Source organism: Corythoichthys intestinalis, chromosome 12, assembly GCF_030265065.1.
Source record: "Corythoichthys intestinalis isolate RoL2023-P3 chromosome 12, ASM3026506v1, whole genome shotgun sequence".
NCBI classification, from domain to species: Eukaryota; Metazoa; Chordata; class Actinopteri; order Syngnathiformes; family Syngnathidae; genus Corythoichthys; species Corythoichthys intestinalis.
The window spans coordinates 26,080,143-26,315,445 of NC_080406.1; the positions used below are offsets into that span (position 1 = coordinate 26,080,143).

At 39.2% G+C, this 235,303-nt stretch overlaps 5 protein-coding genes across 12 annotated transcripts; 2 read left to right on the forward strand and 3 right to left on the reverse strand.

Annotated features, from left to right (window-relative positions):
- The first annotated feature begins 47,645 nt into the window (after positions 1 to 47,645).
- On the forward strand, positions 47,646 to 66,812 carry hnrnpa3 (heterogeneous nuclear ribonucleoprotein A3). Of its 3 annotated transcripts, XM_057852180.1 has the most exons (12): positions 47,889 to 48,189; positions 48,295 to 48,411; positions 49,080 to 49,202; positions 49,373 to 49,519; positions 49,601 to 49,811; positions 49,897 to 49,986; positions 50,074 to 50,148; positions 53,718 to 53,759; positions 53,828 to 53,968; positions 54,071 to 54,187; positions 54,256 to 54,331; positions 54,436 to 54,907. In XM_057852180.1, exons 2-11 carry the CDS (start codon positions 48,358 to 48,360, stop codon positions 54,318 to 54,320), a joined length of 1,065 nt encoding a protein of 354 aa, XP_057708163.1. In that variant the 5' UTR covers positions 47,889 to 48,189; positions 48,295 to 48,357; the 3' UTR covers positions 54,321 to 54,331; positions 54,436 to 54,907. The 3 variants fall into 3 exon arrangements, with proteins under 3 accessions (XP_057708165.1, XP_057708164.1, XP_057708163.1); XM_057852182.1 differs by lacking the exons at positions 47,889 to 48,189; positions 48,295 to 48,411 and adding an exon at positions 47,646 to 47,793; XM_057852181.1 differs by lacking the exon at positions 54,436 to 54,907 and adding an exon at positions 55,298 to 66,812 and having other exon boundaries at positions 47,888 to 48,411.
- On the reverse strand, positions 58,169 to 68,571 carry nfe2l2a (nfe2 like bZIP transcription factor 2a). Of its 4 annotated transcripts, XM_057852177.1 has the most exons (6): positions 68,414 to 68,571; positions 68,231 to 68,328; positions 61,549 to 61,815; positions 60,631 to 60,723; positions 60,383 to 60,562; positions 58,169 to 59,697 (listed from the first exon to the last, which is right to left on the reverse strand). In XM_057852177.1, the coding sequence occupies exons 2-6, from the start codon at positions 68,267 to 68,269 to the stop codon at positions 58,498 to 58,500; spliced, it is 1,779 nt and encodes a 592-aa protein (XP_057708160.1). In that variant the 5' UTR covers positions 68,270 to 68,328; positions 68,414 to 68,571; the 3' UTR covers positions 58,169 to 58,497. The 4 variants fall into 4 exon arrangements, with proteins under 4 accessions (XP_057708160.1, XP_057708159.1, XP_057708162.1 ...); XM_057852176.1 differs by lacking the exon at positions 68,414 to 68,571 and having other exon boundaries at positions 68,231 to 68,402; XM_057852179.1 differs by lacking the exons at positions 68,231 to 68,328; positions 68,414 to 68,571 and adding an exon at positions 63,383 to 63,607.
- Positions 68,572 to 82,117: 13,546 nt separating this feature from the next.
- Positions 82,118 to 144,846, forward strand: agps (alkylglycerone phosphate synthase). The gene is made up of 20 exons (XM_057852320.1): positions 82,118 to 82,368; positions 85,483 to 85,572; positions 88,713 to 88,803; positions 88,874 to 88,994; positions 89,075 to 89,149; positions 93,744 to 93,815; positions 95,490 to 95,569; positions 96,465 to 96,545; positions 96,999 to 97,124; positions 97,306 to 97,414; positions 103,318 to 103,445; positions 104,169 to 104,220; positions 105,447 to 105,523; positions 105,609 to 105,721; positions 108,795 to 108,864; positions 115,319 to 115,380; positions 121,030 to 121,119; positions 125,869 to 125,968; positions 126,054 to 126,111; positions 140,588 to 144,846. The coding sequence occupies exons 1-20, from the start codon at positions 82,184 to 82,186 to the stop codon at positions 140,707 to 140,709; spliced, it is 1,902 nt and encodes a 633-aa protein (XP_057708303.1). The 5' UTR covers positions 82,118 to 82,183; the 3' UTR covers positions 140,710 to 144,846.
- Positions 144,847 to 145,292: 446 nt separating this feature from the next.
- pde11a (phosphodiesterase 11a) lies at positions 145,293 to 229,914 on the reverse strand. Of its 3 annotated transcripts, none has more exons than XM_057853277.1 (20): positions 228,866 to 229,914; positions 225,806 to 225,964; positions 214,985 to 215,074; positions 209,468 to 209,608; positions 209,306 to 209,370; positions 208,609 to 208,741; positions 205,139 to 205,214; positions 192,365 to 192,432; positions 192,171 to 192,263; positions 189,144 to 189,194; positions 183,770 to 183,916; positions 179,520 to 179,627; positions 176,784 to 176,893; positions 170,289 to 170,379; positions 165,304 to 165,404; positions 165,071 to 165,148; positions 164,928 to 164,991; positions 164,785 to 164,859; positions 160,900 to 160,983; positions 145,293 to 153,581 (listed from the first exon to the last, which is right to left on the reverse strand). In XM_057853277.1, the coding sequence occupies exons 1-20, from the start codon at positions 229,658 to 229,660 to the stop codon at positions 153,387 to 153,389; spliced, it is 2,724 nt and encodes a 907-aa protein (XP_057709260.1). In that variant the 5' UTR covers positions 229,661 to 229,914; the 3' UTR covers positions 145,293 to 153,386. The 3 variants fall into 3 exon arrangements, with proteins under 3 accessions (XP_057709260.1, XP_057709262.1, XP_057709261.1); XM_057853278.1 differs by lacking the exon at positions 145,293 to 153,581 and adding an exon at positions 159,076 to 159,402; XM_057853279.1 differs by lacking the exons at positions 225,806 to 225,964; positions 228,866 to 229,914 and adding an exon at positions 223,220 to 223,332 and having other exon boundaries at positions 145,294 to 153,581.
- Positions 229,915 to 233,510: 3,596 nt separating this feature from the next.
- On the reverse strand, positions 233,511 to 234,957 carry LOC130927451 (cytochrome c-b-like). Its single transcript, XM_057853285.1, has 3 exons — positions 234,801 to 234,957; positions 234,060 to 234,236; positions 233,511 to 233,983 (listed from the first exon to the last, which is right to left on the reverse strand). Exons 2-3 carry the CDS (start codon positions 234,229 to 234,231, stop codon positions 233,838 to 233,840), a joined length of 318 nt encoding a protein of 105 aa, XP_057709268.1. The 5' UTR covers positions 234,232 to 234,236; positions 234,801 to 234,957; the 3' UTR covers positions 233,511 to 233,837.
- Between the last annotated feature and the right edge of the window lie 346 nt (positions 234,958 to 235,303).

Sequence of the window (235,303 nt, forward strand, 5' to 3'; positions counted from 1 at the left end):
GTAGGTAGCCCAGGCTATTGTCTTGGTGGTCAGAGCATCCCCTTGCTGTGCTGGACATGTCGTGCATGCAGAGGCGTAGCAAGGGTTCCCGGGGGGGCATGTGCAAGTAAGGGGGACAACTGGACTTGGGACAATAGCATATTTAATAAAAGTATAATACCTAGGGCTGTCAAACGAGTAAAATTTTTAATCAAGTTAATCACAGCTTAAAAATCAATTAATCGTAATTAATCGCAATTCAAACCATCTCTAAAATATGCCATATTTACGGCATATTCTATTCTTTCCACGGATAGAAAGACTTGTAATTCCTAAAAGATAAATGTGAGTACAAGTTAAAGTAATTTTATATTAAAACCCCTCTGTATGTTTTCGTTTTAATAAAATTTGTAAAATTCTCATTAAAAATATAAACTAATAGCTCGCCATTGTGGAAGGTAGTGATTGAAATACACCACAAGGTGTCAAGGGCGAGTTTTAAAGGTTTAAAGGTCTAGCCAAGTTTTTCTAGTGCGTTTTGCCCCTCGACTGACGCCGTAGTTTCCGGGTCCATTGTACCTTACGTTCATTTGAGTGTTGACTTCACAACATACGAGACCTCTGATAGTTTGTATATTGTAACTAAATATTGCCATCTAGTGTATTTGTTGAGCTAAATAAAATGTTTGAATAGAGTTTGACCAAAGTCTGAGTAAGTTTTATGTGTATTTTGCATGGCAATTTTGATTGGGAATGCCAGTTCTCTTTGCATTAAGCGCTTTTTTTTTTTTTTTTGGGGTGAACTTTTTTTTTTTTTTTTTTTTTTTGAGATATAGGAATATTATTTTAACTGTTCTGCCCAAATGCATAATGGGAAGTTGGGCAACCATGACTGTCAGTTGTCACTGCAAATGGTATATCTTCTCTGTGTTGTGTTCAATACAGGGTGTTAAGAAATAGATTATCTCCTGTCACTCTACCTCACGTTGCTTACCACAATAGTAATAATCGTTGTGGAAGCGATGCCAAAGTTTATGACAATAAATAGCACTGCCCCAATGTATGCCTGAGTCCACTCCTCTCGCTTGTCTCTGCCTCTTAGCTCTCAATATACATAAAACAGTGCCATTGTAGTCTGTTTGCGGCAATGCATGAGGGGGTCGTCCCACGCATGCATTAAATGCGTTGAATTTAACATGATTAATTTAAAAAATTAATTACCGCCCGTTAACGCGATAAATTTGACAGACCTAATAATAACGCTTCGGTCTCATGGAGCGCTTTTTAAGACACTCAAAAAGCCAAATCGCCGCTCACTCTCACTCTGAGTCGGGGGGGGGGGCTTCAGGGAGCTCAGACACAAAGCTTTCACTGGCACTGTCGCATTTGTCGCTGCGACAGTGCAGTAAAGCTGCGTGTGCTAAATCTGTTGGCCCTATGGGGGCCCCTGCTGGCTGGGGGCCCTAGGCAATTGCCTGGTTTGCCTAATGGGACGCGACGCGAGTCCTGACCTGGGCGAGAGGGACTGATCGCGCGGCGCGGATCCATGCGACCCCCGCTACATACGCACATGTCATTTTCAGAAAAAGTCATCGCACAACCTGCCATATTATGATAATGCCATTTATGGAATCATTTATGGAATCATTTCCACATATACACACACTACATTAAACGCGTTAACGACCATGATTAATCTGGAAATATTAACGCATTAAAAAAAATAACGCAATTTACCGCTCACACTAAGTTTGGCCACAACTGCCTCCCGTAGTCCCACACGGTGATGTTTACATTCTCCGCGCGGCAATGCATGACAAAAAGCAGCCAGCCACGATGAGTGAGGATGATGACCCAGGACTGCTTCATGGAAAATTCCGTTTTAAAAGCTGCCTAATGGAAATCTGGATAAAACAAAAATTGTGTGCACATACTGCTGTGATGAACTGTCCTTCCATCAAAGCACAACCAGCCTAAAGTACCACCTTCGGGCTAAGCATATCTTCGCTAGTGTTAGCAATGACACTAACACCGCAAAAACAAGCCGCAGTCATCAAACTACACTGGCAGAGTGCGGACTCGGACTTGTCAACAAAAGGACAACAAATAGGTTGACTACTGCTATCGCTAGATGGGTAGCCAGAGACTGTAGAGACCCATTAACTGAGTCGAAGACAAGGGCCTTGAAAATCTCATCCAGATAGCATCGGGCGACCCAACATACAGAACACCTTCACGGGCAACTATTGCCACAAAAATTCATGAACTTTTTGAAAATGAAAAGGCAACGAAGGTGGAGCAACTAGCCAGAGTTACGTTTGTTGCACTGACAGGAGACCACTGGACAAAAAAAAGGTATGACTGGCTAACTTAAACAGTGTTTCTAAACACCTTTACACACATTTTAGTGTAATGTTTTTCAGTTAAGTGTGTGAAAATTGACAATTTTTTTTTTTTTAATCTCACACAGCTTTCTGGCCATTTAGTGTAAAACTGCAAATGTTGCATTTATTTGTGTGAAATGTTTAATTTAACAGACAAGTTGTTTACACATTTTTTGAAACACTAGCTATTGTTACTGTATTGTGCTTGTCTGCTCTTTAAGTTGGCAGTTAATTTTGGGCAATATGCCAAACGGTACTTGAGCCACATTGTTAGTCTGAGGCACTTTAATCTGTTAAGCTCTTTTCTGTATAATACTGACAGTTTATTTTATTTTATACGAGCTGAGTTGTTAAATAAAATTTTAAAACTCTATTTGGTTAAGTATTAATTCATTCATACATGAAACATTTCATCTGAAAACAAATTTGAAGTCAATTATAGTATTTTCCTAATTTTTTTTTCCTGAAGAGCAACATTATTCATCCCGAGGGAAATGTGATTAATCACGATTAATCACACAGTTGACATATGATTAACTAGATTAGATTTTTAAATCATTTGACAGCACTAGTTTATACGTATAATTTGTTGTACATTGATATTAGGGGAGCTACTTGGTACTGCTGACTTATAAGAGACATCACCATATCATATATTTTTATGACAGGTATTGTTTGTGTGTATGAGTGTGGTTTTTTTTTTAGTATATTTTTGTGGTTTTCTTTTTGCTTCAGGGGTTACTGTTCCCTCATACATTATGGTCACATAGGTTATGAGTTTGATCTCAACTGACTGTGATTATACTAGTACACTTAGTCAGTAAGTGGTACCATGCACATATGAAGCTCCGAGAAATGAACCCTTTCTCGAACCTGTTGGCTTAAGTGGTTCAACGCCCCATGAGGCTACATCTCACCATCACTAGTTGACCAAAGTACCGCTTGTAACAGGCAGAATCATCTGGCACGTGCTTGCTGCCCAGGCCGCTCCATAAAAGGAAAACGATTGCTGATGAGCTGCAGGTGCCCTCCCAGTTCTGCCACACCCAGCCTGCCAAGGTTGAACTCATGCAACATGTGGAAGGATCACAACAATAACAGGCAAAGTAGAGGGGAGTCTGGTCTAGGACCACCACATCTCCATTAATATTTGTTTGGATAACTGATGATTTCAAGTCCAGCTTATCATGTGATTTACTGCTTTTTATTTCTACCATGATAAAAAGGTTAAGGTAAAAGTTTTGCATGCACATTGTGGGACATGCGTTCCACGACAAATAATTCCTATTCGAACTATTATGTTGACTAAAAAAATTCTCTCACAGTTACAAGACATGGCAATTAAACAAATAATACCCCCCCCGAAAAACTAAATTAACATTTAAATTTAACTGTTTTATTTAAGATTCACTTTTTCAGCGGGGACGGGAAAGGAGAAAAATGCCATTACAGAGGGTATTCCAGGCGTATTTGATTTTTTTTCTTTTATATGATTTGGTCTCAGGACAAGTCAGTATACTGAAAACTGCGATATTTATTTAAAATTTGAAGGGTTTCACATGAAATTTCTTCAAATTCTGGAATGAATTAGGTCTACCTTTAATCGAGAGCCAATAGAGGACCAAATATTGTTCCTTTCTTAGCGAATACACACAGCGTTGTACTGTATGTCTCCCGTGCTGCTCATCAATTTCCCTTAACATGTTTATAGTATGAAGAGCAATCAGGTTGTCAAACAGCGCAGCGAAAATTTACAGTCTCATCAACAAATGTGAAAACAAGGTGGTGTCGGTGTCTGTGCATACATCATACTGCTAACACATTGATGTTCTACATGGCTATTAAAATGCTAACCATAAATATAAATACTTCCAACGAATACCAATAAAGCTCATATATATTATAAAACAATACATTTAGTGCTATAAAACTGACAGTATGTGTGAACGATGATATAAAGAGATTTGGGCATGTCCCTTTGTGTAAGATACAGCATCTAATCATAGCTTTGAAGAATCTTTATCAAATGAAAACCTGCGTGAGTCTGAGTGAGCGTGATTGTCTGTGTCTGCATCCCGCCTGTGAGCAGATCCATTAATTTTCTTCACTTTTTCGCCCCCTTTCCAGTAGTATTACACCATGGCTGGCCCTGCAAATTTAATGTCTTGTACATCTTTTTGCTCTCATTCCTGCAGTGAGCTCAATGTCATCTCTTTGTTGTCTCCAAACGCAATCAATGAAGGTCCTGCTGGCCCATCCACTCAAAGTCAGAGGCAACCTATCGAGGGCCGCGCAGAGCTCTTCTGTCAAATCTCACAATCAAGCTCATATTTCTTAGGAGTCGTGTTGTGCTCATCTTCACTCCGGTTTGTGGCTGCCCGTGCACCTAATATACAAAAGATCTATTGAAATATGCATGAGGCCCGGCGATGGCGGCCACTAAAAATACACTCAAATAGGGAATACATTGACAGCTCTGTTATTGAGCTCTCCTTGAGCTCGCGCCGTCACGGCAGCCATCGCTCTGGAGACTCATGCATTATCAAAAGCACGCGACACCTTGCTGTGTCTGACACACTCAACCCTAGCTGTCCATTTCTGTGTTGGCCTCGCTGCCACAAGGAAATTGTCAAAAGTGCGTTTTGTTACTCACTTTGCTGCACAAAAAGGACATTTGGAATCAATCGGTGTAGTGAAGTAATTTACAGCCATTGACACTAATAAACATTAGAACTTGGACTTCAAATGACATGGATGTCTGCTGCTGTCAATAGCAGCCAAAGAGTTAAGGAAGATGAAATGTATCTCATAAGTTGACACGACTAGTTGACTTTATCACTTTGAATTCATGATTAATAATGTACATTGGCGCCATTTCTAGGAGAGCAAGGCTCACAAAATGGCTGCCCTGTGGCTTCACCTTTGTCAGCCACTGTAATGCACACGTTACCTGCTTTTCGTTTTCACCTTCAGCAAATACCCGTAATGCCACACCAAGATTCTGTTTGTAAACCACATGGATCAAAAATTTGCCCTTCAGATGTAGCGCTCAATTGGCCGACGCTGCGATTGTAAGACCACCGAAAAGCACTATGGAGTATAAAAACGGAAATTCTTCTCATGGATGTTAAACAACAAGATCACTGATTCGCTCATTTCGCTTCCAAACAAAAAGGGATTCAGCCTCAGACAGATCATCTAACCATCATGCAGAAAAACAGAGCGTCTGGGCCAGTCCTCCCACTGTCCATAGATCTCTAGAGACGCACAACTTCCGATGAGAGGGATAAACCCAGCCTTTAGTCAATGACTCGTCTCGTTTCGCAGTAGTGGAACTAGGCCTGTCGCGATAACAAATTTTAGTGTGCGATAATTATTCTCATAAATTATTGCGATTTGCGATATTATTGCGCCCCCCCCCCCCCCCCCAATTTTTTTAAAACCAATTTACAATAACACTATGAGAATACAGTATATATAAATAGTAGGGCTGTCAAAATTATCGCGTTAACGCGGTAATTAATTTTTTTAATTAATCACGTTAAAATATTTGACGCAATTAACGCACATGTCCCGCTCAGACAGTATTCTGCCTTTTGGTAAGTTTTACAGCAAGGCTTTTTGTGCTGTCTAACAGCGAACTCTTGTGGTCGCCTTGCGACATGGTTTATTGTTTTCTTGCCAGTTCAATATGGCTGCACGACGTCTCGGGCTGACGCCTACGTTGTAATGTTGTGCTTATATGATCCTTGGACAAGATTTGTCCGTAAGTATGGTTGTTGTAAAGAATGTACATATTATGTTAGTAAGCGAAATGTTATATTTTTTGTATGAGACGGTTTTTGTTTATGTTTAGTGAACCTGTATAGCGTGCTAAGCTAACATTGTTGCTAATGCAATGCTTGTGTACTTTTTTTTTGTAGTTTTACGACGGTCTAAAGAGGACAGTGGTTTGAGGCCATTTTATTAATAAATCAGATGAAAAAGGAAGAAGTCTGATTATTAAGGCGTCGTTCACTAGCTGTCTAGCTTTGGAAAAAGTAGACGCTTCGGAGTGAGGACAGCATAGACAGATTTAAATGACAGGAGAGTGAAATGCCCACTACAGTCCTTATGTACCGTATGTTGAATGTATATATCCATCTTGTGTCTTATCTTTCCATTCCAACGATTTATTTTACAGAATATATATATAATTTACAGAAAAATATGGCATATTTTATAGATGGTTTGAATTGCGATTAATTGCGATTAATTACGATTAATTAATTTTTAAGCTGTAGTTAACTAGATTAAAAATTTTAATCGTTTGACAGCCCTAATTAATAGATCAAGTACACCCATTTAAATATTTACTCCTAAATTCAAAAATACTTTTTAAGAAATCACAACTAAAAACAATAGACCATGCCTCTTAAGTAAAAGACAACAATATTGATACCGCACAAAAAAACAGAATAAATAAAATGGGTTTAAAAAAAAAAAAAAAAAAAAAATTGCACTTAATAACTTAAGCATTTAGGCAAATGAAAACTTACCCGTCATAGCTTCTGCAATGGTGTTCCATATGGATGCAACGATACAGTTAAGTCATGGTTCGGTGCGATTTTTGATACGGGGGACACGATTTTCGATCCGATTCAATACATTTAATGCTCTGTAAAAAAATATATATATACAGTGATACCTCAGCTCACGAACGCTTAAGCTCACGAACTTTTCGCCTCAAGAACATTAAATTCGCGAGCATATAGTCTCTGCTGACGAACTAGTTTTCGGCGGACGAACGAAACTACGCGGTCGAACAGCGCCACAAGAAGCTGACGCACGCCCACGGCGTCCCAGTTCGTCCCCTCCCTTTCGTTGAGTGCGGACGTGGTTTGTGTTTGATAGACATTTTGGACCATATTGAGTGTACTTTTGCTATTATGGGACCGAAAAAGAGTTACCTACAGTCCTTATGGAAGGTGACTCGTGTTACCAATTCGCCCTCGACTGGTAATTGGCGGTGCTTTCAGCTTCCCACCGTCGTGAGAAGTGGACCGGTGTTCGGCGAGTCACGTTGGCTCGTTGTCGTCGGTTGTCTTCGGTTCGCCTGATTTCCTCTCCAGAAAGGTGGCGGCGTGCATACAAACACCCAGAGGCGTCGGATGGCTTTTTGTGGGCACTTTTATTAACAACCAAAAGCATGTGGGGGGCACAGCAGTGGAGTCTACGCTAACTGCGCACTTTGCCGGTAACACTCTCCTTCCAAACAGTAACTCCCTCCCTCCCTCCCTCCCTCCTCCTCCCACTCCATTCCATCAAGCCATCAACTACCATCACAGAGGTAAATAAAACGACTTTATTATACAGTGCAGTTTATTTCTTTAATTATAATACAATAGCACATTTATTATACATAAAATAAGGTATATTTTTGTGTAGTTTTAAGGCTTATTTAGTAGAAAATTATGTTTTATGGGGACCTGGGAACGGATTATTCTCATTTTAATGGTTTCTTATGGGAAATAAATGTTCGGAAGACGAACTTTTCGCCTCACACACACTTTCTGGGAACCAATTATGTTCTTGAGCTGAGGTATCACTGTATATAGATATATATATAGATATATATATATATATATATATTTTTTTTTTTTTTTTTTTTTTTTTCGTTGTTGTTTTTGTTTTGTTTTTGTTTTTTGTTTTGCTAACGGGCAAAAATTAAATTGCCATCATATAAACATGCATTTTAGTGCATAATATTTATGTTATATTATGTATTTACTTCTTACTGATCTGAAAAAAAAATTGTATAAAAGTGCTGAGAACAATCTTTACTGTTTGTTAAGTGAGACAGGGCACACTGTTGATTGCTACAGCTCTCTTACCAGCTAGGTTTACTAATACTACATGAGCAAGACATCCTATTTGTGGTCTGAATCCATCTGTGTCACGTACTGAATTAACAATATTTGCAACATTATCTATATAGTCACTGGTCTGGATTGATTTGGCCTTCTTAATGGAAATTCAGTCATGACAGTTTAGAATTTATCGATGTAGTAAATGGACTACGTGTCCCATAATCACTCTGGGCTCACGTAGCCAATGGCATGGGACGTACATCTAGTTTGCTATTTCATGATTTCTAGTGTGTGGGCGCATTAAAAAAGTTAGCAAGCGCTGCTGAAGTCACGTCTGCTCATTACTACACAACACAAGCATATGACAATTGACTTTCATAAACAGGACGAGTTTGAAGCACAGCGCTCTTAATTTCATTCAGCTCTTCGTTGTCAAAGCAAGGTTGTTTGTACCAGCCAAGTCGGTAACAATGTTTTGGCAGACTTTGTTGTACATATCCGGCATTGTGCCAAAAAATAGCCGCCCCGTGTGAAATGTCACTCTTGACGGGAGCGCCCACACGTCAACAACACCGGCGCGCCGTAGATGGTCCGCAGTCACTCTGGAGCACTGACGTGGCCGGTATACGTTGAACAATAGGATATAATGGGAACGATTGGCTGCGGCGCTAGTTTTTGCCGGATCTGGAACGAAGATGCATTTTGCGCAGTTGGTAACAAGGAATCCGAACTTTTAACAGCACGTCTGCTGCACGCGCGCACGCACGTGCACGCGAGGTGATAAATCGCAGCGGGAAAATTACTGCCTTCTTTTTTATTTATCGTGCGATAAATGGAATTCTTGCATATTGCGACAGGCTTAAGTGGAACAATGCTCTCTCAACTCTTGAGATGCACAGTGTCCACAAGCCGGGGTCCCCATCTGCCGGGCCGCGGACCGGGCCGGTCCTGGATTTCGACCTACTTGAGTGTTGCAGCCCCCCCAGGTAAGACTAATGCCCACCCACACCTGGCATCCTGGTAACACCACTGAATGGACTTACACTTGTATAGCACCTTTCCACCTTCAAGGCCCTCAGTGCACTATAAAACTATATGCTCGTTTACCTACTGATGACGCAGCATCAGCATCTTGTTCAAGGAAACTTATATGAGGTCATTAGGGCAGAGAATTGAACCTGCAACCTTTGGATTAAGGAACCATTATCTACCACTGAGCCGCACCACCCCCACAAATCTCTATGTGGAGCACATTCTTATCCTGTAGGCAAGTCAACAACCAATTTCTTCACATTTGCAAACAACTCTCCCCTCGGAAATAATAGAAAGACAATATATTGGCCAATGATGTGCATTAGCCTTTTAATTTGAAATAACTACTGTACAATATATTCTTCCTCTATCCAGACTATTGTACTGTCGACAAAAGTGTCTATGTTGTAAGATTTAAAACCGCAGGGAGACATTTGTAGCCGTCAGTAGCCTCACCTTTGTAATTGGGAAGATTTTGGAAAGGTTCAATGGAATACACCCTTACAACTTTAATAAGTTGCACAGTCCGGGGTTCCAGGTTTTTGTTCCCAAGGTGCTGGTTGGAGTTAGCCAAGATTTATCACTTAAACATTGTGGAGCACTCGTGCTAAAGCAGACAAATGTCTTCTTGCTCCGCGATGCCTTCCACAAGCATCAGAATCAGGGCAACAACTACACCTTTAATAGTTATCTATGGAGTCTCTCGTATGCAATGAACACCCACATTTATTTCTCAGCTTTCTCCCAATGAGGCAAAGTGGATCAATTAGTGCAGACTACAAGTTCAGCATCTTTACACATAGTATCAATTGTTAAGTTAAGAAACAGCAGGTCCCCAGATTATCTCACTTGTGAACCTCCCATCCCTCCTTTCCACAGCCAGCCACATTACAAATGATCCTCTGATACACACAACCTTGGCACACACCTTCTTACTAATGGCCCACAGATTGATTTTTAATTAGCAGCACTTTTGGATTGCCGCCAATTTAAATGGACTTTTATGAATAACAAATCACCTTTTAGTTTTTACCTGTTAAAATCCCTGAAGAAAGTTAACAACACAGGATGTAATAAATGTGTGAACAAACTACAGCAATATCAGGCTTTCTCCTCAAAGTTTTCTGAAAGTGCCGAGAGCTCCTCTGTGGACATGCAGCCGCAGACGGCAAAAGTGGGTCGGGTCAGATCTTCTGAAAATTCGAGGGCAATGAAACGTCAGCTTGCATTAAACGAACCGCTTTGAAAAGAGCGACAATCACCCGTGCTTGGAGTTCATTGGACCCCAAAGTGTGCCCAACTTTGTTGAACTAGGTCACGACTGACATGGGATGGTGAAAACAGGAGCAACTCTTTTTTTGAAAGCAGAGCTATTCCCTCACCGGACACTTTATTAGGTATACCTGTATCATCTGATACAAGATCTTATCAAAACAACTGGCAGTAAAAACCAACAAAAAAATGAATAAATTATTTTTTTATCAAATTTATTAAACCATACATAAAAGCCGCACCTGTCTATAAACCGCAGGTGTCCATATTTCAATATCATTTTAAGTGTGATTTTTTTTAAAATATATGTTACACAGAAGGATTTAATTGATCAAACATTTTTTTATTAACCATATTATCATCAACAACACAATTTGCATCCTCCTCAACCATATGAAGACTGTCATGACAGCCAAACTGTCACATTAGTCACATTTACGTGGGAAAATTTCCTTTATCCGATCAATTTTCGGAATAAAATTATGATCGAATGCACTGTTTTCATAGACACTAAAAATCTTTTGCATGAATGAATTTGCATGTTTGTGCATCAGACCTTCGAGCAGATTGATATTGCATTCGACTGGTGTCGTAATCATGATAAACATAGGAAAAACTAAGTTTTTCTGAAGATTTATCATCAGCATAATAACGTACATGTTTATAAACAGGGGTGCACATAATTTTTTTGCCCAGGTTCTCAGAGGAGGACCTGGAGATGTGACTTGGTCCTCATTGAGCTTGAGAGCCGACCCGCCTGATGTGATAAATTTATGACAAGCTTTACTTAGAGCCAATTAACTTTAATTAATTATATTAACAATTAATGCTTGATTAACATCAACTGGCACAACAAAATTGCCATTACTTTGAAGTGAAATGTAAAGAAATAAAAAGCACCAATTCAAAATAAAGGGCATTATGCGGATCCCACATTAACTCCAAGCCTTTTTAAAAGTGGGATGTCCTCCTCATAAGACCTCATTGAACGTGCATGTTTAGCTTTGTAAAATGCGAGCAAAAACACGTTTGTCAGTGCATGTCGCTGTTCATTACCTTTATTCCGCCCTATTCCGCCACTTGTCCATAGGGCGAGTGGGGTCCTGTTTGACATCGATAGTTTGCTTAATTGCCACATGCTCTCTGTTTTTTTCGTGCTTTTCAAGGTTTGGATGGCTGAAATTCTTTGACCCTACATAAAATGCGCTGCTCCTATCGGCGACATTGGGAATTCTCACGGCACATTTTGTACCGCATTTCCGTGCAAGCATCATTTGCTTCTAGCCATGGTACCTCCTGTAGCCACGTCTGTCTGTCTTTTGACGGGGGTGGGGGAACACGGAAGTAATTACTCAGTGTGGCCTGCCTCTTCGACATTTTGAGAAGTTATTTTCTCGTGTCCGCCGCAAAGACAGTGGTCAGCCATCGGTACGCAAAAGCGTATGGAAGCCGTTGAGGGCCAGCGCGTTTGTCTACGTCCAGTACGCATGCGCGCATGCGGACCACTTATGTGCACCCCTGATTATAAACTTATTTTTTTAAACCAAGTGACCGCTTAAGTTTTTAGTTACAAGCAAAAACTTTGAATTTTGATGCACTCTCTTCTAGATGTAGAAGAATTAATAGGTCTGAAACAGTTTTACCCACGCAAGAGCTGGATTGGACTAGAATTTTCCAAATAGGGTGTGCAGGTAAAGCATTTTTATTTCCATCAGGCTTTTAATGCAAATAAAAGTGTCCATGTAAACATAAACATTGTCAAAGTAGCACTGGTTTGTTTTTTAGTCGATCTGAAAGAAAAAAAGTGATTGACTTTAAAAAGGTGGTCACTATAATTACGAAGTACAAAAAAATCAAATCCACATTACCTTGACTTCTTAGCGAGTTCTCTTAAACTCCAGATAGGGCTAGTGCTCTTAGCAGCTTGATTGTAGCAAAATGTGGATATCCCCTTTTTTCTTTTTTAATATGTCTAACCACCCGTTTTGACTTAAATCATTCATATTCAGGGCTCCAGACTAACATTTTTTACTAGGAGCACAGTGGCCCCTAACTTAAAATTTTAGATTCAGGGGCAGGTTTTCTTCTAATTTTCACTATTTAACCGATAAATGCTTTCATAATAAATGCATAAAACTACAAATTTATGAATCTATATTTTATTTTCTATCGTTTTGACATCAACCAGTATACTGCTAAGAAATTATGTTAACATTGGAATTTTATTCTATTTCTGTCACCTGGCACTACAACCAATCAGCAACGGATTTATTGATCGAAAAATCACCTGCGAAGACACTGACCAACCTGGAAATTGACATCCATACGCCACACTTTGTCAACATTGAGGAGCGTATCATTTTAGCAGTGTGCAACCAGCACATACTTTATGATACCTCTCGGCATGATTTCCGGATCATCAATAAAAAAAGCAGCACTATGGGAAGTTGACGCTCAGAAAAGACCGGCAATTTTACAAAGCCCTCCAAATTCATAGTTAATCAGAGACGAGCTATGACGCACAGGCAGAGGGCGGTGCATGTCGCTGTCGCTTGCCACTGCAGCTGTGTCACACCCCGTGTGTTCGCTTTCAGCTCAACAGCGATGACGTTTGCATTTCACCATTGCTTATCGCCTCTCACGTGTCGAGCCGAGTCAGACTTATTCCCCCCGTCAGCCTCCTTTGAAACGGTGCCGGCGGGTTCTTTGGTATGAAAGTAGTCACCTATTGTCCTTTTTGCCATGTTGTTTGCAATTGCTCTCAAGATTTCCTGCTACTCCAATTATAACCCGCTCCACACATCACCCACCTCCACCTTCTCTTTCTTCTGTTGTATTTTCCCTTGGCTAACCAGCTCGTTACATTACCGCCAACTAGCGGATTTAACCGTGAAGGAGTTTGTCAGCAACAAAAACAAACCGCAATGTTACTGGTCGTGCACGTGTGAGTAGATGAAGAAAATTCTCATACAGGCTCTAATTTTAGTCGCAAAATGCCACCATTTGGTCGCAGTCTGGAGCCCTAATCTTAAATCGCTCTAAGGTCTTCTCTTGACAACAAGTTAGCATGTAGCCTACAGTAACTGTGAATATTATGCCCTATCATAAAAGTAGCTTTAGGAAAGCTATCACCAGAAAACGATGCTGAGGTTGTGTCCATAAATGCACTCTGAATGTGTTTTGCTAAAGTTCAGAGTGTTGTTGGATTATGGAACAGCTGTGCTACCCACACTGAATGTGAAGTGGCAGTGTCACCATTATGCTCAGGGTAGCTAAGCTAAATGACAAGGAATCCTGATGCTAGTTAGCCTGCAAAAATCAATGAATTTGTGGCTTCATTATTAAAGCCACAAGGCTCAAAGGGAGACAAAATAATAGTGTTTTACAGTCCAAAAGATACGGTTGATTATCAGGTGTACCAAATATAGTGGCCTGGGAAAATAGAAAATTGTTTTTAAGTTATTATTGAAACTGTTCCCAAGTAGTAGGCCTACAGGGAAGCCCCAAACCTTTTAATATTGACATTTGAAATACAAAAAAATGCATTTATCACATTTGCCGCCTTTGACAACAATAGATGTCCTTTCAATTTTGACTGGTAGGGCTGGCAGTGATTATTCACTGCCAGATTGGATTGGAAGTCTATCACAGTCAATAAGTAAAGCATCCTCTATCACTGTATATTTGACCACCAAAATGTTTAAACTTCAAGCTAAATGCTTATAAGTATAATTCATTCATTCACTCATCCATTTTTGGAGCAGCTTATCCTTACAAGGGTCGCTGGCTTATGACTTTCAATGAAGTCTGTCAGAAATAATTGCTGGAAAACAAAAAAGTGAACAGCAATGAAATAGCATGTTTTTTTTTTTTATTCATTTACTGCAATTGAAGTTTCACAGATGTTCAAACAATTTTAATCTAGTTGAAATGTGCACAGACCTTTTACTAGTAGGTATTCCCTGGTTAACGGACGAGTTCCATTCCTACACTGGCGACGTAACCCGAATTTCCGAAGTCGGAATTATCCGTTTAAGTACCCTTGATCTCAAAATAACTATCAAACATCTATTATCAACATGTATTATACGTTTTATAAATAAAATAACGTAAAATAATAATAAAATAAAAAATTTAAAAAATGAATGAATAAAAATAACGTAAAATATAAGTTGGATATTTCTTCCCTCGACTAACATCAATCACACCATAGTTCACATTTACTTATTTGTCACCATCAAACTATGAACACACACTTAGAAAATACAATCATGACGGAGCATACAATAATGCTATAAAGTAAATCAATACAGACATATTTGCTTACAAAATCGTACCTCAATGGCTGCACAATAATACCAAGGGAAATAAGACCCAAATCTTGGGCAATTCAACAAGGAAAAAAGCGGATATTAGTGGCACTGGTCCAGCGGTGAAAACGAACGTTGCTCAAAAAGCTAGCAGACTAATAGCGAGCTAAGGGGGCAATCACAGAGCCTGCACAGTTTTCCCTTTCTCTGCCATCTTGTAATGTTAACTGGCGTCCAGTGTGAAAGCAACGCTCGAAACTTAACAGAAAGTGGCGCTGGCGTGACATCAAACAAGTCCAAGTGCAACAAAGGAAAGCAGACCGCACATATACCGTATTGGCCCGAATATAAGACGGCCCTGATTATAAGAAAAACCCCTCTTTTTCAAGACTCAAATTTGAAAAAAGACTTTTTGAACACCAAATTAATTTTTATACAGAAAACAATTACAGTACATCAGAAACAAATGATTATAACAATATATTTGAGAGAAAAAGCATGTTATTTTGCCTCATTCAAATTTTAATATCTGAACATTTAAATATGTAAACTAAAGTGTAATCACATGCGTAAATGAATGGCTTCTGGTTTTTGAAATGTAAATAAACCAATCTATTGTGATAAAACAGCAAAATTGCAATAACTGCATTAACCATCAAAGTGAAGTCTAACTGATAAAACACCAAAATTGCAATAACTGCATTAACCATCAAAGTGAAGTCTAACTGTAACTTTAGTCTTGAAACAAATCTGAATAAGGAAAAACATTGCATTTAAATCATGCTAACTGGTTAAACTTGAGAGTAGTTGAGATTTGTCATGACTGAACACAGGCCCGGATCTAGGTTGACCCACCAGAGTGGGCACTAAGAAAACTTGAGGGGGCACCCACAATGCAGGCTTTTTTTTTTTTTACCCTCTGCATTTCTCTGGGTGTGGGACCGGCGCAAGTAGGACACTGGCTTGTGTCCCGTTGAGGCTGCATTTTTTTTTTTTTCTTCATCTATCTACTTATTTTCGCAGTTGGCATGATGCTATGATGACGTCATCTCGCATGGCAACGTGTCGCCATTTTGAGATGGGGGCACGCACAGGTAAACAGCCGTAGACAAACGCTGTCTAAAATTCATAATTTTCAGCTGTGTTTTGCGTCTTTTTTCATAAAAACATCTTAAACATGACTTATTATTACCACGAGTCACTGCGGACAGACGCGAGGAGGCAATACTACTTAAAATTAGCGTGTATTGGCCTGCAAATCTGCCCATACAAAGTCGCAGCTGATAGCTGGATAAACATTCCAAAGGAATTGTCTGCAGTGGAGTTCGGAAACATCTACAACTACCTCATAAAGAATTGTGGGATTGCCTGTGAGGACAGCTATGAGAGAGGATGTATCCGCATGTCAGTGGAAATTAAACACGCCCAAATTTTGGCTAAAAGACAACTTATTCTCCGTCAATTCTTCCTACGAATGCAACGTTGAGCTGCAACCACCTCAACACAAAATATGCACAATATATGAAATCGCATATGTACTGCACTATCTTTAGCAAATTTTGCCGACCCTCTAACTCGTGGGTAATTAGCATATCACAAGTTTCATGCTAAGTGAATCTGTCTCACTTTTTTTGCACTGAAGTACACACAGTTCACATATTTACGTTTTTAAACACATTTAAACAATAAATACCGGCGATGCAACTTCAAATTCAAGGCAAAGTGGTCACTCAGACGGTGCGAACTGACTGCGGCCGTCGTCATCTGATTCTCTACTGAACAACGTCCCTTCCGTGTTGCAGTTTCATTCAAATAAAGTGCGCATGAGATGCAGTAAATTAAGGCGTCCACTAGATGATGCTAATAAGATGTAAAAGAAACTCAGGTATTCAATCACAAAACCCATCAATCTTTTATACATAACAGAATACCGTCAATATGATTGGGTGGGCACGACTCACGTCTGGGTGGGCCGTGCCCACCCTGGCCCCCCCATACATCCGGCCCCGACTGAACATAACTTTAATGATATCTGGCGCCATCTAGCGCCGTTAATGGGTATAACGTCTAGACCGCGAATATAAGACGAGCCCCACTTTTTCAGTTTAATTTCAATGCAAAAAACACCGTCTTATATTCGGGCCAATACGGTTGTATAATGAAATACCAGATATAAATAGCAATTAGAAATCAGATTTATCAGAAATTAGGTTTAATGAATAGCAAAATTAAATGACAAATTATATACTGTACTTACCATCAATGCTGACAGGTAGCGGAAAAGACACTGTTACACGACTGGGGGAAAAAAACGGCGAACGATACCCCGACATCATAAAGTCGAAATCATGTAAGTTGTAGCCCATGGACTACCTGTACTGGAAGGTGCTCACGATATATCAAAATGGGTTCTAATCAGTATTAAATTGATTGCCAATTTATTATACGACCGTAATATTTGCCATTTGGTGTCAGTCACTAGACAGTATTACAAGCGGCATCTCAGCTCTAGCACCGGATATACCGTAGTAATATTTCAATTATTCATTTCTTCTTTTTCCAAAGGGTGTTCAGCTCTCACACACACAAAAACATGTGACCTAACAATCCACTCAACAGTAATTTATATGTGCGATCCATCATTATCATCTTTTATTATGGCCAACGCTGGAGATATAATTCACAAATAGGCTGGCAGTGTGGAGATGACAGTGAGGGAGAGGAATGTCCTTTAGCTGCGTCCTCTGCCTTCGCCGGAGACTCTGCACTGGAAGAATTTAAGAGGGACAAACCTTGGAATGGGCAGGGAGCTGGGGAGCAAGGGGCCTGCCCCATCAGCCCCGGTGCATTGTGGGCTGGCAGAATTCCCATTACGACAGCAGAGAGAAAGAGAACGCGCGGGTCAAGTCATGTGACTACCTTTGTATTCAGCGCCTATAAGTCACCGTCTGCGCGCTGGGATTGATCCAGCGCCGGACACTCCCCGGAGTTTGATCCCCCAGATTAATGCAATAGGGATTCCCGGTGCAGGCCTTTGTCTCTCCACGCCCCCCAAATTTGTATCCTAGCAAAGGTTGAGTCCCACGTTTATTTGGGTAATGAATTGCTGTAATTAATGCACCTATTGATTTCCCCTCAAAGGCCAGCCCGATTTCTAATTTAAAGGGAGTGGGAGTGTTAGCGAGAAGATGAGGAGAGGGGATGGAGAACCCAGTATAGGCAAAACAATTGCACTAGCAGAATGAGAGTGTAATTGTTCAATGAATCACATTTGAATACATTCAATTAAATCTTTCAGGTTGAAGGTAGGGGTGTTGTGTGTGCGTGAGTGTGTGTAGCGTTATATCACCATGCTGCATGTTGTAATAAAAATGTAAATCCTTAGAGGACATCTGAGAGCCGATGGGGGCGTCGCATCTCAGAGCTCGGGTGTCACGCTAATAACCACAATGCAATTTCCTCCCACAAACAGGCGAAAATGCATTAGCATATAATCTGCCGGAATTATGACCATACTAATCTCCATCACCGCTTCCTCTCAAAGGAATTCCACATCCTTGCGTTGTGTTACAGTTTCTCAATGCATGGCCGTAATTGCTGTTTAATTCACAAAAAAGCGATTTGTTGCTTTCAGTCAGGATTGTGTCTATATTTGATAAATGTGCAGCGTGCAACTCTTGCAGGGCATCTTTAAATGCTCTGTACGTCCTTCGCCTTGTAAGTGTGTGTGGCCTGTGTAAACACCTGCACGCACCTGACCACAGAACAATGAACAAAACAAGCACGCCATCTATTATTCCTCGTTGGCTTTCACCTCAAGAATGCCCCCTTGTGAGTAATTACAACAAAACGAGCCTTTGACCTTTGCTGTATATTGAGGTTGGGAAAAACTTAGGAGTTAACTGAAATATCGTCACTATATTTAAAATGACCAAACGGCAGCTAAATATTTTATGTTTGAAGGGTGTGTAGGTAGCTCTGACCAAAGACAACATTTGCAGATGATTACTTTGCATTATTTGCTGATTGGTATCATCAAACACTGAAAAATTAAGTAGAATTGAACAAAATAATTTTCATTAGGCAAGGCAAGGCAAATTTATTTATATAGCACAATTCAACGCAAGGCAATTCAAAGTTCTTTACATCACATGAAGATCATAAAAATCACTTTTAAATCAATGCAACGTAAAAACCAAGACAATCTAAATAGGAAATAAAATTATACATAAAAATCGCATTTAATCACAAACAGAATAAAATAAATAAATAAAAATAAAAATACTACTACTAATAATAATTGAAATCAGCAATGGAGATAAGCACAAGAGGAATAGAAAGCAAGTAGATTGAAATATATAGACAGTTATGGATATGCGGTGCTAAACAAAAGCCCTGATTTAAAGGAGCTAACAGTTTGAGCATACTTCAGACATTCAGGTAACTTGTTCCAGAGGTGAGGAGCATAATAACTAAATGCTGCCTCACCCTGCTTGGTTCTTGTTCTTGGAACATGCAGGAGACCGGTTCCAGACGACCTTAGGGTTCTAGATGTCTCATAGGAATCTAACAAATCAAGCATGTATTTTGGTCCAAGGTCATTAAGTGTTTTGTAGACGAGCAGTAGTATTTTATAGTCTATCCTTTGACTCACTGGAAGCCAGTGTAGCGATTTCATAACCGGCGTAATGTGGTCCAGCTTCCTTGTATTTGTGAGGACTCTGGCTGCAGCATTCTGTACTAGCTGCAGCTTACTGACGGATTTTTGATCAAGACCCATAAATATACCATTGCAATAGTCCAATCTGCTGAAAATGAATGTATGCATACGTTTTTCCATGTCTTTTTGAGTCAGAAGCCCCTTAATTCTGGCTATATTTTTAGGTGGTAATAAGCAGATTTAGTGACGGACTTTAGATGGCTATCAAATTTTAGGTCTGAGTCAATAATTACGCCAAGGTTTCTGACTTGATTTGTAGCTGTAAGTGACATTGTGCTAAGGTGCCTGCTTATCTTTGACCTTTCCTTTTTTGGCCCAAAAATGAGCACTTCTGTCCTCTCCACATTTAACTGGAGAAAATTCTGGCACATCCATTCATTGATATGATGAATTTATTTACAGGGAGCTGCATCTGGCTTACATTTCAGGGAGACTTAGATACCATAATCATGTGGGAGACAGAAATGTACAGTTGTGTGTCATCTGCATAGGTGTGATAGGAGATGTCATACTGTTCCATAATCTGAGCTAAGAGAAGCATATAGATGTTAAACAAGAGTGGTCCAGGAATTGACCCTTGAGGGACTCCACACGTGAATTTGGTTCGTTCTGACTGATGGTTTCCGATTGACACAAAGAAATCCCTATCATGTAAATAGGATGTGAACCACTGAAGAATAGTGTCATTATCAAGTTAAAATACACTAGTGTGTTCACTTGATTCTTTCATTTGTATTGCCTTGAAAGATGGATAGGCCGTAATTGTTTGCTGTTTTTATGAGCAAAGACTTGGCTCGGTCATGTATTCTTTATCCTTTGCAAAGATGACTACTTCTAGCACTGCGCCAATTAGCTGAGAGATGCATCTCAAGCTTAAGCGAACAGTTAATCTTTCCGTCCTTTTGTACTGGGCCCCGTTGGTCCGGGAGGGCACACAAAAAGTAGCAGCACAATAGCCCTTCAACTGATTTAATGAAACAAAAAATGTACTTTTAGGAAAAAATCTGTTTGACTCATTGACTGCCATGACGACTACAGATGTCCAATACATTTGAACTGGTAAGAGGATAGCATTGATCCAAGTGTAATGGATTAAACCTCGATCTCCATCAGTGGCAGACAAGGAGTCAATTGAATTACTGTATTATATTAATAAAGTGCTAGTATTGAGTATGATTTTTTAATGATTAAAATACACATTTCAACATTCCTATTTATTTCAATGGGAGAACATGATTTGAGAGAAGAGTGTTTTATGTTTAGATTAATTAAACTCATTTACTCGACGTTTTGTATTTGCTTTGCGTACTGACACTCCCTTCGCTAGGACCTGAGCAAGCTTTAGTTTTTCTCAGTGACCACTTAGCCGAGTTTTATGTAACATTGTATCAAAAGAGGTTTACTTTATGCGATGGAAATTATTTCCAGAACATTTAACTTTGGCTCTTCGTGCACTGACTTAAGCAGAGGTGGGTATAGTAGCCAACCATTTTACTCAAGTAAGAGTAGCGTTACTTCAAAATAATATGTCAGCAGCAGTCTTCCAAAATATGTACTCAAGTACAAGTAAAAAAGTATTTGGTGAAAAGAAAACTCGAGTTATGAGTAACATTGTGGGTAACTGCTTACTATGTTTGATATATTTTTTTGTTTATAAACAATTTGATCTTTTTTTTCTCAGTACTAAGTTATGTACAGTATATGATTTTTTTTTTATCAGTATACTGTACTATACATTACTTAAACAATAACCCATTAAATAACCACATGAAGCAAAAGAAATATATATATTTTTAATTATAGACAAGTTTCCGGGGTACTTCCACTCTACTTCCTGGTTTCTGCTCGCACTTCCGTTTTCACGTGATTTAACATTGACAGCAATGGCGCTGGACTGGCATCACTCACTAAAAACCCTGAAATAAAACGCTATTGCCATCTCGACATAGGAATAGAACATAAAGAAATGGCTGAGGGTGACCACAAGTAAAATATGATCGTATTTTATTGACTCTATGGAGTGGATGGAAACGCCATCAGGAACCTGAAAAGCTCAGAGGCATTCCAGTACCTGCACAGCCACAAAGTTGGATGTGTCCTCATACACAAACACGGGAATTTTGTCATCATGAAGGTGGATGTGGAACCAAGCCTGTGCCTCAATGCTCCGTACCACAAAGCATGGGTGCTGGTAACAAAGGAGGGAGACGTCGAAACTGCAGGCTGTACATGTATCGCGGGTCCCGGGTGGGCGTTCGTGTAGTTATGCTGCTGCTGTGTTATAGAAGGTATGTTCTCCAAAAACATGAAACCTAAAATCTGGCGCATGAAACGACTTGCTGGCTTTGCTATTGATATTACGATGATGATTGTAATTATGAAGTTTAATCATTTTTTTACTTCAACTACTGCTGCTGCTGGAGCTGCTGCTGCTACAACAACACAATCAAAGTTCTGGGAAAGGATGTTCTTCAGTAGGTTTCTTAACAACGAAGTGATAAGAAGAAACATATAATCTTTTAGGTGGAGCCTTTAAGTTTAGAGAACCGATCCACATTCTTGAAATATTGTCTGCTGCTTGTTTCGGATGTATGGCGTATGGCGGGTCACGTCCACAGTGGCGCTTTGTAGCCAACCGGTGATAACAACATTCCCCTTCAAAACATTTATTTAGGCGCGTCCAGGAGTTCGCACAGCCATACAAAGTCCCGAACCCTTGTTTACGTTGTGCTGAATCCATTCGTGGAGAATCAGTGAGTTCCTTTGATTTGATTTTGACTTCGTCAGCACACTGCTTACTTCAACCGCAACTCTTGATGTTTTGTCTAAACCGGAAGCTCGGAGCAGATGTTTTCCAAGATGGCGCCGCAAATGTTTCGCTCAGGAAACTTGTCTATTGAATTCCAGCGAGAGAGAAAAAAATACAGAAATGAAGCATCATTCGTCCAATGATTAAACAGGCTGGCATGATCATACAACGGCAAGCTAAAATCTGATTGGTATAATGGAGTCATGTAATTATTGTTGCGACATCTCATTGGTAAAACTGGCAGAGCTACTGTTGGCATCGCTGGCAAAAAAAAAAAAAAAAGTCTAAAAAATCTAATATGAAGCATAAAGAGGGAAAATGTAGCGAGTAGTGAAGCCCAAAGTAGCGGAGTAAGAGTAGCCTTTCTTCTTCACAAATCTACTCAAGTGAAAATAAAAGGTATGGCATAGTAAAACTACTCTTAGAAGAATTTTTTTTCTCAAAAAGTTACTCAAGAAAATGTAACAGAGTAAATGTAATGCGTTACTATCCGCCTCTGGACTTAAGCTTTAGGAAGTATTTTTTTCTAGCTTTCACTAAATAAAAGTCTGCATCTGAACTTACTTCTATATGAAATTGTCGCAAAAGAATTTGACAAATTAAGCTTTTTGTCATGAGGATGATTACCTAAGACTCACACAATCTGTCAAAGGCAGAAATCGGGTAGTATTACAGCATTCATGGTTTAATAGAATGCATTGCAGTAACAATGTTACAGAGCAGCTTACACGTCTCATCAATAACAGAGTGGTATCCGAGTCTATTGCCACTGGCTTTTTTACCGTTCTAAGAACAATTATGATGGCTAAAGATTTATTATTATTATCATGGCCCAGACTTTGTAAGAATGTGCAAACTAGGTGCAAGACTAATTAAGCAGACCAAATAGCAATGACGGCATGCCCCCACTGCCATAGTAAGGGCTTGAAAAATGGCTCTGCTGCATTTCAATTAATCAGTTGTATTTTCCTTAATTTTGTTTGACGTTGGCAGAGGAAAATGTCCTCTGGGAGTGTGTGTCCTTTGACCGGTAATGCTTTGGTAATTCTTTCATCGGTAAGGCCCATGATTGAAACAATCAGTGTGCGTGTGCACTCATTGATTGCAGTTTTTCCCCTTTTTGCTTTACATGAGTTGACATATAGTATCATGAATCTGCCTTTCATCTCTCTGTGTATGGCAAAGTGTTTTATTAATTCAGCCAGTGGGTGAGTATACGTGGTGATTGTAAAGCCCACACAACCACGAGTGGAAGCTGATTAACCTTTGCGTCCCCACAAATGTGACCACCGTGGCTCCAATCCTTACCAAAGCATTGTTAAAGACCGAGATGTTGATCTCTGTGTGATGAATTAAGAATAGCGAAGTAATTACTGAACACTTTGGACATGCCGGCGACATTTTTCAGCTGTGCCACACAGGTTTTTGTTTTGGCTTTCACCTGGAATCCTGAGGCTCTTTGCTCTTCCTTAACTTTGTTTTCTCTGACGCAGATTAGATCTGCCACCCCATTACAGATTCATTTTCCTAATTTTTCATGTCTGCGCCGTGCCCCATCTGCACAGGGCTGATAATTGTAGGGACCAGCCCTGGTGATTAACATCAGCAGAATTAATTACGCCCGCCATTAAGGCTCCAGGTTGCACACAATGATCAAGAGAAATTAACTTTCTCCCAGCCTCCTAAATCATCTCACCTTCAAGTGGAGTGATGGCAAAGAGACAGGACTGGAGTTGCGGACCTCCGCTTCTTTAACCGAAACATGAAGTGACCATCCCGCACCCCAAGCACACTACTCACTGGCTGATGGCTATCAATTACATCGCCTTATGTGTTGGGATGAGTGAAAGGTGTCCTGGGCCTGGTGACTAATGGACCTGGTCCGAAGCCACCCTGCAGCACAGAGAGGACTGCTTTTCTAGCCAGGGTGGACCAGCCAGATGCTGAGGGTCTTGATTCACCTGCTTGAAACACAGTCACACCTGTGGTTAGATTCCTACACACTACATTTGAATTTGAACAGTGTTGTGGATGTGTCATGTGTGCTTGAAATTGAATTTAAAAAACACTGCCATTTAAAGTGCAGTTTTCCATTTATGATCTAGAGCTTGTCTCAGCTGACTAGAGAGTGGATGAGAGGAAGGGTGCCTTGAATGGTCGCCATTCAAATCATTAGGCATCGACAGTGTATACCTATCATTGCTTTGATACATTGATTGTGAACTTTCAGGCTTTTGCAGTACACTCACTAACAGTAATGCCTTTGCATTTTGGAAAGAAGAGCCAGTACTGTACAGTGATCGCTCGCTACTTCGCGCTTCAAACTTCCAGTCCATTTTTTTTTTTTCAATTAAATATATATATATATATATAGAGAGAGAGAGAGAGAGAGAGAGAGAGAGAGAGAGATGAGTGGTCCCGAGCCGATCGAGTAGTATCACTCTCGCTTCCTCCCTTCCTCTCCCTGCTCTTTACTCGTCAGTCAGTGCACATGCACTGGAGTTTCTCATTAAAGTTAATGATGATTGACAGATGTTTGTGTTCTTCAAAAGCGCTGCATGCGTCACTCATAGTTTAACTTGTTAAACAATTACTATGGCGACTCATTGTGTGTAAGTGAGCATTGAGCGGATTTGAGTAAATTCACTCAATGTATTTAATAAAGCCAAGGATTTTTCTACTACTTTATTCTTGTTTGAAAATAATTCTGTGGGACAGTAACATGTTTAAAACTTATCATAATTTTTACATTTGAAGTGAAATAAGTGAAATACATTTATTAAAATATATGTATATACTAGGGCTGTCAAAATTATCGCGTTAACGGGTGGTAATACATTTTTTTAATTAATCACAATAAAATATTTGACGCAATTAACGCACAAATGCCCCGCTCAAACAGATTAAAATGACAGCGCAGTGAAATGTGTACTTGTTGTGTTTTTCGGAGTTTTGCCACCCTTTGCTGGCGCTTGGGTGCAACTGATTTTATAGGCTTCAGCACCCATGAGCATTGTGTAAGTAATTATTGACATCAACAATGGCAGGCAACTAGTTTTTTTTTTTTGATTGAAAAATTTACAAATTTTATTAAAACGAAAACATGAAGAGGGGTTTTAATATAAAATTTCTATAACTTGTACTAACATTTATCTTTTAAGAAGTCTTTGTATCCATTGATCGCTTTAACAGAATGTTAATAATGGTAATTCCATCTTGTTGATTTATTGTTATAATAAAGATATACAGTACTTATGTACCGTATGTTGAATGTATATATCCATCTTCTGTCTTATCTTTCCATTCCAACAATAATTTACAGAAAAATATGGCATATTTTATAGATGGTTTGAATTGCGATTAATTACGATTAATTAATTTTTAAGGTGTGATTAACTCGATTAAAATGTTTAATCGTTTGACACCCCTAGTATATACATATGTTTTTTTTTAATTACTCTACCGTTCCAAACTTTTGAACTGTAGTGTACATATATGAAAAACCCCATATGATACACTACGGTTCAAAAGTTTTGAACGGAAGTGTATTCTTTGGGGAAAAAAAGTGAAAAACCATGTCTTATATTTATCTCTTTCCAAAGCTAAATCTGAATAAATACACTGAACACACAACACACAGCGGGGTGCGCTGCTCTGCAGTTTTTCACTTATAGCGGCGGGTTCTGGTCCCCATTAACCTCAAAAAACGAGGGAACACTGTAGTCTCTTTTCTCCTTCCTCTAGCTGTACACAGGCTTCTCCTAGTAGTACGTGACAAACTCATGCTCAAGAAAAGTTCAGTTCATATTTCGCTGGCCTACTATACAGTAGTATCTACTCTTTAAGAACTGTTTGCTTTCAATTATTTCTGAATTATTAGAGACTAAGAATATAAATCAGCAATTCCACCACAACCAAATAGTTGGTTCAAAATTTTAAAAACAAGATTTTTAGTTGTTCTTATTATGATTCAATGGAAAATTCAAAAACTGCAAAGATACATGAAATGTGATTGAAATTGGCAAGGTTATCACATTTTTTGTCTCCCTCAAATTTGAGGAAACGAAAGATGGAAAAAACAGAAAAAATATTCCCTAAAGAATTGATAAAACACATACATTGCCACTAGTAGGCATCATATCTCAACACTCTTTGAAAGAAATATACATACAGTATGTTTTCAGTGGAGCGGCTCACATTTAATCAGATGCAAATTTGATTTAACTTCAATTTCCACTACATTTAACTCAGTCATCAAAACTGTTTTCCCCCTACATTCAGGTACTTTGTTAAACTAGCAATTTATGCTAATGTCTTATGCGTTTACAAGTAAAACCTTTCTTTAGGTTTTGATAAACAGAAAGAAAAATCATTCTAAACTGTTTTGCTTTCAAGGAACATTCCAAAACTGCAAAGATACATGAACTGTGATCAGAAATAGTAAGGTTCTCGCAGTTTTTTTTCTCCTTCAAATTTCAGGAAATGTAAGATCATATAATCATATAAATTACTCCCCAAAAAAACATAAAACACAAACATTGAATCGCATTATAGTGGAAAAACTTATAGTATTGTGTCATTCAAAAAAAGTTGATATTTTAACAGGCAGTTGCAGGTGCGGGAATTTACTCCACTTTCAAAGAAATATTTTTGAACAGCATAGATCAGAATTATTGGACGTCAGTCTTCGTCAATGGCATTGAGTTAAAGATGTAGCACTTTTGCTGTTCATAAGGTGAAAATATCTGATGCTAATGGAGCAACATGCCCCCACGGCAGTGAGACCAGTATTCATGTCTGGAGGAGATAAGCAAATTGCATTTGCATCATATTGACTTGTCAAGGTTAAGTAGTGTGCAAAGGAGGGCAAAGCTCTCCATTCTTCTATATGCCTCTTTTCGTGACGATACAGACACATGCACAAGAGGAAGGGGAAGAAAATGTTTGAGTTTCTAACTCCATGCACATACAAACAAAACAGAGAGTTTTGGCACGGTGGAAAGCACGCGGGCAGACAGGAGACGCCTGTTTGCATGGGGAGGTTTTGGCTCTCTGCTCTCGTTTAGACTGATTTGATTTAACTCTGCAGGATCTAATTAAGCTGAGACCCAAAACCTCTTTGGAGTTTCACCAGCCGTATTATGGATGTCAGCCTTTGAAAAATGGCCCTGAGCCATCAGATCTGTATTTGTATTTTATGTACTCCACATGTGTGTTTTAGGTGATAGCATGATGACTGTATTTTTTAGGGGGTCATTTTTGATTTAGGGACACTGTTTCACAAAAATGAACCGGGGGGGAAATGGTAAAGAACGTGATTATTTACTGATCAAGATGTCAAATTATAATAATTAACTTTTCCAAACACACAAAAAACATGTTTCAAGTTGTTTAATTTTATTCTTCATTCCTATCTGACTGTTCAGAGCAACATGCTGAAATCTGGCTAATAAATGACTTCAATTTGAAATGAATCATTTCTGTTTAAAATGATAAAACACTTATTGAATTTGTAGCAAGCCACAATAAAGCCGTATGGTCTATCCTCATTTTTATGACATGTGGTCAAATAATATTAATAACAACTGTGTAGCAATAAATTTTTCTGAAGTCTTTGTGTGGGCATAGGACAGATGGCATTGTATGTTTGGCAAAGTTTCCAATGTGCCCCCCAAATTCTGCTCAGCTAAAACATTGCTGGAAAACCATGTGACATGACTTAAAATGACAGCAGCAGTTCCGCTAATTTACAGCTGAAATGCATTGAAGTATAATAATTAATCAGAAATGGTCTTTGTTGTGTGGTGATTTAACATTTTTGACATTGCTGTGGGAAGTCAAGATTGTCGTTTTGATGTAGCCGAAACAGTATAGTATTCACAATTTATAACTGGCCAATCATGTTATTGTAATATTTACACTTTTCATTTAACTGGTTAATAGCAGCCAATGAGTTAATATGCCGAACGGAATCGTATTTCTCATCTAAATTTGCAAAATAGGTTTCATCCCATGGTTATTGTCACATGGCTCCACTTCCTCTAATGGTCCTTGTGCTTGAATGCCTTGTAAAATCCCCTGGACAGAAAGCAGTCAGCATGTTTTCCTAAAAAGCATAGCAGCTGCAGTATCATCAACTCTTTTCTTCCAACACTGATGATATCATAAGGTTACAAGAGAAGTCAGCAATTACAGAAAGAAAAACAGCATTATCCCACAGCATTCACAAAGACATTTATCCGTGGTTACTACCGTTTTTACACTGCAGTGTTCGTGTATAACAATTTAACACACCCTGACAGGCCGCTGAACACGTTTATTAAAGTATAATAAAATACATGATGAATACAACTTATCATAACGTCGGATGAGTAGGAGCCTTGGGCTTTGTTTCCGCGTGCAAACGAGTTTTGAAGGCATCACGTCTCAGTGGATAGTGGAATAACCATCCAGGTAAAATATATCACTGATCCAAATCTTTTTGAGAAGTTTTTAAACTAATTTAGTAAAATAAACATTCTTCCAGGATCAAAAAACTGAAGGAGACTAAGTTCATAAGGAAGTATTGTTCAGTGGAACTTATAAAATAAAAAAATTAAAAAACTGAAGTTGTAGAAATTTTTGTTTTCCCATTACCAATTCATAGTTTGTCTAGCACAGGGGTCGGGAACATATAGTTCGCGAGCCAGCTCTGGCTCTTTTGACGGCTGCATCTGGCTTGCAGACAAATGTTTAATTGTAGAAGAAAAAAAAAAGTTTCCTTAAACTCCTTTGGGCGTTGTGCGAAACGGCGACAGTCACCGGTCATACGCTAGTGTTGTGCAGTAATGAGCAGATGTGACTTTTGCGGTGTATGTTAACTTTTTTAATGCTCCGACAACACTCCCGCACTTCGCACTAGATATCATCAAATAGCAACCTAGATGTGTACGTTAGAACCCCCCAGGTCCCATGCGTGAGCCCAGGGTGATCATGAGACACGTAGTCAATATACTACAACTGTCAACTAGAAAGCTGGTTCGCAGAAATTTTATTGGGAAAGTGGCAATCATACATGTCGTTGTGGCTATCTATATATTTATCTATCTATCAATCACATAGGCAAGGCAGATGAGGCAGAGACACTATTCAAGTGGGGTTGCCGTATTTTGCTCTCAAAAATAGCGACCTATGTGCGCGTGTGCGTGAGATCAGGAATCGTTTTCAGTTTCGTTTTCCCCAATGTCATGTAATTTTAGAAACCCTTTTGAGACAGTGGCAAAACGGAAAAAAACGAGGAGTATCGTACTTTTCAGCAGGACGTAAGCACATAAATGCAACACCTATTTTTCTCTCGTTTTGGATGAGTCAACAGACGTAAGCTATTTATCGCAGTTCAGCGTGATTGCAAGGTTTTGACTATGAAAGGGACAACAAGAGGGGAGGATTTATTCGTCCTACACTGAGTTTGGTAAAGAAAAAATCTACCGACGGATAAACTTGTTTTGATGTGCACTGATGGTGCTCCGTGCATAAATGTTTCTCAACGCCTGCATGAACCAGACTACAAAGCAAAACCATGCCGCACCAGAAGTCGCATTAATTGTTACTAAAATGAATTCTGAGACTTATTGTACTTTAAAACTGTTGAAATTACACAAAATGCAAACATTTTGTGTAATTTCAACAGTTTCAATTTTTACTTTTAATAGGGCTGTCAAACGATTAAAATTTTTAATCGAGTTAATTACAGCTTAAAAATTAATTAATCGTAATTAATCGCAATTCAAACCATCTATAAAATATGCCATATTTTTCTGTAAATTATATCTATATTCTGTAAAATAAATTGTTGGAATGGAAAGATAAGACACAAGATGGATATATACAGTGGGGAGAACAAGTATTTGATACACTGCCAATGGGTTTTCCCATTGGCAGTGTACATTCAACATACAGTACATAAGTACTGTAGTGGGCATTTCACTCTGCTGTCATTTAAATCTGTCTATGCTGTCCTTACTCCGAAGCGTCTACTTTTTCCAAAGCTAGACAGCTAGTGAACGACGCCTTATTAGACTTCTTCCTTTTTCATCTGATTTATTAATAAAATGGCCTCAAACCATTGTCCTCTTTAGACCGTCGTAAAACTACAAAAAAAAGGACACAAGCATTGCATTAGCAACAACGTTAGCTTAGCACGCTATACAGGTTCACTAAACATAAACAAAACGCGTCTCATACAAAAAATATAACATTTCGCTTACTAACATAATATGTACATTCTTTACAACAACCATACTTACGGACAAATGTTGTCCAAGGATCATATAAGCACAACATTATCAGCCCTAGACGTCGTGCAGCCATATTGAACTGGACTGAAAACAATAAACCATGCCGCAAAGCGACCACAAGAGTTCGCTGTTGGACAGCACAAAAAGCCTTGATGTAAAACTTACCAAAAGGCAGAATACTTTCTGAGCGGGACATGTGCGTTAATTGCGTCAAATATTTTAACGTGATTAATTTAAAAAATTAATTACCGCGCGTTAACCCGATAATTTTGACAGCCCTAACTTTTAAACATATTGTATGACTCACGGAATTACATTTAAGAATATGTGGTGTTCATGGCTCTCTCAGCCAAAAAAGTTCCCGAGCCCTGGTATAGCATATTGAAATAGCAGCACTTTATTCTGGCCACTGAATTCAATGCAGGAGCATCTTTTTTTTTTTTTTTTAATGTGTGCCATGTGCAAAAAAAATGGTTTCAAGTGAGCTTTTACTCATTGCATTCAATGTCAGTGGCATGTCACATAAACAAACCCAGAAGCTGAATTTACTCAGTGGCAACTATAGGTTGTTGTACTGAAAACTAACTCATTTTGTTAAGTCAATCATCAGCCTATTGTTATCCTAGTCTACAGTCGACAGCAGAGGCCAGTTGATGGCAAAATGGCAGCCCACTTGAGATGAATGAAAACGTATTATTTCTCATTTTATTTGGTAATGAAGTGGGCATGGTAAACATGTAGGTAAATGTGCTTTATAAGTACTTTCCATTTACCATTTATCATAAAATGAGTACTAAAAAAGAAAATAGCATTACGTTCCCCTTTAAAAACGTTTAACAGTCTTACCCACTATAATACGATCAATATAATGTTCAGTAAATGATGTTTTACACAATGTTTTTGCTACCTATTTAGAACGTTGTAAAATCACCGCATTTCTTCCAGTTAATTTAGCCATGTGCTTCTGCATACACCCCAGGAACCTCGTAATGGTCGGAGTGAGACACTCCAGAAAGGGTCACGGAGTGACATTTACTGCCCTTTCTGGGGAGAACCAGGTAAGCAGAGCACAGCATCTACAAAGTAGTCCCCTTTGACACCAGCACTCTACAAATCAAGGCTGAGAGGACAGGCCAAAGAGCGAGACAGAGATCCAGGGACACATGAGGCGCTTTACGTTTTTAGCCTAGTCTTAGACATCTGGGATATGTCTGCTTGTATTTTGTCTCCATCACCCCAATCATGGGGTCTGATCAGTTGCTTTTAAGTCAACACGTTGGCACTTCATTTTGTTCTTCTGCAGCACAGTGGGAGGTATCAGCCTTTATTGAAATTAGTCACTCTAGTTTCACTTATTAGATAATGCTTCCTGTATTAGAGTGATAGCAGGCAGATTTACAGCTGTGTGTAACCATTGGGCTGCGCTCATTAAATAGAGGATGCCATCACTCCACGCCACTGCCACATGCTCCATGTCACGCGTATCCTCTGCCACCCACACGCTGAAATCCACAACATCCTTTAAATCTGTCATTGCCACCCCAATCTGGGGCTTCCACGTTCAGCCCTATCCCCTACCCCCAAGTCCTTGCACTTGCATTCATGCATGTGGTGGGCACATATGGAGGGTGACGCACAGGTGTGTGAATGGAACATTACACACTTAGGCATCACCCACTGCTCATTGTGTGCAGACGGATGTGGGGGCCCGTCCACATGTGGAGAGGTGCAGGCGTGACGCTCATTACAGAACCACAATGTACACGGCCCAGATAAGCACAACAGGACAAGATAAGGAAGGCACGCTGCATGGCTGCAACAAAGTTCACTCAGATATTGAGATGCCTCCACCAGATGAAAGTGCACGCAGCCACAAGTCAAAACGTGTGCAGAACACATTTGGTAGACTACCACCTCCACCTGTTTGTCTCAGAGAGCGATAAAAGTTCTGATTGGCTCGTTTCAGCTTCAGGTTGGTTATGAAAAGATGAATTAAGGATTAAATTAAATTAAAAAAAAAAAAAAAAAAATCGGCCAACAGTTCCAACCCAAGGCACACATAAGACCGCCCCCTCGTTTGAATTAGTTTTGTCATGTTCTCCGACAATGAAAAAAACAAATGCGAGAGCAAAGTGCTTTTATTTATTGGTTGATATTTAAGTCAATTTCTATATTTTCATTTATTTTTCTATTTTTATTTTTTAACCTTACTTCTTACTTTTGTATTTATTATTAGAGTTGTCCGATATTATCGGTTAGTTAGTTAAAATGACATCGGATAGTATCATTATCAGTTTTTCTTTATCAGCTTTGGGCCAATATGCAAGTTGCCTTCAAAGTGAATGTACTGTAGAAGCCTTCTGCCTTTGTACAAGGCCTGGTCACAGTTTAGCACTGAAGTTATGCTTATTGACCATGTGATGTCTCCAAACTAAGATGCTTGGGATTTGTTATAATTAGCATGATGAATATTAAAGCATCCAGTGGGGCATCAAAATACAATTAGCCATAATATGTTAAGTCGTCGACCACATATATTGGTATCAGTTTGATATCGGTATTGAATTTTTGGAGTTGGACAATATCGGGATATCGGGATATTTATTTATTTACATATTTATTTTGTATTCATAGATTATTTTTTTATTTCATTTCTTATTTTTTGTCAAGGTAGTCCCCGGGTTACGACATACCCGACTTACGTAATTTCGACTTTACGGCGCAGGCTCTCGTCCGCCATTTTGTCTCTAGTCTTTTTTTTTTTTTTGATTTTCTATTAAAGTCGTACTAATGTCTCATCTGCCATTTTGCACTTATTTTTTACTTTATTTCATTTTTATGATATACAATACATGTTTGGGTTAGCTATTTTGAGATTTAGGGGGTATTTTGCTGGTGGTTGAAGGGTTAATTCCGACTTAGTCGGAAATTCAGATAATGTTGCCAGCGTAGGAGCGGAACTCGTTTATAACCAGGGTACTACCTGTATTTATAATTGTTTTTGTTTTCACTTTTGTTTATATATTTATTTATTTATTTTTAATTTTGCCATCTTTGGACCACCATAACATAAATCGGTTCTGGAATTTTAAAAAATTCAGAAGAGTTCGGTGAATGCACATGTGAAACTCACAGGGTTCGGAACCACGGAATTAGAGGAAAAGGGCAAAAGTGATATTGTCTTCATGAGTCATGTGTCAGGCCCCTGGCTGGACAAGTGAGAGAGTGTGTCTGTCATCCAGGGCCAGCACCTGACGGGTGGAGCAGCAGCAGGTGTCAGCAATCACGTTCTGCCTACATAAGCCAGCCAGAGCTCCACCACGTCGCTGGATCATCTCTTTCAGTTTACTGTTAGTGTCTGCTCGCGTTGTGAATAATTCTGTGAGGACTCATCTGATCATCGACCTATTTGCTTTGGTCGTCTACGCCAGTTGTTTATGGTACCTTCACCCAGAATCTCCACGCCACAGACTCCACAGCCCTGTGAATAATAAACTGCTTTAATTCCTACCCCCGCTAACTCTCGTGCCTATTTTGGGGTTCTCAGCGCACAATCATAACAGCATGTCACGAGAACCAATACAAAACGTGTAGCAGATGAACTTACTATTCATGCATGATTAGTCAACATAATTAAACAAGACATTTCTTTAGACACATTTTGTTTAAAATAACAACTCATACAGTATTTTTTGTGGCCATCAATGCTATGTCAGAATTCTGTCACATTTACAAATGATAGACTGTTGATTGGACCGTTTTTAAATTAAAATTCCTACTGCATGTTTTCTCAAATACACATTTAGGGCATTTTATATGAACATTACAATTATAACAACCCTTAATGGTTATTTGTCTAAAATTAAATGAAAATGAACTAATAGCATTTGTACTATAGTTCTGTGTGAAAAGCCCACTGAGGTTTAACTTGGGTCCACTTGTAAAATGACCCCTGCCTGTACCGACTATTATACAACATTAGTCACTGACTCAAGGGAGCCTGGACGCTTTATGATTATTATTCTTTGAATGGAGTCTATATACAGTATGTGCAGTGTGTGTATACAAAATATGTACAGTGCCTTGCAAAAGTATTCGGCCCCCTTGAACCTTGCAACCTTTCACCACATTTCAGGCTTCAAACATAAAGATATAAAATTTTATTTTTTTGTCAAGAATCAACAACAAGTGGGACACCATCGTGAAGTGGAACAAAATTTAAGGGATAATTTAAACTTTTTTAACAAATAAAAAACTGAAAAGTGGGGCGTGCAATATTATTCGGCCCCCTTGCATTAATACTTTGTAGCGCCACCTTTTGCTCCAATTACAGCTGCAAGTCGCTTGGGGTATGTTTCTATCAGTTTTGCACATCGAGAGACTGACATTCTTGCCCATTCTTCCTTGCAAAACAGCTCGAGCCCAGTGAGGTTGGATGGAGAGTGTTTGTGAACAGCAGTCTTCAGCTCTTTCCACAGATTCTCGATTGGATTCAGGTCTGGACTTTGACTTGGCCATTCTAACACCTGGATACGTTTATTTTTTAACCATTCCATTGTAGATTTGGCTTTATGTTTTGGATCATTGTCCTGTTGGAAGATAAATCTCCGTCCCAGTCTCAGGTCTTGTGCAGATACCAGCAGGTTTTCTTCCAGAATGTTCCTGTATTTGGGTGCATCCATCTTCCCGTCAATTTTAACCATCTCCCCTGTCCCTGCTGAAGAAAAGCAGGCCCAAACCATGATGCTGCCACCACCATGTTTGACAGTGGGGATGGTGTGTTCAGGGTGATGAGCTGTGTTGCTTTTACGCCAAACATATCGTTTTGCATTGTGGCCAAAAAGTTCAATTTTGGTTTCATCTGACCAGAGCACCTTCTTCCACATGTTTGGTGTGTCTCCCAGGTGGCTTGTGGCAAACTTTAAACGAGACTTTTTATGGATATCTTTGAGAAATGGCTTTCTTCTTGCCACTCTTCCATAAAGGCCAGATTTGTGCAGTGTACGACTGATTGTTGTCCTATGGACAGACTCTCCCACCTCAGCTGTAGATCTCTGCAGTTCATCCAGAGTGATCATGGGCCTCTTGGCTGCATCTCTGATCAGTTTTCTCGTTGTTTGAGAAGAAAGTTTGGAAGGACGGCCGGGTCTTGGTAGATTTGCAGTGGTCTGATGCTCCTTCCATTTCAATATGATGGCTTGCACAGTGCTCCTTGAGATGTTTAAAGCTTGGGAAATCTTTTTGTATCCAAATCCGGCTTTAAACTTCTCCACAACAGTATCTCGGACCTGCCTGGTTTGTTCCTTGGTTTTCATAATGCTCTCTGCACTTTAAACAGAACCCTGAGACTATCACAGAGCAGGTGCATTTATACGGAGACTTGATTACACACAGGTGGATTCTATTTATCATCATCGGTCATTTAGGACAACATTGGATCATTCAGAGATCCTCACTGAACTTCTGGAGTGAGTTTGCTGCACTGAAAGTAAAGGGGCCGAATAATATTGCACGCCCCACTTTTCAGTTTTTTATTTGTTAAAAAAGTTTAAATTATCCAATAAATGTTGTTCCACTTCACGATTGTGTCTCACTTGTTGTTGATTCTTGACAAAAAAAAATTCATATCTTTATGTTTGAAGCCTGAAATGTGGCGAAAGGTTGCAAGATTCAAGGGGGCCGAATACTTTTGCAAGGCACTGTATATATACCGTATTGGCCCAAATATAAGACAGCTCCAAATATAAGACGACCCCCTCTTTTCAAGCCTCAAGTTTGAAAAAAAGAACTTTTTGAACACCAAATTAATTTTTATACAGAAAATAATTACAGTACATCTGAGACAAATGATTACAACAATACATTTGAGAGAAAAAGCATGTTATTTTGCCTCATTCAAATCTTTGTATCTGAACATTTAAATATTTTAACTAAAGTGCAATCACATTCGTAAAGGAATGGCTTCTGGTTTTTGAAATGTAGATGAACCAATCTATTGTGATAAAACAGCAAAATTGCAATAACTGCATTAACCACCAAAGTGAAGTCTAACTGTAACTTTAGTCTTGAAACAAATCTGAATAAGGAAAAACATTGCAATAAAATAATGCAAACTGGTTAAACTTGGGTGTAGCTGAGATCTGTCATGACAGAACATCGCTTCAATGATATCTAGCGCCATCTAGCGTCGTGAAGGGGTATAATGTCTAGACCGCGATTATAAGACGACCCCCACTTTTTCAGTCTTATTTCAATGCAAAAAACACCGTCTTATATTCGGGCCAATATGGTACTAGTCTGTATGTATATATATATGTTTGTGTGTGTGTATATACAGTGGTACCTCTACATACAAATTTAATTAGTTCCAGGACCTGGTTTGTAACTCAAAATGGTTGTATGTCGAGCGGGATTTTCCCATACTGGTTGTAATGTGGTGTTGTGTTTTGCATGCTGTTCCTGAACGCACCGTGTGACTGACGAGAGAGAGAGTGCGGTACAGTTGGAAGTTTTACTTTTTTCATGTTGTTGTTGGCATCGGCTACGGCAGACAGTAGCTGTGTTGAGTTGCACAAATTCTGAAATTAAATTATTAAAAACCTGACGAAAGTGGCGACTTCCTTGCTGATGTTAAAATAATAATAATAATATAGTAATAAACTGGAAATAAAAGAGCATTTTTATCGTCACTTTAACTTATAGAGACGGGCAAACAGAGGTCAGAGGAGGCCCGTCATATTGTCGAGCCAGTTCACTCACACGCACACAACGATCATATTTTTCTATAATTTCCTTCTTAATTTCAATGGTGTCACCATTTTAACCGCCTGCACTAACCTTCTTGGGACCCACGTTGATTTCTTTCACAAGAAAAGTCCGTCTTGCGGGAAAACAATGAAATCGCGACCCTGTCATAAATCGTCGTATTTCGAGCATCTCGTCATACGTCGAGACAAATGACGAGTCAATTTTTACGTCGAATGTCGAAAGGATCACATCACGATGTGATCGTATGTCGAGGTACCACTGGTTTCGGTGGTGTATTAAGACTCGGGTCCAGATACACATACCAAATACGTGGACCGCGACTTGTAATTAATTGTGTATTCTTAGTCGAACTGTCTCCAAGCATCATTACGGCTTCAGCTGTTTAGTTGTTGTATCTTCCTCTGCACATCAGTGTTGTAATCATTGCACCTGATAGGAAAGATAAATGTGTGTTATTGTTTGCGGAATGACAGTGCGCTTCAATCAGGTCCTCTCTGCTCTAATCCCAGGTAGAGCTCTTTAAGTGCTGAGTCAGATAGCGCTTCTTCGATCCATCACGCTGGCTTTGTAGTGGGCAGGTGTACTCCCCGACCCCCCAAGAGACGAATGAAACACCTGCCCAGCGCTGCTCGGGACTTCATCATCCCGGCATCCCTTTGTCTCATTCGGCCGGGGATCTCAACGTCGGGGCGGCGGAAAACTGTGAAAGCAGCACTTTTGTGCTCATTTGTTGTCTGTACACAGACATTAGTGGCAGGAAGAGATCTCACATCTGTCCCCTTCCTCCTTTTTCCTCACCCAGGAGGGAGGGCCATGACGCCTACAACAGCCTTGGAGTTGCACACGTCACAATAAACGGCTGTTATAGGGCAAGAGATGTGAGTCGGACAGGAAATGCTTCCACCAAGCCTTCCTTTTATTTTCAGGCACACTTAGGTAATGCTTTCTTGGGCAGGGTTTGTTTGTTTCTCCATGGGTGAGATCATATATACAGTACACACATGAACATGTCGTTACCAATCCATAAACCAGTGCTTCTCAGTGTTTTAAGAGTACATGGGGCTCCCTCTAGTGGCCTACTAAAGCTTGACTAAACGTTCAAACAACTTTTTAAAACACACAACAATGGATTCATCATGTAGATTCTCTTATATTCAGGGGTGAAAGTGGCTAGAATTTCTTGCTGGAACTCCCCGACGTGAAGGTCGCCACGGAGCCAGAAATTGTATTTATTTATTTATCTTCATTTTGGGGGGGGGGGGGTCAAACCTCCTAAAACTACTGAAATGCAAAGAAAACTGTTTTGGCACAGTTATTTCTATAACACACACAAAAACTGATTTTCATTCAAAATTGTATTTTTTCAATGATTTGCAAACTAAACAAAAACAGCAACAACCCCAACCTCCATCTCCTAATTTTTATTTTCCCTCATTTCCTCACATACTAAATGCCAAATCTCAATTTTAACTACTTAAGAACATAGGATGTATATTAAAATTGAAGTTAATGTAAACATTTACTTTAGCTTTTTTTTTTTTTTTTTAATGATAAAGATATAAGTAGCATAATTCAGAAAAATAAGTACAAATGACTTATATCATGCAGAGTGAAATGAAATATATTTTGAAGATCGTGCAAACATTGACTTTTTTAAATCATAAGGAAATGAATAAGCAGCCTAACAGAAATGAACAAATAATAGTCCTAAGTGGACATTGACAGCTAAGATGTTCAGAACCTCCCCATCAGAGCAAATAAAACTAAATATGATAAGCCTCCTCAACTCTTTCCTTGCTCTTAAAGATTTGATCCATTTTCTGTTGCATCGCCCGTTTTTTGTCGCATCAATTCAACTTTTTTTTTTGTTGCTGTTTCAGAAAACATGCACATTTGAACCAATCAGAGCTAACTATCTCTGCTGATCACATGTCAGTATGTCAGCCAATTTAACGGATAAATGAGTCCAGGCGTTTTGCTTTGCTGTGTGCATCGGCATATTGACGTGACTCATCATCGTCAGACTCGGATAACTGCAGCAGCTGGGGAAACCTCCGTGCTGTCCGTGGAAAAAAGTAAATAATAAATATCGGTGGAAACGGATTCGCTACACAAGCACGTTATTATGCTTTTTGTTAACACTTCTGTATGTAAATCTGATGTTAGTAGGTAGATTGTTTTCTTCTTGGAGATGAAATGCATGTCTGGCAGCTTAGCATTTTTTTTTACATAGCATTTTGATAGTTGCCGTCATATTTTTGGAATCAAAGCACCGTGTACAGCATTCAGGCCCTGAATCTTATACCGGAACTGCGTTCCTGCCCTGAATCTTATACCGGAACTGCGTTCCTGACCGTTCTGGCCCACTTTCACCCCTGCTTATATTCAACTTAAACTACAAAGATCCACATAAACCTTTACAAGCTGTTGCTTTACAAATATTTAAATGCACTACAATTCAACTCAATGCTTAAAGCGGAAGTTCAGAATTTTTGACATTAGGTTTAAGATTTGAGTTAGCGGGGGATTGATTAGTTGGCGGAGTTGATTTTAACAAATTCCGTGCAGTTTGTCATTTATTTGTTAGTTTCAGGGCACCGGAGTGGCTAAGCGAGCACGAGTCAATAGTCCCATCTTAGCATGTCAATAAACAAAACAACATTAACAGATCTAACATAGTCAAATAAATTCAAAATGCAGATCATTGTTCCAGATATCCGTGTGACCCAAAACAATGTCCCACCAAACAGCCGTAATTTATTTTATTCTTCAGGACTATTTTTTTAGATGCGTAATGCGACCACAATAGAGAATCCTTCGGCAACTCGTGCTCATGCTGCATTCAAGGAAGGTGGACAGTCTGACTTAAACCACTCAGAAGGTACCAGTTGCGACCTCAAAGCGTACCAAGCGAATGTAAACAGCAAGATGGCTGATCGCGACAAGTTGTTTTTTATTTTGGCCATGAAAGACATTTTGACTTACAGCAAACCTGCCTTCTCGAGTTATAAGTGATCCAATATTGGAGGAAAAAAACAGCTAAGGTGAATAGCACACACTGTAAGCTACCTTCATTAGTTTCAAATGACGGTCTGCTTTCTAAGGGCAGAACCATTTTGTCAAGTGACGTCAGATTGAAGCAACTCGTGATGTTGGGATGCTTTTTTTTCCCAACGTTGTTACTAGGGCCTCCCAATTCGAGTGGCATTCCAATGATATTTTTCCTGGTCTTAGGTCTTAAAACTCCGACTCCCCACCTTCCTGGAATGCAGTATCAATCTACTAAGTCTTGACTGAAGAAAGGCAACTTAGTGAAATGTGCACTTAGAGGCTGTGGAAACAGAAAGATATGAGCAAATGAAAGTTTCCACAATTTCCCAATGAATACTGTGGAACAGTATAAGCTGTGGTTACTTGCTGCTGGCTACGACATAAAAATATCATTCCACTCAGCAGCCTGTGCCCTACAGAGCTGCTAGATTACAAATGTTGGTGTTCATACTGCAATTACTTACATGCAAAGGTAGGTTTTAATAGTTTCATCCCGAAACCATAGCCAACACTATTGATTGCATGTGTCATTGGTGATTCTCATGCGTTCATTTGTTGTTTTTTATTGGCGTGCTAAAATGGGACCATTGACTCGTGCTAGCTTAGCCACTCGAGAGCCCTGAAACTAACAAATAACTGACAAACTGCACGGAATTCGTTGAAATCAACTCCACCAACTAATTAAACCCTAGCTAACTCGAAGATTAAGCCTAATGTCAAAAATTCTGAACTTCCCCTTTAAGAACATTACAATTTTCCCGCAAAAAGAGCAGTTTAAATGCTCAAACGGCCTTCTAAAAATGAAAGAAACATCTGTTTTGTTTTGTTTTGTTTTGTTTTGTTTTTTTAAACATTTTTGCTTAATGTTGTATCAATCACTACCATCCCCTCCCGGTCAAATTGGATTGGACATCTCGTGCCATCAGTGACAGCTATAATGTTGGCCATGATAGTGGTACTCGGGGAACTTAGTATTCTTTGACGTGGTACGTGCTTTAAAATGTTTGAAAATTGCTCATCTACCTTATGTAACTGGCGGACCACCAACTACAGATATCTTGCCTAGTCTTAAAACCGAATACCAGAAAAGGAAGGAAACAAGCTCTATTTTCTTACCCTTGCACCACAAGAAATGATGATACAGTATGAAGTTAGAATTAACAGAATTTATTAAGTCATTGCAAACACTGATTTTCCTAATAGCCCAGAAAAAAAGTTATAGTTTTGTTCAGTTTTGGTCCTTTTGATAATTGGCGAAGATCTGCTAGTTCTCACTCACAAAGCCATGTTCACAAACAAAAGTTGGAGTAGGTCAATAATAAAATAGATCTTTCTATACTTCACCCAGGTACAATAGTATCATTTACACAGACTAGACTAAAAACAAAACATTTTCTCTCTATGTTTGGCATTAGTATACGGTAAGCCTGGTTTTCATAATCTTTACAGGTCTTTGCACCTGCGCCTAAATGGCAACCAGGCCAGTATACACCATTCCTCGTTCAAAAACAGGTGGAATAGCTTTAATTTAACTGGAACCCTCACTAGGACAAAAATTGTTTTTTTTTTTTCCCCCTTCATGTATGATTTCAATATTGTGTTGAAAAAGGAGGCTACACTTGTGATGGTCACATGACATGGGTTGTGCACAGACAACAACAGCGTATTATTACTGGACGTGTGAGAGTGGTGAGTCTGAACATTTGTTTTCCTCCAGGCAGTCAATTAGCAGCCCTGTGTCGGAGCTGTAAATAAAGGTTTTTATTACAGCACACTATCTGCGCCTCATCAATAGGCTGATGCATTGGAGTGTTTCCAAGCACTGCTGCGTTCCCTTGCCATTTTGCACTAAAACAAAGCAAGACACGGAAGGTCATTTTGCTGGTTTAATCACATTGCAGGATTATGCTTCTAATTTAATGTGACTTTAGCAAAAGTGCACTACACAAATTCCCTAAATTCCTTCCCCGGATTGTTCAATTGGAAGTGTGCAATTTTCTGTCTATGCACATCAAGAGAGAAATCAACACATTCCTGACCTGTGGCTTATTCAAAAGAGATTTCTCCAGCCTTACTTGACAGTGTCAATATGCTGTGTCAAGCCCTCCGTCATGTATCAGCATTAAAAGAATTAGTCAATATTAACACACAAAGTAAGTGTGTCAATGTTTGTAGATTTATGAGTTCACATATGAGGTATGTGAGTCTCTAAGGGGTATTGCAAAACAAACGACTAGTAAGAATGAAGCGATTTAATGGTCATCTATCCAAAAAGAAGACATGTAAATAAGAAAGGTGTTGTAGAATGTTATCCTAACGTTGTTTAATCTTAAATACAGGGTAACTTTATTTAGTAGTTTAATATAGAGAATTCTCATTCAATGACACCAAATTTGTAAAATCAAGCTAAATTGTGAGTTTTCAAGTTTAACATTCGGTCTTTCTTTTTTAAGGGTGTGTGTCAATGTCATTATAGTGTGGCTAGCCTGAATGTTTCCAATTTGAATGAAATATTGACCTGTCTATGCTATGTTTGTGTCCACAAAGCATTGATTTTATTCCTACAGTAGAAAACAATGTTAAGATTTTGTTGTATGATGCTGTTAGTCTAAAGTGCCATCAACACCTGAGGCATCTCATTTATTTTATGTGTCCTCTGTTGAATGCAAATATCCACATACCAGTTTCACAGAAGCAAAAATGCACAGCTACACCAATCTCGTGTAAATTGAATGCTGATACTATTTATATTTGCTGTGATTTATACCCAGTTTCCTCTATGCGAGTGAACAGGAAACAGATGCAAGGAATTGTTCTTTCCCTCAATTCCCTGGGGAGCAATTGCAGTCAACACCGATGTGTGAGAGCGGCTTTGTACTCGCATGTGAAAAGGTGTAGACACTATCTAAATGGACTGCTTGGTTTCCCTCTTCTGGATGTCCATTTCCTCACTGTTTCCATGTGCGTATGTCCGTCTGGCCAAAACACAGATTATCTACTGTAGGTTCTATCCCTTATGTGCACGTGGAGCCAAGTCTATGCCTTATCAGGGCAAGGTCTCCAATTTAGAATACAATAACAAAAAAGGTAATGAGTGAAAATGTTTAAAAGTGGATTTTTAAAGATAATTGCCTTTCACCAAATGTTTTACTCATGAAAAATATGTTACCAAGTAGTTTTCTATCGCATGGCAAGGTGATAGGAACAAAAAAATATATTTAATTTTTTTTAGGTAACAGACAGCCATGTCCTCACAGGGGGGAAATAACCTTTACTTGTCTGGGAGCCCTGTTGGGCATGAGGTTTGCAGAGATGAGAGAGAACGCTTAGCCTTTTCGTGGACCATGCTGCCATCTAGTGGATCCTAACATTTTATTAAAAGAAATGCATGCATAAATTTGTTAGTTTAGTGCTTGTGTTTAGAAGTGTGAGCTCTTTATTTGATATTTTTCTTTTGAAATGAATGTTTTTTGGCTTGGTACTAAATCTTCACATAAAACTTTGCATGTCATCTCCTGAATGGAAGCTTTTAAAAGTATGTATACTGTATATGGGTAAGTAGTGCATGTCAGCCTGGAAGGGCTCCCTCTAGTAGTGCGCTAAAGAATCACTGCTTTATCACTGCTGTACAGTTAAGTTAAAAGAAAAAACTTTTAATTTATAGAAACAGTTTTTTACGTTTATTTAGCTGCATTTTTATGTGACTTTTCTGTACAATACCTTTTGGTTAAATTGAATAAGTTTTTCCCTTCCAGCCCATGTATGTGTGTAAAATTTGCAGAGTATGTGTAACTTGTGGTATTGTTTTAAGAACACTCATCAAAGGCAATAGACGTCCAGTCCTTTTTGACTGGACATGGATTGGCCGTCAATCGCAGCCAAAGAGTTAAGTATAGCCTTTTCCACATCTTATTGCATGCAGAGCTGATCAGCATTTGACATTTTAGAACTTCCTTCAAGCATTGCGTCAATAAATTGCTAAATGATGGCAAAAAGTAACAGAAGAACGTTTTGCAAAGCTATTTGTAAAGCTTTTAGACTTCAGTAAACCAAGGTGAGAGCCATTATGCACAAATGGAGAAATCAGATTAGTGATAAAGTTTCCAAATACAGTAGTGGTGAGTCGAAAAGTGTCAAAAACAAACTCAGGACAACATCTAAAGAACTGCAGGTTTCAATTACGGCTCATGTTCTAAAAGAGAACTGCAAAGTTTCAAGGAGAACACCACAGCTGATACAAAAGAATGTAAACGCTCATCTTACTAAAATAACATCGAGGAAGAATATGATAAATTGACAAGACCAAAGTTGAACTTTGTGGAAGGTGTGTGTCTTCTTCCATCCTCTGGGATTGTCACACAGCATTTAAAAATAAGAATATATAGCTAGCATTAAAATTAATAGTTGGAATGTGATGATCTGGCCCTCCGTTGATGCTCAGGGACCTGCACAACCAACTATAATTAACGGAACCATTAATTCTGCTTTTACCAGAAAATCCTGCTCAAAAATGTTCTGGATTTAGTTTGTGACCTCATGCCGAGATGAACTTGGGTTTTGCAGTAGAACATCAACCAAAACTACACTAACAAATCCACTTCTGAGTGATTTTGATGAAAAACAAGGTGAACTGGGATGGTGTAGTCAAAGTTCAAACTTGTATCCACACTATTTTTCATGTTTGCCTAGTCTGATATACAAAATATGTTGATGTGTGTGTTTATTTGGCCTCATAAGCATCTAATAGTTTCCATCTAATCACACGTAACCCAAGAGTAGTACATAGTTACCTGAATCATGCCATCACGAGCACACACATAAAGCCAGTTGTCTGAAGATATATTGTACACATTTTTGCTGACGTGTCGCTCAGTAGCCAATACTTGCCAAATATACAGCTGGCCATATTTTGCAGGTGTGAGATGCCTATGAAGCAATATTAAATATTTAAGATGGCTTTAAGTGCTGCCTTTTAGTCCACGCAAGCTTGCACATAATTCAATGGATTGCTTTATTACACAAAGCATTATAAGCAAGGCCAGCTTGTTAAGACCTTTTAATGACAGTCATGAAAGATTCATTCTGTTTCATTTTTCTCAAGCAAATGAATTGTTCCTTGCTATTAGATCTTCTACCAAGCTTGTTGTGACGAATAGTTCTAAAATGGCACACAACACAGCAGGCACCTGATTTATTTCTCTTCTTAAAAAGCCTACATCTTTCAAATTGTACCCCACAAAATTACAAATGGGTGCTTTCTATTCAGACATTATTTATCAGGCTCACTGAGCTCCGTGCTGATGATCGTAACTTTATAAGTTCTATTGTCAATATGAAAAACTAACACACCTGCCCAGTTAGTTTATGATGGCTACAGAGCAGTGCTAATACATCAGGTTTATTTATCTAGTATGACACAAGCACTAAAGCAAGTTCATCCATCAAAGGCACAGGTTTAGTTCTACTGTACTGAAACGCTTGGCAAGAAATCAAAATCCAGCATTTAGTTGCTGTAAGTATCACTACAATGCATTTTTCAAAGACAATGGTAGCAAATCACCTGAGATGATGGTTTACAAAAGCAACAACAACAAGCCGTATAGCCTACACAATAACAATTAAATAAAAGTAAATAACAATATAGTTATAGTTTGATCAGGAGGCTGTGAAGAGAAAATGCTAGGTCCTTGTGTGGACCATTTGATGTATCGTTAAGAATTAATTTGATCATTAGATTGGATAATAAATGAATAATTGAATCAGACATTAGTTCCTTCCAGTTGAAACTTGCAAGCTGGCGTTTTGACCCACTTTCTCTCTACTGTCTTTGCTCACCAACGGCCAACTGCTCTGACATGGACACAAGGCATGTCTGCATTTGAACCCATTATAAATACTGAACGTTAACGGTCGCAGAACAGCATTAGCCATTTTATTGGGGTTGTATTTTCCTCACATAGGACAATAAAGTTAATGACAAGTATTGTCTGTGCCATAAAGCAGTCATATATTTGGACATGCTGGTTAGGCTTCAAGCAAGCTTTGTGGCATCTGGCTATTAATTCGTACACATCCAAACATGCTCATCTGAATATCTATATATGGAAGGCAGACCACTGTATATGTCATGTTTCCCCCATTATAGGTTTAACCCTTTCAGGGACAGTGGCCACTACAGTGGACATCAATTCAAAAATTATTATTAGTTATTAGTAGTTAGACGGCAATAGATGTTGAATCAATTTCAGATGAAAATGATCATTCCTACTTATTTACATTTATTATATATTAATGTTATTCTTATTCATATTCTTTTTTCCAATTTATTTAGTTTTTTAATTTTCTGTTTCAAATTATTTATATTTTTATCAATTACTCATGGCATCTTTAATTTGTTTTTATATATATTTTTAATTACTATTTAAACATGTTTTTCCCCAAAAATTGATTATTCAATTAATTTGAAATCATTTTTATTTAGAGATATTTTATGACCCAACACAAAATACATGCGGGCAAATCTAATACTGCAATTGGATGTGAAATTGGGGCGCAAAATATTCAGCTGCAATTGCCTTGGCCATTTGGCCACACGTTTGAGACTGCTGTACTATATGAATGGAATAAAAACATTTAAGAAGAAAAAAAATCATACTTTGTCCATGAAAGCTGTAAACCATAATATTTATTGCATCTAATCAAAGCAGGCTATTGCTTTGTGTACCATGAATAAGCAAAGAACAAGGGCACAAATCTCTCTGCGGCAATATATACATTTTAATATTTTATTTTTTTCATAATTTTACTTTGTGGAGCAGAACATACTGTATTTTTAACGTTTGAATCCTGTTTCGAGCTTGTTGAGAATATTGAAATAATTCTGATTCACTCTTTCGAGAATCATACTTTGAACACCAACTTTGAATTTACGATATTAAACTCTGTTTAATAATTGAAATAGTAAAAATAAATTGTAAAGTTATTTACAAATAAATTAAAATTCAAAAACTGTTTGAGTTGGTTATATATCGGTTTACGTGTAAATTCTCCATTTTATTTTCTAGCTTTGAGATCCTCGCTACCGCTAGATAGCGCAAGTTGATTGTTATTTCCTGTGGTTCCCCGAGCTGTAAACACGACAGTCATTATAAAACATTTCGCTACAAGTAAAAAAAAAAAAAAAAAAGTCATTTAAAGTAAAGTTATTATTTTGGACATCAGTCTAGTCTGGTGCTGTCTTTTAATTTCGTAGAACAATCTCGAATGTGCTGATGACGTAGAGCGTGTGGACCGGGTCATGTGACCAGCTCCGTCCCTGAACTGAAATGGACGTCAAAATGGAGGTCGGGAATCTATCGTCTATTTTTTCTTCTTTAATTAAACGGCTGTATGCCGGGTCCGCCGGCGTCATCACAGCGCTTTGACATCACTGACAAATTGTCGTTGCGTCTTTCATCTTTGCTCTTTGTTGCTCGCCTTCTAAAAGCTCGCGCATGTGTGTTTTGAATTAACATTTGAGCTAGCGGAAGCGCTAGCAGGATTTAGCGTCGCATGCAGCTGTGGGCCGAATTTATTGAAATAGCCGCTTTAAACGTTCTATTGTAAAATTACTTTTGTTAAAGTGTTATTTTCATTATTTAACTCAACCATGTCTTGTATAGTGTGTTTCTAAACCGACATACCTCGTTATGGCATACGATTCGTAATATCAATCCACAGTAATACACGGTGTGTCGAAAGTAGGTATCGTGTATTGTTTTATTGGATTGATTTATGTGTGCCGATACAGTGAAAAATGGCAGATAATTTGAATCAATCCTTGATTCTATGGCACCATTTGACAGGTACCCACGAAGAAAGGGACTTTTAAAGAAAAGTAAGGAAAGGTGCAAATTAAAAAGGGGGAAATGAAGGAAGGAAGGCGAGAAGAAAAAAGCAGGTCTATGTTGGAAGGAAGGGAGGTAAGGAAGGCAGAAAAGCAGGTTTAAGTGCAGGAAGAAGGTATGTAAGAAATGAATAAAACGCATGTATGAAGAAAGGGAAAGATGGTAGGAGAAAAGCAGGTTTGAGGGAAGGAAGGTAGATTTTAGCGTAGTAACGACAATTAGAATCTTAAAGTATGAGTTAAATAACACAAAGGAACTGTGAGGGAGGGAAGTCGGAAAGGTGCCCCAAAATTATTGTAAATTGTGTCTTCTGTGTCTGTCTGTAACCAGTTTTTTTCCCCCTCACACGTTAACTAATGTTTTACGAATAAGTGTATAGGTTGTCAAAAATGGATCCAGACCACAAACAAAAGTTTTGTATTGTTAACTCAATACAAAACTAATCACAGTGTCAAGAGATGGGTCATAAATGTAATAGTAATGGGAATTGTCAGAAATATATTCAGCATGATTGTTTTTGTGGTTGTATAGGGGGGAAATGGTCTTGTCTCATACAAGATAATACAGTAATCAAATTAGGTCTGTTTTATAACGGTTACACTTAATGTTAAAATAATAGCTCAATCGTATTAAAATATGAGCTTTGCTAAATCATGTTTCAATTGGAGCTCATGTTGTGAACTGTGGATGTTTCTGTGTAGAAAGTGTTTTTCATTGCCATTTTACTTGTGTTAAATGTGCAGGACCGTGACTGTAAAGAACCGGAGCAGCTCAGGAAGCTCTTTATTGGTGGTCTGAGCTTCGAAACCACAGAGGAGAGTTTACGGGCCCATTTCGAGCAATGGGGAACACTGACAGACTGTGTGGTATGTATGAAAGTGTTGCCATGTGGAACTGATTTAATTAACTTAATCAGGGCATAAATATAGTTTTTTTTTGTTTGTTTGTTGTTTTTTTTTTATGGTGTAATGATTTTTTCCTCAAGAGATGGTAGTTAATTTGATGTATTTTTAGAGATTACGGTATTATTTCTTAGGTGATGAGAGATCCCAGCACCAAGCGGTCAAGAGGCTTTGGCTTCGTGACCTATTCCTCCATGATGGAGGTGGATGACGCCATGAAAGAAAGGCCTCATAAAGTTGACGGACGAGTTGTTGAGCCCAAGAGGGCCGTGTCCAGAGAGGTACACAAACTGAATAGCAAAAGAACATGTGATACATGTGGTTGTGACTCACCGTGATTGTGGTCATCACTTTTGCTTCAGGATTCCAATAAACCGGGCGCTCATCTGACAGTGAAGAAGATCTTTGTGGGCGGTATCAAGGAGGACACAGAAGAGTACCACATCCGAGACTATTTCAAGAAATATGGCAAGATTGAAAGCATCGAAATCATGGAGGAACGACAAACCGGCAAGAAAAGAGGCTTCTGCTTTGTCACATTTGACGATCATGACACCGTCGACAAAATTGTTGGTATGAGAATATCATTAGCATTTGGGACCTTTTCAGTGATGTGGTTATTAGGACAAGTATCTAAATTCTCCAATTTGCCCTGAAGCTCAGAAATACCACACCATCAATGCCCACAATTGTGAGGTCAGGAAAGCACTCTCCAAACAAGAAATGAACGTGATGTCCAATTCCAGGGGTAAGCACGCGTTCCTCAAGATGATGAATTGATTTTGACACCCTCATCTGCAAATAGTGATGGCTAACTTTAATCTGACCCTTTTAGGGAGAAGTGGAGGCTCCAGTAACTTCATGGGCCGAAGTGGTAATTACGGCGGTGGCGGTGGCAACTATGGTCGAGGTGCGTTGTTTTTGTGACATTTTATTATGTTGACATTATTAGAGATAGATCAAATATTGATGTTCACAAGATGATCAATCACAATCTGTTCATGGAGTTTGGTCGACATCTGGTGTCCAAACAGTAGTTTCAATAGTTTTTTTTCCTAATTAACTAAAGATGCACGATAATATCGGTTACTGATAATTATTGGCCGATAATGGCAATTATGACGTCACACAGATAATCCAGATTTTAAAAAATTCAACCGATAATGCAATCCGATAATTATATACTTGATTTAGCCTTCAATTGTCCGCTTCTCCACTGCCGCCTCCTCAACCCTTCCTCTCTCTGAAACCCCTGAGGGGGAGGGGTTGAGGAGTATGGCGTCATTGAGGAGGCGGAGTTACACAACAGGGTTGAGGCAATATTATGGCAGATCTCACTAACATGGGTTGTTTTCCGTGTGGTAAACAAACATCGCTCTCGCCATCTGCAAAACATGCACTGGAGAAGTTCGAGGCAGAAAGAAAGAGTCTTTTTCAACACCACTAACCCAGCAGCCATTTATTTTTGGAACGAATATGAGGCTGCTGCTAGCGCAAATGCTACAGCCAAACACACATAAACTAAGCTAAAAAACAGGGCTTGTGACGATAGAGAGACGCTGCGGCCTTCTCGGAGTCTGGTTGTTTAGGAATACAGCCCAAAGCCAGTGGTAAACTCCATCTAAGGCTAAACACCGGCAAGGAGACGGATAGTCGACAAGTAGCCGTCTTCCGACGGAGCCCGCCGCTCTGGCCGGTCCGATTGCCCGGCAGCGGGACCTCTGGCGAACACCCCGGTTTCTCGAGCGTTCCCCCACGGCGTACGGCACGTGAGGCGCGCGCCTCCGTCCAGAGCAGAGCCATGCCCCGAATACGCCGCGGCGAGATGGCTGGGCCGGGCGGATACAACACCGGTACAAACGTAGCTGCCGCCGCCACTCATCTCCAATTCAACTCATCGTGCACTACGGCGGCCGGACGGACTGAAGGGCACAGGCGGGATGGGATGCCAGACGAGAGACGTTTTTATTTTATTTTTTTATACCGAAGTGACCGGAGAGCCCAAGCCCCGGATAAAAAAATAATGCAGTTTATACGACCACCATTCTTTGTGAAAAACATGCCAATTACGTGAGTTTCACCACGGACATTTGGACAATTGATGTCAAGTAAGCATGCTTCAGCACAGTGGTTTGATGATAATTGTAACATGCACCAAACCACTCATAAGAAGTCAGTAATGCATTCAGTATGCTGTAAATTTATGACGTCTTAATTAGATCATTCTTCTTAAATCTAGTCAAATAATTTTCCCCATCTTGTTTTGAGTTTTAAAGACTAATTAACAGATGATTGCTCCCGGATTTTTCCACTTACTTCAAGTAAATATTGCCATTTGCTCTTATTAAGCCCATAAATCTTAAAAAAAAAAAAAAAAAAAAAAAAAAAAAAAAAAAAAAAAAAGGTCATTTTTCACCTAATTCAAGAAAAAAATGTCAAATAATCAATTTCGATTCAATTTCAAATAATGTTTTGAACCATACCTATTCTTGAACAGTTTTGAACATTTCTGGCTTTTTTTTAGGATCAAGTATAATAATTTATTGCTTAAAATTAGGCTGTTAAGCTTATTTTCAGCTAGCTTTTTTTCTTCAAGAAATCTGAGTGAAATATACTTGAAGTGCTGGCAGATAATTCCACTTATTTCCAGTAGGTTCACACTGAAAACAAGGGAATTTAACTAGTTTTAAGGAGGTGTGTTTTTGCAGTGTAGTGTTGTTATATGTTGGGAATGGCTTACTTTTAAACGCATTTTTGTGCAACTTAGGTATTTACTCTAAGTAATTGTTGCCAAAGTTTACCATTACACAATGTCAGACAATCTGTCTTTATTTAGATTTTGGAATTTACTACTTGTTCACATTTGATGTTGAAAAAAGGAGCAATAAATTATATTTTTGCACAGTAATATTTTCTCTTGTGAATACTTTAAAATTTTACATAAATCTTTTAATAGAATTATCGGTTTGACATTATCGGTTGGAACGAGGAGGAAGTTATCGGTTACCGGTATCGGTTGAAAAATGTATTATCGTGCATCACTATAATTGACTAATAATCAAAATTGGCAAATAATTGACGTCTCCAAAAAATGTTCAGTTGCTTTTAAATGCCACAATATTGTCACTTTTTTTTTTTTTTTTTAATCCTACAACTTGCCAAGTTCATTGGTTTCAAGATTGTGCTAAATCACATTTTCTCTTGCTTTGGTCTAAACCCAAAGAAAATCGGTGATATAATCAACAGAAGATTCCCAAAAATCTCAACAAATTTGTAAATTTATAAAAACCAAACTAAATGTGCAGAAGGGCACAGGGATTCAGACTGCGACCAAATGGTCACATTTTGTGACTAAAATTTGAGCCAGTGCAAGTATTTTTTGCATGTACTCACATATGCGCAACCAGTAACATTTTGGGTTTTTTTGTTTTTGTTGCTGACAAACTCCTTCACGGTTAACTCCACTTGTTAGCGGTAATGTAATGAGCTGGTTTGCCAAGGGAAAATACAACAGAAGAAAAAGAAGGTGGAGGTTGGCGATGTGTGGAGTGTGTTATAATTGGGGTAGCAGGAAAACTTGACAGCATTTGGGAACAATGGCAAAAAGGACAATAAGCGACTACTTTCTATCCAACAAACCCGCCAGCACTGCTTCAAAGGAGGCTGACTGGGGCAATAAGTCCAACTCGGGCTCGACACACAGGAGGCAATGAGCAATGCCGGTATGATGAAGTCATCGCTGTTGAGATAAAGCCAACATACGGGCGCAATGCGTCCCACACCGCCTTCTGCTTGTGTGTCATCGCTCATCTCTCATTAGCTATGAATTTGAAGGGCATTTTAAAATTTCCGGTCTTGGTAGAAGAGATTGTAATAGCTTTGTAAAGAGCTATATTAGTTTTGGCGAGAAAGGAATAGTTTTTTTTATTGTTGTTGTGAACTAGAGTTTCTCACAACGTACATCGAGAAATCATATAGCTCACCAATTGTAGGAGTGACAGCCATTTTCTCCCAAACTTCAAGAAAACGCATTTATCAAGGTTTCCTCGGCCCTAACTTATGAGTCTCCTACCACCGAACAGCATTCTATTACTACGCTAGCACGTGTGCGATTGGACGCACTCAGAGTTTGCCACAAAACACTCACTACCGCCGGGAACGCATCCTCCGGTGGGTTTTTAGAATCGACACCTTTCAAACTAAATGTCTCAAACCTCTGGGGTCGTAGAACATTTTGGAAGGGACCATATTTTATTTCGGCCTCATCATAAAAAAACAAACATTGGGATAACGCTTAAAGGGTACTGGAAAATTGGTCTTGAAAAAGTGCATGAATTTGGCCATGATAAGGGTGTACGAACTCTGCATTATTCAGAGTAGCTCAAGTGACGTTGTAATACTGTAAATTCTCACATAGGTGTGAGAATCGGTTTACCACTGTCTGTCTCTAATGACAAATCATTTTGATTACCTTCTCAGACAACTATGGTGGAGGAAGAGGTGGTTACGATGATTTTGATGGTGAGTAGTTGCGTTAATTTCTTTGAGGGCTTAACATGTATTAAGTATTTTGTTGTTTTCCTGACTAGGTCCTGGTTCAAATTATGGTGGTGGTGGAGGAGGAGGTGGTTATGGAGGGCGAAACTATGGAGGAGGAGGAGGAGGATATGGTAATCAGGGTGGTGGATTTGGTGGCGGCTGCGATGGAGGTTACCGGGGTAATGGTGGAGGTAAAGCCTTCAATTATCTAGAATGACAGCTGATCCTCTCGGAAGTCGCTGAGTCACCTCACGTCTCATTTTTCAACGTTAACAACCGTTTGGTTTTGTCAGGTTACGGCGGAGGCGGAAATTACAATAATTGTGACAACTATGGTGGCCATCAGTCCAACTACGGGCCCATGAAGGGAAACAGTTTTGGTGGCAGAAACTCAGGTGGTCCATATGGAGGTGAGTTGTCTTCTCTGCTGTCATACATTGGCGATTAAGCAGAACTTAGTCTTGTATTGCATTTGTAGGTGGCTATGGCTCCGGCGGAGGTGGTGGTGGTGGCGGCGGTGGCTACGGCTCAAGGCGCTATTAAACATTACATTGGTAAGTTTGCGATCGACGCTCACGTCAACCCTTGTAGCAGAGTACAGAGTGAGCCCATGCAAGTGCAGAATAACTGTTTGTTCTATCCTGTATCCATTCAACAGGCTTCAGTTCTTAGCAGGGGAGGCGAGGCGGTCAGCAAAGGAATTGTCAGGAAAGCTGCAGGTTACTTTGAGGCATTAGAGGAGCACACGAGTCAGACGTTTTAAGGAAGAAGGACTGTACATTTAATCGCATTGATACCTTATTTTGATAGATGTTTGCCTGCAAAGCCACTGTCCCCTCCACCCTGTGCGTTTCAAGTGTGGGTATCGTGCCTGTGGTTTCAGGGGTCGAAAGATTTCGATTATTTTCTAACCTTCAGCCCGTTGTTTATATCTTTTCTTTTTCATTGTTTTATATGGCTCAGTTTAACCTGGCTTTTGTCCTTCGGAGTAGTTGTAACAGTTCCTCTGTTGAGTCAAGTGTGTTTTAATTATTGTATGTCAACACAGTAAATCCCTCAAAGTTTATCAGTTAGATTTCAGGGAATTCTAGTTTGTGCAAAGCATGAATAAAAATGGTGTAGTCAAGCCACGTGAGGTTGTCTTGCCTGATGTATGTAATTATGGACAAGGCGATGATGCAGTGGCCCTAGGCCATTATAGGAGCCACGAGTGCCTGCAGCGTCGCTAGTTTGGAGGATTGCAGATGGCGGTCAGACAGCAAGCACATCTTCAGCCAGCGCCAGCACAGTGGACCAGTCAGCATTGTGAGAGAGAGAGGGGAAGAGAAGGAGGAGGCGGCGGTGAGCACAACGCCAACTTCCTGAAGCCAGCTAGCGAATGGACATTTTGGGGGGGCTTCCTGTTCAGTCAGTTTACCCAATAAATACTGTAGGTGTCAGACTTGAGAAAGGAGTATTTCACAAGAGCTGATTCAAACAAGGGCGAGCAGGTAAGAGTAACCACTTTGCTTGATTTGCAGATGTGGAAAGCGGACGAAAATCTGTAAAGACGCGATAACATGGAAGGGTCTGGATGGGTAAGATTTTTTTTCCAAATATTATACAAGGATGTTGAAAAAAATCATTAACTTAAGTCAACTCAAATAATTATACAAGTGTTAAATATAAATAAGAAAACGGGTCTTACAGGCGACATCCCTGATCTAAACCCCCAGTTAAAACTTGAAATAAGAGGTCCAGTCTTGTTCTACATTAACTTTCATAATAAGTTGAGGCTAATGAGCATTATCTGAAAAGGGCTGCAATGATTGAAATTGTGCTAAATTGGTATATTTGCCAAGTTGGTTTCTTGCTCAGTGCTATTTAAAAAAAAAAAAAAAAAAAAAAAAAAAGGAAAATGACATTAAGGAATCCCTTGCTATCCCAACCAGGTATTATCCTACACAAGATCCTTTTAACATTAGATTTCTTTACATTTCTGCTCAACAGACTATCCTACATGCCAAAACTTTATGAATTAAAATGTTATTGTTGGTTTCACGATCTACAAACTCCGAAAGGTTAGGCATGAGCCAGTTAGCAGTTTAAAAAAAAACTCCTTTTCAAAAATGCTAAAACATCAGTGTTTCAATCTCTTTTCATATTCTAAGAATTACTTACTGTTTTATTATACTATTTTATTTCGAAAAGTTGTATTTTGTTTCTGCTCAGGTAGGACAAAAATAAAAATTCTAGCTCAAAACTTAAAATGAGAAAACCAAGGCCAAACACTGAAATAATACATTTATTTATATATTGATTCTTTGCCTGGATCATTTTCGGCACTTAGCAAAATTTGTGTCAAAGTAAACTCACTTGTTGCTTCATAAGTGATGTGTTGGTATATTAACCAGAAGACAAACAACTGTGGGCAATTAAGTTTTTACACACGTTTACAAATAATAATTTAAAAAAGTAAATAAAATGAAAGCAATCTCTTCAGTCTAAAATACTGTAAAAATGATTTGGCAAGGATCTTTGCTAAACATCAGTGTTATTGCACACAGTTAACATCCTGTTAAAAACTACTTGGCTCACAGCCATCACACAAATACAGTACTAAGAAAGCAATGACAAGATGGATTACTGGCCTTTAAGGACTTGCTCACAAAACCTCTGTAGAGGCTAAAATCCTTACATTTGTTAAGGTTTACTTTGAATAAGACTATCATTGGAGCCTTAGAACAGCAAAGCTGTAGTTATAGCAGTGACCAGGATTTTCTGGGAATTTTTTTGTGGCGCAGAAACTTCTAAGCCAATGACTTATTTGTTACACACAAACAAGTAATTACTTGCAGCCTAACCATAGACTTCATAATGATATTGAAGGGACAAGGGGCGCATGGCTGATTAATAGGTGACCTGCATTGTTGCCGTGGCCATCAAAGCTGACCGAGTGGAATCACAGAAGAGCTTTCTTCATTGAAAATTCTTGTGAATAAATGCTTAAATCCCTAAATTCTTTATAGTTATGGACGTAAAACAGTCTTGACCCTTGGTTTGAAGCAAAAAAAACAAACGTGCAGTTAGCATATATTTTACGTAAATATGTTGAAGTACGATGCTAGTCTGTCAGTCAATGTGGCGGCCGCCATATGTAAACACAGCTTTTCCGGTGGAAAATTATTGTAAATAAATGCTTAAATCCCTGAATTCTTTATAGATATGGATGTAAAACAGTCTTGGTTAAAAGCAAAAAAAAACTGCAGTTAGCTTTTATTTTACGTAAATATGTCGAATTATGCTAGCCTGTTAGACAATGTGGCGGCAGCCTTACAACAAAGAGCTTTTTACGTTGAAAATTCTTGTGAAAAAACGAGAAATATAATGATTACCTTGAATCCTCGAACAAATCATTCCTAAGACAATCCTTCCTGTTTGTATGCGGTACAGCTTTCGTACTTTACAAGATAAATCCGGCGTTTGATCGCTGCATGTGTCGCTGTGACCGACTGCAAATAACTAAAGCAGACTGGGATAGCCCCCTACTTGGAGGCATGGCACAGTGAAGGTCGAATCTGATCCGTCAATATCATTATGAAGTCTGTAGCCTAACCTACCGAACGTATAATTTTATCTGCAATGCCAAAGCCATAGCTAAGGCCAGTAACAGCCCTGTAATGAATGACACACATTAGCATTGCGTTTGTTAGTTTTATGTTTTATTATCATTCTTTTAAACTGGTAGATAAATGAATGTTGTATAAAATATTTAGGAATTAGGAAAGATCTCCCTTATTGCTATTAACATTCAATAGAGATTATGCATGACTTTGGTTTGAATAAAGGTATTTTTCTTGGATTTGTGTTTTATTATTATGTAATGTTCTTAGTGAGATAATGTTTATACATTTTTTATAACAAGTTTGCGGCATGGTTTTTACCTATTTAGCTATGTCACTTTCCCTCTTTAAACAAACACCACGCACACACGCATGCATACGGGCTTGGCGGTTAAAGGTGGTGTTTGTGTGTGAAAGTGCATGGCAGGCAAATAGTGATTGTGTGTTGCTTGTAGGCCTAGTCGGATCATTTTAAGAGTGTCTTGCATCAACAATTGTGGCCTTTGTTGTGCAACAATAAAGCAGCGGGTGTGACTTAACTGACCTCTGTATTAAAAGATTTAGGTTACCGGTACTGTACAAATAACTGCAGTAAATGAAGGGGAAATGATTGGGACTTGGTCAAAAGCCCCAAGTTATCTTAATTTGCAGCTATGTGAGACTTTCAAGTCCAGAAGTAACCCAAATGTGTGGTGAGTTATGCAACAACGCTACAGACTTTATATCCATCTGGTTTCCAGTCTGGTATAGACTTGCAATGCTATGCTTTCATAGAAAAATGAGGCCATATAGCTCTGGGATGGTTTATTGAAAAGCATAAGAATGTGCAGCAAATCATAGGGTGTTTGGTTAACGATCACTTAGCATACATATACAATATACCGTATGAATATTTACATGTACAGTAACAGTTATTCATCTCAGATGTCTATTTACAAATAATCACGTCAACTAAGAAGGCAGAGTACAAAAGAGATAAAATATCAAAAATATTACAACATCCAGGAAGAACCAAAAACTATACAATAATTCTGCAGAGCTACTGATACTTAAAGCTGAGAAATTTGTTGCATAGTGCGACTACATGGCTGCAGTACATTACTAGAAAGGGGTTGGTCTTAGCTTTTGATAGTCTTTTTAGTACGAGGAACGAGGAAGACGCTACCTTCAGTGGACTGCTGCAGCGAGAAGTCTGATGGGGAGATGGAGTTGCCATCCTCGTCCTTCAACATGCTGAACACGTCCAGGTACAGGCTGTTCAGCTTTCTCTTCATCTCTCTTAGGCTGCTCACATTGCGGGACTTCTCACCCAGCAGACGTACTTTCTCCTCTTTGAGCGAGTCCAAATCGTTCTCCAGCCCCACGATGTTCTCCATTTTGCGCTTGCGGCAGTTCTGTGCCGCCACCTTGTTCTTGCCACGGCGGCGGATGTCCCGAACCAGGGCCAACTGGGTCTCATTCAGCTGGTTCTTTGAGATTAGCTCATTGTAGTCGTCAACAGGCAGGTTTATGATCATGTCGATGCTGAAGGGGATCTTGAGGGCTTTAGCCCTCTGTTCGTCTCTAGAGAGACGAGAATCTGACCCTCTCTTGCGTTTGTCTTTAGTGAAAGGTGAGGAACAGTGCCCGTTGTCCTCTGACAGATCTGTCATTTGTCCTGTTGGCTCATCTTCCTGGCTCTGCAAGTGGCCCGTTAATGTGGACAAAGGAAAGACTCGTTGATCATCATCAGGTTGAAAATTCAATGAGAACATTTCAGAGTAGTCAGATTTTGCACTGCCAGGGTTCTGTTCCATCTCATCCATCTCAGAATCACTACCGTCGAAACCCTCATCGCCATACAGAGATTTCCCAGGTGAGCATGCGTGGGGACTTGAGGAGAGTCCAGAGTCTAAGTCAGGCACTTCTGCAGGCACATTGCATCTTCCCCGCTCAAATGTATCAGGTGAGAGGCTGTACAAAGTGTGAACATCGGACACGATATTGCATTTTTTTTCTTCAAGATCCTGTTGACTGCTGCTCCCCTCCGTTATGGGGTCAGGGTAAAATGTGTTGCAAAAGCTATTAAGGTTGAAATGAGTGTTTAACTGGGGAACTTCTGATTTGATTTGGTTTGCATTGTCTGCTGGGGTGATGTTGGGAACTGAGCTATCAAATGTATTTATAAAAACTGTAGGACACATATTTAAAGTATTCTTCTCTTTCCCTGGACTGGACATGGGGTAAAGGGAGTAGTTTGGATCCTTTGCTTCAGTGCTGTTTAGAAGGGGGTAGGCCGTCGTCTCTAGTGCCTCTTCTATTTGTAGGGTCAGGCATTGCTGAAAACAAATTTTTAAAAAAACTCAGTACAAGCATTTTTTTTTTTGCTATGTGAGCAAAGTATTGACCCTGAACAACCACAACACCTTCCTGCAATATTGTCCTCATAAACTTGCTTGAGTGAGACGAAGATTTTGGCAGACAATAATTAAGGCACTATTAAAATTCAACTTACGTCATACAAATTAATGTCCAATGTGGCAACACACCCGTCAACTAATTAAACACAATTGCTTATTGCATGAGACATTTTCTAAAGAATTGTATACAGTACATGTTTATAGATTCAACATCTGTTCTTCCACAAAGCTGTTAAATCTGACGATACGCTGTCCCATATGTCCCTTTTGCTAAATTACATAATGGCTACTATAACGTGGCAGTAACGTGGATCCAGTGTTATCTACAAAATGCAGCAAGGAGAGACTTGTCGAGAGCCTGTCAGTATAAACGACTGCTGTGAAAAGTGAGCTTCACCCATTACCTCAAGCTGTTATCTAATGCCTTCCAAAAAGAAAGGGTTAAAGATTGCTACACGACTACTGCCGCTATGCCATGTTCCCATGCATACCGGTGCACCAGCAAAGCTTTCCAAAACTGAGTATTTATTAGAGTGGAACTATGTGTATAAATAATTGTTCCTGTGACCAAGCTACTCTATACAGCAAATTATTCAGCTCGTACCTGCAGCTCAGGAAGTGACAGCAGCTCCATCCAAGCCTGCTCGATATCCAGAGACTCCTTCTGTGACTGGGGTGCTGTCAGAGGATCTGGTGAAAGTGTTAGAGGGGCCAAAGATGGCTGCTCGGGGGATGTCAAAACGCTGCAGCTGCTGGCACTCGTTTCCAGGCCAACAGGCACATCCTAGGAGGTAAAGCATATGGTTATTTACATTTTACAAATGTTGTGTTGAAGGACCTGGAGTAAATTACCTCATTTTCCTCAACTGGAAACGTCTCTGCGAGGAGTTGCAAGCATTCATCAAATGACAACGTCTCAGCACTCTGCTGTGTAAAGCTGACATCCTGTAATGGACGTTTATTGACTTTTTATTATGTACCACCAGCTAGAAGAAACAAAAATGTAAACAAAAAAAAGCCTACAGGTGCCTTATTCGGTTGGAAAACGTTACTCTGAAGCCTTCAAGGAGAGTGCTAGGCACAGAGCTGCCAGGCTGGAATTTTAGCTTAACAGTTAGCACGCTTGACTACCAACCGGTGACGTTTTTGGTACAGTGAGCAGGAACTCACCATTGTACAACAGTGGTACGATCAATTGTGAGTGCCCCAATTATTAGTTTATGAGCCACAAGCTTGGTTTATCAGAGTAATAACAGTATGATAAGGGGTTGCCATATTTGTGGAATTTTCTAAAATACATGGAATGAGCACTTCTTCATAATCCTTTGTTTAAAAAAAAAAAAAAAAACTATTGTGAAGGGCAGAAGGATTGTTTGATGAAAAGTAAATGACCTATTTTACTCCTCTCAAATAATGTCCCATTTTTGCCATTTAAATGGAATCCTCGCCCAGGTACACCACAGTAGTTGTGACATTGATTTTGCGAACGCTTCTGAATTTTTGAATGTGCAAGATTATTGGTGGATAATTTAACTGAATCAGAGCGCAGTTTCCTGACTAATGAATGGAAATCTGCACTTTAGTCACAGAACATTTTAAACTTGTTTGTCAAGGTACACAGTATATTACAAGACATCTAGAATCAAAGACGAGCAACACTACAGGGCAACCTTTGCCTCACTAATGACTCGAGTCAGTAACTTAGCAACCACAAAAAGAAACAGGAGTGGCTTGGCCCGTTCATGCATAACAGAGTTCATGTGTGGGTACCTGTGCAACCTCCAATGGCACGGAAGTTGACTGCAGTGGTGCGCTGGGTAACAGCCGTGGCACATACTCCCCCGTCTCCTCGTCAAGCTGCAACTGTGCCAGGAGAGCCTTTTCCTGCTCACGGAGTAGGTGCAGCCTCTTCTCCTCCGCTAGCTCCTGCTGCCTCTGCAGCTCGTGCGCCTTCTGACGGTGGCTATAGTCAAACACCTCACGCCGCGCCCCCAGATCAATGTCCTGCCTCCACAGAATGTCGATCAGTTCCATGTCCTGGAAAGAAAAAGCAGTACGTTAGGATTGGTGGCACAGTGGGAACAATGGGCGGAGGGAGGACAAATGAAGCCAGCCAGTGGAAAATGTGGCTGCACCTGCCACACCCTGTCCCCCGCTGCACCTTGCTGACAACGTAGCCATTAATGGCACGGGTGAACAATAGTTGTTACTGCTAATATTTAGCCAGTTGACACCACATACAAAAAGTCCTCCAATTTTGTGGAAGGTATAAATGTATCACTCGTTTAATTTTCACAGTTGAAGTCTCACTCAGCCACACAATGTGTTACAATACACCTGAAGTCATTTTTTAATCCGGCTTGTCCTCACGAATAAGCAAGTATCTATTCCAGCTGATAATGGGCGAATCAAGCAATACATCTTGGACAGATCGCCATACAATCACAGGAGATTGCTGGGCTAGTTTTGTGGGAGGAAGCTGGAGTACTGTGAGAAAAGTTACACAATCAGGAGAACATTGAAATTTTACGTGAAGGCTAGAATCGAGATTTGAACCCTGAACCTCATAAAAATGAGGCAGGCGCAATTGAATAAAAAACAAAAAATAATAAATGATCTTATTCACATTCACACAGCTTGCAAAGAAAAAATGCCATTACATTCCCAGATTTCTTTAGAATGTTGACACAATATAAATACAGTATATGTGTCCCATAATTTCACAAATTCTTTCGGTTTTCCTTTCGCAATGTAAGTCAGTCTTTCCATTCCTATGCCTTGCGACAGTCCAATTATGTACTTTCTTGATTTTAAAGCACTACATTTACAATTATTGTGTAACTTTTCTGAATTTAAGAATATTATTTCGGTCTTCCATAAACATATTGACTTAGTTACTCGTAAATGTGTATATTTGGTGTCGTTTGTGCTATGATTTAGCAAGTGCAAATATGTGTACTTCATTTATAGTCAACGATGACTTATACGAGCTCCACAGTTGATATTTTCGCTTCCTTAACGTTTAAGCCTCTGCTGGATAGCACTTAAAAACCAAAAAGATAGGTCTTTTTAAACAAGGCCATTCCAAAATAAACTGTGTTCTTTGAGTTAATAACCAGAACTTATTTACAGAAGGAAACCATTTCACAAGCACCCTTGAATGTTTCGTCAACCAACATGTGTGGAAGTCTTTAAAAGCATGTGACTAGTATACGGCTCAGAAGTAGACATAATTCATATGGAAGCATGTGACTTGTATATGGCTCAGAAGTAGACATAATTCATATGGCTTTCATACATTGGTCTCAATAAAAGGAAAACTGGCTAGGGCCCAAAGCTGAACCAAATGGAATGTGTAAAATTAAGATTCATTTCAGTGACCAAATCCTTGCCTCTGTGTTGCATCATATTAAAAGATAACTCAGACTGACCATTTGGCATTTACACAGGCTCCAAACAATCCATGTAGACAGGCATCGCACATCCTAGCTTTGTAGATAAGACACGAAATGTTGATATCTCAAAAAACAATTGACGTTCCTGGCACACTGCCTGTGGGCCATCATCTCATCACAAATAATATAAGCAACTTTAAACAGTTTACCGTCACCAGGCCTTCTTTGCCACCAGAACAAGGAAACTAAGACCATTAAAATAAGGACGTGTTTCCCTGTCCTCACTACACTAACAATGAACATTTGTATGCAACATGCAAAACCGCATGCCTTCCATTTAGACAATTATCCTGTTGTCAACATTTTAAACCATTACAGACACACCATGAGATCAAGTCACAAATGCTGTCAAAATAGGTGAGAGTTGAGAAGACTGCATTTTGGGAAATTGTTCTTTAAAGTACTCTTCTCTAATTTAAAAAGGAAAAAAAGTACACAAAGGGGACAAACTCCTTTCATCATATCAGCCTACATGGCCTCTTGACCGCTCATGATAGAACACACACATGTCCCAAAACAGCAAAGTGGCTTCAGTAAAACTCATGGATTAGGGGAGCCTCAAACCACCATAATTTAAAGTGCGTACGACAGGAGAAAAAAAGTCTTAAATAGGATTATTATGTGAATTAGAATCATATTTTGAAACGATTCGACGATATACAACAATTTCGCAAAGCGCAGATGACGAGAAATTAGTCTTTTAATCTGCCGATTAGCCACGTCTACCATTATAGGGCTCTGGCGTCCCCAACAGGTGGATGGCGTCAGCGGAGTCACGATTTCATCTGATTTAGTATGCAGCCAATTGAGGGGGAATTATTCACAACGAGGAAAACGTGACGAATAGAGCCGCAAAATATCATTGTTTCAGTCTCTCTACTCCAATATTTTTACAGGATATTTTCTTTGTCCGAGTATTTTTTCCCAATTGCTAAATAAATTGCTTCAGAAGGACCAGTCAGCCCGTTGAGGGGGAATTATTCAGAACGAGGAAAACGTGACGAAGAGAGCCGCATAATGTCATCGTTTCAGTCTCTCTACTCCAATATTTTTACAGGATATTTTTATCCAAGTATTTTTCCCCAATAGCTAAATATATGGCATGATCATGACCAGTGTTGTTAATAACGCCGTTATTTTTTTCAGTAGTGGGTAATTTAATTAATTACTTTTCTCATCTTGGCAACGCCGTTACCGTTACTGAGGACGGAAAGGCATGCATTACTATGCGTTATTATATTGGTCGAAAAGTCTGAGGGAGACGGACTCACCGAGACGACAGCAGAGCAGGAGTGGGGAGGAGGCAAGAAAGTTGTGACGTCGAGCAAACGCGATGCTAGGTAGCTCCAATAATACATGTTGTAGCCGATAGCCTACAAACTACGCCCGCATGTTATGGTAGATATCACATATACTGTATATAGATATAACTAGATGCAAAATGACAGACACGGCACTAGATGCGTTAGTAAACAGCCGCCATCTTAAAGCAGTAGACTTTTTAGGACGGCTCTGTTGTAGACCGGCCTAGCGAACCTGAGTAACTTTTTTATCTAAAATACTTCTAAATCGGCAAAATCTTGACTTGAATCTATCTTTAAATGATGAAACAGTTTTAAAACTTTCATATGTCGAAAGTAGAGAGAAGGGAACTAATGCAATAATGAGAGCAATTTTAACAACTTTTAACAGTTGATTCAGGGTAAAGGGTAAATTAGGGTAAAGAATTGGGCTCGGGCCAATTGTACCAAAAACCTTCACAAAAAAATTCACATAGTGTGGCCAATGTTTTTTTTTTTTTTTTTTTGAGGGGGAAAAAAAGTAATTATCACCAATTACTTTGCCAAGTAACTAATTACTCTTACATTCAGGTAATTGAGTTACTAACGCAATTACTTTTTGGGAGAAGTAATTTGTAACTATAATTAATTACTTTTTTTCAGTAAGATTAACAACACTGGTCATGACAAATAACAGTCTTGTGCTAAATGGAATATGAAATAATAAAAATGCATTTATTCAAGACGACATGGCAAAATTACTCGATAATGGTCAAAACTGTTGACTTCACCTTTACTGTCGCACTCCCGACTGATATTTTATGCAACCTAAATCGGGCTTACGTCATTTCCCTTCCCCGGCTTTGGGGAATGTAAACCAACCAAGAGGCGTGAAAACTAGCTGACATGCTAACCCGAACCGCGTGATGTTTCAAAGTCTTCGAAGCAGAAAATCACACATAACTAGCCCAAATCATTTCACATGACGAGTGGGTTGTCGATTGTCTCCGCCGATCGGCAAACCGCCCGGCGGAGAGCAATTTACAGCTCGTTCCCCTACTACTACGGACAGGAGAGCTCGTCGGGGAAGCAGCTGGACAATGACCGCCGAACAAACCGGCCGACGTCGGAGGAGCGTGTAGCTGCTAAATGGTCAGCACGAATATGGCAAAATAATGCTTTACTACACGTAAACAGCGAGAAACTCAGTGGAGGAGGGCGGCTGCAGTTGTTTTCCAGCTAACATGTGCAGCTAATGTGTATGAGGAGAGATTTTAACATGCCCATCCATGATCAAATGTAAGTAGTCCTTTATTTAAAGAAAGTTTGTAGTGTTTACTTTGTAATCACTGTATTCGCGGCTATTTCTAACTCAAAGTTGCAATTTCTGATCGGTCGGAAAATTTGACAAAACACTTGGCACGGCTCTCCCGGCGGGGGGGATGTGCGACAAGCCGCCGGTCGTCGGCCGAGGGGACAAGGAGCATGTCAGCCACAAAATGCAAGCCACCTACATATTAAAATGATCCCAGTATTTGACATAATACAAAACACGATGTTTACTCACTTCCTCGTAAGTCCCATGGTCCCACAGTAGCAAGGCTTGTTTTGGCCAATATCCACTGGTGAATGGGAACCTTTTGAAACCCCAAAAAGGCGCACACGCATCTCACTCGTACAGCAAGATTTTTCTGCAGCCGTTTGGCTGGCGTGATGCGAAAAATAAACGTATTAATCCGTAAAATCAGCTGAATCCTTAGTCCTTCTCATACAACAGTACGGTTGTATAGTGAATAGGACTCCTTCCTCCATACATGTCACAGCACCCTATTTCTCAACTCGAGACTGTTGAAGGAAGTCACTCATTTTCATGGCACGGGATTCCAAAAACTAAATAAATATAGCGGTCACTTCCACACACATCCAAGCGGTCCGTTTCATTCAGGAGCATAAAATACCGCATGTATTATGAAATAAACATGCTTTTTCGTGTCACAGGCACTTTAAGCACAATAATGATAGCTCTCCATTCCCCACAACACATAGAATATGTTGTTTCTTTCCTTTTACTGTATTACAGGAGCTGTAGATTGCTGTACATGGAAGTAAATATGTATATATATCCAGCACATGACTCGAGGACGTAGGAGATATGGGACGGATTCTGACGCGTAAAGTAGCTCATTGTGCACCGATCGTAAACCACAAATGTCCTCTCCCATCCTGTAGTATTTTGGAAACAGCTGTCATTTGTGAAAAAACAAACACTACTCCGCTACTTTGGGCTACACTAGTCATTATATTTTTCTCTTTATTCTACATATTAGAGTTTACCTTTTTTTGGGGGGGGGGGGGGGGGGCAGAGATTCCAACAGTAGCTATACCAGTTTCACCAATAAGACATCGCAATACTAACCACATGATTTCATTATACCAGACTCAAGCTTGCTGTTCTATGATCACGCCAACTTGTTCAATCACTTGGCGTTATAGCAACGTAAAAAATTAACAATTTGACATAGAGCGCCGCTGTCAACATGACTCGAAAGAGCGGGTTTTAATCTCTCTCCCAGTTTTTATTTGGTACCAATTGACCACGGAAAACCGGAGATATGATCCTTTTGGTTTCATTATACGAAATATTTGATCTCCACTGGATAGCGCTCATGTTCTTTGGACGAATAATGCAAAATTTCTGTAGATATTTTTTTCTCTCACCGGACTTCAATGTTTTTTGTTGTTGTATTTCTTTAGCTTAATATGGTTATGTAATATGTTATAGTACAGTATAATAATAACAGTTCATATAAAAGACTTTGTGCTAAGAAGAAAAAAAAACATTGTTTAAATAGGGGGGTCTAACATTTTAAGCAGTTACTCACAATGTTACTCATTACTTGAGTATTCTTTTCACCAAATACTTTTTTTCTTGTACTTGAGTGCATTTTTTGGATGACTACTTTTACATTTACTTGATTACTATTATTTTAAAGTAACGCTACTCTTACTTGAGTACATTTTTTGTCTACGCTGCCCACCTCTGCTAACACGCCACTTTGCTTAGATTTCATAAGCGTACGACAGTAGGACCCTGCTGGTGCCTCACCGAACCCATTAGACTTACCGAACCCCTGGGGTTCGATCTCACCCAGGTCAAGAACCACTGATCTAATGTTATGTCCAGTGAAAGTCAAGTCCATTGGGCATGTTTGAACATGTTCTGCTTGAGCAAAACCCACCGTCGTGATACTGAACGCGTCATAGCATGATCCACAGTTGGGGTTCCCTTCAGAGACTTGTACGACATGATCTTCAACACTGTTAGTGTATTTTCTTAAAGTAATAAGATGAGTTTGGGCTGGTTGTAACTGGTTCCGCCTCCACCATATCAGATCGGAGGTGATCACATGCTATGAAGGGGAACTCACGATACTGAGGATTAGAAGAAAAAAAAAAACATGCTGCTTTTTTTAAACAACTGGTGGAAACTGAAGCCACACGTTATTTACCAAATAAATAATTTTTAAAAAATACTTCATTTTTAATGAGTTTAGGAAACGTCGTCTTCTTGATGACATTTTCAGTAAATAGGCAAAGGCAATTTGTCAAGTTAGAACGTAGTGATACATTACAATATTATCATGACATCACATTGTTTCAGAAGAAATGTTTTTGAACATTTCACCAAAGTTGTCTACGCTTGTCCTTAATATTTACCTGCTGTCCGGAATGCATCACCTCCATTTCGGTCATCATTAATGAACACGCGGTCTTCCGAAACGCAGTCACAATTGTTTTATTTCCTCCTCAGTCGTCTGGTTTACCAAAAAAAAAAAAAAACGGCCAGTTGATAGTCCGTCTCGATGTCTGAATAGTGGAGAAAATAACACTTCCTCTTACCCAACCAACATCACGGGAAAGTATGGCCCTGCCCACCGAGCTGCTGCTTCCCGGTTGTCACTCGCTGGGCCTCGCCCCATCCTCGCCGGTCCACGTCCACGAGTCGTGTGGGACGGTCAGTTCGCTGCTTTAACTCACTGTGTACCGAATCATACTTGTTCCCAAGGGGCTGCGATTTCTGAAACGTTTTCAAAAGTTATTTTTATATGTGGTTAGTTTCCCTAGAAGAGGTTTTAAAAAAAAAAAAAAAAAATGCATATTATTCTACGTCGCAAGTCATGAAGAGTTGGTTCTGCGTTGGTTGTTTCACAGAGCCCCCTGCTGGTTATGGATCTTTGAGGTGAGAGGGCCCGAGTACTCTCTCAAGCCAGAAGACTTATTTTGTTTTTTCCCAAATGATTTATTGAAGCACATTGTCTCTTTACGTTATCTAGTGTGACCATAATTTTATTTCCAAAAAAGAGGATACTCGGCCCGGCCTCGAGATACTCAAATTTCACCAGTGGCGCCTCCAGAAATTTTTCTTAGGGGTGGCCAGATGGGGCCACTTAAAATCTTGGGGTGGCCAAAACTAAAAGCCATAATTTCAGGTTTTCATTATATTATTGCAGTAAAAAGGTCAGGGGAAAACTATCAGAAAGACTTAAGGACACGGCTACTGATATACTTTGGTGTACTGTGTAATATTTGATGTTAATAATGATTTAATATGCATAGTCCATAACTGTCCAGTCAACATTTTGAGTTCCACAACAATTCTGTTTTATTGTGTTATGTATATATTAGGCATAAGGTGTACATTTAACTAGGGCTGTGAAACGATTAAAATTTTAAATCGAGTTAATCACAGCTTAAAAATTAATCAATCGTAATTAATCGCAATTCAAACCATCTGTAAAATATGCCATATTTTTCTGTAAATTATTGTTGGAATGGAAAGATAAGACAAGACAGATATATACATTCAACATACTGTACATTTGTTTATTATAACAATAAATCCACAAGATAGCATAAACATCATTAACATTCTTTCTGTGAAAGGGTTCCACGGATAGAAAGACATGTAATTCTTAAAGGATAAATGTGAGTTTGTATATTGTAACTAAATATTGCCATCTAGTGTATTTGGTGAGCTTTCAGTAAATGATACTGTAGCGACTTAACTGTTCTGCCCAAATGCATGATGGGAAGTGGTGCAACCTTGACTGTGTGTGGTGGCTGCAAATGCTATATCTTCTCTGCGTTGGGTACACTACAGGGTGTTAAGAAAAAGATCAACTCCTGTCATTCTTCCCCACGTCGCTTCCCACAATATTTATAGCTGCTGTGGGAGAGATGACAAAGCTTTTGCCAATTAAAAGCACGGCCCCAATGAATGCTTGTATCTGCTCCACTCACTTGACACTGCCTCTTATCTCTGTACACAAGTAAAACGGCACCATTGTAGACTATTTGCGGCAATGCGGGAATGAGTCGTACCGTGAATGCGTTAATTGCGATAAATATTTTCACGTGATTAATTTTTTTTAAATTAATTACTGCCCGTTAACACGATAAATATGACAGCCCTACATTTAACAAAACAAAATAAATGCATTCATCTGGGATGAAATCCATAACTGATGCTACAACAATCTAACAATATCCTGGCAAGCGGGGTGGCCAGTGGGGTGGCCAACCAATTTATAGGGGTGGCCGCGGCCACTGAATTTCACTCAAAGATGCCTTATTTTATTTAATACACTTAAAAGTGTGCCTCCTCCGTTTGAATCAGAAAATTCAGTTTTACTTTTGCATTCATTTTTTTCTTTGATTGAAATTAGTTTTTCTGATTGAAGCAATTTTTTATTGAACAATAAAGACACAAATCTACCTCCATATAGTCATAATCAGCAACGTCATCTTAGTCATCATTTCACAGAAGTTGTTCAAAAACCAAGGACATAGGTTTAGTCTCAACATTGGTAGGGATGATATAACAGCATAACCTGCATATACACTTTTGCTAGGGACGGGACATTAATAAGGCCAAACAGATTATTGAACGGGGGTCAGGGCTACATTTCTCACAAATATGAACCCAATCAATTGATAGGCTAATGACCATATAAACAAAATGAAAATTGGGGAGAAGGGGGTAAACCTCAGTTTACTAAATTTCTCACAGTTTAATTAACATTAACAATAGGAAACACAAACACACTTCTCTTTGAGCAGGCTCCTACTTGAGTTTTGCTGCTTAGCTAATTCAAACCGCAGGAAAATTAGTGGTGTGTTCCCCACCTCCACAACATTGACGTGGCTGCTGCTGGCCAAAAAAAAACCTTCTAATATCCCTCCTCTCCGATGGGGGTGGAGGAGGCGGCAGGTTGTCAACATGTTGCATTTCCATCATGGCTGTGAGTGTGCGTGGCGGAAGGGGGATACGTCAAGTCATTAGCCAATTAAGCGTGCGTTTGAGGTCAATAAAAATGGGCTGGCACATTCAGCAAGTGAAAAGGGGTAGATTTAAGTCTGAAAATAACGAAAATAATTAACTTAATAATTACAGGGTCAATTCTATCTTTACAACATATGGAACAACTATCTAAATCATCCATATAACTGAAGTCATTATACTGTATAATGAAAATATGGTGGCTCCAAGGTTGATGGGGACAATTTGAGCATCCTGAAAAGTTGGTAGTGTTATGTCCCTCCCGTTCCCATGCAAACCTACACCCTTTCTCAAAAACTAATAGCCAAATATTTCATTAATATATTGCAGACCCATGGAAGTGTAGTCCAGTCAATAAACACACACACAGTAGGCTATATGCCAATTAAACATTTTTATAAATTACTATCAATACAATTGTCGTTGACAAATTATTTTTCCTACTCAATTATTATCTTCATTCAATGTGCTATACTGCACTCAAACAATAACCGAAATAAACTGACAAACAATTCAACCAGCATGTTTTCAAACCCAGCAGTTCAAAACTCCTTTTCCAATTATGCCTAGCGCAGCTAAGCTCACTGACAGTTACCCTATTAGCGAGCACCGTTAGCTGAGGCAAAAATCAAACATTACTATAAAAGTTTACAATCATCATCATCAGTGCAATAATGCCACACCAAATGAGATTTTATAGATTACACCAATGCAAAGCTCCAACAGAAGTCAACAGTTGCCGAAAGGTAAATTTAGCAAGTGTACATACCGATAACCTCTGAGCTCCTAGCGTTACGAAGGTTTGTATCCAAAGTAGACTAAATGTATTTTTGACTCAGTTACTCTTTTGGGTACATGAACATTTCATTATATGTATTGATCATAATAAAAGTCTTAACAGCTGGGCAGGCCCTCTGGGAACATATCACACAGGCAGCACAGTACCGTAGTATTCTGTGCAAAGCGTTAGTAAATTTCAACACACCCTAATTGGTCCCGTGAAAAACAATGACAACCGGACATTTTCATGAATTTATAAAAACCCTGCTGGACGCCCCTGACAGAATGTAAAAAGTGGACATGTCCGGGCAAAAGAAGACGTTTGGTCACCCTCCGTTATCATTAGCAGAGGTTATAAGATTAAGTCTTGTAAAGGTAAAAAATATGTATAAATTAGTTCTCCAAATCATTGATTCATTATGCATACTTCTTATTGTCGTGGGGGTGCTAGAACCAACTTCAGCACATTAAGGGGCAGGAGGCCGCAGTGTTGCCAACTCCCCAATGAGGAATGTAGCTATTGGCTGTTTTAAAAGTCGCTAGAAGTCGTCATAATCTAATTTGCATAATTGGCAATTTGCATGTAATTGTAATTAACGCTGTAGGAGATAGTAATAACGTGGAAGATGCAAAAAGTGAGTTAAAAAAAACACCCTAAATATGTTTAGAACTAGAAATGAACCCAAACTTTTTTTTTTAACATTGCTAAGCTAAATAGACCAGAAATTCTATATAGTACAATAGGAAACAGCGATGGTAACTTGTTGCTAGATTTGTTGCTAGTTGTTTATAACGGAAAAAAAAAAAAAGTCATCAATAGGGTTTGGAAAGACGCCAGATTTAGCGACAAGGGTTGCAAAGTAGGTAACACTGGGAGGCAGGGTACACATTGAAATGGTTGTCAGCCAATCGCAGAACACAAAGGGACACCTCCAAATAATTACTTGCGTAAAAGTAATTACTTGTGATAAAACTGCTCAAGTACTGAGCAACTTGTAAGAAACTTAAGTTTTTTGGTACAAAAGTGAAAAAGCCAAAAATATAAAATAGGAATGCGGAACTCAAGATGTATAAATATAATTAAAACAAATGTATGTACGATGTAAAATATATATATATATATATATATATATATATATATATATATATATATATATATATATATATATATATATATATATATATATATATATATACATGTACACTGTGGATCTGGTCATGTGACTACCTTACTAATATAGATTGGTGAAATGGTGTCAAACGCTATAAGTGGTCACATGACATTTCCTGAGTAGAAATTCACTCAGATGGACCAGAATACACTGTGTCAGCATTGCTAGATATACAGAATCCTATAACTTGCTGTTGTGCCGCATAATCATCGATCTGACAGAAGACACAAAAAAATAGGAATAATAAATTGGTGAAAGCTTTTATATTGTGTGGTTGGATCGGCAAAGATTGAAGAAGACTCAGTGTTGGAAAGAAAGACATCTTTACTTCTGAACTTCCAACAAGGGAATGCCTCTGAAAACAATATGACACAAACAACATGGAAGGCACCTGTCACTCAATCTTTTTCCATCTCCCAAATGAGAGGCCTACCCGGTCCTACTGTCCACCACAATATGTTCACAAGTACAGTTCTTAGTATTGACATGTTTGCAGCAATTGTCTTCTAACATGTTGAATACGTTTGGTTTTTAGTGATGATTTCCATCCAACCTGTTCCATTAGGAGCCACTCACTTCCCACAATAATGTTCATCCTGTCAGTTATACTCTTCTCTAGAGATCAATTGTCAGGAAGACGATCAGGCTTCTTGTGTTTATCCCACATTTACTCGATCTCAACATGTTCTTTATATTCATTCCTTCCTACTCCTGCTTTCCGCATTTCCTCATCCATGCTCCTCCCCACCACGTATTTCCCACAGTTAATCAAGTTTTGCAGTTTCTGGCTCTTGGCAGTGTTCATGTGCTTCCATATAATGTTCAATGACCTATATGTCCTAATCCTACATCCTCCTCCATTCTTCACTGGTTCACCCAGAAGACCAAAATCCCAACCCACAATTGGGCTGCCCATTCTAGGACTACACTGCAAGCCAACCATCCATGTCGGTCCTGCTTACCCTCATCAGGGCTGTCAGTGTGCTGAAGCCTATCTCAGCTAACTTTGGGGCCAGAGAATCTGAACTGAAACACTTGTCTAAAAATCTATAATGTTGTCTACTGCAACTGTATATTTGTGTATATTTACTTTTTTTTTTTTTTTCTTTAATTGTATTTCTGACAAATACATTCAAATAATGATTACAATGTTTACGTGGAAATGTAGAATTGCTGGTGAGCAGTACACACTGTATTAACAGTCTACACACACTTGTTCAAATGCCCGATTTTTGCCATATGAAGAAAAAAGGGGCATTCAAAGATTTTCCCACCATTAGTGTGAACTATAATCTACAACTCAATTCAGAAAACAATAAAAGCAAAGGGATTCACAAATAGCCAATGGAGGTATAATGTGGTTAAAGGGAAAGGCAACACCTTTATCATGTTTGGAAAGAATCTTGTTTAATAAATTGGAAAGAAAAAAAAACAGAATTTAATTTTTCTAATGTCTAATAGTGGAGAAAAACATTTCTTATAAGCCAGTTTTATCCAGGAAGTGACCGATAGACATGGGGGCAGACATTTTGTAAATGCCAGTGCTTTTTTAGCCAGTCAAACATAGGTATCCCAAATTTCCCCCTCTTCCTCGTTATGTCATGAATACTCATTATCACTTGCACATGTACTTGAGTTCATTAGTCTGTATGTGCATGACTATAACTGTGCCATTCTCCATTATCAGAGGTCTAATAGACAAGTTTCCTGAGCGAAACATGGGCGGCGCCATCTTTGACCATTTCTGCTCCGAACTTACGATCTAGACAGAACAACATGAAGTGCAGTTGAAGTAAGCAATGTCTTGACAAAGTTAAAACTGCAAAATCAAACCAGAGGAAACCACGGAATCTCAAAAAAAGGATTCAGTACGACGTACATGAGACGCCGAGACTTTCTGTGCTGTGCGTGAATGCCTGGAAGTGCCTATATATATATATATATATATATATATATATATGGTTGGAAGTGGAATGTTTTGAACAGCATCCAGCTTAAAAGCGCCAGTGTGGATCTACCTCACCGTACACCTTAAATCGAAACCAGCTGCAGACAATAAATTTAGGATGTGCTTTAAAACTAAGGATCTCCATAAAAGATTGTATGTTTGTTCTTATAATTGGTTGATCATTGGTGGATAAAATTATAACAACCTGTCAGCCTGTGTTGACATGAAGTGTTGGTTGGTACACCGGTCACTTGAGTAACCAAAATGAGGTGAAATTACAAATAATATTACAGCTGCCGAAAGCAGAAGGGCTGACACGGATTTTGTTGTTACAAGGAAATCCTAAAGGTATGTACATATACACAAAAATATTACGTCATTCTGTTTTAATTCAGATATTGATCACAATAAAACATTCGGACAACATGATTCCATTTCTTGTTCTATTTAAAACGATTTGTGCATGTGCAAAACAGGTCAATAAATCACAGTTTATAAAATGATTAGAAAAGTATTAATGAAGGTGGAGCATACGAGAATGTGGTATCAGAAGGCAGAGCTCCGGAGCGGTTTAAGGGAGGCTCGCCAAACTTTCACCCAACTTTACGGAGACCCTTGGTGGCCTCCAGACAGTATTTCTCCCGCTGTCCTTGATAATTCCACCTCCAATAGCGTACCTTAAAGTTGCTGCAGTTAAAAAGCTTGTAGTTAGATCTCGGGATTGAGCTGATGGTCTGCCGCAAGGCAAGTCACCGTCTGTCCCAGCCCCTGCCTCTCGGCTGCCCCCGGGAGTCGAGCCTTCCATCATTAAAGTAGAACGCACGTAGTATCGATATATGTCCATCAACGTACAGTAAGTGTTGTTGTGAGGCACGGCAACTTGTCTTGCCTTGCCTAACAGCATTTTCCACCTGGAAACAAACGAACAAAAAACTTGTAACACTTGCATTTATGCGTTTACATAACTGTGCCATCCTACATGTACTGATTAGCAACAGGGTAACAGCAGATAGCATGTGCTGCAGCCACAGCAGTACAGTAGTTGTAGTAAATAATATTACAGATCATCATAATTACAATCATCATTGTAAAAACAATATCAAAGGCAACAAGTCGTTTCATGCGCAAGATTTTAGCTTTTAGTATTTTTTAAGCACCGGACACATGAAAATTCAGGGATAGGAAGAACATACCATCCATAGCATAGCGCCAACATGGCAACAAAACCATCCAGTCCTTGTCGTGGCACGAACTTGGTTCCACATCTGCCTTTATGAAAATGTTGTCCTCCCATGTCGTGATGATGGCAGATGAATGCAGTATTTCCAAATTGTCTTTTTTGAGGGCTTCTGATGAGTAATGCTACTCCAGCTCCATTGTTGTTTTCAGAGGCGTAGCGTCACATTAGGCATATGCAGGCAATTGCCTAGGGCCCAAACAATCAGGGGCCCCCAGAGGGCCAACAGATTTGGCATACAAAGAATTAGCACACTCAGCTTCCCCGCACTGTTGTATCTATTAGTACTGGGAGTGATTCAATACCATGGAATCATTTGGCAGATTATCTAACAATTCTGTTATCAGTACCAAGGAGCATACATGTTTCAGCAAGGCCTAACAGTTTTAACACTGCATGCATGTGCAAAGAGTGATTCATCAAGAACTTTATGAAAAGTCCTTGCTGTAATATATTATGCTGGTTTTCACAGGCCACCTTATTATTCATTTGACTACTTAAAGAAATGTTGATTTTTCCAAGAAAGTCTATTAATGGGTCTATCGTATTGCTCGTTGAATACTCTTTAAGAAAAATATAACATATATGCATCTGAAATAATCCTAAATGATTTTCTCAGCAATTTTAATACTCCTTTTAGCAAGGTTCCTTGGGTATGCGGTATGCCGCTGCGTACGTTCCCATAGCAACCAGTCCTGTTATTGTACTACGTCACAAGCGCTGCATATTCTGAGAACGAGAATAGGCGTAAGCGTAAGGTGCGCATTTCGAGCGGAGGACGGCCACCCCACCTGTTAGAGGATTAATCTGTGCGTCCATGAACGAATGTAAGCATTTCCTCTTCATGCCATAAAGTTGTTATGATAAGTTAGAGCCGTTATCAGCGCGACCGTTTCGTGTTTTTCCTGTTACGTCGGCTGGTTGATCCCACTCATTCTCGCTGTGCCGAGGAGAGCGTTCTTTACATTATATTCGCATTGCACATTTGCTTTAAGAGGGAAGGTGTTAGTTTAGCATATTAAAATGACGTTGTACATCCAGATGAGTGTAAAGTGCTTAGTTTTCGCCACTTTTATTGCTAAGATGACCCCACGCAGCGCACACTCGAACCCCCCCCACCTTCGTGTTCGTTTTACTGCGCAAATATGTATGTGTGTCACGTGACTCAGAGTGAGAGTGGGCGGCGATCGGGCCTTTTTCTAATTGGCAAAATGAAGAGAAGTTATCCGTCTGGAAATGAAAAAAGAAAGAAAAAAACAGGAGAAAAGGAAGCAAGACAGCGGTGAGTGTACTATGTTACTGTAGTTTTATGTCCTAATGTAGTCGAAGCACTGCAGACTAGTAGTAGTAGTATTTTTATGTCCTAAACCAATTAACTGCCTTGACGTGTTGTAACTAGCTTGTTAGTGTTTGTTAGCAGCATGCTAGTGTTTCTTCATACATAAAGATGTTACCTAGAACATTAAATCAGTGTTTAGAATCACCATACACACTGATCAGCCAAACTGATAAGATGTTACATGATTCACTTCTGTGCCAGAATGTTATCCTTATTAAGTAAAAGCAATATAACTTACCAGCTAGTCAGTAGAATACGGTATGTGTAAAGGTATGTGTACTAAGCACAATAATAATAATAATAATAATCTGAAGTACATTTTATTTACTAAGGCAAATGTGTGTAAATAATTAAAGAGCATACGACACCAGAAAAAAAGTCTTAAATGGCATTATTATGTGAATTAGAATCATATTTTGAGACGATTCGACCATATACAACAATTTAGCAAAGCGCAGATGACGAGAAATCAGTCTTTTAATCTGCCGGTTAGCCACGCCTACAATTATAGGGCTTTAGCGTCCCCAACAGGTGGATGACGTCAGCGGTAGACTAGGCTCATCGGTTTTACTATTCAGCCCATTGAGGGGGAATTGTTCAGAACGAGGAAAACGAGACGAAGAGAGCTGCAAAATGTCATTGTTTCAGTCTCTCTACTCCCAATATTTTTACAGGATATTCTTTTTATGCAAGTATTTTCCCCAATAGCTATATAAATGGCTTGAGAAGGACCAGTCAGCCCGTCGAGGGGGAACTATTCACAATGAGGAAAACGCGACGAAGAGAGCGGCAAAATGTCATTGTTTCTGTCTCTTTACTTCAATATTTTTACAGGATATTCTTTTTACCCAAGTACTTTCCCCAATTGCTAAATAAATGGCATGGTCATGACAAATAACTTGTGCTAAATGGAATATAAAATAATAAAAATCCATTTATTCAAGACGACATGGCAAAATTACTCCATAATGGTCAAAACAGTCGACTTTACCTTTACTGTCACACCTGCCGAACGATATTTTATGACACCTAAATCGGACATATGTCATTTCCCTTCCCCGGCTTCGGAGAATGTAAACAGACCAGAAGGAGTGACAGCTAGCCGACATGCTAACCCGAACCGAGGGATGTTTCAAAGTCTTCGAAGTGGAAAATCACACATAACTAGCCTGGATTATTTGACATGACGACCCGGTTGTCGAGTTTCTTTGCGGATCGGCAAACCGCCCGGCAGAGAGCAATTTACAGTTCGTTCCCTGGAGGAGGGTGGCTGGAATTGTTGTGTAGCTAACGTGCTAACAGCTAACTGCTAATGAGCGTGAGGATAGCTTTTCACATGCCTATCAATGATCAAACGTAAGTAGTCCTTTATTTAAAGGAATTTTATAGTGTTTACTTTGTAATCACTGTATTCGTATTTGACATAATACAAAACAAGATGTTTACTCACTTCCTTGTAAGTCCAATGGTCCCACAGTAAATATCCACGGTGAATGGGAACCTTTTGAAACTCCAAAAAGGCGCATACGCCTCTCCCGCATACAGAATGATTTTTCTGCAGCCGTTTGGCTGGCGTGATGCAAAAAATAAAAGTATTAATCCGCAAAATCAGCTGAATCCTTCGTCCTCATACACAACAGTACACTGTAGCGTGAAGAGGACGTCTTCTACCGTACACGTCACAGCGCCCTCCTCCTCAATGCGAGACCGAAGCCGGAAGTCACTCATTTTCCTGGCGCGGGATTCACAAAACTAAATAAATATAGCGATCGCTTCCACACACATCCAAGCGGTCCATATCATTCAGGAGCATAAAATACCGCGTGTATTATGAAATAAACATGCTTTTTCGTGTCACAAGCACTTTAAGGATAGTGTGAAGTGAATGAATAATGCAATGGGGGGGGGGGGGGGGGGCACTTTGAGTGCCCTAAAAAGCGCTCTATGAGAGCGAGGCGTTATTAGACTTTTATTAAATATGCTATTGCTCCAAGTCCAACTGTCCCCCTTACTTGCACATGCTCATAGGGTCCCATGTTGCCTGGGGCCCCCAGGGTCCCTTGCTATGCCTCTGGTTGTTTTGGATGGAGAAAGTGTAAAACGGAAGTCGCAAGCAGAAATGCGGTAGTAAAGCGGAAGAACCTAGCAAACTTGTCTATAAAATTTGCAGTTTGCATGCTTGAGCAAATGTCTTTTTATGAATATCATTTATACCAGGCATTGAAGGTATTTAAATGAAGTTTTCTCGATCACTCCAACTTGGCATTAGAATAAGGGTATGTAGACTTTTGATATTTATTGCAGCTTTTGTTTGGAGTCCTACTATAGTATTAGCAAATGGTGTTCACTCAAAATATTATAAATTCCATGTAGGACAGTTGTTGAAACGTTGTAGAGCGATAGTGTGGTTAATTTTATTGTATTTTTTTTTAAAATAATGTTATTATATTATTGTTATTATACTTGCGTATATTTGAAGAGGAGTCTATATAATAGGACAGTCTTTAAAAAAATCACCCGCTGTAGAAGCCCACATTTAAGTGCAGTCCACTGGCGTTCAATGACACACATGCCAAAAAAAAAAAAAAAAAAAAAAAGGCCTCTTTCTCTTTTTTCACCCTCAGCCCTCCATGCTCTCCTGTGAAGCGCGCTCATGTGCACGCGTTCACGTTTGGCAGCTCCACGTCGACATTCTTCCAGCTGCATAGAGTCAACTGCACGCAGCGCTCACTCGCGACGAGGTAGCTGGCAGAAGAAAAGGTAAAACGACGGCGACTGAACCCAGCGGCCACCTCGACTTGAATCGCTTTGCACGTCAGCACATCAAGTGGTGCAAAGAAAGAGTGGCTTTGCATCGGCGCTCTCTCTCGGGGTGGCCCTGCAACGTCCTCACTTCGCTCTTTTTTCTTGCATTTTTACAAGCAGACTGTTTGGCTCCTGCAGCTGACCGCTTATGTCTACCTCTCAGGTACCGTATGGCTACACAATATGGCTATTGACTAACCCACGTTACCTCTATTTTGCCCCATTTCGGGACGATTATCCGCATGTTAAGATTTAAAGGTGATGTTTTGCCCTTTCTTACGCCAAAGTTTCTGTCAAGTGAATGTTGTTAAAGTAGCAAGTGTTTCTCAATGGCTGTTAGATAATGGTCAACCAGAGCTTTGCTGACCTTGTGCACTTTGTTTTTCTCTTTATTTATTTATATTTTTTACACTGTCAACAAGTGGACTTGGTGGAATAAGCTTTGCCAAGGCCTGTTGAATCCTCAAGGCTCAACAGGTAGAAACTACAAGTGGAACAAACTCTGAGAACAAGATGTTTTTTGACCGTATACAATCAACAATTGCCTAAAATAGTTGTGATTGCACAAAACCTTTATAAATTGCTACAGATATGCAAATGACTCCCATCTGGCTTGCAGTACCTGACTGATAGTATACTTCTTAGCCACCCAGAAGGCCGATTCCATATGGAGCATTCACACCACAGCCACACATTGGTCCCAAAAAATTTTATGCATGAACGTTGAAAGTGTTTTAAACTACAACAGATGTATGGCGGTTTTTGTGCTTTTCTGCAGGTCAAGAGAACTCCATGTCACTCTAGTGGATGAAGATAAACCTATGAGGTGGCACTGTGGCTTTCCAAATAAAGTTCTGTGATACACTCAGACTCTCACTTCTCGCAGTCAGTGCATTACAGAACTTTGTTTTGGAAGTTAAATCTTACAAGCCCATAAGGGACATAAGTCCTTAAACATCTGGATATTTGCTAGACTTTTTTTGTTTTATTCCTCTCTCAAAATAAAGTTTCCCTACATGTTCAATCTTTCTTGTCTATTTTGTTCAAAGCTTGATCAGGACTGAATTAGAGTACCACATGTAAGTATGGGTTTATAGTGATCTGTGTGTGTTAAATCATTACTTAAAGTGCTCAATGGTGGCATATGGAAACAGTAGTCATGCTGGTCTGGTGACTCAGTGGAGGTGAGGTAGAAAAGTCAACAGTGAACTCATGTTGGTTCAGTCTAATTTGAGGTTTACTAAACATGCCTCCGGCACATCAAGTTAATAAGATAAGAACATAGTTCACAATTTGGGGATACGATTTTGATACTTTGCTGTTGACATTATTTTGTGCATATGTTCAGAATCAAAAATTGGGCATTGCAGGTGTTATTTTTTTAAATCTATAATAAAAATATAACATCAAAATAGACAACGACTGATTTCCCCCCTCTTCTTAGCAAAGTAAACTTTTTAAAATTCAATTGTCAACATTTGTGGATAAAGACCAGACTTTTTTTGTGTGTGCTCTTTTTCATGCATTACTGGGAAAAAAAACAAAACATTTGGCATTGCTCAAATGTAGTGCATGGAAAACAAGATCTGTAATTGCAGTCTTTGCATTCGTGTGAGCAGCATAGGATGCTGGGAAAAAACCTTTCGTGGTGATTTCAATTCCTCATACCCTGTGGTAAATGTTGCAACTATGTGAACTCACCGGATTAAAATTTAGCAGTAAGAGATTATTAACATTCAAATTTGAAACAAACACGTGGTATGGGGTGAAACTCGTTTAATTGATCGTTAACCATGGATGCAGAACCATGTGTACCATTTGAAAAGAAAGTACGATACTTCTTTAATTAGTAAAGTGACCTTTGTTCATAGACACAATTAACCACTAAACAGTAAATGATGAAAAGAGAGCAACTTCGTGTGTAAAAGCGTTCCTAAGAATTCAAACAGCGATAAAAGCCATTTTTCCCCGATGCCCTTGAACACCACATACTTCCCTCCTCTACTCTGTGACAGTTCCTCTACCTCCCGTCACAAACACGGAAGCAGCATGGCGTCCGGCAGCGGCTCCGGCTCCGACAGCCAGCAAATCTCCCAGCAGAGGTTGAGGATAATTGCAGGGCATTTGCGAGCACCAACGGATAGCGGTTCTGGCATAGTAGCCACTGAGTGTAAAGCCCAGGGGAGCGAAGCGGATGTCCCACACCAGGAGAAGACGACTATGCCGAGAAGGAGGTACAAGGCTGTGATGGAGCTGGGGTTGAGGAGGGTCCACACATCCCCCCGTAGGCTTAAAATATGGAACTAGCGCCATATAAGCTTAACGACATTACGGCGATGACCCGATGTGTGATTTATTTACCTTTCAGACGAGTCCAAATTCTATAGTAAGACGTGAAAAAACGGTTTTGGTCCGAATGGTTTGCTTGCTAGCACTAGTTGATTTCTGTGAGGGTGCGGCTTCATGTAATACATCAATTGTCTTTATTTCATTCACCGTTGCACAATAACGTTAGTTTTATTGTACTTTCTGTGGTTCGTTTATGTTACAACAATGAATGAATAAAAAAGAAACAATAGACAAGTATTTTGTGGCGCTTCATTCCATCTTATCGAAAGGTCGCTTGATACAGTATGAGGTATCTGTAATTATTATTTTATTTATTATCATTATTGTTTTTAATCTACAGAAACTTTTCCAGCGTTTCTGTCATTTAGTTTTCTCAGTTTTACGGTAGTATATGGTTTTGCAACAGAGAAGTGAGTCTGTGAATCCAACTTGGGCATCTTCGGTAAATCTGATTGGCTAAGAGTCATGGTGGTCTGACTTTCAACCTATTGACAGGCGAATTGCGTTCACGGAACCTCGAGAAGGCAAAGCTGTCTTCTGGTGTCAAATCGGTTTGAACAGCTGCAGTTGAGTGTAAAAAGAATTTGGCCCTGTTTCATTCTACAAAGTTATGGACTGTGTAACATTGTGTCAAGTTTCAAATGCTGCTAAATCAATATATTATAGAACATATATGTATACATTGCTGTAACGTTTGGGATTTTTTATATTACCTAAACAAATTGAGTTCAACACGTTTTCCCTGTTTTCCTATTAGGTCTTCAGAATGGCATTCTAGTGTGACTAGTTTGTATGTGAGGTGACATCACACGTTAATGCAGCAGATAGCAGTCTGGTATGATAAACGATGAAAGAAATTTGGCTGAGGAATAAATTGCTCTGCTCAATTGTTTCGTTTTCTCTCTTGCAGTTGATCACACATTCAGCAAAGGAAGCTATACAATAATATTACATTGCATCCTTAGTTTAATTGGAGATCGTGAGGTCAGTGAACATAGATAGTGTTTGTTTGAGAAATTCCACTTACCGTAGTCATTTTGAGATAACTGACCCCCTCAGTCTGGATGAAGGGTTTCTACCAAAAACATTTTAGTTAAGGTTTCAAATACGGGGAATGTGATTTTGACAGAATATTATTTTTAATTCAGAAGTTTTTACATGTCTATTCTTGATTGCTATGATTTTGTGGTAGAGGGATTGTTTCAGAAGTCTGTTATGTTGGACTTAATTTGCATCAGATCCCCGATAGGAAGCTGTTGATTGTTGAAAAAAATTAAGTCTAACAGTGAATGTTAATGTTCGTTCAGCTTCCATTGTTGCCTCGGAAACGTTGTATGAATGTGTCACTTTTGCCTTATATTGCCAATGCTGGGGTTGTATTTGCTAGAATACAGTGGAACCTTTAAGGTTCAGCACAATCCATGGGGTGCTCCATCAGTGTGTTCCTTATGGGAATTTTATATTCAGGCTGTGGGCTCAAGTAAAAGCAATAAACTCACTGATTTCATCCTTTAAGACACATGCAACTGAAGTTTTTTTTTTTAGATATCCTGGCATTTTATGTGACATCAAGCACAATGTCGGACTGTTTCTTTTTTACTCAAGAAGATAGAGAAGTCTTTAAAAGATAATGATAAAGCAAAACATATACTACAGTGGGGTAAATAAGTATTTAGTCAACCACCAATTGTGCAAGTTTTCCTACTTGAAAAGATTAGAGAGGCCTGTAATTGTCAACATGGGTAAACCTCAACCATGAGAGACAGAATGTGAAAAAAACAAAAAACAAACCCACATTGTTTGATTTTTAAAGAATTTCTTTCCAAATTAGAGTGGAAAATAAGTATTTGGTCACCTACAAACAAGCAAGAGTTCGGGCTGTCAAAGAGGTCTAACTTCTTCTAACTAGGTTTAACGAGGCTCCACTCGTTACCTGTATTAATGGCACCACTGTGAAGCATGGGGGTGGAAACATCATACTTTGGGGCTCTTTTCCTTCAAAGGGACCAGGACGACTGATCTATGTAAAAGAAAGAATGAATGGGGCCATGTATCGAGAGATTTTGAGTGAAAATCTCCTTCCATCAGCAAGGGCATTGAAGATGAGACGTGGCTGGGTCTTTTAGCATGACAATGATCCCAAACACACAGCCAGGGCAACAAAGGAATGACTTCGTAAGAAGCATTTCAAGGTGCTGGAGTGGCCTAGCCAGTCCCCAGATCTTAACCCCATAGAAAATCTGTGGAGGGAGTTGAAAGTCCGTGTTGCCCAACGACAACCCCGAAACACCACTGCTGTAGAGGAGATCTGCATGGAGGAATGGGCCAAAATGCCAGCAACAGTGTGTGAAAAGCTTGTGAAGAGTTACAGAAAACATTTGGCCTCCGTTATTGCCAACAAAGGGTACATAACAAAGTATTGAGATGAACGTTTGGTATTGACCAAATACTTATTTTCCTCCATGATGTGCAAATAAATTCTTTAAAAATCAAACAATGTGATTTTCTGTTTTTTTTTTCCCATATTCTGTCTCTCATGGTTGAGGTTTACCCATACTGACAATTACAGGCCTCTCTAATATTTTCAAGTGGGAGAACTTGCACAATTAGTGGTTGACTAAATACGTATTTGCCCCACTGTATTTTAACCAATTATATCTAAGGCTTCAACATCTGCTGCTCTAGATTGTATATGTACAATTTAATACAATATTCAGGGTATGCCCATGAATATCTCCTAATGATATAGTACATGTAGCTGCCCGCTGCTCTCCCAACTATTAACTAACAAAGCCAGCCATGAATGGGATGGAAAGTTTTGAATGGCTGAATAAAATCAAACTGTATTGACGTCAGCCTTTTGTGACAGTGGGTATCGGATCCTTTAGCATGTATTGTTGCTCTAAATGACTTCCCGTGATCTATTTAGAATTTGGTAACGTCTCTCAATGAACCCTGAACCTTCACTAACGTCGCTGTATTCTTGTATGTTCTTTCAGGCAGGAGATTATGAAATGGAATGGTTGGGGATACAGCGATTCCAGGTTCGTCTTTAATAAAAAAGGCCAAGCAGAATTCACTGGCAAAAGGTAACTTAACAGGAAATGAAAAAACTGCTTTTCTACCTGTTAAACAATTGTTTCCGAGGCCAAATGACAGACTCACCCACTCACGTGACCATCTTGTGTAAGGATTCTCATGTTCTCCTGTAACTGTAATCTTGGGGGCTTGTTGCATCAATCATTTCATCAGCAACCCTCCCTCCCTCCCTCCCTCCCTCCCTGCCTCCCTCCCTGCCAGTATCTAGTGATACCACACTGCTGCCATCTAGTGGCTAATATATATATTACTGGTGGGATCACAATGTTCTGCTCTATCCATATGTGGTTGCAAATTAACCTAAGACATAGACGTCATAATATATTGACGGGGCGCGGGGCCGATTCATACGGGGGCCTATTAAAAAAAAAAAAAAAAAAAAAAAGAAGAACTCAAAATTCAAATAATGTCAAAACCAAAGCTGCTACCAAATTCAAACCAAAACAGGCACCTACCTTAGGCGTATATGCGTCTCCATGAGCGGCTCATAAAAAATTAGTTTTTCCCTACTAAAACCCCAATTAATTATTGTTTAATATAACAAAACTTAAAATGGCTATTAAAATTCTCAGATTTTACACTAGATGCACAAAAATCACCAAATGCAGAGATAATCACCTATATTTTCAGGATCAATAGCAATATTTAACATATCATATACGTTTTTGGCCAAAAATAGCAACTTACTTTGTTTTTATTTAGTGCAAATTTGACATAAGTTTTTAAGAGCTAATAAATTATTCAATTTTCACATCAGAAATGTAATACTTGAAGAAAGCATGCAGAATCAATTGTAAATAATATTCAGATAAATTATAAATTCTATATACAATCAAAACTTATTATTTATTGAATTCTGATGTAACTGTGGGTCATGGGGAGAGATGGCCGCTTGAGGACAGCCCAATTCTCCCATCTCCAGCTCTCCCCTGTCCACCAGCTCGACCAAGAACAACACAGAGGGCGGGTCCCTCTCAAGCTCCATGTTCTCCTGCTGGGCAAGCTCCTGCTTGGCCTGGACCTTCCTGGCCAGCCGTCGTTTGTCGGCAGGTCCGGCTGATCGTCAGACAGCTCCCTGGCAAGCTCAGCCTAGATCTGCTCCTCATCCTCTTTTTCCTCTAACTTGGCGCGGTCCAGGTCGGCCTGCGTGTCCCCGGGGAAGAACCCGACAAGCTTTAGCAAGTGCAGGCGCTGGGCAGGCCTATTGCTGACCATGAAATTCTTTACGCTGGTCCAGGAATTGGTGCTGCTCATGTGGCGACGGTTGCCAAAAGAATGCTCCGTCGGCTCAAAGTTGGCCTTCCCCATTCACACATACCTGGCCCCAGGGATCTTGCAAAGGATGATGTCCCTGCAGGAGGAGGGCAGGGCATTGCCCATTCCGCATGGTGGGTAAAAGCAAAAAAAAAAAAAAAAAAAAACGGGCAGTTATTTTACGTAAATATTTCGAAGTAGCAAAACAAATAGCTTTTTAAGTTGAAAAATCTTGTGAATAAATGCGGAAATCCCTGAATTTTTTTTATAGATATGAACGTAAAACGGTCTAGATTGAAAAAGAGCTAATTCGGATTGGGATCTCTATGGGTGCGTGGAATAAAGCCAGCGACGCTATGATGTTGTGAATCCGATAGAGATTCAAAGAGGCTGTTCAGGATTTATTTTTGGTTTACTTAAGAGAATGATGAGGATGGGTGTGTGTGGTTTTCTGCAATACGCATATGCAACATGTCAGTTACAAAAATACACGCGCATATACTGTATGAACATATCTACCTAAATTAACATGAGCAACATTAAATATAATTGAAAAATACTGCTCACATAATGCATATAATTGCTCATCATGGACAATAATCAGCAAACACATTAAGCATGAAATTAGAATAACAACCTAGATTGACAAGTGAATTGGAAATGACAAACTTTTAGCCTCAAAACTTTAGTCAAAGGGGCTAACGATTAGCGTTAACAATTAGCAGAGGGCGGTTAGCTGGCGGCGGCTAGCGAATGCAACGGAACAATTGACTGAGGAACTGCCATCAACCAAACGTGTTTATACATTGTTATGGCACACTTCAGCACTGTACTTACGTCTCTCATTTACACACAACTTTCGGATGGTAAGTGAACACGACTGTAGCTTGGGGAACGAACTACACTGCTGTGAAGGAAGGAGAGTTACTCTGGCGAGCTTCGCTCTTCTTAAATTGCAACAATTAAACTAAAGCACACACTCACAATGGGCTTTCCTACAAGATTTTTGGTTAAAAGGAAAAAAATGGACAGTTATCAATCATTCATTTTACGTAATTATTTTGAAGTATAACGCAAGTGAGAAATCCAATTTGGCGGCCGTAGCAGCTAATTTTTCCCATTGTATTCACGTTTCAAAATGCATGCATGGTGCGAAAAATATAATAATTACCTTTAATCCTTGACCAAATCACTCATGAGACACTCGTGCCCACTTGTATGCTTAAGTTTGGTTCCGTTTCAACTTAAATCCGGCGTTAGAACGCAGCGTGTGTTTGAAAATTGCTCTCCCTGCCAGGGGGCGGGGCTGGTGTGGGGTTGGCCGGCCCCCTACTTGAAGGCGTGGCGGAGGGTCTGCTCGAAGTGTCATGTCAATATATTATGAATATGAAGTCTATGCCTAAGATTTACTCAAATTATTCGGAGCACCTAATCTTGTAAGGATTTACATATCTTTATGTCCTCAGGAAACTTTAAGTTGCCATTAATTGATATTTTACACTTTTATTATTTACCAAATTTCAAGTGGACGTTAATTTCCTTTTCACTGATTCAATTTCACCTAAAAGGAAAAGAAAAACTTTAAATCTACTTCTCCTTGTATTGTGAATTTTTTCAACATGGACTTTGGCATTAGACTGTAAAAGGATTTTATTGTTTTTGTAACACTGTGTATAATATTGTAAATTACTTATGGAGTTGTCCCTGAAGAAGTTACTGTTGAGTGGAGGAAGAACGTGAGTGACATATCTGTGAAGATATGAATGACTTGAACGAAACAGAATGTTGCTCAACCGCTCTTGTGGAAGTAAGAGTGTAATTAAAAAAAACAAGGGGAAAAAATCATATACTTTGTATCCTCCTGATCTCTCTACAGATATAGATTAAGTGGTTTGATCATCCCTGGGCTGAAAGACTGGTTTGAAAGCACGTTTGGAGGCAGTCTGCAGGACAAAACTCCGGCAACAGTAAGTGCTCCTCTTTTATTGTTATTCTGTCCTGCAGCCGAGTAAATAACAATGTTTTGTCTTGTCGCAGCCCCTCCTAAACAGCAGTGCCATACCAGCTCCCACTCTCAACCAGCCATTTGAGGAGGATTTGAAATCATCTGGTATTCCCTTCTCGCATGATGCCGAGGACCGCGTATTCCGCAGCCATGGTAACACTGACTGGAATAAAGCTCACGGTCCTTTGCTCTCATGTTTCATTTTTCCCCCTTGTGCACATTATTTTCTACAGGGCATTGCTTACATGAGATCTTTGCCTTACGAGAAGGGAGATTCGGTCGCCTTCCCGATGTGGTGGTGTGGCCCAGTGAGTTTCCTTTTTTATGTCGGTGCCATTGACATTTATTCATAGATTATATTTTACTAGGCCGCGATATTAATATGTGCTATTATACTTTGTAAGAGGTGTAACATGGAGGCTGGGTGGCATTCACTTTTGCCCAGTATTGATTCTAACTCTTGGTGTTCGTTATCATGGCTGATGCTAAATGCCATCATGCACAAAAGTCAGAGAAAAGTTGCACAAATCTGTGTTCAAAATCAATCTATCCTCTATTTTAGTAACCCCCCCCCCCCCCCCCCCCCCCGGCCGCCTCCCTTTTTTGTGTGTGTGTTACATGTATTAATTCAGATTTAGCATTGGATTTAGCATTTCCCCCAAAGTATAATAATAAAAAACCCACAATGAGTTGCTTCTTTAACAAGTTAAATGATGATTGACGCATGCGGCGCTTAGAAGCTCGGTTCTCTGGCAACATCAAACATCAACGTCTGTTAATCATTGTTAACTTTAATGAGCAGCTCCAGTGCACTCACTGCCTGACCAACAACGAGCAGGGAGATGGAGGGAGGGAGAGTGAGACTACGCGATCGGCTCGGGACAGCTGATCTGTTTTTTTTTGTTTGTTTGTTTTTTTTTAACTGAAAAAAATCCGCGATGGACTGAAGTTTGAAGCATGAAGTAGCGAGGGATCGCTGTAGTTGGAATCCAAGTATTTCCATTAGACATGTAATTGAAGCCGTTCCTCTCACTAAAACATAGTTCTTATTCGCAAGGTTGCAAATGCCAATTGATGCATCCATCTGGAGGGCTTAAAGTGATCATTCATAGCCATGCCCTCTTAGTTTAAGTGGATTGGACATCTCTCTCTGTCAATGGCGCTGAAACGTTATCATTTACGGTACAGACATGGAGTATGCATATATCCAGGGGTGCACATAAGGCTACATTCATACTACAGGTCCTAATGCACGAATCCGATTTTTTCGTCTTTTTCCGACTCGAGTGAGGCATTAACTTGACGGTCTGAACGTGACAAGTCGCATAGAACTGGACCATTTCAAATCCGATCTGGGTCACTTTCGTATGTGGTCTAAATCCGATCTGGGCCACATTTTTCCAGACTGTCGCGGCGGTCTGTACTGTCCAGTCCCGCAAATCGGATTTCATGCAGCAATTACGTCATCAAATAGCGAGAGAGTCGTTACCGTAGCGATGCACCTGTGCGTTATTAGCGCCTAGCTTGCAGTGAACACGGCTTTTGAGGAAGAGCTGAGCTTGACAACAGTCATAAAAAATAAAAATGGGTTGAGGATAAGCCTGAGAATGCTCAGTTTTCTCTCTGTTCCAAGTGAGCAATATTTCAACATTGCCTCCACGGCCGAGAGTCGGGACAAACTGCCCGTATGTGTGTGTGACGTGCACGGACAGTGCGTGCATGCTATCGATCCATATAAACTTTGAATATTTGCCTAAACGGGGATTATTTATGTCTGTTATTTGTGTCCACCTTTTGAAAAGCAAAATATGATATCCCTGGAATGACGGATGACGTCTGTCATTTGTTTTGATGGTTCTGCGCATGCGGGTCTTCTTGCTTAGCGGGTGTCGGACTGCGAATTAGTGCGCATGCGTAATACTTGAACGGTCTCAATGGATAAAGGCAGTCTGAACGGGCACGCCAAAAAAACGGATATGACAAAAAATCGGATTCGTGCATTAAGACCTGTAGTATGAACGTAGCCTAAGTGGTCCGCATGCGCGCATGCGTACTGGACGTAGACAAACGCGCTGGCCCTCAACGGCTTCCATACGCTTTACCGATGGCTCACCACTGTATTTGCGGCGGACACGAGAAAATAACTTCTCAAAATGTCGAAGAGGCAGGCCCCTCTGAGTAATTATTTCCATGTTCCCCCACCCCCGTCAAAAGACAGACAGACGACAGAGACGTCACCGGAGCTACCGGGAAAAAAAGGACTCTTGCTGAAAAGTGGCTGCAGGAGGTACCATGGCTAGAAGTAAATGATGCTCGCACGGAAATGCGGAACAAAATGTGCCGTGAGAATCCCAATGTCGCTGATAAGTAGAGCTGGGAATCTTTGGGCACCTAACGATTCGATTACAATTACGATTCAGAGGTTCCGATTCGATTATGAAACGATTATTGATGCACCCCCCTCCTTTTTTTTTTTTTTCTCTTTTTTTTTCTCTTTTTTTTTTTAAATGTTTTGTACATTAGTTCCAAAATTGTTCAAAAATACTCTCAGGCTAAACCACACTACTATTTCAGTATCAAGTTAACATATAGCAGTAAACAAATATACAAAAATAACATTAAATAAAAAACTCCAGTCCCCATTCTGTATCAGCAGCTTTAAACTACATTCAATTAATTTAATGTTGTGAATCCACCGTTAAATTTGTAAAAATTGCTCCCGTTATTCCATAATTTCCCTTTTGTCTACTTTCGACATGTGAAAGTTTTAAAAGTATTTTAAAGATAGATTCAAGTCAATATTTTACCGATTTAGGAGTATTTTAGATAAAAAGTTAATTAGGTTTGCTTGGAAGGTTCGCTACAACAGCCTTGCAGGGAAGTGTACTGCTTTAAGATGGCGGCCATTTATAACGTTGGCATCTAGCTTTTTGTAGATGTGCTGCTAACACTACCAAATCTATATTGCATCTAGTCCTATATAAATGATATCCACCGTAACATTATATGGATGTACAGCTTTTCGGCAGCAGTCAGGTATGTTGTTGTGTTTTTTTATCTCGTTGCATGAGTTGAGCTAGAGCCGTGAGTTGAGCATTGGCATTACCCGAGGGGCCGGGTAATGGGAAGCATGATGTTTAGCTACTCTCGCTCCGTACCGTCCGGAAGACCGCGCGGCGCGCTGAGTGTTGTGTACTTCCGCTTTACTTCGCATATTTCAATAATCGGAATTTGGATGTTTGTGAATCGTTCTCGAATCTTCCACGGCCGAATCGCGAATAATCTAAGAATCGGAAATTTTGCACACCTCTACTGATAAGAGCAGGGCATTTTATGTAGGGTCAAAGAATTTCAGCCACCCAAACTTTGAAAAGCACGAAAAAAACAGCGCATGTGGCAATTAAGCAAACTATCGATGTCAGGCAGGACCCCACTCGCCCTATGGACAAGTGGCGGAATAAAGGTAATGAAAACCGCCATGCACTGACAAACGTGTTTTTGTCCGCATTTTACAAAGCTAAACATGCACGTTCAATGAGGTCTTATGAGGAGGACATCCCACTTTTACAAAGGCTTGGAGTTAATGTGGGAGCCGCATAATGCCCTTTATTTTGAATTGGTGCTTTTATGTTTATTTCTTTACATTTCACTTTAAAGTAATGGCAATTTTGCTGTGCCAGTTGATGTTAATCAAGGCAGCATTAATTGTTAATGTAATTAATTAAAGTTATTTGGCTCTAAGTAAAACTTGTCATAATTTTATCGCATCAGGCGGGTCGGCTCTCAAGCTCAATGAGGACCAAGTCACATCTCCAGGTCCTCCTCTGAGAACCTGGGCAAAAAAAATATGTGCACCCCTGCATATATCATACATCAAGCAGTGTTTTATGCACTTTTTTTTTTTGGATTAATGAGCGGCAGATAGTTTTTCCAAGGATGTTTAGTAACGTTACAACACATACCCCCCCCTCAATATACTGGACTGTCTCAGAAAATTTGAATACACAATATTCTAATTTTTTGAGACAGTCCTGTGTATATATACAGGACTGTCTCAGGAAATTAGAATACACAATATTCTAATTTCCTGAGACAGTCAGGAAATTAGAATATTGTGTATTCTAATTTCCTGAGACAGTCCTGTATATATACACAGGACTGTCTCAAAAAATTAGAATATTGTGTATTCTAATTTCCTGAGACAGTCCAGTATACATACACATTTTCAAATAGTGCCAATTATTTACAATAGTAAATTAAAGCATGTTTCATTTAAATTAGATGTCCTGTTGAACGTGATGCATATTTTTGTGTATCAAATATCACCGTGACAGTTTGGAATTGTAATATTTTGTTGCTTTGCATGATGAACATTTTTTTTTTTTTACTGTTCAGTCAGTTTCAGTCCTGACTGCATTATACAGTGTGTCTTAGAGTTCGGCCAACCTGTTTATTTTGAGTGTCTCTAACTTAGTTCAAATGTTCATTTTAAGAGAAGCGCGTGTCTCATGTCTGTCAGGCAGTAGACTGTAACAGGATGCAGGCATTCCTCACTGCTGCCAAAAACACTTAAGCCCGCTTAAGTGCACCCACTAACTGTGACCTGACGTTAGGTCTGTTATTGGCTGCAACACATTTGTATTGATTCAGATCATCTCGCCACAAAGAGAACCACTTCATGCAGTCAGACTTGGAAAAAGCCTCTGGCAAATGAATACACACCCTGTTTTTTTTTCTCTAATGGCTGTGCCAATATAAACACACAATTTATCACTTCCGTCGTTTTTCATTTATTTTAGAAGGTGCTATGAGAATTTATGTTTGCAATAGACGATGTTAAATGGTAGTATTTATCTATTATGATGACCTTGATTCTTAAGATGAGGTCTTGTGTCTTTGCAGATTGCCACAATGATGTTGTCAAACTTGTGGAACTGGCATGCAAACACAATGTTTGTCTGATACCATACGGAGGTGAGTTTTAAGGTTTAAATCATTTCATATATTATTTATTATAGGCACTAAAGAAATTTTACACAATATTTTAAAGTTTGGTAACACTTTATAATAACTATCCTTTATAACTACTTAATAGATAATTAGTAAACTATTAATTAATGATTTAGTGTTGATTCGTTAAGTGTTAAGTTTGTCAATAATTTGTGATGATGCTTTATAGATAGTCAATATATCATAAATAAACTGATGGTTAATGAGTAATGGCTTTTAAGCTGTATATCACTAATTTATACGTAAACCTTATAAATTAGCAATATACCATAAACAAGAAATTAGTAACTGACTAATTAATGAGTTCTTAAGTATCAGTTAATAGTTTATTTATGTTAGTGGGATGTTATTCTAAAGTTAGAACTACTCCTCATTTCTTAATTGTTAGTGAATGAGGAATAAGTGCTATAATATCGAACGTTATGACGAATAACGTCCCAATCACGTTTATAACCTTATAACTAATACTTAATATATTAACACTTTAAAGATCAATTCTCAAGAGTGCGCTAACCATCGACTTAACTTTGAAGAACAGCCAATAGGTTGAACAAGTTCAAGATACTGAAATTTTTCGTGATATTTAAAACATCAAATTTTTGTACCTCAAGATTGCTCCACCTGTAGGCCTTTCTGTGTGCTGCACTTTACCAAAGAAACGCCACATATGAAATGCTGAACATTTTGTTTAATGCATAGAAACTCTAATACTGGGCCATCCCATGGCAGAAAAACAAAATACAACAGCACTGTACAAACCCATGAGTTTGGGAAAGTTTTTTTTTTTTTTTTTTTGCAAAAAACAGTATAAACTGAATTTAAACATCCATACATCACAGCAAACTGTTAATAAACACTTAACAAGTCGACATTATATCGTTTATTAATAGTTTATTAATGATGTATTGACTAGTTATAATAGATAGTTATTATAAAGTGTTACCTAAAGTTTCAAGCAAAGCATGGAGAGTGTGCTGGTTAAAGTGTGGTATTTGTGTAGTTTTTTAATTTAATAGCAATCATGTTTTCAAGTTAAATTGTTCTGCAAATGATAGGGTTTGAAATTGGTCACTGTGTGATGTCACACCTTGCCTCATTATGCAAGTACCTGCCCTCTTCATTCTTCATCACACCTAATAATATCTTGAGCGTTTAACTCTGAAAAATGCCGTCTGTAGGTTGCCACTTCCTGGTTCTAAAATGTGCTGCATGAAGCACATAGTATATAAATACTATTCTGCCCACTGTTTGCCGTCTAGCCGGCCGAGAGGCACTTTTCTCAGCTTGTGCACCAGCAAAAGTTGGCCTTTTTTTTTTTTTTTTTTTTTTTTTTTTTTAAATCTCCCGGGTGTCGCCTCCAGACACCCGCAAGACGACAATGTCCTTAATCCTTGGCATACCGTGTGAGTGCATTGGCGTCAAGGGAATAAATGTTTTCTTTAAATAGAAATACAATATTAAAGGAATATCTTAGCATTTTGGAGCTAGGAATACCAAGCGAATATGGCATCCAAGATTATAACAAATATAATATAAAAATAACTAAAACTTTAGTGCCATTTTGACATATGAGTCTTTCAGTCAATGTCCATGCTTTTTAACTCATTGACTGCCATTGACGGCACAACCTCATTATAGGCGGCACAAGTGTGTCCAGTGCACTCGAGTGTCCTGCAGATGAAGCTCGCTGTATCGTCTCTCTGGACACCTCTCAGATGGTATGTACTGAAAACGGCTACATCTTTCTGACATTACTAAAGTCTTCCAAAACCTACATACATATTGTCATGATTCTCACTCCTTGCACTTAAACGTTTTTTTTTTTTTTTTTTTGTTATACTATCTTGCGTGCAATAAATGTTTTATTTGTAAATAATAAGGGAATAAGGATTGATTGTAGATCCGTTATTACAGTAGTTAGAATTTATATCTTTTCACCTCCAGCGCATAAACACGATACCAGGAAAATAATTTATTGATGGTGTTGGAATTATAATAACACATCTTCTATTAGCCTTACAAAAATAATTAATTGACACAACAAAGCCATCATAATAAAGATAATAGTAAAACATCTGCACTCCATGCATGCTAAACATACTACTTGCATAACAGAAATGTAATGCCTTGGCACGAGCCATTAATCTTAATGTACGTAAATCCCCCTCTCTCTCATGAACAAGATAAAGTTCCATTTTTACAATAGAATATAAAGAAGCAAATATCCAGTACAGTGTTGTCCTTTGAACTGTGTGAAAATGATAAATATGCTGCTGTCCCACTGCCAGTTTGTTGTCGAGGTCAAAGGTTGAAGGTGAGGTGACTCTGGTGTGTGTGAAAGCAGCAGCAAAGCAGGAACATAAACTTTATTACCTCTGCAATATAATTGATGGCACAGCGGTACGCAGTGACCCCATGCAGGTAACCCTGAGCCCAGTGCTTGGCGGCCCAAATCAGAGGCATATATTTGAGATGAGATATTAAATTGAATTTAACCTTGGGCAGATGAAAATGGTGGCCTCACTGCACACAAGGAAATGGCAGCATCAAACTCACACTACTAACAACTTTACACTGTAAAAAGATGACAAAAGCCCTTTTCCCCCCACATAGAATCGCATTCTGTGGATTGATGAAAAAAATCTAACTGCTCACTTGGAAGCAGGCATCGTTGGTCAGGACTTGGAGCGACAGGTGAGTCCCCTCAACTCCCAAAAGAGCTAATTGTTGATGCTTGGCATTGCGCGAGTTGGATCGACTGCATATATCTCCACCACATAAATTGATTTCTGACATGTCTTCATCCATGATGTACAAAAAAAATAGAAGCCAGCACTTGAGTCACTCTATCTTTTGAGGCCCTCTTGTGGAGATTTTTGTACATTGACCAAAGTTCCTTACCCCCATTGCATAGCAGTGATGTGTAAGAGATTTTGGGACAATGCAAGGAACCCTATTCGCTTAACACTTATTCATTCTCAAATTGTTAGTCTCCTAGTACTTATATTTGAAGATGAACTCTTCGAACAAGTTTCGCTTTAATTATTTAATAGCACTAGTTCCTCCATAAAATGAAATGTAATTGCAATATATTGTTAAAAATCAAATTGATTATAATTTTAACGGCTTCCTCTTGTGTGTTGTCAGCTTAATGAGAAGGGATACTGCACAGGCCATGAGCCGGACTCCATGGAGTTCAGCTCGGTGGGGGGTTGGGTGGCAACCAGAGCATCAGGCATGAAGAAAAACATCTATGGCAACATCGAGGATCTGGTGCGTGCCTGTCTGTGCATAGGAAAGAAATATTTTCACTTGCACCCTCTGAATTACAGACTATCGCGTGCGTAACCCCACATGTGAAGCAATGGTTCTAATTTGGAAACCAAAAAATGGAAAACATATTTCTGCCTGAACACAGCATGTCGTCCTCTCTTTCTGCTCCCCGTGGGAATAGGTCATTCACGTTAAGATGGTGACGCCACGAGGGGTGATTGAGAAGAGCTGTCAAGGCCCCCGCATGTCTACAGGGCCGGATGTTCACCACTTCATCATGGGATCTGAAGGTCTGCTCACTTTATTTCATCGTTCTGCCGAACGTTTGAGCATGTTTGCAGCTGTGTCCACTCTTGTCTGTATGATAAAGCAGCAACATGAGGATTATTCTCATGCTTTGAATTGCAGGTACGTGGGTGCCTGCAGTTCCTTGTACTTGGTCTGACTGGCCCTCACATAGCCTGTACATTGCTGTACAACTGTTTACAGCATACACATACTAGCCGCAACTGATATCAAAACCAATACTGACATAGTGGCTGTGCACTTTAACCTTGAACTCTGCTCTGCTAGTTAAGGCAAGGCAAGGCAAATTTATTTATATAGCACAATTCAACACAAGGCAATTCAAAGTGCTTTACATCACATGAAGACCATAAAAATCACATTTAAATCAACACAACGTAAAAACCAAGACAAAAGATTGCATTTAATCACAGATTAAAAATAAATAAATAAAAATAAAACAAAAATAAAAATAAAGCCAAAACTACTACTAATAATAATCATTGAAATCAGCAATAGAGATAAGCACAAGAGGAATAGAAGGCAGGTAGATTGAAATATATAGACAGTTATGGATATGCAGTGCTAAACAAAAGCGTTTTTAGCCCTGATTTAAAGGACCTAACAGTTTGAGCATACTTCAGACGTTCGGGTAACTTGTTCCAGAGGTGAGGAGCATAATAACTAAATGCTGCCTCACCCTGCTTGGTTCTTGTTCTTGGAACATGCAGAAGACCCGTTCCAGACGACCTTAGGGGTCTAGATGTCTTATAGGAATCTAACAAATCAAGCATGTATTTTGGTCCAAGGCCATTAAGTGTTTTGTAGACGAGCAGTAGTATTTTATAGTCTATCCTTTGACTCACTGGAAGCCAGTGTAGCGATTTCAAAACCGGTGTAATGTGGTCCAGCTTCCTTGTATTTGTGAGGACTCTGGCTGCAGCATTCTGTACTAGCTGCAGCTTCCTGACTGATTTTTTATCAAGACCTGTAAATATACCGTTGCAGTAGTCCAATCTGCTGAAAATGAATGCATGCATAAGTTTTTCAATGTCTTGTTGAGTCAGAAGCCCCTTAATTCTGGTTATATTTTTTAGGTGGTAATAAGCTGATTTAGTGACGGACTTTAGATGGCTATCAAATTTTAGGTCTGAGTCAATAATTACGCCAAGGTTTCTGACTTGATTTGTAGTTGTAAGTGACATCGTGCTAAGTTGGCTGCTTATCTTTGACCTTTCCTTTTTTGGCCCAAAAATGATCACCTCTGTCTTCTCCACATTTAACTGGAGAAAATTCTGGCACATCCAATCATTGATTTGATGAATGCATTTACTCAGGGAGACTAAGGGACTATAATCATGTGGGGACACAGAAATGTACAGTTGTGTGTCATCTGCATAGGCGTGACAGGAGATGTCATACTGTTCCATTATCTGAGCTAACGGAAGCATATAGATGTTAAATAAGAGTGGTCCAAGAATTGACCCTTGAGGGACTCCACACGTGAATTTGGTTCGTTCTGACTGATAGTTTCCAATTGACACAAAGAAATCCCTATCATGTAAATAGGATGTGAACCACTGAAGAATAGTGTCAGTAAGCCCTACCCACTGTTCCAATCTGCTGAGTAGTATGTTGTGATCAACCGTGTCAAATGCGGCGCTGAGATCCAATAGTAGCAGAACAGATGATTTGCCTGCATCGGTATTTCGACGAATATCATTTAGGACTTTGATAAGCACGGTCTCGGTGCTGTGGAAAAGCATTTCATTACCAGAGCCACAATTTTTAATTACATCATCGCATTTTCATGCAGTCATTTTTTATATGTAATTTAGAGTATTTTTAAAAGCATTTAAACAATTTGGGACCGATGTCTACTTAAAAAATTCTACAGTAATTGTTAGAGGCATGCAAAATTTCCGATTCTTAGATTATTCATGATTCGGCCGTGGAAGATTCGAGAACGATTCACAAACATCCAAATTCCGATTATTGAATTATACCAGGTAAAGCGGAAATAAAACACAATCAGCGCGGTCTTCGGGACGCAATGAGGAACGGACCGAGAGTAAATATCATGTTCAACTCATGCCGCTAGATAAAAAAAAAAAAACAAAACAAAAAATAATAATAATACCTGACTGCAGCCGACAGGCGCTACAAACAGCGCCCAGTTGCTAGTTGCTACAAACATACGGCAACATATGGCTCTGGTAGATATCACATACATATATGTAGAACTAGATGTGAAATGACAGATGACGGCGGCAATAGAACATGTACAAAGAACTAGATGCGAAATGACAGACTTGCCGGCACTAGTAAACAGCCGCCATCTTAAAGCAGTAGACTTCTTTAGAAGGCTCTGTTGTAGCGAACCTAATTACTTTTGATCTAAAATACCCCTAAATTGGCAAAATCTTGACTTGAATCCATCTTTAAATGATGAAACCGTTTTAAAACTTTGACATGTCCAAAGTAGAAAGGAAATTATGGAATAACAGGAGCAATTTTAACAACTTTAACGGTTGATTCACAACATTAAATTAATTGAATGTAGTTTAAAGCTGCTGATACAGAATGGGGACTTTAGTATTTTATTTGCTGTTTTTAACTGTTAACTTGATACTAAAATAGTAGTTTGGTTTAGTTTGATGAGAAGATTTTTGAACAATTTTGGAACTCATGTACAAAACATTAAAAGCCGGGGGGGGGGGGGGGGGCGGCATCAATAATTGATTTATGATCGAATCGGAGCCTCTGAATCGTAATCGAATCGTTAGGTGCCCAAAGATTCCCATCCCTAGTAATTGTCTTCATGATAAATAAGGCTTCTGTGAAACAGATATACTGCTGTAATGCTGTTGTTAACATTGCCCCATTTTGTCATCTTTTGTAGCAATAATTCTAATCAATAAAATTGACCTAGCTCATAGCCTACAATTAACAATCATAGCGATCTAATGCATTTATATTAGGAGGACTGGCTGTGAGTGCTCATGTTTCAGTGCCGGTGACTGCATTAAACGTCCAATCTAGTTTGACTTGGAAAGGCTGGCCTCCCAAGTCAAAAGGAGAGAGGCTGACCTCCCAAATCAAAATGGATTGGGCGTCTAGTGCCGCCAATAGCAGCCAATGAGTTAATGTGTATATAAACACCTCCCTATCACGTGCCATAGAGGGAGGAGCCTGGGAGTCATAAGAAGAGTAAATTGGCTGCATACTTGCCACCGGACCACTGGGGAGCAGTCTGTGTCTTGTATTGTCACATTTGAGACTTCATTAACAGCTTTAACAGGCTGACGCAGATCATCTAATAAGAGTCAAGGCACTGTCTGTATTAAGGCAGGGCATGTGATCAACTGCTGAGCCCACTGCATGTGATCAGATAGTTAATTTGACTTTTATACACATCCATTGTTAAGAAAGCTGCAATTAAAGTGCAAGTGAGTCTACAATTATAAAGATTCACAAGTGGAATGAGCAGATATGACAAAGAAACCCTTCAAGTCGTACTGGTCCAGGCTGCTGTAATCGTTTTTTTCCGGGTTTGACGAACCACAATTACTGCTGCCGTTAACAGAAATGAAAGTACTACTGTATGTTCATTCTGAAAAGCGATAGTGTTAACAATCACGTCAACCTCGAGCAAAATTCTCGATGTATTCTGCCACCAACAGTGATTTTTAACAAATGTTCAGTAATAGCAACTGCTTTGAGTGAAGTTCAACAATTGCCACGTTTACATGGAGCCAAATATTCCAATTACAATCGGAATATTTGTTCAAACCGAATAAATGTGTTCCATATAAACACCTCATTCGGAATGAACAGGCCCAAACCGAGTGGAATTTCATTCCGATTCACAGGGGTGGAATATTCCTTTTCCCAAACCGATTAGAAGTAAAATTATATCATGTAAACAGGGAAGCGGAATGGTGTCTGGTTGCGTTCTTTCTGCGCATGCTGTACTGACGTGGTGACGTCACTTGGTGACGTAAGTAATGTCACTTGCAACATGGCTTCCAAGCACACGCACAGCGCACCCACACAACTTTTTAAATGAACGGCGTATCATTCTGAAGTTTTGTTTCCACTCGAAAAGTTAAAACAACAGCTGATCTGACGATCGATCTCCATGTTTTGCAACGTGACGCTTTGTTTTGATTAAAGTGCGCATGTCAGACGGCAGTTGTCAAACGTCCTTTCGGAATAAAGGCAGTCACATGTAAACGCTGGATCGGAATAGATGAAGTGACATGTAAACAGCTGATGTGAAATTTCCATTCGGAATGATTTGAATCGGTATGAATAAAAGTCAGCATGTAAACGTGGCTAATGACTGCCATTGAAGGTGAAAGACATCCAATCCATTTTGACCAGGAGTATTTGACATTGATCATCGGACACCTATCAATGGCACTGAAAAATGATCATTTACTGCCTGTTAAAATAGACTGGACATCTATTGCCAGCAATGGCGGCAAATTAGTTCTTTCAATAAATTCTAATGGTAAAATGATACCATTTTTTTGACTCCCGATACTGATTCCGATACTCAGCTGTATGGTATTGTCGGATGACAATGCTGTACCATCTTTTGAAAATACAGTGTATTCCAAAAAAAAAGTTTTTCTTTTAATACCAAATTACTACATACTCATTTGAATGTCAAGTAATTGCCCTCATGGCTTGGTCAGATACTGCTTAAAAATCTTTGTGAAACAGAAATAAAAGGCTAATACAAAGTGTGAATTTGGTACAACTTTTTTTTTTTTTTTTTTTTTAATCGCCTAACTGCTATGTGTGAGAAAAAAATAAATAACCTCCTTTAAAACTTGAAAAAAGCAATAGCATAGTAAATGCCCGGCCTTGAGGGGGAAAAGTACACGGGACTCAAATCTGCATTCGTACTTTAGCTTAGCTCTTCTGCTAATCATTTTTGCTAGCAGAGCAAACAAGTTGGCTACCCTACTTTTTCCCAATCTTCTAAAATGAGGCTAATGTCAGTGTTCATAAAACATTAAATCCTGGCCCTTATTACCATTTAACATGGACTGTACATTTATCCACCATTTAAAATACAAGCCCATACATTGAAAATCTGACTGCTAAAAGAGAGCATTCAACAACAGATTATACATACTTTAAGAATAAAAAGTCTTCACCTAGGCTCAAAACACCACAGGAATTTACTCTACCATAATATTCAATGACTTTTAGCCATTCCTTCTACCTTTCTTTTCTTGGTCTTGCTTTTCGGTGGCATTCGTAATAGGCGGCCGTGTTGGGAAGGGCGACAAGCTCTGCTTTTTTTACGGCAGCATGTGTAGTGTGTGGCCATCTTGGTAAGGTGACAGGCAGTTGACAACGGTACCGATGACATTTTTTTAGTGCCATAGTGTGTAGTATCGGTATTGGTGCAACACTAATAAATTCGCAAAATGAAAACTCTTCTTACGCCAATACACATTTTTAGTGTGTTCGGCTTTTTTTTTTAAAACTTATATCCATCTTATTTACTGCACTCTCATTTTCAAGCACACACAGTGGCTTCTTCTCTCATGCAGCAACTAATGAACAGTTTCTGGGTTTATAAGGTAGGTCAGAGGTTTAGTTCTGTATATGTGCTGCGGCTGTGGACCTGCCTACTTTTGAGAGAGCTTTGCTTTATTTCCTCATTCTCCTCGCTGATAAATCTTTGCTTGCCCCCACCCCCCCATGCCTCGGGAGAAAACCAGATCCCCTTGGTGAAATGTGAGACAAAGGTCACCACAAGGACCTTCAGGACATTTACCAGAACCCTGTAAAAAAATAAAACTCCAAAGAGTGCTGAGTTCATACAAATGCCTGACCTTAACATGCTTCCATTTTGTCCTTTCATAATCTCTGTGTTTTTCCACAGGAACCCTGGGTGTGGTCACTGAAGTGACAATGAAGATTCGGCCAATGCCCGAGTATCAGAAGTACGGCTCAGTGGTGTTCCCCAACTTTGAAAAGGGTGTTGCATGTCTTCGAGAAGTTGCTAGACAGGTAAGTATTGTATTACATAAACATCTATGATTAAAATAATATGTGTATGTGTACTCAATGAACATTATAAGTGACATCTACCCAACAGAGAAGTTGGTTTATTTGTAATATCGGCTAACTGTTCATTTCAAACCTATCCTGAAAAAATTGCAAAGAAAAAAAAAATCACTAAAGTTGTTCAATTACCAGTGTATATGTATATTGAGGTAAGATTGGGATTTTTAAAGGCTCTTATAAAGTTAACACTTTAGTCATAAAACTTAACTGTTCATTCTTTTGCCACTTCCTCACCATCTGTATGAACTTTTTGTTTTAAAAGGAACCTTTTTTTTTTTCGAAGTTAGAACTAAATTTATGATTATATTATTTATCATTAATTAAAGTTTCAATTTTTTTACAAAATATTTTGATATGTCAACAAGCCAAATTTATAAGTAGTCAAAAATACTGTATATTCAACATTTTCCACAGTTTTGGAATAGATGCAAAGTTTCTTTGCTGAATTATAACTTTTTGGATGTCCAAGTAATATCTTACAAAAAAATTGCATGATTGATTTATCCGGTCTATCAAACAAGAACCCAAAAGGCCTCTGACGGTTTCTAGAGGATTTTTTGTTTGTTTGTTTCATGTATGACCTTTTTTCTTTCTTTTTTATTATTACTATTCGTGAAAACTATTCGTTTTCATTTTTTTATCATTATTTTTCTCTTGTTATTTTAGAGGTGTGCTCCGGCATCTATTCGACTTATGGATAATGAACAATTTAAATTCGGTAAGTTCTGTTGGACCCTATTTACAGGCTTTGTGCTAATCACTTAACTCATGTTTTTGAATGCGAGTCTTTTATTTCTGTCCTTTTTTCAACCTGACCCCACAGCCTAATCTTCTTTCTCCTTATTCCATCAACGAAGGGCACTGGTTGTATTCCCCCCCCCCCCCCCTCCACATAAAGATAAGCTGCAACATAATAAAAAATGTCTCTCAGCCCAAGTAAAATGGTCATTCCATTGAAGTTTTATGATGCTGTGTGCCTTAAGGTCTAGCCAATGCATCTGGCATCACCAGAGATCTGAGTAAAACTCCCCCAGCCTCCAGGGATCTCATTATCTCGCCTAGATTTCCGCTTTTCACCAAGTAGGCACTTCTGAGCATTAAGCATGCGAGATGAAGCAACCAGTTTCTGACTAATAACTAAAACTCATGTCTCCATGCTACGTTCTTGGGCTTATTAGTGGCTTCTTTTACACTTTTAATCATGTTGAGTACGATCAATTGTTGCATTCGCAAGCCCTTCTCAGATTGGTACTACACATGCAATTTAGCTGTGCCTGTCTACTCATTCAAGATGAAAAATGAAACTGTTGTCATGATCACTAAGCTTTTCTATGTGAAAGCGAGACACTAAGAACAAAGGTTGGGGCAATTTAAGAATGAAGTCGCACAAATTGAGCGTGAGATGTCTCTTCCTGGATGTTGAGTTATTAATTAAACAGTGTGAGGGTGCTGACAGAGGTAAAAACACATTGTCAAACTTGGAAGCGGATGAAATTAGGCCAATAAGTGATGAAGAGATTGGAGCATGCGTGGTGAGAAATAAATTACCTGGTAATTCTGGGCAACATTACACTTGACTTGATTGATAGCCGTCCTGTTGGCCCCTCTTTTTGCTTATCCGCAGGGACTTTTTGTGTGTCTGATCATGAATAAATAAAAAAAAAGTGTGTGTGAGAAAGACTGATATCGCAGAGTCAACTCTGCTTCCCTTCAGAAAGCTGCGATTTATAGTCCCTGTCACCCGCAGCCACGGGCCCGTTGTAAAGTTATTCAAATGTTGCCAATATTTTCCCCTCCTTTTTGTTTGAGAGCCCAAATATCTCTTGACCGGTCTGATCTGTAATTCCTGGAAGATGCTAGCTGGAGACTTTGACTAATGTTTGAAACTAAATCCTCCTTGGCGTTCATGTCTTTATGACTAACACTTAACTGGTGTGTCTACAGGTCACGCCCTCAAGCCTCAAGTGTCGTCACTTTTCACCTCATTTCTGGACGGCCTGAAGAAACTGTACATCACTAAGGTACAACACCGGCACGAGCGCTCCGTGTCTGAGGCTCTACAAGTGTTTCCCATGAAAAATGAACCTCGGCCTCTTAAATCCTCAGTTCAAAGGCTTCGACCAGAACCGCCTGTGTGTGGCCACCCTGCTGTTCGAGGGAGACAGAGAGAAGGTGTTGCAGCACGAGAAGCAAGTTTATGACATTGCTGCAAAATTCGGGTCAGTACTTCCTTCTCTAAAGCTCACTGCAAATAATATCACTTTTAGGGCTACACTGAACAACCACCTATGGTCAGGCATGTGTGCCAGACCTTGCAATAGTTGAAAATCTACAAGTTAGATTAAACAAACCAAAATATTTTTAGTCTGACCCCTCCTAAACACTTTAAAATTCATTTAAAAGTCTTAAAGCCATTAATCCCTTGAAAAATGTATAGATGTGCTCATTGAAATTATCATTGAAATTTTGGAAATCAGAAAACTTAAGACGATTCCTACTTTTGACACATTGCAGTACTCACCGGGCAATATCGTCACCGTTTTATAATAGTTGCCTGTTGTTTTTTATTTAAAAAAATAAAAATAAAAAAAAAGATTTTAATTGTTAGTACACATAAAAATAAAACAAATGGTTCAGTTTTGGTGTGTCCTGAAAAGCATGAAAAATGAATTTTTTTAGGCAATTAAAAAATGGTGTCAATATTGTTTGTACACGAGTGCTGCAACGATTAATCAATTAACTCGAGTAATTTGATTAGAAAAAAGATTCAAATTAAATGTTGCTGCTTCAAGTATTCGTTTAATTAAAGTGGCGTTGTAATGGTTTGTTTCGAAAGTGTTTGCATCTAATTTTATTGATTTGGGTGGATACACTGCCTTCTAGTGGCAACAGTGAATATGACATAACTCATTTCACATGGCGGAATCCAGCTGCTCCCTGTTAAGACAAACATAAGCTAAGTTTTTGTTTGAGCTAATATTTTTTCAATGCATTTGTAATTTTGTTTATAGGTATATTTAACCGCTTTTTTTGTGGGAATATGTTTTTGAACCGTTTGTTATGAGCAATTATTTTTTAATACCGTTTGAGGCTCAGCTCAGGTATTGTAATTTTTTGTTCTTTATCCGATTACTCGATTATTACCTATCATCGATTAATCGACTACTAAAATAATCGATAGCTGCAGCCCTACTGTACACAGTACAGAATAGAGCTACGCATAGAATAGAACAGAACAGAATTGAAAGCCTTTATTGTCGTTGTACAGAGCACAACAAGATTTAAAGCTTCGCCATAACGTGCACCACATAAAACAAAAGCAAAAGTACAATAAGGCAATATCAAAACACTGGTTTGAGTGTACACAGATTAGGAATAAGGGTAACTAGTAGCAAGTGGTGATTTGATGTTATCTACCGTATTACTAGATTTTTGTTACAGCACAGCAAAATACTACAGTTAAAGGCATGCAGAACACTGAATGAATACTGTATAAAATTCTAATGTTGGGGGTGGGGGGGTGCAAATCAATCAATGCATTACAACGCATGAAACTGAGATGAGGATTTTGTCTAGTTTGACATGTGAAAAATTATTTTACTATGTCGGGTTTCAAGAATAATACTGGTAGTCTCTGGCTTTGACTTCGAAAAACATACAATCACAATTCTGAGATCATCCAATTTTAATGACTTTTTTTTTCCATGAAATTTTGGAATTGATTCTCGCAACTTTTTGACTTTTTGTGATTTAATATTTACTTTCTAGTTTGATTCAATCATACGACACTTTAATAACAACAGCACACAAACATCTGTGACTGTGCAATCCTCCAAAGATATCAACCGCCTCACTTAACTTCAGCAGCCATAAGTAGAAGTAACTGAAAAGGACGCTTTGGGCTCGGTGTTGCGCTCAGTTGTTTGTCTTAGTTTGCAGTGATGGATCACCTGTGGATGTCCTCCTGCCAGGCCCGCCTTTGCGGGTGCTGATCAATGAGGTCTTTGGGGGTGGGGGGGATCAGTTACACATCAGGCTCACTGGGATGCTCCACAGATGATTTAGGCCAATTTGAAGGATTCACTTACAGTTATGTCACCTCACAGCACAGACTGGAGAGACTCCTGCTTTTTACTCATTCGCCATCATTTACGGCGCTGGATGTCCAATCCATTTGAACTGTGAAGGCGGGCAGTGTATGATCATTGAATGAGTTAATCATTGACTATTACACTGTGCAACAGTAAGTTGTTTAAAAAAAAAAAAAAAACTCTTTCAAACCTAGTATTATACTCAAGGGCTACTATATTAGGTGCATGCACACAAAGGGAGAAATATGATAGTCACTGTTAATTTAGATGTATTGATTTAGTATCCATTTGTTTGTCTTTTTTTTGTTTGTTTGTTTGTTTGTTTGAGAATGCAAAGTTATTACAAAAATAACTTGTTGGGCTCATTATTGAAAAATAATGTTTTAGTCTTAAAAGTTATACAGCATAAAAACCCCATTATAATTGTGTTTTACAATGCAATTTATTTGTACATTTGTCAATACAACAACTATCACAATTGGGAATTGTTTTTACTTTTCAAATGAATCTGATGGAAAGTAGGCGTTGTCAACAACTTTACATTTTGAGTTGAGTTTTAATTATCAACACTAATTAATTAAAGGATTATTTAGAACAAATACGTAAGCCAATTATTAGAAATCCGACACGTATGACCATACAATGTAGTCTAATTTTACACTTTGGTATGAAACCGTCAATTTCAGTGTAAAATAGGTTTGTTTTCCTTCTCAATCACATGAAATGATAAAATAAGTTCGGAAGGACATACTATAATACCGTCTATTGATTGTTCACAACTATTAGATTGTTATTGGCTGAGCCGGAGGACTGACCTTTTGATAAGCAGCGATTGCATCATAAGAAAATTGGCAGGTGCACAGCACATCCTGGCTTTTATTGCATTATTTCCAGTAAAAGACGATCAAGTGCCAGTGATGGATAAGAGTGGCTCCGTGAGGGATATTTTCCTCTGGTGTTGGGAAACAGCATGAATCGATATAGTGATTTTCTAATGAGCTTGGCCTGATTAGTTTGGGTGCTAGATGAAAATTTGATTACACTCTGCAGGTGATGGATGTGCGGCTGACCTGCGGCGATGCACACAGTGCGGCCCCATTGATCCGCACATTGTTGGATTGACAGGCTCGCACGCAGCTGCTGTGAGAGCGTCTCACAAAGAAGCCACTGTTGAATATTAACCCTGTTATCTTTTTTCCAGAGGCCTGGCAGCCGGGGAGGACAATGGGCAGAGAGGCTACATGTTGACCTTTGTCATCGCATACCTCCGGGTGGGTGACCGCTCTTGTTTTTTTTAAAATGTGGATCTAGCTGATGGGCAGCTGGGCAGGGCCTCTGACAGAACCTAGTGTAGTGACCAATACAAGGAGCCTTCGCACTGTGACCTCCAGGCCTTTAATCTGATGCGGTCATACTCCTTGTCATGCTTTCTACCACCCTGGAGTGTGTTGATTTTTAGTGGTACAATTTATTTGGTCTTGAATCCATTCCACTTGCAGTTAAAGGCTAACCCACAACTGAAATCCATCCTGTCAGACTTTCAAAGAGCAGGCATGAAAATGGGTCAGGGGTTAAAAAGGTGAGTAGGGTGTGGAGGAAATATGTTCCGGCGTTCTGCCAAAATGTCCTCCGTCGGCAAAACGTCCTACATGAGGCGAATTTGAAAATTTAAATTTTTCACATAAGGCTTATTATTCGAGTTAGCTGGGGTTTAATTAGTTGAAGGAGTTGATTTCAACCACCATTGACTCGCGCTAGCTTAGCCACTCCGGAGCCCTAACACTAACAAATAACATTCAAACTGCACAGAATTTGTTCAAATCAACTCCAACAACTAATTAAACCCCAGCTAACTCAAAGATTAAGCCTAATGTAAAAAATTCTGAACTTCCCCTTTAAAATAAAGACCATTGAATATGGCCATTAAAAGCTTGTCTATAAAAGTTTTAGAGCAATAAAACAAACAACGAAAATGAATGAAATAAACAAGAATCGCTGAAAGTATTTCATAATGGGTCCAAATTATTTTTCGAACAGATCATGTTACTATAGCACCTTAGAGACAGCCGTTTGCTTTGCTTAGCCAAAACTACAGCTGAGGAGGCAAGATGGATATTTAGAATTTCTTTAAACCTAAGCTTTCAAAACCTTCAACAACAACTGAGCTTGAACCGAGTATTGAGCACGAGCAGTATGTAAAAGTCCTGGCTGTCTTGTTACCTGTTGTGCTGTAATTCCAAGTGGTGCTTGAATTGGAAGCTTTTAGCGGTCGACAGTCTTTTTGACCCAGCGCAAAGTTCGCAGCGCACAGAGATATTTTTGTCATTTTTACTGGACAAAAATGTGAAGTACTGGCTGTGTTTCCAGTGTGCAAATGCAGCTGTCTGTAGTATATCTCCCGCCTATTTCATTGTATCCTGGAAAGGTAGCAAGGCTATGTTGTTTTGGCCGCAAACTCCCAGCGCTCATGGCTCAAGCATCATGGTAATACACGTGACCCATTTTTTTCCCATCCCCGATTAGAAAATGTGACATGTGATGTCACTCCCGTGACTACAGTATTCTTCTTTCTACATACATAATGGGGCAATAACAAAATAGTAACGCACAGGCATCAAGGAAAGTTACTTTAATAAGATTACTGATTTAGAAAATGAACGCGTTACATTGCTCTTTACTGAAAGTAATCAGATTACAGTTACGCATTACTCACATAACGCGTTACTGACAACACTGCTTTTATATTACCGTTAAATACACAAGCTTGACGCTAACTTAACGGGAGCTATTTTTTCACCGGAGATTTGGCTAGCTGTCATACCGCAAAATATGAAAACGATTGAAACCATTACTCACCAATTTCAATATGCTGGCAACAGTGACGTGCGGTCAGGGGAGGCAGGTGAGGCAGAGCCTCACCTGTCATCATGACAAAAAAATAATTATAGCATCAAATTTATATGAATATTTGTCCATTGCTCTTTATGTATGACTCATTTCAAACATTTTTTATAGTCAAAATCGCTGAATTTGCCTATTTCCTGTTCAAATAAAGAAATGAAACGAGAGGTGCGGCAGCAACGAGTAAAGCCTCACCTCTGATTGCGCAATCCATAACAAACTTGGTTGATACATGGAATTGGAGCGTGCTGGTTGCCGTACATCTGCATGTCGCCGTTATAATGTTTCCAGATACGTTTATTTGACCTAATTTTCCACATCCTGGCTAATGTCTTTATCCCTTAAAGTTTAATGTTTGTTAGCGACATATTTAGTTTTGCTGATGGGACATAAAACCGCAGTGAAAAGGCACATGCTGCGGCAGATAGTACTCTGCCGCACTGCAAGGGGGCGTATGTGAAACTGGACTTTCCGTTAAATGTGGACGCGGTTAACACAACACCGGAGCTAGAAAGTTTGCTTCAAACTACGGGACAGAAGATAACTCGCGCTTTTCAAACGGACTGGTACACCCGAAAAGACTGGCTATGTGGCTGTCCTTCGAAAAATCGCCTTTGCTGCTTTCCCTGCCTTTTCTTCTCAACTTGTGCCAATGTCTGGACTACCACGAGATATTGTGACATTAAAAAACTACGACGAAGCCTCAGCAAACATGAGAGCTCGACCACTCACATTCAAAGCCTGATTGCTTTAAAAACTTTTGGAAGCTCAAGGATCGATTTGGCTTTGACGAATAGCGGAAGCTCAACGGAAGCATCCACAACGCCCAAGGTAAAGAAAAGAGTTTGAAAGACCTCATTAATGCAACCTGCATCCTAGCTAAACAGGAGTTAACATTTCGTGGTAACGATGAGCGTGTAAGCGTGTAAAATGTTTCTTTAGTATTTTTTGAAAACAAAGATTTGAATCGAACAGTGTATCATCTGAACCAATGCATGTAAAAGTTATTATCAGAAGATAAGGATTTATTTTGCATTGATCATTTTGCCTATTAATTAATTAGGTTCATATACATGAGAATTGTGGCCCTTTGCCCCCTGCATCCAATCTGTTTGGTCTAATTAATGTCCCGTCCCCAGCAAAAAGTGTACCTACATGCAGGTTATGCTGTTATATCGTCCCTATGAATGTTGATACCAAACCTATGCCCTTCCAAAGTAATGCCAGTTTTTGTGGTGAAGGACAGGCGCAAGAGCACAAACAGTTTTCATTTCAATCTTATTTAAAAAAAAAAAACAATAAAAAAAATACAATAGAATATCTAAAAACTAAATTTTGGTCTTAAATAAAATATTCTTTGTTTTTCTTTTCACACTTTTTGTTTAGCAATCTGTAATAAATTGATTAAAGTATCAGAATTAAAAGTTTTAAAAACAACTGAATATTTCACTAAAGGTCAGAATTGAATTCTGTGGCTTTGTACACCACTCTTTACTCTCATTTATGTTGCATGAATTATAGAATTGCGACGACCAACACATTGAGGGTGTGGGGCAAATGCATGTTATTTTCTTACTTTTACGTATCGATAATATGTACCGTGTGTGCGTGTTTTGTGAAGAAAGCTGATGAGATATGAAATAACCAGTAGCCAATTTAATAAGCTACCGTTTTTGGTTTATATATTTGGAAATCTGACACTAAAGGAGTCAGTGCCTCACCAACCATGAACCTCACCGCACGTCACTGGCTGGCAAATGCATTCATCTAAAAAAAAAATTGAGAGTGAGACCTCTCCTCGTCCAGAGAACGTGAATTTGTGCTTAGGACAAGATCATCTGTCGCAATTAGCGATCTTTGACGCTCTCTTTTTTTCCCCCCTGCATTCAAACTTGTTTCTCTCTCAGCGGCTGTGATTAACTTCAATGAAGTTGCTCTCCTAGCTAAGCTCTCCTAGCTAAGCCTTGCCTATCATTCGTCTTTGTAAGTTTTTAGTAACTTTGTGTATTGAATTTGAAAGGAAAATGTGTGTTTTGTTTTTGGCGAACTTTTTCATGAAGCTAAACTGTTGAAGCTACTCACACGTTGAAAATACGATTGTACAACGTTTTAAATGTATTCATTTGGTATATTTCAGTTACCACGATTTGAGGGCTCAATAAATTGAAGAAAAGTACGCGTTGTGTTTGGAGTGTTTGTTTTTGGGTTTGCTGGAATAGCGTCACTGACACACGCAGCATCAAACAGGGGAAGGGGTAAGCGCTGCCGCACCAAGCCACTGCTGGCTGCATTTTTGACACATGAAAAATAACGAATACGTACTACTGTTTGACGGAAAATTTTAGTGGTTTTGTAACCGCGACGTTTTCATAGCATGGTAAACCGTGAAGGTAACCGGCACATGCCTACACCTGACCCCCCCCAAACCCCCTTAAAAAGTTTCTCCTCGGATCTACACGATTCACGTAGGTCATCCTTTTTGACTTCAAAACGGCGAATTTCGCCGAAAGGTGAGAGATTTTCATGCCTGAAAGAGTGATTGTGGATAGATGACGCATAGACAGATTGATGCGCTGTAAAAAATAAAACTTCTAAGATCTTTTTTTTTTTCTTAAGTGCTCTAGGGTTCCCAGCTGGAGGGATGACGTCGGCAGGGTCACGATTTCATCTGATTTAGAATTCAGCCCACTGAGGGGGAATTATTCAGAACGAGGAAAATTCGACAAAGAGAGCAGCAAAATGTTGTCGTTTCAAACTCTCTACTCCAATATTTTTGCAGGATAATCTTTTTATCTAAATATTTTTCCCCAATTGCTAAATAAATGTTATGGTCATGACAAATAAGTCTTGTGCTACATGGAATATGAAATATTAAAAATGCATTTATTCAGTAAGACATGACAAAATTACTCCATAATGGTCGAACTATCAACTTCTTGCACCTCCCGAACGATATTTTATGCCACGGAAGTTAGTCCGGCTTTTGTGATTTCCCTGCTCCGGCTTCAGAGAGCATAAACAAGCCAGAAGGCGTGACAGCTAGCCGGCATGCTAACCCAAACCGAGCGGCGTTTCCAAGTCTCGTCTTTCGAAGCGAAAAATCACAAAAAACTACCCATTATCATATCACACGGCGGCAGGGTTGTCGAATGTCTTCACTGATCGGCAACCCCCCCGGTGGCGAGCAAGTTACAGCTCGTCGTTCGCCTGCTGCAGGCCGAAGAGATCGTTTGCGGGGAAGCAGCTGGAGAATGACCGCCGGACAACCCGACCGACGTCGGAGGAGCGCGTATCTGTCCGAGCCCAACCCGAGCATTGTGGTCTATTGCCGGGCACACTAAAAGGGCAGAGGGAGAAGGAAGTCCGGACGATATGGAGAATCGCACGAGCATAAGCCGAGTATAGCGCTCTCCCAACGCGCACGTAAAGAGGACTGACGGGGGTGCGCGACAAGCAGCCGGTCGTCGGCCGAGTGGCCTTCTCTGTGGACAAGGAGCATTGTCAGCCATAAAATACAAGCCACCTCCTTATTGTGTGCCATGATCCCAGTATTTGACATTATACAAAACACGAAGTTTACTCACTTCCTCGTTAGTTCAACAGTTCCACAGTTGTTGGACTTGTTTTGGCCAATCTCCGCGGTAAACGGGAACTTTTTGAAACCCAAAAAGGCTAGCACACCTCTCCCTGGTGCAGCAACAAATCCCTGCAGCACATTTGTCTGGCGAGATGCGAAAAATAAATTAATCCGTAAAATCATCTGAACCCGCTGTCCATCTGCAATTTTGCATGCTATAAAGCAATGATGTATTGTGAGATGCTGACCCGGGTGACATCACATTCGCATTCCTCCTGAATCCAGGAAGTCACTCATTTTCATGGCGTGGGATTAAAAAAATTGAATCTATAAATCGATCGCTTCCACACACATTCAAGCAGTCCATTTCATTCAGGAGCATAAAATACCGCGTGAAATATGAAATAAAAATGCTTTTTGCTGTCATAGGCACTTTAATTGAGCTGAATTAATTGTGTGGTAAATTGTATACTATATCTGTGTATAGTGAACGTGTTAAGTTGTGTGAATTAGTTGCGATCTCACTCCTGATGCCCTCAAAAGAACGCGCTGACCACTGAGCTGTCAGAGAGTGTTGAGTTCAGTTGTCTCTAGGCTTTGCTTCCACAGTGGCAGTCCAGTTTGATTCCTGGTTGGAGCAAATGATTACTTATTCACTTGAACTGAAATCAATTTACTCTACAGAACTTAAAATGTTGAGTGATTTATGGAGTTTTCCATCAAAACTTGAAAAAGTCAGTGAAATTGGTTGGCTTGAAATTCATGTTACTTTTTTTTTTTTTTTTTTTTAACTGTGGAATTATGATGGATGGAGTGATAGCTATATGGTAGATAGAAAGATTGATGGATGCCTTTGATGGATAGGGATGATCTATAGATACTATAGATGGATGGGTGCAATATTTACCATTAAGGGCAACATAACACATCAGGACAATGGATTGACATGAGTATTTAATTGGATCCTCCTTTTCCCAAGCCACTTACCCTTAATTTACCCATTGGCTGCCACTGACAGCCACAGAAGACCAATGTTTTTTAACTGTTGAAGTGTAGTGATTGCTGCACGCCCCTTTTCAATTGGATTGGACGTCTAACGCCGCCAATGGCACTGAACATAATCATTCACTGCCAAAGGATTGGATGTCTTTTGCTGTCTGTATAGCCAATTTAATAAAATTAGGTCAAAACCAAACATTTTTAACCTATTATGTACCCATATAATGTTGATATTCCTCTCTGAACAGGACTTGGGCATGGACTACTATGTGATAGGGGAGTCCTTTGAGACCTCTGTACCATGGGACAGGTAACTACAAAATTTCAATGATTTTTTTTTTTTTGTGTGTGTGCACATGTAAGCACTTTGATCATGACAGTAGGGTTTGTCAAAAGTATCTAAAAATATCGGTGCTGATTTGTTGTATCTGGATACGATATTTGATCGCAAAAGTATGGATACTCTTCACACCAGACTCGTAGTCTCCTTAGACCACGTGCAAAATATTACTTTTAAATATTGTTCTAATTGCTGACATTTGTTTGTCTTATTCATTTATTTGTTTTTGCACCATAATGGGTCGCAAGAAATTTGTCATGAATTTGAGTTTGCACTACTCTTGGCAGTAATTACACTGGAGGATATTTTTTGTTTTTTCTTATTAATTAAAAAAAAAAAAAAAATTGGATTTTTAAAATTAATTTCATTTAAAAAATGTTACCAAGTGTTGTTATGTGTATCGATATCTAGTTGAAAATTTTAGTATCATGTTAACTCTAGAACACAATAATATGGGGGTTCCATACACTGCTGGCCAAATGTATTGGCACCCCTGCAATTCTGTCAGATAATGCTCAATTTCTCCCACAAAATGATTGCAATTACAAATGCTTTGGTAGTAATATCAGCATTTGTTTTGCTTGCAATGTAAAAAACACAAAAGAGAATTGGGGAAAAAATCATTATCATTTTACACAAAACTCCAAAATGGGGCGAACAAAAGTATTGGCACCCTTTGAAAAATCATGTGATGCTTCCCTAATTTGTGTGATTAACAGCACCTATTACTTACCTATGGCACATAACAGGTGGTGGCAATAACTAAATCACACTTGCAGCAAGTTAAAATGGATTAAAGTTGACTCGACTTCTGTGCCTTGTCCTTGTGTGTACCACATTGGGCATGGAGAAAAGAAAAACCAAAGAACTGTCCGAGGACTTTAGAAGCAAAATTGTGAGGAAGCATGGCCAATCTCAAGGCTACAAGTCCATCTCCAAAGACCTGAATGTTCCTATGTCTACCGTGCGCTGTGTCATCAATAATAGTAAAGCCCATGGCACTGTGGCCAATCTCCCTAGATGTGGATAGAAAAGAAAATTGACGAGAGATTTCAACAAAAGAACCTCGACTTACATCCAAACAACTTCAAGCTGTCCTGCAGTCGGAGGGTACAACAGTGTCAATCCGTACTATCTGTCGGCGTCTGAATGAAAAGGGACTCTATGGTAGGATACCCAGGAAGACCCCACTTCTGATCCAGAGACACAAAAAAGCCAGGCTGGAGTTTGCCAAAACTAACCTGAGAAAGCCAAAAACATTTTGGAAGAATGTTCTCTAGTCAGATGACACAAAAGTAGAGCTTTTTGGGAAAAGGCATCAACAAAGAGTTTGCAGGGAAAAAAAACGAGGCCTACAAAGAAAAGAACACGGTCCCCACAGTCCAACATGGCAGATGTTCCCTGTTGTTTTGGGGTTGCTTTGCTGCCTCTGGCACTGGACTGCTTGACCATGTGCATGGCATTATAAAGTCTGAAGACTACGAACAAATTTTGTAGTGTGAGAAAGATGGGTCTCTCTCGGAGGTCATGGGTCTTCCAGCAAGACAATGATCAAAACACACTTCAAAAAGCACTAGAAAATGCTTTTCGATAAAGCACTGGAGACTTCTAAAGTGGCCAGCAATGAGTCCAGACCTGAATCCCATAGAACAGAGGTCACGGAACCGCGGACCTCGGTCCGGTTCCGGACCCCCAAGTGGTCTGGACCGGATCTCAAGCTGTTGCGACTAATACACGTTGCAACAACAAAAATCATTCTTGTCTGCGGGTTTGCAGAGCGGAGGTGGGCAACAAACAAAAACCTTAGCCGTGACGCGCGTGAGCCAGCCAATGGGAGTGAAGCATTTGAAAGTTATGTTTAGAACAGCATTTCTCACACTCGCTTTCCAGACTCTGCGGAGTGACAGCTTAAAAAACTGAGCCGAATGAAGTTGGAGGATGAGGCGAAAAGGTACGGCAAATGGCGGGCTCAAAACTACGCAAGATTGATGCAGAAAACAGATTGTTTAAGGAGGAGTGGACCAACACATTTTTGTTCATTTTACCTGGCGGCAGCACAAGACCGCTATACCTCATCTGTTCAGAGACTGTAGCGCATGTAAAAAGCAGCAATTTGAAAAGGTTCTATGAGACGAAGCACGCAGCTTTTTCACAGTTTCCCAATGAACTCTGCAATCCGTTCTCAAAAATAGCGGAAATAATGGCTCAATGTGATCGCACCTCAAGGCTCATGGTTCATTCATTCACTGCACAGCAACGCACAAATGAATGCTCCCTCAGAATAGCGTGGATTTTGAGTCAAAACAAAAAGTCTTTCAGTGACGCACTGATTGTCAAAGATTGTATGAGTGCAGTTGCTGAAACTTTGCTTCAAAAAGAAGAGGTCTGTCAAAAATAAAGCAAATCCCCCTGTCAGCATCCACAATTAAAAAAAAAAAAAAAGTTTTGAACATGCTCTTATGTTGCTATTTAATGATTCAATTAAAGCACTTTTTTAGTTTTATGACCCTTTTATATTTTATTTACATTTTTGAATGTTTTAATTATCAGCATTGCCACGTAAAGATACGTTTGTATTTTTTGGGGGAAAAAAAGCCTTAAAAATATTTCCGGACCCGAGATTCTTGTAATTTTTTAATTTCGGACCCAGAGGATTTTTAATTCATGACCCCTGCCATAGAACACATGTGGAGACATCTGAAAGTGGGAGTTTGGAGAAGGCACCCTTCAAATCTCGGAGACCTGGGGCAGTTGGCAGAACGGTTTAAGAATGGTCTAAAATTCCAGCATTGTAATAAACTTATTGATGGATACCGGAAGCGATTGTTCGCAGTTATTTCGTCTAAAGGTTGTGCTATCAAGTACGTATTAGGCTGAGGCAGCCAATACTTTTGTCCGGCCAATTTTGGGATTTTATGTAATATCATGATTTAAATTTTTTTTTTTTCATTCTCTCTTGTGTTTTTCATTGCAAGCAGAATAAATGAAGATAATACTACCAAAGCATTTCTAATGGCAATCATTTTGTGGGAGAAATTGAGCATTATCTGATAGAATTGCAGGGCTGACAATACTTTTGGACAGCAGTGTATTTAGTTCCCTGTATAGGTCAGCAATGAAATATTTGATCACTTCTACTCATTAATATCAGTTGGTTTACATCATGTACGATTTGGTGCAAATTCTTCCCTGGGGCCCCTTGTTGACTCCTCCTCCTGAGGAAGTGTTGCAAAAAGTCCTTAAAAAAAAAAAAACAACAACAACAACAAAAAACTGAACACACAAACACAGAATTAAACCGTTTGTACTTGTTAACCTGGGATCTCAGACGGTATGCTTAGGTCTTTGATGACGGCATGCATTGAACCTGGATTGTTCTGTCGTTCAACAAAGAATGAGTTATGGGACCAAGTCCTACCCGATTTCAATAAGCGCCAAGTTTCGTCGTGTAGCCTCTCTTTGCGTAAACACGCGGGACGAGAGCACGAGCGGTCGAAGTGAGCGTGGCTCATTACACATCCCCCTTGTCGCCTTCTGCAAGGCTGCACAAGCTGGCGGCCTTTTCCGCACCACTAGGAACCTCTGTTGTGGCGGTCCCTAGAGGTGGGAATCTTTGGACACCTAACGATTCAATTATGATTACGATTCAGAGGCTACGATTCGATTATAAATCGATTATTGATGACCCCCCCCCGCTATTAGCTGCTTTTAATGTTTTGTACATTTGTTACAAAAACTGTTAAAAAAAAAAAAAAAAAAAAAAAAGCCTTGCAGGCTTAAATAAACGACTATTTCAGTATCAAGTTAACTGTTAAAAACAATAAATAATATAGTCAAATCCGTTAAAGTTGTTAAAATTGCTCCCGTTATTCCATAATTTCCCTTTTGTCTACTTTCGACATGTGAAAGTTTTAAAACTATTTTAAAGATCGATTCAAGTCAATATATTACCGATTTAGAGGTACCGTATTGGCCCGAATATAAGACGATGTTTTTTGCACTGAAATAAGATTGAAAAAGAGGAGGTCGTCTTATAACTGCGGTCTAAAAAAAAAAAAAAAAAAAAAAAAAAAAAAACTGCGGCCTAGACATATACCCATTCACGACGCTTGATGGCGCCAGTCATCAATGAATCGAATGCTGAACGCGACTCGGGCGGCCAAAGGGAACCCCTGACACGAAGAAGAAAGTGGTAAGAAGGAAAAGAGAAGAAAATAGAATAGTAATAGAAGAGATAACCGAAAATGGAGAAACTTCGCGACAATTTGGAGAAAAGTGGGTCGAAGATTGGCCAGGTTAACCGGTGTTTGGCCATTCCTTACTACGCGGCGAAACGTCCTACACAATGCTCAGGGCGCTTGCATATGCATTCACACGCATGCGCACATCGGTTGGAAGCGGCGAGTACTCACTATTTTTGTTTTTATTTAGTTATTTAGAACCTTTTCACAGCCTCAAAGATACTTTTTGCATGTATTACCCTCTCATACTTTTAACCATTGTGTTTTTTTGTGTTAGCTTTGAAGCAGTTGACCACATTAGTCACGTAGCGTATTTAAATCGTCCTTATTTGACATAACTACATTTAAGTATTTTCTGCAGGCATTTCTTTAGTACGTTATTCCTGTATGCATCTAAACAAAACAAGTTTAGAGCGCACGGTAGTAATTTAGGTGTCAAATTCGACTAATGTAGGACGTTTCGCCGATGTAGGACATTTTGGCAGAACACCGGCAGCTGAGGAGAAGTTATGACGCAAACTTCAAGTTGATGGTGATAAATGAGGCGGTGTCTTCAAACAACTGCAAAGCGGCTGTGAAATATGGTGTCACAGAGTGTAATGTACGGAGATGGAGAGCTCAAAAAGATCGCCTAAAAAATGCTCAGTCAGAGAAAAGCTTTCCGTGGTCGTTTCTGTATAAAAATTAATTTGGTGTTCAAAAAGTCTTTTTTCAAACTTAAGTCTTGAAAAAGAGGGGGTCGTCTTATAATCGGGGTCGTCTTATATTCGGGCCAATACGGTATTTTAGATAAAAAGTTAATTAGATTTGCTTGGAAGGTTCGCTACAACAGCCTTGCAGGGAAGTCTACTGCTTTAAGATGGCGGCCATTTACTAACGCCCGCATCTAGCTTTCTTTACATGTGCTGCAAATGCCACCAACTCTATTTTGCATCTACTGCTATATAAATATGATATCTACCGTACCATAATGTGGAGCTGTTGGCAGCAGTCAGGTATGTTGTTGTGTTTTTTTATCTCGCGGCATGAGTTGAGCTAGAGCCGTGAGTTGAGCATTGGCATTACCCGAGGGGCCGGGTAATGACAAGCATGATGTTTAGCTACTCTCGCTCCGTTCCTCATTGCCTCCCGAAGACTGTGCGGCGCGCTGAGTGTTTTACTTCCGCTTTACTTGACATATTTCAATAATCGGAATTTGGATGTTTGTGAATCGTTCTCAAATCTTCCACGGCCGAATCACGAATAATCTAAGAATCGGAAATTTCGCACACCTCAAGTGGTCTATGTTCAATTGCACTTTTTTATACCCCTTTTTGTTGTTGTCTGGATTGTATCTATGACAAAATAAAAATAAAGGTATCATATTCTTGAATTGCAGGGTTTTGGACATCTGCCGGAACGTCAAAGCTCGCATTATAGGAGAATGTAAAGACAAAGGAGTGCAGTTTCCTCCGTATTCAACTTGCAGGTATTTGCTATTCAACTTAGTTGAGTTGTCTTATTGTGCTTTCTGCAAATAAGAATAACTGAGGCTTTTATGGGGGGTATGCTGAATCGGGGACAATTTTCCTGGTCAAGCACTGTTACTGTAATTCAGGGGTGTCTAAACTTTTTTCTCCGAGGCTGTTTTCAGACAAATTAAAGGATGCAAGGGCCAACTTGAAATCATTCCACATTCATTTGTTAAACAAATCTGAATCGGATCTAAAAAAGAATGGGTTTTTGAAAAGTATTTTTAAATTTAAGTCGTTAACTGCCATTGACTGCGATGGACATCCAATCCATTTTGAGTGAATCTCTCCAGTCAAATTCAATTGGACGTCCATCGCTGTTGATGGCAGTGAAATAAGATCACTTAATACCGGCCTTTACAGATGAATGAGTCAAGAGCTACAAGTAACAAAATAATACAGATGTATAAATTAAACATAGTACATATATATATATATATATATATATATATCTATGGCGGAAAACACAGACAAGACTGAAAAAGCAGTTTCTGCTCTTGCACTCCTCTTTAAAAGAAACTGCTGTATTTTAAACCAAAACAACTGTTTGATAGAACAATACAGTGCCTTGCAAAAGTATTCGGCCCCCTTGAATCTTGCAACCTTTCGCCACATTTCAGGCTTCAAACATAAAGATATGAAATTTAATTTTTTGTCAAGAATCAACAACAAGTGGGACACAATCGTGAAGTGGAACAACATTTATTGGATAATTTAAACTTTTTTAACAAATAAAAAACTGAAAAGTGGGGCGTGCAATATTATTCGGCCCCTTTACTTTCAGTGCAGCAAACTCACTCCAGAAGTTCAGTGAGGATCTCTGAATGATCCAATGTTGTCCTAAATGACCGATGATGATAAATAGAATCCACCTGTGTGTAATCAAGTCTCCGTATAAATGCACCTGCTCTGTGATAGTCTCAGGGTTCTGTTTAAAGTGCAGAGAGCATTATGAAAACCAAGGAACACACCAGGCAGGTCCGAGATACTGTTGTGGAGAAGTTTAAAGCCGGATTTGGATACAAAAAGATTTCCCAAGCTTTAAACATCTCAAGGAGCACTGTGCAAGCCATCATATTGAAATGGAAGGAGCATCAGACCACTGCAAATCTACCAAGAACCGGCCGTCCTTCCAAACTTTCTTCTCAAACAAGGAGAAAACTGATCAGAGATGCAGCCAAGAGGCCCATGATCACTCTGGATGAACTGCAGAGATCTACAGCTGAGGTGGGAGAGTCTGTCCATAGGACAAAAATCAGTCGTACACTGCACAAATCTGGCCTTTATGGAAGAGTGGCAAGAAGAAAGCCATTTCTCAAAGATATCCATAAAAAGTCTCGTTTAAAGTTTGCCACAAGCCACCTGGGAGACACACCAAACATGTGGAAGAAGGTGCTCTGGTCAGATGAAACCAAAATTGAACTTTTTGGCCACAATGCAAAACGATATGTTTGGCGTAAAAGCAACACAGCTCATCACCCTGAACACACCATCCCCACAGTCAAACATGGTGGTGGCAGCATCATGGTTTGGGCCTGCTTTTCTTCTGCAGGGACAGGGAAGATGGTTAAAATTGACGGGAAGATGGATGCAGCCAAATACAGGAACATTCTGGAAGAAAACCTGTTGGTATCTGCACAAGACCTGAGACTGGGACGGAGATTTATCTTCCAACAGGACATTGATCCAAAACATAAAGCCAAATCTACAATTGAATGGTTCAAAAATAAACGTATCCAGGTGTTAGAATGGCCAAGTCAAAGTCCAGACCTGAATCCAATCGAGAATCTGTTGAAAGAGCTGAAGACTGCTGTTCACAAACACTCTCCATCCAACCTCACTGAGCTCGAGCTGTTTTGCAAGGAAGAATGGGCAAGAATGTCAGTCTCTCGATGTGCAAAACTGATAGAAACATACCCCAAGCGACTTGCAGCTGTAATTGGAGCAAAAGGTGGCGCTACAAAGTATTAACGCAAGGGGGCCGAATAATATTGCACGCCCCACTTTTCAGTTTTTTATTTGTTAAAAAAGTTTAAATTATCCAATAAATTTTGTTCCACTTCACGATTGTGTCCCACTTGTTGTTGATTCTTGACAAAAAATTAAAATTTTATATCTTTATGTTTGAAGCCTGAAATGTGGCGAAAGGTTGCAAGGTTCAAGGGGGCCGAATACTTTTGCAAGGCACTGTATGTCTATATGCTGCCAGAGCAGATTCATGGCGCATGAAGCCCCCGAACTATTTTTAATTTGTCCGTTTTACCCTGAAAACCCCCGTTTACAGACGTCGCGCAACCGCATTTGTTTCAACCCAGCCATAAATTAAAGGTAATTAATTATATTTATTATTCAGAATTTCTGTCGTTTTTAGCTTAGAATCATTAATTGATGTCTCATATTTCGTTTAAAAAAATTAAAAAAAAAAGACTTTAAAAAATGATTAACTCACATTTTTTCAACTTTTAAACAAATTAGGTCACAATGAAAAAAATGGCATCTGTAAAAAGTCACTGATATCTACCTCATAACTATCGCTTAATTGTATTTTTTTTTGTTACTGTCGCATTTTCTCCGATATGTTAGATGATAAATAATCGATCCAAACAAAGAAAAATTGGGGGGAAAAAAAACTTTTAAAAGGGTAAATATATGAATAAGAAAATTTCGACCACTCCTTAATGTCTGCGATTTCTGCGTCGCGACCCTTTTTATATTACCATGTTTCACCCATAAAATCCCCCAAAAATCCAGCTGTGGCCATTTAGAGGTGTGTCTTGACACTCAGTGATACATGCTACATGGAGTTTTTGGATCGAAACAAAGAAAGTACGCGATAATATCTCGTTAAAATCATGGCGTCTGTAATTCTGTTCTCGCGTGCTCTCACCTCCAGATAGGGTTTTACTGTTTAAAACTTAAAAAAAAAAAACTCCTGTTCAAAATGTTTCTTCCCCCAGAAAATTTAGATTTTAAGCTTTCCAATGATGTATCACACATGCATATCGAACAATTTTGAAAGTTGGCTAAATTGGGGGTCTCAGAGCGGAACTTCAAGTCACCTGAGTGTTTTCCGCCATATATAGATATATTTTTTTACACTACTGAAAACAAAGAGAAAATGTCCAGCATCAGCAAAAGAAGTCAAGAAAATCAAAAACCAAGATGGCTAAATTCATCACATTGGATAATTTTTTTGTGTTTATTTATGTAAAACAAATTTCTGAAATTCTACGTAGTTTCCTACATTGATTTCAACATGTTGTCAGGTTATGACCCCCTTAACTATTGGAGAAGCACTTTTAAGTGATAAGCTGTTGGATCTAAGAAGTGCGCAACAAAATGTAGGCTGTACTCAAGCTTCTTGTGCGAGCCTTATTCAATGATATTTTCATCATTTGCTGTGGGCCCAAAGAACTTGGCCCAGATGAGCAGTTGGCCCACAGGCCGTAGTTTGGACACACATGCTTTAGCTCTTTCACGCTTCAAACTTCGCGCCCTCAGTCCTTCACGGATGTTTTTCAATTAAAAATAAAAACAGAGTGGCTCATTGACAGACAAAGTGGCAAAAAACAAAAGATTTATTTGCACGTTTAAGTACATAGTTATTTTTAGATGTTTGGATGTAGCACAGAGTCCCATGTCCAGACGGGAAGCCAGGCAGCCGCTCTATGCTTGTGGACAGATTAGACCTCAGCCTGATTATGCCACAGCTATTCATTTCCCGGCCGCGGTCTGTCACATGATTGATTTGTCCATTTAACCTCTGGGGCAGTCAGCGTGCCAGGCGATGGGCCATGTCAAATGAACAAGGGCTCTGCCCTCGGCTCCTCGGCGGGGAGCGAGGCCGACAGAGAGGCTCCGAGCTGGGGGGCTCGTCTTTACTCTCGAGTTAAGAGGCTTTTGATTTAGAAGGACACACTTTCACAGTAGTTTTTCTGTCTTTTTTTGGGCCTATATTGATTGTCAGAGGTGTTGAAATTATGAAATCATCATACCGAGAACCAAATAAAGTGCAAATTTTTGTTAAGAATATGATTGAAAATATTTAATACAGGTTCAGGGAAAAAATACAGTATTCAGGTACAGATTTTCTCCCAAAGTAAAATGGGCAAATATGAAGTAGACACACTTTCTGTGCTTTAGTAGGCCATGGATAATTATTGTACATCATGGATCTCTGTGCCCAGACTAAATTTGACACATGTGCTTTAAATGGACCCAGTAGTATTTAATAGCATTGTGTCATCAGGCTTTTTTTTGTACTAATAAGATTTTAATTGAGGGGTTTTTGTGATAATTAACAAGGTGACCAATTATATTTATTCCTTTATCTATTATTCAAAGCATGTTCTCAGGGGTTGTGGATAAGCTTGAGACTCGTTTGAGATCACAGTTGACATTTTGACTGAGAGGCAGAGTGCCCCCTAGACTGGTCACTAACCAATCGCTGGAGATAAATAGGCAAACAACAGTTTGCACTTAAAATATCCATTTGAAGATTAAACTAAATCAGGTTGCCATTTGGCAGCATTTGTAATTGAACAAAGAAAATCCCATCAGTCAATTTCTGAAGCATTCATCTGAGCTTTGTTATATCTGTCATAAGATATAAGATATGCATTCTTTGACGGAATCAAGTCAATTCCACAATCCAAACCATTCGATTGACAGATAGTGTATTTAAATTCCTTTCTTTTTATTTTCAGGGTGACACAAACATATGACTCCGGTGCCTGTGTCTACTTTTACTTCGCCTTCAACTACAGGGGCCTCGCTGATCCAGTGCATGTCTATGAGCAAGTGGAGGTGCCTCATTTCCTCTGCCCCATGCAAGAATTTGTTCCCACAGTGGGGATGGATGACTAAAGTGTGATGTTTTCTTTCTCTTCAGCATGCTGCTAGAGACGAGATCCTTGCTAATGGGGGCAGCTTATCACATCACCATGGAGGTAGGAAAAAAAATTTAGATTGTGATGGTGTACTAATGATCTTGATTATGTACGTGTTTTAAGTGGTTACACAGCTACTAATAACATTGACAAACAAATTTGGAGTAAAGTTCTATTGAGTTCTATACATGAATTATACTAAAATTGGCATGCTGGTACCAAAATTGCAGTCAGTTTTCTTCTGGGATATCCACAGCTTACTCCCAGATAAGCAAAATATGATGGCGGAACTATTGTTCGAGCAACAATCACGACTGTCCTCAAGTTGAACACTCCCGAATAAGCTACAAGTATACATTTTTTACTTAAGGTATTTGTACACAATTATAATTACAGCAGTCATGCCCCTTGTTGAAACATAATAGTGTCAAGTTACAAAGGCAAATTTATTTGTATGGCACAATTCAACACAAGGCAATTCAAAGTCCTTTACATCACCTGAATATCCACAAACAGATAAAATGATATATAAACATCACATTAAATCAACAAAGTTAAAAACAAACAATTGAAACACGAAATAGAATGATACATAAAAATCACATTAAAACATCAAGACATTTAAAAAAATTAAAATCAGAATTGGAAATAAAACCAAAAACAGGATAAAAAGCAAAAACCTTAAGTAAGTACCTCTACATACGAAGGTAATTCGTTCCAGGACCTTGTTTGTAAGTCGAAATGGTCGCATGTCGAGCGGGATTTTCCCATAAGAATACATTATAATTCCATTAATTCGTTCCACAGCCTAAAAACCTACACTAAATCCTTAATAAATACAGCTGGTACTATTACAAATGGCAATTACACATAGCAAAACAAATAAATTACAAATTAAAATTAGAATAATAATAATAATAATTCCTGTAATAATGTAACAAATCAGGTTCTAACGTGGCGGACGTTTTTTTTGCTGTATCTGAACGCACCTTGTGGCTGATGTAACAGAGAGAGGAAGCGGTGCAGTTGGGAGTTTACTTTAACTTTTAACGTTTTGTTGAGAACACCGTCAACTGCGGCTGACAGTAGGCGTTTTGTTTTGGACGGACAGTAGGCGTTTTGTGTTGGACAAGTTCTGAAATAAATGATAAAAACCTCCCAAAGCTGGGGATTTCTTTGGCGATGTTACCACTAATATAATTGTCAGCTTAACTTTTTTAAAAACTGGCGAACGGTGGTCTGAGGAAAACCGTGGAGATGGTAGACATTCTTCGGGTGTATTGTTGAGCCAGTTAACGGATGCGCACCCCACGGTCATCTTTTTCCTTGTTTCACCACCTGTACCAACCTTTTTGAAACCTGTGGTGATGTCCCTGACAAGAAAATCCGCCGTCCGTCCATCTGCGGTGCTGTCATGTCGTTGTATTTCGAGCATGTCGTCGGATGTAGAAACAAATGGCGAGTCAAATTTTACGTTGGATGTCGAAAAGATTGTGTGTTGAAGCGATCGTATGTCGAGGTACCACTGTAACTTGAAATGTCAACTATATAGGCAGTTATGAATATGCTGTTGTAAACAATAGCATTTTTAGCCCTGATTTAAATGAGCTAACAGTTTGAGCACAATTCAGACCTTCAGGTAACTTGTTCCAGAGGTGAAGAGCATAGTAACTAAATGCTGCCTCACCCTACTTGGTTCTTGTTCTTGGAACATACAGCGGACCGGTTCCAGACTAACATAGGGGTCTAGATCAGTGGTTCTTAACCTTACTAAAGGTACCGAACTCCACAAGTTTCACATGTGCATCCACCGAACACTTAGGAATTCAATTTCAAATTTAATACTTCTATATCTAAGCTAGCAAGCTAATATCTAACAGAATTCCGGTTCAAATTTCTTCACATTTCGCAGCATGTTTTTTGAAACAGATCAAAATTTGAGTCCATGCGGCCCATAGATCTGTTATACTTCTTCATATCGACTGCGAGTCAACCATCCACTGAGCAAACAGTTTCGGTTATAATCAGATGGAGGACCAGCAATTGGAAGAAATGGAATAAAGCAAAGCTGTCAAACTCATTTTGTTTTGCAGGCCACATATAGGCATTTAGAGTTCATGAGGCGGGACCAATATCCTTTGGACCAATCAAGTTAACTCACTGGATGTCATTGCCGGCACCTGATATCCACTATACGAATGATTGGCCACTCCCAGTCAAAATGTATTGGATGTCTAGCGTCATCTGTGGGACGAGAATATGAGCATTCACTGCCAGTCTTTCCTGTTTAAGTGAATTGGACGTCTGTTGTTGTCAATGGAAGCAGCCATTGACTGGGAAGGGGCGTGTGAACATTTTTGACTGCAGACACAAAAGTGACCCAAGTACAGTAATGTTCTCGATCATGAATAAATCACAAGTCTCAAGTATTACAGCGTAAGTGTCAAAATAAAAGCATGTGATTCACTATGTGGGCCGTACGTTTAACTCGAATGGAATAAATGTAAATTGGGGGCAAACCTTTCCAAAACCTTGCCTGAAATGTCAGTTTGTATAGATTTAGTGAATGTATTAAAATGGATCCCAGCGTGTCGTACTTGCCGAACCCCTGGGGTTCAATCGAACCCAGGTTGAGAACCATTGGATGCTTCATGGGGTCAAAGAAATTAGGGTGCACGATAGCTATTTTTTGAAACCGATATCGATAACTTCCTGCTCCTCAAGGGCGATACCAATACGATAACCGATAATATATATAGAATTTTAATTGTATATTCACCTGAGTTTTTGAACACCTGTAGGTCAAAAATTCTAGTAGTGGATTCAGCATAGATTTGCCTTTGACCTAACCAGAATTTCATGATGACATGAACATTATTACTATGAACAAAACAAAGACAAGAAACAGTTTTGATTTCAAATAAAGTGCCCATATTTATTTTTTCAAATAAATGTAATTTGAGTCATCACAATCAATCAGTCAATATCATTGACGATGTGTTCCCTTGAACAATGAGTACTGAACTAAAACAAACATAAACCCAAAAGGTATTGTGCTTTGTCAGCAGATAAAACATTTGGTGCAACTGGAGAGGAGACTTTTGTGGTCTTGGTCCATGAAACAACTTTCTTAACCTCGTAATTATATAACAGCAAGCCTAATCATAACCAAAAGGCCTCTCAAGAACTTGTAAACATAACAAATGTTTGCATTTTACAGTGTTAATTGCCATAGTAAGGTTTATCACTCAGTGATGGAAAAATTCGGCCTCTAGAACAATAACAAAACTTTGCATACTGGAAACCAACACACACATCCCAATCCACCAATGCCGTGCCAAAAATATTCTATATTATCGGGCCTATTAATAATGTTATTGGATTTATTGAGATGACATCATAATTCCTATTATCGGACCGATAATTATAGTGCACCTGTAAAAGAAATTGAGCATGTATTTTGGTCCGAGGCAATTAAGTGTTTTGTAGACAAGCAGTAGTATTTTACACTCTGTCCTTTGACTTACTGGGAGCCAGTGTAACAATTTAAGGACTCTGGCAGCAGTATGCTGTACTAGCTGCAGCTTCCTGACTGTATTTTTATTAAGACCTGTAAATATACCGTTGAAAAAGTCCAATCTACTAAAAATGAATGCATGGATAAGTTTTTCCATGTCTTGCTTGGACAAAAGCCCATTAATACTGGCCATATTTTTTAGGTGGTAATAGGCAAAATTAGTGACAAAGTTTAGATGGCCTTCAAATTTTAGGTCTGAGTCAATAATTACACCAAGATTTCTGAATTTGTAGCTGTCAGTGACATTGTGCCAAGTTGCGTGTTGATCTTTGACCTTTCCTTTTTTGGCACATCCATTCATTGATTTAATGAATGCATTTACTCAGGGAGGCTAAGGGACTATAATCATGTGGGGACAATAAAATGTAGAGTTGTGTGTCATAGGTGTGATAGATATTGTACAGTTCCATGATCTGAGCTGAGCTAGAGGAAGCATATACAGTAGATGTTAAATAAATCATGCCTGTTTCTTTCACATTTCTTATTAATTTTTTTTTTTTTTTAATACATATAAAACAAGCACGTTAAGTATAGTATTTTTATTATTATTATTATTATTATATTTTTTATTTTTATAAAACACTGGTATCCTGTTGTTAAAAAGTGGACGTGATAGAGAAAAGCTGAGATCAGTTTTGCATTCCACACCCAGAAATTAGTCACAAACAGCCATCAGACCTAACGTAACAGGAATGTTCCTGTGTAATCAATCTGAATTGAAATACCCGAAGGCCCGATTATTTGTTGTTTTTAAATTAAATTATCTTGCCCGGTTTAATTCATACCACAAGCTATGATCCATAAAAACTGAATATATAATTTCTAGGGCTGTCAAACGATTAAAATTTTCAATCGAGTTAAGCACAGTTTAAAAATTAATTAATCGTAATTAATCGCAATTCAAACCATCTATGAAATATGCCATATTTTTATGTAAATTATTGTTGGAATGAAAAGATAAGACACAAGACGGATATATACATTCAACATACTGTACATAATTACTGTATTTGTTTATTATAACAATAAATCAACAAGATGGCATTAACATTATTAACATTCTGTTAAAGCTATCCATGGATAGAAAGACTTAGTTCTTAAAAGATAAATGTTAAAACAAGTTATAGAAATTTTATATTAAAACCCCTCTTAATGTTTTCGTTTTAATAAAATTTGTAAAATTTTCAAACAAAAAACTAGTAGCTCGCCATTGTTGATGTCAATAATTACACAATGCTCATGGTGCTGAAACCCATAAAATCAGTCACACCCAAGCGCCAGCAGAGGGCAACAAAACACCAAAAAACACAAGTAACAAATGGACATGACACTGTGCTGTCATTTTAATCTGTTTGAGCGGGTCATGTGCGTTACATGCCTCAAATATTTTAACGTGATTACCCTCATTCATTCATTTTCCATGCCGCTTTTCCTCACGAAGGTTGCGGAGGTGCTGGAGCCTATACCAGCTAACTACGGGCAGTAGGCAGGGGACACCCTGAACTGGTTGCCAGCCAATTGCAGGGCACAATGAGACATACAACCATTCACGCACACACTCATACCTACGGACAATTTAGAGTGTTCAATCAGCCTACCATGCATGTTTTTGGGATGTGGGAGGAAACCAGAGTTTCCGGAGGAAACCCACGCAGGCACGGGGAGAACATGCAAACTCCACACAGGAAGGCCGAAGCCCAGGATTGAACCCTTGATCTTAGAACTGTGAGGCAGGCGTGCTAACCACTCAGCCACCGTGCTGCATTTTATTTATTTTTTTTTAACGTGATTAATTAAAGAAATTAATTACCGCTCGTTAACGCGATAATTTTGACAGCTCTAATAATTTCAAACCCCTTTTGCAACAAAATCCTCTCCAACTTTATGTATTGAGCGCTTTACAAGCAACATGTTTGGCCAAACAGCCTATGTAAATATACTTACTTATCCCTTTCAGGTGACAGCAAAAATTGTCCAATCCATTTTGACTGAGAGGCCTGGCAGTGGTTGTTTGCTGTCACTGAAACATTATCCCTCACTTCATCATTCACAAAGTTACCATTTAAAATAGATGGCTTATTAATCATTTGATTTTCATGTCAAAAATGTCTTCTCCCACCTTTTCTTGATATTTTCTTTCAGTCTAATTCCTCTTTGGCACCACACTGCATCTCATAGGTCATTTTTGGTACTATGATTGATGTAGTTAAATGTCGGTCATCTTGAGTACACCCACATAAATGTTTTTCATGTCACGTTCAGTGTCCCACATTGGTTAAATTGTTAAAAATCGGTATTCGTGTTTCCCTACTTTAGTGAGCGTTGACAGCATTGACAGACGTGCCTGTAATGCAGGTTTTGGCCTCTTTCACGGGTCCAAAGCACCATGTCCCGGCATCTGCGACGGAGCCATTTGTTCGTCTCGGCGGCAAGCAAATGAAACGTGAGCAGGGAAGGGCAGCCGAGCGACTCCGCCGGCCCCATCAGGGCTCAGCGAAACGCCCGCCTTATCTATATTGCCATCCGCCTGGCTGTTTTCATACATCACTTCAGGCTATTCATCACACCTGTCAAAAACAGTATGCAGTGAATCAGCCGCGATATTAAATTGCAATTTTTCCCCAAAGGCGTGGATGGGTTCAAAATTAAAAGATCGCTAATAAAAAGGAGGTGGCGTAGGCCGACCTAAATGATGCCGCCAGTGTTGCCGCTTGAATGCTGACCTCCAAAGTGTGGCCCGGTACACCCTGAGCAGCATGCGTAAAGGTGGGGGAAGGGGACGTATTGATGCGACTCCGGTGTGCGAGGCCCACTCTGTAATTGTGATTAATAACAGCGGAGCTCGCTATCTGGCCGCGGACAGACCAGTTTGTCTGGCTACAATCAGCTGCTGACAAATGGAGCCGCTTCTACTGGGTTTTGTGTATCAAAGTAAACAGATGTAGTCAAGGATGGCCAAGTTGGAGGGCACAGCGGCAAATACACCTTTTTTTTTTTTTATGTCCGGCGATTCACCACTGTCTCTGGAGCACGAGACACAATGCTAACGTGTGCTCGCGAGTGACATAACCCAAAGGACAATGTCCCCCTTTCTTTCCTTTAAAATCTCAGGATCAAAGCTGAAAAGAAGAGAGGGCATTTATTTCATTGTTTCCTTTTATATGGAATAGGGCAGGAACTGGATAGCGCACATTCAATTATCAGATAAACCAGAACTAGATGAGGTAGTATTTTAGATGTATCCTGGGCTCTTAACTCATGAGTGTACTCACTTGTTAGTTTTTCAGGTTACAAACAATCCCTTGTTTGTGTTTTTTTCTTTGTGTCGCTTGAGGGAAAGTTAGAGGGGGAAAAAAGGAGCAAATAACCAATTCTCTACCATCAACAGTGAGAGACGTCCAATCTATATTTTGACATGAAGGCTGGCAGTGAGCATTCACTATTCATTCATTTATCTCTCATGCCGTTTATCCTCACGAGGGTTGCAGGGATGCCTGAGCCTGTTCCAGGTAACTCCTGGTTCCTGTAACTATAGGCGGAAGGCACGGTAGACCTTGAATTGGTTGCCAGGCAGTGATCATTCACTACTTGTTTTTAAATAAGCCGTAAAGGGGAAAATAGTAAAAATGACTTGCACATTCTCAACTTTAAACATTAATATAAGCATACTCTCATGTAGCCAATCAAAAAGATATATATAATGGATAAAACAAATATTATATTGAGACGTATGCAGTGATAGTGGTAAAACTACAGTGAGAAAGGCAGAGAGTAAATCTAGGGCTGCAGCTATTAGTTATTTTAGTCGTCGATTGACCTACAGTGGGCCGAATAAGTATTTAGTCAACCACCAATTGTGCAAGTTCTCCTACTTGAAAAGATTAGAGAGGCCTGCAATTGTCAACATGGGTAAACCTCAACCATGAGAGACAGAATGTGGAAAAAAAAAATCACATTGTTTGATTTAAAAAATAAATAAATTCCAAATTAGAGTGGAAAATAAGTATTTGGTCACCTACAAACAAGCAAGATTTCTGGCTGTTAAAGAGGTCTAACTTCTTCTAACAAGGTCTAACGAGGCTCCACTCGTTACCTTTATTAATGGCACCTGTTTTAACTCATTATCGGTATAAAAGACACCTGTCCACATCTTCAGTCAGTCACACTCCAAACTCCACTATGGCCAAGACCAAAGAGCTGTCGAAGGACACCAGAGACAAAATTGTAGACCTTCACCAGGCTGGGAAGACTGAATCTGCAATTGGTAAAACGCTTGGTGTAAAGAAATCAACTGTGGGAGCAATTATTAGAAAATAAAAGACATACAAGACCACTGATAAGCTCCCTCAATCTGGGGCTCCATGCAAGATCTCACCCCGTGGCGTCAAAATGATAACAAGAACGGTGAGCAAAAGTCCCAGAACCACACGGGGGGACCTAGTGAATGACCTACAGAGAGCTGGGACCACAGTAACAAAGGCTACTATCAGTAACACAATGCGCCGCCAGGGACTCAAATCCTGCATTGCCAGACGTGTCCCCCTGCTGAAGCCAGTACACGTCTAGCCCCGTCTGCGGTTCGCTAGAGAGCATTTGGATGATCCAGAAGAGGACTGGGAGAATGTGTTATGGTCAGGTGAAACCAAAATACAACTTTTTGGTAGAAACGCAGGTTCTCGTGTTTTGAGGAGAAAGAATACTGAATTGCATCCGAAGAACACCATACCCACTGTGAACCTTTGGGGTGGAAACATCATGCTTTGGGGCTGTTTTTCTGCAAAGGGACCAGGACGACTGATCTGTGTAAAGGAAAGAATGAATGGGGCCATGTATCGAGATTTTGAGTGAAAATCTCCTTCCATGAGCAAGGGCATTGAAGATGAGACGTGGCTGGGTCTTTCAGCATGACAATGATCCCAAAAACACAGCCAGGGCAACAAAGGAGTGGCTTCATAAGAAGCATTTCAAGGTCCTGGAGTGGCCTAGCCAGTCTCCAGATCTCAATCCCACAGAAAATCTGTGTAGGGAGTTCAAAGTCTGTGTTGCCCAACGACAGCCCCAAAACATCACTGCTCTAGAGGAGATGGAGGAATGGGCCAAAATACCAGCAGCAGTGTGTGGAAAAGCTTGTGAAGAGTTACAGAAAATGTTTGGCCTCCGTTATTGCCTACAAAGGGTACATAACAAAGTACTGAGATGAACTTCTGGTATTGACCAAATACTTATTTTCCACCAGGATTTGCAAATAAATTCTTTGAAAATCAAACAATGCGATTTTCTGTCCCCCCCCCCCCCCCCCCACATTCTGTCTCATAGTTGAGGTTTACCCATGTTGACAATTCCAGGCCTCTCTAATATTTTCAAGTGGGAGAAGTTGCACAATTAGTGGTTGACTAAATACTTATTTGCCCCACTATATGAACTAGCTAGTTTGAATAATCGAGTAATTGGATTAGGCCCATTGCCTCAAATGCTATAAAAAGCATAAATGAATGAGGATCTGAATACAAAAAGAACAATTGGCTAACTTGCATAGCCAAAGTCCGATAGCTTAAATGCTATAAAATACTTTTTTTGTTGTTGTTTTTTTTTTTTTAACAATGCTCTTAATAAATTGTTCAAACACATATTCCCACAAAAAATGGCTAAATATACCTATAAATTGAATTACGAATGCATTATAAAAACATATTAGCTCAAACAAAACCTACCTTATGTTGGTCTTAACGGGGAGCAGCTGGATTCAGCCATGTTAAATGAGTTATATCATGTTCACTGTTGCCACTAGAGGGTTGTGTATCCACCTAATCCTCCCAATTTCAAAGCAAACCATTACAACGCCACTTTAATTAAACAATACTTGAAGCAGCAAAATTTAATTTGAAGCTTTTTTTTCTAATCGAATTACTCGAGTTAAGCCAGTAATCGTTTTAGCACTACATACATCTTTTATTAATTGTGTAATACTGGATCTAAAATACTGAAAACTGAATCTGAGGCGCCCCAAATAAGCTCTTCCAGTAGTCGTTGTCTTCAGCGACGTTCATTGGGTAACAGTTTTTTTTAACTTAGAGGTATGGTTGTCAAATCACTTTTCCATACCACATCCAAATTATGTAGGTGAAGGGGTTTTTGTTTTTTTGTTTTTTTCAACCTGTCCTGTTTAGCTGCTTTGACACAGCGAATAGGAATCTGAGTGTCCTTATGGTTTGAACAGTTTTAATGTATCACATGGGAGTTTAGTATACCCCCATTGTGTTTTTTCTTTTATTCATTGGGAGAAAGCAGCGAGCAGGAAGGGGGTATGAGGGGGAAGAAAGGAAGGAAGCAGACAGAAGAGAAGAACAAACAACAACAGGAAATAAATTGTTACACGCCTATGCTACATATGAACATAGTGGTGCTATTTTTAGCTAACTATATTTACCCATGGACACCATTTGGGGGGCCTGATAACTGAGGAAGGGGGGAGCAGTCAAAACTTGTGAACGTTTTAACCCTGAAGCAACTGTCTAGGTCACTAGCAATACAAAAAAAAATCAACTGCTGCTATTTATCTCTCCAAACCAACACGGACACCAGCTTGGTGTAATGTGGGTTTGGTAAATGCTACCTTCAATGTATTTAAAACGCTTTGAGTTGGCGAGTCAACTACTCAATATTGCAATATCGCCCCAGTTTGTGTCAACCCTTTGATTGACAGGTGATCAATCCAGGGTGTACCCCGCCGCTCTCTCTAAACTCATGTGGGATGCTCTCTAGACCCCTGTGACCCCGAACAGGATAAGCGTGATAGAAAATGGATGACTGCTTGTAAAAGCAGTGCTTCAAGTGGGTCACCGGTGCTGCAGCAGCAGCGAGGAGCCTCTGAGCATCCATCACCTGCACGCTGAGCCATCTATCAATACTTGGGGGGGAGGGGGGGGGTCTGTGAAAAAGGGGTCCGTCGTTCACTCCCTCGACCTCCGTTTGTCGACCGGGACCCCTCTGTCCTCACCTTGGCCGCCGTGCAGCACTTGCGCAAGATAGACACGATTCGGTTGAGCTCTACTTCTCGGCGGCGGGACGAAGCCTTCGTCCACGTCGCTCTTTCCGGCTCGCCTCAGCTGCGAAATCGCCCGCCGGAGATTGATGGCGACGGCCGGCGAGAGAGAGAGCGAGCACGACAAGATAGATGTGTAAATTATCACGCTGATGGAGGCAATGATGCAGTCCCGCCACCTTCTGTTTTCTCTCCTTCCCTGGAGGAGGCGTGGAGGTGGAACCAAAGGGGGGGTGCTCCTGGTGAGCACAGTTTTTTTTGTAGTTATGAGGCAGCAGCCGATTGGTTCTTCTTTCACCATCTGGAGGTGCGTGTGCTATCGCAGCCCCCCGGTGACCCCCTTGTCTGCCCTCTTGTGTCAGGAGGCCCTCACAGCCCGATCCCCATCTGGCTTCCTTGGCTGGACTCTAATAACAAATATGTCAGGGCTCGTCCTGTCTACGCGAGGGCGGGGGCTCCCCCCGTCTAATCTCCTGTCATTACTTTGCCACTTTCAAGTATTTACACAGTCAGAAGCACCTGTTCTCAGGCTTATCTGTTCCCAAACGATAGCGTTACGCAGCTTTCAAGTTGGCACGACCTCCAAAAGTTCACATTTACACAATTGTCACCTCCACTTTGATATCATTCTTATCTTTTGTAACGTGTCAGAATGAATGGAGCTGGATTCACGCTGGCACACTAATATTGTATTGCTTTCGAGTTGCACAAATAGGACTAAACATGACATAAGATCGCTTCAGTTTGATATTGTAATACACCAGTTGGTGACTTGACTGTACTGGTATATTCATCTGCACACAACTAACATGTTAAAAAACCACTAGCAGCCTTAAACTACACCAAATACACAGACAATTAAATTGTTTTTTTACTGGCTTGGCTGCCATTGTAATCGATGTAATAGCTGTCCAATCCATTTAAACTTGGAGGGGCTCGACCTAGGTAAATCTAATCATACACCAGGGGTCCCCATCTGCCGGGCCGCGGACCGGTGCCGGTCCGTGGCGCATTTGCAACCGGGCCGCACAGAAATAATAATTTATTAAAGACCGCATTCTGGCCGAATTAACCCTGTGCCCCTGCTTAACACACCAATATCCCTGTCTACTCTAGATATAATACTACAGGGAAGATTAGAATGTCGTCATAGAAATGCATTGATTGGACAGCTAGCAGTACATCTTGTTTTGTGTATATAATATATCTATGTACGCTTGTCCTCGATAATAACGTATTACTAGGCCGCGGGCGCAGCACATTTGTTCCCTGAAATAATTAGCCCCCACACGAGCGAAGATGACTGGTAAACAGACGTCTTTTGAGATATTTTTTTAAAGAAAGTTTGTAGTGTTTACTTTGGAATCGCTGCATTTGCGCATTTTGCGACCATGTTTAACGTTACGCGCATGCGTAGAACCGCAACGTTGCAATTTTTGATGGGTTGCAAAATTTTTCAGAACACCGGTCCGTGAAAAAAAGACCCAAATAATACCGGTCCGTGGTGCAAAAAAGGTTGGGGACCCCTGATATACACGATAGAGGATTATTATTTCATATATCACTATATTGACCAATTTGAATCTGGAGTACCTTAAAATGTGATTAATCTTTCGTATGAGACCGATTTGATGCTTATTTAGATACATTGGTTGTGGTTTGATAGAAAAACAATATTTTTAACGACTTAAAAGACTCGACTCAATATGATCTGGGAAACTTTTTTTTTTAATGTAGGCATCAATCATAAATAAGCCTATTATATAGAGTATTTTCAAACGGGTAAAAGATATTTATTGCAGAGCATTGTTTCTTTATGCCGTAACATATGATTGACGACAACAGCAAAAAGACTTGCTACATGGCATTTGTTGGATGAGATCAGAAAATATGACAAAAATAAAACATACACAGTAAAAAAGTTTTTAACACAAAAGGTCTTTGGTCAGTAACAAATGTGCAACATTTTGTGATATTTTTTTGCTTGGGAACATATTTATTTTACGTGAAAGATATTTTGACAGAGCATCATAGCCGCTGCATAACAAGTCCCAAATGCTCAGCCACAGTTACACTGCTACTTCCTACTTGGTAGTGCTACTTGTACAGTTAAGTGAGCAATTATGATGTTTTAATTTTTATTTTTATTTTTTTTACTATGAGTCATTGTGGGACTGATTTCTATCATCGTGATAGCTGTTGCACATCTTGACAATGAATGTATCCCTGGATTACTGGCGGATTTTGTGTCTATTAAGGAGCCTGTTATCGATTTGTTCATATCTACCACTATGTTCTCTAGACCCTTGTTACCCCGAACAGTATAAGCTTGATAGAAAATGGATGGGCCGTTATGATATTCTGACGCTATGATAACCTTAAGCCAAAATATCAAGGTTTCAAGGTATCACTGTATTACAATTACAGCTCTAAAATGTGTTACTCTGAGATATTTGGGTTTAAAGAAATAAAGAAAAACTTGTTTCCATTGAACAGGATTTTTATTTTTCAAAACATTAGCAAATTGGAACATAAGTATAATGTAATTAAAAAAAAAAATCTAATCAAATTAAAATAAATGCAGTCCTCTAGGTGAGTGGAACTAAACCCACAGCAACAGCTCAACATTAATACCATCAGAACAAAAATAATTGAATTATTTTTCCATAAAAAGCATGTGTGCATGACTCTTTTATCATGTTTACATTATACACACACTTTCTTTCTCAACACGGACAGTTCCTAGAGAGAAAAAAATACGAGTTTACCACGGCTAGACACACTAAACACGCTGGAGTTGGTGGGATCCGTTCATGACAGTGTTATAAATGCAAAATCATATCGGAGTTGTTGCTACCTTCCGCAAATATGTTTTACATGTCGGTTGGCCCTGTTCCTCTAAGCCACGGCAGTATGTAACTTTTCTGTAGCCGAAGTATTCCCATACCAGCGGTTTCGTTTTCTTCGATTAGGGAAAAAGTTCAGGAGTTTCGCCTTGTGTAACACAGCTAACTCCCTGACACTGGGCAACAATCGGTGGAGGAGGGTTGAGCCTTGCAGCTGCAAGAGAGGGATTTCTCCCTGCATTTTGGGACATATAAAATAGCTAATACCGTAGGCGGAATTTTTTTGCGGTTGTGAAACCTTGACATTTTCATACCACGGTATACCTTGAAACCGGTAATCTGCACATGTCTATCTACTACCTTTACAAACAGATTTCCGGTCAAGTTGGATTTTCCTCTACTAAATTAATTGTGATTAAACTAATTGCCTGTCATCAATGGAGATGCTTCTGTTACTGTTTTACACAAAATATAAGCGATATTTCCAAGATTTTGGCAAAGTATTTGTGATTTTTAATAATTGTGTCATTCCGCAAGGTTTTGGTGAAGGACGATTGCCGTATAAATTTGAAAAAATAAAATCAAAACATCTGGAAAAACCTCATGATGAAAGCGTAAAACTTTTTTTGAGATAATTGAGTGGGGTTTTTGTTTTGTTTTGCCAGTTTTTCATTCGAAATTTAACTTTCGAATTACTAGGGATAATAGAAAGTCAGCTAATGGAAACCAATGAGTTAACTTCACTGGAGGAAAAGTGAGTGAGGGCGTTTGGGTGGGCTGCTCTGTAGCCCCGCCTCCTTCGTCTCCTATGGGAACGCACACGCACACACACGAGGCCTAATGAGTTTGATAGTCTGCTGAGCTCTATAAATCATGCCATGCAAAACATTTCTCCTGGCTGAATAAAAGCATTTATCACTCTCTGTTTATTCACTCACTCTCAGAAGATTGATTGGCTCGCAGCAGCCTGCCGAGCAATCAGCCGTGCCCGCGTCCCCCACCCTCAACATCTCCAACCTCCCCCTTTTTTCTGTTCCCCCATCCTCATTCGTTTCTATTGTGCCTCGGCAGTGGGGAAGCTTCGCAAGGAATGGATGAGGCAAACCGTTTCCAGCGTGGGTTTGGGCATGCTGCAGTCCGTCAAGGACTACGTGGACCCCGGGAACATCTTCGGCAACCGGAACCTCCTCTAACCCCGCCTACCCTACCTCTCTCTCTCACACACACACACACACACACACCTCCATAACCGTGCAAGGAGATTCCCGAAGTTGGTGCCATGTGTGTTTCTGCTCTACAACTGAACGATAGGGATCGAGTCCATCGCACTCCTACGGAAATGAAGTTGTTTTTTTTTGTTTGTTTTAAGATCCTTGATGTCCAAGGCCCTTACATACAAGCCAGCAATGGCACTTGTAAAGGCTAGTTATCAAAGATATGGGCTAAATGTTTTTGGAAGTGTTTTCCATCCACGTGATGTTAGTACGTTACTGATGCTCTGTGCCTTCTCCAAAGCTTTTGTCTGCCTCCCCCTCCTAATAGTGTATATGTATACTACCTTAGAGGATCACCTCGCATAGAGTACATAATTGCATACAATAGGATGAATGTGTGTCGCACTGATGATGTAATGCAATTTTTTGTTCGTGTGTGTGTGCGCGCGTGTGTGTGCGGACCGAATGAACATACCCTTGCTTGGACCTCAACTTGACTTTTCATGGTTGTCTCACTTTGTTTTTGTACCGTAGTTCCCATAATGTGTTACTGACTAACAAAACTTTTTTTTCCCCCTCTAACTCACTTGCTGCTGCTCGGCGTTTGATTCATTTGAATTGGGAGGGCTGGCAGTACTCCTTTACTGCCAACTAGGGCTGCGGCTATCGATTATTTTAGTAGTCGATTAATCGATTAACTGCTTAGTTCGAATAATCGAGTAATCGCATAAAGAACATGAAAAATTAAAATACCTGAGCCGAGCCTCAAACAGTATCAAAAAACAAATAAATAAGAATCTATGTACAACAATAGAACAATTGGCTAACTTACGTAGCAAAAGTCCGCTAGCTTAAATGCTCTAAAACGCTTTTTTTTTTTTTTTAAACAATGTTCTTAATGGTTCAGACACATATTCCCACAATACATGGTTAAATATACCTATAAACTAAATTACGAATGCATTAAAACAAACATTACCTCAAACAAAAACTTAGTTTATGTTGGTCTTAACATGGAGCAGCTGGATTCAGCCATGTGAAATGAGGCAGACTAGAGGGCAGTGTATCCACCCAAATCAATAAAACTAAATGCAAACACTTTCAAAATAAACCATTGCAACGCCACTTTAAACGAATACTCGAAGCAGCACGATTTAATTCGAATATTTTTTTAAAATCGAATACTCGAGTTAATCGATTAATCGTTGCAGCCCTACTGCCAACCCTTCCTGTTCAAATGGATTGGACATCTACGACGTCAATGGTACTGAAACACAATTAGTCGTGGCTAGACTTGCCTGTTCAAATGGATCAGACGTCTATCGTCATCAATGGTGAGTTAATAACCACAGCATCATGTTTCGCTACCAAAGACTCCTACAAACTATTTTGGAATCCACATATGCAAACAAAAATACATTTTTAGTAGTTTATAAGAGTTTCCAAGCAGCTGTTTTGTTTAAGTATATATGGCGGAAAACATTGACTTGAAGTTCCACTCTGAGACCCTCAATTTGGCCAAATTTCAAAATTGTCCGATATGAATGTGTGATACATCATTGGAAAGCTTAAAATCTCCATTTTCTGGGGAAAGAAAAATTTTGAAAAGGAGGGCATATATTTTTTAAAAATGTCTTTTAAACAGCAAAACCCTATCTGGAGGCGAGAGCACGTGAGAGCAGAATTACAGACGCCATGACTTTAACGAGATATTATCGCGTCTTGTTTCGATAAAAAAACTATGTAGCATGTATCACTGAGTGTCAAGACACAGATGTGAATGCCCACAGCTGGATTTTTGGAGGATTTTATGAGTGAAACATGGCAATATAACAAGGGTCGTGGTGCAGAAATCGCAGACATCAAGGAGTGGTCGAGATTTTCTTTTTCATATATTTACCTCTTTAAATGTTTTTTTTCCCCCAATTTTTTCTTTGTTTGGATCATCATTTATTATCTAACATATCGGGGAAAATGCGACAGTAACAACGAAAATACAATTAAGCGATAGTTATGAGGTAGATATCCGTGACTTTTACAGATGCCATTTTTTCATTGCGACGTCATTTGTTTAAACGTTTAAAATATGCGAGTGAATAATTTTTGAGTCGTTTATTAATGTATTTTTTTAAACTAAATATTAGACATCAATTAATGATTCTAAGCTAAAAATGACAGACATTTTGAATAATAAATATAATTAATTACCTTGATTTTAAGGCTGGGTTAAAACAAAAGCGGTTGGTTGCACGACGTCTGTAAACGGTGGTTTTTAGGGTAAAACGGACAAATTAAAAATAGTTCAGGTGCTTAATGTGCCATGAATCTGCTATGGCAGCATATAGACATATTGTTCTATCAAACACAACAGTTGTTTTGGCTTAAAATACAGCAGTTTCTTTTAAAGAGATGTGCAAGAGCAGAAACTGCTTTTTCAGTCTTATCTGTGTTTTCCGCCGTATGTGTGTGTGTATATATATATATATATGGAGGGAAACACTCAGTTGACTTGAAGTTCCGCTCTGAGACCCCCAATTTGGCCAAATTTCAAAATTGTGCTATATGCATGTGTGATAAATCATTGGAGAGCTTAAAATCTCAATTTTCTGTGGGAAGAAAAATTTTGAACAGGAAAGCATTTAAAAAAAAAAAAAAAAAAGTTAACAGCAAAACCCTAACTGGAGGTGAGAGCATGAGAGAAAATAATTAAAGACGCCATGATTTTAACAAAATATTATTGCGTACTTACCTCTTTTCGATCCAAAAACTCCATGTAGCATGTATCACCGGGTGTCAAGACACAGCTGTGAATGGCAGCAGCTGGACATTTTTGTAATATAACGGGGCGGCGATGCAAGGAATGTTCAAGATTTTCTTTTTCATATATTTACCCTTTTAAACGTTTTTTTTTTTTTTTTTCAAATTTTTCTTTGTTTTGATCAATTATTTAACATATTGGGGAAAATGCGACAGTAACAAAAAAAATACAGTACAATTAAGCGATAGTTATGAGGTAGATATCCGTGACTTATTTACAGACACTATTTTTTTCATTGTGATGTAATTTGTTTAAAAGTTTAAAATATGCGAGTGGAGTTTTTTTTTTTTTTAACTAAATATTAGATATTAATTAATGATTCTAAGCTAAAAATGACAGACATTTCGAATAATAAATTTAATTACCTTCTTTTTATGGCTGGGTTGAAACAAAAGCGGTTGCGTGACGTCTGTAAGCAGGGGTCTCCAGGGTAAAACGGACAAATTAATAGTTCAGGGGCTTAATGTACCATGAATCTGCTATGGCAGCATATAGGCATATTGGTCTATCAAGCACAACAGTTCTTTTGGCTTTAAATACAGCAGTTTCTTTAAAAGAGGGGTGCTCGAGCAGAAACTGCTTTTTCAGCCTTGTCTGTGTTTTCCGCCATATATGCATTTCTGTTTAAATAAACCAGTTTCTCTCCTTTTGGACGCAGCTTTAAATGTGTTTTCTAACCAAAATGTTTGCCAAATCATTAGGAACACATCCAATCCAAGAAGTATATTGAACTTGATGCTTTTGCAAAGATTAGAATACTCGTTTGTTTTACTGTATAAGCTAACATCATTTGACATACTTTATGGGTGGGAGTCAAATAAACATCATAAATTAATACAAATATTATCATTTCATTACAATTGCGGGAAGTGAGACCACATATTACTACATTATAGTTATACTGCAAGTCACTTGATCATTGTTATCTTTGTAAAGACGCAATTAATCAAGTTTACCTTCTTAATAAAGTGATTTAAAAAAAAAAACAAAAAAACTGCTGTCTCACATAAACTAATTTGTTTTTGTACTTGTCAACAAATTTGTGTGCTTTTTAACTTTTTAACGTATTCGGAAAACAGACATCCCTTTTGCTAGTTTCTTCAGATAATTCAAAAACATGCCGTGTGTTTTGTCACCGCCTTTGTGCAATAAATCCAACTAAAACAGCCCCATTGGAATATTTGTATTTATTGCAAATTAATGATTTATATTTTTAAATGGATGGTTCACAGTGGGAGTCTGACAGCAGGCTCAACTGAGGGTGATCTTGCCCATCCTGACAACTTTTTTTTCCCCTCGCCGCACATCCTCATTTGGGAATCATTTTCCACCCACGCATCCGCCTACACGCAGCCTTGCTGACGTCAGCAGCCGTCAACAGCGGCGGTGGCGCAGCCTTGGGCTTGTCAGATGTCACGTGGTCCACTTATTCATGCATTTCGATGAATGTAGGGAGCTTCATGAGTGCTAAATTTTTGAATGCACGCTAACATTCATTAGTCGCAGAAAATACAAAGGTTCCACAGCATGACCAAACTCATTCATTACCATTGACGGCGATAAGCCATCCAATCATTTTACTTAGGGAGCCAGCCCCGCAGTCAAATTAGATTGAACGTCTATAGCCGTCAATGGCAGCCAATGAATTACCATGAAATTAATTTAACATATGCAGATTTTCATATGAGGGGGAAAAAAGTCCAGAATATGAAACAATTGAATTCATTTTATAGAGTGAGTTTAATTATGTCCACACGAGGGCAGCACGTGACTAAAACAAACGTAAACGAAGCCAGATTACGTAGCAGCATCATGTTTATTCAAAGTGAAGTACAGAAAGTCAGAAACATTCCAAATTTTCATCATGCCAGGGCTTTTCCCTCTCATTAAACAACTCCAAAAACACAAAGAAGAAACACGTTACTTCATGTGACATACAAGTCAAAAAATACAAGAATAGGGGTGAGGAAATGATAGAAAAATAGAACAGTGATATTCATAATTAACACAATCTCATGCAGTACAATTGGAGACATGCATTTGTGTGGAACTCCGAGGTATTTGTTACGGTCCCGCGGTTGCTACACCCTCACATATGTCTTTGAATGCAACACAGAAGTCATTAAAATCATGCAACTTAAATGTTCTTCAATGAAAACGCATTAAGAACCATGCCTGCCAAGGTGCACAAAGTCACTTTTTTTTTCTTAAAATTAATGCCAAGAAAATACAACAAAAGTCAAAGGCAAAAAAAAAAAATAAATAAAAAGTGGCTTGTGACCCAATGAGCACTTGAGTATCACTTCAGTGTGAGTCAGTCGGTCATCCTTGGACTTGAAACATTGTAAGAAGAATTGGTGAAGAGGGAAAAAAATGTGAAATTAAATTGCTTACTTGAGCAGAAATACACAGCAATGTCATCAAGGCACATTGTGTCCGTGTGTGTGTGAATATTAAAATGTGAATAATCAAGATTAATTCATTGCAAAGCCTCTAATAAATTAGATTAAAATTTTTACTTGCATCCCACCCCTGGTTTAAAGGGATCCACAGATAGAAAGACTTGTAGTTCTTAAAAGATAAAAATTATGAGTTAAAATAATTTTATATTGAAATCCCTGTTGATGTTTTCGTTTTTATACAATTTGTAAAATTAGCTTAACTTGTAGCTCGCCATTATTGTTGAGGTCGCAGGGCGGTGACGTCACATGGTTATGCTGCCGTTCTTCCAGAATATGACTTTAGTGACGGGAACATGTCATCTTTTCAACCCTTTCAATTTGAACCCGACAGGAACATTAATGAGCACGACAACACTGTCGATATTTCACAAAACAAGCAGCAAAAGCAAAATGAACAGGAAAGACGGGATCAGACGAGACGACAGTTGGGGGGAAAAAGTGTTCTGCCAAAATGTGCTACACCTGCGAAACGTCCTACAAGAAGCGAATTTGAACTCAAAGTACTACCGTGCGCTTTCAGCTTGTTTTGTTTAGATGCATACAGACAGAACATACTAAAGATGCCTTAAGAAAATACTTTAATGTAATAATATCAAATGAGGGTGCTTTAAATATGCTACGTGACTAATGTGGTCAACAGATCAACAATGTGCTTTAAAGCTACCACAAGAAAACACTGCTTAAAAGTATGAGAGGGAAACACATGCAAAAAGTATTTTGAGGCAATGAAAAGGTAATAAAAAACTCAATAAAAATACAAATAGTAAGTACTCGCTGCTTTTAACCGATGAGATAATGTGTTGGACGTCTCGCCGCGTAGAAGGAATTGCAGTAACTCGGTAGTATTCGTCGAGTGACAGTGACAATCTACATCTTCAGCCCGAGCAGCCATAAAACATGTACTAAGTAGGGTTGTTCCGATCATGTTTTTTTGCTCCCGATCCGATCCCGATCGTTTTAGTTTGAGTATCTGCCGATCCCGATATTTCCCGATCCGATTGCTTTTTTTTGCACCCTATTCAATTCCAATCATTCCCGATCATTTTCCCCGATCATATACGTACATTTTGGCAATGCATTAAGAAAAAAATGAATGAAACTCGGACGTATGTATACATTCAACATACAGTACATATGTACTGTATTTGTTTATTATGACAATAAATCCTCAATATGGCATTTACATTATTAACATTCTTTCTGTGAGAGGGATCCACGGATAGAAAGACTTGTGACTTTGTATATTGTGACTAAATATTGCCATCTAGTGTATTTGTTGAGCTTTCAGTAAATGATACTGAAGGCCATGCCCAGTGCATGATGGGAAGTGGAACCATGACAAGTGAAACCACGACTGTGCGTAGTGCTACCAATTCATATATCTTCTCTGCGATGCGATATAATTCAAGGTGTTATGAAAATGATCAATTGCTACCTTGCTTCCCCACATTTCTTCCCGTGATATTTCTAATCGTAGGGAGAGGGATAGTATGGCTTTAGCCAATTAAAATAAGGCTCCAAAGGCTGGCAAAATTCACACTACTCATTTTACGCCGTCTTTTAGCTCTCTACATTGGCAAAGCGGCGCCAGTACAGATGGAGCGCGACAATGCATGAGTGGGTTGTGCAGCGCATGCATGAATTGCGTCAAATATTTTTACGTGATGCATTTTTAAAAAAAAATTAATTACCGCCGTTATTGGGATAAATTTGATAACCCTACCTTAAGCCTAGGCAAGGCAAGGCAAATTTATTTATATAGCACAATTCAACACAAGGCAATTCAAAGTGCTTTACATCACATGAAGATCATAAAAATCACATTTAAATCAATACAAAGTAAAAACCAAGACAAAAGATCGCATTTAATCACAACTAGAATAAAAATAAATAAACAAAAATAAAACAGAAATAAAAATAAAACAAAAACTACTACTACTAATAATAATTGAAATCAGCAATGGAGATAAGCACAAGAGGAATAGAAAGCACGTAGATTGAAATATATAGCCAGTTATGGATATGCAGTGCTAAACAAAAGCGTTTTTAGCCCTGATTTAAAAGAGCTAACAGTTTGAGCATACTTCAGACGTTCAGGTAACTTGTTCCAGAGGTGAGGAGCATAATAACTAAATGCTGCCTCACCCTGCTTTGTTCTTGTTCTTGGAACATGCAGAAGACCGGTTCCAGACGACCTTAGGGGTCTAGATGTCTCATAGGAATCTAACAAGTCAAGCATGTATTTTGGTCCAAGGCCATTAAGTGTTTTGTAGACGAGCAGTAGTATTTTATAGTCTAACCTTTGACTCACTGGAAGCCAGTGTGTAGCGATTTCAAAACCGGTGGTCCAGCTTCCTTGTATTTGTGAGGACTCTGGCTGCAGCATTCTGTACTAGCTGCAGCTTCCTGACTGATTTTTTATCAAGACCTGTAAATATACCGTTGCAATAGTCCAATCTGCTGAAAATGAATGCATGCATAAGTTTTTCCATGGCTTGTTGAGTCAGAAGCCCCTTAATTCTGGTTATATTTTTTAAGGTGGTAATAAGCGGATTTAGTGACGGACTTTAGATGGCTATCAAATTTTAGATCTGTATCAATAATTACGCAGAGGTTTCTGACTTGATTTGTAGCTGTAAGTGACATTGTGCTAAGTTGCCTGCTTATCTTTGACCTTTCCTTTTTTGGCCCAAAAATGATCACCTCTGTCTTCTCCACATTTAACTGGAGAAAATTCTGGCACATCCATTCACTGATTTGATGAATGCATTTATTCAGGGAGACTAAGGGACTATAATCATGTGGGGACACAGAAATGTACAGTTGTGTGTCATCTGCATAGGCGTGATAGGAGATGTCATACTGTTCCATTATCTGAGCTAACGGAAGCATATAGATGTTAAATAAGAGTGGTCCAAGAATTGACCCTTGAGGGACTCCACACGTGAATTTGGTTCGTTCTGACTGATAGTTTCCGGTTGACACAAAGAAATCCCTAACATGTAAATAGGATGTGAACCACTGAAGAATAGTGTCAGTAAGCCCTACCCACTGTTCCAATCTGCTGAGTAGTATATTGTGATCAACCGTGTCGAATGCAGCGCTGAGATCCAATAGTAACAGAACAGATGATTTGCCTGCATCGGTATTCAGACGAATATCATTTAGTAGGACTTTGATAAGCACGGTCTCGGTGCTGTGTTGTGGCCGAAATCCAGACTGAAATGAGTTAAAAAGATTGTTTTGCATCATAAAAGTCTGGATCTGTTCGAACACAACCCTTTCGATAATTTTCCCCAGGAATGTCAGATTTGATATTGGCCTGTAATTGCTAATGGTTGAGGCATCCAGATTAGGTTTTTTTCGGAGAGGTTTTATTACTGCAGTTTTTAAAGTCTTGTGGAAACTCTCCTGTTTGGAGAGAAGTATTTCCAGTATTTATGCCTAAACTAAGGACTCTGGATAAGGGTAACATAGTATGTCTGTAACGTTAAATACAATTAGAAAACGATTTAATAAAAAAAAAATATATATATATTTAAAAGAGGCATGGCCGATATTTTTTTGCCGATTCCGATACTTTGAAAATGATGTGATCGGACCCGACATCCCTAGTACTAAGTATTATACATTTTTAAAACAATGGCAATATTTTATGTTTTTCGAATAACATATTTTAGTAAAAGAGAACAATTGTGGCTTATTAGAGCTTACAAGTCTTTTAAGTCCGAGGTTCCCTTTAAAGGTGAAATGTAACTTTTTAAATTGACATGATATATTGTGTTAAAACGTGAAAACTTTCAAACTAAAACAAATGTCATGTTTATACGTGGACTTTACCTTGGTAAATTTTCACAATGAATTTATCTCGTTAAAACATTACATTGATCACTTTATAAAGAAATTCAGAACATTTATTCTGGTGCAGCAAAAGTACGCAACCATAGTTTTTTTTTTTTTTTTGATAATTCAATGATTTTCTGGTTTTGTGCCATCTATGGACCGACGAACGACTGTATTTTGAAGTAAATTGAGGAGCTTTTTTAGAGCAGGGGTGTCCAAACTTTTGTCTCCAAGGGCCACTTTCAGAAAAATCAAAGGCTGCAAGGGCTGACTTGAAATCCTTCCACTTTCATTTTTTTAAACAGAGGATCGGAGTTGGGTAAAAAAAGATCGGGTTTTTGAAATGCATTTATTTTAGGTATTAACTCATTGGCTGCCATTGACAGCGATCGATGTCCTATCGATTATGACTGAGGGTCCAGTCCAAGCAACAAAGGTATAGACAAGTTCACGAGTTCACACAGCCGCGCATAGCACAGAAAGTCCCAGACCCTCATTTACGTTGTGCTAAATCCATTTTGGGAGAATCAGTGGGTTCCTTTGATTTGATTTTTGACTTTGTCAACACACTGCTAACTTCAACCGCAACTCATGATGTTTTGTCTAAACCGGAAGTTCGGAGCAGAAATTTTCCAAGATGGCGCCGCCCATGTTTCGCTCAGGAAACTTGTCCATAAGGCCTTGTTCAGACTGGCAGCCAAAATACAATTACTACCCCATCCAGATTGAAACTGGATGGCTCTTTTGTAGTCTAAACAGTCCCAAAGCACTGATTTTTGCGAGACGGATTGAAACCCATATACAGGAGGTAGTTTCATATCAGATATGGACAAGATGCTTCTCATTCTGAACTGCTCAGATGGGATTTGACTGTCGGTGACGTCACTCTATGCTGGATGAAGTCTTTGTTGCCAGAGCAAACTGCCAGGTGTGTCAAGAAGTCTGAACAGGCCCAGATCTGATTTGGACACTTGCTAAATATAGTGTGAACAGTCAACCCTAAAAATCAGATCTGAGCAAGAATCCAATTGGAATCAGATATGCCTGCTGTCTGAATACAGCCTAAGGATATTGCAATTTACAGGGAGGAGCAGAAGTATTTTCACTCCTTGAGACTTTGCAAGTTCACCCACTTATAAAATAGGTAAATAGGTAGAAATTTCAATCATAGATGCATTTCCACTTATAGAAACTTAACCAACAAAAGAAATCCGGAACTCACACTGTATAATTTTTAAATTAATTTATTTGTAATTTACTGTGGTTCGTAAGTATTTCTACCCCTGAAAGACTAATGCTAATATTTAGTACAGAAGCCTTTGTTTGCCATTACAGGGGCCAAACTCTTTCTGTACTTCTATACAAGGTTTTCACATATGGAAACAGGCATTATGGCTCATTCCTCCACACTAATCTTCTCTAGATCTGTCAGGTTTCGGAGCTGTCGTTGAGAAACACGAAGTTTCAGCTCCATCCAAAGATTTTCTATTGGATTGAGGTCTGGAGACTGGCTAGGCCACTCCAGAACCTTGATATGCTTTTTACGCAGCCACTCCTTGGTCAGCTTGGCAGTGTTCTTTGGATCATTGTCATGTTGGAAGATCTAGCCACAACTCATCTTCAAGTCTCTGACTGAGGGAAGGAGGTTGTGGCTCAAAATCTAATGATACATTTCACCATTCATCCTCTGCTTTATACAGTGCAGTCGTCCTGTCCCCTTTGCCGAAAAGCAGCCCCAAAGCATGAGGTTACCACCCCCATACTTCACAGTGGGGATGGTGTTCTTGGGATTGTACACATCCTTCTTTTTCCTCCACACACAACGAGTAAAGTTTGCACCAGAAAGTTCTACTTTGCTCTCATCTGACCACATGACTTTCTCCCATGACACCTCTGCATCAATCAGATGGCCCCTGTAAAACGTCAAACAGGCCTTCAGATGTACCGGCAACCTTCTAAGCAATGCATGAATTCAAACCATTGCAGCATAGTCTTCTACTGACAGTAGCCTATAAAACTGTGCAGCCAACTCTCTTCAGGTTAATCACCAGCTCCTGCTGTGTAGTTCTAGGCTGAACCCTCACTTTTCTCATCATGAGTGATGCCCCACGAGGAGAGATTTTACATGGAGCCCCAGTCCGAGGTAGATTATCAGTCATGTTTAGCCTTTTCCATTTTCTAACAATTGCTGCAACTGTTGATTTATTCTACCTAAGCAGCTTTCCAATTGTCCTATAGCCTTTTACAGCTTTGTAGAGCTCAACAACCTTTTCTCTGGTGTCTTTCGAAAGCTGTCTGGTCTTGACAATGGTAGCCGTTGAATTATGACTGACTGTGGGGTGCACAGGTGACAATATTGAGCGGAAACAGGTGGTGGGTGGGTGCGTAATTACTCATGAGGTAAAGGTGGACTTTTTTTTTTTAAGGTAGACTGAGAGTGTCTTAATAATTGCTGATTCTCAGGGGTAAAAACACTTATGGAATTCAGTAAATTACAAATAAAGTATTTTTAAAAATCATACAATGTGATTTCTGGATTTTTTCTTTTAAGATTGTGTCTCTATGAGTGGAAATGCATCTATGATTGAAATTTCAGACGCCTACCGATTTTCTAAGTGGGTGAACTTACAAAATCACAAGAGGTGCAAATACCTTTGCTCCTCGCTGTATATATTTACACTACTGAAACAAACTTTGCAACAAAGACAAAATGTTCAGCAACAGCAAAAAAGTCAAGAAAATCACAAGATAGTTGAATTCATCACATTGAATTATTATTTTTTTTATATATAAATGTATGTCAAATAAAATACTGTAATTCTATTGTTTCCTACATTGATTCCAACATGTCAGGTTTTGACCCCTAAGCTAATGGAGAGGCACTGTTTAAGTGAACTAGTGTTGAAGCTGAGAAGTGCGACAGAATTTAGGCTTCTTGCACAGGCCATATAAAAACATATTTCCATAATTTTCTGCAGGCCAATAAAAACTCGGCAGTGGGCCGTAGTTTGGACACCCTAGATTTAGACCAAAGTTGTGCTTTGCTACCACCGTGTGTTGTGTTTATTGGTGATTATACTTGATGATGTTTGGTATTATTGGGAAGGGCTTGTTTTGCTATGGTGTATAATGGCAAAAAAAAAAAAAAACTCACAGGTGCCATTTTTCATAGTGTCCATGTAAAAGGAGGCCATGCATTTTTCATATTAAATCTTTCAAACAAGGCACAGGATGGGAAGAAGTGGAGCAAGTGCAGTCGCTCCGGCAACCTTCGGCAGCCGCAGCATAATCAGTAGTTTGGTCACAGCACTTGAACGCAACACAGTCCTCAGCAGCCTACGGTATGTACACATTTACAGACAACATTGGCGTCACCACTCCATTTTTGTGGCCTGCGCCTTCACGTGAAAAGGCCGTACTCCGCTCGTCAGCTGACATGCCGACGCAGCTCCCGGAGCTTTTCTAGCTCGCTCGTCGGAGCAAAAAGGTCCGAGGACCGCATAAAAGGAAGAGAGATCTCAGTGACAGGCTCGTTAACCAACCGGTTGGGAGGCCGGGCGGTCCACGCATTTGCTCCGGCAGGGGGAGCCGACGGGCTCGGAAGGGTGCGCCGGGTCAGAACTGCCGCGCTCGTGTTGACGCTTTTCGTTCAGCTCCTCCCATTTGGACCTGTTGACCTGGATCGTGTCCAGCATGGGCTTGAGTTTAGGATTCAACTTGACCAGAGTCTGGACACAAACACAAACAATTGTTTCATTTCATGAGTCTGTTTAATTACAAACCAAGTAAGTTTGTTATTGTTAAAGAAAACATTAAATCACAGAAACTAGAATTGGAAAAAACAGTTTTTTTAAAATACAAACTACTGTATTGGCCCGAATATAAGACGATGTTTTTTGCATTGAAATAAGACTGAAAAAGTAGGGGTCGTCTTATATTCGCGGTCTAGACGTTATACCCATTCACGAAGCTAGATGGCGCCAGATATCACTGAAGCAATGTTCTGTCATGATAGAAGGTAAATGGTAAATGGTGTTATACTTATATAGCGCTTTTCCACCTTTAAAGGCGCTCAAAGCACTTTACACTATCTCGCCATCCACCTACTGGTGACGCAGCACCAGGAGCAACGTGGGGTTCAGTGTCTTGCTCAGCTCAGCTACTCTCAAGTTTAACCAGTTTGCATTATTTTATTGCAATGTTTTTCCTTATTCAGATCTGTTTCATGACTACAGTTACAGTTAGACTTCACGTTCATGGTTAATGCAGTTATTGCAATGTTGTTGTTTTATCACAATAGATTGGTTTATTTACATTTCAAAAACCAGAAGCGATTCATTTACGAATGTGATTTCATTTTAGTTTACATATTTAAATGTTCAGATATTAAGATTTGAATGAGGCAAAATGACATGCTTTTTCTCTCAAATATATGGTTATAATTAGGGTTGTTCCGATCATGTTTTTTTTTGCTCCGGATCCGATCCCGATCATTTTAGTTTGAGTATCTGCCGATCCCGATATTTCCCGATCCGATTGCTTTTTTTTGCTCCCGATTCAATTCCAATCATTCCCGATAATTTTTCCCGATCATATACATTTTGGCAATGCATTAAGAAAAAAATGAATGAAACTCGGACGTATGTATACATTCAACATACAGTACATAAGTACTGTATTTGTTTATTATGACAATAAATCCTCAAGATGGCATTTACATTATTAACATTCTTTCTGTGAGAGGGATCCACGGATAGAAAGACTTGTGACTTTGTATATTGTGACTAAATATTGCCATCTAGTGTATTTGTTGAGCTTATAGTAAATGATACTGCAGCCATGCCCCAATGCATGATGGGAAGTGGAACCATGACTGTGCGTCGTGCTACAAATGGATATATCTTCTCTGCTTTGGGAAATAACTTAAGGTGTTAAGACAAAGATCAATTGCCACCTTGCTTCCCCACATTGCTTCCCATGATATTTCTAATCATAGGGAGAGGGATTGCAAGGCTTTAGCCAATTGAAGAAAGGCTCCAAAGGCTGTCAAAATTCACTCTACTCATTTTGCGCTGCCTTTATCTCTCTATATAGGTAAAACGGCGTCATTACAAATTGAGCGCGACAATGAGTGAGAGGGTCGTGCAGCGCATACATTAATTGCGTCAAGTATTTTAATGTGACACATTTTTAAATTATTACCGCCATTATCGGGATATTTTTGATAACCCTACCTTAAGCCTAAACTAAAGACTCTGGATGAGTATAACATATTATGTCTGTAACGTTAAATACAATTAGAAAACGATTTAATTAAGATATATACAGTATATATATATTAAAAAAAGGCATGGCCGATATTTTTTTGCCGATTCCGATACTTTGAAAATGACGTGATTGGACCCAATCGATCGGGATGCCGATCGATCGGGACATCTCTAGTTATAATCATTTGTTTCAGATGTACTGTAATTATTTTCTGCATAAAAACTAATTTGGTGTTCAAAAAGTCGTTTTTCAAACTTGAGTCTTGAAAAAGAGGGGGTCGTCTTATAATCAGGGCCGTCTTATATACGGTATTATTAAAAGAAAAAAATACCTCACCAAACCTGTGTGGCGTTTTAAAAAAAAAACTGACTAAATTACAGAAAGTAAAAACCCTAATACATGGGAGTCAATCTACGGCCCGCGGGCCAACTGTGGCCTGCTTCCCAATTTGATTTTAGCACTTTAGCAAATTATGAGAATATCATTGAATATGGCCCGCATTCAAAGCTTCAGTTCAGAATACATTCTGCGTTTCTATCTCATACACATCCACCATGTAACGTTGTCATTATTCCACATAGGAAGAGTGAGGGAGAGGCACAGACCCGTTATATAAGGCGGGAGGATTAATATTCCACGGAGCACCGGGAGAAAGAGATCAGCAAGATCAAAAAGGAGACCTTCCACCCACCCATCCACCGCCTCACATCTCCCTCCCCAGTTTAATTGGCGTCAGCGTGATAGTGAGCTCCACATCAGCATCCACGACCAAACATCAGCTAACAAACACCCACGCGCAGGTAACGCGCCCGCTTTGATGCTTTGAACACAAAAACCCGAATGCGTTCTTACTTGTGCTGCCTAATTGAATAAACGCGACGGGACGTTATTTGTGTTGACCGGTTGTGACGGCCGCGCGTGCTCCACATCTCGTCTCGTCTGCTTCCCCTCCACACGCCTTCAGTCGCCCACGCAGCGGGAGGGGAGGCCACCCGCCTCATTGACGTCATTGGCAAACGCGCGTTCTCTCACAGGCCGCTTGCATTCCGCCTTGCAGAGGTGGACTGTACCACCCCACACAGTGCATGAAAAGAACAATTACAGTACGTGCTAACCATGTTTTTTTATATCCAACTTAACTCTTTTAGGGACAGAGTTTGCTACAGCTATTTAAAACACTTAAAGAAACACTAGATAACTTTTCGGTTTTGGTCGATTTTAGCGACGCAGGTCGACGAAAGCGGTAGTGACCAGCGCACAGTGTCGTAAAATCCTGATATCTCGGTCGCCTGCAGATGGATTAAACATTTCTGGTTCCAGCCGCAGTGTGAAGGATGAATAATAATGAGGTAATGAATCCAGTTGTGGCTAAACAATAGACCCCACTCACATGACATCACAACCACGCCTCCGCGCCATATTGTCCGTCAGCTCGTCGTGTTTTCGCATGACCGCTACGTAAATTCCTCCTATTATGGCGTGTTTTTCTGCTCGTTAACATTAATAATCAAAATGGTGAAGGCTTGTGTGGCGGTTGGTTGCAGTAACAGAGAAGATAGACGGAGAGACATGAAGTTCTACCGTATTCCGAGAGACCCGGAGAGGACAGCGAGGTGGACTGCTGCAATTCGACGAGAAAACTGGGCACCAAACGATCACCACAGACTATGTAGTAGTCATTTTATACCTGGTAAGATGCATTTAATATATATTTAGAGGGTTTTGGGCTGACAACCACTATTAAGATCATTGCGAGGCTAATCGCTGACAACATAAAGTTTCATATTCAAGATGTTTATTTCTTCCGCCATCATTATTTTTTAAATAATATTTAGATGGTATCAAGTGAAAGAAGCTGGCCTCGTCTACGGATCATCAGTTAAACAGGTGTGTTCAAACTTTTTGCAAAGGGTGCCAGATTTGGTGTGGTAAAAATGTGGGGGGCTACCGTGGCTGATTTACGTAGAACAATATATTTAAACAATTTTTAGCAAGCCCTTCTGTGTGTCACATTTGCTTTATTATTTTTTTTTAATTCATAATTTCAACAATCTCGCCTTTGTGGCGTTCTTTTTCGACACTCGGGCTCTTGCGAAATACTGCTGCTGTGAAATTAAACTAGCTTCATGTTGCTATAATTTCTCGCTGCGTATCTTCCTTGTAATGTTGTATATGTCAGCGTGTCTTGTTTGGTAATATCGCGTCACATCGAGCTCTTTGAAAACAGCAACTGTCTCTTTGCAAATGAGGCAGACACCGTTGTTGCGTATTGTATTGAAGAAATAGTCCAATATCCACCTGTCCTTGAAGCGTCGGCCATCGCAGTCAATTTTTTTTTTTAATTGATTGTCGCCATTTTAGAAAATTGAAAGTAAAGGGTCACACGGGGTAATGTTGCTTAGAGTGCTGCTCTTAAAGTTTTTCAAAGTTTCGTGAGAATAGGCTGAGTTTCTGTGGACAAGATAGTTGTAGATATCAGGGTAGCAGATGTCAGGCAGAGACGGCGAAGACAGCGGGTCGAAAAATATCGATTTAGGCATCAAATATGGATCTGGCGAATGGATAGACTGAAGCTTTTCCACATAACACCTTTTATGCAACGCATCCAATGAGTTTACAGCGTCTGAAAGCACCGGGGCTTCCATGAATTGCACTATAAATTGCACGACAAATTGAAACCATTGAGAATACGGATAAACAATGATAGACAATATGGTGGCCGGATACTGCGACACGTCATTGTATGACGTTGGTGAGTGAGGTCTATAGCATATGATCATGATAAAAATAGAAACGTTCAATTTTGTATCGTTTTCCCCCACCGGACCGCCGACCACTCCCACCCTTGCTGCTTTGCCATTTTTTGCAGACTTCACGTGCAAGCGTTCGCATCGACTTCCATCTTTAAAATGAATGGGAAGTGACGTAAGCAGTAAAGCACTCAGCAGATTTGTAGTTTTTTTGTGTGGCAGAGTTCCTGCCACCCTCCGCAACGTTAATTAGTGCCAGTAAAAGCGATACAGACCCCCTCAAGATATAAAAGAGGTGTCAATTAACTAGTTGTCAGTCGACAAATCATCAAAAATGTTATAAAAATATTTCATAAAAGTTGAAAAGTTACCTAGTGTTGCTTTAAGACCTTTAACCCAAGCGTGTCCAATTTTTCTTCTCTGACGGCCGTTTTTAGAAAAGTGAAAGGATGCAAGGACCAACATGAAATCCTTCCACTTTTGTTCATTATAGAAAGGATCGGAATCGGGTAAGAAAGATTGGGTTTTTAAAATGTATTTAAGAATGAACTAATGAACATTCATCACATTAGAATACTGTATTTATAATTTAAATTTATGTAAATAAAACAAAAGGCTGAAATTCTACACAGTTTCCTACATTAATTTGAACATGTAGATGTGTGTATATACTAGTATATGGCAGAAAACACAGACAAGACTAAAAAAGCAGTTTCTGCTCTTGCACCCCTCTTTAAAATAAACTGCTCTTGATGAGAAGCATTGTCTGATGTGCACCATGGCTCGGTCAAAAGAGCCGTCTGAAGACCTGGTATCAAGGATTGTTGGTTTGTATAAAGCTGGTAAAGGCTATAAAACCTTCTCTAACAGTCTGGATGTTCATCAATCGAAAATCAAAGAAGTTGTCTACAAATGGAGAGAGTTTGGCACTGTTGCGTCTCTCCCAAGGAGTGGCCGTCCACCAAAGATGACGCCAAGAGTTCAGCGCAGAATACTCAGAGGGATAAAAAAGAACCCTAGAATGTCTGCTACAGACTTACAGAAATCACTGGCACAGTCCAATATCTCTATGCACACATCAACTATACAGTGGGGCAAGTAAAGTATTTAGTCAACCACCAATTGTGCAAGTTCTCCTACTTGAAAAGATTAGAGAGGCCTGTAATTGTCAACATGGTTAAACCTCAACCATGAGAGACAGAATGTGGAAGAAAAAAAAAACAGAAAATCACATTGTTTGATTTTTAAAGAATTTATTTCCAAATTAGAGTGGAAAAAAGTATTTGGTCACCTACAAACAAGCAAGATTTCTGGCTGTCAAAGAGGTCTAACTTCTTCTAACGAGGTCTAACGAGGCTCCACTTGTTACCTGTATTAATGGTACCTGTTTTAACTCATTATTGGCATAAAAGACACCTGTCCACAAGCTCAGTCAGTCACACTCCAAACTCCACTATGGCCAAGACCAAAGAGCTGTCGAAGGACACCAGAGACAAAATTGTAGACCTGCACCAGGCTGAGAAGACTGAATCTGCAATAGGTAAAACGCTTGGTGTTAAGAAATCAACTGTAGGAGCAATTATTAGAAAACGGAAGACATACAAGACCTCGGATAATCTCCCTCGATCTGGGGCTCCATGCAAAATCTCACCCCGTGGCGTCAATATGATAACAAGAACGGTGAGCAAAAATCCCAGAACCACACGGGGAGACCTAGTTAATGACCTACAGAGAGCTGGGACCACAGTAACAAAGGCTACTATCAGTAAAACAATGCACCGCGAGTGTCTCAAATCCTGCACTGCCAGACGTGTCCCCCCTGCTGAAGAAAGTACACGCCCAGGCCCGTCTGCGGTTCGCTAGAGAGCATTTGGATGATCCAAAAGAGGACTGGGAGAATGTGTTATGGTCAGAAGAAATCAAAATACAACTTTTAGGTAGAAACACAGGTTCTCGTGTTTGGAGGAGAAAGAATACTGACTTGCATCCGAAGAACACCATACCCACTGTGAAGCATGGGGGTGGAAACATCATGCTTTGGGGCTGTTTTTCTGCAAAGGGACCAGGACGACTGATCTGTGTAAAGGAAATAATGAATGGTGCTATGTATCGAGAGATTTTGAGTAAAAATCTCCTTCCATCAGCGAGGGCATTGAATATGAGACGTGGCTGGGTCTTTCTGCATAACAATGATCCCAAACACACAGCCAGGGCAACAAAGGAGTGGCTTCGTAAGAAGCATTTCAAGGTCCTGGAGTGGCCTAGTCAGTCTCCAGATCTCAACCCCATAGAAAATCTGTGGAGGGAGTTGAAAGTCCCTGTTGCCCAACGACAGCCCCAAAACAAATAAATTCTTTAAAAATCAAACAATATGATTTTCTGGGGGGGGGGGGTCCACAATCTGTCTCTCATGGTTGAGCTTTACCCATGTTGACAATTACAGGCCTCTCTAATATTTTCAAGTGGGAGAACTTGCACAATTAGTGGTTGACTAAATACTTATTTGCCCCACTGTATGTGTATATGTGGTATTTCATACCACTGAACCTTGCTGCTGCTAGCCACAATATATTGGATGCCTACTGTCGTCATTAGCAGCCATCAACTTGATGACATATGAAATTAGGTATACACCCATGTAGATTTTTTGTCTGTTCCCTCCCTTCAACAAGCCTATCAGAGTGAACTAATACGGAACGTCAGCTCTGATTCCTCATGCTCCGATTGTACAGCATCGCCTTCTCCGTCAATGACAACTGTCTGAAGAAATACAGTGTGATTCGCAGATGGTTTCTTTCATTGCAGGCACATGCACATAAAGCATCTGTTTAACCTTGGAGGGCTTTTATTCAATGAGGGACGTGTTGGCGGGATTACATCTGAAATGGAAGTAGGCGGAGGCTTTATTGCTTCAAGTCAGCAGGGGCGGGGGTGGGTGGTCAACGGATTAAGGACCATGGGAAGGATTTACACTCTATACAGTTGTGTTAGGAGTCGTGTTTTTTTCTTTCTAATTTGACAAGCTTACCTCATAGAGCGGGGCGCAAATTCCGTCAATCCACTCCAACTGAAGACCAGGCAGTTCGTCTTTTCTATTGCGGTCAAAAATTGCCTAAAACCCAAAGACAAAAGTGAGTCGTTACGTTCCAGTCTCATGGATGGAGGCAAACGTCCAATTGGCTTTACGGCAACAAAAATCACTCTTTTCTCATTTTTTTCTGCCACTTCTTTTTTCTGCTGCATTTACCAAGAGGCTGCACTTCAGAGATAGCGACTACAACTCACTGCAGAAGTTAATATTTCATTTGCAACTCCCACGCATTAGGTTGACATCAAGAGGACGATGGTGTAGGGATGGGGGGACGGGGGGCAATATGGCCTGGCTTGATTAGTCATTGTGCTTAATTGCACATAAAAAAGGCTGCTGTTGGCCGTGAGAAATGTCCACGTAGATTCTCAGTCCTGAAAAATGGTTTAGAAAAAAAAAGAGCTGGCCTTCAAAGCCTTATAATCAAACAGTAAGTTGTATTCATAAAGCATCAGCAGCTCAGATTGAAGCAATTAAAAAAAATTAAAGCATTTAGATGGGCCCACAAGAAAAAAGTGTGGACTGATGGATGTTTGAAAGGTAAATGTGTTTTTTGATTGACTTTCATGACATGAAAATTGAAAAAAATTTGACTTACCACAAGCCCCCCCCAAAATACATTTTTTGTTCATATTTAGGCTCTCCCAAGAGTCCTGAATGTATGTTTGAATGGTCTCCCTGTTCTTTTTTTGTGTATATGTGTGATTTTTAAGCATGTTTGATATTTGCAGAGTTTGAATAGGCTGTGAAAGGGATCCACGGATAGAAAGACTTTTAGTTCTTAAAAGAAACGTTTGTAAAGTAAGTAAAGTTAAAATAATTTGATATCGAAACCCCTGTTAATGTTTTTGTTTTTATACAATTTGTAAAATTAGTTTAACTAGTAGGTCGCCATTGTTGTTGACGTTGCAGGGCATTTTATGCTTTCCAGTGATGTATAACACATGCATATAGGTCAATTTTGAAATTTGACCAAATTGGGGGTCTCAGAGTGGAATTTCAAGTCACCTGAGTGTTTTTTGCCATATATACAGTACATATATAAACCTATGTTATACATAGAGATGTCCCGATTGATCGGCATCCCAATCGATTGGGTCCGATCACGTCATTTTCAAAGTATCGGAATCGGCAAAAAAATATCGGATGTGCCTTTTTTAATATACTGTATTTTTTTTTTTTTTTAATTAAATCCTTTTCTAATTAACGTTACAGACATAATATGTTACACTCATCCAGAGTCTTTAGTTTAGGCTTAAAGTACGGTTATCAAATTTATCCTGTTAACGGCGGTAATTATATCGCGTTAAAATATTTAACACAATTAACTCATGCGCTGCACGACCCACTCACGCATTGTCGCGTTCAATCTGTAATGGCGCCGTTTTACCTATGTATAGAGCTAAAAGGCAGCGTAAAATGAGGGGAAGAAAGGTAGTAATTGATCTATTTCTTAACACCCTATGTTATTTCCCAACGCAGAGAAGATATATCAATTGGTACCACTACGCACAGTCATGGTTGCACTTCCCATCATGCATTTGGGCAGAACAGTTAAATGGCCACAGTATCATTTACTGAAAGCTCAACAAATACACTAGATGGCAATATTTAGTCACAATATACGAAGTCACATTTATCCTTTAAGAATTACAAGTCTTTCTATCCGTGGATCCCTCTCACAGAAAGAATGTTAATAATGTAAATGCCATCTTGAGGATTTATTGTCATAATAAACAAATACAGTACTTATGTACTGTATGTTGAATGTATATATTCGTCCGAGTTTTATTCATTTTTTTCTTAATGCATTGCCAAAATGTATATGATCGGGAAAAATTCGGGAATGATTGGAATTGAATCGGGAGCAAAAAAAAAAAGCAATCGGATCGGGAAATATTGGGATCGGCAGATACTCAAACTAAAACGATCGGGATCGGATCGGGAGCCAAAAAACATGAACAGAACAACCCTAGTTATATACTATAGCCTACTATACACACACATATATAAATGGCGGAAAACACAGACAAGTCTGAAAAAGCAGTTTCTGCTCTTGCACCCTTATTTTAAATAAACTGCTGTATTTTAAGCCAAAAGAACTTGTGGTTGATAGACCAATATGTCTATATGCTGCTATAGCAGCAATCATGGCACATTAAGCCCCTGAACTATTTTTAATTTGTCCATTTTACCCTGGAGACCCCCCTTTACAGACACCGCACCCCCGCTTTTGTTTCAACCCAGCCATAAAAATAAGGCAAGTAATTATATATATATTTTTTTCAATTTATATTATTCCTATTATTATTTATTTATTTATTTTTTATTTAAAATTTTTACATTATCACCAAACCTTTCATGCATGAATGATAATTTATTATATATATAATTAATACAATTTTATCTACATTTAATTAATGAATTATTAATTAATAATTCATAATAATTCATTAATTAATAATAAATTAATTATAATTTATTATATATATTATTCATGCATGAAAGGTTTGGTGATAATTTTATTTACATTGAATCCAATATCCAGTCATTATTTGGAATATGGTACTGCATTACAAAACACAGATCATTTTAGGTTTTAGTATTAGTTGCAATCCCTGATCCCCAATCCCTCTGAAAGTAATTTACTAACTAAAACATGTTAGTAAGCCACATGTTTTAGTTAGTAAGTTACTTTCAGTTACTAAAACATGTTAGTAAGCCACATGTTTTAGTTAGTAAGTTACTTTCAGAATTTACTATTGAAAGTAATCTTGTGTGCTGGATAATGGACTTTTTAACAAACAGAACACAGAGAGTTAGAGTAAATGGTTGTCTCTCTGAAAGACGGGTCTCTTCTACTGGCTCCCCTCAGGGTTGTGTACTCTCACCTTTACTATTTATTCTCTACACTAATGATTGTAGGAGTCAGTATAGCAACAGACACATCCTGAAATATGCTGATGATAGTCATTGTCAGTCTACTCCAGAAACATGAATCCCAGCATGGCCCTGTGGTCGACAAATTTGTTAGTTGGTGTGATAGATCTTTTCTCCACCTTAACACCTCTAAAACTAAGGATATGTTGGTAGATTTTAGGAAAAACCAACCTGCTCCTCCTCAACCAACTAGCATAAAAGGTAACAGTATAGAGATGGTGGATCAGTATAAATACTTGGGTACTGTGATAGACAGTAAACTCAAATTCGATGCAAATACAGAGTCTATCTGCAAAAAGGGCCAACAACGATTGTACTTCCTAAGGAAGCTTAACTCTTTTAACGTTGATAAGGCTATCTTGTCCTTGTTTTATAAATCTTTTATTGAATCGATTCTTACTTTTGCTTTTATTGCCTGGTATGGAGGAATTAGCATGAAGGAGAAAAATAACATCAACCATATTGTCAAGGTCGCCAGTAAGATAATAGGCTGTCCACAGGTCTCATTAGCAGATATTTATGAGAGGCAGGTCATGAGGAAGGCAAAACACATCCTGAATTGTGTACAACATCCCCTTCATCGCTCGTTTGAGGTCCTCCCTTCAGGCAGGAGATTCAGAGTCCTTTGTTTTAAGTTAAATAGGACAAAGAACTCCTTCCTACCCAGTGCAATTCGCTTGCTAAATTTGCACAATTCTTGCACTTAGATGCAAAACTGTCTCTGGCATTTTAAATTTGTAGTCTGTGTTATTTTATTGTATGTGTATGAGTGGTTGTGTTATCTGTATGCTTAACCTGCTGTAAGACAAGTTTCCCCTTCTTAGGGGACAATAAACTTAAACTGAACTGATCTTAATTTTTTTTTTCCATTTCTCATTCACTTACCGATGGTGTGAGCTTCAGCTCTGATCGCTCCCTGTCGCCTTGCTCAAAAAACTCGCTGGTTACTAACTCGGCCACCTGCAACAAGGGTTTGATGAAAACTCTAGAAACACATTTGGATCCCTGGTGACCCCGAAATGGCTCACCTTGCGGGATATTTCCCAAGGCTTGGTGACAGCGCCGAGATCGCACGCTGTCATCATCATGGATCTGACAGGGAAAAGGACAATCTGTGTTCATTTCCATTTTATTTCTGAACTAGGGACACATTTTTCAATGCAGAGTTCACCTGCACATGTCTCTGTGAGCCTTCACGTTCCAGTTATACTCCCCTTTGTTGACCAGTTCAAAAAAAGTGTTTCTGTTTCTGAAGGGGAGTGTAAAACACATAAAATCCGTTAGGGGGCGATGTAAACCAAAATAAGACAACAGGTTGAAAACTCGGTCAATGATGTGATGTAATGTGTAGCCCCTTCTGTACTACATCTAGTCTTGTCATTAGAAATATAACGGACAACTTACTCAAAATAAAGCGTGAGGTCTGTAGCCAGAATAGACTGTTTGAGTAGTTGCATAAGGTTGCTGTACTCAGTGGATGAGAGGTTGGAGAAGATGTTGTGACCCTGCAAAGTCATGTGACACAATGAGTATTCATACAGAAATCAAACAGATAAGTGGTATATAAATTCAGCCAAGTTAGAGTTCAAATTCAAAAGCAGTTTATTTAATCAAATGTGGGTTGTATGGTGTAAATCTGTACGGGCTGGTAATTGGCTTCAACCCTGTTGACACTACCTTGTTTTAGTTGTCTTCATTTTGACACTATTTTTTTATTTTCCGTAAAATGTGCTTGTCAGCTTTTGCCATTGAACTTGGCTTTTTTTAAGGACCAACATTTTGATTGGACTTAACATTTACAGAAGTGTATTGCTGCCACATTAGAAAAAATATTATCACTCTTGTTTCAGTATCCTTAATTACCGTATTTTCCGCACTGTCTGCTTTTGAGAAAATTTAAGGCTTTTAGGTGCGCCTTATAATCCAATGCACATTATATATGGATCAATTTGGTTAATCATGGCATGACATTTCCTTTCGCGCAGCACCATCTAGTGCAGGGATCCCCAACCTTTTTTGCACCACGCACCGGTGTTATTTGGGTCTTTTTTTCACGGACTGGTGTTCTGACAAATTTTGCAACCTATCAAAAATTGCAACGCGTAACGTTAAACATGGCCGCAAATGCAGCGATTCCAAAGTAAACACTACAAACTTTCTTCAAAGAAAGGAATATTAACTTACGTTTGAACATGGCAGGACATATAGAAAAGTTCTCCTCAGATACATCCTGCCATGTTAGCTGCACATTACAACTCCACACCGCTCTCTCACCATTAACGACTTTGCCTTGTCGTTAAGCATTAATTAAGAAGCCCGCTTCACAAAGATTCGATGATGGAAATTGTAGCAAGGTTTTCAATGCTGTCGTAGCGTAGTCAGGATATTCCGGAATGACTTTAATCCAGAACCTCGGTTAAGTTGTTGTTTCAAATGTACGTTTAAGGTTGCCGTCATTTGCGATCTCTTCAAGCTGATCCTCCTGTTGCACAGACATGCTCGAATCACTCGGCTGATTCACAAACGGGTCACGAATCCACTCCTTCGCAGTTCGTGGGTCTTCGAGGTTGTAGGCTCATCTTCTGGCTCGTCAGGTGCCCTTTTCGCCGTAAAAAATATCTCCAAAGACGTCTGTTTTCCAGTCATCTTCGCTCATGTGGGGGCTAATTATTTCCGGAAAAAATGTGCTGCGCATGCGGCCTTGTAATACGTTATTATCGAGGACAAGCGCCCATAGATATATTATATACACAAAACAAGATGTACTGCTAGCAGTCCAACCAATGGATTTCTACGACCACACTAATCTATCCTGTAGTATTATATCTAGAGTAGACAGAGATATTGGTGTGTTAAACAGGGGCACAGGGTTAATTCGGCCGGAATGCGGTCATTAATAAATTATTATTTCTGTGCAGCCCGCTAGCAAATGCGCCACGGACCGGAACCGGTCCGTGACCCGGCAGATGAGGACCCCTGATCTAGTGGATGTATAACGCAACCCCAACCATTACTACTGCTACTACTGCGCCTTATAATGCAGTGCGCCATATACAGGTAGCCCCGGGTTAGGACGTACTCGATTTACGTGTTTTCTACTTGAGTCTTGTCCGCCATTTTGTCTCTCGTCCTTTTTTTTTTTTTTTTTTTAATGTCGCATAAACAGTACCTTATTGTACCTTACAGTATCTTATTTTTTTACTTGACTTTATTAACAAGTTCCATACCGCCCCAACAGAACACTCCGCTCTCAGAATGCAGGTCTACTGGTAGTTCCCAGGGTTTCTAAAAGTACTGTCGGAGCTAGAGCCTTTAGCCACCAAGCCCCTGTTTTATGGAATCAGCTTCCAGCTAATATTAAAGAAGCCGAGACAGTCTGCACATTTAAGATTAGATTTAAAAACGTTCCTAGTCAACAAAGCTTATGGTCAGGCTAGTTGAAGTCGGAGTATACTCAAAGTTTAGTCTAAGCTGCAATAGAAGCTATAAAGCTGGGAGAAGTACAGCCACTGAGTTCTATCTCCTTTTTCTCACTCTACCTACCACTTATCTTAGTTTATTTCTATTTTCCAATGTTAATATCTAGTTGTCTAGTCTCTTCATCACTAGTCACCCGGTGTCCCCTTTCCCCCCTCCCCTCTGGGGAGGGGCTATTTTTCAGCTGCAGCCTCCTGACTGCCCGGACCCCTGGCTGGATGGACGTCCTCGTTGCTACCCCCGTCTCATCTGGCTAGATGGACCTCTTCTTGTTCCTTTACTCCACTGCATCTTTACGGACTGTAACTTCGCCTGCTAATTCCCATTAGCAGTCCTGGGGCTTCCTGTCTATCCGTCCTGGGAGTGGATCTCTCCTGACTGTGGTACTCCCCAAGGTTTCTCATTTTCTCCCAAAGACTTTGGAGTTTTTGGAGTTTTTCCTTGCTGACATGGAGGGTCTAAGGATCGGGGATACCCAGGACTTGAATTTATTTATTCATCTTTGTTGCTTCATTTGCTGTTTCTGATTGTGTATCATATTGCCTCTGCAAAGCCCTTTGAGACAACATTGTTGTGATCCAGGGCTATACAAATAAAACTGAATTGAATTTAATTGAATTAATATGACATGTTTTGTCCTCACTAAACTTGAAGTTATTCAGCCTTACAGACAGCAAATCATGCAATTGTGCTTTTTGAAGCTTTTTACTTATTTCACTTTTGGCAATTTGTCACGCTATAACACACATATGTACACTCACGTTCAAAACGAAACGCATTTTAACAATAAAAAACGACACAAAACAATTGGTGTTCAAACGTCCATCGAGTCTGATTAATATGTACAGTAAATTTATTAGATTAAATTAGCCTAATTTGTCTAACGAAAAGTCCCGCTAGTTTACATGCTACGAATGCTAACGTATTTAAAATTGTAATAGCAAATCGCTCACACATAACTCTACAAACTGTAGCTCTTAACTTAATTACAAATGCATACACAAACTTATATTAGCTGAAACAACTTACAGCCTTATGTGGGCCAAACCAGATTGCAGCTATCCTTTATCCATGTCAGACGTCTGAGTCTGCTCCTCGGTCATGTAAGGCGACAGTCTAACCAGACCTAAAGCTGTCACCAGAGGGCAGTGTATCCTCCGTCATTAAACAAAATACTGTCACATTCGGCTGCTTGTCATTTTTTTCATTTCAGAGTGTGGGCAGTGTTCCCTGGACGAAGGTGCATCCAATGCTCATCAGCTGCATATTTAAACGCAGGCAACACAAGCAAGGGTGCCCAGGTATTAACTTGCTGATCACCATTAGGCACTTGTACTTTCGAGGCTCATTGTATTTTGCTAGCTTGTTCGTCAGCTGTTTTTTGTTTTTTGATTTCTCTACCTTTTGCAGGTAATGAGTGTGTTTTTTTTTGTTATCTTATTGGGTCTCTGCCCACTGCTTAGTTTAGTGTTATTTGATCCCCGTCGACCTCTTGTCACGGACCGTTTTTGTTATTCCCCTTTTTCCGCGATCGCGTGTTTGTTTTGTTGGTATTAATAAACTCTTGTACGCATCCCCTCAATTGTTGTCTGCTCTTGAATTCTTGTATTCCAGTCACGGACCATAACAAATACAATACTTTTGGTCTTTTTAGATTGTTATTTTGAGATTTAGAGGTACTTCAAGGGTCAATTCTGACTTATGCGGAAATTTGGGTTATGTCGCCAGCGTAGGAACGAAACTCGTTCGTAACCCGGGGACCCCGTGTATATGAAAACAATTTTAAAATAGGCCATTTATTGAAGATGCGCCTTACACTCTGATGCGCCTTGTAGTGCGGAAAATACGGTACTCATTTTAAGTTTCAGCACTGTAGGTTTTACGCCAACATTCATTAAAATACAGTTTTATATTTCTAAAAAGAATTATTAAAAAAGCAGAGTAGTTACATAGCTAAGATCCCCGATAGATCGATTACACAAGTAATGAGAGAAAAAATATTGAGAGGATGTGAATTACTTTTCTAATTTGCACCCAACTCGATTAGTTTGATTAGTTTTCTTTTAAACTGAAGGCATTCATAAAGTACTTGTCACATTCTGTCATAAAGCAAATTGAGAGATGGCACCAAAAAAGCCACACACATTGCGAGGGACTGTGTAAAAGTGTATATTATTATTAATATTTTGTGCAAGCTAGCAGTTAGAAACCTGAGCCCTTTCTTCGAATTAGCCACGCTATTCATTTATATGCTAATAGGACAGCTCTAGTTCAAAAGTGGTATCAGGAGAAACCATTAGGATATTCCAAGAAAACATTTGTCAGCTTAGTGTTGTCAGCATAATGAAGGCGACTAAGCCTCTGCTGCTCCGTCTTTAATTACAACTTTACAAAAAAAACCAAAAGCCAGTCACCTGATAAAATGTCTCTCTCTTGCCCAACCAATTACCACTAAATCTATCACCCCAGTAATTGCATTGATTTGAGGGCAACGTAAACTATTCGTTTACTTGCGTCACATATTATTACAGTAGCCGCATGTTTGCCTTCAGGCGCGTCAACTATGTTTGTTAATGAAAGTAGACTGGGAAAACAAATAAATGACAGATGCAACTATGAACTATTACGAGAACGTTGCACATTATGGATGGCTTTCAATTTGTCCCAGCTGCCAACATGAGGATATGTTATTTTCTTTGCAGCTATTATCATCAATGTTTGTGTTTGTCGGGTAACATCATGTCAAACATGGAGTTCCTCCTGTGGGAACCGCAAATGTCAATGCTATGCTGCACTAAGTTTAAATGGAAACAAATATGGTGTTGGTAGTGCAGTCATTGGCTTGAGCAGAACATCTGGAGCACTGCATTGCAGCAGAAGAATAAGAACAAGGCAAGCGAAAGCGAGTTCACCTCGCTTTGCAGGATCATGACGGCGTGGTTGAAGTGGTGATGCTCAAGCGTAGCTGAGGTCCCGTAAAGCAGAGCCAGAGCCGAGCCTGTTCTGGTATACGCAAAAACACATGAAACAACATCATTTACTTTCATTGTTTTTTTGGGTCTGCTTGTTTACATGTTTTTCTTTTGATAGTATCCTTACAATCTGCATTAAAAAATGTTCCTTTCCAAACATAAAACCCCTTTTCTTATACAGTGTCTAGTACTACGGCTGCTTACTGCAGTACCGCACTGCATTATAATGAGAGCCCTTTCTAATTTTGCAGCTTGTGTATTCAATTATGCTTCAGAAAATTATATAATATCCAACACAATAATAAACAATAATGTAAATGAATACTATAACTCACCGACAACGAGCATTAGTATCAGTGTAGAGGCTGAATTTATGATATAGCTCTTGTATTGGATGTCATTAGATTACACAAGTGTATGAGATGTGGGTATGTGTATACGTATATCATTTACATAATACATCCTCAGCAACACTTTTAGGACAACGAACCCCTATTTATCATGAGCTTTATGTTCCAGGCTTACCCACAGAAGGTGAAAATAAACATACAGTGGGGCAAGTAAGTATTTAGTCAACCACCAATTGTGCAAGTTCTCCTACTTGAAAAGATGAGAGAGGCCTGTAATTGTCAACATGGGTAAACCTCAACCATGAGAGACAGAATGTGGGGAAAAAAACAGAAAATCACATTGTTCGATTCTTAAAGAATTTATTTCCAAATTAGAGTGGAAAATAAGTATTTGGTCATCTACAAACAAACAATATTTCTGGCTATCAAAGAGGTCTAACTTCTAACGAGGTCTAACGGGGCTCCACTCATTACCTGTATTAATGGCACCTGTTTTAACTCGTTATCGGTATAAAAGACACCTGTCCACAACATCAGTCAGTCACATTCCAAACTCCACTACGGCCAAGACCAAAGAGCTGTCGAAGGACACTAAAGACAAAATTGTAGACCTGCACCAGGCTGAGAAGACTGAATCTGCAGTAGGCAAAAAGCTTGGTGTAAAGAAATCAACTGTGGGAGCAATCATTAGAAAATGGAAGACATACAAGACCACAGATAATCTCCCTCAATCCGGGGCTCCATGCAAGATCTCACCCTGTGGCGTCAAAATGATAACAAGAACGGTGAGCAAAATTCCCAGAACCACACTGGGGGACCTAGTGAATGACCTACAGAGAGCTGGGACCACAATAACAAAGGCTACTATCAGTAACACAATGCGCCGCCAAGGACTCAAATCCTGTCTCCTGCTGAAGAAAGTACACGTCCAGGCCCGTCTGCGGTTCACGATTTGGATGATCCAGAAGAGGACTGGGAGAATGTGTTATGGTCAGATGAAACCAAAATACAACTTTTTGGTAGAAACACAGGTTCTCGTGTTTGGAGGAGAAAGAATACTGAATTGCATCCGAAGAACACCATACCCACTGTGAAGCATAGGGGTGGAAACATCATGCTTTGAGGCTGTTTTTCTGCAAAGGGACCAGGACGACTGATCTGTGTAACGGAAAGAATGCCATGTATCGAGAGATTTTGAGTGAAAATCTCCTTCCATGAGCAAGGGCATTGAAGATGAGACGTGGCTGGGTCTTTCAGCATGACAATGATCCCAAACACACAGCCAGGGCAACAAAGGAGATCTCAACCCCATAGAAAATCTGTGGAAGGAGTTGAAAGTCCGTGTTGCCCAACGACAGCCCCAAAACATCACTGCTCTAGAGGAGATCTGCATGGATGAATGGGCCAAAATACCATCAACAGTGTGTGAAAAGCTTGTGAAGAGTTACAGAAAACGATTGGCGTCCCTTATTGCCGACAAAGGGTACATAACAAGTTATTGACATGAACTTTTGGTATTGACCAAATACTTATTTTCCACCATGATTTGCAAATAAATTCTTTAAAAATCAAACAATGTGATTTTCTGTTTTTTTTTTCTCCACATTCTGTCTCTCATGGTTGAGGTTTACCCATGTTGACAATTACAGGCCTCTCTAATATTTTCAAGTGGGAGAACTTGCACAATTAGTGGTAGACTAAATACTCATTTGCCCCACTGTAATAGAGAAACCATGTTTAAAAAAACATAACCAAAAAAAGTCTTACCACTCTCTTATGCTTTAAATACAATACCGGCATTTTAAATTGGAACTAGGCCTGCAATCAGGACTGAACGGGCAGTCGCAGTATGGCGCAACTCGGACGTCACGCAACTCGGACAGCACGAAGGTCAGTGTGGTGGCAAATCGTCCCCCCTCTCACGAGAACCTAACTTGCTCGAAACTCGCCTCTTTTTTGAGGGATTAAAAATACATACACACACCGAGGAGAAAAAACCCCTATTGAAGAGGGTCCCACAAAAAAGTAGGCACTACTGAGCTGTGCAGCCACACCCTTGTTCAAAACCAAAATGAATCTTCTAATTGGGCCAATTTGACCAAGTGTGCGAAATTTTGTGGCTCTATAAACTGACTAATTCCCTGAAGAAATCTACTTCCTTTTAATGGCAAGCAAAGGATCGTCACAGCAACAAACAGCGACGTGTGGACATGAACCTTAAAATGCAGTATTACAAAAGGTCTTGTAACTACAATGAATAACCTGAAATGAACCAGACATGCACAAGTAAAATGAGTGACTTTCTGTTGCCACTAGTTGGTGCTGCAGAGTTGATGCTAATAACCCCTACAGGACCCTTCAGGGTACAACTCTCACCAAGCATGGGAAGTTTGGCACAGATATGTTGTATATGTGCCATGTTATGACTGATCAGAATTTGTGGCGAGACGAAATGGCAACGGTCATTTTCACTTTCCTGTTTGGACCCCTCTCCTTCAACGAACCTCAATAATTTTCTTCAGGCACTTATACACGTGTCTTAAGGCTCCCCTGATGCAGGTTAGAGGTCAATTGATTTTTTTTCCCTTGCAGGAGGAGCCTGTCTCGTAAAAAAGGCAGTTTCCTGTTCCCAGCAGGGAGCGTCAGGCCTAATGGGTAATATTTCAATGCAGTCGTGTTCAGGCTGGGATACCTCACATACACGCCAGATGAAAAGGATTGAATCTTGTATTATGGACTTATTAGTCATTTACTGAATTTAGCGTGTGGCCCAAAAAATGGCCGACTTTGACACCCCGCCCAGGTCATGCCCGTGAATGAAAACGCACTATTTTGATAACTTAAGATCTCATATGTCTCACGAACAGTATCACCAATTTTGAGGAGGATCCAACATACTCCCGAGACGCCAAGGTCTCAAATGTGCACCCTGTATATCGACTAAAATTGCTTTTTTTTTTTACATTCAATCCAAAATAACCGATTTCCTGTTGGTTTGGAATATGGATGCAAAGGACTTTTTGAAGCGGTTTTGCACAACGTATTGACTCTCCAAATTTCATTCCTCTAAGTTGAACAACTCTGGTGGGAAAGGCCTTTTTTTTTAATTCAAGGGGGCGCCACTGAGCCATTTGTTACGTTTTTTTGCAACGTTGAAAAACTATCAAAATTTATGTGAAGCCACATGTATGTGCAAATTTTGGTGAGTTTTCGTGCATGTTAATGCCCCCAAATTTTCATTTGCCATGAAAAATAACTAATAACTAGCCCTGCAAGAAGGACTCAACGGACCCTCGGGAGTCCTGTGTCGATTTCTCTAATTTCTTTTCGTTGACTTTTCTGGGGGCTTGTTAGGTTTTTTTTCCCTTCCAGGAGGAGTCGGTCTCGTAAAAAAGGCCATTTCCTGTTCACAGGAGGGGGCGCCAGGCCTAATAGGTGATATTTCAATGAAGTCGAGATCAGGCTGGGATACATCACGTACATGCCAAATATGAAAAAGATTGAATGTTGTATGGGGGAGTTATTAGTCTTTTTCTGAATTTGGTGTTTTGTCAAAAAAATGTCCCACTTTGACACCCCATAGACTTTGGCACGATGGAAAATACATCGTATCTTTTTTTTCTCCTACAGATGAAGTAGCAGAGTGTGAAGCAACAGCGTTAATGAGTCATAGCAGTTCCTCACTGCTGTCATCAGCTGAACCAATTTATCCCTAATATATTTCATTGAAAAGTACATAGTATTTTTTTATCCCACAGAAGTAGTTTTATCCCTAATATATTTCATTGAAAAGTACATAGTATTTTTTTTCTCCCACAGAAGAAGCAGCAGAGTGTCAACCCTAAGCCGTAACCCTTACCCTAAACCCTAACCCTAACACAAAACAAAAACACCCTCACAGGTCAGGCCCGTGAATGAAAACTCACCATTTTGATATGTGCAAATTTTAGTGAGCTTTCGAGCATGTTCAGAAATTCAAATTGGCCATCTTCATTTGCCCTGAAGAAACCCAAACCCTAAACCCTAACCCTAATCCCCAAATAAGCCCGACTTCGGTACTCCGCCCAGGTCAGGCCCGTGAAGGAAAACTCACCATTTTGATAACTTAACATCTCATATGTCTAATGAAGAGTCTCACCAATTTTGAGGAGGATCCAACTGCCTTGGCGCAATGGTCTCAAACGTGCACCCTGGTTTTCGATAAAAATGGCATGTTTTTCAATATTCAATCCAAAATACCCGAATTCCTGTTGGGTTTGGAATATGGGTGCAGGAGATTTTTTGAAGCATTTTGGCCCAAGGTATCGACTCCCCAAATTTTATCGTTCTACGTTGAAAAAACCTGAATGGAGAGGCCTTTTTTTTTTAAATTCTAGGGGGGGGGCCACTGAGCCCTTTTTTAACATTTTTTCACAACTTTGCCAAAATATCGAAGTTTTCGCAAATCCGCATGTTGGTGCAAATTTTGGTGAGTTTTTGAGCATGTTAAGACCTCCAAATGGGCCATTTTCATTTGCCATGAAGAAATAATAATAATAATCCTTTGCAGAACAATAGGGCCTTCGCACCATGTTGGTGCTCCAGCCCTAATAATCCTTTGCATTCCAATAGGGCTCTCGCACTAGTTGGTGCGAGGGCCCTAATGATGAACCAGAACACACAGTACCTTGGGTTCGCTGTACGAATAATAGACACTCTAATGCACTGGTTAACCTGGGTTCGATTGAACCCCAGGGATTCGGCGAAGGTAAAGAAACGCAGACCCCTATTTTCATACACTAATTAAATCTAGGCAATGTGGCTTTTTAGACCATGTTTTAGACTGGTTTGCACCCAATTTACAGGCTTAACCCATTTCTTTTAACTGCTAATCTTCGATCTGATGGGAGAACGAACTGGTTTGCTCAGTTGAAGGTTGACTCGAACCTGGTATGAGGGAATACAACAGACCAATGGGCAGCGTTGTCTCAAATTTTGACAAAAACATTCTGTCAAAATGAGAAAAATTTTGATCAGAAATTTGCTAAATGATTAGTTTGCTAGCTTAGATATATTGGTTTTAAATTTGTACCAAATTGCTTCATTATCTACCATATTGGCCCGAATATAAGATTATAAGACGACCACGTCTTTTTCAAGACTCAAGTTTGAAAAAAGACTTATTGAACTCCAAATTAATTTTTATACAGAAAATAATTACAGTAAATCTGAAACAAATGATTATAACAATATATTTGAGAGAAAAAGCATGTTATTTTGCCTCATTCAAATCTTAATATCTGAACATTTAAATGTGTAAACTAAAGTGCAATCACATTCGTAAATGAATATCTTCTGGTTTTTGAAATGTAAATAAACCAATCTATTGTGATAAACCAACAAAATTGCAATAACTGCATTAACCATCAAAGTGAAGTCTAACTGTAACTGTAGTCTTGAACCAATCTGAATAAGGAAAAACATTGCAATAAAATAATGCAAACTGGTTAAACTTGATAGTAGCTGTGATCTGTCATGACAGAACATTGCTTCAATGATATCTGGCGCCATCTAGCATCAAGAATGGGTATAATGTCTACACCCCAAATATAAGACGACCCCCACTTTTTCAGTGTTATTTCGATGCAAAAAACACCGTCTTATATTCGGGCAAATACGGTAATTCCGAAGGGTTCGGTGAATCAACATGTGAAACTTTTGGGGTTCAGTACCTTTAGCAAGGTTAACAACCACTAGTAATTTATATTAATCATGTTTACAAGTGATTATGGACTAAACAAATGTCTCTTTTCTTGATCTGTGCAATGTCAACAGCACTTCAAGCTGCAAAGTGAGTTTAAGATTTATAGAGGAAGCATTTTAGTGTTGTTTCTATTCATCCACAATAAAAATACAGTAACATAAGCAAACACAAAGCAATTAAGCACAAATGTCACCCACTCGTAGCAATTTCCTTGTCAATTAAGCACTTATGTAAGTCTTACACAACTTTTTAAGAGACTCTTGCTGACCTACTGGCTGCTGATGGCAATACACATCAACAGTATGTAGGTGGACGTGCATTGGGTAAAGCTGAGACACTTACTTGGCCTGGAAAGCGTTGTTGGTGCCCCGGTGGTCCAAGTCGTGACACACGCAACCCACGATAAGTGCTAAGATCTCTACTTCTGTCAGTGTCTCCTGGAAGCCGGCCGTCTGATTGGATAAATCACACCCAAAAATGTACACTGAATGTACACAATTAATGGTATTGTCACGTCTTATTATATAAATTGACATATATAAAAACTATCAGCGTCAAATAAGATTAAATTCTATGACATGAACCAAACTGTTCCACCCATTGAACACTTCTCATACCAGCTAGATTTAATTAACATACTAACTAATTATAAGTTAAAGGTCAATGGTCGTGCTAATTAGTTTTGACTAAAAAATTAATTACTAATAGTAATAACAAGTCAGCGAAGGAAAAATGTTAGGAAGGAGTTCACCGAGGTGCATCATTCACAAGCTGCTTCCAGTGATATCCATAAAGCTGTACAACTTCCAATTGCAAAAATTCAAATACACTTTTTGTTACTCAGTCAACTATCACCAACAACTAAGCGTTTAAAGTGACAGCATTTCAGCCTTTGAAAAACGACGTGATGACTTTAAGTGAAACATATTTTACTCTGCCATGTTATGAATTCCAGTCACAGATTTTCATTATTCGTAATTCATTCCCAAGAAGCGCTTCACTGTTGATCAATGGTAATGTAATAACATTTTTCTCCCATTAACATCGCACACCAATAAATCTCTATCTGCTGACCTGTTCTAGTGGGAGTTGAATAAAATTTTATAGATAATGTATAAGACAATAATTATTATAAGATTATAATTATTATAATACTTGAAAATTGTGATTTTTTTTTCTTGCAAAATATAGTATTTCAATGCAGTTTGCTAAAACGGTGTACAGTGGTATGAAAAAGTATCTGAACCTTTTGGAATTTCTCACATTTCTGCATAAAATCACCATCAAATGTGATCTGATCTTTGTCAAAATCCCACAGATGAAAAAAACTGTTTCTGCTTTAACTAAAACCACCCAAACATTTATAGGTTTTCAGATTTTAATGAGGATAGTATGCAAACAATTACAGAAGGGGGGGAAATAAGTAAGTGAACTCTCTGCCTAAAGAGACTTAAAGAGCAATTGAAACCATTTTTTATGCTGAACAATTAAGTCAGGTGTGTGCCCAATCACTAATGAGTGGTTTAAAGCTGCCCTGCCCCGAACAATGACAGAAGGGGGGAAAAATAAGTAAACCATCACATTTAATATTTTGTGGCCCCCACTTTGGCAGCAATAACTTTAACCAGACGCTTCCTGTAGCTGCAGATCAGTCTGGCACCTCGGTCAGGACTTATCTTGGCCCATTTTTCTCTACAAAACTACTGTAGTTCAGTCAGTAGCTTTTTTAGGTCATGCCACAGCATCTCAATGGGTTTCAAGTCTGGACTTTGACCTGGCCAATTCAGAACGTGTATTTTGTTCTTCTGAAACCATTCTGAAGTTTATTTATTTCTGTGTTTTGGATAATTGTCTTGTTGCAGCATCGATCCTCTTTTTAGCTTCAACTGTCTAAGAGACAGCCTCAGGTTTTCCCTGCAAAACATCCTGATAAACGTTTGAATTCATTCTTCCACTAATGATTGCAAGTTGTCCAGGCCCTGAGGCAGCGAAACAGCCCCAAATCTTGATGCTTCCTCTATCATGCTTCATGGTAGGGATGAGGTGTTGATGTTGGTGAGCTGTTCCATTTTTCCTCCACACATGACGTTGTGTGTTACTCCCAAACGATTACACTTTGGTTTCATCAGTCCACAAAATATTTTGCCAAAACCTCTGTGGAATGTCCAAGTGCCTTTTTGCGAACATTAAACGAGCAACAATGTTTTTTTTAGACAGCAGTGGCTTCCTCCGTGGAGTCCTCCCATCAACACCATTCTTGGCCATAGTTTCACATATTGTTGATGTGTGCACAGAGATATTGGACTGTGCCAGTCATTTCTGTAAGTTTTGAGCAGACACTCTAGGGTTGTTTTTTTACCTCTCTGATTATTCTGCGCTGAACTCTTGGCGTCATCTTTGGTGGACGGCCACTCCTTGGGAAAGAAGCAACAGTGCCATACTCTCTCCATTTGTAGACAACTTCTCTGACTGTCTACTGATAAACATCCAGACTTTAAGCGATTGTTTTGTATCCTTTCCCAGCTTTATACAAATGAACAATCCTTGATCGCAGGTCTTCAGACAGCTCTTTTGACCGAGACTGGCACGCACATCAGACAATACTTCTCTTACCAGGTGTGTGTTTTATAGTGGGCAGGGCAGCTTTAAACCACTCATCATTGATCGGGCACACACCTGACTTAAATTGTTTGGTAAAAATTGGTTTCAATTGCTTTTAAGTCTCCTTAGGCAAAGGGTTCACTTACTTATTTTCCCCCTTCTGCCATTGTTTGCATGCTATCCTCATGAAAATAAGAAAACCTATACATGTTTGGGTGGTTTTAGTTAAAGCAGACACTTTTTTTACATCTGTCTGATTTTGACAAGGTGATTTTATGCTGAAATGTGAGAAATTCCAAAAGGTTCAGAAACTTTTTCATCCCACTGTAATTTGCTAATTTTAATATAATTACAATTTCTACTAAACTGCATGAACACCCCTAATGAGCTTATATATTTGTTCCGTTGTACAACAATTTGTTGTGTTCTGTTCAACTATTAGTATTCTTGACTGTAGCACTGTAGTCTTCCGTTTACCGTGAGCATGGCAAACATGCACTGGCACACGTTGAAGGCGTGTCTCCAGTTGTGGTACAGAACCATGCGGTAGTTTTTCCTGACAGTCAGCAGCCATCTGCACAGCGTCTGGAAAGTAAACAAGGGGAGCAGAGGCCATTGCAGGGGAAGATAAGCGAGAATTTTTTTACAGTTGTGGGCTGTGAGTTTGCTATTCAAGCTTTCAGCGTGGACTCATTACCACCAGTGTCAGGCTATGGTGACAGAAACCATCAAGACCATGCAAAACGCAATACAACTGCAGGCAACTGAGCCATCTAAAAATCAATGTTGATCTAATGAAATGACAATTACATTAAAAAGATTGTCCATTTATACTTAGATATACTCACAAATTGCTGATTGTTGTTAAGTGACTTGACTAGACAGCCAACACACAGTTGGCTCTCAAGTCAAAGCAAAAAATATGGTGACAATAATTGCTCATATCTCAAAAGTCACATCACCCATAGGTTGTACTTTACTAAAATGAGAGTTTATTCCAGTAAAGCTGAGGTTGAAAACCGAAATACTTTTAAAAATATATTGTCTGTATTTCATATTTATGTAAAAATATACACACAATTAAATCAATTATCATTTCCATTTCTATATTTTTACATGTATTTATTTCTTTTTTAATTCAGAATTCTTAATTCGAACATGAAGTAGTGAGGGATCACTGTATGTATTTAGTCCCATTCTAGAGTAAAAAACATGTTTAAAACTCTAATAATAGTAATATGTTATTGATTCTCAGACACCCTGTTTGTGTTTCATTTATGTTTCCGGATGGTAATTGAAGACATCATTTTTTAAATGGTTTTCTGGTGTAGATTTTGAATGCACCGATACCATATTAGCAAATGATATTGATGCTGTATTGATATTGTACCGATGCCATACCGTTTGAAGAAAAATAAAAAAATAGCTTGTTTTCTGCAATCAGCATTAAAGGATTTACATGAAAAGACTGCGAGCATTGTCCTCATCTGTAAGCCAGATATTGAATGTTTTGCCTCACTTGCTCCTCTCACCTCTACAATCAGATCAACTGTTTGACATTACACAAAGGGGGAGGAAAAGAAAGCATCAAAATGTTCGCTTTTATTCGTGGTGGTTACTAAGTTAAGTCGGAAAATGTACCCAAACGGCACTATGTTTTGGTACACAACACTACATGGCAGCAGAAGTAATCTTCTTCTTCATCTTCTCCTGTAGTTTTATGATGATTGGAAATGAAATACAGACATGAAGTACATACTGTATGGCATCGGCATATTTTTTATTAGTATTTGCCGATACTAATTCCAACATTTTTGTGCTGTATTTGGGCTGTTTCCAATACTAGTATCGGTACAACTTAAACTAAAATTGTGGTTGTAAATATTGGTCTGTTTTTTAGATGATATTTACAGTAGGCCAGCACAGAAGCACTTGTTGTCCATTTTGGCCTTGCACTGGTCAGTCACGTGCACAGAAAGGGGGAATTACCCCAATAGCAGGTGACTGTGTGCCGGATCCGGCTTCAGCTTGCTAGATTCACATAGCAATCACACTCGCTGAACGTCAGTGCGCCAGATGCTGCCAGGATCGTCAATCTGACTGGCCAGATCATAGGTTACACCAGCGTTATCCAACTCCAGTCCTCGAGAGCCCCTATCCAGCTTGTTTTCCATGTCTCCCTCCTCCTCCAACACACGTGACTCAAAGTATCAACATCGTTATCAGGCTCCTGCAGAGCTTGCTGATGAGCTGATCATTTGATTCAGGTGTGTTGAAGGAGGGAGACGTGGAAAACAAGCTGAATAGGGGCTCTCGAGGACCGGAGTTCGATACCCCTGGGTTACGCAGTGTTCTGGGGCGGACTGTGCAGACCGGATGCACTCAAAATATGTATTTAAAGGTCGACGTGTGAAGTCACAGCAACGCACACCGTGAAAGCGGGATTCTGCGCTGCGACACTAAACAGAAGAACACGCAGGAGCACATCTTGGCGGACAGCAATTTTTTATGAGAAGTGCTTTATTCAAAGTTATAATCACGTTTTGAAGTCACTGCTTGACTGTTAAACAAGTTATTCAAACAAGCGTTAACATTACCCAGATACAAAATATAACTAGATGTACTGCAAATTTCGGCCCAATTTCATATAATGGATCCACACCAGTCTCTTTTTGAACAATGGGCCAAACTCATCATGGATTTACTTGCCGGATCAGCAAACAGTTTGGGCCAGAAATGGTCCAAAGTAGCAGAAACCACATTAATGTACGGCCCGGATATGGCCAACATGTTATGAAAACCGTTTTCAGTATTAAATTTGGGGTCCGTTTTCTTCAATTTATCATACTGTTATACAGTACTGTTATACTGTTTATATTCTCTTTATACGGTCCACAACTCAGTATTTTATTTGATAGTCCTTTATCATTAAATCATTTGTAATGACAAATATTTGTCAACCCTGGGTCAACAGCTCAGAACCTGAGGCTGCTAGGTCAGGGGTTCCCAACCTATTCCACTAAGGCACACTGTGGGTGCAGGATTTCATTCTTACCAAACAAGATGACAACACTTTTTCCCCAATCTGGTGTTTTACAAGTGCAATCAGTTGATTGCAGTCAGGTGTGGCTTGTTTTAGCAGAAGCCTCATTGGTTCAACTGTCTCTGCTGGATCGGCTGGAACAAAAACCAGGACCCACAGTGTGCCTTGAGGACTGGGTTGAAAACCCCTGTGCTAGGTAACTTGTGAAACCCTTGAGCTCTCTCTCAATGACCGATGTATTCAAGTGTTCTGCCATGTCTGCAAGTTCAGTAATTCAAAATTTGTTGCAGAACAACATATGGAGGGAGTAAGCATTTACTCCGTATTGCTGTAAATGGTTTCAATGTTTGAATACTGTTAAGGCCCCTGCCACCTGAGCCCCACTTCTCCTCCTTGTGTGTCACTATGCTGTCACATACAGTACTGTGCAAAAGTTTTAGGCAGAACACCTGCCTAAAACTTTTGCACAGTACTGTATATATATATATTTTTTAATTATTAAATTTATTAGGATCATGGAAGCTTCCACTTGGGAAAATATATACATACAGTATATCCTGTATATACATAATATAATAAAAATATACAGTACTGTGCAAAAGTTTTAGGCAGGTGTCCTGCCTAAAACTTTTGCACAGTACTCTATGTGTGTCACTGCCTAGATTGCAGGATTGGACAGACGGGTGAGCCTGGGACCAGGTGCCGGTGATCATCGTCAGCAGCTTACTTAAACCGGTCCTTGGCCTTACATCAGCACCAGATCAACAACTCAACATCACGAGTTTGTGACTCCAGCTTTCAGCTAACAAAGAATCTTGTAATCCTGATACTCATTTTGTTTTTTTTCCCTAGTTCCTGTACTGCTTGCCTTTTAGAACGCCTGCCTGGCCGTTCACCTGTTCTATCACCGAACTGCCCACCGGATTCTTCGGACACAATCCGTCACTCCATCTAACCGTCAATAAATAAAATAAACTGCAGGTTTGCCTCCTGTCTGCGCTTGGGTCCCCCGTAAACACTCTAGAACCTTAACAAATACAAGATGTTGTTTACTGTCCAAAAATGGGTCATCTTTAATGTGGAATTGCTTGTTCCAAATGAAATCTTTTTATCTGGGCCATTCATATTGGTTTCTGCTGCTTTGGACTAGTTCTGGCCCAACTGTTCGCTAATTCGGCAAGTGAGTTTGGGGCAGATCTGTTTTGCGAAATGGAGCGAAAATTTGCATTAACATCTGGCCAATGTCTATTCCAGTTATATTTTGCTATCTGGGAATCTGGACTACATCTGGCCCAGTGCTGGCCCAGATTGGGTAATATGTGTGCCATATCCGGGCCATACATTAATGTCGTATCTGCTACTTTGGACCAGTTCTGGCCCAAAACTGTTTGCTGATCCGGCAAATGAATACATACTCAGTTTGGCCCATTGTTCAAAAAGACACAGGGGAGGATCCGTTTTATGAATTTATAGTACATCTGGCCCAAGTCCGCTCAAGTTACATTTTGCTATCTGGGTTGTGACAGTTTGTGTCTTTTTTCAAATAAGTAAATATTGATGAATAAAGGGGACTTTTCCAAAAGGGCTGGTGTAATAGTACCACTAGGTGTCTGTGCATGTGCCTGAGAACCGTGATCAAACGTATTGGATGTAAAACAATTCCTTTTTTTAAAATAACCCTCACCTCATAGTCGATCTTAAATTTGGGAACCATTCCCAGCTCCATGAACATTCTCAGCGCAGCCGTTATCATGGCGTCAACGTCCAGGGAGAAATCGTCAAAGGAGAGCTTGTCAATTCCCAGCTCGCACACCAGGGGGATGTTGACGGCCTGCGGCGTGAAACACCGAGGGGGAGAGAGGAAATGAGTTCAGGAGACTGCGGAGGTCAAAGGATGTGTTGAGGGCTCACTTTAATGAGGGGGCCTTAAAACCAGATTTCACTGTTTACTTTTACAGCTGATTAGAAGCAAAATGTGACATCGTTAGTCAAGCATTTCACATAAATGATCCCAATTAATCATATTCATAGAGAAGTGTGGCCTAACGAGTGTTTCCTTAGCTCTATTCAACATCTAGATGATGATCATTTAATGCGGATAAACCAGTACCTCATTTTAGTAAATCCTGCAAACATGTTTGGAGTACATCTATTTGAGTTCCCCCCCCCAATTCCTGCACTGATGTTGATGTATTTTGACCTCTCTCTTAAGACTCAGCTCCAGGTTTTCGCAAATGTCAGCCAGGTTTATTTACTGACACCAATGGCTCTTGCAGATAAGCGCACTCAATAAGGATCCATATGTAGAGCAGTTATGAAAGAAGGGGGCTGGGGTGGCGGCGGCTGGGGGTGGGGTGATGATGCAGAGCACATTGCTGAAGAGATCACACAGGCAGGCAGTAGGGGAAAAAAAGATGGGTTCCTATTTTGCTGTAATGGTCACACGGGAAAATACTTCACTTGGAACTGCGAGAAAATAGGTCATATCCATATTTCAGAAATGTCAGGCCAATTAAAAATAAATATGTTTTATATTTTATAAAGAATGAATGTAGCAAATGTACATTGATTGGTATTTAATGTTTTGCAACTGGTTGATTTTCATTGGGAAATCTATATTTATGTATAATATATGTATGTATTCTATGGGCTAATACAGGAAGCAGTAGAGGAAGCTTGTGCATCTATAATTCCTTCGCTGGGAATTAATGAGAGATTATCATCTAATGAAAAATAACTTAATTAAAATGTTCATTTCATTGTCTAAACAATTGTATACTTTCATACATAACAAATAGAGGCATCAGAAATCTTGGCTTAAGATGATTCGTATTTGCATTCAATTAAAAGGTAATGTTACCATACTTATGCTTCATTTTACAGCACATTGGTGTCTTAGGGACACGTTACAGTATTTATCGCAATGCTAACATAGAGGAAATGCCATAGACGGACTAATGGTTAGCATCTATCCATAATTCTTTGAGGAAACTGTGAGCTCATATGGTGCTGAAACACAAATAGTCAGACATAAAGAATACTCATAGCAATATATTCTTTAGCCTCTGTGGAAAACATCTAATACTACTAATAGAGATGTGACCGAAAATTCGGCGCCGAAAACTTTCGGCCGAAAATAGCTATAAAAACATTATCGATTTTCATTTTTGTGTTATGAACGGCAAGCCGTTGATGTGGATCCCAAAAACAGACCAGGAGATCAGGTAGAGCGAATGTTTGTATTTAATAAGTACAACAAAAGGAGCACGCCAAAAATGCGAGTACAAAAGTATAACTAAGAGAGCACGCCAATAAACGCGAGTATAACAAAATACAACAAAGGGAGCACGCGAAAAATGCGAGTTTAACAAAGTACAACTAAGGGAGCACGCTAGAATGCATGAATATAACAGAGTACAAGAATCTAACTACAAAGCCCAAAAGAGCACTAAAGTAAAGATGACCAAACCAGAAATACGACCGTAGAACGTCGGGAAACTCGAAGGATGACGATGAACGCACAGGCGGTAAGCAAGACAAATAGCAAGCAATAGTCCGACACTTGCAGATGGTGACAGGCTTCCTTAAATACTGAGCTTCCCTAATCAAGCACAGGTGTGTCGCATTACCCCGCCAATCCGGCTCAATCAGGTGCTGCATAAAGAAAAAAGAACTGAGAACCCACACAAATATGACATTTTGAAGACCGAAAGTTTACCACCGAAAAGTATGAGGAACCTTAGTCCTATTGAGATGACGTAATCAATATATGGCGAGAAGCAACACACTTGCTGATGTTGTTTTGCTAACGCTACTGGCTCACAGGCAACATGTCCACGGTTTGAAGTATTTTGAGGTATTAAAGAAATATATAAATGATTAAATGAAGGAAAATAAAATACATGTGTTTCTTCGCCGCTACATGCTCATTCTGTAGTTTCTTTGCATTGTTGTCCCGAGTCGCCTCGAGTTCAATGCATACATGTGCATTTGCTGTGGTTTAGTACAATACTTTTATGGCACGACTACTTCCTCTTTTTCTCAATTTTTTTCAGCGATTTCCACACCTCCTCTGCCAGTCACTGTTTAATCCGGCTAGGAGCCAGTTCGCTCGAGTTCGCCTGCCTCTCGATCGATTCCACTAGTTCCACAAGAAAAAAGCAAGTGTTATTTAAAGGAGTAGGAGAGATTGTAATAACCTTGTAAAAAGCTTCACTAGTCTTTTTGCTGTTGTTGTGAACCACAGTTCCACACAAACGTACATCCAGAACTCATTTAGCTTAGCTATTGGTCGCGTGAGACCCATTTTTTGAGTGTCCCAAACATCCAAGAAATGCATTTATCAAGGTTTCATCGGCCGTGACGTGTGTGTTTCCATCCACCGAACAGAATTCTTTGACGGCGCCAGCAAGTCTTCTAGAACATTTTGTAAGATTTTTTTCATACTTGTGACAAGGCGCCATATTTTATTTCCGCCTGATCGTAAAAAAATATATTCATTAAAAGGTACTGGAAAAACTGGAAAATTGGTCTAGAAAGTCCTTAACTCATTTGCTCCCAAAAAATGTATCAATACGTTCTATTTTTAATTGTTTCAGTGTCCCAAAGACATATTTATACGACTTTTACGTTTTTTTTCACAAGAGACATCTCTGGGTTCAGATTCAACTTAGCTCCAAAGCACAACGCTTAAAATTCCTTTTAAAGCAATAAAACTGGCCACAGGGGGGCAGTAGCACATTTGGTAAAACCCGCAACCTGATTCAACGGAACGAATGGCTGGCCGCACGGCCAAGGCACCGGCGGTAGACCGAATGCAAGGGCGTAGGTTTGTATAGGTACGGTAGGGACATAACACTACCAATTTTTCAGGATGCTCAAATTATCTCCACCAACTTTTAAGCAACCTTATTTGAATTATATAACGACTTCAGTTATATAGGTCATTTAGATTGTCTTCCTATATGTTGTTAGGATAGAATTGATACTACCATTATTAAGTGAATTACAGTACTTTTATTATGTTCAGACTTACACTGACCCCTTTTCACTCACTGAACGTGCCAGTCCATTTTTTTCCCTAAAACGCACGTTTGACTTGCTGATGACTTGACCCCCCCCACACCCATTCACAGCCTGACAGAAATACAACATGCCGCCTCCCCCGCCCCCTTCAAAGACGAGGGATATTAGAAGTTTTTTTCTGCTAGCAGCAGCCACTGTAAGTAATGTAAAAATACGTCAATGTTGTGGAGGTGGGGAATATTCCACTAATTTCGCTACTGCTACAGCGCTTCAAGTCGATTTTACTAACTGAGATTTCTTGAAATAAGAATACAGCTAGCTGAAAATAAGCTTAACAGACTTATTTTAAGAAAAAGTTTGTATATTTAATCTTAAAAGAAAAACTTGTTTGTCAGAAATGTTCTTAAATCAAGAATATTGTTCAAAACAGTATTTGAAAGAATTTTTTTCTTGATTTAGATGAAAAATGAACAACTTTTAGATGTATGGGCTCAATACGAACAAATAGTAATATTTACTTAAAGTGGAAGAATATGACGCATTAATCTGTTAATTAGCCTTTAACACACAAAAAAAAGATGGAGAAAATTATTTGACTAGATTTAACAAAAATTATCAGATTACGGCGTTATAAATTCGCAGTGTGAAAGTTAGTATAGGTCGATACAGATTTATTTTGCATTAATTATTTTGCCTATCAATTAATGAGGTTCATATTGGTGAGAAATGTAGCCCTCATGCCCATTCACCAAATATGTTTGGTTTTATTAATGTCCCGTCCCCAGCAAAAAGTGTACATGCAGGTTATGCTGTTATATCGTCCCTACCAATATTAAGACCAAACCTACGCCCTTGACCAAATGGACGTCCAGGATGCCAGGCGGCGGACGACCGAGCAGAACAACCGGGAGGAAGCCCGGGATGCCAGGCAATGGGACGACCGAGCAGAACGACTGGGACCACCAGTGCAGCGGACGATGACGTTGAGTCTGTGCTGATCGCCAAGCAGAGACAGGCAGCGATGAGGGAAAAGTTTACCCCGACTATCGCGGCCACAACAGGGTCATCTCTCAGTTAGTTATGTGTAAATAAATTGTTACTTTGCTATCAAAAGCTCTATTTGTCTTGTTGTATATGTTATTTTGTAAAAGTTAAACATTATTCAGATGTTTGGGATGTAACTAAAGCAAAAACAGCTGTGTTAAAGTCAAAGTTATGTTTGAAATGTATGCTTTCACAAAAAGCTCAATTTCTCTGTTTTTTCATCAGAAATTGGAAAAGTGCTCAAACTAAGCTATTCTCTAATGCTGATTTCAAAAGAAATTTTACTTTCGGTACATCCATAATTACTACACATTACTGAGTCTAAGTAGTACAATTAAAGTCTTTTTTTTTTTTCTTTTTTTTTGTACTGCATAACCTTACAACTTCCAAGTAAACTGTGTATAAATAATAGCAACGACAAATATTTTGCCCTATTTCTATGTTGCTATAATTTAATGGTTGATTTCTATTGGCAGGCTGATGGAAAATATTTTGGTTTTCGGATAGATAGTGGTAAGATGTGGGGGTGCAGTCAGGTGGTCACAGACCTGCACTTTTTCTAACAGATGAGAGACCGAATGAGCTTCAATGTAAAATATGCTGTAACAATACCTGCAAAGTCTGCACCAACTAGATAAAGAATGGTGCCAGTTTTAAGGATCCATGTAAAATTTAATGAGGGGGAAAAAATGTAATATCTAACAATGCTCAAGTCTAACGAGTTACTGCATGTACATCATCTTCCTGAAAAAATAATGGTTTCCCCTTGGCCAATGCTCAATGCCTCCACCAAGGTTCATGGTCCTGGTACCTTTTTCATCATCTGACTGAGCAGCAAAAGAACAAAACCAAGACACGCAGCTGAATATAAATTTAAATAAAAAAATTATATTTCCAGCCTTACTTTTTTTATTTAGCTCGATGACCTAACGGTTGTAATACAAGTAGGTTTTCTTTACTGCCATGCAACTGTAGTAAATGACATTTACCTTGAATTTGTCAACTTCAGTCTTGGAGCAAGTGGCGTGGTAGGAGAGCACCTGAAAAATAACGACACGAGCGACACACATACAATTTTTCAATTCATTAAAGTTCGCAGTGAGTCGCTAAGAAGTGTATTCCTGCACATTGGAATGACACCGCTTTGGTTGAGAGCATCTCGCCTCCGAGTGAACGCGCCTCTGTCAACCTTGATTTCATTGTCAAGTTCCCTTTATTAGCAAAGATAAATATCTTGCACAGACCTGCAGTTGCTCATGTAATCATTATTCGGCACTGCAAGGCGCTATCTCCACATTACTTAATGTGTGGTATCACCACTCCTCTCTTGACAAACAGGTTAAAGATAGCTTTACTGTGCTGTGATATCAAAAGCTCTCATTAATTACCCCCCCCCCCAAAAAAAAAAAAAGACTTAAAGCTACAGACTGACATCAGCACTTTTTCTCGAGAAAAATTCCAACTAAAAAAATCATTCTGAGTTGAAAAACAACACCCTGAATTATTTTACTTATACAGTGAGGAACAGAAGTATTTGCACCCCTTGTGATTTTGCAAGCTGACCCACTTAGAAAATAGGTAGAGGTCTGAAATTTCAATCATATATGCATTTCCACTCATAGAGACGTAATCTAAAAAAGAAATCCAGAAATCACATTGTATGATTATTTAGATCATTTATTTGTAATTTACTGGAGTATTTGTACCCCTGAGAATCAGCAATAATTATGACAGGAGTTGTCAGTCTACCTTAAAAAAGTCCACCTTTACCCCATGAGTAACCACCCACCCAACACCTGTTTGAGCTCAATATTGTCACCTGTGCACCCCACAGTCAGTCATAATCCAACTGCTACCGTGGGCAAGGCCAGAGAGCTTTCGAAAGACACTAGAGGGAAAAATGTTGACCTCCACAAAGCTGAAACACGCTATGGGACAATTGGAAAGCAGCTTGGTGAGAATAAATCAACAGTTGCAGCAACTGTTAGAAAATGGAAAAGGCTAAACATGACTGATAATCCACCTCGGACTGGGGCTCCATGTAAAATCTCTCCTTGTGGAGCATCACTCATGATGAGAAAAGTGAGGGCTCAGCCTAGAACTACACAGCAGGAGCTGGTCAATGACCTGAAGTGAGCTGGATGCACAATTTCAAAGGGTACTGTCAGTAGGACAGTACGATGCAATGGTTTAAAATCATGCATTGCTCAGAAGGTTCCCCTGTTGAAGGCAGTACATGTGAAGGCCCGTCTGAGGTTTGCAAGGGACCATATGAATGATGCAGAGGGGTCATGGGAGAAGGTCATGTGGTCAGATGAGACCAAATCAAAACTTTTTGGTGCAAACTTTATTTGTCGTGTGTGGAGGAAAGACAGGGATGAATACAATCCCAAGAACACCATCCCCACTGTGAAGTATGGGGGTTGAAACCTCATGCTTTGGGGCTGCTTTTTGGCAAAGGGGACAGGACGACTATACTGTATAAAGCAGAGGATGAATGGTGAAATGTATCATCAGATTTTTAGCCACAACCTCCTTCCCTTATTCAGAGACTTGAAGATGAGTCGTGGCATGATCTTCCAACATGGCAATGATCCGAAGCACACAGCCAAGCTGACCAAGGAGTGGCTGTGTAAAAAGCATATCAAGGTTCTGGAGTGGCCTGGCCAGTCTCCAGACCACAAAACAATATAAAATCTTTGGATAGAGCTGAAACTTCGTGTTACTCAACGAGAGCCCTGAAACCGACCAGATCTAGAGAAGATTTGTGTGGAGGAATTTCCGTATGTGAAAACCTGGTGTAGAACTACAGAAAGCGTCTGACCTCTGTAATTGCAAACAAAGGCTTCTGCACTAAATACTAGCACTGATTTGTTCAGGGGTACAAATACTTATGAACCCCAGTAAATTACAAATAAATTATTGAAAAATCATACTTGATTTCCAGATTTTTTTGGATTATTTCTTGAAAGGTGGAAATGCATCTATGATTGAAATTTCAGACCTCTACCTTTTTTCTAAGAGGGACACTTGCAAATTTTTTTTTTTTTTTTTTTTTAAGTAAAAACAAACCATTTCCAGCTGAAGCATTCTATTTAACAAACTTCAGAATGGTGCTGCAACGATTAATCAATTAACTTGAGTAATTTGATTGGAAAAAAGCTTAGAGTCAAATTTTGCTTCTTTGAGGATTTGTTTAGAGTGACATTGTAATGGTTTGTTTTGAAAGTGTTTGCATTTTGTTTTATTTATTTGGGTGGATACACTGCCCTCCAGTGGCAATAGTGAATATGCCATAGCTCATCTAACAAGGCTGAATCCATCTGCTCCCTGTTAAGGCCAACATAAGGTATGTTTTTGTTTGAACTATGTTTTTATGCATCCGTTATTTAGTTTCAAAGTATACTTAGCAGATGTTTTGTGGGAATATGTGTTTGAACGATTTGTTAAGAGCATTGTTAAAAAAAAAGACACACACACACACACATTAGCATTTTATAGCATTTAAGCTAGCGAACTTTTGATTTGCAAGTTAGCAAATTGTTCTTTTGTTGTACTATGGTCCTCATTCATAGATATAGTATATTTTTTTATTTTATCATTTGAGGCTAAGTTCAGGTATTTTAATTTACTTTTAAATGCATTTATTGCTCTTGTTAAATGAAAGTGCAATCTTTGCATAGTTTGAAGAAACCCCCAGTAATTTATATTTTGTATTCGCATTTAATGCGCTTTTGAAAATAATCTAAATGAAGTAATAAAGTAAGTAATAAAGTAATTTTAGCAAGCCAAAATAAGTATTATTGCCAGCATAAACACTTGTTTATTTGTTTCACATATTCCCCCCCAAAAATCTGCATCACATTAAATGTCTGTAATCCGACTATGCGATTATTTTTAACTAACTATTTGATAGGTTAATCGATTACCTAAATAATCGAAAGCTGCAGCCCTCCTTCAGAGTATGAATAATTGTAGGTAAATGTACTATTCATATATGGAGACTGCATTCTTACATCGAGAGCCACTGATTGCTTGGCCCAGGACTTCTTCACCTGGTCGTACATAATCGTGTTGTTGATGCCCAGGCCACAAAAGATCACAAATGCCTGAGAAAGAAAATAATGAAATATCAAAACAGTTTCTACCAGTGACGAAATTAAATGATAATTAATGAAGGAGAGAGCAATAATGAAGGAGAGAGCAATACCTCAAAGAGACGTTGGTCTGCGTCATCAAACGGTTTCCCATCAAGGCGATTCAACACTTGCGCAACACCTGTTTGAAAAAGTCCAAGGAGAAATAAGATTTTAAAATGACTATTTGGTGAAACCTGCAATCTAGTTGTACGACTAGGAATTATACCACATATTTCGAAGAAAAAAATGGAAAAAGCAATATGTATTTAAGAGACTCCCTTTAATTTCAAAATCACTCTTTGCATAAATTTATGCTGGGAATTTGTTGACTGCAAGATTACATGCTGGTGGAAAGGACAAGTGCGAAATGAATATTCCATTAATAGTGTCAACAATAACACAGTGGGAACAAGCCTTTGGAGTATTTAACTGGCTTCTCTCAGTGCCTAATTAAAGTAGAAAACACACTGAACAGGAATATACAACTGAAATATATTGTTATGAACTCAGGGTAAAGTAATTATATGCATCATTCATAGTGTGTCAGTCAAATGTTCGAAAGCTATGATTTAATTAAAGCGCAAGACAAGACCTTGACCAAATGATGAAACAATATTGTTTATTAAAATGAAAAGGCACAGAATTTCATTTTCCCGATGTGCGATAGTTAAGAAAAACCGAAATATTAGCCAGTATTTCCTGGAAACAAATAGCCTTTATTATTGCCAGAATTACTTTGTATTTTAGCCACTCAAATGTGAGTATCTCAGAATGAGTGTTACTGTAATCTGATTATGTGTTTGTTCTGTTAACGTGTTAATGTAATCTGATTGCTATCTTTCAGTAACGAGTAATCTAACGCATTCATTTTTCCAAACCAGTAATCTGATTAAAGTTAGTTTCATTAATGTCTGTGCGTTACTATTTTGTTATTGCCTCATAATGCAACATGTGTGGCTTTTGTTGTGGCTACGCCACATACATAGCCACAACAAAATGTTCCCACACCAAATAGATGCTAGAATGTCAGGGACATGACAAAGCCATAACCTTGTACGCCCTGAAATTCAGACCACTAATCTTGTGCAAGAGACTGCTGTGTCAACAACCGCAATCGAGCTGCTTGACTGGACGCTGAGTTATTGTAAACCCGGATTGTTGATAGTGTTATTGTACAGTTTGTGGCCATATGATGTATGTAACTGTACCATGTCTGATTGTGCGTCTTTAGCTGTATGGGGGGACGGGAAACTGATAAGCGTATGCTTCCTCCCATCTGTGCGCTTTGTCTTCTTCTTCGGTTCCTTCCTTCAGGCAAATCATATCACATTTGTAATTGTCAATGATTGTCAATGATACCGATGATGATGATGACAATAAATATTTCATTCATAATGTAAGGAGAATATTGTAGTCATGTACGAAGAGCATTTTGAATAGAAAATGTTAGAAAGGTTCCCGCTATGTGTTCGTTTCCATGGTAACCTCTCATAAGTCTTCCTGTTTTGGTCTTGAGTGTTTTGGGACACCATATTCAAGCCGAGTGCAGCCACTTTTTGAGATGTGCGAGGGAATGTTAATGTGTGTGTCCATGAATGAATGTGAGTATTTTTCCTTCATTCTGAAGGGTTCTAGCGTTAGGTTGGAGCCAGTACACGCGCGGTGGTTTCGTAGCTTTGCCGTTGCAACGGCGGGTAGTCGGCGCACCCGCTCATCCTCGCGAAGTCGGTAACCAATTTTTACATCATATCCGTGTTGTACATTTATGCAGTGAGGTGACATGTTCGTTTAGCATCTTTGAGATGTGTTGTAAGTCCAACTGAGTGTAAAGTGCTTAGTTACCCCCACGTTTTGTGGCCAAATTGACCGCGTGTGTGCACGGTGTACTTCCGGGTTGTGAGCGCGCATCCGCGCCCGCCCCGACCATTGTGTTTATTGCACTGTGGACTCCACTGCATTCATTTGTGTGTTGTTGATTATTGTGCAGTCATTTTGCATTCTTTTATTCTGGTACTGATAGCTGTTAACCCTAAAACCTAACCCGAAATTCAGAGTTTTTGACATTAGGCTTAGTCTTTGAGTTAGCGGGTTTAATTAGTCAGTGGAGTTGATTTCAACAAATTCCATGCAGTTTGTCAGTTATTTGTTAGTTTCAGGGCTCTGGAATGGCTAAGCTAGTGCGAGTCAGTGATGGTTGAAATCAAATCAATCAAACACCAGCTAAGTCGAAGATTAAGTCTTTTGTGAAAAATTCTGATCTTCCCCTTTAAATTCAATTATCGGAAACATGCGATGACAATTTTCTGTTGTCATTCTTATGTTTAGGCAACAAAGAGAGGAAATTTGGTAAACAGTTACTGGTAAATTACTTTTAAAGTACCGGTTATTAAGTTACTTTGATAATAAAGTAATCAGTAAAGTAACTAGGTGACTTTTTTTAGGCGTAATCAGTAATTAAATTACTCTTTAAACTTTTAAAGAACTTACGTCACAATAAAAATAATGGTGTCTGTAAAAAAGTCTCGGATATTTACTTCATAACTATCGCTTCATTGTATTTTTTTTGTTACTGTCACATTTTCTACAATATGTTAGATGATAAATACTCGATCCAAACAAAGAAAAATTAAAACAAAAAAAACTTTTAAAAGGGTAAATATATGAAAAAGAAAATCTCGACCACTCCTTGATGTCTGAGATTTCTGCATCGCGACCCATGTTACATTACCATGTTTCACCCATAAAATCCCAAATAAATCCAGCTGTGGCCATTCACAGCTGTGTCTTGACACTCAGTGATACATGCTGTTATTAAAACATGAGTTTTTGGATCGGAACAAGGTAAGTACGCAATAATATCTCGTTAAAGTCATGGCGTCTGCTTTCATTCTCTCGCCTCCAGATAGAGTTTTACTGTTTAAAAAAAATAAAATTTTCAATGCCCTCCTTTTAAAAAAAAATGACATTTTAAGCTTTCCAATGATGTATCACACATGCCTATTAACCGCAAAAAACGAGGGATCACTGTATGCTAAAAGAGCAAGTTCAAAATGAACTACGACCACCCGGCTCCCTCTACTGGCTAACTTCGAACCTACAGGCAGAAGTAAGTCCACAATTAATGAATGCAATTAGTCATCCTGGAGACAAAAAAAAAAAGAACTGAATTAGAGCTCTGAGGATCGATGCGTATACAAACCAAGATTATACCTACTAAATTTAATTATGATCCGTTCACGAATGTCAGAGGAGTAGCTATTTTAATTCAGCAAAAATTAATGCGATTAATCAGCAACAAAACAACACCTCAAGAAAAAAAAACAACTCAAATCTTAATGTGAAAAGCAAGCAATATGCTAATGATAAGTGGATATACTGTAGAGGTCACGTGTTTTCACAGGGAGGTGAGATGTTTATCAGCCACTGTACAATTTGACAAATGGGGCAAGCAATTTGCAAGTGCCAGTGTAAGCAGTTACTTGTGGTTTATTGATTAAATTCAAGGGGACTGTTGGAGCTTGGCTTCGGTGTAAGGGGAAGCGCCTATGCGCTCCCTGAAGTACCATTTCAGTTGAAGGTGAGAGAGTCCTGAGTATCTCATTTTTATGCACTTTACACATAATGACAGTGGCTGCAGTTGGGTTTTTGCCATGTTCACACGAACTAGACGGAAGGGCAATTTGCATGCTAACCTTGGAAAACATTCAGCAAAGCTTTAAGCAACGGTATGCCTCAACATTTTAAATGTAAAAACACATTAAAATTCATGACATGCTGAATTAAAAAACAAAAAAAAAAAGCTTTAGTGGACAAATATTACCTATTTTTGTGGATGCCTGTCAAGTTTTATTAGCATTAGTGCATATGCTAACATTATCCCGAACCCTCATAGGTCCATCCATCTATCGTCTACCGCTTATCCAAAGTGAGTGCAGTATTTGTATTAACTTAGACATTATAATGGGTGGTGTTTTACACATCCAGTACATTTTTTCTTAGTTTTATGATCAGCGCCCACCGAGACTAGCTAACTAAATACAGGTAGTCCCTGGGTTACAACATACCCGACTTACGTGATTTCGACTTTACGACGCCGGAGTCTCATCCGCCATTTTAGCCCGGGTCAACTGACATGGACATGACACGGACATTACCCAGGTCACGTCCTAGTATAATGTCCGGGATTTAACCAGGACGCGGCATGTACGAAAGCAGCCGGTTAATTCCCGGGTTACAGTGCAAAGATGACGTAAAAATCATGGCGGGCCGAACATCATTTCCTCTTTCTTTGCAGTAAGATGAAAAGCGGTAAACAAACATCGCAATTGTCAACATAGCAAACTGGAACGATGGCAAAATTTAACTGAAAATATAATGAAATTAAATTGCTATTGGATCTTACAGTCGAGGAAGGGACAGTCCATCATCCACCTTCGGAAATGTGTGGTTGGCTTGCCGCTGCCGACCAAAATTGACGTAATGTCCGGTTCAAGTCTGGAATTTGACTTGGCCACTCCAGAACGTGTATTTTGTTCTTCTGAAACCATTCTGAAGTTGATTTACTTCTGTGTTTTGGATCATTTTGTTGTTGCAGCATCCATCCTCTTTTTAGCTTCAACTGTCTGACAGACAGTTTCAGGTTTTCGTGCAAAACATCCTGATAAACTTTTGAATTCGTTCTTCCATTAATGATCGCAAGTTGTCCAGGCTCTGAGAGAAAAAAACAGCCCCAAATCATGATGCACCCTCCACCATGCTTCAGGGTGGGGATGAGGTGTTGATGTTGGTGAGCTGTTCCATTTGTCCTCCACACATGACTCTGTGTGTTACTCCCAAACAATTCAACTTTACTTTAATCAGTCCACAAAATATTTTTGCAAAACTTCTGTAGAGTGTCTAAGTGCCTTTTTGGGAATGTTAAACGAGCAACAATGTTATTTTTTAGACAGAGAGATATTGGACTGTGCCAGTGATTTCTCTAAGTCTTTAGCAGACACTTTTTCGTTCTTTTTTACCTCTCTGAGTATTCTGCGCTGAACTCTTGGCGTCATTTTTGGTGGACGGCCACTTCTTGGGAGAGAAGCAACAGTGCCAAACTCTCTCCATTTGTAGACAACGTCTTTGACTGTCGATTGATGAATATCCAGACATTTAGAGATGGTTTTGTATCCTTTCCCAGCTTTATTCAAATCAACAATCCTTGATCGCAGGTCTTCAGACAGCTCTTTTGACCATTCTGTCATTGTTTGCATGCTATCCTCATTAAAATATGAAAACCTATAAATATTTGGGTGGTTTTAGTTAAAGCAGACACTGTTTTTACACCTGTTTGATTTTTAATTCAATTCCAATTCAATTTTATTTGTATACCCTTATATCACAACAAGGTTGTCTCAGAGGGCTTTGCAGAGTCAATATTATACACAGTCAGATACAGTAGATGAATTAGATGAGTTCATGTCCTGGGCATCCCCCATCCTTAGACCCTCCATGGCGGCAAGGAAAAACTCCAAAAACCCAGTGGGAAAAGAGAAACCTTGGGGAGAACCACAGTCAGGAGAGATCCACTCCCATTCCCATTTTAAAAAGATCAGATCACATTTGATGGTGATTTTATGCAGGAATGTGAGAAACTCCAAAAGGTTCAGATACTTTTTCATCCCACTGTAACTTGACGGACCGAACGGGAAAAGTCGCATAAAAGTGGACCATTTAAAATCCGATCCAGGTCACATATTTCCAGAATGTGGCTGCGGTCTGAACTGTCGAATCCCCCAAATCGGAATTCATGCAGCAATTATGTGAGCAAAGAGCGAGAGAGACAGGGCACTATGGTAGTAATTGAGCGTTAGCACCTAGCTTGAACGCGGCTTTTACTGAAGTGTCAGGCTTGACAATAGTCATAAAAAGATAAAATGGGGGGGGGGGGGTAAGTCTGAGAATGCTCGGTTTTCTGTCTGTGATCCAAATAAGCAATATTTCAAGATTGCTTACACGGCCGAGAGTCGGGGCTAACTGTCCATACAACGTATCACAAAAGTGAGTACACCCCTCACATTTCTGCAGATATTTAAGTATATCTTTTCATGGGACAACACTGACAAAATGACACTTTGACACAATGAAAAGTAGTCTGTGTGCAGCTTATAATAGATTATACTATATATAATAATTATAAAATAGAGTTAATTTATTTTCCCCTCAAAATAACTCAAAATATAGCCATTAATATCTAAACCCCTGGCAACAAAAGTGAGCACACCGCATGGGAACTACGTACATCCCTAAATGTCCAAATTGAGTACTGCTTGTCATTTCCCCTCCAAAATGTCATGTGACTCGTTACAGGAGTGCTGTCAGCATTGCTGCAGAGATTAAAGAGGTGGGGGGGGGTCATTCCCACCACCATGCTTGACTGTAGGCATGACACAATTATCTTTGTACTCCTCATCTGGTTGCCGCCACACATGCTTGAGACCATCGGAACCAAACAAATTAATTTTCGTCTCATCAGACCATAGGACATAGTTCCAGTAATCCATGTGCTTTGTTAACATGTCTTCAGCAAACTGTTTACGGGGTTTTTTCTGTGTACCGTCTTCAGAAGAGGCTTCCTCTTGGGGTGACAGCCATGCACACCAATTTGATGTAGAGTACGGCGTATGGTCTGAGCACTAACAGGCTGACCCCCCGCCCCCACACTTCTTTAATCTCTGCAGCAATGCTGACAGCACTCCTGTAGCGAGTCACATGACATTTTGGAGGGAAAATGACAGGCAGTACTCAATTTGGACATTTAGGGATGTACGTAGTTCCCATGCGGTGTACTCGCTTTTGTTGCCAGGGGTTTAGATATAAATGGCTATATTTTGAGTTATTTTAAGAGGAAAATAAATGAACTCTATTATATAAGCTGCACACAGACTACTTTTCATTGTGTCAAAGTGTCATTTTGTCCGTGTTGTCCCATGAAAAGATATACTTAAATATCTGCAGAAATGCGAGGGGTGTACTCACTTTTGTGATACACTGTGTGTGTGTGCGTCATGCACACACAGCGGGTCAATCCATATAATTTTTCAATGTAAGACTAAACAGTGATTATTAATGTTTGTTATTTGTGTCGTCGTTTTGGAAATCAAAATATGATCACTGTTGAATGACGTTGAGCCAGCATGTGTAGTCATTTGTTTTGATGTTCTTACGCATGCAGGTCAGTTTGCTCAGCGCATCTCGGACAGCGAATTAGTGCACATGCGTGATACTTGAACGGCTTAATCGACAAAGGCAGTTTGAACAGGCATGCCAAAAAAACAGATATGACAAAAAACGGGATTGTGCATTAAGACCTACAGTATGAACCTAGCCTTATTTTTTACTTTGTTATAAATATGATTTAAAAACATATTTTTGGATAGTTATTTTGAGATTTAGGGGGTATTTAGGTGTACGTAAAGGGTTAATTCCGATTTACATGGAAATTCAGGTTACGCCACCAGCATAGGAACGGAACTCGTTCGTAACCCCGGGACTACCTGTAGCTGCTTGGAGCCTCCTCAGGGCAAGCTACTTGAAGAATGTATGGTCATGATTTAATTGTGTTCAATTATGGCATGTCCCACCGTGTAACATTTTATGGGCTTGATGTGTTCCACAACACGGGAGGTGCAATCTGAGAGGGGCTAAAAAGGCCAGAGGGATGTGTTCATTCAAGTATGTTGTGGCAGCTGACATATATCCAAAACTGCCCAGAATATGTCTCAGAAATTGATCCAAAAGTGAGAAATGTGAAGTTAGAAATAAACTGAAGGACTGTAGGATGTCTTTATAACTGTGTGACTCAGCAAATGGAACTACCAGGAGCATTGTACAGATACTGTATACACAATATTCATTCACTTATCTTCCAAGTGGCTTATCTTCACGAGGGTCCAGCCTTTCCTAGATAACTATGGGAAGTAGGCGGTGTACACCCTTAGTTGGTTGCCAGCCAAACGCAGGGCAATAAAAATTATTTAGGGCTGTCAAAATTATCGCGTTAATGGGCGGTAATTTATTTTTTAAATTAATCGCGATAAAATATTTGACGCAATTAACGCACATGCCCCGCTAAAACAGATTGAAATGACAGCACAGGGTCATGTGCACTTGTTACTTGTGTTTTTTGGAGTTTTGTCGCCCTCTGCTGGCGCTTGGGTGCGACTGATTTTATGACCATGAGAAATGTGTAATTATTGACATCAACAATGGCGACCTTCTAGTTTATTTTTTGATTGCAAATTTTACAAATTTTACTCAAATGAAAACATTAAGAGGGGTTTTAATATAACATTTCTATAACTTGTACTAACATTTATCTTTTAAGAACTACAAGTCTTTCTATCCATGGATCGCTTTAGCAGAATGTTAATAATGTTAATGCCATCTTGTTGATTTAGTGCTAAAATAAACAAATACAGTACTTATGCGCAGTATGTTGAATCTATATATCCGTCTTGTGTCTTATCTTTCCATTCCAAAAATAATTTACAGAAAAATATGGCATATTTTATAGATGGTTTGAACTGCAATTAATTACGAATAATTAATTTTTAAGCTGTGATTAACTCAATTAAAAGTTTTAATCGTTTGACAGCCCTAAAATTATTATAAAATTTTACATGTACTAGACGAAAAAAAAATCATCTAATTTTAAAGAAAATTTAAAAAATATTCCCAAATCTACATTTTTAAGGGCATAATTGGATATGAAGTTATTTCTAAAATTAGCCAGCTTTATTTTCAAACATTTGACAGCGATTGGCTATTTTTTCCCCTTACAGTTCCACAGGAAGTGCTGTAATAATCTGCCCTAATTTGGTCAAAAGTTAACCTTGCTATTGTTGCTGTAATAATAGCAGAAGAATTTCTTTGGATTTCAATTTGAATGAGCGTTTAGTTACCTTGACAGACAACACAAAAACCTTCCCTCTTTAGTGAATCCAAAGTATCCTTGACTTAAGAATTTCATTTTCCGTTGATTTGTTTGTGTGTTTTTTTTTTCACCTCAGGTCGTCATGTACCACCCACACACTGCACTTTTTTTCAATTATTTATTGTGGTCTCTTTTTTCCCTGCTTCCTGTCCTTGACGAATGCATTAATACCTACACAAAAGAAATCTTTAGCACATGTAACCCAGTGTTAATTTATCAGGGAAAACTTTTTTTTCTTTTTTAATGTTTTAATTATTTTGTTAATCATTCATTGACATTTATTGAAGTTTCGCAATGCGTGTGATCAAGGGAATCAAGGTTTGGTCTCAACATTGGTAGGGACCAAGGGCATAGGTTTGGATAGGGACGGGTAGGGACATGACATTATATAGTGACTTCAGTTATATAGGAAATTTTGTCTTCCCATACGTTGTAAGGATAGAATTGACATCCACCATTATTAAGTGAATTACAGTACTTTAATTATTTTCAGGCTTACAGTAGATTGACCCCTTTTCACTTGCTGAATGTGCCAGTCCATTTTTTGCCCTCAAACGCACGTTTGATAGGCTGATGACTTGACCTGTAAGTAATGTAAAAACGTCAATGTGTGTAACACACCACTCATTTTGCTACTGAAAGTCCGACCTGCATCAGAGTTAGCATAACATTAATCTGTGCGAATTTCTCGAACTCCAGAGAAATATCCTCCGGGATGTTTTCTTCTGTTAACGGTAATTAAACTGTAAGAAATGTAGTGAACCAAGGTTTACCACGTTCTCCTCAGTCTTAATTTTTATTTTATTTATGCGGTCTTAAATATGCCCAAGGGAGCTTTCATTTTTTTGTTGAGTTTGGCTGTGCTTGTCGACAAAAGCAGTTGTGTTTTACCTGAAGGAAGGCTCAATTTTTATTTATTTTTGTTATTCCCTGGCTAAGAAGTTTTTTTGTTAAATTTGATTTATTTACACAGACAATTTTGAGTGGTATTAAGACAAATTTTTAATTTTTTGCATTCCTGGATACTTAATAGATGATTAATAAGTTTGTATTTCTTGTGTATGTTAATATAATTTATCTTCAAATAATGCGATTTAAATTTGCTAATAAAATCCAGACATTTATCTGGAAGTTTTCAAAATGTTTCTTTAGTCGTTTTTTAAAAACAAAGGTTTGAATTGAACCGTGTATCACCTGAACCAATACATATGCACTGCAAAAACCCACCTCCTTAAAACTAAAAAAAATAATAATAATAAAATAAATAAATAACTTTAATTCCCTTGTTTTCAGTGTAAATCTACTAGAAATAAGTGAAATGATCTGCCAGTGCTTCAGGTAAATTTTAATCACTTAGATTTCTTGAAATAAGAAAAATAGCTAGCTGAAAATAAGCTAAACAGACTTATTTTAAGCAAAAGGTTTGTATATTTAATATTAAAAAAAAAAAAGCTTGCTTGTCAGAAATGTTCTTAATTCAAGAATACACAGTTCAAAACATTTCCTTGATTTACAGTAGATGAAAATAGACTGACTTTATGTATGGTCTTAATAAGAACGAATAGTAATATTTACTTATGGTAAGTGGAAGAATCTGACGCATTAATCTGTCAACTAGCCTTTAACACTCAAAACAAGATGGAGAAAATTATTCGACTAGATTTAAGAAGAATTATCAGATTAAGACGTTATAAATTTGGGGTGTGAAGGTTGGTACAGTACAAGTCAATAGTAATTAGTGCTGCAACGATTAATCGATTAACTCGAGTATTCGATTAGAAAAAAATATTCGAATTAAATGTTGCTGCTTCCAATATTTGTCTAATTAAAGTGGCATTGTAATGGTTTATTTTGAAAGTGTTTGCACATAGTTTTATTGATTAGGGCGGATACAATGCCCTCTGGTCTGCCTCATTTCACATGGCTGAATCCAACAGCTCCCTGTTAAGACCAACGTAAGCTTGTTTTTGTTTGAGCTAATGTTTTTGTAATGCATTTGTAAATTAGTGTATAGATATACAGTACTGTGCAAAGGTTTTAGGCAGGACACCTGCCTAAAACTTTTGCACAGTACTGTATATTTTTATTATATTATGTATATACAGGATATACTGTATGTATATATTTTCCCCAAGTGGAAGCTTCCATGATCCTAATAAATTTAATAATTAAAAAAAAAAAAAATACAGTACTGTGCTAAGGTTTTAGGCAGGTGTCCTGCCTAAAACTTTTGCACAGTACTGCATTTAGCCGTTTTTGTAGAAATATGTGTCTGAACAATTTGTTAAGAGCATTGTTAAAAAAAAAAAAAAAAAAAAAAAACCTTAGCATTTTATAGCATTTAAGCTAGCGGACTTTTGCTATGTAAGTTAGCTAATTGTTCTTTTGTTGTGCGTAGATTCTCTCTTTTTTTTTTTTTTTTTTTATACCGTTTGAGGCTCAGCTCAGGTATTTGAATTTTTTATGTTCCTTATCCGATTACTCGATTATTCGAACTAACTAGTTCATCAATTAATCGACTACTAAAATAATCGATAGCTGCAGCCCTAATAGTAATAATTCAGTTCAATTCAATTCAATTTTATTTGTATAGCCCTCAATCACAACAGAAGTCTCAAAGGGCTTTACAGAGGCAATATGATACACAATTAGAAATGAAGCAACAAAGATGAATAGATACAATTCAAGTCCTGGGTATCCCCTATCCTTAAGACCCTCCATGCCGGCAAGGAAAAACTCCAAAAACTCCAGAGTCAATTGGGAGAAAAATGAGAAACCTTGGGGAGTACCACAGTCAGGAGAGATCCACTCCCAGGACGGATAGACAGGAACCCCAGAACTGCTAATGGGAATTAGCAAGCGAAGTTATAGTCCTTGCTTAATACAAACTTATTTTGCATTAATCATTTAGTCTGTCGATTAATTAGGTTTTTATTGGTGAGAAATGTAGCCCTGACCCCCGTTCACCCAATCTGTTTGGTCTTGTTAATGTCCCGTCCCCAGCAAAAAGTGTACATGCAGGTTAACTGTTAAATCGTGCCTACCAATATTGAGACCAAATGAGGACTACTTTTCTCCTTTTTTAAACGTTTTTGAAAAAGCTCCAGGGAGCCACAAGGGCAGTGCTAAAGATGTGGTTCTAGAGCCATGGGTTGCTGTCCCACGAGCTAGCCCATTAATGATCTGCTATTGTGTTGTTTTACACTTTGAGTAATGACCCTGCACATTTCATGCAGGCTGTTACATACATTTTCTTTTGCTAATGTGTCTTATTTGAGTTAAGTGTGCCAATCTCTTACAGAACCTACTTTAGTTTGCCCTAAATTCATACAATTTACAACAACAGAGTCCCACGAGGAAAAGGGTTACATTTTTGTGTGTGTTTATTTTTTTTAATCCCTTTTTACTCAATTAACACAATCAACTCCTGTGTGAGATCTTGGAAATTTTGAAGGTTGCTATTATCGCTCTTCACAGGAGTATTTAGCACCAACACCAGTAGGGAGAGGCTCAATGATTTATCGCAGTGTCAGTGTGGTGTCGGCCCCGGGCTGACTCGCAAACACAAAGAGAACAATGAGAGAACACCACCGGAGTGTAGACTGGATCTAATCACAAACATTCAGCCTCCGATATAATCCCTCTCACTGAAATTTGTCTTCAAGCAACATAAATAGAGCACAGGACCAATTACGATTCAAAGTAATTACGTGTGACCAATTAGGCCCACAAACGCTGTACATATTCACTCATACGGCAGCATCTTGTGTACAGTATATTCTACCTAGAGGATTGAAAACTGTTGCATCTCTATGACCACAAAATGCATTAACAATATTTGGAAATTAACTTTAATTGATTGTTCACTTACCAATGATTTGGTGATCGCTGTTCCATATAGGAACACAAAGCACAGAGCGAATGTGGAAGTCTGAAAACTGATCCGCCTATAGAAGTAATGGTGAATGCATTAATAACAATGATGACCATTCATCTGCATTGTGAACAAAGTATTTACATATATTTTACTCAGAAATTACCGTATTGGCCCGAATATAAGACGACCTTGATTATAAGACAACCCCCTCTTTTTCAAGACTCAAGTTTGAAAAAAGACTTTTTGAACACCAAATTAATTTTTACACAGAAAATAATTACAGTAAATCTGAAACAAATGTTTATAACAATATATTTGAGAGAAAAAGCATGTTATTTTGCCTCATTCGAATCTTACTATCTGAACATTTAAATATGTAAACTAAAGTGCAATCACATTCGTAAATGAATGGCTTCTGGTTTTTGAAATGTAAATAAACCAATCTATTGTGATAGAACGACAAAATTGTAATACAGTGCCTTGCAAAAGTATTCGGCCCCCTTGAATCTTGCAACCTTTCGCCACATTTCAGGCTTCAAACATAAAGATATGAAATTTAATTTTTTTGTCAAGAATCAACAACAAGTGGGACACAATCGTGAAGTGGAACAACATTTATTGGATAATTTAAACTTTTTTAACAAATAAAAAACTGAAAAGTGGGGCGTGCAATATTATTCGGTCCTTTTACTTTCAGTGCAGCAAACTCACTCCAGAACTTCAGTGAGGATCTCTGAATGATCCAATGTTGTCCTAAATGACCGATGATGATAAAAAGAATCCACCTGTGTGTAAGCAAGTCTCCGTATAAATGCACCTGCTCTGTGATAGTCTCAGGGTTCTGTTTAAAGTGCAGAGAGCATTATGAAAACCAAGGAACACACCAGGCAGGTCCGAGATACTGTTGTGGAGAAGTTTAAAGCCGGATTTGGATACAAAAAGATTTCCCAAGCTTTAAACATCTCAAGGAGCACTGTGCAAGCCATCATATTGAAATGGAAGGAGCATCAGTCCACTGCAAATCTACCAAGACCCGGCCGTCCTTCCAAACCTTCTTCTCAAACAAGGAGAAAACTGATCAGAGATGCAGCCAAGAGGCCCATGATCACTCTGGATGAACTGCAGAGATCTACAGCTGAGGTGGGAGAGTCTGTCCATAGGACAACAATCAGTCGAACACTGCACAAATCTGGCCTTATGGAAGAGTGGCAAGAAGAAAGCCATTTCTCAAAGATATCCATAAAAAGTCTCGTTTAAAGTTTGCCACAAGCCACCTGGGAGACACACCAAACATGTGGAAGAAGGTGCTCTGGTCAGATGAAACCAAAATTGAACTTTTTGGCCACAATGCAAAACGATATGTTTGGTGTAAAAGCAACACAGCTCATCACCCAGAACACACCATCCCCACTGTCAAACATGGTGGTGGCAGCATCATGGTTTGGGCCTGCTTTTCTTCAGCAGGGACAGGGAAGATGGTTAAAATTGACGGGAAGATGGATGCAGCCAAATACAGGAACATTCTGGAAGAAAACCTGTTGGTATCTGCACAAGACCTGAGACTGGGACGGAGATTTATCTTCCAACAGCACAATGATCCAAAACATAAAGCCAAATCTACAATGGAATGGTTCAAAAATAAACGTATCCAGGTGTTAGAATGGCCAACTCAAAGTCCAGACCTGAATCCAATCGAGAATCTGTGGAAAGAGCTGAAGACTGCTGTTCACAAACTCTCCATCCAACCTCACTGAGCTCGAGCTGTTTTGCAAGGAAGAATGGGTAAGAATGTCAGTCTCTCAATGTGCAAAACTGATAGAAACATACCCCAAGCGACTTGCAGCTGTAATTGGAGCAAAAGGTGGCGCTACAAAGTATTAACGCAAGGGGGCCGAATAATATTGCACGCCCCACTTTTCAGTTTTTTATTTGTTAAAAAAGTTTAAATTATCCAATAAATTTTGTTCCACTTCACGATTGTGTCCCACTTGTTGTTGATTCTTGACAAAAAATTAAAATTTTATATCCTTATGTTTGAAGCCTGAAATGTGGCGAAAGGTTGCAAGGTTCTAGCCTGGTACACCAGACTCAACGCTGTTCCAGCTATTGAGTCTGGCCACCCTTCCCACGGAAACAATTTCCAGGGCGGAGCAAGCCACAGCATACAGACAGCGGAGTGGACCAATCAGCGACGGGCAGACGTGACGTTAGAAAAATGGCGACTTCAGGATGACGGACTTGCGCGCGGAAGTAAACATACGAAGAGAGCGGAGTTTATTCGACATGGCTAGCGCGAGACAGATTGTTGTCAGTGACTCGTGTCGATGTGTTTTTGGTCATTTAAAACTGATTTTACCGTGGATTGGAACATATTCTCGGCTCTGCCGTTCACCGTCTGTGTTGCTGAAGGGACGACTGTCGACGCGCAAGAGTGACGTTGCTTGTGAAGAACACGTGACGCAAATAAACGAATCTGATTTGTCGATTGATTTTGTATCTGCTCGAAAAGGCCGTTAATGGGAGGGGTTCCAGACTATTTCTCTCAGTGTTTGAAAAATACAGGGAGAATAGTCTGGCAGAGCCAGGCTAGCAAGGTTCAAGGGGGCCGAATACTTTTGCAAGGCACTGTAACTGCATTAACCATCAAAGTGAAGTCTAACTGTAACTGTAGTCTTGAAACAAATCTGACAAATGAAAAACATTGCAATAAAATAATGCAAACTGGTTAAGCTTGAGAGTAGCTGAGATCTGTCATGACAGAACATCGCTTCAATGATATCTGGAGCCATCTAGCGTCGTGAATGGGTATAACGTCTAGACTGTTAATATAAGACGACCCCCACTTTTTCAGTCTTATTTCAATGCAAAAAACATCGTCTTATATTCAGGCCAATACGGCATACTTAACAAGACAGACGTTTTAGGAAAATATTTTCGACAATACTCACTTGTTTCATATTAAACTTTAAATTTCAATTTATGGAGAAATTTCATCGGAATGATTTCATGTTGGTAAGGAAACGCCCAATGATTTTTGGGGTGCTTGTAACAATAAACAATAGCAAACACTAACCTTTTGGTCAAAAGTGTGAACATTTGCAAAGTGTATTTTTGCATAGTAATGTGTTGGAATGTGAATTATGTGAGTAGGCAAAGATGTGAATCATTGTATTGGAATTACTAAATGGGATTTACACTAATGGGAGGTTTGTGTGTAGAACAATAAACGGCAATGGAGATTTTTTTTTTTTTTTTTTTTTTGCAGGCCCAAGAGTCGGTGGGAGATAATGGGCACTGCTTTTGTTGGTCCTAGTTTACTGTCAGTAAGAATTTGCTTGTAGGTTGGAGTTTATTATGAATGAGAGTTAATAGGAAGGTTTTTTTGCAGTGGATTTGTATGTCATGTCTGCGGAAGCACAACCATGTGATTTCTCTCTTTCAATGCAAACATATGTAATGATTACCTCAGCATCAAAGCGAGGATCCTGGTAAGCGTCGCTGATGTTCACAGGAAGTCCTGTGGATGCAACCAGCTCTGCAATGCTGTTGTTGATGAGCCAATCAGAGTAAGAAGACTTTTCCATACTGTCCTTGAAACTAGGGACAGAACATGAATAAGATGAGAGGAAGCCATGTCTGTCTCTTACTTTGTCATTTTATTTCTATTCTTATGACAATATATTACAGTCACGTAAAGTGTGTCTTATCTACTGACAGTGGTGTTGTATACCACTGCAGTAAACAAAGTTTTCAATGAAAACATGATTGACAGTGTACTCGAAACACAATCTTATTGGATCTTAGTGTCTAGGTGTACCTAATACTGTGGGCAGTTTACATGGCATTCATCAACAGATTCTGAACAATAATTCAATCATTCCACACCCAGCCATGCCCAGCGGTGGCGAGAATTCTCAAAATTAAATTAAAGACAGCTCCCACAGTCTGCCTGTTATTCTTTACTCCTAGAGGAGAGTTTTTTTTTTTAGTCCTTGATGAACGCTTTACAGATTCAGATGCAAAATGTGGAAAAATATGACACACAGAGAAAAGGTTACCTAGATGAAAAGAGAAGAAATGAAAAGCAAAAGTAGATTTTTTTTCCCATTTGGCCACATCTAATGGAGAAGGTCTTTCTGCAGAGTCAAGCGTCATACGTACCTTGTTTCAGCATCAGCACTGCACTTAGGTGACAATAATTCAAAAGACTTGGTGAACTTCACTACCTGAAACATTCAAAAGGACAAATCACTACATTTACTTTCAACATTTCTCTCCTAATTTGGTGCGAAACTGTCGAAGGTTCACAAAATGTGACAATACCGGTGACTCGATGTCCTCCAGCAATTGAACAGAACAGCGCTCGCACTTTAACAATGTCTGAGCCCGATGCATGATCTTCCTGACAATTTTCTCCAGGTCGGTCTGTTCTTCAAACAGGTCGTTGACGACCTCGAGAAGAGCCTGGATATTAGAGGCAAACAAAGAAACTGCAGGTTACAACTGCCAAAGAGTTTGGCCTCTAAAGCATAATAAGTGCTCAGCAGGCTGCACTTCTTCAACGATAGAAACATTGTGCTTCAGAACATAGAAACAATGCGACGTGATAAGCTTCCACAGTCAAAGCAAATTAAGTCCTTGATGTATGGCAGGGCACAGAGAATCTAATACAAAGCACATAAAAATCATTCCCCTCCCACAGAACTGTGTTTTCATAATGTTCTCGCCATAACATATCAACGAATGGCATGAATAAGTACATCCCATAACATTCTCTCAGAGATGTACAGTGGGACAAATAAGTATTTAGTCAACCACCAATTGTGCAAGGTCTACTTGAAAAGATTAGAGAGATCTGTAATTGTCAACATGGGTAAACCTCAACCATGAGAGACAGAATGTGGGAAAAAAAACAGAAAATCACATAGTTTGATTTTTAAAGAATTTATTTCCAAATTAGAGTGGAAAATAAGTATTTGGTCACCTACAGACAAGCAAGATTTCTGGCTGTCAAAGAGGTCCAACTTCTCCTAACGAGGTCTAACAAGGTCTAACGAGGCTCCACTTGTTACCTGTATTAATGCCACCTGTTTTAACTCATTATCGGTATAAAAGACACCTATCCACAAACTCAGTCAGTCACACTCCAAACTCCACTATGGCCAAGACCAAAGAGCTGTCGAAGGACACCAGAAACAAAATTGAAGACCTGCACCAGGCTGGGAAGACTCAATCTGCAATAGGTAAAACGCTTGGTTTAAAAAAATCAACTGTGGGAGCAATTATTAGAAAATGGAAGACATACAAACCCACTGATAATCTCCCTCAATCTGGGGCTCCATGCAAGATCTCACCCCGTGGCGTCAAAATGATAACAAGAACGGTGAGCAAAAATCCCAGAATCACACGGGGGGACCTAGTGAATGACCTACAGAGAGCTGGGACCACAGTAACAAAGGCTACTATCAGGAACACAATGCGCCGCAAGGGACTCAAATCCTGCACTGCCAGACGTGTCCCCCTGCTGAAGAAAGTACACGTCCAGGCCCGTCTGCGGTTCGCTAGAGAGCATTTGGATGATCCAGAAGAGGACTGGGAGTTATGGTCAGATGAAACAAAATAGAACTTCTTGGTAGAAACACAGGTTCTCGTGTTTGGAGGAGAAAGAATACTGAATTGCATCCGAAGAACACCATAACCACTGTGAAGCATGGGGGTGGAAACATGCTTTGGGGCTGTTTTTCTGCAAAGGGACCAGGACGACTGATCTGTGTAAAGGAAAGAATGAATGGGGCCATGTATCGAGAGATTTTGAGTGAAAATCTCCTTCCATCAACAAGGGCATTGAAGATGAGACGTGGCTGGGTCTTTCAGCATGACAATGATTCCCAACACACAGCCAGGGCAACAAAGAAGTGGCTTCGTAAGAAGCATTTCAATGTCCTGGAGTAGCCTAGCCTGTCTCCAGATCTCAGCCCCATAGAAAATCTGTGGAGGAAGTTTAAAGCCCAACGACAGCCCCAAAACATCACTGCTATAGAGGAGATCTGCATGGAGGAATGGGCCAAAATACAAGCAACAGTATGTGAAAAGCTTGTGAGGAGTTACAGAAAATGTTTGGCCTCCGTTATTGCCAACAAAGGGTACATAACAAAGTACTGAGATGAATTTTTGGTACTGACCAAATACTTATTTTCCACCATGATTTGCAAATAAATTCTTTAAAAATCAAACAATGTGTTTTTCTGTTTTTTTTCCCCCACATTCTGTCTCCCGTGGTTGAGGTTTACCTATGTTGACAATTACAGGCCTCTCTAATATTTTCAAGTGGGACAACTTACACAATTAGTGGTTGACTAAATACGGTACTTATTTGCCCCACTGTATACTATATTGTTGACCGACAAGCACTCAGCTGGAATTAGACTCAACCATAGACTTCATTATCAGTTGACAAGACAACTCCTACAGCCATTGAGCCACGGCTTCTTGGGCCAGACAGAGCATCGTGGCAGCTTTCACTGCGATAAACTCAAACATACGCTGCGTTCTAATGCCGGATTTAGGTGAAAACTGTGCATTCAAGCAGGTAGGGGTGTCTCAAAAGTGATTTGGTCGAGGAGTCAACATACTGTAATTAGCACAATGCATGCACTTTGAAACGTTGTGGAAAAAATGAAATGATGGAAATAAATAGCGTAATTTTAGCTTTAAATATTTACGTAAAATGAATGATAACTGCCCGGTTTTTTGCTTTTAACCAAGAATCTAGACTGTTTTACGTTCATATCTATAGAAATTCCCGGATTTATGCATTTATTTACAAAAAATTTCAACTTAAAAAGCTCTTTGTTTTGTGCCATGTTGGATTTTGTATCCAGACACAATAGTGTAATTTTACATTCAAATAACCAGGTAATTTTCGGCCAACTGCCTGTTTTTCAGCAAAAAAAAGTAGTAATTTAAACATTTCTGCGCCCATCCAAATAAAATTCAGCTTTTACGTGTTTTATTTTATGTAACATTTCAATCTAAAATCGACGAGGGCCAGATAATCAGCAAGATGTGCTGAGGCAATAGTGACATCGGAATTCAACCTAAATAAGTAGTGATTGTACATGCCAAATTCAGTAAATGACTTATAGCTCCCTGATGCAAGGTTCGATCTTTTTCATATCTGGCATGTATGTGATGTATCCCAGCCTGAACACGACTGCATCAAAATATTACCCATTAGCCCTGGCGCCCCCTGCTGGGTGCAGGAAACGGCATTTTTGCACGACAGGCTCCGCCTGCAAGGGGAAGAATATCAATTGACCTCAACCCTGGTTCAGGGGAGCCTTTAGACATGTGTTCAGGTGCCTGATGAAAAATATTGAGGTTTTGTTAAAGCAGAGGGTTCAAAACAGGAAAGTGAAAATGACCATCGCCATTTTGTCTCACCACAAATTTTGAGCAGTCATAACTTGGCAGATTTACAACATATCTGCGCCAAACTTCCCGTGCTTGGTGAGAGTCGTACCCTGAAGGGTCCTGTATGGGTCATTTGCAGATAGCCGGCAAGACGTGCTGAGGCCATAGTGACATCGGAATTCAACCTAAATAAGTTGTGATTGTACAGTAAATAGAAAAATGCAAAATTTGCTTTTATTGAGTAAAAGTAAGATGATTCTGCATGCTTTCCTCAAGTATTAAGTTTGTGATGTGAAGATTGAGTGATTTATTAGCTGATGAAAACTTATGTCAAAATTGCACTAAATAAAAAAAAATTAAAGTGCATGTGAGATGAAAAAGCATGCTTATTTCATAACACACGCGGTATTTTATGCTCCTGAATGATATGGACCGCTTGGATGTTTGTGGAAGCGATTGCTATATTTATTTAGTTTTTTTAATCACGCACCATGAAAATGAGCGACTTCCGACAACAGTCTCGAGTTGAGAAAGAGGGCGCTGTGACGTGTACAGTAGAAGGAGTCCTCTTCACTACACAGCCGTACTGTTGTATGAGAAGAACTAAGGATTCAGCTGATTTTGCGGATTAATACATTTATTTTTCGCATCACGCCAGCCAAACGGCTGCAGAAAAATCTTGCTGTGTGAGGGAGAGGCGTGTGCGCCTTTTTGGAGTTTCAAAAGGTTCCCATTCACCGTGGATATTGGCCAAAACAAGCCCTACTACTGTGGGACCATAGGACTTACGAGGAAGTGAGTAAACATCTTGTTTTGTATTATGTCAAATACTGGGATCATTTTAATACGGAGGTGGCTTGCATTTTGTGGCTGACATGCTCCTTGTCGCACATACCCCCGCCGGGCGAGTACTATACTCGGCTTTTGCACTCTTGGTGAGCCCGATGTTCTGTCAAATTTTCCACCCGATCAGAAATTGCAACTTTGTGTTAAAAATAGCCGCGAATACAGCAATTACAAAGTAAACACTACTAACTTTCTTTAAATAAAGAACTACTTACGTTTGATCATTGATAGGCATGTAAAAAGCTCTCCTCATGCACATTAGCTGCACGTTAGCTGCATAACAACTGCAGCCGCCCTCCTCCGGGGAACGAACTGTAAATTGCTCTCCGCCGGGCGGTTTGCCGATCAGCGAAGCCAATCGACAACCCAGTCGTCATGTCAAAAGTTCCGGGCTAGTTATGTGTGATTTTCCGCTTCAAAGACTTTGAAACATCACTCGGTTCGGGTTAGCATGTCGGCTAGCTGTCACGCCTCTTGGTTTGTTTACATTCTCCGAAACCGGAGAAGGGAAATGACATAAGCCTGATTTAGGTGTCATAAAATATCGTTAGGGAGGTGCGACAGTAAAGGTGAAGTCAACAGTTTTGACCATTATGGAGTACTTTTGCCATGTCGTCCTGAATAAGTGCATTTTATTATTTCATATTCCATTTAGCACAAGACTGTTATTTGTCATGACCACGCCATTTATTTAGCAATTGGGGAAAAATACTTGGATAAAAATAATATCCTGTAAAAATATTGAAGTAGATAGACAGAAACAATGACATTTTGCAGCTCTCTTCGTCGCGTTTTCCTCGCTGTGAATAATTCCCCCTCGATGGGCTGACTGGTCCTTCTCAAGCCATTTATTTAGCTATTGGGGAAAAATACTTGGATAAAAAGAATATCCTGGAAAAATATTGGAGTAGAGAGACTGAAACAATGACATTTTACGGCTCTCTCCGTCGCGTTTTCCTCGTTCTCAATAATTCCCCCTCAATGGGCTGAGGGTAAAACCCACGAGCCCATTCTCCCGCTGACGTCATCCACCTGTTGGGGACGCTAGAGCCCTATAACGGTAGGCGTGGCTAACCGGCAGATTAAAAGACTAATTTCTCGTCATCTGCGCTTTGCTACATTGTTGTATATAGTCGAATTGTCTCAAAATATGATTCAAATTCACATAATCATGCTATTTAAGACTTTTTTTCTCATGTCGTATGCTCTTTAAGTCACTATTTCGGGCAAAGACTTATATGATATGTTAAGTATTGTGATTTTTGTGCATCTAGCATAACATTTTAGAATTTATATCCATTTTAAGTTCTGTTATATAAAAAAATAATTAATTGGGAAATATCATACGAATATGTTTAACGGAGGGGCCTGATTTGGTTTTAGGTCGCTAGCGGCTTCTGTTTTGAAAAAATTTGAATTTTAAGTTTTTGAAAATAGGCCCCCTACGGAGTGGCCCCTTGCCCCGTTTCCCGTCAACTGATAGTGAAGTCTATGACCCAAATCCTCACCCAGATCTGATTGACAAGCATCAGTGGTGGTATTGCTGATTCCAAAGAAGGGAAGAGTGGGCCGTTCACTTACCCGACTTCTGTCATATTCTTTCCTTGAGGCAGCAAAGAGTTGAGCGTTGGAGATGGCAATGCCACAGAAGGGCAGGTACATCTGCAGTACCTGCGCACATAAGAATAAAATTGTCTTATCGTCGATTATCATCAGCAGCCGTAGCAGCAGTAAAGCTCATGTTCAGTGCCTGATGGCACAAAATTACTGACGTCTGTTTTCTCAGCAACATCCTGGAAACAAGCTTTCTACTAGAATTTACCAACAACAGGAGTTACTTTTTGCCTGTAGAGTCCACGTTTCTAATTAAGGTTGAAAAGATGGCCTTTGAATAATCGCAAAACAAAGAAATAGCCTTTGACGACGTCATGATTTGCTGAATTCATCAATCCAAAAGACGTTTTACCATTTGACTGATCTGTCTGACTTACTGTGCCTTGGGCTTATACAATAAATGCATCCGTATATTCTATACATAACTAATGTAATCAAACAACATTTCTTACACCCTGCCGTGCTTGATTCATTAGTCACATCAGTTTGACTTGGTAGAAAGAGGTGCTTAATTACAGTACACATATGATTAAATCTACATACCTAAAAGGTTAATAGTACAAAAAATACCCACAAAATATTGTCTGAGGCTTTCTTTCCTAGGCCTCCTCTTATGTTATCAATGTTTAGCATCTGTTTTGGTTCAAGAAAAAATCGGTTCAACAATTGCACCAATATTTACCAGCCCTCAGTCCAACCTGAAGTTTACAATACAAGAATGGCAAGTTGCTCAGCTGTTGCTGCTGATATGTCTTGCCCCATCCAGATCAACACAATGTATCAATGACTCACTAGGCCACAAATGAAGATGTGCAAAGCACAGCCTTATTGACCGCTGTCTGGTTTGTGTAAATGTGCTTCGGTTGAGTAATGCTTCACGAAGTGATTTTGGGACAAACACAGCCCAGTATGAGATACAGTATACAGTATGTATAGTTTTGATACGTTTTGATTTATGAGTACAGGTATCATCTAACAATATGTTCATGAATGGGGTTTGTTTGATTAGCAGCTGTACAAAATATTATAAACACCTCTGCATATAAAACACTACTAGCCTACACAACTGCAAACAATCCATCCATTTTTGACAGAGAAGTAATTATACTCCCATTCACAATTATGGAAATTTCAGTCATTTAATATAACCTACAGTGAGGAAAATAAGTATTTGAACACACTGCAATTTTGCAAGTTCTCCCACTTAGAATAGATGGGCGGGTTTGAAATTTTCATGTTAGGTGCTTGTCCACTGTGAGAGACATTCCAAAGAAAATAAAATCCAGAAATCACAGTGTATGATTTTTTTTACCATTTCTTTGTATAATACTGCTGCAAGTAAGTATTTGAAAACCTGTCTATTAGCTAGAATTGTGAGCCTTAAAGACCTGTTGGTCGCCTTTAAAAAGTCCAACAAATAAGTGGAGCGGAGGTAGACTTTTTCACCTGTTTGAGGCGGTTACCTACATGTAAACACCTCCAATTATTAACATGGTCAAGACCAAAGAGCTGTCTAAAGACAGAATTTTAGACCTCTAGAAGGCTGGAAAGGGTTACGGGGTAATTGCCAAACACCTTGGTGATAAAAGATCCACCGTTGGAGCAATTATTAGAAAATCAAAGAAGCCAAGCATGACTGAGATTTTGGGGAATAACCTCCTTCCCTCAGTTACAGCATTGAAAATGGGTCTTCCACCAGAATTAGCAAAGAGTGGCTTCGTAAAAAGCATATCAATGTTCTGGAGGGTCCTAGCCATTCTCTAGACCCAAACCCAATTGAAAATCTTTGGAGGAAGCTCAAAGTCTGTGTTTCTCAGTGACAGTCCAGAAACCTGATTGATTTAGAGAAGATCTGTGTGGAGCAGTGGTGCAAAATCACTGCTGCAGTATGTGCAAACCTGTTGAAAAGTTACAGGAAACGTTTGACATCTGTGATTGGAATCAAAGGCCACTGTACCGTAATATTAACATTGATTTTCTCAGGTGTTCAAATACTTATTTGCAGCAGTGTAATACAAATAAATTGTTTTAAAAAATCAAGCACTGTGATTTCAGGATTTTTTTTTAGATTTTCTCTCACTGTGGACAAGCATCTACCATGAATATTTCAAACCCGCCCTTCATTTTTAAGTAGTGCAAAATCGCAGGGTGTTTAAATGTTTATTTTCCACATTGTAAATGTTTTCAAAATTTTGGAGGAAATTGCACACTGAAAATTTTGAGTCCACCACTTCCACCACTTAAAAGTACAACAACAAAAATGACAATTTAGTTATTGTAATCGTCTATGAGAATAGTTTTCAAACATTTTATAGCAAATACCACTCCAAAGAATACTTGCCTCTCCGAGCACCACTATCAGGGCCAACACTGATGCTGCTAGACAATCTAATTTCTACCCGCCCTTCCCAGTCAAAATGGAGTGGACATCAACATTCCCTGCCATTCTTCCCATTTCGAATGAATTAGACATCTAACGCCGTCATTAGCAGCCAATGAGTTAAATTACATTCGTGTAGTAGGCCAAAATGCTACAAAAAAAGTTTTTACTTATTCTTGTAAGCCACAGTTTAAGCATTAACACTGCGCTAAGAAGTTGTTCCAATATATTTCAGAACAAACTGTTTTGAAACATTAAAAATCTATCTTTTGTTTGTTAAATTGAATTGTACTTGATAAATGAATTCTAGTGCATTAAAAACAAGGGTTGTTTGAACATTTAATCTAGTCAATCTTTTTCATGTACTACAAGAGGGAGAAGGTGTGACACTGGTGGTACTCATACACCACTTTGAGAACCACAGGTCTATGTGCATTACCATCAAATTGTAAAATAATTTAAAAATGTTACCAGTCCAATGTTTTCCCTGTCCAAAATTGGACCCAAAATTTACAGTACAATTCACTGGGTCACCCATGACCCAAGGAGTCACTTTTCATTGACCACATGAGCATTCATATGATCATAGACAATAGAAACCAGTATTGATAGTTTATATTTCTTGCTGCCAGCAATTTCATTTGACCCAATTATTCGATTATTTGCACAGCTTGATTTGTTTTTGTTTTTCAGCAGAACAAATGATACTTACTGGGAAATAAACATATCCATTATGCTATTTCAGCTGTCCTCTGGAATTCTCTCATAATGATCTTCCGGAACGGAAGCAGTCATCAATAGGCCGAGCGGAGGAAGATTCATTAGCAAGGGGGGCTTTGGGGATCTGAATATGGATCTGTCTGCGCTACTAACAGGCAAATGCAAGAAAAGAAGTGCTCTTGCTAATTATGTTTTGTCAGACAGGCCACATTACAAGGTTGCATTACAAACACAGGTTTTTGCCTAGAGACCTGTGGACTGACCAGCAGTAATAAAGTGGTTTAATAATAATAATAATAATTTTTTTTTTTTAAAACAGTTCCTACGAGATTTTGGCTTACTTACCTACAATGATTGAGTGGTCCGTAACTGCCCTTTAATATAAGGCATGTTGTGAGAAATTACAAGGTCCTCATTTCTCCAAACCAGCAAGTAATTTATTTAAGCTTTGAGAATTGCACACATTAGAAGGGGATTGTTGTTAAACCAAGAATCATTTTCATGGTTGTTTTGCAAACACATTTTGCATCAACAGGTCCTGTCTTTTCAAAAGCAAGAGTATTGATGTCGAGAACGAGACATGACCTTTGATTCAAAAGTACTGAAGGTTGAGTTGTGTTGATAATTATCAACATTTGAGAATTGCAGTACAGACAGTACACAAATTTACATTAGTACTTTATCAATAGGCAGCGCAGAGCAAAGAAGGCGTAGTGCTCCTTCTGTTCTTTTTACAAAACATAGAGTGCACTTTTCACTTAATTAAGTCTCGGTCTGTCTTAAAATAATCTACTTGATCCCCTATAAATGTGGTTTCAAGAGCAGCCACTCTACCTGATCTGCACAGCTGTTAGTGACAGAAAACCATGGGGCACACTTTGTAACTGGTTCTTGTCTTGTCAGCTACCTCAGACATGGTGCACTGCCATATTTCAGCTTGCTAAAAAAAATAAGTCACCGAAAGTGGAATAGTATTAATAGAAAGTGCAATAATTACACGTTTCACTTGAGGTTTTCTATCTCTTAACATCCATGTTTATCCAGGTCTGATTTTCAAACTTTAAATACAATTCATTATAGCCGCTGATTTCATCGGCAAAAATCTGCTGCACTCAAAGAAAAAAAATCTAAGTCAGATGGCATGAGCTGATGATGTGTCAGTCATTTCTTAAACCCCTTTAACATTAAACTAGCACTCACAAAATCAATATCCATTGGCTACATAGACTTTCAGCTTCTCAAAATAATCTCCATTGGCAGTTATTAGGGCCCGAGCACCAAGTCGTAACGAAATGTGGCACCCTCAGTCGAATTGGCCCAATTAGAAGATTCATTTTGGTTTTGATTAAGGGCGTGTCTGCACAGCTCAGTTGCGTGCAGTAGGTGTGTGAATGTATTTCTCATCTTAGGATATACAAAAACATCTCTGTCAGCTATGCCCACAACACAAAAGAGGTTTCACAAAAAAAGAAGCGAGTTTCGAGCACATTAGTTTCTCATGAGATGATGAGAAGGGGACGATCTGCCACCACCCTGAGTTGCGTGGCGTACAAGTTGCGCCAAACTGCGAGGGTCCGTTCAGTACTGCTTGCAGGCCTAGTTGTTATTATTTCTACCAAAAACATCCCGTAAATTCCTCAAAATCAACAGGAACTGGCCAAAAATCAATAGGAAGTGACCAAATATTGCGCAGAAATATACAGGAAGTGACATAAAATGCACAGGAACTGTGCTTTAAAAGGCCTCAATATCTCTTGATCAACATAATATATAGAGACTTCAAGTCAACCTACTATCTTAAACAATTTAACAGTGTGATAATCTTATATCCTCATGAAGAGGTTTTGATTGTTGGTAAAGAAAATTCAACTAACGGTCTTTGCAAAGAACATGAGCAACATATTAGCAGACTGAATAAGCAGCATCTTAATAAAACACTTGAAGTTGAGTTCCTTGCTGAAAGAGTTTAGAATTGAAAAGTTGCTTTTCTGTGCATTGCATCTTACAATGAAAAAACTCAAACCTATCCAAGGTAATATGCATTATATGAAGTGACACAATGAAGTAAGTTCATGCATATAAGACAACCGCTATCATAGTTTATAAAAGACAATGCAATTATACATAGCCTGAGTCATTACTGAAGCTCCCCAAAGGCCTTCCATCCCGCAGAGGATCATCACGACTAAATTAAAGCAGCGTGGGATTAATCCAACCAGCATGTGTTTAGATAGCCTATACGGTTTCAGCATGCAAATAAATTATTGTTGAAGACAATCTAAAATCTTTGTAATGACATTTAATATTGCCGTATTTCCTAACCCTCATAAGAGTGAGATACATTTTCTTATTACTGTGACCTACATCACTGCGACGCAACATCCGGTGTTAGTTTATCGTGTTCTGTGTTGAGGTTGCTACCATTAGTTTTCATTACTAATTCATCTACAGCCAGCATTAGTGTGTTGTTAATGCAATGGTAAAGCCACTTAAAGTGTAGCACACAGAGGAAAACAGCAATTCAGTTGTGCCAGTGATGTGTAGAGTGTCAGACTTTCAAACTAACACAAAGAAAAGTTGACCCATATGGTTGGATGAGACTGCTCAATAAAGACTGAAGAAATTCAGAAAGTTGAAATGAGTGTGAATAATTATGCAAATTATGAATACATAAAATTCCTATACTGATTTATTAGTGTCAGGCTGGTACAACATATTGTACAGTGGTATGAAAAAGTACCTGAACCTTATGGAATTTCTCACATTTCTGCATAAAATCACCATCAAATGATCTTTGTCAAAATCACAGTGCCTGCTTTAACTAAAACCACCCAAACATTTATCGGTTTTCATATTTTAATGAGGATAGCATGCAAACAATGACGGAAGGGGAAAAATAAGTAAGTGAACCCTCAGCCTAAGGAGGCTTAAAGAGCGATTAAAAGTAATATTACCATTTACATTTTAAAGTCAGGTGTGTGCCCAATCACTGATGAGTGGTTTAAAGCTGCCCTGCCCGCTATAAACACACACAACTGGTAAGAAATATCTTGATGAGAAGCTTTGTCTGATGTGCATCATGGCTCGGTCATAAAAGCTGTCTGAAGACCTGCGATCAAGGATTGTTGATTTTAATAAAGCTGGGAAAGGATACGAAACCATCTCATAACGTCTGGATAATCATCAATCGACAGTCAGAGAAGTTGTCTACAAATGGAGAAAATTTGGCACTGTTGCTTCTCTCCCAAGGAGTGGCTGTCCACCAAAGATGACGCCAAGAGTTCAGCGCAGAATACTCACAGAGTTAAAAAAATAACCCTAGAGTGTCTGCTAAAAACTTACAGAAATCACTGGCACAGTCCAATACCTCTGTGCACACATGAAATATATGTAAAACTATGGCCAAGAATGGTGTTGATGCGAGGACTCCACAGTGTAAGCCACTGCTGTCTAAAAAAACATCGTTGCTCGTTTAATGTTCGCAAAAAGGCACTTGGACACCCCACAGAAGTTTTGGCAAAATATTTTGTGGACTGATGAAACCAAAGTTGGATTGTTTGGGAGTAACACACAATATCATGTGTGGAGGAAAAATGGATCAGCTCACCAACATCAACACCTCATCCCAACCGTGAAGCATGGTGGAGGGAGCTTCATGATTTGGGGCTGTTTCGCTACTTCAGGGCCTGGACACCTTGCAATCATTAATGGAAGAAGCAATTTAAATGTTTATCAGGGTGTTTTGCAAGAAAACTTGAAGGCCGTCTGTCCGACAATTGAAGCTAAAAAGAGGATGGATGCTGCAACCAGACAATGATCCAAAACACAGAAGTAAATCAACTTCAGAATGGTTTCAGTAGAGCAGAATGCACGTTCTGGAGTGGCCAAGTCAAAGTCCAGACTTGAATCCCATTGAGATGCAGTGGCATGACCTAAAGTCAGCAATTCATGCCAGACATCCCAGGAATCTGACTGAACTACAGCAGTTTTTTAGAGAAGAATGGGCCAAGATTAGTTGTGATAGATGTGCCAGACTGATCTGCATCTACAGGAAGCGTCTGGTTGAAGTTATTCCTGCCATCGAGGCACAAAATATTAAATGTGATGGTTCACTTACCTACCCCCCCCCCCCTTTCTGCCATTGTTTGTACATTATCCTCATTAAAATATGAAAACCAATAAATGCTTGGCTGTTTTTAGTTAAATGAGACACTGTTTTTTCATCCGTGTGATTTTGACAAAGATCAGATCACATTTGATGGTGAATTTATGCAGGAAATGTGAGAAATTCCAAAAGGTTCAGATACTTTTTCATACCACTGTATGTGGCAAACAATTACCATATAAAACGTATGCGATTGGCAAGAGAATAAATGATCATTTCAATCTGTTGCTGTGACTTCTACGCCAATCCTATTTCTTCACTCTACTGTTACAGTAAAAACGTACAGTGCAAATTTTGTGGCAGCACAAATGGTGCTTGAAAAAAATCCACTCAACATTGTCATGTCAACCAGCAATAAAGCGACTCTGTTCCATTTTCACCCTGTTTCTCTTCACACTTGTGCAGTTTTGGGCTCCAGTGCCCCAGAGCCAGTCTAACTGCCGACTATTAAGCATCATAGTTGATAGCTCCAAACTGAAGCAGAACACTGAACACACAGGCAAGCGAAAAAAAAAATCTATAAAGATACCAACTGAGGGATACTTGCATCAACTTTTGGCAAAAACCTTTGAGCACACAGAGATATTAGGCATCCAGGCAAATATTGTCTGACAAGTGACTGCAAGTAAATGACTTTAATCATTTATAGTACGTTATAAAGCACACACCCAAACACGACAGAAAAAAATACATATAGTCCCCGGGTTAAGAACGAGTTCCGTTCCTAGGCTGGCGATGTAAGCCGAATTTCCACATAAATCGGAATTAACCCATTAAGTTCCCCAAGACAACTCCTGAACCTCTAAATAACTGTCAAAAAACATGTATTATACGTCATAATAATAAGATGAAGTTAAAAAATAAGATACTGTGAGGTACGTTGTGTTAAATGCCGTTACATTCAATGACTATTCGGGCTTACTCGCAAGTGAGTCACCTCGCTGAGAGAAAAGGATACTGTGGAAAAAGTAGGGAGGCGAGAGAAGGAGGATATCATGGCCGCTCAGGTCCTGAGCGTCCCCTCGCTTAACGAGAGCCCGCCGTCCGAACTCAAAAACTGGGTTGGGACTCGCAAGAGGAGTCTGCACCGGGGGAAGCAGCAACAGCATGAGAACAAGGAAGTGGGACCTGACGCCGTCTGGAACTGAAGGACGGAAGCGACGCAACTGGAGGAAGAGGGGATCCTGACATGGCAAACACTAGGTACTGTTTACTGTACTGACTATTAAAAATAAAAATAAAAATAAATAAAAAAGAGAGAGAGAGACTCCGGCGTAGTAAAGTCTAAAAGCACACCAAGTAACAGCATATCTAGCACTCAACAGCATTTTGGAACTATAAGCTTACTGGCATATGTAGACAATGCCTTAAAAATTGATTCACTTGAAATAAATACTAAAAACAATGACAGTCAATTAACTCATCATTTTAAAGTGACTTAGTCACCTATGATAGGAAAAATCGGAAGTTAAAAAAGCAATATTCTCATGGAAGAAACGCAAAGACCTGCTTACAATCTGTTTATCTGTTCCAGCACTTACAAACTTTCATTCTAGAACACATCAAAATACAACTGACAACAAATAGAAAACCAGAGGGCAGTGTTATTAAACAGAACCGCCGTACAGATACTTAATACATATCTGAACTGCATCACAAATGAGATATTCCGAGTATAGGATTACAGACAGTCTTTCAGGGGAAGAACCAATTAGTGTTTCATTGCCTTGTAAGAAAAAAAAGAAGATTGCTTTCACTTTTATTTCGCCGCATCTGCAACACCTACCTTATGAACATACATAGCATGAAAAAAATAAAAGCAATAGCAGCATCGTTCTGTTCATGTACCACCAACACCAGAATCCTGCAGAGACTAATGAATGTTTGAAATGCCACACATGATTTGTGAGGCTTGTGAACCTTGCATCTGGCTCATGTACTCTCTTTTCTCTCAAACTGCTCTGCAATCATAAAATGAAAAGAAAAAAATTATAAAGCAGTATACTAGAAGCTCGGATATATTGCACAAAATCCCAAATTTCAATTTGAAACCGAGAGGGACATTAATGAGCATGATATTTCGATATGTCACAAAACGAGCAGCAAACGCAAAATGAACAGGAAAGACAGGATGAGATGGGACGAGAGCAGGAAAAAAAACGGTGTTCTGCCAAAATGTGCTACCCCGGCGAAACGTGCTACAACAGGCAAATTTGACACCCAAAGTACTACCGTGCATTTTTAGCTTGTTTTGTTTAGATGCATACAGACGGAACACACAAAAGATGCCATAAGAACATACTTAAACGTAGTAATATGAAATAATGGAGGTTTAAATATGCTACGTGACTAATGTGGTCAACAGATTAACCGTCTGCTTTAAAGCTACCACAAGAAAACACAATGCTTAAAAGTATGAGAAGGGAAACAAATGCAAAAAGTATTTTGAGGCAATGAAAAGGTAATAAAAGACTCAATAAAAACAGAAATAGTAAGTACTCCCCACTTTTAACCGATGAGGGCATATGTTGGACGTCTTGCCGCGTAGAAGTAATTGCTGTACAAGGTAGTATCCGTCGAGTGACAGTAACAATCTAGGTCTATACCCCAAGCGTCCATAAAACATGGCGCCCTCCGTAGGTCAAAACGTGTACAAAATATTATAGATTTTTAAATCAATGGCAATATTTTAGGTGTTTCTAATAACTTATTTTAGTAAAAGAGAACAAGTGTGGCTTATTAGAACCTACAAGTCTTCAAGTCCGAAGTTCTCTTTTAAAAAAAAAAAAAAAAGGTTGATTCAGAGCATGGTGAGTTACATTTTCCCTGCACTTCACGCTCGTTTTTAGCCCTGTCGTGTTATTTTATATTTGCTGTATTTTTCTGCCACACATTGTCAGCCAGTGAAAAAAAGGCCTCCTCCACACCGGTCCGTGGTGCAAAAAAGGTTGGGGACCACTGACTTAATTTTTTTTTCCTTAGGATACATTCGAAACCTGAGATAAGAGTGAGCTTCACACCCCTGCCACGAACTGAAGGGGTTACACATCCAGCCACCATAAATTCAGATTGGTTTCCTTGCAATGAAGGGACAATATAAGTAGGTAGCAGGATTGTGCCATTAAGCTTCATGGCCTACAAACAACTGACCCTGCAGAAAAAAAAAACATTCATTCATTTGTTGAATTGCTTATCATCACTAGGGTGTTCCATCTGTAACTGTACAAACTAATTAGGAGTAATTTTTTCATATAAACTAACATACAAGTCAGTAGTCAGTATTCCAATTTAGTCGAACGGATTTAAAGCCTTTCAGGAATTATTTGGGTGTGCTAAGATCAACCTTTTTTAGATATGTCGCGAACAAACGTAATACCCTTTTTGGCTCTTGACAGGCAAGATAATTGGCTGTGAAGAAAGAGCATATGAAAATCAAACAACGAAAAATAAACTAGTAGTAATGATATGGTCTGCAAATGTCAAATTCACAACAGGTGTCACCCCATCATAATAAAAAGATCACCTTTTCATCATCTTCAGTGAAGAGCTCCACACTTGAAGTCTTGTTGATGGCCTGAGCCACACCGATAATCTCTCCATCGCTGTTGCGAATGGGCATACACAAGAGCGACTTGGTCTTGTAGCCTGTTAGCTTGTCAATTTCATCACTGAAACGACGATCCTGTGAGCACCACAGACAAGGACGGTATCTTATTAACTCGTAAAGATGGAAGCTTCTACCGTAGTGTAGGTATATACAAGAGTCATTCATTCATCTATTGAGCCGCTTATCTTAACGAGGGTCGCAGGGGTGCTGGAGCCTCTCCCAGCTAACAACGGACAGGAAGAAGGATACACCCTGAACTGGTTGTCAGCTAGTCGCAGTAAATAGTATAACTTGTCTATAGAACTGTAATGTAATGCTGTCCACTGCATTCATGTGGCAGGTTTTTGTGTTACGAAAATAATTTGGCAATATTTACATGGAACCAGTTCAGGGTGTAACCTGCCTTGTGCCCGTTGTTTGCTGGGATATGATCCAGCACCCCCGTGACTCTTGTGAGAATAAGCGGTTCAGAAGATGAATGCTTACATGTTTCATATGAAATGTGACTGATAATGATAATTGACGTATCATTATCAATCAATCCATATTGGCGTTGTACAGACTTAAAAAATAAAAATTAAAAAAAAAAAGCCACAAATAGCCAGTGCTAAAACGAAAAAGCTTTTTACCATAAAAGTCCAATGAACTTTAGGCACTCAATCTTTTTTTCATGCTAAATTTATCGAGGTGATTAGCTTGGGAACAAATCTGTTGATGCTCTTGATAGCTCACTGTTTCTGAAATGGGATAAACTGTGTACACTACCCTTTTGTCTGGAGCAAATGACAGAAGTAGTGTATTTCTATCAATTTCCTGCCAAATATACATTTTGGTGAACTTGTGTGTATTGAATGCTGTTGGCTTTGATTGAGTTTAGAAAGATGATGGAACTCAGGCATTAGCGTTTACAAACTTGCTGTTGATTAGGGCTTGTTGTGAATAGTTTGAGAAACCTGCGTTTGTAATGGCTTGGTTAGTTTGCAAACACGTGGAGCATAGGACATGCATTTCCAATGAACCTTGATGTAGTGTCCGTCACGAGTTACATCACACCAGGGGTGAATACTTTAAAGGCGATTTGACAGGGGCATTTCAGGCGCAATTAATTATTTACAGATTGTTCCAAAACAGGACGATATTATTTCATTGGCCGACATTGATAAACGCCCAGCCTGTTTGAACCGGGAGAGCTGACAGTGAATGATCATGTTTCAGACAGTGCCATTGACGGCAATAGACATCCAATCCATTTTAACTGGACATCCATTGCTGCCAGTGGCAGAGAGTTAGTTATTGCAAATGCATTCCAGATACATTTTTCTGAGCATATACAGTGGCATGTAAAAGTTTGAGCATCCTGATAATCATCAAGATTTTACTTCATAAATTATTGGTTGTATGGATCAGCAATTTCAGGTAATCATTGGTTTTATGGACAAGCAATTTCAGGTAAATACATCATATAGCAAAAAACATTATAATAATCTATTTGAGAAGTGGGGGGGGGACTCTTTTTTCCTATTTAAAAAAAAAAAATTATGTACTGATGAGCTGTCCCGAGCCGATCGCGTCGACTCACTCTCCTTCCCTCTCCCTACTCTTTGTTCATCAGGCAGTGCAATGGAGCTGCTTGTTAAAGTTAACAATAATTGACAGACATTTAATGTTTGCTCTTGCTAGAGATGCGAACTTCAAAGCACTGCATGCATCAATCATTGTTTAACTTGTTAAACAATTGTTGTGGCAACTCATTGTGTGTAAGTGAGCAGCTTGAGCGGATTTGAGTGGACTCACTCAATGGAGCATTTAATAAAGCTAAGCATTTTTCTGCTTGCTTCTTGTTAAAAATAATTTGGTGGGACAGCAACATGTTTAAAACTTATCTTTTACTTTTTTTTTTTTTACATTTGAAGTGCTTAAAAGCCATTTATTAAGACATACTAGTATATACACCGTACTTTTCAGACTATAAGGTGCACCTGACTATAAGACGCGACCCACCAGATTTGACACGAAAATATCATTTCTTCATAGATAAGCCAAAGCTTTCCTAACCGTATAATAGGATATTTACACCAAAAGATATTAACCGGTAACACTATATTTGACAGCGGCATCATAAGATTTTCATAAGATCAAATGAACCACCATTTCTTCATTGCTTAAAGAAGCTTCATTTGGCCATTACTGCTCCCTTGTGGGAGACAATCAACCTCTGCTGCCACCTGCTATTAATACTGTTGTCATCCAACATGCCTCCTAATATGCATTGCAGCGCTACAGAGGTAAATAACAATCAAAATTAATGTTCTGTGCTAATTATTTCTTCAGTTACTGTCCCAGTTGTTTCATTAATTGATAGTTATGGTGTTTAGTGTCACTTTATTGGACAGCGGCGCCATAAGACTGTCATAAGACCTTCATCATTATGACATGACACTGCCAAGAGCATTAATGAATGCCTGTGATAAATGTCATTTTGTGTCATCTGTTAAAATTATCTCAATTTTGAATGGATGTAAAGATCCAAGCTTGACATAAATGGAGTGAGTGACATAATAATGTCATTAATGCCAATCTGCTGTCAAAGAAAGTGTTACCTAGCCAAATACAAATACAAATAAGCCGCACTGGACTATAAACCACAGGATTCAAAATGAGGGAAAAAAGTAGCGGTTTATAGTCCGAAATTGACGGTACATAAGTTTTTTTTAAATTATAGTTTGGGGGGGTGAAAAACATGTCTTCTATGTATCTATTTCCAATGCGAAATCTCAATAAATACATTGAACACACAAAACAAAAACAAAACAAAAAATGGGGGAGGAGGCTACTTCGCGGTTTTTCACTTATCGCGGCGGGTTCTGGACCCCATTAACCGCGGAAAACGAGGGATCACTGAACAACCTGTGCAACCACTGCGTGCAACAGTTTGGTGTGGTGATGTGTACATTATTTGGAGGAGGGGTGGTTCACCTGGTAAGCGTCCGGAATGTTGACCGTCTCTCCATGCTCAGCCACATATCCGATGATACCTTTGCCCCAGGGCACCTGCACTTCGCCCGAGTTCATGGAGGGCAGCACCGCGGTGCCCGCGTGCACGTCGAAGAACTTGGACACGAGCGTCTTCTTGTTCTCGGTGCCCTCCACTAGAAACAGGGAGCACCGATCCGCATCCACCATGATGCACACGAACACCAGGATTTTGTAGCTGAGGCTCGTCAGGTCCAGGTCGTTGGAAATGTCTTTGACGAGCTCCAGGAAGAACTCCCTCTCGTTGTTCTCCTTCAGGTAATATTTGAAATCCACGGCCGTGGACGGGTACTGCGGAATGTTGACTCTGGACTCGAGCAAGGCGCTCAATATGTGCGCGGTGGTCGGGGGCAGCGAGCTCGCCTTCCTCAGAAGGGCTCTCCGCCGCATGCTGCTCAGCGGCTCCTGGGCCCTCGAGGTGACTTGCTCGTCGTAGGTTCGGTTGACGTTGACGGCTTTGGAGCGGGCAAAAGTTTTGCGCAGCTCCTTCTGCGAGGCTCTCCGCTGCAGACCATCGCATTTGCTCGCCCAGCTGTCCTTCAGCGCGGCGCCCTTTTCGTCCCTCGGCTCGGCCGGGGTCGCAGCCGCCGGACCCGCCTTGGCCGCTTGGTGGTTCTTCAGCCACTTTTCCACCATGCCATAAGTGCCCTTTCGGTTCAGGTAGTCCTCGAATAACTCGGGGTGCGAGTCCAAGAAAGTTTCCACGTCAGAGAAACACACCATATTGGCCACTGCCATACCTGGTTTCCGGTTGCTCCAGATGCTCCTCGGCGAACCAAAGCCACGAAGTCGCACAGGGAAAGATCATCTATGAGGCTGGGCTGGAGGTCCACCAGGTTAGAGAATCACGGAATCCACACCCCTCATCTAGTCCAGCTTCCACTCCGAGGGTGTCTTTCTTTGTAAAACATCTCACCTCCTTCAAGTTCGCCAGTAGCTACTATTAGGGCTGAAGGAGGCGATCCACCAGAAACAGTGGTAGGAAAACATCAGAGAGAGATCCACAAGCGAGCATCAGCGCGGTGCGTGTGTGTCTTGTTGTGTGCAAATGACTGTGTTGCCTGTGGTTGGTTAGGCCCGCTGACGTGGGCTTCGTCATGGAGCTGAGCTTGCAGGCTCCTGAGGCTCGGTTCAGCACCCAAAGCCTGTAGACAGATGTCAACGGATCGTCCTTATTTCAGAATCGCTCCAAAATGCATATTTTTTATATAGTATTTGCCAAACATATTTAAGACTTCTTGTTTATTAGACTATAAAACATACATTCAACCCTTTATACTGATAAAAGACTATTCCAACGACAATTACGTCAAATAAATCCACCCAACAAGGTAGAAAATGTAAACTGTATCTTAATAATCAAGGGCTGGCATTTATTAAGTGGAAGAATGCTGGCTTCTTGGCTTTGTAGGTGCTTTTCTGAACACTAGAGTGAGCTATTTTACACTAACTGTTGTCTTTTTTTTCTCCAAATAAGCAGTGGTGAAAAAACTAACATACAAAATATACAATACTACATATTACATATAAATACATAGCAAGGGCGTATGTTTGGTCTCAACATTGGTAGGGATGATATAAGAGCATAACCTGGAAACACATTTCTTGCTGTGGACGGTACAAACCAAACAGATTGGGTGAATTGGGGTCAGGGCTACATTTCTCACAAATATGAACCTAATTAATTGAGAGGCTAAATGATCAATGCAAAAATAAATCTATATTTCCTTATACTAACTTTCATGTTTATTGGTTCAGGTGAACCAGTTGATTCCAACCTTTGTTTTCAAAAACTGCCAGAGAAACATTTTGAAAACTTCCAGAATAAATGTCTGGATTAATAAATAAGAATGGAGCCTTCCTTCAGGTAAAGCACTACAGCTTGTGTCCAAAAGCACAGCCAAACTCAACAAAAAATTTCTGCTTTAAGACAACATAAATAAAAATCAAAATTGGTGTGAAGAAACTAAACCTCGGTTCACTACATTTTTTACAAGTTACATAAATTTAACAGTAGAAAACACATACAGGAGGACACTTTTCTCTAAGCAGCTTAGCAGCTAAGCAGGTTAGCAAATTCACAGTTTAATTTTATCCTAATTCTTATGCAGGTCGGACTGTCAGTAGCAAATTAGTGGTGTGTTCCCCAACTCAACAACATTGACATATTTTTACATTACTTACAGTGGCTGCTGCCGCTGGCTGAAAACCCTAATATTCCTCCTCTTGGAAAGGGGCGGAGGAAGCGGCATGTTGTTGACATGTTGCGTTTCTGTTGGGGCTGTGAGTGCGCAGGTGTGTTAAGTCATCAGCCAGTCAAACGTACGTGTGAGGGAGAAAGAAAATGGAACGGCACATTCAGCAAGTGAAAAAGGGTAAATGTAAGTGAACATAATGAAAATAATTCACTTAATAAAGATAGGGTCAATTTTATCCTTACAACATATGGGAAGACGATCTAAATTACCTACATAACTAAAGTCATATCATGCGAATAAGGTTGCTTAAAAGTTGGTGGGGACTATTTGAGCATCCTGAAAAGTTGGTAGTGTTATGTCCCTACCGTCCCTATGCAAACCTATGCCCTTGATACATAGAATACTAATATATAATCATAACGTATTAAAAATAAAAAATACATTTTGTGCAATCCACTTCATTGCTTTAAAAAGCTTCATTTGGCCATCACTGCCTCCTTGGTAGAGGCAATCAACTTCTGCTGCCACCTGCTGTTAACACTGTTGTCGTCCAACATGCCTCCTAACATGCATTGCAGCGCTACAGAGGTAAATAACATTCAAAATTAATGTTCTGTGCTAATTATTTATTCAGTTACTGACCCAGTTGTTTCATTAATTGACAGTTATGGTGTTTGGTGACACTTTATTGGACAGTGGCGCCATATGACCATCATAATTATGACATGACACTGCCAAGAGATTTAATGAAAGCCTATGACAAATGTCATTTTGTGTCATCTGGTAAAGTTATCTCAATTTTGAATGGATGTAAAGATCCAAGCTGGACATAAATGGCGTGAGTGACACAATTCATAATGCCATTAATGCCCATCCGCTGTCAAAGAAAGTGTTACCTAGCCAAATAAATCAACAAATAAACGGCACTGGACTATAAGCCACAGGATTCAAAATGAGGGGAAAAAAAGTAGCGGTTCATAGTCCGAAAATGACACAATGGTACTTTTTTAAAAAATATATATATATATAGTTTGGGGGGGGGGGTGAAAAGCATGTCTTCAATGTATCTATTTCCAATGCTACATCTCAATAAATACTCTTATTTTTTCAAGAAATTACATTGTAAAAAAAAAAATCTGATTTTGTCAAAGTATATGAACTGATATTTGTGCCATCAGAAATTGAATTGCTAAACTTGAATGCTTGTACTTTAACTGGTTGAATTTGTTTGAAACAAAGACTCATGTACAGAGGAAAAAAATAACATTAAGGGGTTTCACTAAGGTGCCATACTCTTTGCTTTTGCTCATATGTACTTTGTACTTGCATTTTAAAGGATTATTTTAAAAAATTGTCAACGCATACAGAATGTATTCAATCACTAATTTGATCCATTTTATAACAAAAGTCCACACATAAATTGATGTTAAGTCCAAGGGTCCGTGACTGATGCGGAGACAGAAATAATAGAAGTTGAATTATCAAACACTGAAGTATTTTTTGTCTTTGGAGATTAGACATGTGCCAAATACCAGTTTCAAGGTATGCAGTGGCATGAAAACCTCCAGGTTTCAAAACCGCAAAAATTTTCCGTCATACCGTCACTAAGGTACTAGCTATTTTTTATGTCCCAAAAATGCATGGTAAAATCCCTCGCTACTAAAAAAGTTAGACGCTGCGGCTTAGATGAGGAGGGCCAGCCTTCATGTAAAACATGTTTGAGGAGGGTGGCTATCGAGTAGGCAATACCTCCCATCTGATTTCGCAATTTTACAAAATTAAAGGTTAATAAACACTGTCATGAACGTTTCCCACCAGCTACGAGTTAACTCCAGCGTGTTTAGTGTGTCTAGTGGGGGTGGGGTTTTTTTTCTCTCTGGCAATTGACTGCGTTGAGAAAGTGTATAATGTAAACATGATGCGAGTCATACACGCATGCTTTTAATGGAAAATAATTCAATTATTTTTGTTCTGATGGTAATAATGTTGAGCTGTGGATGTGGGTTTAGGCTTACCTTAAGGACTGCATTTATTTCAATTTTAGTTTGAATAATTTAGGTATTAATTATTTTTAATTTGTTTTAACATTATACTTAAGTTCCAGTTTGCTAATACGTTTTGAAAATAAAAATCCTGTTCAATGGATTTTTTTTTTTTTTTACCCAGATGTCAAATACATTTTAGAGCTGTAATTGAAATACCGTGAAACTGTGATATTTTGGTTTAAGGTTATCATCCTGTCAGAATATCATACCGGCACATACCTACTGGAGATTTCAGATTTTTTTTACTACAAGGCCCAGATTATATATATATATATATATATATATATATATATATATATATATATATATATATTAAAAAAAAATCCTGACATGACACTTGCACAATGATATTTGGTGGTGTTTTATTTAATGTAACAAAGTTCATAACGGTGTGCTGTTTGTTCCTAACACTGTAAACAAACATGAAATTGATGACAACAGGTTTAAAAACAAACAATCTACAACAAATATTTGAGTGAGCAGCTTTAACAGTTTCTAATCTGAATACAGTACATATGGTTTAATAAATTATACAATTATATATAAAATGGAACCGGTTAAAACCAGGGATGATATCACACTTACCAGGAAGACTGATCGTACCGAAAACAGGCATTACTGAGATAAAACTTAACAGTTGAGAAGAAAATGACAATTCTTGGAAATTTTTTCCTATGAAGTGGCAGATTTAAGATATTCTATAAGGTCGGCACGCTCGTTCTTCTTTTTGATGCCAGCAAAGATCATCTTTGTTCCGGGAATGTACTTTTTCGGGTTCTCCAAGTAGACATTCAGCGTATTCTCATCCCAGATAATACCTGTAATTCAAGAAAAGAATGTCTCCACCAAAAAATTGGCTATCACCATCATCAGCCCCACATAAACAGATCCTACCTTTACTTTTGTTGGCATCTGTATAGCTGTAGCCTTCTGCCTGACCCGTTTTGCGACCAAAGAGACCCCAAAGGTTTGGGCCGACCTTGTGTTTCCCTCCATTCTCCACAGTGTGACACTGGGCACACTTCTGGACAAAGGCCTTCTTCCCTTTATTGATATCTCCAGGCATTTTCTCTAAGGAAATGGCAGGCAGACACCCAAATACATTGTAATGTGTATATGTATGCGGTATTATGAAATACTGTGAAAACATGAGTGCTTGTGGTGCATAACTGTACTACACATACCACCGTTAGAGGGAGCTCGTTTATTAGTTATGCAAGTTAGCGGCGGTTACAAAATCTTGTCGCCTACAACTTTACAATTTTTGTTTGGAAACTGGAAGGGATAGTTTTACACGCTAATAAAGCATACGTGAAATTACAGCAGAGAAAATCGGTTTACGATGATTACAATGTTATCATCTCAATTTTATTAAAATTGAGAGGTTATAAAATTAGGTTAGTTTTAAGTGAATATTAATGGTGCAACAAAGTGGTTAAGTGTGTTATACGAGTCAAGTATTTGCTCAGCCTAAATCAAAAGGAGTGTGAAGTAGTTATATTCTACTAATACAATAAAGTACATTCAACCAGGAGACCACGTTGTCGTTAAAGCGAACCCAAGTCGTGTGTTTGACTTAAAACAAAGTTCATTATGGACTCTAACAACTCAAAAAGGGGAATATACTTTACTTACCTTTAAAAGATTTCCAGTCAGCCCAGTATAAACCGTTTTAGCCGTCACGTTTCTCGCCCTGAAATGTTCACCGGTGACTAACATGCATGTGTATCCTACAGGATGAATTTACGGCAGTGTACACGTCATTAGTCACGTGGCCAATTGCGTTACAAAATGTTACGTCAGACGTGGACAGTCCTGAAGAAAACCCATTCATAACTGTTCATTTGTTTAGATCTATTTAAAAAAATAAATAAATAAATTTTAAAAAAGCAACCACAAACTAGGCAAAACTTACATTCTCAAATCATTATAATAATGGCCTGTCTGTCTCTCACCAGTCGAATGACCAATTTACATCTTTGATGTTACCAAACGTGAAGAAAACTCATTCAAAACAGTTGTGATTGTTTGAATTGAATGAACAGATAAATAAATAAGTAAATTCAAATTTCTTTACTAATTTAGATTGGAATAATAAAAACTGCAGCAAATACGACAAAATATCAGGACAAACTGAA

Coding starts and splice junctions, on each gene's coding strand:
- hnrnpa3 (XM_057852181.1), top strand. CDS start 48,358: ATGAAGGAAGGAAGGCGAGAAGAAAAAAGCAGGTCTATGTTGGAAGGA. Junction 50,149..53,717: donor CGGTGGCAACTATGGTCGAG/GTGCGTTGTTTT, acceptor TTACCTTCTCAG/ACAACTATGGTGGAGGAAGA. Junction 53,969..54,070: donor TTACCGGGGTAATGGTGGAG/GTAAAGCCTTCA, acceptor TGGTTTTGTCAG/GTTACGGCGGAGGCGGAAAT.
- nfe2l2a (XM_057852177.1), bottom strand. CDS start 68,269: ATGATGACCGAAATGGAGGTGATGCATTCCGGACAGCAG. Junction 60,563..60,630: donor TTCCAGTTGAGGAAAATGAG/GTAATTTACTCC, acceptor TTTACCTCCTAG/GATGTGCCTGTTGGCCTGGA. Junction 59,698..60,382: donor TGTCACTTCCTGAGCTGCAG/GTACGAGCTGAA, acceptor ATTTGTTTTCAG/CAATGCCTGACCCTACAAAT.
- agps (XM_057852320.1), top strand. CDS start 82,184: ATGGCGTCCGGCAGCGGCTCCGGCTCCGACAGCCAGCAAATCTCCCAG. Junction 88,995..89,074: donor CCGCGTATTCCGCAGCCATG/GTAACACTGACT, acceptor TATTTTCTACAG/GGCATTGCTTACATGAGATC. Junction 89,150..93,743: donor CGATGTGGTGGTGTGGCCCA/GTGAGTTTCCTT, acceptor GTGTCTTTGCAG/ATTGCCACAATGATGTTGTC.
- pde11a (XM_057853277.1), bottom strand. CDS start 229,660: ATGGCAGTGGCCAATATGGTGTGTTTCTCTGACGTGGAAACTTTCTTG. Junction 179,628..183,769: donor AATTTAAGATCGACTATGAG/GTGAGGGTTATT, acceptor TTTACTTTCCAG/ACGCTGTGCAGATGGCTGCT. Junction 165,405..170,288: donor TCATGATCCTGCAAAGCGAG/GTGAACTCGCTT, acceptor ATGACTTTGCAG/GGTCACAACATCTTCTCCAA.
- LOC130927451 (XM_057853285.1), bottom strand. CDS start 234,231: ATGCCTGGAGATATCAATAAAGGGAAGAAGGCCTTTGTCCAGAAGTGT. Junction 233,984..234,059: donor AGATGCCAACAAAAGTAAAG/GTAGGATCTGTT, acceptor CTTGAATTACAG/GTATTATCTGGGATGAGAAT.